Raw genomic sequence first — 216,991 nt, forward strand, 5'->3', positions numbered from 1 at the left:
TTCATTGAGAAGTCATACCACAGAAAGGAAAAACAACATTGGATCTCCAACACATAAAAATGCAGTTACTACATAATTACTGTACACGATGTTCAGTAATGTCCTCTATAAATTAAAAACCAATAAAATATAAGAAATGCATTTCTTATACCTACAAAAATGAATCTTTTAAAATGCATTATTTTTATAAAAACTACATATATACATGTATGTTTTATGTACTCCTTAGAAAAATTGGTAAATATAGAAAGATACATTAAAAAAAAAAAGCCTTATCATGCCACCAACAAAAATACACAATTACAGAGAACCCAAGAGGGACAACCAGCCTCAGGTCTGTAGAAGGTTGATTCACCCACCAATCACTTCAAGATCCACAGGACAAACTATAGCTGCATAAAACCAAACAAACAACCAAAAAAAAAAAAACAAAAACAAACAAAAAAAAAAAAAAAGAAAAGAAAGAAAGAAAAAGAAAGAAGGGGAGAGAGGGGAAGGGTCGGGCCGGCAGTGACTAGTAGAGAAGGGTGAAAGGCATGATGGAGATGGTCCACATTTTGCTTCCACCTACCGTGCCTGTCCTCGTTTACTATCAGGGAACAGGCACAGAAAGGTAGAAAAGGCAGGATTTGCCTGAGCTTACAGCTGAGTGGAATGGAATCTGCTGTCAGGCCAGGATTCTAGCCACGTAAACGCACAGCAAAGGAATCTCCCCCTAGTGACAGAGCTAGACACACAGTCTGTGAGCCTGGGGCAGGTCATGCTGGATCTGCACCAGGCAGAGCAGCCAGGCAGTATTTGGTTCCTAACAGGCAAGCACAGCAGCTCTCAGAAGACAAGTCACAGAGCCTTGTAGCCAAATGAAGTTAACAGATCACGAAAGCATGATTTGGGCCCCATAGTCTTTGGAGAGATGAGCATGGTTGAGGCAGGAGAGTCCTTCTGAGTGACTGTCCTGCTGTGGTAGCCCTGAAGACAAAGGTATGCTCCAAAGCCCCTGAGAGCATGAGGAGAAACAAACAAAAGCCTGTAGAATCAGCTAGACTTCTCTAGGAAATAGCCGTGCCTCCAGCTGGGACAGTCACCTCTACTGGGGCTCACTCAGGCCTCATCCATCCTCAGTGTTTCTAGAACCCCAAATCCTTTCAAGTCTCTCTCATATCAAATATTTTTGTCTCCAACTAAAGGAATTTACCCACTAGCAGAATAAACCTAGAAAAATGTAAAGTCAGGTCCAGGAAAGCTGCAGAAGGCCTTCCTCCACACTCCTGTGGGTGCACTCCTGTGGGGCAGATGCTCTTCAGTCCCACCACAACTGCTGAAAGCTCAGATCTCTGCCACTTCACTGTTTCCAAAGATGGGACAGGTCTGTCTTTCCAGTTCTCACGACATCTGTCTGCGGATGAGCTCTTTCAGCTGTGCCAGCGTGTCACTCTTTAGTGCCTCTCGGATGGAGCAGAAAAACCGGAAGTAGTGCTCAAAGTTGTGCATCATCAGCAGGACACCGGCCAGCAGCTCGTTGGTCACCAGCAGATGGTGGACGTATGCACGAGTGTGGTTCGTACAGCAGTAACAGGAACACCCTCTTACGAGAGGCTGAAAGTCTTCCTGGTACCTGAAAGAAGTCAAAGAGAACCAGGAAGTGAAAACTATCTGAAATCTAGAACCCAGGCTACCCACTCTACCAATGGCAATAACAGCCCAAGGCTCAAGGGGTGCTGGGACAGACACAACTCACAAGTCTGGGGCTAAGAAATTCACAGTGGTCACTCGTCTACCCAGAGCATGTCCAGAGAGTGGAAAGGCACATGATACTAGGAAACGCTCTTCTGGCAAATGATGCTTCTCTCCCACGCATAAGTACTAGTGTCAGCAGCCATGGCACAGCCTCCATAACATAGGGAGGCTTGCAAAGCTCGCACATCTGCACTGTCCTAGCCAATCTGCACATCTTCTCTTGGAGACAGATGACGACTATATACTCAGAGAAGGTCTTGGGGGAAGCCTTGCCTGGGGGCTAGAGTCTGGGCTTTATAATACAACTGGGCTTGCCTGTACACAGCTCCCATGCATGCGTTTCTCATTATTACTAGAGATGCTAACAGCCTACCTCACTGTATCATAAGGGATCCTTAACCCTGATGGCTGCACACTAAATCCTATTTTTGTGTTACCTTTATCACCTATTAAGGTATGTGACTTTTCTGAGGTCACAGAGTCAAATGCAGTACTAGGATTTGTCCCCAAAGCTTCAACCTAGTACTAAGAATAAGCATATTACAATTTCCAATTAGAGCTACAATTCAAAAGCTAGTTTAATAGTCAACATTTATATTACCCTGATATTTGTCAACTTTCAAAACAATATTAAATGGTGTAGATACGACCACTTCAGATGCATAATCTAGGGACAACAGGCTGTAAATAGGAAGTATGAGCTTCATACTCTTTCCTAAGTTCTCAGGTCTGCACCATTATTAGCCACGAACAAGTCAGAAGCCCTGGAATATCTCCTTATATAAACCAAACACAGCAGTGTTGTACGCACAGAGAAACCACGCTCTGAGACTGATGGATTCCACCTTTGGTCAAATGCAGAGTTACAGGACAACTCGGTTCAGCCTTCGTTTTGTTTGGTTTTGAGACAAGACTTCCTATATAGCTCCAACAGGCCTGAACTTGCTATACAGCTCAGGCTGGTCTCAAACTCACAGACCTCCCTGCCTCTGCCTAAGTACTGGGATTAAAGGTACCCACCATGCCCTCTCAGTTCATCCTGATTCATAACCTTAAGTCAAGGCAACTTAAGCTCTCCTCAATGTACAAGCTCCACTGTCTCTGACTTTGCAAACCTTACTTTGTTCTGCCCTTGTTAAAAGTAGTAAGACTAAAAGCATTCAGCAATGGAGTGGTCTCTTTCTGACAGCTTTTCTAAAGCAACAGTTATCTAGCTTAACGTCCTGACAAGACAAAGTACCCAGAGGCATCCGCAGAGGAAAAAAAGGTTTTCTGGAACCATATTTGAGGAGACCTAAGTAATGTCCAACTATAAATATTTTACGAAGTCATAAACTGAAAAGGGAACAGTTACATAAACTTAAGACAGATTGAAATTAAAAAGTCAGAAATCAAAGCCTAAACTTCAAAAAATGTCTTACTTTTTCTCCTTCAGATTGATTTCAAATGATGTCATCTCTTGGTTGCACCCAGTTGCTTCCATTTTCTTTATTTGATCCAAACATTTTATTTCTTCTTGGATTCCATTTTGTTGCAATACTGAAGAAAAACCAATAAAAAGTCTTCAATTAAAATCAGATAAGGAGTGAACACTAGAAAAATTTTATTCTAGTTATAATTTCACAACCTCTAACCCTGTAACTCCATTCTTAGAATTATCCTAAGGAAATCACCTAAGAAAAAATAAATAGCAGTACATTTTTGGCTGGCCAAGATACTTATCTACACCACCAAGATAACTGATGAAATCTAACAGAGTCCAAGCTAATCCAAGTACATGACATATAATCTTGTCATAAAAGAATGATTAAAACCGAGGGGGGTTATCACTATGACTTATCACAATGGACATGCAAATAAACTGGGCTTCATGACAGCCCATAGTCCAAGTAGATTAATGTAGAACATGGTTCTAACTTATGCCTTGTGCGGAAATTGGCCAAGGAACCCACACCATACCCTTGAGCTCCTAGAGTAGTGGAGGAACTCCCTTAACTGTGTAAGGAAGACCAGGGAACTAGGTCTCCAGAAAAGAAATAACAGCACTCAGTGTGGACCCAGCTAGGCAGACAGTTCTAGAAGGGTAACTTTAGTAAGTGCGTGGAACTGTCTCCACAAACCGTGTGCTGAGATGGAGCATAATGAAGCCTTGCATTTGGAAAATCCTCGTCACTTAGGGGAAGAGCTGACAATTTTCTTTAAAATCTTCACTAGGTAACATTCCACTGACTTTATAGTACACAGAGACGCGATTAAAGAGTTGTAAAGAAAGTGAGAGAAGCAAAAGGAAGCCCTCCTCTGCAAGCTGGAGGGAAGACTGTGCAGACCACGCATCCCTGAAGACAGAACTGGCCGCTAGTCTGTGTCTCAGGTCCCTTTCCTCCATTTGTGTGTCAGAATCTGACACTGCTTGTCTTGACTTTCAAATAACTAAACATTAAAAGAAAATGGCAATGCTTCAAAGCAATATTAGCAGAAGAAAGTAGCTTTTATATCTCAGTATGAAAAAAACAACCCAGAAAAGCAAAAGGCAACAACACAAGGACCCGACGACAGTGAGTCTCCCTGTGAGTTAATTGCATGGGGTTTGCAAAAGGGAGACAAGAACTCTTTTGTGGATAAAAACAAACTGACTTTTACTAAGCTGTTCAAAGGTTTCCTTTCCTTAGATTTTCATCACAATTCACTCTGAATTTTCTTTTTGTCAGGCTGTGAACAGAGGAGGTCTTGTTTTTGTTCACCATAAAAATCACATCCTAATACTGATGACCTGTGCATACAGTATTGAGTGCCTTGCTCTAGGTGGCAACATCCCAGGATCACAAAGAAGAAAGCAAGATTGACCTTTATGAAAGGCTGGTGCTATGTGTATACATTTCAGTCTTGTGACTTGGAGAAGATTCATAGGAAAAAGGAGAAATCAAAGATCAGGGTTAGGTAAACTTCAGAAGACCCACATGTCTCCTCAGGATTCAGCTGGCAATCAAAGGTGAAAGTCAGGGCACAGCCCCGCTCGGTCACTTGATATGGGAAAAAACTCTCAAACAAGTCCACTCCCCTTTCAATACACTCGAGCACTTCATCTGGCCGGCTGACACCACAGATGAGCCTGTAAAAACAACAACGGGACATCGACATAAGGCAGTGGCCAGGATGAAGGCAGAGGATGCTTCCCAGGCAACAGAATATTAAAAACAACCACAGAAACAACAGTGAGCGCCCAAGCTCAGGGTGGCAGGCGTGGGCCGAGGCGTGAGGCAGGGCTCGGGGCTTGACACCTGGGCTGGCTGGTTACTGAGCCGCTGTGTTGCTTTGGGAAGCTCCTTTACATCCGGATTCTCATCCTCTCACTTCAAAACAGAATGACCGAGATTTCCACAGACTCATCAGGACAGGCAGGTGAAAGGGTACTGTGTGTTACTTAAATTCTTTCCATTCCCATCTCTGATCCACCTCCACGGTCACAGACTTCACTTTACAACCCATCTAAACACCACACAGACGTTTTTTAAAAGAAAACAACTTGCTTCATTTCACTATCAATTCCCCTGCCCTTTACTGCATTTTGCAGACTCATTGAATAGTTCTTCTTGCTCTCAGAACCCAGGATCTAAGAATCTAGCTGGCTTTCTTCGTATTTTCTTTGTTAACGAGAAGTCAGCACTAGGAAATGAAATGGTGTCTGCCGAGGCAAGGGCTAAGGCATCTGGGAGCATTAATAACTTTCCAGCAGGTTTTGCCATGAAAACAAGACATGGAGAGGGACATGATCAGGACTGCCTGGCTACACGGCTTTATTTTCAACATTTGTTTTTCTACCCATAGCCCTTTCCATGAATTAGAGGAGAAAGCCTTCATACTTTCTGATTCTTTAGAGGAGTTTTTTAAAGGACTTATGTAATATTAAACAAGCGGAACCCTTAAGTGTATGCCAGCTTTCCTGACTACAGCTTCCTTCAATTCCTGTGAGGTTTTAGAACTCCACTCCAACCGAGGCTGGCAACTCTACACACTTAGAGAAAAACAATCCCAGCTTTCAAATTCAGAAAGAGACATCTGTGAACACTTAGCACAAGAAAGTCCAGAAAATGACTCGAGAAGCTCATGCTGAGTCGTTCATCTGTAGCCCAGTGAATGGGCACAGGAAAGGGATGACACAATGCTGTGTGTGTGTGTGTGTGTGTGTGTGTGTGTGTGTGTGTGTGTGTGTGTGTGTGAGAGAGAGAGAGAGAGAGAGAGAGAGAGACAGACAGACAGACAGACAGACAGAGAGGATGCGAGACCCTGTTCTAGGAATCTTCACACCCAGTGTGCACCAAGTGTGACTCTCTATGCTCTCTCTAAGATACATGTACTTCACTGCATGTAACTATGTCTGACTTTTGTAGTAAGATTTCACATGTCCTGTCTAATAATAGCCCTTGAGAACAAAGTAGCATCTCAGAGCCGAGTTTCTCAATATATCACAGGTAAAAAGGCAAGAATATTCACATTAAGGATAAAAGACTGAAAATCTTTTTTTTGACATATAATATTATATGTATTTTCCTAAACAATGTCTTTTGGATTTTGTGTACACTATGAAAGGAGTAAATGTAGCCAAGTAACAAATGTGTTATCTCACACAATTACCCTTTTTCTGGTAACAACACTTAATTCCCATTCTGTTCAGTTTTCAATACAACATCATCATCAGGAACCGCAGTCATCAGACTACACAAGAAACCCACTGAGTGTGGTCCTCCCTTTGACTATAATGAGGCCTCTTTGACCAACAGCTGGCGCACCGCTTGCACTCTTCCCAGCCTTCAAGGAGATGGATTTCAGGTTCCATAAGGGTGAGCTCACACAGGGGCTCTTTCTGTGCCGGGCTGGCCCTGCTTACACAAAGCTGTGACCGCATCCCCAGCACTGTATAAACCAGGAGCTATGGCACATGCCTGCAATCCCAGCTCTCCAGAGGCAGAGGCTGGAGGTCCATAGCAAGTTTGAGGCCAGCCTGGAATACACGAGGCTCCACAGAAGTATAAACAGATTAAGAAAAGAATGCTTAGGGTTGGGGATTTAGCTCAATGGTAGAGCGCTTGCCTACCAAGTGAAAGGCCCTGGGTTCGGTCCCCAGCTCCAAAAAAAAAAAAAAAAAAAGGACCAGTGTGACAGCCGCTGCTCTGAAATCCAGGGATCATCTCTTGTTGCCATTGCAGTACTCTAAGATAAATGTAAACAAAAGAACCAACCCCACTAGTCCCACCAATTAAACGAGTAAACAAAGCAATACCACTCACTCACTACCTGCCACCAAAGCAGACTCTTGAAGGTTCTTATTAACAGAGCATACCCTCATCCCACTCGGCACCTTGGATACCCACATGCCTGGGTACACTAGCATGCAGCATGACTCTACTCTCGTCTCCAGCCACCATGTTATCACGAGTAAAAAGCAGTATTTTATTTGGCTCAAGAATGAGAGCACAGAAGGTAACATTTGCCCTCAGTTATGAGGATCAAATAAACGAATCCGTGCCAATTATCCCCCTCTACATTCTGAAACCAGGAGAGCAGCCTCGATGGAAATTTCCCAACTGGCCAAGAATAAGACAGGACGGACATAGTCAAGACATGGAAAAGACACCCCGAGGAGCCCCTGCACCACACTGTCACCAGCACCTCTGCCCACCTCCCATGAGGCTGGCCTGCATCCCAATCCAGCACTGGCCTTGGTTTGTCCTCCGGCAGCTCGGCAGTGACTGATGACAGCAAGTGCAGCCTGGTTTCTGTGACTGCTGGACCCCCTTGGAAGCCGTCCAGAAGGAAGCCCCCCACGGGCCGCTTGGCTGTCTCTCGAGCCGACCTCAATCTCTCTTCCTTCACATCTCCACCTTCAATCACTCCAATAATCACGCTTTTCTGAAGGACCTGAGAGAAGGAAGAATTGAATGCTCTTAACCCCTGCAAGAACCTGAGACTTGCTGTTGGCATGAACTTTGCACAGAAGTCCAGTGGACAGAAAGGGCTCATGGAAGGTGCTACAGATAAAATGTCTACGAGAATGGTGTACCCAAAGAACTGTTAAGGCTCTGAAGAACACACTGTAAAAACAACATGTTCGGGCTGGAGAGATGGTTCAGTGGTTATGAGCCCCAACTGCTCTTCCAGAGGTCCTGAGTTCAAATCCCAGCAACCACATGGTGACTCACAACCATCTGTAAGGGGACCTGATGCCCTCTTCTGGCATGTGGGTGTATATGCAGCAGAGTACTCATATATTAAATACATTTTAAAAATATAGGCAAAAGACGAAAAAAAAAACCCATATGTTCTATGTCTGCCGTAAACTAAATGTTCTCTGAGAAGGTACAAAAGAAAAAAGCTTTAGTTTGAAAAACTCACCAGGTCTGCTTGAGGTAACCTCCACATCTCTCAGCTACAGGTAATGTTAGGAACTTAGAGACAGTCGAGCTACGGCAACTGGACTATACATTTTGTAAAAAATAAAAATTTCTGGGGTTGGGGAATTAGCTCAGTGGTAGAGCGCTTGCCTAGCAAGCGCAAGGCCCTGGGTTTGGTCCCCAGCTCCTAAAAAAAGAAAAGAAAAAAAAATTTCTGCCCCCATCTTCAAAGAACCAAATTTGATAAAACTAGTACCTAAACATAAAAAATAGATACAAACATTAGAGACTGTTGGATTTTTAACTTTTTATTGTCTGTGTATAAGGAGGGCCTCCCTAGGCAAGCCAGAGGCTCAGGAGAACGGTTGACCTGAATAAACAGAAGACCTCAGACCTTCTCAGGGTATGGCATGCAACACACCATGACAGAGGCCAAGAACTTATTCTTTGAAGGAATAAATTGCTATACAACAGAAAAAGCTCCAGAAAGTTCTTTTTGAAAACATGACACCCCTCACCCTAAGAAAGAAAAAACCTAAAAGAATGAAACTCAGAAAAATAAACGTGGGAGCTCTGCACACACAGAGCCACCGAGTCGCTTGAGATGAAACCCAGGCAGGAAGCACTGAGGTCCTCACCTCAGCAGCAAACCACTTAACAGAGATGCCGCGGAGTCAAGAGCGTGGGGAATAACATCTCTATATCCAGACAACCAGGGCAAAGATGACTCCAGCTCTGAGGAGGTGGTGGTGGTTTGAATGGGATGTCCTCCATAACTCTCAGGCATCTGAGTGCCTGGTTCACACTTAGTGGCTGTTTGGGAAGGGTGGGAAGTGTGGCCCTGTTGGAGGAAGTGTGTCACTGGCAGTGGGTTTAAAGCTTCAAAGGCCCATGCCAACCCCCGTGCGTTCTCACTGCCCCGTTTGCACATCGATTCCTGTTCTCAGTCGGCTCTGCCCCCATCATGGAGCTCTGAAAGAGTAAGGCCAGTTAAATGCTTCTTGTGTGAGGTGCCTTAGAGATGTTTGTTACAGCAGCAGAGAAACTGTAAGGGCAGTGTTTATCAAAATGCCGACACTTTTATCTTTGAGCCATAAAATTTCTCTAACAAGCTCTCTTATAAATCTATAGATTCATATGTATCAAGGCATGCTTACAAAGATGTACAGAATAATGAAAATCCTAATTGAGAGATTAAAGTACAAACTGCACAGCTTCCTAAGCAGCTGCATGGATGTGGAACACATAATTACATTCATGTAGGCAGACATGCATGGCTTTGAACTAAATATACAGAGGTGACTGTAAAAATGACCCTTGCAGGAGACACACAGATCACAAGAGGCTCTATGGGGAAGGAGTCTGGGGGCTGTGAGGGGCTCCTTAACGTAAACACAGGACCAGCAGACCATTTGCCTTGTTTAGTGTCGGGTAATTTAGGGATAATTATGGCTAAGGATAGGGTACAGGCAGCTGCCCTAATCTTGGTAAGGGTAACAGGGCCTGGGCTAAGGCAGTGGTGGTGTGATGAAGAGGAAAGGCGACATTTGACAGCAGGACAGGGGAAGGCTCAACACTACTGGTTTAGAAATCCAAGGAGATGGTGCCCAAAGCAAAGACAGGAAGTAATTCCAAAACAGTGAAAGATGTGATGACTGTTCTGTTCAGAGAACTCTAAATCTGAGTACCACTGGGACACACAAATGCTGACTTTTAGCCACTATACAAACAGCAAGTTTGATACAAGCCAGAGTGCCCACACTTCAGTAGATGCCAAGCAGGAGGCCATCACGTCCCTCTCTCGATTCCACAGCCTACATGGCCAACACATCACTCTCCTCTGTAGCCCAGGCATGGTTCTAACCACGGAGAAACCACTAACTATCCTCAACCTAGGGATTACCTGTGGGGAAAAATGACCAAGACAGAATGCTGGAGCTCTTTAATACTGAAAGGTATTAAGAACAAGATCCACAGCTGCGCAGTGGTCAATCAAGGCTTTAATCCCAGCACTCAGGAAGCTGGCAGACCCGAGTTTGAAGCCAGCCCAGACTTCCGAGCAAGTCAAGGACAGCCAGGGCTACAGAGAAACCTTGTCTCAAAACACAAAAGAAACAAAACAAAACAAAGAAGAACAACAATAAGAGACCAAGAGTCAGAACTAAAACAAGGAAGAAGTGTCCCAGATGCACGAAGTAGACAACTGCATAGGCCCACCCGTCACAGCACCACCTGTCACGGCTGAAGTAGGCCTGCCCTGCCCAAGGAGAAAACTAACATAAGAAAAGAGGTGCTATTAACATTATGAAGGCACTGGATAGAGAGGCCCGACATCTGACATGCGCACAGTAACAACTGATAAGGCTGACCGCAAGAACTTAGATGAGGACCTCTGAGCTTGTGTTCACTCACTTGGACTTTATAGTCATCTTTGTCACATCCTTTCTCCCGTTTTCTCTTTAACAAACATTGCAAATATGATACAACCTAGTTAATACGCCAATACCAACCACCCAGACCCATCGCAAAAGCACCATACTGGACTCCTCTGCAAAATAAGTTCTGTTCAGAAGAGTAGCAGTTTCCCCTAGTTGAGCTCACCAGCCAAACTATATTTCATTGCTAACATTCTATGTGGCTCCACTGATCACCATGATTTTTTTCCCAGACAGGTCTCTCTAGGTAGCCTAAGCTGGCCTTGTATTCATGATCCTCTGCCTCAGTATTCCAAGTGCCTGAGGCTAGCAAACAGGAATGCGCCACCGACTGACCTTTGCGTCCTTGCCTCTCTGCTCTCTAAGGAACGAATCCTTCACCAGTGCATGACCTCACAGCTTCATCTTCACCACCTCATAACCCTTCATCCTGGCTTCCTATATGCCAGACATTCTGCTATCTAACAAACCCCGAGGTTATGGACACCACAGCTTAGTAAAAGCAAATGCATAAAGAAATCAGCGCAGAACAGTATGGCTGGGGCCACAGGACGGCACATATAGATCAGAAGAGGAGACAAAGGTGACGGGGACTTCCTTGAAGTGTCGGGGACAGTTTCATCAACTGAGGGGTAAGCGAAATGACCCTAACAGAAGCAAGAGTGAGAACATGCCTGGAAATTAAAACAAAAGTCCAGGAAAAAAAGTATCTGGGTATGGGTGGCCCAAATGAAACAAATGAATGCTTTAAGGACTGTAAAACAATTGAGAAAGGCCAGACTTCGTCCATGATGGGCGGGCCATGCTAGGGATAGCAGACCGTGAGAGCTAAAGCGAAGAACCATTAGAAAGCATGCAGCAGGCTCACGGCCGTGCCTGAGGGTGAGAGCTGGAGACAGGAACGAGAGTGGGTGAAGAAGGCTAAAGCAGCTCAGGGTAACCACCTCCACGAGGGACCGGGCTCAGCAAGAGGGCAAGAGCAGACTCAAGTTTAAAGAGGTAGTCGGGAGGAATAGACAGCAGGAAAGGTGCAGGTCAGTCAGTCTGAGAGAGTAAATTCCTGGGCGATGGAGTCTGGGAGGAGTAGACTTGAGGCTAAGATCAGGAGCTCAGAGCCTGACGGCCACTCTACAGCCACAACTTAGCTGCAGCCCAGTATGTGCACATTCTAACTCTCGCGGTGAAGGAAGTCGGCACTACATACATGTTCAAAGTATTTACCAAGTATTAAAACTAAGGGAAGGCGGAGATGGAGAGAGGGCTCAGCGGTTAAGAGTACCCATTGCTCTTCCAGAGGTCCTGAGTTCAATTCCCAGCAACCTCATGGTGGCTCACAACCATCTGTAATGGGATCTGACGCCCAATTCTGGTGTGTCTGAGGGCAGTGATGGCGTACTCGCGTACATGGAATAAAAACAAGAATCTTAAAATAAGACAAACTGAGGGGACGTAGCTTGGGGATGAGAGCCTAAGATGGGTCCCAGAGGAGCCAACTTCCCGGGACTCAGCAAAGGAGACAGGAATACATAAAGCAGGGATGTGAGGAGCAGAGAAGCAGGCAGGGAACAGCCAAGGTGCATCCTGCCAAAGGGAGGTGAGCATTTCCACAGCTATTGGGCGGCCTCACCTCAGACTCCTCCTGCAGTCGCAAACAGCTGTCCAGGAACAGAAGCGAGCGGTCCACAGACTTCCTGGCCCTTTTGATGGAAGTTGCCTCTGCACAAGTTGCCTCCCCATCTGAGAGGCATTGGAACCAATCAGGCTGCAGGGCCTCCTGAATTGCCATGAACTTGGAAACCGTCATTTCCACTCGACCTCCAAAACCCCACACAGACACAGACTGTCATGGAGCAAGAGATGAGAAATTAACAAGGGTAACATGAAAATAAAAAGCACACAACACAACAGTGCACGCTAATTCCTAACAACTGGAGAGATGTGTCAATCCCACACCCTAGATGGGTGAGTTCACTATAGTCCAAGTGAACGGAATTTCCTGAGTTTAAATGTTACCTGCTCTAATGGGTCCCATCCACATTTCCTAGATAGAGTTCATTGTTCCCTCCTCTAAGTTCTTACAGTGATTGGTATTTATACAAACAGGAAAACACACTGTTTTTAAAAATTAGAATTAAAAAAATAAAAATCCTAAGTGAGAAGCACAATTTAAAAGAGTTACTCTGGGCAGTGGTGGCACACACCTTTAACCCCAGCACTAAGGAGGCAGAGGCAGGAGGATCTCTGTGAGTTTGTGCTCTACAGAGTGAGTTCCAGGATAGCCAGGGCAACTGAGAAACCCTGTCTCAGAAACAGACAATACAAACTGTATTCTTAGGTAAAATAGAAGGGAGTGACTGCTCCTGTAAGGCAATGGTGTCCACTGAGCCCTGCCCATGCCATCCTAAGGGGCGGTGCCAACAGAGCCAGCACTCAGGTGAAACCTATGGATAACATTCTGACTCCCTACAGCCTCTGGCTAGAGTAGCCTTTTTGAATTCTGATTTAGCGGCAGCAATACTGGCCGAGGTTCCATTACGTCTAGGCACATCTGTGGTAATGCCGTAGCCTTAGCCCCTTCCCTGCACTCCCCGGGGTTAACACTGCACACAACGGCTCCACTTACTCTTAGACTTTCTATCCGCCAGGTCCTTGACCTTCCTCCACTTTCTAAATTTCTCCAACAACATTAAAATGCTGAGGATCTGTTCCTGAACTTAGCCCATCCTCAAACAGCCCTCCTAAGTCTTATGAGTTACCACATTCTGTTAAAATCAACATAAAGAGAGGGTATCGAGGAACCAACCCAACCGAGGGGATGCATTTGAGGGCCACCATAACCGGACTTCCGGGACAAGACTCCTGAGAACACACCTTATTTGTTACGTAACCGGGTGGGCCGGGGCTGACTGGATCGTGCAGGGAACAGTAGAAGAGCGAGTCTGGCATGCCTGTACGGACACAGAGAGAACTGTTCAAAGTGCTGGAGGGAAAGCTTCCCAGCACGAGCTGACAGACAAGCAGCTCTGACCTCAGCTAACAGCTGGTACCTGATCCCAGATTCATAGAAGACCTGAGAAAAGGAACAATCGAAACCTTCCAACCTAAAAGAATTAAATGTAAAGATTCATCCTGTGAGGACATGACACAAACCTAGACATAGCTAAGAAGAGGAAATTCACCTGAGAAACCACTTCCATGAAGCTGGCCTGGAGAAGAATCTGGGGGGCATTTCCTGATTAATGACTGATGTTGGAGGGCCCTGCACACCATGGCAGTGCCATTCCTGGGAGGTGGTTCTGGGTTCTATACAAAAGGGTGAACAGGTCTCGAGGAGCAAGCCAATAAGCAGTACTCCTGGGGGCCTCTGCTTCCATTTGTCAGGGTACATAAGCTTTTAAATAAATCTGATTTGCTTTATAGCAACAGAACCCCTAAGGCAGAAACTGGTCCCAGGTTCAGGGGATTCTGCTGTGACTGACCTGACCATGTTGTTTTGGGGAGCATTGAGGAAACCTGGGAACTCTGAGCTAGAAAGCTTGGACTTTAATGAGCTGACGTGAGCCTTTAGAAGATAATGCCAAGACACATGCTGACAGTGGAGGCCACTTTGTGAAGTTTCAGAGTCCCTAAAGACACTATCAGGGCCATTGGTATAATATTTTGAATTGACAATCTGTGGTTCTGGTCAGCTGGAACTGAAGAGAGAGAGCTGTGATTAATAATACACCAGAAACACTAAAGTAGAAGTCCTCAACCCTTGGGTGGTGACCCCTTTGATGGTCAAATGACCCTTTCACAGGGGTTACTTATCAGATATACTATATATCAGATACTTACATTATAATTCATAACACTAGAAAAATTAGGTACAAAATAAAAATGAAGTTACTTTACGGCAAGGGTCACCACAGCATGAGGAACTGTATTAAAGGACTGCAGCATTAGGAAGCTTGAGAACCACTTCTCTATAGGACAATCTATGCTGGTTAGCAGGAACTGAAAACTTAGCAGTGATTACGAAGCATCAAGGAGGCGATTATCATTTGGCCTTGTTTCCTCGGGGTCAGGACTCAGGAGCAGTAGAATCTCAGCTGGCAGCTGAGCTTTTAAGACTTTCCCATGTGGCACTGGTTTTTGAAGTCAGTTGTGGAAAGCAGATGAGGCCTGGCACTGTGAGAAGCCACTGGTAAAGGGGCTGCCTCAACTGAGGTGGAAACCCCAGGACTGAAAGGGTCATGGACAGAAGCCGAGGACTGCTACCATAGGACAGGGTGGAGTGCCACAGAGAGGCCAGGCCACTGGTGACAGTGCAGCTTGTGGAGACCCCAGTGTATAGATGCCAGGAGCATGAGACAGCCACCACAGACAGCAGCAACCGTAGAACAGGGCCGCCCTGGCCTAGTAGATAGGCTGTGTGTGCTGGGCTCCAGAGACGGAGAAGCACCGCTGCCAAGGCCCCTTGGAGCCAAGTCGACTGAGAATGGACCCCAGGTGTCAAGCACTGGGCTTTGCACCTCTGAATTCTGGTCTGGCTTTGATTTGATCATGGCTGTGCCCTGGTTCTTTCCCACTGGAGTAAGGAAGTAGGTAATTTACTTCTTATAAGTTAATACTGAACTAGACCGGCAGTTCAGAGACACTGAGTTTTTGGTTTTTTTTTACAGAGAATTTAGTTTTTTTTTTTTTTAATGTATACATTTTTTTAAAAAGTGTGGGACTTTAAAGTTATGTTTAATGATACACTTCAGTTACATGCTGAACACTTTGTATTTGATTTTAAAACTCTTAGTATCGGAGGGTTTTGTTTTGGTTGTTTTTTGAGTTTTCTGAGAGGGTTTACCCAGGCTAGTCTCACATCACTCTGTAGCCTGGGCTGCCCCTGCACTCTAATGCTCCTACCTTTCCTCACAATGCTAGGATGTCCGGCCTGTGCCTCCACATCTGACTCAGAACTTACTATCAGGTAAGCTCACCCTAGGAGCTACTCAGAAAGAACTGGATGGAGTCAAAGCTGATTTTGTTAACAATACTCATGGGTCCCTAGGCAGGATTACAGGAAAGCACTAGGATCCTGGGAATGGATCAGATGTGAATCCCTCATTTGGTTAATGGACCCAAGATGACAGTTTTGTAGATTTTGAAATCAAAAAGAAAATCATTAGAAAAAAATCGTTTAAAATGAGTGAGTCAGGGGCTGGAGAGATGGTTCAATGGTTAAGAGCCCTGCTGCTCTTGCAGAGGTCATGAGTTCAGTACCCAGTACTCACTTGGTGGCTCACAGCCTTCTGTGGCTCTGGTTCCTGGGGGTCTAAAACCCCCTTCTGACTTCTATGGGCACTGGGCATACACATGGTACACACATATACATAAAGACAAAACATTCACACATAAAGTAAATATTTAAAAATGATCAGTAATTCATATATGTCATACAGTACCCTCCATTTCCTATAGGATTCCATTTAAAAAAAAAAACACAAATGTAAAAAATGTTAAAACCTTTGCAGTGTCTACCTTATTTGCTAAGTTTCAGTTATTACAATTATCTCTGTAAAGTGTATGCTAGCCATGGGCACTTAATGAAAGGCTTGTAGGTTTTAAAGGTGGGATTAAAACTGGTCTCAACTTATGGTACTGAGAGTACATAGTCTCTTCTTCTGAGGCATCATGCAGTTTCTAACTAAGAACGGATGACTACGGATTCAGGAGTATTTACTTAATGAGGCCCACGTGTTGGGGTGGGGAGGAAATGGAGAGAAAGTGGTCCATGGAAGACCTGGTTCTGTAGCTGCTATTGCAGGTTTTCCTCTCACTAAATGGACACGTAACCTCTGCAGAGCCCTCCCTCTGGAACACATATAAACTCTTCACCCTGTTCTTTACGAATGAGGCTCCTGCACGAGGAGACAGCTGTGGAGTGTGCTTGGCCTATGGCCTCTGCTCTGGTCTTTGCACACAGTGTGCAGCGGTGGCCCACACCTGCTTCTACGGTCACTGCTTCCACCCTGACCTGACTACACATGCTCAGAGCAGGTTAGAGCCCTCTGTGGTTTGTCATGTTACATAAACTTGACCCTGCAAAGCAGGCAGGATCATGTTTCCCAATGAACCTTCAATCCCCAATGCTTCTTTCTTAGATGCTCAGAGGAAGAGTAGGAAGAGGAGGAGGAGGAGAAATAAATGCATCAGACAGCAGTACCTCCAAATTCCAAATTAACCTGTCACAAATCATACATGTAATGTAAACAGTCTTTACCTATAAAGCTTCCAATTCCTTTCTTATATTCTGCCAAGACTTCATGATGTTCTGCTCTGTAAGAAAAAGAGGAAAATGCATGGCACACAAGGCATCATTCTTTGGCTACTCTGTACAGCACCTGAAGCCCTCACACAAATAAGCCGCATGATGGTAAACGCCATCTCCAACAGCAAAGCACATCACTGTTGGAGATGTTCGGGTCATTAGTGAACGTGCAGGTACACAATTTGCCAGTGGTGCATGAGAAGAAAAACTGACAAAACACTGCTCTGAATATTTGACTTCCCTCCCTTCCCTTGCCCCTTTAAAACCACTATCAACACAGCAACTTTGTCATACCAGAAAACCGTCAATTACATATAGTTAGTTTGTACTTAAAACAATTTGATTCTATCTCATTTCATAAGGTTGTTCTAGTAACTACGGGTACAGGGGCTGAAGGACCTCTGAACCCCACGTTCTTACATGTGGGGAGCAGCAGAAAGGGCTTAAGAGTTAGAAGGAAATGTAGAGCACTGCTAACAGACAGGTCTTGCTTTTGGTTCCAGGTAAATACCAAAGGTTGTATAATATCTAATACTTTTCTTCTGATTTCATTTTTAATCTACAAATTATGAAAATGAAAAGAAAGGCTTCCTGTTGGCTGCAGCTAAGGGCTGGATACCTGAATGATTAGGTTCAGCACTCACAGGGATGACAGTGTGAGCTGGGCCATGGCTGGGACCCCATGGACATTATGCAGTGTCTGATGTGTCAGGTGTGGGGCAGAGCCAGTCCTCGTGTAGAGCAGACAGCCTGGAATATCCACTGTGCAGTCCCCTGCTTTGCCCAGGTTTTGTATTTTTCCTAGACGACAGCCATTAACAACTTTGGTGAGATTCAGCTTCATCATCAGGGATTCGTCTGGGTTCTGAGAAGAAAATAACATTAAATTTAGAAGGTAATTCATGACGCCTAAAGGGTAAGTACTTTGCAAAGAAAGCAATGTACACAAAAATGAATGGCTGTGAAAGACCTCCCTGAAGGGAGACACTCACTCAGTTACTCAGGATATCGGCAACTCCCAATCACCAGCTAGAGGCAATTCTTGATGCAATCAGCAAGAGGCTTTATTCAGGAATCAGCGCTGAGGCTCAACTCGTAACTCACACAGGAGCAGAGGAGAGGAGCCCCGAGCTGCATTGCACTCACATTTTTAAGCATAAAAACCGCAGATGGGGAGGGGAGTGAGAGAATACATCTAATTGGCTCATTTAAACTTAAGCAAATATCAGCTCACCACAACTGGGGTTCAAGGAACAGTCACTGCCCACCTGGCAGTTTCAGGCCCTATCTCTAAATTTCCGAGAATCTTTATCAAGTACCAGATAGATGTCCTTGGCCAACGGCCCTCTTCCTGGAAACTTTTAGAAGTTTATGTTCCCATAGCCTTAGGGTTTGTAAACCTTAGGGGCTTTTTCTTTTATTCTTTCATTCCCCCATTTTCTTTTTGTTAAGTTCTAATCATAGAACTTCTGTACCAGCTTTTAAGTCTATTTCCGGCTCTTCACGATTTTTGAGGGCTTGGTACTGTTGTCTGAGCATCAACACCTGGACTGCACTGACTCGTTCTCTCAGACAAAAGTCACTAACCTATTGAGTATGCAGGGCCCAAAAGTGAGGATTAACAGTAGTATAACAAGGGGTCCCATGAGAGAGCTAATTAGAGTGATAAACCAAGGAGATTGGCCATACTAGCTTTCAAATCAGCCCTGTCTGGCCTCTTGGTCTCTTTGTCTGTCTTCTAGTCTCTTTCTTAGTTTGGCCATCGAATCTCTAACTACTCCAGAATGGTCTACAGAGAAGCAACATTCTTCCTTTAAGGCTGCACAGGTACCCTCATCCTTGAGGAACAGTAAATCTAACCCCCTGCAGTTCTGCAGCATGACTTCTGACAAGGAGGTTAATGATTCCTCTAACTTTGTGATGGACTGCTCTATTGCTCTGAGATCTTCGTCCATAGTGGCCTGCAGCCCCTCAAAGTATTGAGGGGTTTGGACTAGGGTAGCTCTTCTGGTCCCTATCCCTGCTGCTACCCCTAGGCCCAGAAGGACAGCCAATGTAATTGAGACAGGCTCCCTCTTATATCTCTTAAGCCCTGGGTCAAACTCGTCCTCAAAGGAAGGTGCATCATGGTAGATAACATGGGGTAGCAACAGGACTAAGATGCAGTAGTTTTTGGAGGTAATAAAGACTGAAGTAGAAATACAAAGGGATTAGGCCAGTACTAAATACCCACCACCCATCAGTAGGGGGGATCAGATAATAGTTGACACCAGCTCGTGGGCTAGGCAAAGTTTGATTACACAGATGTTGGTGACTCTTAGGGACAGCGCCAAGACAGGTCCCTTTCCCTGAGACCTCCATCAAGGTTAGCTTTCCTTTTGCTCTCCATTTGGCAGGAAGAATGGGAGGTTGTGTTATTGAAGTCCCCTGAGAAAGTAGTAAGGGGGCCCTGATGTCAGGCATAGCGAACAGGATTTGGTTAGGTTGGGGTTGGAGGCGTTTAAGACACTAAAGGTTCCCTGTACCAACTTGAGGAGCTGTTGCCCTGTCCCTGGGAACTTAAGAGGAGTGGTTGGGGTGAAATTAGAGGCTGGGGTGACGGTTAGGCTTAGGGAAGGTCGGGGCCCTAGATTAGAACCTGCTCAGGGGGGCAAGGGAAAAGCAGGCTGCTGGTCCATCAGGACCACGTTCGGGGCCACAGGGGTACCTGGAAGAGACTCTACCTTGAGTTTTATGGTGAAGGTTAAACCCTGGTCATAGCCTGTTTGATAAGTACGCCCTTTATGCCATGATTTAAACTGTCTTCCCATGGTGTAAAGAGAAAGGCTACTGGATTGCACTGCCCTGTATTACAAGTAGCTAGCAATGAGGGTACATATCTTCCCCTTTGGGGGCAGGTGGTGGGTCCAGAGTGATTTTTGGAAACTGTTATTAAATCCCAGGAGGAGGAAGGCTTCCAATAGGTGATTCCGGTCATTTCACATCCCCAAGCTTTGCAATATAAACTCTCAAGTCCTCCACATCATCTAGCCTCTGGCCTTGCCTGCCCATCCTGGGGGCAGACATAAAAGGGGGTCAATCTCATCTGACACCTAGACCTTGGTCTAGCACATCCTAGGGCTATTGTACGTTGGGTATGGGTGGATTCTTCCAGAATGGGCAGGGACTCAAAACTGTGTTCAGGGATATCCCAGGTATCAAGCCCTGCTATAAGGGAGCAGAGATCTAGCACCAAATCAGGTCACCAGGTACCAGGAGGAACATCTGTGGAGGTGGACAAAACTGTGTCCCCTGTCTGCGACAGTACCTGTCAAGTCAACCTTTGAGGGGCATGGGGGTTTGAGCTACTTATCAGTCTTATGTCTATCAGCAGAAGCAGAAGCGGAAGGGTGATACACGCAAAGCTTGAGGGGGTTTTCTGTCTTTTCCACTCTCCATTCTGGTTCAGGAGGAGGCACTGGTTTGATGTGAGAAGCATGGATCCAAGTGGGGATGCCATCTACTTTTACTGCCACTGGGGTTGTGAGCAGTTACCAGGTAGGTCCTTTCCACCGCGGCTCTTGGTGGTGCCTCACGTAAACAGCATCTCCGACCTGGAACTGGTGTGGCACCTGGAGGTCACCAGGCTTATAGGCTTCAGCCAGCTGTTTCCACACCTTCCGCTGAACAATCTCGAGAGCCTTTAATCTAACATATAGAGTTTGTGAGGAATGAGTCTTGGGAGGGGATAGGTGGTGCATGGCAACAAGTGGAGGGTGGGCCCCAAACAATATTTCAAAGGGTGTCAGCTTGAAGGGGCCCGGGGTGTTGCATGCCCGAAACAAAGCATAAGGAAGGAGGGCTGTCCAGTTATTACCGCCAGTCTCTAAGGACAATTTAGCCATGACCTCTTTTAAGGTTCTATTCATCCTTTCTACCTGTCCTGAGCTTTGGGTTCTACAGGCACAATGTAATTTCCAATCGAACCCCAGGATCTTGGCCAATCTCTGATTTATCTGGGCAACGAAGGCTGGGCTGTTATCTGACCCAGTTGCCTTAGACACTCCAAACCTTGGGAAGATGTCTTCTAGTATCTTCTTGGTCACTATGTGAGCCGTTTCTATCTTGGTGGGGAATGCTTCAACCCATCCAGTAGGTACCTGTGGCCGTACTTTGTAGGTTTAATTTCCGTAAAGTCCACTTCCCAGTAGCTCCCTGGGTGATCTCCTTTTTATTTCATCAAATGCCAGTTATTGTTCTCCCCAACAAAAGAGAGACCCTTCCTTAATCAGAGGGTAGAGGAGGTTGGCCAGGGAGGCAAATCCAGGGATCCAAAGATGGCAGAATCCCGCCATCCCCAGAAACTCCCTCACTTGCTGAGGGGTCCTGGGGGATGGTATTTGAGTCACAGCCATCTTTCTGGCTTCCGTGAGCCACCGCTGACCTCCCTTGAGCAGATACCCCAAGTACATCACCTCCTGTCAACAGATCTGGGCCTTCTTGGCTGATGCCCGATATCCCAGCTGCGCCAGTTCCTTTAGCAGGAGTTCCGAGCCTTTTCTGCACTCCTCAGCAGAGTTCCCTGCAAGCAATAGGTCATCCACGTATTGGAGCAGTGTTACTTGGGGGTGGCTGGCAGTGAAGTGGGCCAAGTCCTGGTGAAGCGCCTCATCAAAGATGGTGGGAGAGTTCTTAAAGCCCTGAGGCAGCCTGGTCCAAGTCAACTGTCCCGTAAACCCAGAATCGGGGTCGTGCCACTCAAAGGCAAAGAGGTGCTGGCTAGAGGGTGCAGTTTCAGGCAGAAGAAAGCGTCTTTCAAATCTAAGACTGTATACCATACCCGGTCTGGAGGCAAAGAGCTCAGGAGGTTGTAGGGATTTGGCACTGTGGGGTGAATGTCCTGTACCCTCCTATTTACCTCCCTTAAGTCTTGAACTGGTCTACAATCATTTGTGCCAGGCTTCTTGACTGGTAGCAAGGGGGTATTCCAGGGAGACTGGCATTTTATCAAGACACTTTGTTCAAGGAGGCGCTGGATATGTGGTCAGATCCCTTCCCGTGCCTCCTTACTCATGGGGTATTGGCGGATTGCTACTGGGGAAGACGTGGCCTTGAGCTCGATGACCACAGGAGGGCGCTGGGTTGCTAGCCCTATCCCAGCCGTCTCTGCCCACCCCCCTGAGATTTGCTGCACCCAGTCCTGTATTTAGTTGATATTTTCTTTGGGTTATTTAAACAACCTATGTTCATCTTCTAGACGCATGGTTAGGGTTGTAATAATCTTGTCCTGGATCACTTTAGGACCATGGGGCATGAAGGTGATAATGGCCCCCATCTTTGTTAATAGATCTCTCCCCAGAAGGGGGGCCAGACACTCGGGGATGACTAAGAATGAGTGGGTTACCCGTCCCACTCCTAAGTCAACAGTTCTTCAGGTAGTCCATGAATATTGCTGATGTACAGTAGCCCCTACGACCCAAGACTTTCTTTAAAATTGGTCCAGAGGAATTGAGTAATGCCGAGTGCTGGGCTCCTGTGTCTACCAGGAACTTAACTGGCTTCCCCTCCACCTTAAGCGTTACCCTAGGCTTGGGGAGAGGCACCAAGCCCCATCCCTGCTAGTCATCATCTTCTGGAGTGAGGACCTTCTTCGAAGTACTTTTTTCTTGGGGCATTCTCTGGCCCAGGGCCCAGTTTCTTTACAATAAGCACACTGGTCTTTACGCAGAGGAATGTGGTTGCCCAGGCTCCCTGACTTTCTGGCCCTATATCTAGGAAACTCTTTCTCCCTCTCTCTGTCCCCTACCACTGCAGCCAAGATCCGTGTCAGATTTCTCTCTTGTCTTTTTTCTCTCTTATTCTCTCTTTCTTCTTTTCTCTCTAACTAAATCTCGGAGGTCTAGGTATCAGATGTCTTGGGCCAACAGCCCTCCTGGAAAGTTTTAGAGGTTTATGTTCCCATGGCTTTGTAAAACCTTAGGGGCTTTTCTTTTATTCTTTCAGCTGCATGTCTATTAACTCTGGTTCACAGCTTTCTTGGGTATCAGGATTGGGACAAAGGAAAAAAAAAAAAAACAAAATAAAAAACAAAACTAAACAAAACAAAAACCCAGAAAGCAAGATTCGATTCTTTCCCCAAAGTCCCAAAGCAAAATGATAATACTAGTCACTTTGAAATATAGTCTCTGTGTGTATCTGTGAGTTTGTGTGTGCACACACACATAGAAGCTGAGAAAACAAAGCAAATGAAAGGACTAAAACAAGTTAAGTGTGAAAAACTGGCACGCAAGGTCACTGAGCCTTGAAAACATGCACAGGGAAGTCCTAACACTTAGTGCACGTGTCACTTCTCCAACCTGAGTGAATATTAAGCAATATAGGTCTTTCCCCTCCAAATAAAAATTCAATAAGAGATTCCAAGACATCATAATGGATACTCATCAAATCCTTCACAGCATAAAATAACGTATTATCTGCAAAATGGGATTATATATATTCTAGTTTACTCCCATATAGATGAGAAACTACAGGAGCAGATAAATGATCTATGAGTGATTTCTTAATGGGAAAGACAAAATTTTTAAGAAAAAAAATATAGATATTCTTTCTTATTTCTACAGATACACCAACAGGGTTTGAAAAACAACAGAAAACATTATTTGTAGGATGTTAAATAATTAGTACTTCATGTGAAAAGTTATGAGCTTTTAAAATGCACTACAGAGTTTGATAAGCCAGCATGGCTGACCAATAATATAATTTCATTGGAGGGTTAGCGAGATGGCTCAGTGGGTAAAGTGGCTTGCTGTCAAATTGTCAACCTAAGTTTGACCCCCCTCATAAAAGGGAAGAACTGACTCTGCAAAGTTGTACTTTGACCTCCACATATATGTAGCACAGGGCCTAGACACATACACATCATACAAACATGCACTTTTTAAAATTTAAATGTCAGTGGACAAATCAGCATCTTATAAATACTGCAATATGTCACTCCATCAAGCATCCTTAGGAATTCTTGCCAAGTGGACCAGGTTGAGGTTTGGTGTGCATGTCTCCTATGAGTTCTCACTCCCATGGATGCGTATGGCAGAGGCACACGTGTCCCCTGGCTCCTGAGGACCTACCCGTGTCAGCACCCTAGTGGTGACTTAGAGGTGCTTAAGAGCCATGCTGGGTATCACTTTACGCAATGAATCATTCCCTCAGCTACTCCTTGAGTTTTATTAGTAGATGATTTATTACAGTTATGTGACAAACTATCGGTAGCACCTATATTCTAAAGCATTGCTATGGAGGCTTGGTAACACCAGAGAACAGCTACCTACAGTTTTGATTTATAACCCTCTTTGCCAGAGAAACTGTCATAAAACCTATGTACATATAAGTACAATAATTCATTATGAGCAAATCATAAAGAAAATTTAAGACATGAGTATGGTACACATCTAATTTTACCATTTATTAAAGATGAAGGGACTGAGGAGACTGCTCAATGGTTAAAGCCCTTGTATCGCTTTGGATCCAAAACCCATGTGGGCATGACAGCCTGCCTACAATTCCAGCCTCATTAGTCAGAGAAAGGTACCCCCAGTCAGTTGGCTGGAGAGACCAGCTACACTGCTCAGCTCTAGGTTTGATTGAGAGACCCCGCCTCAAGGAATATGGTAGAAAAATGGAGACAGATTTCTGACATCAGCCTCAGGCCTCCACATCTATGTGCACACATAAACGGAAAAAGGTTAAAGCAGATTTGCATACTAACGAATATGCGTGTTTATTTCATGTAAAGAATATTGGCTTAATATTTGATATCAGGAAGATATAAATACCTTGACTATTTTTAGAGTTGATTAATATTTTGATTTTTATAATCATCAAAACGTTTCCTATGAGGGTAGAAAACTGTGTGTAGAATAAGATTACAATTCACAAGATACAGCAGTCTTGAACCTAAGCTGCAGTGTTTGGGACAGCATTTGTTAGAGTCACGGGGCATGAAGGAAACAATGTTCCACCATGCAGTACAGTGAGTGCTGCCAGACGCACCGTGGATTATTCATTTTACATTTATACTTGTTATAAACTTAGAACTCTTTTACTGTTGCAAAATTTTGAGATGACCCTTCACCTTCATTTGGGCAAACCCATATGGGGATGAGATTCAGTTAATAACACTAGGCCCTTGAAGACACAGCCACGGGTTCCGAGTGCAGAGGTTATTTTTGGTGTGATACAGTTCTTTAGTTAGGATGGTTAATTCCCCAGAACTTTAAAGGTCAAATGTAAAACTCTCAGCTTAGGATATCGAATTCTCTCTGTGAGCTGGAGGGAGATGCTCATACTGTCAGGCTTGGGGCTGTGTACCCATTCTGCTGTTTGGGGTTTTGAAAGTTTCACCCAGATTATGGCTAATTCAAATTGTTGAACACAATCTTACAAAAAATGGAAAATGATTTCAAAAGGGGAACTGCAATTGATTCTATTTTGTGATGATGGCAAAAACATTTAGAAATGCAAACAAACCAGTTGTGATGGTAAATACCATAGACCCAGATGCAGGAGGGAGGACACTGATGACATGGCTAACCTAGGTTCCAAAGTGAAAGCCTGTCTCAAGACATAAAAAAGAAAAAATGGACAGCACTAGAAAATACACCTAAAATGTATTTTCTTACTGTGTGTGTGTGTGTGTGTGTGTGTGTGTGTGTGTGTACATGTACATGCAAGTGTATGCTATGGTTAGAGACTAGAGGACAGCTTGGAGGACTCAGTTCCTCCTACTGTGTAGGGCCTCAGAAAGCAAACACTGGTCACAAGGCTTTGTGGTAAGCACCTTTACCCACTGAATCATCTTACTGGCTCTGCAAAATGTGCCTTAGCTAGAAATCAACATTAAAAGACATGAAACCTTTTTTTCAGAGCTTGAAGAACCAATATTTCCTATCCTCAATTATTGCTCAATGTGAGATGTTTTCTAATTGTAACCTATGCACATAGAAGTTTTTATTATGAATACATGTATACAATATAGACACGAATGTAGACTCATGTGAGTAGTTTTTTTTTTTAAATAATGTGCCAATGACCGGGCTATGGCAGCTGCTGAGAAGAAACAGCTCCCATGCATAAATCAAAGGGTTTCTCTTGCCCATTGTTATCCACTAGAGAGCTGTACCCACACAACAGCCTCCAGCAACCACAGGGCGTCCTTAAAACATAATTTGGAAGTGATGTAATTACTGACCCAAGCAAGGTTTAAGACACAGACAGACATCTCCACAGCATCAAATGGTTTCATCTGCTTTTATCACCATGTCTGCCCCCTACACTTAGTCTCTTATATTGCTAGTCTTGTCCTTTTCAATTCACTTATACAGGTTAAGTATTTAGGGGTCCTAAGGACAACTCCCTGCCCTAACACTGCTAATGCCAATCTGCCCTCATCTGTCAGCAGACAAAGAATTTTTAAATGTTGCTTGAATGGATTATCTTTATGGATAGATGTCCCAAATTTGGTAACTGAATGCAGCAAGCTTGAGATGATCACATTTGGGGCGGGGGGAGGGGAGGACCTATAGATATATGTAAACATTAGACATCCACGTCTCCCCCCCACCCTCCCCATACAGAGTTAACAATTATATACATAAAGAAAGAAACTATGAGGAACTTCCAAACAATACCATGCACCAAGCTGACTCAGAAATGATGGATGTCACAATGTTTTAAATATCTTAAATTTCTTACCCTAATTGGTAGGGAAGAAAGGGATACACTAACAAAACTAAACTTTATCAGGCACATGGGTTAAGAGTTTGGAAATAGCCATCAAGGGGGTGGATGACAGAATGTACAGTATCCAAACTTGTTAGAAGGAAATACAGAAGAAATTTGAAGAAAATTCCAATTATCCAATGAAGGTTTAAAAAAATAAGTAAGAAGAGAGAAAAGAAACCAATGAAGCACATCAAAAATAAAAATCGCAGGTCTGGGGAATTGGCTCAGTGGTTAAAACAACCTGCTATCTGTGCAGAGGAAGCAGGTCTGGTCCCTAGTAACCACATGCCAGTTTACAATCATCTGTAGTTGCAGTTCTAGAAGATCGGGTTTCCTATTCTCATTTGAGGGCATCACGCATACCTGTGGTACACATATACACATGAAGGCAAAAATACTCATACACAGAAAAGCAAATCTTTCAGAAACAAAGAAAAGATGGAAGCAAGAGTCCAGCAGAGAATGCTGGTACCCGTCTTTCATCCCACAACCTGGGAGGCAGAGGCAGGCAAATCTTTGTAAGTCTGAGGCCAGACTGACTGGAGAGTGTGCTTCGGGACAGACAGGGACCGAATTTTGCAGAGCCAGTAAGATGATTCAGTGGGTAAAGGTGCTTACCACAAAGCCTTGTGACCAGTGTTTGCTACAGAATGAGACACCATCACTAGCACCACCCCTCACCCCCGCCCCTGCAAAAAAAGGCTAATCTTATCCACTGAAAGGACTAAAAATCATAGTAGCTGCATTTATTGGGTACTTACTGTTATTGGTACATCGTAGACATTACCCCTCACAACAAATACAACATAGACCCTATTCACTTGTATTTTATAAATTAGTAAAGCGAAGCTAATAAAGTCACAGTGGTGGTATGAATAAGAATGGCCCCCATAGGCTCATGTATTTGAGCTTAGTCACCAGGGAGTAGTACTATTTGAAAGGATTAGAAGGATAAGAGACACAGGACTTGAGGAAATGTGTCACTGGGAGTAGGCTTCCAGGTTCCAAAAGTACATGGCAAACCTCTTTGTGCCTATGGATAAAGATGGAGTTCTGAGCTACAGGTCCAGTGTCTGCCTGCATGCCAACATGCTTCTTGCTCTGATGATAATGAACTAAACCTCTAAAACTGTAAGCCAGCCCTCAATTAAATGTTTTCTTTTATGACAGTTGCTTTGGCCATGGTGTGTCTTCACAGCAACAGAACAGTGACTAAGACAGTCACCAGTAGTATCTGGTAGGGCTGGTACTGAAACTATAGAAGTCTAGTTTTAGAGACTAGTGGCTTAGAAGAGACTGAAATTTGCCAAATGCAATGTTTCAATATTAACTGTGAGAGTTCCCATTTTGCAACAGTGTAATTGTTTTTCTCCCATCTCACTCCTCAACTTCTAATCCATCTTCTCCAAATCGATAGCCTTTCTCCATACTCATCTAAACATTTATACACACTTGTTCTCCAAAAATGGATGCACACTGTATTATATGCACTTCTCTACACTCTACTTTTCATTCAGAAAAAAATTGGCACCCCTGCCAAAGAATAGCCATGAAACTAACTCTTCCAAAAGAGCTACCATCCATCGAGACAGTGGAAGGTCTGAATGTAACACAGTTCATTCAGCCATGTAGTTACTGGTCTACACTCAAGTTAGACGGTGGGTGCTAGGTCTACGGGGCACAGCTTTCCTTATATTTCCACCAGTTTAAAGTTTGTTTTAGATCCCCTGGCAGAATGTTTTACTCACATTGATTTTCAATCATTACAATACTCCCAAGGTTTAGTTATAATCCCATTTTGTCAGTAAGTAAACTGAATTGCCAACAAGTGGCCAGGTCCAAAACTCCAGTTCTGAATTTTTGCCCTGCCTTGAAAGTACACACACCTTCAGTGACAACATCCAGGCTTGGCTATTTAGGTTCAATTTTCCCTTAGTTCCACTGGCCATCCCAGGATTCCTAGACTTTACTGTCTTAAAGTTTCCCCAAGTACCTGCTAAATTCAGAAAAACTTGCAGCTGAGAAGCTCACGCTCCACCAGAGGCCAGGAAAAGGAGGTCCTTTTCTTTCTGAGAAGTGATCGGCAATCTCGCTGGGAGACTCTGAGCTGCCAGAAACCTAGACCAACAAGAAACCAAGTAATGACGAGGTGGGAACAAGACTGCAACGCAAACAAAAGAGTGGGCACCACTCACCCTCCCTCGGCATGGAAAATGAACACTCACCGGGAGATTACAAAACTCGGTACCTTCAGGTCCCTTAAACTCTTCGCAAGCGATAACACGTGTTCCGGCTCCCAGAACTCTTGGCCCACTAAACCACCGCCTCCGCCGCAGAGCCAATCAGGAAGTTCTGCATCATCATCAAGCGCCAGATATAGGCAAAGGCCCTGCTAAAGAAGCTCAGTGAACCCCCACCAATGCCATGGTAACAGCGCTAACGCAAGCTGCCTGCGCTGTGCCTCCTGGGAGGAGTAGTTCCAGGATGTCTGAACCCTGTTTAGCTATTAAGTGGCGGAACTACAACTCCCAGCACCACCTGAAAGCAGTCTGGGAGGAGGCGCAGTTGTCACTGTTGTGGCCCAAGTCTAGGCCTGCGCCTGCAAAAATGCTGCTGGCGCCCCAGGGAGGGTTCGCCTCAAAGAAGAAGATGGAGCTGAGTCGCTGGAAACGGTTATCAAGGAAGCTGAATCTCAAGGTGATCCCGATCGGGAGCTTTGAGGAACACGGGTCGGCCCTAGGCGCCACACAGTCCCGAAGCCATCCGTTTCCCGCCCTGCGCTTCCTCACTCTTCCCCCGGGGGCATCCTTACCTGGCCTTGAGTACCCCGGAGCCAACACAACCCTAGGGAGCTTGGTTTGAGAAACCATGGGGTCTGTGTACTCACTACTGTTTCCATCTATGGAGAGGTCTACTAGTGTCCATCAGGGTGAGGAGAATTGGCCCCTTTCATCCTTACCTCTGCCACCAATTTTAGGAAACTTTCTGTACATTACTCCCTCTCCCCGTTCAAATCTCAGTTAAGGGGGTCTGCGAAAGGAAAAGAAATCATCACATGAAAATTTCTGCCGTTATCCCTTATATCTCTCTATTCTAATTTTACACTAGGAGGCTAAAATGGACTCAGAAGTCTAGGTGGTTGTATCTCAATATTTTATCCATATGGTTATTAGTAAATTCTACCAACATTCAAAGATAGAGCCTCCCTGTATCACTCACCTCTTCCGTGTATTAGCTCCTAAAGGCACGGGGGGGGAGGAGGGTGATAACAAAAAAAGCAAAGCAAAAAAAAAAAAAGACGCCATTATAAATTTGGAACATAACAAAAGTTACAGTCATGCAAAGTCACAGTCACACCAAGTGTGCCTTCCAGAATACCTCTTTAGCTGTCACAAAAATAAATGCTTTAAATGGAAATTTAAATTGAAAAGGAGGGGGCTAGACTTTCAGCTGCAGAGCAGTTTCACCAGCTGCTCTCACCCCTCGGTTGCACTTTCCTGTAAGAAGGAAAAAAAAAAATCCTCCAGACATGTGGCTTTTGTGGGGGCCCCAGGTAATCATAAATATCTAAATATAGCAACCGTGTGCACAGGGCACATTCCACTCAGTGAAAAACCATGCTCCAGATACTAGAGGGCACAGGCCAGAGCATTAAGAGAGTGGAAACTGAGGTTGCTCCGACTGCAAGGTATCGGTTGCATAATAGATGGGGCCCAAAATAGCATATGAATATAGATTTGATGATGAAGGCAAAAAAAAAAAATTGGGACAGCTTAGAACTACAAAAAGAGGGATTTTTGTCTCCTGATAGTGCTCATTATTACTGTCTAGAGGGTAAAGAAAGTAAAACACAAGACCACTTGAAGAGTATCAGCTCGCTCTTTGTTGCAGTGACAAAGTTATTCAGACAGAACAGCTGCATTAATTGTGTGTAAGGTGAGCTGAAGGTGAAGTGTTAGGTAAGTGAAGGAGAACACAATACCCTTTTCAGCAACTTTCTTGTGCCAGTTAATTGGTCTGTTGGTTTTTTTTTTTTTTTTAAAGAAAATACCTGAATATTTTTGCAAAGCATACACCCCTGTTTGCTCAGTGATTGCTAGAGTTCTGTTAGCTTCTGGACATGACAGGACAGAGAGGAGGCTCCTTGTGGTCTTCATTTCTCATTTCAGATTAATAGCTGACTGACCTGGCTACCATGGTTCCACACCATGACTCTTGTTTTCCTGGGTAGCATCTCAGGTGTAGGAAGGACAGGAAGGCACCCGGCTACTTCTACAAACAGGAAAGAAAGGAGCCTAATAGTCGTTAAGCAGAAAAATGACAGGGAGAGGTGAATTAACCAGTGTTAGTTTGAGTTTCATGAGGAGTAATAGTTCTATACACGTATATAGAAATACGTACTCCTATACTTTGACTCTTAGCCCTGCAGAACTAAAAAATAAAGTGCTGATGCCTGGAATACAGAGCTGTTGTGCTACAGTCTCAAGGTAGGTGTAGACAGGAGTAATAAGAATGTCACAGACAAGACTTCCTGTTTCTTCTACTGTGGTTTAATGTGCTTTTATTGCTAGTCAGTGCTGAACTTGCCAAGAAAAATTTTGGAGGAAAGGATGAAGGCTATATTTCCATATGCTGTACTGAGAAGATGGCTTAAAAATGGTAATTTGATGAGGCCATTGCTGTGCATTAATATTTTGTATCTATTTTTACAGTCTTCATTTGAGCCTGATAATGTGGGGCACTGGATTAAGGTAAGGCATTTCCAAATTAGAAAGAGTGAGGGTCAGGCAGAGTTACAGACTTGTAATGTGCATACGGGTGAGTGCTGTTATTCCCATGTGAGATTGTATGTCACCTCAGTTTTAGATTTTCTAACGTCTTTCATTATTCTATTGCTTTTTGTGAGGTGGCTTAAGTATAAATGATGAGAAAACAAGTTAGTAGACATGTCTTTTCTCTGGCATGGGCATCCCATGAAGAAGCCAATGGAGTAAGAAATAGAGGCCTTGGGAGATAATGTTGCAGCCTTCTTCAGACACAAGGAAGACTGTTTTGTTGTTACTTTAACAAAGGGACCCATTGGCAAAAGCTACATGGGTATCACAGAATTCTTTAATGTTAAGAACAATTAAAAAATCGAGTAAAAGTTTTCATAAAGAGACATGGTTTCCATTACTGGGAGTATTGGGGTGAATGATAAATTTTATTTAATGTTCCACTAGTAAAGAGGAAGCTTGAACAATCACTGAGACGGAGTCGGGTTAGATAACCGGTACAGAGACTGCTGTTATAATGGCTTCCTGACCTGTGATATCTTCCAGTCCTGAGATGTTTATTTTTAATTCAGATACCATTAGATTGCAAGTCCCTTAAAAACACCTCATGGGCATACCTCTGAGTGTCAACTTTGCAATTCATTGTAATCAGTTTATTTGTGTAGCACATAGTTCAAATTCATGTAGTATTTTCCTGAGAGAATATTTTAATGGTAGTATTTTAGACACATGTTATCTAAGTTGACGGGTCTTGTGGGCACCCAGCCAGACAGACAGAAGTGAGCCCAGCTATAAAGCTTTTGGCTGTTTACTCACTTGCTCATTTGCTAAGTGCCTACTAAGCACAAGCTCAGGATGTTGTGTACCAGAGCTGAAATGAGACACAGGCCAGAGTTTATAGTCCAGTGGCGCATACATAACTGACTTAAAGCTGCTACAAGAATTGAAGTTAGAAGAGAAGTATATGGTAGGAGACACTAATCTATTTGGGGCTAGGGAAGACACCCTGACCATTGCAGAACCCTGTCTACAAGACAGCTAAGAGAGATCATATCATTAATACCAACCCCTGGAAGACCACTTAGCCTCCAGCAACCATGGCTTGCATGCCACTGTCCAGAGTCTCAGTACTGAGGTCCTGCAGGCCTTAGTCACATCAGCTTACTACCTCTTTGCGATTTGATGAAAACTCAAGGATAAAATCCCATTTTCGTCTCACTTCTCTGCTTTTCCTCCTTCATGTAGCTGTCGGGCAACTGGACTTAGACTTTATCATTCCTCTAAATCTCCCGTCCTACCCACAGATCTCCCACCTTGAAAAGATCAATACATTCTTACTTGACCCTGAAGTCCATCCTGATTGTAGAATGATTTCATTTTCTTATCTAATATCTGCATGTGTGTGTGTGTGTGTGTGTGTGTGTACACACGCATACACAGTGGACTCTTGACTTTTACACTTTCATTGTTCCCTCTTGTCCACAATTATTTTTGTTTAGTTTCTGTGTCTTATTCAATCAGCAGTACCATACACATAAAAAAAAATCTATTTCAGTTTCCATTCCACAGAGACAGTTACTAGAAATGACCATTTTGATCAAACTTATCATCTCTTGATAGCCATCAAACGTCTCCACTTTAATTTGATAGCCTCAGCATCTGTTCTATAGACACCCTCTCCTCCATTACCTTTGTCCATTGGACTGTTATCTCTTGCTACTTCTCTTACCTCTGTGTTCTCTGCTCCCCACCCCTCACCAGCCCAGATTTTACTCCATATTATATCTCAGCTCTGGGTATACCCTCAGTAGTTAGTGTTTCCTCCTCATACTTCCAGATCCACCTGAGTGGCCCATCCTTTAAAAAATGGCTGTGGATTCCTCGGTGGAAGGATGGTGGCGATAAAGAAAGACCTCTCTTTAGATCACAAAAGGAAGATTGCCAGTTGCATTGTGGATTTAGCTGAAGTAAATAACCATAAGTTTTAAGGTACAAAAAAAGGTAGATTAAACTGATCCCAGCTTGGGCGTTATCACTACAAACATGAAGGGATGGGGATTTGGAAGTAAGACAGTAGCAGACCATCCACATGAGTAGGAAGGAAGGGAGGGCACTCTTTCAAGATCTTACAGGTGTGGAAGAGAATGGCTTGCAACAACTAAAAGACTTGATTGGGTCCAGCTCCAGTGTTGTGGGAATAAGAGGAATGAAACATGGAGATGGGGGCTCACATGGAGAGCTGGTTAACAGGGTTTGGGTTGAGGAGTGAAACAGTCTGTACAGCGTGGTTTAGGTTAAGTGGGTGGCTAAAGTAGGATTGTGGGAATGCTGTGATAAAAGGAGTCAGTAAACCTGGAGACTGAGATGTCGGTGAGCATCCACAGCGGCGGAGAAATCACTTAGAATCAGACAGCCGCTCGATAGCACTGACGCAGAATTCCATGATTTACAGTCCATCTTACCCTGTCTGACTCCTCTCACTCCACTACAGCCGCCTGCTTGATTGGGCTTTCTTATTCTAACACTCTGCATGCCTCTTCTCCTCTCAGGTCTTTCTCCTTCCCCTCTGTCACGCAGGTGCTCCCTCTGCTTTCTTACTTGCTGATGCCTCAGCCTGGAGTATCTGTCCTTTCTGAGACATGATCTAGATCCTTCCCATCCAATTCAGCTTTAGATGCCCCAAACCTCCTTCCATAGTCCAACCCCATCCTTGAATAATTTCCTTTAGAATTATGTTATACACACTTTATTAATAAAACATCAAATACATGTTCCTATAAAGAGTGATTTTTAAAAGAATTGGAACGTTCAAAAACATATATGAAACGTTCACATATGAGGATATGTTAAGCTCCTGTTTGTATTGTCTGATCTTAATGAAATGAAGGGTCATGTTGTAGACACTATTTCTGCTATCTGTAATGATTTGTGGAATATGCATAAGGTATAGGAATAACTGAGATAGTGTTTTGTAAAGGAACTTTCATCGAACATAGTTACTAACTAGTAAGCTTCTTCTTAGGGCTGGAAAAATAGATGACTCAGTCATTGTTAGAGCATTTGTTTCTGAAACATGACAACCTGAGCTAGAATCCATATTAAAGGCAAAAGATGGTGGTGGGTGTAATTCCAACCAGGTAAGCAGGTGGAACCCACGGACCCTCTGGCCAGCCAGCATGGCCTAATTGGTGGCTCCAAGCCAATGAGAGAAAAGGAGTAGCTAAGATTGTCCTCTGTCCTGCGTGTGCGCATGTACGCACACGCGCGCAAACACACACACACACACACACACACACACACACACACAAATAAACTTATTTTTAAATCAGTCTGTCTTACTTTAGAACTGCTCTTGAATGGATTACTATGCAGATGGCATATGGAACCAAAAACAAAAACTTGAACTTTCTAAGAATGAAATGTTTACTTTTGTTTCCCCATAGTACTCACTAGATTGCTGGAACAGAGCTAGAAGAGAATTACTGAAAGAACAGATGATAAATGGACACAAGCTACTGAGATACAGACTAGACCCCTCTTAGCTCTCATGTATTTATTCTGGGGGACAGAGAACGTAAGACAAAGCACTGCAGACATTACCTCTAATCCTTAGTGTCATCAAGTACATATTTTAAACGCTTGCTTTGTTAGAACTGAGCAAACGTTCTGTTCCATTCTGTTGTCATTTCCAAACCCTTTGCTTGTATCAAGATCACTTTACTCATAGTTCTCAAACTCCGCACCACCTTCTATTATGAACCTATACAGGGCTGGAGAGATGGCCCGTGGGTAAAGGCACTTGCTGCCAAGCCTGACCACCTGGGTTTGATTCCTGAGACCCCACTATGGAAAAGAGAACTGATCCCTACAATTTATCCTTTAACATCCACCCATACATATAAATAAAAAATAGACAAATACATGTATGTAATAAAGTTTTTAAAGAAAACCTATACAAATTTCCAATGAAATGACATGTCATATAGTTCTCTCTTGTATTCATAGTCTAAAAAATTTAATCAAGTCTATAAATCTGTTATTTCTTTTTCTTTTATGGGTATTAGTTTAAAATTAAAGTTGATAGTTTTATTTGTGCTTGTTTACATGCACATGCATTCAAAGTCGTCTTTCTTAGAACTTAAGGGTAGGCCTCAGCCCACATAATCAGAATCAGTGCATCTGCCAGTATATGCCATAGCATAAAGGCAGACAACCCCTGGACTGTGAGAAGTGATGTGGGAACAGGTCCAAAGGGACTGCGTCTCCTTTAACTCTGATGGTTTGTCTGTTCCATATCACTCCTGTTCCACCTCCAACCCCTCCTGCACCCAGGTTTTATCCTTGGATTCTAAACTTTATTCCTGTGCTGACATCAGAAACCTAACACAGGCAACACGAGAGTTAGATAACTTATCCTATGGCAAATTTTTACAAAGTTATGACCAAGCTCTCTACCAAGGGAAAGAGGCAAAGTCATTTCCAAAGTAGGTCAGGAACACACACACACACACACACACACACACACACACACACACACACACACACACACACACACAGAGTAAGTAGTGCAGGTTCTTGGAATAAGTCTCCAGTTATCTTCCTTTACTAAATATTTCTTGGTTAGTGAGTGCTAGCATGAATCTGATTGCTCTTGTGACAAAGAGATCAATTTCTGCTAATGTTCTATTTGGAGGCTATACTAGAGAAAGTATATTGTAAACTGATAAAAGACACAAACTTGGAGCAGATGAGGGAGGAGAACCAAGAGGAGGAGGTTACAGTGTCTGTAGAGAAGCCCTGCTGTGAAGGTGACTTTTAGCATTAGCTAGGGGGAGGGAAAGAGTGGGGTGAGTGTTGGCAGGAGAGACTTGCAGACAGAGGGATGGTAATTAGTGAGGCCTCAGTGTGGCGACACCCTAGGAATGTTTCAGGATAAATGTACAAAGGGGTCAGTGTGGTTGACACAAAGTGGGCTGGCGAGACGAGGGCCCAGGACCTTGAAACACACTGTAAGGATTTGTCTTAATTCCAACTAAAATATTTAAGGGTTTTATGATGCAGCTCTCACTTGGAAAGGGATCACTTGCTGTGGTAAAGGTTGTTCCAGAGAAGCTGTTGGGAAACTCTCATTCCTTGGACTGAGGTGGTGGCTGTGGAAATGATACCAAGGAACTAGGCTATGAGTATACTTTGAAAATAGAGTCAAAACAGTTTCTAACAGGTTTGAGGAGAGAAGAAAGGAAGGGGTTAGAGAGACAAACAGAGACTGAGAAACAGAGGTTGAGAGACTGATTTTAGGTTATAGAAGACGCCACAGTTTTCACTGAAGAACTAAATCATGAGTTATCAGTGCCAGTCTGAGAGTAAATGCTCGGTAAGAACAAGGGAATGCCCGGGGACACACATGCTGGGGGTTACCGATGAAGTAAAATAAAATGTTCCCCACTCCGTCCAAAGGCTAAGGTGTTTTGCTCAACTCCAGTTCTCTTCCCCAATCCTGTGAAGTTGGTTGTGCTTTTATTGTTGAATTTAAACAGTCTAGATGACTACAGTGATGTCCATCTACCTCAATTTTATCAAACTTGTGGCTGGCTTAATACACAGTGAAATTTAAGGAGTCAGCCCATGATTCCTGTTCACTTACAAGTCTCAGTGGCACATAAATTGGTATGAGATGTTTGTTCAGAATAAAATATTCAGGTTTCAGGATCCTGTTGCCAATGCTCCAAACAAAACTTACCCTAACGTGGACAAAGGAGGTAGTGGGGTAATATTGAAGTATATCACATGTACATGAATGTGTCACAACAAAACACATTTTTGGATAATTGATACATACTAATAAAAATAAATATTCATTTTATTTATTGTGGTATGTGTGTGCACGTATGTGTGTGTACAGGCAGATATACATCTATGCGTATGCAGGCACATGTGTGGAGGTCAGGAGTCAGTTCTCTCCTGCTGCCTTCGGGGGGCCCAGGGATCAAGCTCAGGTCATTAGGCCTTTGCACCAGTGTCTCTCATCAATCTTGTTTCCAACTTACCTAAGCCTAAACAGCGTTCTTAGAAACACTGGGAATGCCAGTTAGAACTTGGCCAACTGCAATTTAACATTACACACAAAACTAAAATATTGCCCAGAGTTTCAACAAAAATGGGAAAATTAAAGAATCCTACTAGTTATCAGAAAAGCAGCTGTTTTCTAACCCTGAACAAGGTTACTATCATCTAATGAATTTTTTTTCCTGTTATTCTGAAGAGAGTAGAGAAGGCTTCAGAATTTGCCATTTCAAATACATATTCTACCAGAAATGCAGATTTACCTGGAAGGTTTTGGCGACAAGCAGTAGATCTGGCAACATGTGAGCAAACAGAGTATCATGATGACGTCTATGAAGAAGGTGAGAGGGCGCATTTGCAGGTGTGGTGTTAGCAGTTCTTAAAACTTGGCTCAGAACTCACTGCAAAGCCCTGAGTGAAAGCTGCTCTCATCCTCGCTCTTAACCTTTGCTTCTCTGTGACCCTGCTTATTCCGGAGCGAACTCCATTACTATGTGTAAGGCCATCTGTAAAGATTTGTGTTTGACTCTCTCTGTGTGTGTGTGTGTGTGTGTGTGTGTGTGTGTGTGTGTATCTATGTGTATGTGTGTGTGTGTGTGTGTCTATGTGTATGTGTCTGTGTGTGTGTGTGTGTGTGTGTGTGTGTCTGTATGTGTGTGTATCTATGTGTGTGTGTCTGTATGTGTGTGTATCTATGTGTGTGTGTCTGTATGTGTGTATCTATGTGTATGTGTCTGTGTGTATGTGTGTATCTATGTGTATGTGTCTGTGTGTGTGTGTCGCACATCTATGCATGTGTCTTCATATTGGTGTCTGCATGTTTATAAAGATGCTGACGGAGGCCAGAGGTATCAGGTTCCCTTGAGCTGGAGTCACAGATGGTTGTGAGCTGCCTGGTGTTTGTGCTAGGAACCGAACCTGGGTCTCCTGCAAGAACAATCTTCACTTTTAACTCTAAGTCATGCCCCAGTCCCACAAGGTGGTATTTAAAGCCCACTGTGTTTCTGGAATTTGAAGCAGCCACTGGCAGGAGCAATTCGATATAATAGTTAACTGTGAAGGGTGTAAGGTATTGATTGGCCCTATGGCACAGATGGTGGCATGTTAACTTGATCTGCTATTATACTAGAAAATTGACCTCTAGTTTATAAACCAGTTCAGTTCCTTGTGAAGAGGCTCTAGAACCAGTTCAATTTCCTGGCCTCCTCAAATCTCCCTTCCTCTGGAATTCAATATTTTGATTACTGAGTACTGAACTGCACTTAGGCATTCAAGGGCTTGAGTGGAACCAGCAAAGGAGACTGAAAAAGAGTTTCCAAGGGAGGAGGGAAGTCAGAGGACTATGTTCTTCTGTTTGGATTATTCGTGTTGTTTTCAGCTACTTCATTTATTTCTTCATCTATTCAATGCATACATATTTAAGTCTTATTCTACCACATTAGACACTAAAGCACTGATTATGAACCGGAAAGCAAAGCTGTGCTTTCATGGATTGAGCACTCTAGTGTGGAGACGAAGAAGGAAAAACAAATTATCAGGTAGTGATCTATTCAGAGCATCCAAGGTAGAGGGCACGTGGAGTCGGAAGCTCAAAGTCAGACAAGCTACTCTACATGAGAAGCTGAAGGGAAGCAATGGAGCTGGTGCATAAGGCGTGAGCAGGAGACCACTGTACGGGCACTGCTGGCCTGGGAAAGAAACTAGAGTTTATTCTGAGCATAGTAGGGTAGGACAGAATTATAAGAGGCCCATAATTTAGATATAGGAAAAGTGTAGTATTTGGGGGTAGGAGCTGAGGGGAAGTAAACTGTGGGAAGCTGCTGAAGTGGGGTAGGTGAAGTAAAGCGATACCGATTAGTCTCAGGTGGTCAGCAGTCAGAAATAAAGGAGAGCTGTGCTGTAAAAAGTCTTGCCCTCACCTTCCACTCCGCCAGTGGCCATACCTTACATACTTTAAGAGCTCCCAGAAACCCTAAAGCTGGAGGAAATTGTTATCTTCTCCATTTCCCAAGCTTTCTCGACCACAAACTTTTTTTTTCCTAGCAGACAGGTATTTTATCTCTGTAATCCTACTGTCTGGAGAAACTACTAGGTCCATATCTGCCTGTGCTGGTGTGGAAAGAGCATGCTTTACAGAGGTCCGTTCTTTATTCTCTTCTCATCAGCTGCATTAATATCCTGCCAGAATGTCCCCACAGCTGCGGGGGACATTCTGTGACATCTCTGCTCTTAGGTGCCTGCCTCTCTCCGTCCAGTGTGGGGAACTGTATAGTATGACTTCCAAAGGAAGGAAGGATTCTCCCTTGGTTCTTTTAGTACTTCCTAGTAAGCCCTTCCTGTGAGTGGCAGTCAGTAGACCCAGATTGTATAACATACAAATCATATAAAGCTATAACTTGTACACAGGTTAATAATTATCAGCTCCCTTTCCCAGCCTTCTTGTAGCATGCCTGCTATATTACGTTTCTACTGTAGTCCCCAGAGTTACCTTCCAAAACCTCTGGTGGATGTCATCTTTCCTAAAATATCTTCTCCTGTATTCACCTTTGTTTTTGTGATGATGTGTGATGATACAACACTGAGTGTTGTGATGAACTGAGGTGAATGACCAATCGTGGAGGCAGCATTAGGCTGTTATCTGGGGGTTGCTTGAACTTGCTACAGTGACAAGCAATCAACCCAGTAAATGAGGTGGCAGCTAATCTATTAACAGAGCAGTAGTGTGACTGGTATGAATGTGAGGGACAGAGAGATCACTCATATCCCAGGAGGAATGGCATAAGATATCACATAGTCTTATTAGCTACTTAAACAGAGTATAATTCAGAGCTTAGGAATTATTTCTGGAATTTTCCATGTGACGTTTTTGGACCTCTGTTGACTTAAGTAACTAAAACTGTCCAAAATGGAACTACAAATAAAGGGCCACTATTACCATTTGTTTTCTCCTATTTTAACTTTAAAAACATTTCTTGACGTCAGTTAATATATAGAAATACCTAATTGTGTGAGAACTATGAGATAATAGTAACAGTGGTAAAAATAATGCGAAAAGTCAGGTTTTTATCTTTGAAATCTCCGTGCCCTAGACTGACAAGCCCTTTGGTAATGATAAAAATGACGAAGTTGGTGCTAATGGAGACGTATAACTTTTCACTTATTATTTATTTATATTTGCTTGCCTGTTTGTTTATTCTTGCATGCATTTACTCACACACATAGCATGTGGTTGCCATTAGAGGCCAGAAACCGATGTCAGTCTCCTGAGCTGGAGTTACAGGTGGTTGTGAGCTGGCATATAGGTCCTGAGAACTGACCCAGGTCCCCTGCAATAGCAGAGAATGCCCTTAACCACCGGGCCATCTCTCCTGCCCCGGTAAGGTTTTCTAAAGCCACTGAAATGGCAGTTGGCTTTTAACATCTGACTTCCTTTACACCCAGGGTCTCTCCTTCCTATGTAGCTTTCCTGTTCTACCTTATCTCTTCAACTCCTAAAAGGTAGATTTCCTCGGGGTTTTAGTTGTTGCTTTGTTCACCTGATAATGTCATCCTCTTCTAAGGCTTAATATACCGTCTGTATGCCCACAACTCTCACATTTGTTCCTTCAGTTTGGACCCATCCCATGAAATCTCGAGTGTTGTCACCAATACCAAATTCCAATTTGGTATCTCTCACAACCCTCCTGTAGCTTCTCAAGCTTAGAGTAGTAGACAAAGTACCTAGAATGGCATCAGGACTCTAAACAAAAGAGTTTCAGCTTCAGGACATTTGAGGCCAAAGTATTGTTGTAATGGGGAGGCTGTCTTGTGAACAGGGTGTTTAGCAGTATCCTAGCCTTGACACATTAGATGCTGTTATCACGTCCCCTAATTGTGACAATCCAACATTGCTGTGCATCAAATGAAGGGCAAGACCATCCCTTGTTGATAAGCACTGCTTTTAGCCTGGTTTATCATCTCTTTATCTTACCATTTACTCCCCCCACCCTGTCCCTCTCTCTCCCATTCCTCCAGCCACATTGCCCTCCTAGTTAACTTCTCTGGTCCTCTAGACACTCATGCAGTAGGGCCTTTGAACTGTCTTTCCCCTACATGGTACAGTATTGCCTTGTATAGCCATATGGTTCATTCAAAACCATCCTGTGGCCCAGTATCTTCTACTTGACCCCTAATCTACTACTACAACACTCAGTCTCCATTTCTTGTTTCCCTGCTTTGTTTTGTCGTATTCATTTGTCTTTTTCCCTTGGTTAGACTGTTAGGTTCATGGTGGTAACATTTTTCTGTCCTATCTGCTCCCTGTTATATTCCTAATACCTAAAACAGTATTCCCAGAATGGGTGTTCAAGCACCACTCTGTGAATGAATGAATGAAAACAGCAAATACAAGAAGCCTGTAAGTCACTGAGATCCTAAAAGACGGTTCTGTTCTACTGACAGCTCAGGAGCTAGTCAATGAGTGGCTGGACAACAAACTTAAACAAGAATTAGCAAGTGATGGGGAAGGGGAAAGCACGGTGCGGAGCAGCCCCCCTGTGCCAGATGCCCATGGCCATTTGAAGTATGACAGATTTGATGGTAAGAACTTGCCTGGTTCTTCTAAGCTTTAACATCTAATGGATGTTTCTAAGAAGTATTTTTTATCGTTGTAAATAATAAATGATACATTTGGCTTATATATGTTGGGTTTATCTTGTAAGTTTAATTTTTCTTGATTGGGCATAAATCCCCTTTGCTATATCCTCAGTTAGTAAGTTCCTATTGCTTTTTAAAATTAAAATATTACATTATTTATAACTTTGCCTATAATTTATATAGCAATTAAAAGTATCTCTTGCCCTTATATCATCAGATAACTATTTCCTTTGACAGAGAACACACATATCATTTTGTAATTATAAAATGCTTCTTAGGCTTGGATTCATTTTCATTTACAAGAGGGGCTATTTCTCTTCTCAGGATGTTTCCTTTCTTTTCCTCTTTTGTACAAAGCTAGTGTCAGACAGATTAAATAACAGACTTGTGAAGGATCTTCTGCTGTACCTCAAGGGCTGGATAGGGTAACATGGTAGAGCAGCTTCCCACGCCTGACTCAAGCCAGCCCTGCTGGAGCCAGCTGATGCAGTCCTCCTGCGAGGACTACGGAGCCCCACTGGGGAATCAGTCATGAGCTCTGAGAGCTGGAAGACTGCTTTTATGTCACCGAGTCTAACTGGTCAGTATCCTCGGTCGCTAGGCAAACCTACTGCACTGTACTAAGTCTACACTGCGTTCAAATAGCTTAAAGTCAAAAGACGAACCATGCCCAGCCTGGGTGAGGATGTGGAGAGTCCCAGCTCAGGGCTCAGGGGAGGTAAAGACGCATCCCACTTTGGATGGCAGTTTGATAGTTTCTTTAAAAGTTTAGTGTGGACACATAAATGTACCCATAGTATAACCATTCTCTAGCATCTAGTAGAAGGAAGTGGCTAAAGCCAGGGCTAATGCATACTAGAGAACGAGCTATACCTCTGAGCTATAGCGTAGGATCAATTGAGGGTTGTTTTTACCCAAGAAAGTTTGTGAGGTTGTTTAGGTTAAAGTCATACCTTTTGGATCTGGTTGTGCAGAAGCGCTTAGTCACTGGGGCAAGGGCAGATCTTGATGGATGGAGCTCTGTACTTTTATCTGAAGGTGGTTGCTGGGGGCCACACTCACCCACTGCCATTACCAGATCCTGCTTGTGAGACGATCATAGTCTTGTAGTTTTTTGGAATTTTTATGTAAACATGAATATTATTTTTTAATTCCCCTTTTTGTTGTTTTTTCACTCCCAGATTTATGTGGCTATTTGGAGGAAGAAGAGGAAAGTGCCACTGTGCAAAAATTTATAGAGCATCTGCTCCATAAAGAAGTGGTGCCTTCTGAGATGGTGGAAGAGCTTGGAATGAAGGAAAACCAAGGCAAGAGGCAGCAGAAGGATCCTCGTCTTACCATGGAGATGAGACATAAGCAGGTGGGAGGGAAAAACAAAATTAAAATGGATAACAGGAAGCAGTCTTTGTGTAACACATTTAATAAGCTTAAATAAAGACTTAGGCTTTATTATGAAAAAGGGTGCCATCTGTGGTTTGGTAAGGAAGAATAAAAATAAAATATAAGAACTTCAGAAGAAAAATAATTCTCATAAACTGAGAGTAGGAAACAATTTATTTAAGAAATAACCAAAATTAGAATAATAGATTTTGACCAGTTGAGAACAGAACTAAACTTTATTAGTGTGAATGTGGTGTTTCCGATTATAAATATGTAGATTGCATTTGCTCCAATTTGGTCTTTGAATGGTGACATTAATATATTATCATGAATATTCTGCTAGATATTATAAGGATAATTCTTTCTAGACAACTAAAATTCACTCATTTTGTGATTATAATTTGAAAAGGAGGACAGATCTGAATTAAATCTAGTTCAGCTGTTTTGAATTGGAAAGGCATATGGGAACTTTCCCTCTTCCAAAAGGAATAGGAGGTAATAGAGGAAAAGGCCATCTCTGCCTTGCAGAGGAGTTAGTTCAGGGAACTCAGAATGACCGTGTCTGTGCCATGTGACAAGAACGAAGACTGAAGTAGCACTCGTAGCTACATATGTATGCTGTCCTTTTATAACACTAGATTTCTAATCACAAATTCTGAATAGTCACTGTTTTGAATCGTAAAGGTGTACCCAGCCAGCCATGGGAATGTTGAAGAGATGGGAAGGTGTTGGATCCTGGGTTGACAGAAGGAAGGAGGGAAGGCTCAATAAGACATATGCCCGTTGTCTATGACTCTTACCACAACTAGAGGGTAAAGAAGGGAAAGTTAAGAGAGGAGCCAGCCTTTGAAGAATTAGCATTGAAAGAAATGAATGTGCTTATTCAGAATTATCCACAAAGGTCTTGCTTTTGGTTTCTAATGTGGGCACAGTTGCTGACATTCTTAAATAAGGACAAAATGAATAGAGCCTGGTAGTGTTCCCTAAGGCAAGAAATTTCTGTTCTGTCCTGATCGGAGACACCCTGATGTATCCCTATTCTTTCTTAAGTGATTGTTAAAGTACAGGGGGGAAGTAGTCACATATACTTGGGATAAGCTTCAGAATGGGAACTCATTTCCAAGTAAGAATCCAACACGTGGGCTCTGAGCCCTTCCTCGAACTCAGCTTACCCATCATGCAGTTCATCGCCAGGTGGTGAGAATCCTCGCCTCTAACTGCTTGTAGAGCTTCCTACTTGTTTTCACTCAGGAAACAAATGAACGGTTTTGTTTTTCCAATAAGCTTTGGGGTTCTGGGTGAGAATGTTTCAAATCGGTTGTGCTCTGAACTTCAAAATGTGTCCTAAGTGTCTGCCTGTGCACTCCACTTGTGATTTCTGAAAGGTCAAAGAAAACCGCTTGAGACGTGAGAAACAACTGGAGTCCCAGAGAATGGAAAGTGCCCTGAAAAAAGCAGCCTTCTTGGAGGCCCAGTGTCTGGTGCAAGAAGAGAAGAAAAGGAAGGCTCTGCTGGCCAAGAAAGAGAAGGAGGAGATTCAGAGAGAGATGGTGAAGCTTCGGAGGGAGATACTGGAAAGAAGGCACACGGTGGAAGAAGCATGGAAAATGTAAGCCCGTGTGATTGCAGTGTGGAGGGCATCTGCTTAAGCAAATGCATAGGAAGTGCTCTCGAGTGTTGGAAATGGACTGCCATTGCAAACACTCGACGAGAGGCAGACCTACTTGCCTACTTAACTGTATCCATCCAGTCCATTTCCTCTCCTACTCTGCCACACCAAGCTTGCCTGGAGGCCTGAGATGGATGTGTGACCCCACTGAGTAGCTGTGGCCTTGTCTTGTATTGCTGAGCATTTTGGCTTTTTAAAATGTTTACCAACAGGGTTGAGGAGACAGGTTAGTGATTCAAAAGCACTGAATCTTTTGAATCTTTGTTTTTTTTTTTTTAAGATATACTTATTTATTATATATAAATATGCTATCGCTGTCTTCATGCACACCACAAGAGGGCATCAGATCTCAGTGCAGATGGTTGTGAGCCACCATGTGTTTGCTGGATTTGAACTCAGGATGTCTGGAAGAGCAGTCAGTGCTCTTAACCACTGAGCCACCTCTCCAGCCCAGAATGTTTTTCTAAGTTCATCTTCCAAAACCTATGTTAGGTGGTTCATAACCACCCCTTAATGCCAGCACCAGGCAATCTGGTGCCCTCTTCTGGCCTCTACAAGCACTTCACTCACATGTACAAACCCACACAAGGCTCACACATACACACATTATTACAAATAAATCTTTTTAATATTACCAATACAATAGTACAGTTGAAGGTCTTTACTCCTAGAAGCTTGACATGCCTTTGAATTATATTTTTAGGATATATTCTTAATTAGTAATTTTGTAATTAGTGGGTTAAGTGGTATAGATTGCTTGTGACTTTTAAAACATTGCCAAATTACTTTGCAAGTGAATTGTACTTGTTGACAGTGTCACCAGTTGTGGGCCAGTGCACCACACTCTTCTCTCTACTGGGAGGTGTTATTTTCAGTATTTTTTCATGTTTAATAGGCATCATAGTAAGTGGTTTGCATTCCTTTGGTTGAGTAAGATTTTTAAAGGCGGAGCATATGCCCTATTCCTTCTGTGTGGTTCGTAATTGTCCCCCATCCTACTGTGAATTGTGCTAGGGTCTTATTTTCTGATAATCATACAGCAAGTCACTGCCTGACTACTGCTAAAGAAGAAGAATGCCTGACATAAGAGAAAAGTAACAATAGCCCTCACAGGATGTAGTACCTTACCCATCTTCATGTGGGAAATGAGCTTCTCAAGTGAGGTAACTAAGGTATTTATTCTGAGGAATAGCACTGATGCGTGAACTGCAAAAACCTTCCAGCAACGTGACTGAAGTCTCTCCAGCTCCAAGCCAGAGAGACCTATTAGGTAATCCTTCCACCCTATCAGGCTGTGCAGCTTGCCCCCTGCGCTCCTGATTGCTCTCATTCTGCCCAATTTCAAACAGCTCAGCAGTGGACGTGTGCTTCACTCCCTCAAGTGCCGGGCTCAGGCCTCCTCCAAATGCTGTTCTTTTCAGAAAGCAATCACCAGTGTTTAGTGAGTTCTCACTGAGGTCAACCCTGCTTTTCAGATTGCTCCCAGGCCTTGAAAAAATAGGCTGACCTAAAATAAATTGTGAAAACAAGTACCATTTGATGGTAGCAGGATGCTCTGTTCAGTCACAGTGGGCACTCAACACATGCTCTCTGGCCAGTCATTTCTTGTCACAGTTAAGTCGTACCTGTGGTTATAGTGACACAGATAATGAACTCTGCTTCTACGTGGATGAACTGATTTGAACTTTCAGACAGCAATTTGGTAATAAATAACAAGAGTCATCAAGTGGTATTTTTCTTTGACCTAGGAATTCTAGTTCTAGAAAAATTGCCCTAAGAACTGATCAAAAATGCAAAGATTTTTTCATTTTTATACATCGATAATTAAAATAGCAGTATTAATAGTAATAAATAATAGATTTACAAAATTAATAGACAACGATTATGCAATGAAGCAGGATTGATGTGTCATAAATGTTTATTTCTATGTAGAAATATGAATGGCTCTTCTACCTCTCCAATATTCACAATTAATCAGATATTATTTTCATGATAGATATATATTCTGAAGTTATTTTAAAATGCAGATTCCTGTTCTGGAACTGTATTATGTGCTTATTTATTGACTTGTGGCACTTGCAGTATCACCAAGAGCCTTGTGTCTGCAGTCTGCCACTGAGCTCCATCCTACGTCCTATAGCTGTACTTATTTAATGCCCCATGACATGTTGTTCCTTTGTCTCATTTTAAGTTACCCTGCATCTGCTTTGTATCACAAAGTATTTCCTTAAAGAGATTTATTAATTACAGAAAAAGACCAACAGCTGTGGGGATAGAGAGACGGCTCAGTATTTAAGTATATTTCTTGGTCTTCCAGAAGACTGGAGTTCAGCTCCCAATACCCACACTGAGATGCTCCTCAACCACCATAACCCCAGCTCCAGAGGCGCTGGAACGTCACTGTCCTTTGAGGGCTCCTGTTGACAAGTGGTATACATTCAGACAAGGACTTAAATAGAAGTAATTTTGAAAATCATAAGTAATAGATTAACACCAGATAATCAGCTTTAACCCAGTGAAACAGTCTAGTATCACCAGTAGTAAGACATAACATTATATGCCTCCTGTATAATAAGTAAAGATGAACGACATCATGTCTGTATTCTAGATTCTTCTTTACTTGAATTTCTACATCTGTAAAGCTCCTGAAACCCTTGTGCCTACCTGAGCTTTCAGAGCTGACTCCACACCTCTGCTCCGCACCACTGATAGCATATGCTTGTGTGCACATGTCTGAGATTAGTGCCAATAAAAGACAATGTTAGGAGCTGGGGTGTAGTTGACTTGGTAGAGTACTTGCCTAACATGCACAAAACCCTGGGCTTGGTCCCCGGAACCACATGAAAACAGTGGCACATGACTGTCATTCCCCATTTGGGAAGTGGAGGATAAGGAGTTCAAGGACAACCTCGGCTACAGGAGACCATCTCAAACAAACAAAGGCAAGTCTATAAGGTCACGTGAGTCAGCAAGTGAGGGAGGATGGCCTGCAGAAGCACAGGGGATGGAGGGTCGGAAGATTCTCTAGTTCCATTTTCTCCTTAGTAATTTTTGATTCTATTAAATTTTCTTCCTAGAAAGCACGTAAAAGCCCATGATAGGAATTTCAGTCCTTCTTTACTTATGGGTTCATTTGGCCCTCTAATAAGAAGAGATACAGGGTGGGGAGATGGCTCATGGGGCAAGTGCTTGTTTCACAAGCCTGACAACCTGAGTTCAATCCCAGAACCAACTAGGAAGAAGAGACTCCCATGCCAATTGAAGTGCCTAGGCAAGACAGACCTTACTCGTTCAGGAAAGAGGGTTGCCTCACCGAATAGGAAGTACATTTGAATTTTATCTAGCTGAGGTGGTGGGTCTTTTCCCCATTGGCTGTGGTCCAGCCTCACAGTCTCTTTCAGCTGGTTCGTCTGAAGAGAATTGGTATGAAGAGGATGGGAAAGGAGTTGCTTGCTGCTCAGGGAACAGGATCACTGGTCCAGACCATCAAGTCCTCGGGTAGAGCAGTGGATTTTAGTGTAAACTAAGGTTTTACTAGGTGGGAAGGATTAAAAAGTTTCAATATTGTATTATAATTGTCTTATAAGATGGCGAGATACAAAGATTTATTTCTTGTCCCAAACACAAGGTTTATAGTATTTGATAGTAAAAATGAATCCTAGTCTTTTCTAATCCTAGCACTCCTTCAGCAGGATGGGTAGCAAAGATAGGATAGATACAATAACTAAGAAATGCAGTGGCATAAACAAGAGAGACTCTGCCTCAAAACAAGGTAGAAGAGAACCAGTTCTCAAACACAGAAGAGAGAACTTTATCATTATTAATAGACAAACTTTGATCAAGGTATAGCTTAATAGTAATTTCAGTAAAAATGCTTCATTGAAACATCTGCTGGTCTATTTATCAAAATACATAATTTATTTTGTTTATATATTATAATAAGTTTTTTAAAAGTCACCCTCCTCTGGAATACTCAGTGTTCATTCATTCCACTGTAGTAGGCTATAATTACTTCTTCTTAAATCTAATAGCTATTTTTAAATTGTTACTAATAGAGAAAAGAAAAGGCAAGAAGAAAGTTCTCAGAGGAATCCACAGAGAAAAATGATGAAAAGTGCTCACATACATCTGGGTGAGGAAAAAGTTGCAAAAGAAAGAAAAAGAGAACTAAGGGAGATACTAATCCGGACTTTCAAAGAAAATCAACAGGTGAGAATTACAGTGCCTCTCCATTCAGCATCCCGTAGTATGAAAGACAAGACGCTCCATCAGAGACGGTGGGTCACACCTGTCAGCCTGTCTCATGTGAGGCTGAGGCAGAAGGATCACCACAAGTTTGAGGCCAGCTTTGGCTACATAGTGAATTCAAGCATAGTTGGCACTCCCTGGTGAGACCATATCTCAAGAAAATAAGGAAGAAGGAGAGACGGAGGGATGGAGGAAGGGAGAGAAAGAGAGGATATGAATCCTAAGTCAGTGAGAACTCATCTTAAATATGTAAATGAGCCCCACTGTTCATTCCCTGCTGCCTGCTGACCTGGAGTACAGGTCAGTGCATCAAGTCTATGATCAAGATGTCCTTCCATACTGTGGTGGTGTGGGTGAGTCTCCAGGGAACTGAGACCAAGCTGAGGATTCCTTCTGAATAACTTCTTTAGAATAGCTTTTAACTCTGCTTTGTGGTGGTGTTTGAGCACTGGGCTTCTGCTTTGATGGTGTCAGGGATAGTCCTGCCTGGGTTGTGCAGACAGTATAAGAACAAGTCACTTGCCTTCTAGTATCTGAAATCCAAACAACGATAACTTATGTTTCTTCTTCTCTTGCTAATGACCTATCTACTTTTTATTTTTCTTTTCTTTTACTTTATTTAGAAGAACTTTTATAGAAACAATATCCAATGATTTTCTAAAGCTTTTAAAATTTTATTTTTAGTCCCAAAGAGCGAGCATAGTAGATGGTTGAATTATCCATTCAAGGAAGGTTACTTAGTCCTTTGCAGCCATAACTGGCTAACTTTATATTGAGAAGTGCATATGCTCCGCATCAGTTCCTTGGGAATTGCTGTGATCAAAGTACCTGACAGAAGAAGAAAATGTGAAAGGAAACTGCATTTTGGACGATGGCTTCAGAGGGCTCAGGTCATGACCCAGGCACTAGTAGAGCATCATGGCGGCAGGAGCATTCGGTAGAAGATAGGTGTTCACAGTCAGCACACAGGAAACAGAGCCAACGAGAAAGTGGTCAGAGATACACCCTCAACATTCTACCCTACTGACATTTCTCCATCTATTTCCCAACTCCAAAACTGTCTAGGACTTCCCAAAATCACACCACCTGCTATGAACCAGACATGCAAAACATGATGCCTCCAGGGGACATTTCATATTCAAACCATAACAACTTCTTATTTAAGCAGCTTTTTCAATGAAGGGCAATTGATCAAAATATGAATTAGGGATTATAACATTTCATATAAAATGAATTACTTGGCAGATTTGTAAATGAGATTGTTAGATGAGAAAAGATAAATATGTATATTTTCTATCCCCCACAACACCTACACTTCGGCCTTAGGCATTGCTAAAATTCATGAAAGTTAATAGAATGAATACATAAGTGACTGGATCTAACAAGAGAAAAGAGAGTGTAGGGAGATACTAAGGGAGCTTGACAAATGTAGGAATGGATTTATAAAGGCCCTGGAAATCAATAACAGGAATTTGAGTGTGATGTGGCTAACTAAAATAAAAGGAAAAAATAGTCAACATGAGTTATTAAAATATGTACATATTTCATGGTGACATCCTTGACTAATGGGTAGGAAGGTATCATTATTGCAATATTAAAATTGTAATCAGTTTTAATTTCAGAAATAGAAGGAAATATAAAGGGTTTGGATTAATATTTTGAGAAAGACTTAATAAGAACTCTTAGATTCTGTATCCTTCAAGAGATATATGCAATTAGTGTGTGTTTCTATAACAGTAAAGATTTCTAATAAAAAAAATAGAAAATGGGCCAGGCATGGTGCCTCACACCTTTAATCCCAACACTTGAGAAGCAGCAGAGGAAGGTAGATCCCAGAGTGAGGCCAAGCTTATTTACATTTTGAATTCTAGGACAGCCAGAGCTACACACACACACACACACACACACACACACACACACACACACACACACACACAGAGGGTTGGAGAGATGGCTCAGTGTTTAACAGCATAGACTGCTCTACCAGAAGACCAGCTTTAATTCTCAGCACTCATGTGGCAGTGTACATTCTGTAACTCTAGTTCCAGGGACCCCTCACCCTCGTCTTGCTTCACAGGTTCCAGGCGTGTAAGCGGTATATAGACTGTGGTGGTTTGAATATGCTTGGCCCATGGGAATGGCACTATCAGGGCTTGTGGCCATCTTTGAGTGGGTATGACCTTTTTGGAGAAAGTGTGTCACTGTATAGGCAGGTTTTAAGGCCTCCTCTGGTCAGGCTTCTCCCAGTGTGGAAGAGAGTTGCTGCCAAACATAGTCTCTCCTAGCTGCCTCTGGGAAGACAGTCTTTTCCTGGCTGCCTTTGGATCAAGATGTAGAATTCTTGGCTCCTTCAGCACTGTGTCTGCCTGGATGCTGCCATGCTTCCTGCCATGATGATAAGGAACTAAATCCCTGGACCTGTAAGCCAGCCCCGGGTTGGTCATTGTGCACAGCAATTGAAATGTTAAGACAGACATATACTCAAAATAATAAAGAAAAGAGGGAAAGAATTTATATTCATGGGCATTTCGAAAAGGCACAAAGAAAGCATGCCATGACAGCTTAGCAACCAGGCAGAAGTAAGACATGTATTTCCAAAAATTTAAAAATCGCAGTGGATTCTGGTTTACGGTAAAAATCCTATGTATTGTAGATATGCTGAGTGTTGTAGATGGGGTTGCAGAGTTAACAGTAACTACAGTAGTAGCCCCTCTAACTCTGGTTGCTCTGTTTGAAAAGGACGTGCCAGTACATTTAGAAAAGTGACAACATTTGAAGGAAGGATCCTTGTTTTACCACAGACTACACTTGATTTTTTTTTTCATTATTATGTTTAAGGTTCTATTTTGAAGGTTGCTTTTGGCGTTCAGAATACATACAAAAATTATCTAGACAGTTTTTGAATTCCTGTCACCGGTCTTTCCAGTGTTGAGCAAGTCTTGTGATTAATCTAAGAAATAGTTACCACTGAGAGAGACCCTGTCAGAACGTCAGTCACGTTCTCACTGACACCCATCCCGTGACTTGCTTATTCCGTCTCCTCATTATGTGACAGATCTTTGGTCTTTTCTTGTACTTATAAACTTGTTTTGTTTGTTTGTTTGCTTGCTTTGGTGTTTTGTTTAAGAGAACTGGTTAGACATTTTGTAATATCTTTCTCAACTGAGTGTGTCTCATGGTGTCTGTTGCTTGGAATGAAATTTTCAGTAAGAATACTATGAGGAGTGATATGGTTGCCTTCCCTACACGTCAAGCCGTAGGTAATCGTTGAGTACTTAATCCAACATGTGTCTCCTGAGTTTCCCATTAGTCACCATTATCCTTTCATGACTGACAGGAACGCTTGTGAATGTGTGTGAGCGTCTGTTGTTCCACTGTCACTCAGCAGTTGGAACATTTATGGTGGATCCTGCCTGCACTCCTGTTAGTGTGCTATTTGCCTAGTGCTGGTTTTATGTTTCCTGTTTCTCCTGTATGTATCGTCTTAAATTCTAGGAGAAAGAACTGGCCCTTTTGTCGATTATTTGCTTGTTGGTTTGTGAATTATTGGTTTTATTCAGTGTGGACTCATTGATTTTGTATTTTCTCTGGGTTATACTGTTGTTTATTTTGTAGCTTAAAGTGTCCCGTCTTTGGCCTTTGAAGTAGCTTTCAGGTTCTCTGCCTTTGGAGCACACATCCATTCTGTTTTCAGGCATTACTTCTGTGTGCTAAGAAGATGTAAAAAGGACGGCCCCCCAGAGCAGTGTGTGCAGTAGTCTTAATTTGTTTCTTAAGATCATTCTCCCTTAAAGGAACCAGGATTCTATGTACAAGTGTGATTACAGCACCATAGCATAGAAAATATGTCATGTTTATGTCTGTTTGTCTGTCTCTTCTCCTTTCTCTCTTGTTCTATAAATATAAAATTTTCCCATAATCCAATCCCTCTAATTCTAGACTAACAGTACAGGGATGGGAGTCATATTATCTCTTCCCTTCCCTTATTTGTAATTTACATTTGAACTGTCTGAATTTGTATTGTCATTGTGAATTCATAATGATATTTTTGATGTAATCCAGGTGTTCCCCCCTACATTTGTAGCCCTTTCCCCTGACTAAAGAAAGCCGGCTCATTTGTTCACATTCTGTTGACTTGTACTTTGGTCTTACTTTGCTGTCAATGTGCGTTGAGAATTACTAATCCCAAGGTGGAGTAGGAGAACCAGGAAGTAGTTTCACTTTTAGCCTTACAGTTTTCAGTCAAAATATTATTTTCCCAACATTACTTAAGGTCTTCTCTTCCCCTTTTGTATGATTGTATTGTTTACTATGAGATGGATCTTAAACCTCTTTCAATTTCTGTAGTAGATGTCTAAAATACAGTAAGATTTACCTACCTGAATCCTCATAACAGCTGGAAATAGGATAGTCTTTTGGTTAAATTCCAGCACAGGTCTGGTTCTACATTTCTGCCCATTTCTAAGGGAGCCCAAAGCTGCCTTCACAGGCCACAGGTGAACCAAAGGAAAATGCCCAGTGACTCACGTCAGGGACAGTGAGTGACTCACAGGGTCTGAGCCTGTGTGCTCAGAATATTTCACGGCAAGTCCTGATACAGATATTCATATAGAATATTATCAGGGAAATCTCTTTCTAGGAGTTGCTCCAGTTTAAGTCTATCATTTCTTGTGCTTTGATTTTAGATTTTCATTGTACTTCTAAATTCTTGGCATCTCATTTAAGCCATTAATTTAGTTAGCCTTTTTTTCCCCAGACAAATTTCCTAGGGTAGCCCAGACTAGCCCAAGGCTTGCAGTGTAACTCAGGCTGGGCTCAGACCGAAAGCAGGCTGGCCTCTTGCCTCAGTGGTCCCAGCGCTGGTGACTACATAATTAACAGATTGCTGAGAGGGGCTGGGCTCTGCTGTTAGCACATGCATTCAGGTGGCACTCAGCATACATCCTCTTCCCCATCTCCTCAGCATCCCCTTCACTGTGTCACGAACTTGTTTTCAGATAGCAACTTTCCAGTAGGGCCTCTCCTATCTTCTCTTTGATCTGGCAGTGAAATCTCTCTGGGAGATTCAGCAATTCATGTGTCATAGCTAATTAGCAGAAACAACATGGGATTGACCATGAAATTCTTAACACTGTTTGGAAAGTGCCTTCTTAATTCTCTATTCTGAAATACATTTTTGTTTAATAAGATTAGAAACTCTGTGATCCTTTCTGCTTGGGAAAGTCTCAGAGAACAATAGAAAATGGGGTGATATTAGCCTAAATCTGCATTCTCTGGGGAGAAGATTTTGATTTGCTTATTTGGTTAGGTTTTTCTGCTAGAGGGTAAGATCGTAATGACCCACAGGAATCATTGTTAATATTATGCCTGTGGCTTGGAGCCTTCCAAATATTCATCCTAAACTAGACCAAGAAAGCATGGTGATGTGTGTGGGGAAACCTGCATTTTCTTCCTGCCAGGATGCGGGAACCTGTAGTTAAATGCCTCATTTGTACAGCGTGGTTCCCTTCCAAAGATCTTACTGTTGTGGGAATGCCCACCGAGTGAGCACAGAAGCAAAGCCATTTCTGGATTGACAGCCACTGTCCTCCCTGTCTCGTCAGGGAGGGGGCCTCAAAGTGCAGAGAAAGAGAGCTGGAAACGTGCATGCAGAGTGTGAGCCTGGCGAGCCTCTGCCTCTAGGTTATTGCCAAAGGCATTATGTTCGAGATAGTTCCTCAGGTGTCTGAGACGTGTGTGGCTTACTTCTGTGTAGTCAGCTTTGAGCCAGTGTTTGTCCTTCCAAAGTGCCGTAAGCCCAGAGGTTCCTGTTCTTCAACAATGTTTGTTTCCAGGGTTGGGTCTTAAGCCAAGGCCCCACATAGTCTCTACCAACGCCTAATCTTCAGTATGTTTGTTTTGTTGTTTTTTTGTTTTGCTTTGTTTTAAGAAGATACTGATTGAAATCTGCTTTTTGAAAGGAGAAAGATGAGCAGTGGTGGCGCATGCCTTTAATCCCAACACTCAGGAGGCAGAGACAGGTGGATTTTGAGGCTGTCCTGGTCAATAGAGCAAGTTCCAGGACAGTCAGAGCTACACAGAGAGTCTCTATCTCTAAAGAACCAAAACCAAAATAAAATAAGGCGAAGCCCATGGCGTATGCAGGCCATTCTCTAAAAATTTACAGAGTAGATTGTTTTTTACACTAGACATTTCTAGTGGATTTTTTTCTTAAACACTAGACATTTCTGGTGAATATTTATAAAAATCCCCTGTTGGACCACCCTGGAGCTGAAACAAGCGTTTGTCTGATGTTCTCTGAGGTAAGATGTGTTCCTAGCATAGTCTTTGTGTGTGAGTGCCCAGGTCTGGAGAAGGGGAAGCAGAGAGTAGGGACTAATGTAGGGATGAGAGTATTTCAAAGGAAAAGGAAGGCGGTGGGGAACGATGGTCAGCCTTCATAAAGACACGGTAGCATCCTAAATCTACCTCAGGCTGGGCTGGGAAAGGAACCCTGCCCTACAGCGGTCAGGCTTTAAGCTACATTGCAGTAAGACTAACCATTTGCTTCCTGAAGTCTACTCCTTCTAGAACAACACAGAATACCTATTAGATAAACACAGTATTGTTGATTGAAACTTCCTAACAGCATTCAGAGTTTGCCAAACATCTAATATGTTATGTATACATAGTAACACGTTTATGAGTGGAATGCTACAGTGTCTGATGTCTGGGGTTTTAGAGTCTGCAGGCGAGGAGACGGTGAGGAAGACAGAGGAAGCTCCTGATCTGCAGGAGTTTAGATAAGTTGTAAAGCTGGGTGAAGGCTTATTCTGTGCTTTTGGATGTGCTTGTTAAATCTCAAACCAGGGGTTGTAAAAAAAATAAATATAAAAGAAGAATGAAATGGAATATAGAAGTGTCTCCTTGTAGAGGCATTCAGGTGTCTGACGTAAAGTCCCAGGCCTAGCACTCTGTCCTAGAAACTTGATGCCTGTCTTCTGGTCTTCTAGTGAAGTCAGTTAAGGAATCTAGATAATTGGTGGGGTGCGAGGAGTCCTGATTTCTTTTCTTTGGGATGTGGGGAGGCAAAACAATGAGAAGGATAGGTTATAGGGCACTTTGCTACTGCAGACTTCTGTTGCTGTGGTAAAAGATCCTCTTCAAGTCCCAGGTTCTTTGTAGCTTCTGTGGTGCTTTTTTTTTTTTTTTGAACAGTGATTCACAAAGGAAAACAAGCAATGGAGATTTTTTTCCAGTTGCAGTGTGGGATGTCTGTTCCTTTCAGAGTGGGAGCAGAAAGGAGTCTCTAGGGTGTTTGTGGGAGGGCAACCTTCTCCCTGACATTCGCACCTCAGCCAAGTCCCCTAGGCCACAGGTTGCACCACAGCTAGTTCCATTCAGCAAAAATAAATTGTAAACTTGTTGACATTTTTGTCCTCTTTACAATTCATTGTTTATTTTTCCATGACAGAGAATTTTGATGCAATTATCACTGAGCTTTCTGACAAAAGGGAAATAGCTAAGGAATTTTGATGAGTTACCCACTTCATTAATCAGAACAAGCATCTCTAGTGACAGGGTTAGAATTACAATGAAGATTAGATAGCAAATTGCTGTTCCACGTAGTGTCAATCATCTGCGGTGACAGCGGTGTGATTACACTTCAGGGAAGAGCTTTTCTTGCCAACAAAACGAGGGCAACTCCAGTGCAGGTAATAAATTTAGCAGGGTAGGTTGTCATTTCTTCCCTCTAGTGGAAATCTTAAAACCAAATGCTGTCTTGTGGAAGATTTTAAGAGGAAGACAGCATTTCACTTTAAAACTTTCTCTCACATTGTAGTATTGTATTTGAAGAATTATTATAGCTACAAACTTAGGTACAGTTCATCCCCGCCATGATTTTCTCTGGATCATTTACCATATCAAGCCTGTAATAAATAGATGGTCAAGCTACAGGGAGAAGATAATGATTATATCTGGACACCATCAGCAACCAAAACCTCTTAGTTACCTGGCTAGTAAAACCTCCCAGTTCTCCTAGCTTAAACAGAATGCACTCCTCTTCCACCTCCGGTGTGCTCTGAAGAGCAAGGGTCTAGAGCATTGTCTTAGTTAGCAGTTACTGCTGTAGACAGACACCAGGACTCTTTGTTCTATTACATTATCACCGGCTTTCTCCTTTCCAACTCCTTCAGTGCCTAAGCTTGGCTGTCCTGGATCTTGCTCTGTAGATTGATCTTGAACTCAGAGATCTGCATGCCTGTCTCCTGGGATTAAGGGTGTGTACCACCATGCCTGGATGTAAAATAAAAGCTTTTCTTCACAGAACTTGCTCTATCCCCAGGCTGGCCTTGACCTCAGAGATCTGCTTGGCTTATCTCCTGGAATTAAAGGTGTATACCACCATAACTGAATCTAAATTTAGTTGGGTGGGATCTTGCCCCAAAGTCACTACTCCCTTAATTCAATTTAATATCCTTGAACATAGGTTCAGCTCCATTTCACTTCCTGGTACCCCTTTTGAACTACATATTTTATATTTTTCCTTTCTCAGCTGGCTCCTTTTCATTAAAACACTCTTCATAAAAGTGAACTTTAGTAACCACACAACAGAATTTATACCAGACTGTTTTGAGACTTCCTTTGTCAAAGCAATTAATCTAAATCTCTTGACCTTAGCCTCAAGCAGACTCTTCCAACAATGGCAAAAAGCAGACACATTCTTCACCAAAATACCACAACAGTCTCTATGCTACATACTGAAATTCTTCTCCATTGAAACTTCTTGGGCCAGGTCTGCATAGTTCAAGTCACTCTCAGCCACAAAGTCTTTCATATTCCTACTAGCATAGTCCATTAAGCCTCACTTAAAGGATTCCACTGCTTTCCAAGTTCAAAGTCACAAAATCCACATTCTTCCAAACAAAAACATGGTCAGGCCTATCACAGCAATACCCGAGTCCCTGGTACCAACTTCTGTCTTAGCCTTTTACTGCTGTGAACAGACACCATGACCAAAGCAACTCTTATAAGGACAACATTTAATTGGGGCTGGCTTACAGGTTCAGAGGTTCAGTCCATTATCATCAAGGTGTGAGCATGACAGCATCCAGGTAGGCATGATGCAGGAGGAGCTGAGAGTTCTACATCTTCATCTGAAGGCTGCTAGCAGGATACTGGCTTCTAGGCAGCTAGGATAAGGGTCTTATAGCCCACACCCACAGTGACACCCCTACTCTAACAAGGCCACGCCTCCTAATAGTGCCACTTCCTGGGCACATACAAACCGTCACAAGCACTATTGCAGCTCTAGACTGTGAACTGAAGGGGAGACAGGAGCAAGAGGCAATTTACTGGGGGTGTGGGTATGACCTTTAATCCTTGTCACTTTGCTTGGATTTAGGATCACCTAGGAGACACACCTGTGAGGGACTTTGCAGAAAGGTTTACTGGAGGAGGGATGACTCATTGGGAATGTAAACAGCACCAAACCACATAAAAAAGGAGAAAGCCAGTTTGGATCAGTAATCATACCTCTCCCCTCACTACTGTGGGTACCAGGTGGCTCACTGCCTCAAACTGCAACTACTGCTAGGCCATTGTGACCAGCCTCCTTTCCCTGTCATGACAGACTGTGCCCTTGAACCTGGAGCCCAAGCAAACCCTTCCTTAGATTGCTTCTGCCAAGAATTGCCACAGCAATAAGAAAAGTGACTGATAGCAGACTGAAGAGAACAAATAGATGTTATCTGTGGAAGCATGACACTTCTTGTCCCTTCTAAGTTAAATGAGAGGACTGGGAGTGTATTCCTTTACCAGTGTCTTCCTCAAGCACATTTATCAGACTCATGTTTACCTAAATAATATTAACTATAGATCAAGAATAACTAAGCATCTATCTTTGATTCACTCTTTATTTTTTAATCTAAATTTTAATAGATGGCTTTTGAGCAAGCAGGGTGAAAGCCCAATAGCAAGTTTATTTCAGTAAAGCAGGGCTGCAGGCCCCTGTCACAGAGCTGCTGTTAGCCTCTGCAGTCAGGCCCCTCCACATCCTGGAAAGCTGCCCTCTGCTCCTGGGGTCCTAACCCTGGGGTGGTAAAGAAACATGGTGACTACAGAGTTTATAGGCTCTAATTTTGCTCTCCTAAATTTAGCTAAGTTTCTAGAGATGCTGTCTTACCATGGTAGGCTATATGTAGTTTTCATTCAGTTTCAAAGCAGAGACTGTATCCTTCACTGTTAGGATAGACTAATTAATTACCTATAAATTAGAGACATTACCAAGATGCCAGCATTTTTAGTTTTGGCCTTGGGATTAACACTAATGCTTTACTTTGTGAATTCAGTTATCCAGAAATCTCTGTCTAAAGTTTTAATTCAGTGGACTGAATCACAAGAATAGTTACAATTTCTCTTTTATCATAATGATCTAAGAATGAATAAAATAGTACATGTAGAACAATAGAGGGCAAGGGGTGTACCCTGGCTGTATATGATTTGTTTATGTGGATAGCCCTGGGTTTAATCTCTAGCATCAATAAACAAACAAATAATTAAACAATTCAAAATGTAATAGTATGGGGCTGGAGAGATGGCTCAGTGGTTCAGAGCACTGACTGCTCTTCCAGAGGTCCTGAGTTCAATTCCCAGCAACCTCATGGTGGCTCACAACCATCTGTAATGAGATCTGATTGCCCTCTTCTGGTGTGTCTGAAGACAGCTTCAGTGTACTTATATATAATTAATAAGTAAATCTTTAAAAAAAATGTAATAGTACATAGAAGTTACTTTGACCTTTGTAGCGGAGGGTCATAAAAATCCAAGGAAATGAGCTGGAGAGCTGGTCAGCAATTACGGGAGGCATAAGCTGCTTTTCCACCGGGCTGGGTTAGGCTCCCAGCATTCATGTAGTGTCTCACAAATAATCTATCTCCAGTTCAAGAGAGCCAACACCGTCTTCTGGCCTCCACAGATACCAGGAATTCAACCAGTACAAAGACATACATGCAAGCAAAGCAGCTGTGCACATAAAAGTTCCAAAAAGAAGAACAAGGATACAAGAAGTAATATATCAAGTCGGGTTATGTCTGTACTATTTCACCGTAAAATGTGATCCAGGAGTTGAGAGACTGAATACTGCTATGTGTAGAGTGTCTCACTGAGTCAGTCAGTAGGGATTGATCCAGGACTTGACCCCAGGGTCTTGCACATGCTAATGCAAGATCTCTACCACCGAGCTCCATCCCCAGCTCAAGAGGACAACCTTAGTGAGTCTGGGAATAGGTACAGGGTATTTCCTTTTGGTAGTGGCACATATTAACAAAAATGCTGTGTTCTGGGGCTGGAGAGCAAGCTTAGTGGTTAAGAGTTCTTGTGCTTTCAGGGTACCTGAGCTTGGTTCCCAGGACCCACATGGTAGTTCTCCACGATCCTTAACTCCTGTTCCAGGGGAACCCATTTTCTACTTCTGAGCTCCTTGGCCACCAGGCATCCTCATGGCGCATATATATATAGAGAGAGAGGCAAAATACTCATACACATAAACATAAAATATATAAATTAAAATATTTTAAGGTGCTATATTCCAAAAGATAAAGAAGCAAATAATGGGAAAAGGCAAAGCAGCCCCTGAGCCTGGCAGCTGTGTGTCCCCTGTGGAGGGGTGAAGGCAAACCCTTTGTACACCAAGTCTCTCCTTTTTTCTCTTCTGCCTCCCACCCTCCCTCCTCTTTTTGTAGATTCGAGTTGAAAATGTGTCCTCATTTGAAGTGATATAAAGGGAAGAAGGGCTTGGCTTATGTTGTTCATGGTTTTTCCTGATGAGGTTTTATAACCTTGTATGTTTATCTAAACTGGAATGTAACTGATATCCTGAATAGAAAAGTAATTCTGACGGAGAAGTCTAACACGTTTCTTTATATTTTATTGGTCTTTTAATGTTTTTATTTTATTATTATTGTTGTTGTGTATATGTGTAGTATATGGAGGTGGACATGCGTATGAAAGTCAGAGAATGGCTAGGTGGTTTTGTTGTCAACCTTACAAACCTTGAAGAACTGACTCCAGCAGATGGCCTGTGGGCACGTCTGTGAGGCATTTTCCTGATTGTTGATTGATGTAGGAGTGACTGTCCTCCTAAGGGTGGTGCCATCCCTAGGTATGTGTGCCTGGGCTGTATAAGAAAGGCAACTGAAAGTGAACCTGGAAGGAATCAACTGGTAGCATACCTCCATATTGTCTCCGTCAGCTCCTACCTCCAGGTTCCTGCTTGGCTTCCCTCAGTGTTAGACTATAACTTGTAAACTAAATAAACCCTATTTCCCCTCTGCTCAAACCCTATTTCCCCTCTGCTCGGTTGTGGCATTTATCACAGCAACAGAAAGCAAACTAGCACTGAGGACAGTTTTGTGAAGTCAGCTCTCTCCCTGGGGGTTCTGAGAGTAGAATTCAGGTTTTCAGGCTTGCCGGAAGTGCCTTTTACATAGCAGAGGCATCCTACTGGCCCATCTTTTATTTCTGTTTTCCCTTTCCCTGTAACCTTCCAAAAGTAGAGATTGTTTCTTCTCATACTTTGTTTAAAACTCTCAAACTGAAGCGCAATGGCTAGTGTGTAGTAAGTGCTGATTAGTATCCCTTAAGTGTTTTTAAAGGAAGAAGGCTGTGAGTTAGCCTGTGCTCTTTGAAACCCAACCTTCCCAAAGGGCCACTTCCTGTGCTGCTGCTTTCTGTTTGGTCTTCTACTTAGAGCCCCTGCCAGGTTTGTCGTTCCTAGCTAGGGTCCTATGCCCTCTGGGGAGTCTCACAGTTTCATGGAAATCAGTAAACTAAGGGAGAGATCCTGCTGAAGTGTGGGGAGAGCTTGACTGAAGAATGCAAAGCTCACTGGAATACAGTGGAGAAGTCCTGAGGAGGAGTTGGCCATGGACTCCTGTGGGAAGTAATCCTGACATGGGCAGAGAAGGGGCAGCAAGTAAAGACAGGGAAAGTGACATGGTGTGGTTGGTGTTGACACCAAGAGGAGACAGCAGAGGGATCTAGAAAGAATGACTTTGCTTGTTGTTTTTTTTTTTTTTTTTTAATAAGGGTAGAGTATATAGACAAGGACTGGGTAGCAGTGATTTTTCTCCTTAGACCTGGATTAAAAGCATGCTCTGGGGACTTGGTAGACCTTGTCTAATTTGCTATTGGCTACATAGGCACATGAGGGCTGGAAATCTCTAGGCCTACTCATCAAAGCCCTACTAACATGATTAGTGGTAGCCCAGATAAACTAGTCATTTTTAACTGCCTTGTCAAGGCACAGGCCCCAACTGTTACTCGTGTTCACTTGTGAAGCTCACGAGGGGTGCTTGAGGGGATTGAGCTAAAGGCTTACTGTTTGAAGTTCCCAAGACATCCTAGTGGGGTCGGTCTTAGTGGAAGCAGCTCTCACCAATTCTTAAGGCCTCTAGTTCCTGTCTAAGACATGAGCTGCTATCCCAGTTTAATACAGGACCAGTGCCTTGTAATAAGAATTCAGTATTTTGGTTTAAGGCCTGAAGCTTTGGGTACCCCTGATGCCTGACTTAAATTCCTCATTCCTAGAAACATGAAAGAATTGAGCTTTGTTCCCTTCCATTAGAATCACAGGTAATTTTGTGTGCGATTCGTGTGATGGGGAAATCTGAGGACAGGGCTGTCAATGTTGCATATTTGAAACACAAGAGCTGATTGGTGGTGATTTTCCAAATCTTTCCACTTCAGTGTCAAAAACGGTATTTCTCTGCCTGGCACAAGCTGACTCTGGATCATAGGATTAAGCTGGGGAAAGCAGGGACCCTGTCTGACTGGAAGCTTCAACTGAAGGTCCTGAGAGCCTGGAGAGACCATACGAGATCCCAGAAGTTGGAACGAGAGACCAAAGCCTTGGAAAATGACCTTAGGGAAGAAAACAGGTACCATTCTTTAGATTCTGAAAATCCTTCTGGTATACTTATCAAGGGCATCTTCCCTCAAATCAACTTCAGAAATGCTGTCCACTAGACTCATCTTATGATACGGTGACCTGTTCTTCCATGTTACCCAGGTAGAAGGACATAGCTGACCATTAGAAGTGAAGCAGATTATCTGAGGTACCGATGGAGCTCGTTCCCTTTCGGTGAAGGAAGGATGGGGCTTTGCATGCTAACAGCAGCACTGTGCCATGTACCATCTCACAGCTCTGAAGAGGGAGCTTGCTTTATATGCCAATAAATCTCATTGATAGAATCGCTCTCTGTACATAGAATGTTAATTAAGGACACGGCAAGCATCCATCTGGGAGGGCCAACCTGCCAAGAGCGATTCCTCCCACACTGCTGTCTTTTGTTCCACACCTTATTTAGAGGTTTCTGATGCTTTTAGATCAAGTCCCTCTTTACTGGTGCTGCGTCAAACGGAATTTATTGTCAAATAAAGCTTTTTTATTTTATTATCTTAAAATTAAATACATTTTCTGTTTTCATCTCCAAGTTTAACTTTACATGCAGTCAGTTTTATTTTGTGGCTGTTGCTTGGTGGTGATGGCTGTTGAACTCAGGGCTTTGCATTTGCTAAATGCATATTTTACTACTGGGACACACCTAGGTTGAAGAAAGCATTATGTTCTTATGTGCAATCATTAATGACAACTCTGGCATCCATTCAGGATGAAAAATTAAGTGTGTGGCGTCTGTAAGAGGGGTGACAGTGAAAGGCACAGCTGTACAAGCCTATGATGGTATCAGCCCTGGGAGGTCATATAGGCGTTGGGTACATGGTCCTTTGCCCTGGGTGAGGGAAACAGTATCAGGGACAGTGCAGGTGTTCAACAGTACTGCACAGTGAGGAGTATGTTCTCTTCTGCTGCTAAGAAAGCACAGCAAAATGTCACTGGCCAGGTAGGTGCCTCAGGTTGTGTAGAACTGACTTCATTGTGTGTGTGTAGGTATATGGTGTAGCCGGAGATAATCAACCAAGTGGCCTTCAAGTCCATCAGCTTCCGAGAAGCTGGCTTGCTTGCTTGCTTGCATTCTTTATGTATTTTTAATCTGTGTGTTTTTATGTGAGCCCACATGAGTACCTGTTTATCACATGTATGCAGAAGCCTGTAGAAACCCCAAGAGGCCATCAGATTCCCTGGGGCTGGAGTTAATGGGTGGTGTGGGCCTTTCCGTGAGTTCTGAGAACTGAACCCAGTCCTCCAAGCTATGCTATCAGTTGCACTCCCCACCTTTAAAAGTTTAGTTACGTTTATTTTACATGTAGGTGTTTTGTCTGTGTGTATTTATGTGCCTCGAGTGCATTCTTTGTGCCTATGGAAGTCTTAGACCCTCTGAACTGAACTCAAGTTCTCTGAAAGAGCACCGAATGCTCTACCCTCTGAGCCTCCCCAGCCCCCATGGGAAACTTCATATGCCAGGACAAGTTTAGGTGTTACTTGGTTGTAAAGTAATTACATTGGTTCTAAAGCTTTTCAAGCACCATGTGCTGGGGTACATTATCTCTGTGAAAAGGGCCAGTGAGGAAAACACTCCTTTAATCTGTTTCCAGAATCCCTGGGCCTTGTGATTGGCGTGGGAACTGGGGTGACAGCATACTGAAATCTAACTGATGTGAGGTTTGCTGAGTAAAGAATGTAGACTGGAGACCATGTGAGGGCACAGAGTGGAAAGTGAAGTGATAAACTTAAAAGCTGCCTTCAAGCATCGTATGCCAGAAGAAACTTGTAGATGAAAAATCTGGAGAACTCAGGATTCCATTCCAATTAAACAGTTTAAATATAAAAGCACTAAATGGAGATTTCGTAATAGCATAATGTGCCAATTTTTTTTAAGATCTCAGAACTTTTAGTCTGGTATCTGAATTATTTTCAGGTGTCTATTTTTAAATGTTCAGAATGGGTACTAAAAAATTTTAACTGCTGAAGTTAGAAAATATTTAACTTATAATACTGTTTTCACCATAAAACCTTAGAACAAAAAATATCCAAGAGCAGAATGACACCTCAGGATTGTCTGACCCAGCCCCTTGTCTCACAGATAAGGAAAAGAAAGCCCAGAGCGTAGAAGTGTCTCGCAGAAAAGCCACGTGGAGCAAGTGTGTTGAGAGGCTTGTCCTCAGCACTCTTGACTCACAGCCTTCTCCAGAAAGTCTGCTTCTCAGTTAAGCCAGACAGCATCTTAGCTGTGCTCTCCTGGGCCAGGGTGATTTTCTGCTATGTGGGAATTTGCTGTAGATTGTGATGTAAAAACTAAGAGCTGTCAGATGAGGGTGGGGGCCGAGAGGGTGACACCCAGGGAAGGCAGAAACGGGGGGAGGACTTGCATGAGGGGGTACGTGGAGGAGGGGAAGGGCTGATACTGGATTGTAAAATGAATAAATACATTTTAAAAAAAAGAGAAAGAAGGAAAGAAAGAAGAGCAAACAAACAAATGAACAAGTGTACGACCATTGGAGAAAGAGTGATAGGGAAGGAGCTGTTCTTGCAGACCCGTCTGAGTCCCCAGCTCTCTGTAAGTATTGTCCTAAACGTCATTGTAGGAAATTCAGAGCCCAGCCATCTTCACTGGGCCCACTGGGGTTTCTCCCCATCCTTGGGTGGACACTGACTACAGGGATAAGTGAGCCAGGCCGTGGAAGAAGGCTCCGTTGCTTCCCAAGTTTAACTGAATGAAGTCTTCATGCTCTGGGGAGGACAAGTAATAGAGTGGTTGCTCACGTGGGAGCTCACGGTTCACCGGTGCCCTGACAGGACACAGCTGATGCTGTGGGTCATGGCAGAATGCTGTTGAAGTCACTTGTCTGTTCAGATGTGAGCTGAGTCCACATCCCTGATTTCTACACCCACAATTGTTTTGTTCCCCGTTTGTCTCCTCATGGTCTGTTCCCCTGCAGGCCCAGCCTTGTGGGCTTTCTCTGCTCTGTTCTTCCCACTTGCTCACTAAAGCAACAACCGATCCCTCTCTTCCTATCCATAATTTAGTAACCGCCGTTGCTTTCTGGGCCTATGCACAGTCTCACCTCCACTTCAAGGGTTCATGCACTTACTCTGCAAATGCATCTGGCTTTCCCTAATAGGAATTGTGGTCATTCACTTTCCAGCCATCTCTCTCAGAAGTAGTGTTGAGTTGGGGTTGATGGTTCATGGCTGTAATTTTATCTTTTAGGAAGAGAGGGAAAGATACTCAGCCGCTGGAGGCGATCTTTAGCACATAGCCAGCTTGAAGCCGAACTGGGTTACCCTGAGACCTAGTCCCCCAAAAGTAAAATGAAATGAAAATGTGGTTACTATAATAAACAGCTTTATTAAACTTCAGTATAGTATCATACTAGAATCTCAGCACAAGAAACATTTCCACATTCACTTGCTGAGGTAATACAACGAAACTCCGTTCCTCATGTCTTTGACGTTGTGGCGTTGAAATTGTGACGGTCTCGAGGAGCACATTCACTTTCCCAGGTTGGTGCCATAGCTCTTACTCCCTTCTCCCTCCCCCTTGAATCGTTAGACAGTTCCACAGGAAATTGGGAATAAGCGGTGTTCGTTTCAGTATCTTCTGCCAGCTCTTCTTGAGTCCTGCTCCCTCCCCTGCTTTCTCTGGTCTTTCCTAGGGGGTACCTGCCCTAGGCTGTACCAACCACCTCCCTCATCTCCTGTGCTGCAGTCCTCACATCAAGCCCCTGGCCATGCCTGAACTTGCCTTAATCTCTTCCTTTCATTTCTTAAGACTCCCACTTCTTCCTTCCTAAAACCCTTGATTGTCCATAGTTCTTCATTTCCGACACTTCTCAGTCCAGCCTTCTTTGGGGAGCCATATGCAGAGAGCTTCTGTTAATCATGTTCAGCCACCTTCCCATCTCCACTCACCCAGATCCCCAGGTGGATGGCCATAGGTCACATGGCATATGCATCTAGTGAAGTCCTAATAGATCTGTCAGAGGACCAGACTCGCACTGCCTGGCTCACCGTCAAAACTCCTTTAGACAAAATTGTCTTATATCCCCTGATTCCCTGGGGGCTACCTAGTGCATTATTGAATGCATTAGCGTGCTCTTTCCCATTCCTGCTGAACCTGCTCGTCCCAAATGCAGCTGCTCCCGTCACTGCTGTTTTTACATTCTGCATCAGATTTCCGTACTTAGTCAGGTCCCTGGCATGTGGATATGTATCCCCTCCCATTCCCTCTTGAAAAATTCAAGACCCAGGACCCACATGGTGGAAAGAGAAAACAGATTCCTGCAAGTTTTCCTCTGACCTCCATATGCCCATTGTGTAAGCCCTACCCGAAACAATGGAAACATTAGAACACGGCTTAGATGTTCAGAAGACTCGCCATAAGACAGCATTATTATGGATTTCATTCTGGATTTTTACAGTTTGTTTTATATAGGTAACCAAAAGAATTAAAAAAAACATTTGAAGATCAGGCAGTGCAGAGTTCTCAGACCCATTTCTAAGGGTTAGTCTGAAGCTTAGAGACTGTCAGCCACTTACCGACTAGCCCAGATCTGCTGGGTGCTCTCCTGACTTTGAGGCCCCAGATTGCACAGCTCTCACTAAAAGCACCGGCAGAGGTGTTGATCCTGGGTAGCGTGATTCACACTGGAATTCCTATTTAAGTCTTTGCTGTTCTGTGCTCTTAGATCCAGAGAGACAGCCTTTCTTTGCAGACAGTTATGTAATTATGATGATCAATTTATACGCTCTCGCTAGAAATGTTCTGATTTAGCTCACAAGCATATTGGGGCAGGCTGTTTTCCATGAGGCACTCTGTCCTTCTTTGTGGTTGTCTGGGAAGTTTGTCTCAAGCCTTTTCTTCAGGTAAACTTACCTAAGCGATTGCCTCTCACTGAGATTTTATGAAATGGAGGTGATTTCACCCCTCTTCCAGAACTAGCGAGTTTTAGTGCGATCTTTTAAAAGGCATAGAAGTCGATTCATCAGGGATGCTGTCACTATGCCAACATGAAATGCAGAGCAGCGGGCACCGAAGCAGCCTGTGTCTCGTTTCCTAGCATCTGCCTTCGACCCTTCCACCTTAGTCGGCAAATACAGAAAGCATGACTGCACTCAAGGCGCCTGTGTGGCCATCACAGTGGGCTTTCAGCACTCTGTGCCTTTCTACTTATTTTCCTACCCTCCTAGTCTTGATATAGTCATAAAGATGGTGTTCCCTTTGTCCTCTGTACTATCTACAGAATTTTACAAGGTCCAAACCTCAGTGCTGCTCTGGGCTGTCTATGCTGTAAAAATTATGTCAGCACACCAGGAACATCTCACACGCATCCCTGAGAAGATCGATATAAATTGGATGTCGTGTTAATCAGACTCAGCAACGGGCATCTTCTATCCTAAAATGTCTGAATTTTCCTCACTGGAGAAGACTTCAGGCTGTTTGCCTGTCTCCCTTCTTAGCTGTTGCAGCTTAGTTCCTCCTCCTCAGCTACTTACTTACGGCCTCTTCTAAAATTGTATCAGACACAGTCTCCTTACTTATTTCCACTCTAGATGCATGCGCACTCATTATCACTCACAGTGCACTTTTACTATAGAAACTACCTGCCAGTCACGGAGTATATGTCAGCCATCATCAAAGAATTATAGAGATCAATTAAATATAATGATATATGCTGTTAGAAGATGTCCTGGTCGCTTTCTCTGCCTCTGTGGCAGAGTGTCACAGGCTGCATAATTTATGGACAGTAGACGTTTATTTGGTCCACAGTTCTTGGGACTTAGAAATCCAGAGCATGGTTTTGTCATGACAAGGGCAAGGAAGCACACACTGGACAGACAGGAACTGGGGCCCTCGCCGTTCCCATTGGTAACCCACCTCCAAGCTAAGAGCATTAGTCTTGCTGGGGTCAGAGCCTTCATGACTTGATGAGCCTGTTCTCAGGGAGTGGAGGGCTGGTGGCACTGAGCCTCCGTGCCCAACTCCCAGGTGACCTTTTCAAGGCCCCAGCTCTTCATACTGTTAGAATAGGAGTTGAGACGACATTTTTGGAAGGTGTGTTGAAACCATGGCAGCTGAGTTGCTTGTGTCTCAAGGTTGTATTAGAACAGAAATCGCAGTGCATTGCTGGTAGCAAGGATACATACAGTTTGGTGAAACTCTGTCTCACTTATATATATTTTTGCTTCATTTAAGTTTACTCATAAAGTGCTATATTAAGTTACATTGTAACAGTTTTCACCATAGTTAACCAGCAGAGGTCAGAAGTCTTGTAAACATTAAAACAAACAAACAAAAACAAAACAAAAATAAAACTATAGAAATAGTGCTAGAGAGATAGCTCATCAATTACAAGCACTTGATTGATGGTCTTGCATCTCCAGATGCCCCTTGATTCAGTTTTGGGTACCTACAAGTGGGGGGTCACAGTCTTCTGTAATTCCAGTTCCAGGGGCATCTGACGCCCTCTTCTGGTCTCTGTGGATACTATATACACGTGCATGGTCCACATACATATTTTTATGCAGGCAAAACAGTCATATACAAAACTAAATGAATCTCCTTTTTTAAAGTCTATAGAAAAAATGTTCTCCATACTCACTGACTTAAATGGTTATGATTTTTTTGATAGGATCCTAGAGTGCATATATAATTTTAACAGAAAAGAACTTGGTTGTATTTACAAGCTAAAATTAAGAAGGCAAATAAGGGGCTGGAGAGATGGCTCAGTGGTTAAGAGCACTGACTGCTCTTCCTAAGGACCTGACTTCAATTCCCAGTAACCACATGGTGGCTCACAACCATCTGTAATGGGTTCCAATACCCTCTTCTGGTGTGTCTGAATGGCAGAGACAATGTACTTATACATAAAGTAAATAAATAAATCTTTAAAAAAAAAGGCAAGTCAATAATACTTGATTTTAAGTTTCCAAATGGACACATGATTCCACATAATTAATCACATAGTACGTTCTAAGGTTATGGTGATAACCACCCCTTCCAATAGGAGGTAGATGTAAGAAACCTCTAGTCTTGTATTCTGTGTGTGTGTGTGTGTGTGTGTGTGTGTGTGTGTGTGTGTGCGTGCGCCCGTGCGTGCACGCATGCACGCGTGTGTTTGTATGTGTATACGTGTGTGGGTGCCAGCATATGTGATGTTCACATGTGTGCAGACAGAGGCCAGCGATTGCTGTCAAGTATCTTAGGTTGCTTCTGTCTTACATATTGAGTCAAGGGATTTTGCTGAAGCCAGAGCCTTGCTGGTCTGGCTGGCCAGCTTGTTCTAAGGATTCCTCCTTTGCATTTCCTGTGTTTTGAGCTGACAGACAAGCTACGACGCCTACTGGTGATTACATTGGTTCTGAACTCAGACCCTACAGGTGTGTGGCAAATGCTCTATCCACTGAGCCTCCTCCTCAGTCCCCAGGCTTGAATTCTTGACCAGCTTCTACCCTGATGTCTCCTGGGGAAGATTCCCATGGGGTAGACAATACTGTCCACTCCTAACTCCACCAGCCAGGTCCCCTCATTTATGAAGGTTCCAGGAGCCTGAAGGAGCGCTTTCTTAGGATGAATGAGCTCTAGCAGACTGTAGCCTGGGCTGGGACCTTCACATGTGTCTGGTGCTTAGCTGATGTCTTCAACCCGACTCATTCATTCAGGTCAGGGCTTTGGTAAGTGAGCCCTCTTCAGTACTTCTCTCCCTCAGCAGGTCTTAACAACATCATCCTCAGAGTTTCACTTGGATTTTGATAAGTCTTAATTATTGGCATCATTGAGTAATGATATGGTTCGGTTACTGAGTTTTCTCTTAACTATCTGCCTTAGATTTCCACCCCTAATGCATTCTTCTTTTCAAAATAGTCACATGTCTACACAATAAAATGAAATATGTTTTATTGGAAAGGTAGAACAGTGCAATCGTGTTTTCACCTTGAAGGTAATTCTTGGGTATCAATGCCTTTGATGAGAGTCCGCTCTGAGGAATGAGAAGTATTCAATTTAGTTTAATGTAACATGGAGCATTTCAGAGACCTCTTTGACCTTATGTTTCATTAGTATTATCAACTAACAGTATGCATGGCTTCTTTGTTTGAATGGAAGTGCTTTGTCTCCTAGAAAACAACAGCTGGCTACTGAGTTTAACCGGAAACAAGTTCTTCGATACTGCTTTGGTGGATGGCAGCGTTGGCATGGTTCAGAAGTTATAAAGAGGGAGCTGGCTCTGGCCAAGGAGCAAACTAGGAAGAAAATGGATGAACTGCTGAAGGCAGCCTCCCTCGGGAAACTCAATTCTAAGGGGTCATCAGCTCATCTTCTCGATGAGGCCCCGGCCGTGGTGGACCCAGCAGTGGGCAGTGGAGAGGTACACTGTTCCCTTGGTTTGGGTTTCATGTTCCCATGGACTTGCATCTGAACTTCACACTTTGAGAACATCTGAAGTTGGCGTGCCTTCTCAGCTCTCCAGAGGTTAGGGCTGCACAGTGCACAGAGGTCACCACCCACACTGTGGTCATTGTCTCGACCTGATCTTTTCTTTCAATAGTTAGAGGTCAGCGTTGGTAAGGGCATGGTACAGAAAGGGATACATGACAGCTAAGCGAAAGGCCTTTGGAAAGAGATGGGTGGCGCACTGCTGACAGACAACTCTTGAGCCCATGTGACCCTCACACATGTCCTTTTGGATAAACTTGAGGCATAATGGATTTTTAAATGTTTTTTTTTTTCTAAAAAAAAAATTTGTCCATACTAATTGTGACAATTTCATAGAAGAAAATCACCAAGAACTGTTTTTAAAGCCAGCAGTGATGATATATACCTGTAATTGCAATTGTCAGCCTGGGCTTTTTAGTAAATTCAAGGCCAGTCTGGGCTATGTAATGAGACTGTGTCCTAGTAAACAACCAGCTCTATGTAACTCCATCATCAGGAGTTAACCACTAGTAACGTGGAAGTGTAGTTATCCTTTTCCCTTGAAGCATATATAAATTTGTTATTGTTAATGTTTATTTTTGCTTTAAATTTCCCCCGACCAAGTCACTGAAGACAGCTAGTCTGCCATTCTCAGGTAAAGGAAGGCTTTGCTTTGTTTCCCTTTGTTAGAGACAGGGTCTTGCCTAGTGCAGAGTGTATTTTACACCAGCTTGCCTTGAACTCCTCATCCCCTTGCCTTACTTCCCACATGTGCTATTATGCAAGGCTGTTCTGTGGTGGCTTATTCGTTTGTTTTTAATAGGAATGTAACTATTTTGCTTTTCTATAAACACTTTTTGAATTTTCTAAATAGACCATGGACTTTTATGTTATTAAATATACATTAGTCATATTTCATTAAAAGTATTTCTCAGGACTAGACCTCCTAATCAGAATTTCTGGGAATGGGGCATTAGTAATTTAGTTCTTAGGGTAGGTGGACCTGATACCTACCCTGGTGACTATGGGCTCTAGTTCTCTGCTAGCATTTTGTCATGCTTACATGACATCCTATAGTAGACCTAAGCTAGACGTTGGTTAGCGTATGGATGGCTGAGGTTTACATTGTCTTCAGTCTGCACTATTTCAGTGTTTTACCAAACATCCCAGTGATAGTTACGTCTTTGCATCATATATGCATAATGCTTACTTAGGGTAAATATTTTAAGACAGAATATATGTTCTATTTTTATCTTATAGTTTCTTTATCATCTGCATTTTTATTGCTTGTGAGGTTAAACATTCCTGTATTGGCTATATACACATACAGATATGGATATAGCAAAGCAGGCATAGGTCACTTGCCCCTTCATATTTTTAGGACTATTGATGCTTACATTATCATGTGTGCTACAGACTTTTATCCCCTTGTCATTTGCCTTCTTGATTGGGTTCTGGAGTATGGTGCTGTCCCCGCTGTTCACTTTTTACGAGGTCACTCCTAATAGTTTCTCTTGCTTGTTGCACTTGTCTTGTTAGAAAGCCTTAGGAAAATCCTCTGCCTCCACCCTACTCACAGTGCTGTTAAGTACTTAACTCAGACACATAAAATTAAATTGGGCACCTGAGGGTCTCAGCCTTGCTTTATACCCTGATTACTGCAAGCAAGCAGACTGGCTTTCACTGAAGTGTGGTCTCTCAGCGAAGGAGGATCCCAAGAATGCTTATTGGGGCTTATGTAACATTTGGGGCCCTTCCCCAGGCATTTTACCTACCTTTATATCAGCTAGATAATTTTGTCTCAGTGAGACCCAGAAAAGATTTATATCTTAAGAAATAGCTGAATAGAACCTTTTTTTTTCTTTCCAAGTTCTACTGCTGTTACCTTTAAATGAAAAAAGTCAGCAAAAATATCTTTCCTTTGCATAACAAAAAATTACTGTATAATATACATACATACTTATATATGTTTAGATTTCAGAAACATAGATTTCTAAGTATCTGAAAAAAAGTTTTATCAAGCAAATAATTTTATGGGAAAAAACCCACCAAAGGATTAAAATAGACCTTGTGGCTCACAAAATAAAGTCCATCTTTTCTGGGATGTACAGTGAAACACGAGCAAATGAAAATACAGATTCCTCAGTTAGATGCTCAGTAATTACACAGTCATAGGAACTCAAGTGCCAGGGATGAACATACTATACCTTGAAACGTTTTGGAATTATCAGTTACCTAATAGGTGATTTCCTCTGATTAGAGCGGGCTGTGCTGACCTTTTCCAGCAAGTACAAACCATGCCATTAAGCTTCTGTTTCATTTTCCTGTTTTTACCTTCAGAAGTTACCATGATCCAGAAGAAATCTCTCTGCTGTACTCAAGGCTTTTACGTAGTCTTGCTGGGTTAATAGTGTGTCATTACCACAAGGTTTAAAAGAGCCTAAAACATCTACCCTGCTTGATGCTAAATTACATAAGCAGGTGTTCTCATGAATAAATGTCCACCAACATTCTTTAAAAAAGGTTATTTTTAAAAGTCTTTAACATGTCAGCGTTTCCATCTATTCATCTCTCCAGCCAGGTCTTAGAGAGCCTTTCCATCACCATGAAATGTATTTTTGAATACCTAAAGCTGGCACGCTGTTAGTGCTGAAAGCTTCTAATGTTGGGGGTTTTCCTGTTTGTACCATTGCACATGGTACAATTGGTAGCTGCTCAGATCTGAGCTCATGACTCAAACATTCTAGAGGAGACATATTAACTTGACATGAATTTTGGCCTAAATAATTTTGCTGGCTAGGAATGATTTTTTTCCTTCTCCTCCAGATAATTTGTGATTAAGTATGAATCCTGTCTATAAATGAAGTTTACATCTTTGAAAGGTATTCTGTTGTATGCTAATACAAGCTGTTTCATAAAATTGTTCCTAGGTAGTACAGATATTTGCCTAGTCTTGTCTTTCTAAATGCTTCCCCAGAACAGATAGTTGGGGAAGAGCTAGAGCCTAGTCTCTAAATCAGACTTGGACGCTGAAGTAAACTCACATCTGTATTTTACTTCAGGATGAATTTAGTAGAGGCAGAACAGGCCTTCAAGTAACAGAGTTGCTGCATCTTAAGAAATGGCTGAAAGAAACCTTTTTTCCTTATTAAGTTCTTACTGTTGTTACATTTAAGTGGCAAAAGTCAGCAAAACATATTTTCCTCTCCAAAACAAAAAAAATTACTGTATAATATACATACATATATACACACATGTTTAGACTTTTAAAGCTTCCAAGTATATAAACTGAAGAAGGAAGTTTTCAAACATCTTTGAGGAAAATTTTTCAGATTTTCACAAAATTTAGTCAATTTTTACATTAAAAAATTATATAAGAAATGAAATTGCTTGATTACAAAATAAACTATAGAAGTCCATAAGAAAAGGCCAGGCATGGCGGCACATGCCTATATAATCCCAGCACTTTGGGTAAGGGGAAGCAGGAAGATCATTAGTTCCAGGCCAGTCTGAGCTATATGAAATGCTGTCTCAAACACCAAAGGAAGGATGCCTTGGCCATGACACCAGCTGTCAGAGTTCTGACCTCTCTTTCCCACTTACTCTTGATGGTAAGCCCAACTGTACGTTCTAAGTGGCTCACCGTGCCAAGGCTGATAGCGTCCTGGAGAGCAGGGCAGCTCTAAGGTATAGTATACCTGTGCCATTGAACAAAACAATACCAATGAGACCAAGGCAGGATCTCATCTCATCAGTATTTGAGTTGGAATATCATCTTTTCCCCTAGGTCACTATCATGTCCCCTTTGTGGGAAAAGCCACCTGTGGAGAACAGTGGTTGTACACTCAGCCATTCCCCGGAAAGAACAACCAAGGGGAATTTTCAGGGTACTCTCCCAGATGTCTCTGAGAACACACCTGGCACAAAGCAGGCCAAGACTGCAGCAGCTGAGACCTCGGAACAGCCTGGTAGCCATGAAGATCCTGGGACCACTACGCAGGAAGCAGACACGGTTTGTGTGGGGCATTTCCGCCGTCACCATGTCTACCAGCAACAGCTGATTGAGAAACAGAAGAAGAAACTTGAGGAACAGAAGAAAACCATTCAGAAGCTGAAGGAATACCAGTGGTTGGCTGAGGCCCGGCGGGCATCTGAGCGTACCACAGCAGCTACAGGAGGACACAACTGCAGTCAATCAAATCGCAGAGGAGCAGGGGACCTGCAGGGAACCTGCCAGAGACTTCTGAAGTATGTCAGCAGAGTCAGAATACTCTGAATGTGTTTGGAGGGTTTTCCTTTAAGAAAGAGGGCTACTGAATAGCTTTGCTTGGCTTCCTGTATGCTCACAAAGCCAAGAACCTCATGTATGCTGACTGTCCCATGCTAGGTGTATATAGACATTTAAAGCAAATGGCTGTCTAGATGGATCCCATTGTACAGTGAGCCTTGAGTAGTTCTAGTGAGAGAAACTCTAGAATTATCTAGGAAAAGAGAAAAATACATGTTCTAAGTTTTTGAGTTTCTGATTATGTTTAATGCTGAGAAACCAGGGCAGACAACATGGTCCCCAGGGACCAGCCCTAGGGCTGGCTAATTGACTCACTTGAACTTTTAGTTGTTCACAGTAAAACTATCTCTTCAGACTTGGAATAGAGTCTAAATTTCCCAAAAGTCACTTAAGATGGTTCCAAATGTGCTTGAGACGTCCTTGGTGTGTGATGACAGGTTGTTTAGGAGAAGAATTGATGAGAGTAGGGCCGTCCTTATACAGACTTTAGTCTGGCTATAATAACTTCTTAACTGGGAGTTACAGTGAACTTTGTGTCGTGTTTTGAGTTTCTCAGCTATAAAGGAAGCAAATTCTTAAGGAAGCAAATTGTTGATCACAATTGTCTTTCCTGTCTTTTTCTCCTTATTTCAGTTCCTCTGTTCCATCTCCTAGGTGTGAAGATAGTAGAGCCGATTCTAGAAAGCCTCTTTCTCCATCCAAAAGGACCCTGAAGCAGCCAACAGCACCCCATCCCTTACTGAAAGGCAAGACTGCCCCGATGGTTTTCATGATGTTGCCTTTTCTAGTGAAGTAGTATATGTCTGGGACTGGGTGCTCACAGCTCTTAGGCTTTGACACTTGGTAGAGCCTGGTGAGAATCCAAGCTTTGTAGACATGGGAGGAATGGGATGCACCAGGGAGCCGCCACTACTCTCTTTCCTTCCCCTTCTGTAACACACACACACACACACGCGCGCGCGCGCACGCACACGCACACGCACATGCACACACACGAGAGAGAGAGACAGAGACAGAGAGAGAAAAGAGAAGAGAAGAGAAGAGAAGAGAAGAGAAGGGAGAGAGAATGAATTATGAAAGGCCCATTATTTTTCCTCTAATTTGAGATTTGCATTATGGGAGGAAAGGAGGAATTACACAAATGAGAACCCTGAGTAGCAGCTAAGGCTGAATAAACATTGATAAAGTTCATCTACCATTATACTTCATCAATGCCAAAATACTGATGACTTCATAGAAAGTCCAGTCACGTTATTCTGTCACTTGTGACACATGATGTTTTAACAATAGCATTTCGGTAATGAGATATATAAACCAGATAGTCTAATTTGATAGCATTTTAGATGCATACGGAACTCTTTATATGTGAAAACTAATGCTTTAAGACCAGAGGCGTTCCTCAGGACCCGCCTGGTAATTGTGCTAATTGAGTTTATCACACAGATGTTCTTGTGTGTATGTGTATGTGTGTGTATATATATACACATGGTGGTGAGTGCTTCACAATTACAAGATTTCTGTAAATCTGAGGTTTTTGCTGCCCGAGCAAGAAGTAATGACATCTGAAGGACACTGTGCTTCTTCTAGTCAGTTCCTGTCAATGAAGCGATTGCTTGGCTCTATACCAGCCATCTGGCAGGGCAGTCGTTGATGCTGTCCTTGCCCACCACTAAGGCTCATCAGGAAGTGTCCAGTTCATTGTGATACGTTTTGAAATTATTGTTTGATCAATGACTTAACTATCTTAGAATCCAGTCTATTTCTTAAGTAGACTTTAATGATTCAATCTAGAAACGATGGGGAGAGATGGATTGCCGAGACTCTGCCTCTCCAGCTCTTCACTTTAATCCTCTAGTCTATTTCTACCTCCTTAAGGACAGTCTCACTCTGCCATCTGTGCGACCACCACTAATCCTCCGAGGCAAAGCAGACAGCTAATATCTGTAAGAAATAGCTTGGTGAGGTTTTTGTTTATTAATTCTTAAAACTTGGACTTAAATCCTCTTCTCTGTAACACGGCCCAAGGAACTGAAAGTAACAGTGGGCTGGCTTTGTGAGCAGAACTCGATGCTTCCGATGCCCATGCCCCTTCCTGGGCCAGCCCTGACTGAGTAGTCATATTATCAGACCATCTTGCACATTTGTTTCTTTTGGATCGATATTTAATAAACTGTCAAGAACAGGAGTCTGACACTCAAAATCATTCTGATGCCAGTTCTCCAAATGCCTGGTTCACTTCCATTTCCTGCCCATCTGGGTGTCTGGGTCTTAAAACTACATTGAAATGTATTCACCATGACCCGAACTTTAGCTTTCTTGTTTTGTCAGGAATATAGACACGTGGACAATGACTTCAGAAAAGGGGGTAGCCTCACATAAGTGAAGTTTAAGGGATTTTTCTACTCTTCAAGTGCTTGTTAGCCGTAGTTACATTGTGTGTGTGTGTGTGTGCGTGTGTGTGTGCGTATCTGTGTGTGTGTGTCTGTGTCTGTGTCTGTATATGTGTGTGTGTCTGTGTCTCTGTGTATCTGTGTGTCTGTGTATCTGTGTGTGTATCTGCATGTGTGTGTATGTGTCTGTATGTGTGTGTGTCTGTGTGTGTCTGTGTGTCTATGTATCTGTGTATGTGTGCATCTGTGTGTGTGTGTCTATATGTGTGTATCTATGTGTATGTGTCTGTATGTGTGTATCTATGTGTGTGTGTGTGTGTGTGTGTGTGTGTGTGTGTGTGTGTATCTGTGTGTTCATCAGCAATGTATTAAAATTCTGGCTTCTGGGTTTCATATACTGAAAGTCCACCATCCAGGAGCATTGTCTTATTTAAACCAATAAAAATATGTTCTAAAGAAATATAAACAGAAATGAAATAAGCATATATATTGTTCATCATTGCTGATGTCAGATCTTTAAACTGTTTGTTGAGTTAAATAAACTCCAGATGCCAGAAGGTTCAACTTACAAGAAGACTCTAATGGTAACTCTAAATGTGACTATTATATGTAGACATTTATTTTACAGAGTGCTTCATTTTTTTTTTTTTATATTGGGACTATGTTACTATTTTTTAGCCATGGAAGAGAGAGCAATTCAACGAGCTGAACGTAGGCAGATCTTGGCAGAAAGGAAGAAAAAACAAGAAGAAGACAAATTGGTAATAAATTCAGAATGCAAACTGAGGCAAGAAAAGCACTTTGTTCAGATTTCAAAACCTGGAACCTTGTGTGTCCATGCCTCCTGAGATGATAGAGTTACAGAGACTTCAGAAAGGCCGTGGCCTACCCCTCTGAATTAAAATAAGAAATTCTTACTCAGTATCATTAGCAGAGCAAAAGGGAAATGTTTCAAACATGAATGCCAGCTAGTAGATTGGAAAGTTCACAGGTGACCACAATTAGTATGCAGTATATCAATACATTGTATATTGATTGTATGTTGATCCAATGACTTTGCAAAGGACAGTAGTTCTTATCTTCCAACATTTGACCTAGACTGTCAGAAGGAAATTTTGCATCTATAAGAGAAAAATAATAATTCTGTTTGGGATGGGCTGAGTTTCCTCACACCAGACTTCCTATTTCATAAGTGAAAGTAAGAACTGAAAATAGTCATTTTTATCATGAAAGTAGAGTGGCTGTATTCATGGACAGGAGAAGGTCCTGGGCAGGAGAAGGTTCTTTCAGAGAGGCCCCTAAGTTACAGGGCATGCTGGTTGAGTCTTTCCCTCCTGTCACAAAATGCATACATAATCCAGGAGGAGGACAGGCATTTGGTAGATACTTTACTGACTCAGGACCAAAGATCTCCTTTCCTACTCAGAGGGAGGTTGAGTTTTCTGTCTTCTGATTTCATTCAGGCACAGTTAAAGGCCCAAGAGGAAGAACGCCAAAAGAAGGATGCAGAAGAAAAGGAAGCCCAGCTGGAGAGAAAACGAGAGGAAAAGAGGCTGAAGAAGATGGTTAGTAGAGTCCTTGCCACTCGCCCCTTTGTTGAGGCCCATGGCTAATGATCTCTCTCCTCATGATTGTGTACCTAGGGCATAGGAAGCGCTCAGTAAAGGTGGTGAATGGGTGGATAGAATGATGGACAGTTAGAAGAAAACACATTTCAGAGAAGCTGGGGAAGAAGTTATTAAATGCTAGTCAAGAAGATAGGTCGTTACATTTGGAGAAAATACAGCAGTATTCTCTATTGGGTGCTTCACAGAACTAAAGGAATCAAGAAGTCATGTGAGGCAAAGTACACTTAGGTTTTGGAGACAGTAGAAGCATTTCATCCTTTGCTAAATCAACATACAAAATCTCTAAAAGCAGCTGTTTCTTTCCTTAAAAACTGGTGAGAGATTCTAAAACACATTTCTCCAACATGTGTTAGATTCCATGTCGTCCTAGTAGTTCCTGAAATAGTAAGTTGTTTTGAGAAAGTGTAAATTCAGTAGTCAAATGGTTTTAGAAAATGCTGTTTAAGATAAACAAAGTTCCTTAATTAGTTGACTTCCCAAAACTTTTGACATCTTCCCAGACATTATGAGTCTCCAGAAAAGAGACACAACATACTTTGGGGTGTGTGTGTGTGTGTGTGTGTGTGTGTGTGTGTGTGTCTACAAGACCATTTTTTTAAATAAAGCGTGGTATAACATATGGAACAATTTGAGGTCATACTACTGTAAATCAACAAAATAATTTCAAAAAAATGTACACTATAACAAACTGTCTCTCATATCTGTTCACTGTAAAATAAATGAGAAATACCAAGAAGATAGCACATATCTCTGAGCTCAACACTAAGAATTACCTAACTCCTAGAGTAGCATCTTAGTGTCTACTTTGGGCCTTTTCCTCTGTCAGCTCCCCTCTCTATTAAGAGATAGATCATTGTCTCTGCCTGTAGGTATAGATAGCTTTAAACTATTTTCTTTTTCATTTTAGACTCTACCACGAGTAGAGTATCTTCAGAATTCTCCAGAGCTGCCTAGTTTATATATGCAATGGTGTTCTTTATAAATCTTTGTTGTGGGTTTATACAGATTTACAGAAAACTTGTAAGGATCGTATTGTATTGCATATCTTCCTCAGTAAATGCTCTCCAGTATCATCGTGAAACACTCATTAGAAGTCAGCATGAACACATTGCTGCACTCATTGTTTTCCCATGAATATTCAAGATCTACTTGGAGACACCACATCCTGAAGCTGTCCTGAACCTTTAGTGCCCTCTGGGCTGTGACAGCTTCTGTCTTTCTCTTTTGTTATGAATTGTCTGAATATTTCAAAGTTTCCCTCCATTTATGGTTGTTGTTTCTCCAACAATTTGCCTGCATTAGTGGGAGTTTGTGGTGATGCTTGCTCCGTCATCCTAAGCCTACGGCAGCAGTGTGCATGAGACCCAGATGAGGCACATCTCCTGATGTGTGCTTGATGAGATCTGTCACTGTAGTCCCGTTTTCCCTTTTCACACTTTATCCCCTGATAGTGAGTTATTAAGTCCAACGTTCTCTCTCTCTCAAGGCCAGAGGAAGATGCAGTGCAGCCCCATGCCCTCTGTAAAGGTAGCTCTACAGTGACTACTAAAATTCTTTACATAAAGTTGGTCACTTCCTCCATTTATTCAGTCATCCTTTCTATAACTATGGACTCGTGCATATTCATTTATTTATACTTTGGATGATAAAAAAACACTTATTAACTTCATTGTTTAAATGGAGGTTTTGACTGGCTTAGAGGCTCTTTGAGACTGGCTCCTGGTTCCCTTGGCTGTGCCCCTGTATTTACTGAACACCTTGCTTTCTGGAGTTTTTCATCTCATAGTCTCACTGCCAAGCCCTATAATCAGACACTTTTTTAAAGATTCCTTCATTCTACATGGTATCTGGAAAAGGAAGTCTAGGCAATGAGTGTTAAGTCACTACTGGGATAGTCCTGATTCTAGAACATTGGTAGACAGAGATAGATAATACACATATATCATGCCATGTACACACATCTGATTATTACCACGCCCTCATATACAATTAAAGTGAACTCACACTGATGTCTCCAGCTCTGTTCTTGGACCAGAGAGTTTATTTCGTATCCACATCCCATCCTGTTTGCTTGTGGATGTTCCTGCAGTTTGAACTTTAGCTCCATCAATTCAGTGTATATGACTTGTTAATAATGAGTTCAAGGCTAGTTTGGGCTTTGTCTCAAAATCTGTTTCAGAACTTTTAGTTCACCTGGGCACTCTTAAGCTGTTAGCTGTGATATTCCTGTGGTTCATCATATGTAGTCACTGTTGAGCATTCCTTAATTATGCAATTCACTGAGAATTTTTATTATGAAAGGATATTGAATTTGTTTCATGTTTTAATCTATTGAGATAATCATAGAATTACTATTATTATCCTAAAGTGGTGTATTGCATTTACTGATGTGTATAGATTGAACTTAGCCTTGTGTAGAGACTGTCCTTACATTCCTGGAGCAGTTTCACCTGGCTGTGGTATATGATATTTTTAATGTAATCTTGAACTTGTCTTGCTACTGTTTTGTTGAGGATTTAGAAAGTGATATTCCTCAGGAATGTGGGCCTATGTTTTCTGTTCTTGTGTCATCTTTGTGTCGCGTTGGTGTCAGACGAAGGCTGCCTTTTGGAAGAAAGTTGGTCGTGGCATTTACCAGCACAGAGAGCACACCAGAGGTATCCAATCTGGAGCCTGTCGCTTACCAAAGTTCCTGGTATTTTTCTGCTCCTAACATTAAAATGACACTGACATAATTGAATTAAGGTATGCTGTCTCCTATTGGTTGTCCTTGTCCTCCATGTCTCTCTCTTCCTGTCTTCTCTGATTTTAGTAAGCATCTGATCTCATTTGCTTTCCTTTTAAGAACACTTTTAGTGATTTCTGGTGCCTAATAATCTCCATCCATCTTCAAATCGTAGGATCTCCATGTCACTGAGAGCTTTGCATCCTCACATCCCACTTCCTCCTCCCATTTTCTCTTGTCATGTGTGCCCTACTTTGCTTGTATTATGCTATAAATACTAGGTGTCCTGCTGAAGTTACTGACTTTCACAGCTGCTGCTGTAGTAGTAATAATAGGGGTGTTGGATTTTGCCTTCATTTCTAGTGTTCCTTGTACAGATCTAATTCTTAATCTATGTCATATATTATTCTTCCAGAAGAACTTGAACCATGCTGCTCCTGCTGGCAGATTCCCTCAGCTTATAACCTGCTTTATTCCTCTCAGACAGCCTCAGTCCCACATGCCCTTACAGGACCTTTTCTTTGGTACAGGTCCATGAGGAGGGAGAGAGTAGAAAGCTCTGGAATATTTTACAAGGACACTTATCCTCTCAGGTTAGGCACTTGTCGCTTCTTCCATAGATCTATTTACTAACAGAGTCAGGGTTTCAGCATAAGGACCTTAGTCCGTAACAGTTGGAGAGTTTCTTCCCTTTCCCTTCTTAAAGAAGACTATGTCTCATGTTAACTCTCTTAAATATACAGTTTATCTAGATATGGTTGGTCTGTTCCATTGTTTGCCTTTCTTAATAGTTTTAAGCTTCTTGAATATACAGCTTTGTGTCTTATCACAACATTTAAACATGTTTTCCTCACTGTTCAGGTATTTTAGCTGACGCTTCTTTTCACTCTCCTTCACAGTTCCTGGTCATGCCAGTGTTGACTGTCAGATGTGCCAGCTTTGGCTCTCTTGCTCCTCTGCAGTCTCTAGGACTTCAAGTCGCCTGCTTCTTTCTTCAGCTCTTTCACCTACTAATACGTGCGCTGAAGACCTTCCTGTCTGTTCCCATGGTTTTAATGTCTAGCACTTTCCTTTTGAGCTTTGTTTTTCGTGTGTACTGCAGTCACCTGATACTCAATGATGTCCATCTTTTCTCCACTTTTCCTTCAACTCTCTAATATAGTCATACATTATCTAAAATTCTAATAGCTTCGGCATTTTTGTCATGTTTGTCTTATTCTGATGATTATTTTATCTTTTTAGCCTTTATTCTTATCTTTTGACTTATCAATTGTGTGTTATTGTTGAAAGCCAGTCATTTGCTTAGAGCAATAGAAATTTAACCATGTAGGGTTTTAGTGTGGAGATTTGTGTTAATCTAGGCAGGAATCAGGCTTTGTTTGATGTTTATTGTTGCTATGGTTACAATCATTGGCTTTTATTGTTGCTATGGACACTAGAGACTTCACTTTTTCAGTGCTCTGGGCTTTGGGTCTTCACCTTGTGCTGCTCCCCAGAGTCCATGTCCTTTACATTCCCTCCTGTTCCATAACGCAGTGTTTATAAGCAGGTGCTACGGTTGGTGTGAGGGGAAACGTCCTCTACTCTGATTAAATTTCAGTCTTGGGTGTGCCCAGCTCTGCCTCTGGAGTTTCTGTTCCTGCTATGCAGTTGAAGTATTGCTGCACCTCACTTCCCCCCTTTCTCTGTGACTACAGCAGTTGGTTGGTGGGGAGAGATCACATCTGGCAGACTTCTCAAAGTTCCCTTGCTATGCAGTGTGGGCCCCCTCTATTCCCAGGTGGTACAGCAGAGAAACTTCATTCTTGGGAGGAAGAATGCTGGGGCAGTTAGGGCCGTTGTTCCTCTCCCCTTGACAGACAATTCAGGAAACTTGCTCTTAGTCTCCCTGTCATCTTTGTGAAAGCATAGTGGGGTTCCTAGAAGAGAAACCTACAGAAGAGTGGAACCACCTTCATGAGCCTGACCTCCTCACATGATGCACTGGTACCCGCAAGCACACACACCAAGCACTTCACCACATCCTCCCTTAGCAGCTCAGTGTCTGTGCTCTGCTGTCTCAGGTCAGCTGATCTCCTGTGCCTCCCTGACAGTGCCTGTCTTTCCAGTTTGGAAGATGATTACATGTCTCAGACATTCACAAAAAGGCATTCGTTCTGATCTCTGGTCTGGCTCGTTTCTTGTTAGAAGCAAAATGCTTGAACAAACCAAAAATGATTTTAAAACACTTACTGGCCAGGAGAACGGTTTCTCTTACTATACCAATCACAAACCTTTCCTTTTTAAAAATGCCAGCCCACAGGAAAAGACAAAAAGCCTTTGCACGCAGACCAGTTTCCATTTGGCCTGTAACCTTCTAACTTCGAGAGCAGTGCATTTGCTGCCTGGCAATGATTGAGCCTTCCTTGAGAGTGATTGCAGCTCTAAATGTACCTGTCAGTTGTCTCCTTCTCCTCCTGTGCAAACATGCTGTGCACAGCGTGCTTGCCCACTCTGCTTGTCACGTGGTCTTCATGCTGTTGAGGCACGCATCACATTCTGCACGAGCAGTTCCTGCCTTCCCTGTAGACTTCATATTGCGAACCCAGACACAACCTCCAAGGCCATGGTGACATTATTCCTATGGACAACAAAAACTCAATGGCAATCCACAATCGGTGCCTGCTAGGACTTTCTCTGTCAGTTTCACGTGGCTGGATGTCTTTGAGGGAAATCTGGTTTAACTTCTAGTTGGCAGGTTTTCGCTCACTGAGTTTATCAGCAGACTATTTAGTAGAGGTACCATATTTTCTAGGAAGATGAATAAAACCACTATTGTTAAAACAGATTATCTCAGGGACAATGGCATGTATTTATCTGAATACAAAATATAAACCCAGTCATGCTTGAGAAGGACATGTGTCTTGCTTTGGTTTCCTATTGCATGGGAAGGACATGTGTCTTGCTTTGGTTTCCTATTGCATGGGAAGGACATGTGTCTTGCTTTGATTTTCTATTGCTGCGATGAACAGTATGACCAAAAGCAGCTGGAGAGGAGGTTATTTGGCTGTGTGTCACAGACTTTTATTAGGGAAGTCAAGGCAAGAACTAAAGCAGAGACAAGGGAGGCCTGCTGTCTACAGGCTTGCTCCTCATGGCTCACTCCCCCTGCTTTTTTATAGAACCCAGGACTACCTGCCCTGGGGTGGCACTGCCCACAAGGAGCTGGGCCCTCCCTCCCACATCTAATCAAGACAATGCCCCACTGACTTGCCTACAGACAATCTGATGAAGGCTTCTTCCCAGATAACTATAGCTAGTGTCAAGTTGACAAAAGGCTGATCAAAACAACGTGAAATATAACGTTATAGGACAAAGGAAGTCCTCAGGGAAAGACCACGATAAAGCAGCCCTCCATATTCAGGAGAAAGTGTACAGGGTAAGGGGCTGGCTACAGATTCATGTAAGAGGACCATTGACAGGTCTCATTGACCTAAAAATAAAACCCTTCCCATGAAGTCCCATTTTTCCTCTGGATGTGTTTCCTACACCACTGCCCACGCTGCTGCTCTGTAGCATATACATATGCTTGGGGGAAGGTTGGGGGTTTTAGATGACCTGGACCCACTTTGTAGATCAGGCTGGCCTTGAACTTCCAGAGATCCGTCCGCCTCTACTTCCCATGTGCTAGGATTTAAGGTAGGCACCACTATACCCAGCTTATAAATATACTTTTAGCTACTGGGAAATTGAAATCTGTTATTGAAAAGGGTAATTTTTATCACAGAAAATGACATCTCTCTGTTTAGTAAACATATTAGCTTAGAGGGTAAACACCTGTGAAATATCTACTTATGTGCCTGTCTCTGCTCTGGGTGTTGGAACAGTGATGTAGACAGACAGCATCCCTATCTTGAGAATCCATCTATGTTAGTTTGGCAAAAAGAGTCATTCAACATCTAAAGTAGTCAGGGAGAATACTGTGGGAAGCAAGGTGTGAAAACCTTTCTGAACACTCAGTTCAAAGGTCGTTACAGGACACATATATACATGTCACATAGCCTGTTAAACACACACAGCTGTATAGAGAAAATTGTATATCAAGGCTGGAATATGGAATCTAGAAGTTCCAAATATGCCAATGTTTTTGGGGATCTGGAAATGACTAGAATCAACCCTGTGACCTGCAGGGTCACAGCCTAGGACGTGTGAATATTTTCTCAGAGGAGAGGATCTGGGAGAACCAGGAGAACTTATAGTGTGATGTGCCTGCACTCAGTTCTGAAGCAGACAGTGACTCTTTCATTTGGAAATGGGCGCCGCTCACGATCTCAACAAGGTGCCCTCTGTGGCGGCTCAGGAAAGGAGCCACTTTCCAGTGGGTTGAGACTGGGTGAGGAATAGAGGGACACAGGGTCCAAAGGATTAAAGACATTTTTTGCTTTTGGTTTTATTTGCTTTTATTTAATTGGCATTTATCATCATGTTCCTATTTTGACTTCCATGATCCAGCAGTAACAGAGAAATTAGTGTTAAAATAGAGTTGAGTGCCATATACTTCCCTTAACATACTTTTAAACCTTAATCTTTCTTTCGAGACATAGTGGCTGGTACAGATAAACATTAGATGAAATACTGGTTTTATATATCATTTGTAATAATGCAAAATATAATTAAATCAGAAGGGAAAGCCATATTTAATATCAGTTTTTAACCTGAAGGAACTATGTGCTCTTTGAAACCTCTGTGTAAATCCCCAGTGTAAATGCTTTTTCAAAACAGAGTCACACCATGTCAACACGTCAGCTGAGTGGCTACAGCTGCCACTCACTTCCTGTACAAGGAAGTGGGAAATAAGTCAATTGTGAATATGGGCAGGCAGGCTCTTTAGGGTGAGTGGATCCAGGGCTTCTCCTGCAGGCTGCTGCATGTGGAAAGAACCCGGTTCTGTCTCCACACTTTTTCTTTACCCTCCTTTTACTACTCAGGAAGAAATGCCTATCTACGGTTTTCCTGTCTGCCATCCCATTCAAGAACGCTCTCAAGTGTCTGAAGTAAAGATTATAAAGGTTATTTTGATATAAGTCCCTAAAGAATGTAGACATTTCATTTTCAGAAACTGTACAAAGATAGGTAATTGCATTGGAAGATGAGAACACTCTCCCTTTCCTGTTAGAAATAGTCTCACACCCACCCACCCCGTGTGTGTGTGTGTGTGTGTGTGTGTGTGTGTGTGTGTGCAGCTCTCAGAAGGCTGAGACACACAAAGTAACTTGCAGAATCAACCATTTCACCACTGCCCTTTTCATGACATGAAATTAGAGAATGCAAAAGGAACTTGAATATTGTTATATTTCTGCCCCATGGGTGACCACCACTGCGAAGGCAGTCTTCAGTCTGCTTTTAAAGCTGGGTCGTGCTGCACTCACTACATTTCAGTAGACTTTTCTCTCCCACTTTTATTACAGACTGCTTTTATTAAAAGACAGAACTAGATAATGGTGTCTGTAAGGTAGATTGTTAAGTTCCTATCATCTTTTCTTGGCCACACCACTCAGGAGTGCATGTCTTTCTTCTCTGAGAAGCACAAGGTGCCTTCTTTCTCAGGGAACCACCAGGGGCAGTTAATCTTGCTGCTCAGGACAGAAGACTGCTCTGTGGTGATAAATACCTTCAGCTTACCTGGACTTACTGTTCACTTAGGAAAGAAAAATAACTCAGTGGTAAGAATATTCTAGACTGTCAGTGGAGTTTCTTGTCATTTGACCATCAGTATTTATATCCAAGGCGCTGCATCATAACTCTAGTGCAGGCTCGCATTGCTGTTCTCTGCAATGGAAAGGCTTCCTGACCTCGCCCTTGACTGGGTTTCGACCTTTAGCAATGAGGGAAGCAGTAGTTCATCTCTGTAAGCAACACTGGATAAACCTAAGAATACACAGATCAGACTGATGTAAGGCTGGTGACCAACATCCCCTGGCCTCTTAGCACAGTTCCTTAAAAATATTCCAGAGTTGTATTATAATGATCAGCACACTATTTAGCTGTTAGATGCTAATTTTGTTCTTTTCTTTGGGTGTTTTAATTATGGAATTTTTGCTTCTTTTTCCCCCCAGAAAGAACTAGAGAAACAGAAGAGAATTCAAAGGAGTCAAGAGTTGGAAGCAGTAGCCAAAGGTCACTATGAAAAGACCTTGCTAAGGAAAAGAGGCCTGGAGCCCTGGAAGAGACTGAGAGTGCAAAGCAAGCAAAACACTGAGGTGATGTCACCATCATGGCGTCTGCCCCAGTTAGGAAGTAGACTTTCTCAGACAGCACAGATGCCCAGGCAGGCTTTAAGGGAACTTAGTGATTTGAAAGCCAGAACGATAACTGCCTTGAGTGTGTATATTTCCCTGGTTCAAGTAAGAGTCTAGATTGAATTATGTAAATACTTGTAATTTAACAGGTTTTGGAAACTAGAATAATTTTATTAGAGATCACCACTGTAGGAGGAATAGAGGTAACTCAATTTTATCCTGGTTTCTAACAGAGAGACAGTAATAAGCATGGCTTATCTCTGCTATGACAAGAGTCCATAGACAAACTCAGAATCTCAGTGCATTATAATGCAGTACTCATCTCTCAGGAGTCTGCAGGCCACTTGTGCTCCCCAGCCCAAGTTGCTGGTTCCAGAGCTGCTCGAGTTGTTCCTTCCACCAAACAATTAGCCAGCAGGTATAGCCAGCCAAACTACATAAGCCCTGTGTCAACCACTGCTGTCCGTCACCGTGCTCTGGAGTCCTGTCTCTCGGGTCCTGTGATCTCCATCAACCATACAGTGTCGAGTAGAACATAGTAAAGTTGATTGCAGAATAAAGTGAAGGACACCCCCAAGGGGTGTCAGTGCAATGAGACACACTATCCCACTTCACATTTTAAGACACGCATTCTATGCCTAAAGTGTCTAGACAAAGCAGCTTCTGCTGAGGGACATGGTCTGTCCAGTTGTGACACACGCAGTTGGATGACTCAGCTAAGAGAAGGCAGTGTGTGTCTGTCTTAGAAAGCCTTCGAGTAGACAGTGATCTTTGAGGCTTACAAGATAGCCATCAGGTCTGAGAGGAGGCTCATTGGTTCAGTACTCGATGTCCTTGCTGAGAAACAGAGTTCATTTCCTAGTACCTTTGAGTGGCTGTCAACTGGCTGTTTCTTCAGGCTCCAAGGAATCTAATACTTCTTCTGGCCTCTACAGGCACAAACATGCACTCACACATGGCAAGGTCACGTCTCTTCCCAGGGCTGAAGCCATATTCAGATGCGTTCTTTTGAGTGGTGATCAGCCCAAAGGCCAAGGCCTCGGTTTCACAGTGCTGCTCATTATGAGGTGAGGGTTCATGCCTAGTGTCCTCCAGGCTGATGATCTAACACCGCCCAGCACAGTATCTCACTGAGCAGAGCAGTCGGAAGGCCAGACTCAGGGTCACAGAGGGGAGGAGGCTCCATCTACTCCATTGGGTGGTACTGTGAAATCACACTGCAGAGTACATAATGGTATGACAGAGCGCAGCAGTCTGCTCTAGCACAGCGAACCTCGGAATCTAACACCAATGAGATGTCTCAAGTTCCCCTCACAAACGTATCCAGCACATGGAACATTCAAGTGAATGATCGAGAGGTTCAAACAGATGGAATGGTACTCTGCCTTTGCCTGCAGGTCTTCTGTGTCACAGAACCCCATGTGATTGCTGCTCTAGCCAGTAAATGTGACTAGCAGGAGATCTGGGGTGCAGCGTGTTCACAGTGAGGGGTGGTTAGAGACCTAGAGCAATGTGTTACTGTTCTAGAAAAGACTGCAATGAGAAGGTCTTTTCTCCTGTCTGGTGAAGGGACACAGCCTTCTCTTTCATACACAAAACCTGTATTTATTTTGGATGATACTCTCAGCCACTAAAATTGGTAAGACATTAAAATATTCATCATGTTATTTTTGTATCAATGGTTTTGTGGTTTATTGATGATGTCTAGATTTCAATCCTGGTGACAGTTCATTCTACAAACTAATTGAAAGTATTGGCATTTCCTCAGTTAGACAGTGGTTAAGAACATAATAAAGAGTGGTCTGTTATGGAACTGCTGTCCAAGTTCCAGCAGAGCGAACTGAGTGCTGCCAGTCACACAGTGGACCGGAAGGGAATGCTTGGAAGCTGCTTACCAGCCAGTCTGTGACCTCCAGGGAGTCAGCCCTGAGAGACCATGCATGCTGTGAGTCTAGGACCTTCACAGAACGAGGCTGGTAGCCTCGGTCTTTTAGATCATAGATGATAGGCAACTCAGGATTATTCGTGTCTAATGACTGTCTAGACCTGCTATGTTGTATCATTTCCCTAGCTATGTCTGTTTCCTTAAGTGACTTAAAATCTAAGGAACAAGTTCTACTTCTCATTAAAACTCTTCCAGGTAGCAGAAGAGCATCACTCTTTGACTTTACAGAGAAAGTGCCTGCTCAGCTGGCTCCAGTACAGCCAGGAAAGGCTGGCTACGACGACAGCCAAGGCTGACCAGTTTTACTCCCAGCTACTGTGTAGGAGAGTCATCCGGGGCTGGCTCCAGGTAAGGCCACGGGAAAGTCCTTTCCACACATCTCCTTGAGCCACGTGTAATGAGACATACCTATGGTCTCAGCACTGGGGAAGCTGAGGCCTTCTCTCGGGACATCAAAACTAAATAAATACACCTCCCTGCTCAACTCTCCGTTTAAAAAGACAGGCTGGATAGCCTGGATAATGTCACACCTACTTTGGTTTTTCAAGAACTTGGAGCCATGAATCCAGTTCATTCCTTTGAACTGTTGTCAACCTTGGGTAGTATAAAGTCTCTAGCACATGTCAGTGTGTGTGTGTGTGTGTGTGTGTGTGTGTGTGTGTGTGTGTGTGTGTGTGTGTGTTGGAATTAGTCCTTCAGTGTTTGTTTCTTAATACTCCTTGGTTTTCTGTGTCACAGTCCTTAGGTGACTTTAGCTCTGCTCCTGAATACCGTTACAGTGAGTCACAGAGGATATCATTGGCTCAGCTGCCTTGTTGGCCTCTCTCTCTCACTCAGCCCTTTGCATCCTTGACTATTTGGCTGTTTATGTCTCTGTTTCGGCATTTTCTCATTTGTTTTTAATTTACTCTACGTGTCTCCTGATATCACTTGCTCACTTCTCCTCGTGTCTTCACCCACTAGTACGTCAGTGATGTAGAGGAGGAAGTCAGGAAGCTCTGTGTCTACTTACTGCAGAGGAAGACTTTCAAGGCCTGGCTTAGCACTGTCAAAGAGCTGGAGATGGAGTCCCAGAAGAAGCTTAAGGTTGCTGCAGAACACGGTGACAGGTAAGGCATGGCGCTCTCACAGAACTGACTCCCCACTGCCTGCAACATCTTCTTCTGCTTGCACAGTAAAAAGATGGGGTGGAGGCCAGGAGAGCTGGACCCTCAGAGACAGGTGGGGACCCCAGCTCCCCGGATCTTCACGAGTGGCAGCAACACAGGAACTCACCTGTAAGACGAGGAAGCCTGGCTTGTCCCCCTCGTGTGAAATCCATGGACATACCTAAGCAAATGTGTTCTTAGTAGTCATGTGGTTTTCATTTCTTAAGTGTTTATCACATGCATGCCTGGTGCCCATGAGGGTCAAAAGGTGGCCTAGGATCCCATGGAACTGGAGTGAGGTGGTTCTGAACCACCATGTGAGTGCTAGAAACCAAACTCAGATTCTCTGCAACAGCAGCAAGTGCCCCTAACCCAGAGGCCCCTTCCCAGATGCAAGTCCCTCCTACAGGTAAACAGATCTTCTGGCTTGTACCCTGAACATCCTCCCTGCCCTCCTAAGCCTTCAGAACTACCACGTGGTTTTCCTTGTTTAATTCTGTGTATAGATGACCTATTATTAATGTTTAAAGTACAGTTAGGTCTTATTTGTTAAGAAATAATATAATCCACACAAGTATAAGCAAGTGTATACTTGTTCTGACTTTAGAACTTCCCTTAGCATCTGCACAGAAATGTTAAGAGAGTAGACAGGAACAACCCTCTTTGATGGCCAAGCATTGCTCCTGGGAAGCCATTATGTACTGGGCACATAAGTGACAGCTCTGGGCTGTGGGTCGCCCTCTCCTCCCTGCCTATTACTCACTTTTGGATTCTTTGTTTTCACTGTGTATGAGCATCTCTCGCACACCTTGTTATACCAGTATGGCCACTCCTAGCAAGAACTTATTCTTAATTTATAGGCACTGGGAGTCAGTGGTCTGGGGACAGACTAACAAGTTACTATAATAGAGACTAACTGTGCTGTGGTGATGATCTCCAGGGACTTGCCTCTGAATGCAATGCAGCTGCTTTAGAGGACGGCGAGGGCTCAGTACCTAATGACTCTGCATCCATAGCCTTTTGGACCCCTCAGCATAGGGCTGGTGACATCCTAGTGGGTAACGGTGCCTGACACCAAGCCTGATAACCCTAGTTCAGTGTGTGTCCTCTAGCCTCCACACTCACCCTGTGGCATGTGTATGCTCCTGTACATACACACAACATACACACACACTAATAAAATGTAATAAAAGACAGAATTAAAAATACCTTTAAAGTGAGTAAGAACAGATTTTGCCTTCTGGGCTGTGGTGAACAGTGAACAAGGAGACAGTAGTGTGAATGCACCACTCAGCCCACAGCACGACTGCTAGTTCTGAGTTTCATGCCACTGTGACTGTGCCTCAGCCTCCGTCTATGTGCCTCCGGTGTCTGTCCTTCTCAGCCCAAGGATTCATTTGGGGCTTTCAGAACCAAAGCATGACTTATGGTCACTGTAACAACCCTGGGTAATAGCATGGATTCATGTTCTGACAAAGGAGCAGCACACACCCCATGTACAAACACACCCAGGCAGCTCACTGGAGCTGTAAGTCACTGTGCTCCTGCATCCATCTCCCCACTCATTCTAAATCACTGTTGTCTATAAGCTAAAGGAAGCAATAGCAAGACAGTGCTCCTTTTAGGGTTTCAAGTGGGAAGTCGGTATAGGGACTGAGATCATCAAGGAAGTACATCTGTTCGGGGTACAACCTCTGCTGTGACAGTCTCTTCCCCACTTTGTTCCTGCTTCCTCTGTCCATGCCCCACTGGCCTCCTGTTCTGCCCCTCAGAGGCAGAGAGCTCACATCAGCTTAAGGGCAAACGCGGTCTCATCCTTCACATTGTAAGGTCTGCTGCATGTCACCCACTGACCAGCCTGTCTCAGTCTATCCGTTTCCTTGCTCTACTTAATTCCCTAGAGCTGGCAGACATTTCAGGAGGGTAGAATGGGAGGAGCTGTAAATAGCAGGTGGGGAGAGAGCCGTCCTCAAGCCTGGGAGTGGGCCCGAGAGATGACTACAGGAAAATTGCAGTGGTGGGCTGAGTGGAGAGAAGTCGGATGCAGTGAAGCAGTTCTGCTTAGCAGAAGTCAGCATTATCCAAAACGTCAACCAACGAACAGCCATAAAATTAATAATGACTGAGGTGAATTCTTGGGCCTTGTTAGCTAATTAAGAGGCCAGAACAAGTATCATTACTGCCTCTAGTTTTACAACAAGCCTCAGCAACCTGCTTGTGTTCCAACCTGTCACCATGTGACTGTGTGCTTGACTCTTGACCTTTATTCAAGATCTGACTTTCCAGGAACAGCCACTTCAGTAATGCATTTTAACACCTCGGATGCTCCTCCCCGAGATAGGGCAGCACTGTGTTTCCACCACTGTCCCTCCCCACACACTGACTCTGAAAGGCTAGCCGTCTAACCTGGCAGAGACTGTTAGGCCTTCCCTCAGCATCCCCAGGGACCAGTTGGTGTAGGTGCTGGTCAGTCCTCAAAGGGCAGGTGTGCGTCCCACAGATCGCACTCCATTCAACACACAACCCCCCACACCATCTTTCCAATCTTGGAATTAGCATATTTTTTTCTCAACTAAAATTCTAGATCCTTTCTGTTGTAATTGGCGATGAGCTTACCAGTCAGGTTTTAAACTATGGGAAAACCAGGGCCTGGATGCCCTAAGTGAGTTCTCTCAGATACACTCGGCCATTATCTTTACCTTGACAGCTGTCTGCCCAAGCCCATCCTAATTCCTGGCCTAGTTGGCTGATACACAGGCTATGACCAGATCAGCTGAGGAGTCCCAAAGCCAGCACTGTCAGCCCTGGGCTCTCTGTGTCACTTAGCACAGTCATACCCATCCATTTTTTTCAATAGCACTGTATTGCTGTCGGAATTCCCATTGATTTCCCCCTCTCCCTTTTCCCCTTAAAGGAAGATTCTCAGGGTCACACTGGAGATGTGGAAGGCATTTGTAAAACTTACCAAAGAAGACAGAGTCAGAGAAGAGCGGCGAGACCAGCTCCGCCGGAAGGTGGCCGAAATCCTTCCAGACTTCCAGATGCTGGTGCCATTGTGATGGCTGCACACCAGCAGCTACATGCTTGTCAGCCACGGGCAGTCTTTGTGCCCGGATGTGCAGACACACGGTCTCCACCCACACCCCTACCTGAGCCCGGCTTACTTCTGGACGTGTCGTAGGCCGGGGGTTATCTTGGGATTGTTCTTCCGTCTTGATCTCTCCTGGGTTGCTGGGCATCTGTGGTGATGGCTGTCACAGGGGGTCATGGGAACAGTCCAGGGCACCACCGCTGAGTGCATTTTATACATTCTTAGTATAATAAACCCTGAAGGGATGAGTGCCTGCCTGGACTTCTGGAGACGGTGTCCTTATCACTTGCTGTGAGCTGCTGTATGTGTAACACTGGACAGAAACAGAAAGCAGTGAGGACTTAAAAAAGAGGGCATGGGTGGCCAGTGTTCTGTGACCACAGCCCGAGTGACAGGTGCCCAACAGGGCCCACTCCACCCAATGGCACATCGTGAAGGTACTGTACATGGCTGCAGCAGACTGCAGAGCTTATCCTGACATCCAAGCACTTGATCCACACCTAGGAAACCAACAGCTCCAGCAAGCCTCGCCCTCATCAAAATGCCTAGCCGTGTTCCCAACTCGGCTTCTCAGTAATCCATCTGCTCTGTCCGCTTGGCCTGGTAACTTACACTGAATTCAAAGAATGTTCTAGTATTTAGGTTCTTACTAAAGATGGATCAAATGTTCTCCTCTGTGAGCTTTTACACAGAATCATCTGCTAGGAATGTTTTCATTATAAAACATGTCTTTATTGTGACCAATTCAAATACTCTACAAATGAACACAGTGGAACGAGAAAGCTCCTCATAGCCCAGAGCATCCAAATTGGTAAAATGAAACTGTTGCGTGAACCTGCTTGACCCAGCACAGTTCTTAAGCTACCCCAGCTGCACGCCATGCAGAGAGGCTCTGGTCATTTTTCTCATGAAAGATATGTAGTGACAGGCCGAGACCACAAAACCAGAGCTGAGCTAAGCTGCAGCCACACCCCTTCTTCTTTAATATCATGTGACTGCCGTCAAGAGACACAAGTGTTTCAAAGACAAATGGCCACAAGAAAAATGAAACTAAATCATATTTAATCCTATTCCATCTAAACCACTGTTTATACTTAATTATGGCACACTTACTAAATACTGGCCATTAACACTAAAAAATTCAAAACCACACACAAATATTAACTTAATGCCAAGCCTAGAGATACGGCTGAATTCTTTATCATGCCCTAAATAAGTCATATAACAATCATGCTTTCTGTCATAAACTATATCTTTGCTTCACCCAAACATCAACCAGAAACTGCTTCCTAGAGACACATATTGACTGGGCCCCTGGACAGTCCCAGCCTACAGACCTTTGAGACCACCAGACTCTTGATAGGCCATAGTGAAGACGTGGTCTGAAACACAGCCACTAACTAGCACTGAATAAACAGTACCTCACCTACAAAGCCAGGAAGAAAAGAGGGAGACCAGGTTTAGGGTCTGCAAAGACCACTGGATGGGGTCAACAATGAGGTAGTCAGGAGGCCCCACAGCTCAAGCACAGGGTTTGAAGACAAAACACTTCCAGGGCACACCAACAATCAGACTATTTTCATAAAAGAAAGCACTTTATTTTCCTTTTAAACAGTGTGATCACAGGATATTATTTTGCACAAACAGCAGCAGTTGGTAAAATTTCCATTTTAAAGGCCTTGCATCTGAGTCTGAGGTGCTAAGATGGCGATAGAGGGACACGAGGAGTGAGGAGTGCAGAGTCCAGCCCTCAGCCTCCAGCTTGGCTCCAGGTTGTTGGGCCATCCATATTAAATATTGAATTGAATATTAAAGCCATTCCTGGGATTCACTCCGTCTACCGTCAGACACAGAAATCAGATCAAATGAAAAGGCCCCAAAGACACAACAAATCAAGTCACCCCGACCCTGGCAGCATGTATGTGCCTGCTGCTCTGACGGGCATCTTGTCCACGGCTCTGCCTAAAAACCTTTTATTTGTATCAGTAGATCAGGCTAGCTCTGGGTTAAAAGCTTTGCCTTTTACATATGGATCTTTTAAGGTAAAAAGTGACACCAGGACATCTCTCCAGTACTTATGAATCTCAAGCCCAAGGTGGAGAGAGCCACCCCGCATGCTGTGCTAACCGTTCAGCCTTCCGTTCCCACAGTGAAATGCTCAGAGCCAGCTCAGGTCCACACGGCTGTCCGTACGGCTGTGACGTGAGTCTCAGTTTAGTTCATGTGGCTTTCACGCTCACCTCACAGGCCCTGCACGTTTACCATGAAACAGCTGGCTTGCCAGTCTTCTGCTGAGCAGACCAGGCTCCAGGCAGGGCCTCCAGCACAACTCGAACCCACTGCTTGCCGGAGAAGGCTCTTTTCGGAAGGCAGGGTGCCAAAGTGCGGCTAACAGGAAGTTACGTCACAGAAACCTACTCGGCTGGTTTAGAGAGATGAGCGAGCGCATGGCGCGTTGCTTGTGTTAAACTTCATGGCTAAAGCTGTGCTTCTACAGGTTTTTACTTCTGTCGGTTGAGCTGAATAATAAAAAGCTGATGTCCTACCCAAAAAAAGGAAGTGTTAGGCAGATATCAGTATTACATAGACTCTTACTGGCATTGTGTTTTCTGGCAGTGGAAAGTTCTAGAATACAAAGTTTTCTCTTGCTAAAAATTCTAGAGTCCCAAGGACTATTGTGTAAGAGAAATTTTACAGCAGTTTTCCTTCTAGGCAGGCTGTACAGTGGACAACAGTCAATGCATTCATCAGAGGGAAATGCCACTTGGAGAGCAGAGATTTACAAATACCCTAGCAACTATGTGGCTGAGGGATCAGACAGCACTGTCCCCAAAACACATTTAAGGCTTCGTTTTAGCGGCGTCAGAGTGGCCTGCCAAGGAGGCAGTGAGGGTGACCTACACAGTACTTTGCAAGCTCCTAAGACACACTTCTAACAGGAAGGATTCCTCATTCCAGTCTTGATCCTTAGTGTTTTCCCTTGAGTTTTTAAAAAGCAGCCTCGGTCCTCTTTCCTGGGAACACACAGTGGTGTGGGTAATGTAGGGGTCAGAACAGGGTGGGTTCCTCATGAAGCTCAGGTGGAGGACGAGAGGACCTGCTTACCTGGTGTCACATTTGTGGGGAGCACTCACTCCCATGGCCAAGAGACTGCTGGGCTCATCTTACCCATGGAGGTTTGGACAGCCCACTCACAAAGGCCTTGCCTTTTTAAAGACTCCAATTACATCTTCTATTGTCTAGAGAACACCAAAATCCCACAAACAACTCAAGATCATAAAGCACAAAGGTCTGATTGTAGACAGCCCCTGATTTACTGTCTCTTGGAAATGAATTGCAAAAGCCTGAGTGCATTATTTCCCAATTCCCCTCTAGGAAGCAACAAGGTCAAGGCAAATTTTATGTCTCACAAATTATCTTTGATTTTTGGAATCCCAGAAACAGTACATGTGTAAAAACAGACACTTCAAGATGGAGTTCTCCTCCGATGGAGCTCCCGTTTCTGTGGCAGAGAGAGGGCCCACTGTGTAGACGTCCCCAAGTTTCAGTTCTGAGACACAGCGGAACACGTTAGTAGGGGGAAGAGCTAGAAAGCAGTGTCTGCTCAGTGCTGGGAAGCGCGTGTACCCTGTTCTCCATTCCTAGTGAGTTACATTGCGGGGGAGGGGGTTAGGCGAACTGAAAGATCCACAAAGCAAGAATCTGCATCCAGGTTTGAGCTTCATTCTGTAAACCACCAAAATTCTCCAGAAACTTCACCTTTGGAGGCTGCAGAGATGGCTCAGCAGTTAGGAGCACGTGCTGCTCTTCCAGAGGACCCGAGTTCAGTTCTCAGAGCCCATGTCAGCTGGCTCATGGCTGCCTGTGACTCCAGCTCCAGGGGGAGCTCTTCTGGCCTCCTCTGTACATGCGCACGCACACATACATACACACATACATACATACACATACACACACATACACACACATACATACACATACACATACATACACACACACACACACACGCATGCACACACACACATACATACACATACACACACACACAAACGCACGCACGCATGCACACACACACATACACACACACACACACACACACACACACACATACACACACACACACACACACACACAATCTAAAAAGAAAAGAAATTTTGGCTTCTTAATTCCAGTGAGCCACAGAGCCAACAAGGAGTCCCCATGCGCGTGAGGGCCTCACTCATGTGAACCTGAGTGGCGAGCTCTGGGGAAGAGGGTGCTCACTGCTAATCCTCCCACTGGGTCTCGGGGTGGTGCTCACCATCACATCCCAAGCGCACTGCTGATGAAGATGCAGCAGGCACATGTATGACTAAACGACTTCTCCAAATTCTCACAGCAGCTAGATGCTCAGAAAGAGACATGAAAACTACCAATTTCTGCCCACATACGCTGTCTCTGACGTTACCACCATCTCTCTTACCTAAAACCCACAAAGACAGAAATTAGTTGTAGCCAAGCCAACTTTCATTCTGAATGTTTGACTCTGGGCCAGGGCCAGGCATCACCGTAGAAACTGCAGCCAGCGAGCATCCCCAGGCTCCCTCTCTGGCTTACCCGTGGGATACGGAGTCTATTATGTATTGAACAATAGATCTCTGTGGAGAGCAATGACAAACCTGGATGAAAATGTGGCACCTGTCTTCAGGAGAGCCCTGGTCAATGGCAAGTCTTAGGATGGCGCTCTGCCCGAGAAGCAGGAGCGTTTCCTCAGTGCATACAAGCAGGCAGAGAACATCAACAACAACAGCAACACCCACACAGCTCTGTTTCCCCTCTGAAGCAACAAGGCCAAGGCAAACTTAAGGTCTCACAAATTATCTTTGATCTTTGGGATCCCAGAAACAGTACATGTGTAAAAACAGACACTTCAAGATGGAGTTCTCCTCCGATGGAGCTCCCGTTTCTGTGGCAGAAAGAGGGCCCACTGTGTAGACGTCCCCAAGTTTCAGTTCTGAGACACAGAGGAACACGTTAGTAGGGGGAAGAGCTAGAAAGCAGTGTCTGCTCAGTGCTGGGAAGCGCGTGTACCCTGTTCTCTCCTGTGAGATGCATGTTCGTAGGGAGGACGAATGAGCAGCCATGTGGATATGGGAAGGTGTCAGTCACCCTGGAGAGAGTTCATCCAGGCTGATGTTCCCATTTAGTGCTCTAAACATTACAGCACTGAAAATACATGGATAATAATAAAAAATCAAGCCCTTGATATTAATCAGCCTCCACAGCCACAAAGGGAAATGTTCTCGGAGGACAGTTTCCTCTCCGTCCAACCACAACCACCCGTGTGCCAGTGCCAGGGAAAACGTGGAAGGGGGAAAATTAGTTAAGAAGTATAATAAATATAAAATGATACATTAACAAATATATTCGTCACCTAAATTCCTGCCCACTACACATTGCACAGATACTTTCATCAGCTGTCCTTCTCAAGACGAGATTACTAGTATCAACCCTCTTGTTTGTTACTAACCTGTAATCACAGGTCTAACATGGAGAATTTCCTTAACTGTACAAACTGATTGTCTTAACAGTATTGGCTTCAATATTCTGACCTATGAGCAGTCTGCTTCAGTCCAAGGCATTTTCTAACAATGCCTGACTCCCCCGAGTGCTGGAGTTGAACTCCACAGCCCGCCTCAGGTGGCCATCATGGCTGCTCCATGAGGTAGCCAGGCAGCAGAAGCCCCCACACAGATGAACCTGAGACTTGGGAAAGTGACTCGACCGAGGGGTCACATGGCTATTAGAAATGGAACGGAGGACTAGGAACATCCTCATTCTAACTAACTTCCTTCCTCATATGGACAGTTGTGTGACCACAGCCTCTTTGCAGCTTCTGGTGCCTGAGTCAGCAAGGGGACAGGAAAGGAATGGCTACTCTTGCTGCTTCAGTAAAACTCCCATGAGTTATAAAGGCAGAAGAAGTTACCCTTCCTTCGGTCCTCTCCAAACCTGAGCGTAGCTCGGCAGTACTTCCGAGAAGTGGGTGGTGGAGATGAGTCCTGCATGGATACTGACGTGAACAGGAAGGACGGCGAGGAATGTCCCGCAGGGCCGCATGGAAGGCACTTAGACAATGTCCTCGGCGGGGGTGTGGACTGTGCGTGTGCCTAGGGTGGAGAACTGGAACCAGTTGCGCAGGAAGCCCCTGTTGTACTGGCCCGTGTCCACAATGAGCCCGCAGAGGAGCCGGCGCCCGGTCTTCTGCCGAAGGGCCTGCTGCACTTCCCTCTCCGTCACGTTGTAGCTGATGTTTATCAGCTGGATGAGGAAGATGTAGGCCATGCCGGCTGTGATGATCACCGAGTACCACACGCAGGTGAAGGACAGAGCTGAGCTGTCGAGAAAGGGCCTTTCTCAACATTTTATGCACATTAGTAGGACTTGAGCACCCCCTCCAGTCCCATCCCCCTCCCCCGCCCGAGGATATCTTCATATCTTCAGAATGTGAAAACCCAGATGAACCGTTTCAATTCTCCTCTGGACTGTTAGTCCATGGTTTTCTAGCTGGCTACATTTAGCACAGGATGTCTTATTATACCGCACAGATATCAAGGTTTTCAGCGCCTGTTTGTTAAATGAATGAGCAATTCCTAATTTGTAGCTAACTCAGGCGCAAACAGGTCACAGGGAGTCATTATTGGTGTCCTCTAAGAAGCTGTAGGTGGAAACCAAGAACAGACTAATGTTATGTCTGCAATCTAGTGCAGACTGAGCACAAAGAGGATAACTCTCAACACACATGCAGGAGGAGGCTGGAGAAATGGCTCAGGTCCTGAGGTCAGTCCCCAGCACCACAGTGAGTCAGCACACAACCTGCAACTCCATTCCGAAGGGTCAGATGCCCCCTCAGATGCCCTCTCCTGGCTCTGTGAGAAGTCACACATACTCGACATACAATCATATAGACGTGAATTAAATAAAAAATTTCAAAAATAAAAAAATATCTGTAGGAACCTAACATTTCAAACAAAATCATGCAAGGCAGGAAAACATTTTCCGCGCTTATTCATGAACTGTGGGGAGGGGCGTACGCACTTGAAGAATTAGATGGAAAAAGACATACATAGGCTCTTCAATTATAAAGCTAAATGGGAACTCACAGATGAAAACCCACAACTCCCCCATAAAGTTGAGGTGACAGGAACCACTACAAGGATGAGGTGAGACGTAATAGTGACACTGGGCACCGATTCACTTGAGTCAACCCACCAAGGACACAGGCATCCTGCATTCCAACTTATTGCCCTCATGATGGCCTCGTGATGACAGTGACTTTCCATGTCGAGTGAAGGAAGTTACCACAAGAAGAGAAGGCTAACTGTCACTCCAAAATAGCTATAATGTCCAGATCTAGACTATTAAGGACTAACACCACAGGGGTGTCTGGCAGCAAAAGAGGAACTGGCTCTGAGAGTTAAGAGTGAAAGGGAAGAAGAGACCCCAACCAGAGACTATGGAACCCCCACACTGAGTAAAAGAACATAGAGAAAGGACATGAGGCACCCCGGGAGTGGTGGGCCCTTGGGATGTGGCATGGAGGTTAGCAAGGGCACTTCTGGTCTGACAGGGTGGGAGTGCCAAGGGTACCTACCCTTGGTATATATGGGGAGAGGGACATGAGCACCCCTGGTGTGTGGAGCTGGGAGTAGCAAACGCACTCCTGGTCTGTAGGGGTGGGAGTGGCGTGAACGTCCTCAGCAGGAGGGGGCGGGGTGGCGAGACCAACGCAGAAGAGTCCCACTTACACCAGCATGGGAATCTGAACAGTTTAAAAATGGGTTCCCACCTAATGACGCCTAAGAAATCTTGACCTAGATAACACAGTAATCATGAGTGGTGAATTAAAAAAATAAAAATTAGAACAAACCATGAGAGGTTAGAGAGAAAAGAAAGGCTACACAGATAGAAACACCTCTCAAAATGAGTGCACTGCGACCTCAGGCACAAAGAAGCCTCCAGCTGTGGGAGACCCTGGTACAGCCAAGCGTGCGTTTGCTTGTTTGTTTGTTTGTTTGTTTAAACAGGGTCCCTCTATGTAGTCCTCATTATTTTAGAACTTGTTTTGTAGAACTGGCCGCCATCAAAGAAGATCCGCCTGCCTGCCTCTGCACATCAGAGCTAGGATTAAAGGTGTGCGGCATCAGCCATGCTTCTGACTGACATTACCCTGGAAGGTCACCCAGAACCACGGCAGCATTTTGCTGGCAATTTTAGGGATGCCCACCATCCCCAAGCCTGTCCTCTGCTTTGACTGAGAACTGTAACTTAGCATAGGAGCAAATAACTCCATCTCTGGCAACACTTACTACTTTGTGGCTGGCCCTCTCACCAGAGGGGTGCACAACCTACCTGTAATTAGCGTAAACTCCAGGACAGTAGAAGAGGGCTGTGAAGAGGCTTCTGTCCCTACAGATGGTGTTCAAGGTCAGCGATATTCCGTAAACCGAAGTGAGCAAGAAGATGGAAAGAGCAAGTATAAACGCTTGATGGTTTGATTCTCCGACGCAGCTGTTTATCCTCAAAACAGCAGGGGGAGGGGACAAATACATTCGTTTGAGAATGTCTCCTGTAACTCACACGATACACAAGAAAGCCTTTAAAATACGGACAGTAAGAACTTCAGTTCTGAGACAGTAAACTGTTTTCATCTTAGTTTTAGGGAGGCAAAACCTGCCTACTGTGTGACAGTGTCACATTCTCTATGGAAGGACAGAACCATTGCCTACTGTGTGACAGTGTCACATTCTCTATGGAAGGACAGAACCATTGCCTACTGTGTGACAGTGTCACATTCTCTATGGAAGGACAGAACCATTGCCTACTGTGTGACAGTGTCACATTCTCTATGGAAGGACAGAACCATTGCCTACTGTGTGACAGTGTCACATTCTCTATGGAAGGACAGAACCATTGCCTACTGTGTGACAGTGTCACATTCTCTATGGAAGGACAGAACCATTGCCTACTGTGTGACAGTGTCACATTCTCTATGGAAGGACAGAACCATTGCCTACTGTGTGACAGTGTCACATTCTCTATGGAAGGACAGAACCATTGCCTACTGTGTGACAGTGTCACATTCTCTATGGAAGGACAGAACCATTGCCTACTGTGTGACAGTGTCACATTCTCTATGGAAGGACAGAACCACTGTCACTTAGCTGAAAGCCAGGACTAATAACAGAGTAGAAGACAGCTAGCAACATATAGATGCAGAGCTTGTACACGTATAAACGTAAACAATGTATATGTACACGTGGGGATTTTATGTAGTGCTAAGGGTTGAGCCCGGATCCTCCTGCATGTTAGGCAAACACTCTATCCTTGGGGCTACACCCCGGCCCCTGTCCCTAAATCTGCTAAGTGAGGTCTGTTATCCAGCCATGAGGAAAGCTTGTTTAGCAGTTATGAAGACTTGAAAAGTCCAGTCAGAAATACCCGCACACAAGAGGAAGACATGTTTAGTATGTACGAGAGCAACAAAAGGATCTGAAGCAGTTAAAACTATGGTGCGGCAGAACAAACAAGGTATTAGGAAGCAGGTCAGGTAAGAAATGGTCCTGTGTCGTGGCCTCTGTGAGGGGAGGGTGCGCAGGCCATAGCTTCTGCACATGCAGCTCAGAATGCTCAGAGGCCAGAGGTTTCCCGAGGGACTCGCTGTCTGACTCCAAAAGCAAGCATTTGGAAAGGGGCCAACATACTCACGTGCACATGCACAGAATAGTGGTAAATGACAAAGGCAAAAACATGCACATCTAAAACTAAACACCCCTTTACAGGGAAAGACAGGTCCCAGAAACTGCTGCCCCTGTCTTAGGGCCATGCCCATGAGGGCCATTTCAAGACCGTCCAGGCATTTCGTAGTCTTACTCTCCCCTGTTCCCTGCAGATCTAGTGTAGTTCAGTAGTCAGCACAGCCTCCAGCATCCACGGCTGAGTGCTAACACTCCCTTCAGCTCAGTCACTCAGTGGAGTTTTAGATGCTGTACTTTATGTAGTATTAGCCTGACGTGCCTTCCTGTCGCTAGCTGCCTCTCTCCAGGCAGGTAACAATACAGGGATATCTGATAGGATCTCAGGACCTCAGCTTCACAATGGTGAGTGGAAATCCCTGGCTGCATAAAGTGGTTCAGGATGTATAGCTAGACTATAGTCACCTGAAGACAGGACTGCTTCCCAGAATTCTCTGTTCAAGAGCAACAGGAGAAAAGACCGATATTGAATATGTGATGTTGTATGTGTGTGATGGTGTATGTGATGGTGTGTGTGTGTGTGTGTGTGTGTGTGTGTGTGTGTGTGTACACTTGCATGTGGAAATAGAGGTTGATGTTGGTGTCTTCCTCAATCATTCTCTACTGTGTGTTTTTTAGTCAGGGTCTCTCACGAACCAGCAACTTGCTAATTCAGCGAGACCCATGGCCAGTAAGCGCCAATGCCGGTCCTGTCTCTGCCTTCCCAGTGCTGGGATGACAAGTGTGTACCACTGAGCATGGCCTTTGCATCGGGGTGTAGCGAGGAGAACGCAGGTCCTCTTACTTGTGCTCTTGAGCAAGCATTTTACCAACTGAGCCATCTCCACAGTTCCTGATTAAAAACATTTTTTTTTAATATCAACTAAAGAGAAATTGGAAGGGGAAAAAAGAGGTAAGAAAGAAAAAGAAAGGAAGAAGGGGGAAAAAAAAACCTCCCAAAGTTTTTCTGTTAATCTCCTTCAGAAAATGACTGATGCACTAAATCTGTGAGACTTAAAAACCCATGACTAAGCGGGAACATCCTCACAGCCTACAAATATCTGCAAGGTGTAAAACGGGAGGAAGACATTTTAGGACACCACAAGAGAAGATAAAATGGGTAGGATATGGACTTGGTTTCTGGGAGTCCGGATTTTTCCAACATACCAGACACAATGATGATCCATTCTCCTCACACAGATACCGCATATCCGGCAATGCCACGCCCGGGCAGGCCGCACTAGCTGGCACTTGGCACACCAGTCTTCCTTCGATTTGGCGGGGCTGTCAAGCCCCACCCTGGAGGAGCCCTTAGCATCGTCCTTCAGTGTGCGGTTGTTGAGGCTCCCCGAGGTATCTGTGCCGGGGAACCCTTTGGTCTTCTCCTGCCCTTTTTTGATCGGGCATTCGATTTGGCTGTTGCTGGGGGATTTGTCATTGCATGCTGGGTTGCTGAGGTAGCCTGGATTCTTCTTGGCTCGGTACAAGGCTAAGAGTATCAGAAATAACCCGCAGGTGAGAAGGGCCAGCTGAGCGGGCCCTACGTGCCCTTGGGGGACCACTTCCTGCAAGAACACATAGTACATGTAGCCCAGGGAGAACAGACCGAGGCTCAGGAAGAACAGCGTCTGCTCTTTCCTTCTGTGAGTGAGGTAGTAGTACCACAGTGCCAGCATGGGCAGGGAGGTCAGAACCACCACCCCCAGCAGGAAGTGCCAGGAAGCCACGTGGAGCAGAACCGGCAAGAGCACGAGTGGGGGGAGGATGCTGATATTGACTTTTTTGGCTCCTCGGAGCCAAGGAATTCGGAGGCGATCAGAAATCGTATCCGTGATTCTCTCACACGTCTCCGGCCGAAGTGATTTACAGGTAAGCCATCTATTCAGAGAGAACAGAAGAACGTGCTTCACAGGGATTGGTGAATGAAAACCTACGTGGCCCCAGATGTCAAACAGCAGCATAAGTGATAACGCACCAAAAGCCAACAGTTTATTCCCTCCGTACTAAACGCAAGCTTTCCAGATTCACGTATCATGTTTCTCTAAATAGGAAGATAATGCTCATAAATGTCAACTATCAGCAATCTTTCTTAAATACACAGGTATATACATATATTCCATACAAATGTGGAATACAATAGACCTAAGTGGTATACAATCAGATGAATCTTTAAAATTAACAAAACTTGACAGTGAGAATTCAAAAGGCATTAGGTGGGCGGCAGTGGTCTTCCTAGGAAGCCTTATGCTCAGTGCTCAGTGGGAAGGCGTGGTCTGTACTTAACCTTGAGCTAGCAAAGGAAGGGAGTGTCTCAGGGGAGAGGTAGGTGCCCTCTGGGCCTGTCCTGGGCCCTGGGAGTGAACCTGGCTGTCCTAGACAGAAGTCTGCTTGAGCAAAGATGCAGAATGAACTAAAGTGAGTCGATGACTGCCCAGAATGGGGCCTGCTGACTTTGCAGGAGGCATGCAGCTATCTGAGTGTTCCAGTTTTAAAACTGAATCTTTAACACCTAAGCACAAAGGGAAGAAGCTGCTGGACCTGGAGGCAGGCACCTTCATTCACAGTTGCATGAAGGCCTGAGGCAGGAGGACCTCTGAGCCCAGCAATTCAAGGCCAGAGAGAGCAATAGCGTGAGACTCCAGCAGGGTGGTCTTGTAAGAGGGGATCTGGTCACCTATCACAGAAGAATCCTCGAAAATGGTATTAGGGCCTCTATAAAGGGACCTCAGGAGCCTTATGAACCTTACGAAGCAGGGAGTTGAGCTGTGCTCACGTCCTAGTGGTCTTTAAAGATGGGCTTGAAGAGCAATGGAACAGTATTAACAGGAGAAATCTCTAATCAATGTGTCAGGGGCTGTACAGCTTCTCTTGAACTCATGCTCCGGTGGGAGTAAGGAAAGGACAGGCTGGGGAAAATGTCTGCTGGGCAAAGTGCTTGCCGTACAAACATGAGACCATGAGTCTAGATTTCCAGCACCCATGTAAAAAGGCAGGCACAGTGTTAAGCATTTGCAACCCCAGCACTGGGGAGCGAGCAGTGGCTCTCCAGAGCTCACTGGCTGATCAGCCAGCCTACCCAGTCAGTGAGCTCCAGATTCAGTGAACACTGACTCAAAAATTAGGGTGGGTATCTATTGCGTAAGACATCTGACACATCTCTGGCCTATACACAAATACACATACAAACAATAAAATAACAGTAACAACAATAACAAAAACTACTTTGGGGCCTAGGATGATGGCTCGGTTGGCAAAGTACTTGCCCTACAGCAAGAGGAATGAATTTGGATCCTTAGTACCCATGTGAAAATTTGGATAAGGGGCTAGCAAGGTGACTCAGTGGATAAGGGTGCTTGTGACCTTGGCTGATGACCTGCGGTCAATCTTCATGGTCCACATGCCGGAAGGAGAGCACTAACCAACAGGCTGTCCTCTGACCTGCACATCAAAGCTATGGAACATGCGTGCATACACAGACACGTGCATTATTATAAAAATCGAAAGGTGTAGGGGTATGAGTTTTTAGTCTAGTGCTGTGGAGAGTGGGGTAGCAGACAGGGGGATTCCTGAAACTTGCTAGTCTAGCCAAAAGAGGAGGTCTAGGTTCAGTGAGAGGCACTATATCAAAAAATAAGACAGAGAAACTATTTAGAAAGACACTTGATATCAAACACTGTCCACCAGGAACACTGGTGCACATAGACCTACGTGTAATACATACACAGTGGCTTTAAAGAAAACAATAGCAAAGGGAAACATAACTTGGGGATCTGGAAAGTTATTGGCCTTCTTAACCTATCTTTACAGTAACGGAAAGCTGTGAGAGACAGCATCATGAGACCAGTATGGATGAGCCCTGTGGTATGCACCAAGACAATGGGAGGATGGCCCTTAAAGCTCTGAGAAGGGCTGTGCTCCAGTCAGAAGCCAAGAATGCTTGGGCCCTAATGGCAGCACCGTCTCACAGAAAATGGCTCAAAATGCCCATGAAACTCCGGGGTTCACTCCCTAGTACCACATCAAATCTGTTCCCCACATTCATCGTCCCGCAAAAACCCTAGGTAAGGCCAGGTGCAACGTAGGCTGCTGAGGCCACTGCTCCCAAGGGCATCAGTAGTAAACGTGGGTGGCATCATATGTTCCCAATTCCACAGCTCTGCACAATACAAGGGCTGTGGAGGCATTTCCACATCCACATGAATGTCAAAGAACGTTCCAGAGAACATTAAGGCTGAGGCCAAGAACTACCACAGAGTCCTCATGAGGACACTCTTGTGTATGCGACCACTGCAGAGAGCCTCACCAGGCAGTGCCTAGTGAAGCTGAAGGGAAAGAACTGACCTCAAACCCCAGGATGGACCCAGCCACCCATAAACTCTGTGCAGACACAAGACAGCAACCCATGAGCTACAGTATGAGCTAAGCCCTTAGGGTCCAACTTGTAGCTCAGCATGTCTGGAAGGTAGGATGTCTACATCACAAGTGATTTGTCCTGGAGGAGTGGGACCTGTCATTACTTTTCTTTCTCATTTCTCTTTCCTGACATGGGAATGTTTTTCACTGAATGCCCCACTGTTGTGTTTTCAAAGTACACAGTCTGTTATTTCTTTCTTTACTTTTTAATTACTTTATGTGTACAAGTGTTTTGCCTACATGCGTGCATGTGCATCATATCTGTGCCTCATACCCACTGAGGTCAGATCCCTTGGGACTGGAATTACAGGCAGTTTTAAGATGCTATGAGGGTGTTGGGAATTGAACCCCGATCCTCTGCAAGAGCAAGAGGTACTCTTAACCTCTCTTCTGCCCACAGCCTGTTGGCCACAGGCCCATAGCTATGGGTCCTTCATGAGTTTCACCCTTTTCTGACTTAGATGATGTCATCTAGACCGCTCTGGAGACTTAAGATGTCTGTGCTGACACTCGAACAATTAAACTTTGGAGGTTGGCAGCTACGGGGGGGGAGGGATTGTATTGTGCATGTGAAGACATTCTTTGGAGGGGGCAGAGGTAAATTGCTACAGAGCCAATATTTGTGGCTAAAATTCAAACCTAACTCTCAATGCAATCTTGTTCAAAGATGGGGCTCTTAGGAAGTGTGAGGTCAACAGGACATCTCGTGAATGAGATTAACATCTACACCAATTAAGACCATTCTTGGTTGGGCATTCATCCATTCTGCCGAGTGCGGATGAAGTGGGCAGGTGCCGTCCATGAGGAAGAGGGGTCACATTAGATACTAAGTCCGCCAGCACTTTGCTTTTGGGTTTCTCCACCTCCAGAACCAGACAGTCCACCTCTATCACTTGTAATGTACCCCACTCAGGAGTATTTCGTTGCAGCAGCCTGCGTGAACTAAGACAGGCAAGAAAGAAAAGGTAGTTTAGGCAACGATAACTTGAGACGCCTTAAAATGAGTCGGAGACATCACCTGGAGTCACAGAGCAGCAGGGCGGTGGACACACGGAAGCCTGCCTCCAGAAAAAGGCAATCGGCCAGAGGAGAGAACTCAGGGGCCAGCCCAGGCCCCAAGGGCTAGCAGAGAGGAAGAGTCAGCAGAGCTAAAGGCAAAGCTGCAGTCCTGAGTGACAGTCACTGTGGACACAGCACCCTTCCTCCCGTTCCTCAGCGCAAAGGGCTCTATTTCCCTCAGTGTGAATCTTAGACTAAGTCTAAAGAAGCCATATCTAAGGCTTCCTATTTACACAAGGAGCAACGTGGACATGAGCTTTAAGAGTCAAGTGTGACAGAAGATTGCTGTGGTCTCCATGCAAAGCTTTTCTTGGCCTAACAATCTATACTGACAGTGACTTTGTAAGCAGAAGGGACAGTCTCTGGGAAAAGCTCATCTCCAACATCCCTCTTCCTCTCACGTTACTGCCTTCCATAAGCAGGCATTTAAAATATATATTTAGAAAACTGGCTAAAACCAGTCTATTGCTGCTTGATACAAAATGTTTTTAACTGATGCTAAAAAACTCTTCTTTTTAGATAGCAATTTCCATCGATGAGAATGTGGTGAAAGAAAAGGTCAAAGATTAGGCAATGTTACAATCAGGACAGTGTTGCTGCCCACATATAAACAGTCACTCTCTACAGGGTGTACACGGCCTCTCTTCCCAGAAACAAGGGGTAAGCTGAGAGCAGAAAAGCCATCTTTCACCCTCCAGGCCCCATGTGACCAAGTGGGAATGACCCATGCCTGGGCTCTATCTACTAAGATCACAGAGAATATAAGAACTTTCTGGAATGTTCATTTAAACCTGCAGTTTGTGCTGGACTGTGTTCTTTAATACATTTAATCTGCCTACTATCCGCACCCCCTACCCCCGTCATCATCATTGAAAATGAAAACTGTTGAAGTCCTCATGAACTGAACCCTCACACCTGACAGCAAACACAATTCTCTATTTTAGATCCTTTGGAATAGCAAAAGCAAAACTCAGCATTCTGGATGGCATACCTGAAAGGATATATGGAGGTCTGAACAGAACCAGTGGGGTTACCATCTGGAAACTGTAAGCTTACCTGTCACAGCCTTCATCGAGGTCCTGACAATCACACAAACAGGCAGCCACGTGGTTCTTTTCCCCATTTCGATCTATGTACTCACAGCAACACAGGGGCTCCAATTCAGGCTCTTCGGTTTTCTTTTTTTTTACTGGCTTCATATTGCCTTTTAGCGTAAAGATTTGTACCTGTCACCATGAGGCATAAGAAGAAGCTCTCGGAAGGTAAAGGTGGAGAGAACTCAACTCACATCCTGTAAACACATCTTCGCTTCTCATTAACGCCAACGCCTGAGCAATAAAAAAAAAAAAAAAAGAAAAAGAAAAGGGGGGAGGGGTCCTGTTTTCATCAGGCTTTTCGGGCTCCGCGTGGCCTGAAAGGGGGCTCCTTGACTTCTGGGGTTCCGACCATCTTCTCCTCCCCTTCCCAGCTAGACTTGCCACATCTGGATACCAGCCGTTCCCATGGCGACAGCCGACCACGCGGCCCGGGACAGCAGAGCTAGAGCGGCCCAGTTCACCTGCGGGTGCGAGCTTGGAAGGGCCGGGCGGTCCCCACCCCAAAGCTGCGCGTCGTGGAAACTCACCCTCGCAGGTGCCGGCAGCGACGCCCCGGGCGCTGCAACCACCCACCGGCCCGGGGATACCAGGAGCCCCAGCAGCCCCGAGGTCGCCGTCCAGCCCACTCGGAACCCGCCGCTCCGAGGGCGTGGGCGGGCCTGGAGAATGACCTTGGCGGGGAAGTTACCTGCCCTCCGACAGAGGCGGGGACTGGGAGCAGGACCCGCTCCCCTGGGCGCGGTTGCGCCTCCGACCCTGCACGGCGGGCTCGGGCGCGCCGGGCGGAGTCGCCCACCTGTGAGCACCGGCGGTGCGCGCGCCTGCCGAGCGAGCCAGTCGCCCCCGGTCTCCGCTCCGCAGGTCGGCGCGCGCTTCCGGGTGCCCCGCCCCCGGCGCCGGGATCCCGCCGCCCGCACGTGCGCCGCCTGCCCACGAGGCCCCTCCCCCGTCGCTCTCTGGCCGGGCCACCGGCACCTGCGCCGGGCCCTCGGGGTGCTGCTGGGGCGCTGCCGGGGCTCCGGATCAGACCCGGGCGTTCGCGCGCCGCCTGAGTTCGCCGGCCTCCGGCGCCGGCAACAGGCGTTGGGTTCGATCCGCACCGTCGCCGCGTTAAGGGATGCCACCCCACGAGTCACCCACCTTCCCTAGAGGCCCGCTGTAGCTCCCAAGCCCGGCTTATCCAACTTGTGCATGCTCGCGAGTCCTGGTGGTTGGGGCTGCCTTCCAGCCAGGCCTCTGTGGTACTTTTGATTCAGTAGTCTGCGCATTTGCAATGAAATTGCCCAAGAGAGTCCTCTCTAGGGTTTCGTCGCTGCACAAATCTGTGAGAACTGTGGGCCTACGTACAGGTTTTCCCTACTCCAGGCTTTCTAGGTTTGGTTTGGTTTGGTTTTTAAGCAGAAACAGAAGAAAGAACAACAACTTAGACATTTTGGGTTTTATTGAAGTCAATCTATACATAACAGATTAAGATCTTAATTCTACATACATATTTAGTGTTTTATCTACAAAGCAACGTTGGTAACCTTTGAGGTATGTGATGAAGTAGTCTGAGAGAAACAACAAAAACATTCACTCTGACAGTTAACATTTTTCTAAATGTAACAATTTGAAGTTTCTAATCCACTCACTCTAATACACAGCCAGATACTTCCTATGTTCCTAAAACAAACAAAACAAAACAAAACAAACCGAACAGGAGGTATTACTCTGAAGCCCCCTTCCCCAGGGAGAGTAGATAGGATTCGTGAAGAGAAACCCTTCCCTTTAGCCAGTATTTTTATTCCCTACAGGCTTCGCAAAAGCGTTGTTAACAGTGACATTTGGCTTTGGTGACCTGAGGGAAAGGAAACATTGACTTAAAGACAATGGATATTCAATAAGAATAAATATATGTGCGTGTTCTAGAAAGACCTCTAGAGAACAAAACAATAAATAAATATATCCTGAACATTCCCTAAGTTCTGGGGGACGGAGCTAATTTCAAGTCTGGTCACAGAGTCCTTCTTTTCACAAATGCCTAAGCAGCTGTCCTGAGAGCCCAAGCTTGCGCCTCTCAACTTCAGTCAGCACGTATGTCCCCCAGTCTTTACTGGCGAGTGCAAGTATCTGTCTGTCTATCTTCTGATTGCCAGCAAGACAAGCTACACACAGAATGAAGAATAAAGAATGAAGCTGTATGTAGCTGCTACTGAAAAGCCATCAATTCTTTTCCATGGCATGGGTCACTTCCATTATGGGCCCTGCTAAGGTGAATCCAAGCATAATTCATGGTCTCATTTGATCCATCATGAAATGCCCAGACTTTATAATAATCTTATGGCTTCTAAAACTAAAAGTAGTTCATTCTGAGCATTAATAACTCGAATACTTCCTTCTCCTAAATTACTATTCAGTCTTTTGGATGTATGAAGGGTAATCTCACCTTTGGTAGATATAAATATGTACCTACATACATATATACATATACACACATATATGTATGTGTATATATATGTGTGTGTGTGTGTATACATACACATATATTCCTTCATTAAGATACAACATGGCCAATGACTCTTTCAGACATACAAAAGGTCTGACCACTGGCCTTGAAGCCAAGTCAATGAAGACACTGTAAAGTTTAAAGATACAAACCTGGAATGTCTGCACTTGGAAAATGATCCTTTAAGGTGACAAATGATTAAAGGGTTCCTTCTTACCTTTTTAGGCTCTTAGACTCAGCTATGAACACACCCCACTGGGCACAGGGACTCTGTGCTAATGTAAATTTAAAGGATCAAGTGACAAGCCTCACTGGAGAAGAGAAGTCACTGTAACCAGGGTGCCTTCCTTCCCCGCTTTGTGTCACAGAATTTCAATTCCAAAATATATTTCATGGTTCACTAGAGAAATTCACAGCTTGAAAATAGCTATAAGAAGTGAAAAGATAGAGTCTTAAGGCTATTGGTGAGAATCACTGAGTAAATGTTATTTAAATAAGGCTTTTCTAGTAGAAATCCCGGTAATAAAAATATCAGAAATGTCCTTTTGACCGTGACAGTCTTCATCCTCTGTTTCCTTCCAGATGTTGTCTTCTAGGTCCAGATGTCTCTTTGATTTCCACATTTCAGCACTAGCTCTCCACAACCACCCCAGACTTGTTCTTGTTTAGTAAATCAAAGGTTTTCTGAAGCATAATGAGTGAGCTCTTCAGCTGCAAACAGAATGATCAAAAATCAGACTTCGATTTTTGCCAGTTATTTTACTCCAAAAGATCTATGTGTATGTGTATATGTATGTCTGTGTATGTATATATATACATATATGTGTATGTATATATACATATATATGTGTGTATTTGATTTGAGCATCTACATCAATACATAGATAGATAGATAGATAGATAGATAGATAGATAGATAGATAAGATGCTCAAATAAAAAAGATCATCAAATATCTGATTCTCCAGTATCTGCTATATGAATTCTAGAGAGTTCTTACCAGGTACTAGAGGGCCATAGTTTTTCATTCAGTGTACATTCCAGGAAGTCCATCTGACTATCCAGAGGGAAAGGCTTGTTTTCTTAGACATTCCTCAAGGCTCAGTGGTCTTTTCCACTCTTCCCTGAACACCTCGTGCCCCATGGCTGAGTCACGTCTTCCTAATCCAAGATCCTCTTCACAGTTCTAAAACTTACCTGTACCTGCTGACCCCATACGATCTTCCCTAACCACCCTGCCTCGGAGCTCCTAGAGCACTACCCACTTCATACTTCTATACTACTTAACTCTGCACTTTTAAAAACAGACATGAAAGCCTGTAGGGTAACTGACTTCTCTCACAAAATCAAAGCAACTGGAGACCAAGAAATATTCCGTATTCCTTACTGTATTTGTTCATTCGCTCATCCAGCAAACCTGGATTGGGTTGGGTACTGTGCTAAGCGCAGACTTCACAAAGCTGTGTCAAATGTTCCTAGCACTAATCCAAAGAGCAAAGGGGGTCTAGGATAGGACAATTTGTAGATATGGTTATAGAAGGAAGAAAGGAGGTTTCTCCTCTCTATAAGACATGGACATGCATGGAGTGAGAGAAACACCTGAACCAAAAGAGAATGCTGAAGTGGGAGCAGAGTTAGTAAGCAGCTGTAGAAGTCTACAGACGTCCCAAGCTGACAACCCGCCCATTCACACCCCTGAGGAACAACCTGGCCTACCTGTTCCAACATCACTATGGAATCCTGGAGTACTCCTTTTAAACGGTGGGCCTGATCTTTGTTCTTTTGAATATTTTCCGTTCTTGAGAGCCTGTCAGAGACTAAACTAGAAGAAAAAAAATTAAATCATAAAACAGCTGCTGATCTTTTATTTACAGAAATTATTGTGCTCCATTTATTGCAAATGAAACACAAAATCATACCCACTGCTGCCGCCGTCGCCACCACCACCCCAGGCGGCGGGGAGGGGGAGAACTAAGCGTGCATGACAAGATACAGCAGACCAAAAAGTTAAATTTTCTACAACAGAGAAACAGGCCGTGAAAACAGGCAGGGCTGAGGCGGGGAACTTACTTTAAAGATTTCTCTCCTTGGAGGTGAAGCTGGTAGAAGGACTGGGTGGCGTGTTCTATCTTTGACAACTTCAGAAACAGTGTCACATTCAGCAGAACTAGCAGCAGCAAACTGTGCCAAGTAAAGGACAGTGGTTAACCCACACTGACCTGCACTGCAGAGGAAGCCCAGCACCCTCATGGTAGAGTCAAGAGAATCTATTGTGATTGGAGACCGCAGGGCAGCCTGGACTACAGAGGCAGACCCCACCCCAAGACCCCCTTCCACGACTAAAAAACAGAGTAAAATAACATACATATGCAAAAGCTTTCAACTGTATATGATCTACACCATTTCCTATATTTCAATAAATTATCCCCATTTCATTGTATGAAATAATTACTTTCAAGTATTATATAGATGCCAAAGAGAATGATGGGAAATGCCTAGTGTGTGATAAGAAAACTCCTCGAAAGGCCACAACTCACAGATGGCCTCTGACCCCTCTCTCCTTTCTTCTTTGCTCAATCCCAGCCAGTCCTGTGCAACCACTGGCTTAGAAATCTACCAGGTAGGCTTTCAGGGTCTATTTTTGGGTTACACTGGCTTAAGCAATTACATACCCATAATACTGCATTTTAAAAATGAAAGGAAGATCAATACGCAGCTGATTTTAGGAACATCGCAATGTTACCTTTTATTCCCAGTGGAAGCAAAAAAATGTGCATACATACATACATACATACAGATACTCTCTTTGAACAAAGAAAGTACCAGATAAATCCCAAGCATATATTATTAACGGTAAATATAAAATTTTTACATTCAAAGTTAATGTTTTATTTTTAATATCAGCCTTTCAAATGAATACAGACCTCATTACATGTACACAGACTGATGAGTAGTATCATGTGCCTTTATTTAGTTCTGTTAAAAGATTTACCTGCCTCAAGCTAAACTGATTGTGTTTGGGGGCATAGCTCGGCCGTAGAATGGTTACTTAGTATGCACCCGGGCCCGGGGTTTGGTTCCAGGCAGCACAGAAAGTGAAAAAAGTGTATAGAGGGTATGTAAGAAAACTAAAGGTAATGAGGAAATCAAATCTGTAAAATTATCATGGCACTGAAGGGATGAATGTGTACATGCATACGTATATATAAATTCCTACGATGTAATATAATAATATTTGTCATTCAAAATGTCAGAGCAACCTGATTTTATTAGAATCTGAAAACCTTTTCTGAAACCCAGAGAGAGATCTGAGGGCCAGGGTTTACACAGGTTGTCCCAGCATAAGGGGGGCTGAGGCAGGAGGATCATGAGATAGTTCAAGGCTAAGACTTCATAGCAAGCCCCATGTCAAGGAAACAACAACAACAAGAATGACAGCAAACACTAAAAAGGATAAAAGTACTTTCTGCTTGTTCTGAAATCTGTAGTAAAGAAAAACAGGTAAGAGCTTCATTCCAAAAATTATCGCCCAGTAGAATTAGAGCTCTTAGGTGTAACTCGCTAGGTAGGTTCCCATAAATACTACAAGCATCAGACTAATTGCCTAATATTTTTGACAGTCTGGTTGCTATATCAGAATAACCTACAGTGTGTGCTTTAAATTCCATCACTAGCTGCTCTTGTTCGAAGCCTTGCACCAACATGGCTGCTTACAACTCTTTGTAACTTCAGTCTTGGGGGATCCAATGCCCTCTTTTGGCCTTTGTACTCACCAGGCATGCTTGTGCTACACAGAGATACATGCAGACAAAACACCCATACACATAAAAATCAATTTAAATTTTTAAAAATGTTTTTAAAATTTCCTGATCACTATTCAAAGTCTTCTGAAACGACCTTTAAAATCAGAGCTGAGACATCTGCATTTTAGCAAAACACTAAATCTTACTCACATAAACGTGAACACCACTGATCTATTTAAGCAAGGTAGAATCATTTTATTAGAATTTTACCAACAAGTATTTTCTTTAAATTTATAGAACTTCCCATAAAAACCCATAGGTTTCATAGAAATAAGTCGGATTGCTTTTTATTTTAATGCTAAGCATATATTTTATATTCCCTTACTTTTGACAATTCCAAAAAACCATACACCAAAAGCTGTCAAACAAAATCTATCAGACTGGTTTTATAGTTCAAAGTGGTCAGCAGTGACCATTTCTACCCAATAAAACGCAAACGCAGAGGCTGATGAGATGGCTAGGCGGTTAAGGACACCTGCTGCTCTTCGGAGCCCTGGGATTGGTTCCCTGGGATTGGTTCCCTGGGATTGGTTCCCTGGGATTGGTTCCCAGCACCCACAGAGTCGCTCACAACCCTCTGTATGTAACTCCGCTTCCAAGAGGATCTGTGCTTCCTTCTGCCCTCCGTAGGTAGTACACACAGACAGGCAGGCCAAGCACTAACACGAACAGAGTAAAAAATAAGTCCTTTTGAAAAAAAAAAAAAAAACCCACGGATGCCTTACAATTCTTTGGGGACCTACTTAAAAACCGATGACGATATGAACAAAGGATATACAAGGGATACTTACAATACGCTCATCACCACGATAAGGGCCGTGTCACAACTGTCCACCGCCTTCCTCTTTCCTGGAGGTGAGAGGTGAGAGAGAGAGAGAGGGCTGTGAACACTGCTCAAAGTCAATAATCATCTAAAATTAACTTGAAACTGATGGTCAAGCTCCATCTCAGCAGTTTGCCCAGGCTAGCCCTCAGCAGTACACTCAGAGCTAAACATCAGATGTCTGTAGATGTTAAGCAGGAAATAAACAGAAGCTTGGGGCTAGTGGCTCATGTTGGGGACAGAGTCCAGATGGACAACACAGACTGTCTGAAGGGACTTGGTACAGAGCCACACAAACATAATATTTTATTTAAATACCCAATTATTTTTTGAGGTAGCATCTCACTAAGTAATCCTGGCTGGCCTGGAACTCACTAGATAGATCAGGTTGGCCTCAAACTCACCAAGATCTACCTGCCTCTACCTCTGAGCGCTCGGACTAAAGGCGGGCACCAGGCCAAGCAATCTAAAAAATTTTAATGCTGTGCAGGCCAACTGAAATATTCTACTCGTCATATACCTGCCACATCCCAGCTGTTTCTTTAGGCTTCTACAGTAGCTGCTCTTAAGAAATTCAGAGTATTAATAAATATTATCAAAAAGAAGAGAAAGGCAGGCTTTCTTAAATGGCATTCCTCAAAGACAAGAGGCACCCCATGCTTCCTAAGGGTAAGTCTTTTGTCTGTTTAATAGCGACAGCTACCTGTAATATCGTCTTTGGCCTCGAAGCCCAAATCTGTAGGAGAGCGCTGAGAGGGCAGCTTTGGAACCGGCTCTGCTGTCCGGTTCAAGGTCCGCCGTCTCCGGCGTAGGCTGCTAAGTTTTCCAGCATCTTCCATGGGTTGACTCAACACGGACTCTTCCATTAACAAATCTGATTCTGAGAAGAATTTTTAAAAACAAATGGATAAGAAGGAAGCTTCCTCAACTATAGGGCACAAGTTGTGTGGGGGAGAGAGGGTGTGCGCGCGCACGCGCATGCGTAGGTGGGCTTGTTTGAGCCTTGATAACCCTCTCTTATCAAACCTCCGGTTTTACAGACTAGATTCAAACTTTATTCTTAATTAAAAGCTTTAGAGACTATAATGACCCTACAGTAGACTTCCTTATTCTACGAAGAATGTGTATCAATAAATGATGAGGTCATCAGTGGAAACTTGCTACGTGCTATATTAAATATTAATGTAATGGCTTCAGTTGTGAAAACGAGGGTTCCACACACATCCACGGGGTCGTTAGAAAGGTTTCCAAGGAAGGATCTATCAGCGCTTCTTAACCCTAAAGGAGAGGGTAGCGTGTAGAAGTTCTAACGTTTGGAAAGAAAACGTCTGGTAAAAGGAATCTTGATGCCAAGCAACCAGAGCTTCCAGGGACTAAGCCACTACCTAAAGACTATACATGGACTGACCCTGGACTCTGACCTCATAGGTAGCAATGAATAGCCTAGTAAGAGCACCAGTGGAAGGGGAACCCTGGGTCCTGCTAAGACTGAACCCCAGTGAACTAGACTGTCGGGGGGGCGGCAATGGGGGAGGGTCGGGAGGGAACACCCATAAGGAAGGGGGGGGGGGGGATGTTTGCCCGGAAACCCGGAAAGGGAATAACCCTCGAAATGTATATAAAAAATATTCAAGTTAAAAAAAAAAAAAAAAAAAAAGGAATCTTGAAACAACCTAAATATCTCATTTCTGTCATTTATTTTTAGACCTTCCCTCTGCTTGGTCTTTTTTTTTTTTTTTTTTTTTTTCAGAATCTCCTTAGCAAGTGGCCAAACTTCTTTGGTGCTGATGAGAAGTTTAACAACTAAACAGCCAGAGGGAAAAAAGCCGGAGGACAAGTATCCAGCAGAGTAAAAGCAAGCCTGCAGCCTGAAGTCGCTAGAGATGGCTGGCTTTGGGCCTTTCCTTCACTAGAATTAATTATGTTCAGATATGCAGCATTCCTTCTGTGTATATTAAGAAGTATCCCAGCGTAACAGCTGCATTGTCTCTCTTGGTCAGCTACCAGCACACCTCCAGTAAATCCACACACAAACACAGCACCATTGCCAAGTGGGCCTACATAAGCCCAGGAAAGCCGCAGTTAAGAAGACAGGTGTAGAGGTTGGGGTTTAGCTCAGTGGCGCTGCCTGGGCGCAAGGCCCTGTTGGTCCCCAGCTCCCAAAAAAAAAAAAAAAAAAAAAAAAAGACAGGTGTAGACCTGGGGCCCTGCAGTTGTGACAGAGGACAAGAGGATCTATAACCTAGTTTTGGAAGTTCTCTCTGTGTTTAGCCTCCTGGCTCCCTGCACAGGCAGTGTGTGTGATCTTGGACAAGTCACTTAAATGTACTCGGGATTTCCTTGACGGTAAAGTGGGGAAAAACAATCATGCTTCTCTTTTACAGCGTTTGTGAGTATTGAAAGGTTGACCGTGATGTACGTGAATTTTTGACGTGTGATCCTAATGAAGAACAGCCTGTTTTAAATGAGACCTTGGAAAATACCAATGCATGAAAGCCTACATACCAAGCTGTTTGAAATAGTTCTCCAGCGAACTCCAGGAATTCTTCTCGATTAAAGACTTGATAAGGCCCCACGGTTGTTTCCTGTATTTCAAGTCTGTGGAGACTCTAATAGGAAGAGAAGAAAATAATATTTCTTTAGAGACAGACTTTAGCCAGCAGAGGAGACCAGAAGAGTTCAGGGGACTGTGCCCACTACTTTAGCTATTTCACTGCAGTGAAACGTGAGGTTGCATTCTGTGGGAAGCCAAAAGAATTAAATGCCATTACTATTGTGAAATAAAATTTGTTCTTCTTTTAAAAACATTGGGAGTTGCTAATAACCTCATCAAAGTGGAATACTCTACCCTCGCCTAAAAAGCAATGAAGGCTTCAGGAAATGCTAAGGAATTAAGTAAATTTCTAAATGCCCCGGGGATCTCTAGTGATCGCACACTAGTCGAAAGTAATTCTATTAATTAGGGCCAGCACAGCCTGCGATGGCCATTGCTCTTCAAGGTGACAACCCTCTTCATTCGCACCACAGCAGAGCGCCGTGTGGCTCACCATGCGTTCTCCTAAAACTCCTGACGCTTGAGACGCTTACACTGGAGCATGGGACTAGCTCTGGCCAATTCTACAGCCTTTATTCCTGTGGCAACTGAAGGGCATTTATTCTAGACTGTGAGGCCCCAGGATGCCCACACGTTTATCAGTTCCAGTCTTGAGTGCGGAGCCCCACCTCCCGAACACTGCTGGACATGTGATTTAGGTAAGAAGCGAAGCTCTGTGGTGCCTGACTAAGACTTCAGTCTGGTGTTACACAGCACACCCTGGTCTACTCACTCATGTACGCTTGCAGCGACCCACCTCAGCCTGCACCTCTGTTTTGCAGAGCGCACGATGCAGTATCTATTCAAAGTGTAGAAGTAGTCGTGGTAGGGGACGTCGTGTGTCAGCACTTCTGAATCTACTAAATAAAACTGGGCTTCCCGGCTCTCTTTATACAGTGTCTGCCGAAGTAAGATAAAAAATGTTTACGTGGGTTTTTCAATATGTTCCCCAGCAATTTAGAGCATATATACTGAAGTTCCTCCTCACAAATACAAAACACATCGAAAATCTTATGACAAGTTAGGACAGCGTGAGAAATAAATCGCATAATCGTTCTGTGTTTCTTGGCTATAATGAGTTTTAAGTTAAAAAATTAAGTTGACAATTCAAAAATTAATTGAATAGTAGAAGGGCCATAACTCCCACATTCGTCAAACTTTAACAAAGCCAAATGTTTAAAAAAAAAAAAAGCCAAAAAAAATAAAGCAACCAGACAAAACATCACTTTCCCTAACTTAAGGGGTCTGTCAACTAAAGCTTTCACTTAACCACACTTCTACCCATCATTGAAGGAGGAAGGACTGGCTCCTAAGTTTATAGAAGATTCTCCTATTCCAAAACACCCATCTCTTCTTGTATCTGTGACAACCTTTTAAAATGTTAAAGACGATAAGTGAATCACGTTTTCTGTAACGCTGATGGAAAAACCGAAACAACACCTCCTTCAGTGTTCACGGCTGTTTGCAGTGTTCTTCAGGTGCACTAGACTCCAGCCCAGACTGGCCAAACACACTCTGCTCTAAGCCAGTGCCATTCTAGTCGCTGAAAGGAGTACTGGCTTGTGTTTAAGATTAAAAACAATGTTTCCCATATGTCACAGCAGCCATCTGGTTCTTTGGGCTTCTCCCCTGACATGATCTTATTGTAAGTTAGATTTTAGAGATACTCATTTTAAATTCTTCTATTAAGCAAAACTGTAGATGGGTACAAGAGGGATGCAGTGAACCCTCATGAGCTCATCGCCTACCATCCGCCATGTTTGCTATTCCGTCTCCCTTCATGTGAGCCCCACCTCCCCTCTGCCAGCATCCCTCCACAACTCCATATTGGTTTCCAAAGACATCTGAGGCATTGATATAGTTTTGGACAATACTTCTGTTCACATTTTTATAGATTTGTTTGTATGTAGCTTTTAATGCCAACACTCAGGAGGCAGAGGTAGGATGTGAGTTCAAGGCCAGTCTGGTCTACGGAGAGCCCAGACCGAGTCGCATACCTGCTTTTCCGTGGCGGCAGTACATTTGCCCGTAAGTGGGTTGCTGAGGACTATAGTGTAGGTCATGGTTCTCAGCTGATCGCCTCCAGATTCAACTGTCCAGGGGGTAGACACCACATCTAACCAGAGCAAACAGAAAGGCTTTACGTTCAGTCAGAGGTGCAGATTGAGAATTAGATGTTTACAAGCAGTCCTCCGCTTCATGGGTGAAAAGGAAGATTAAATGCGAGTCATTCTTCTTGTAGGAGATACATATCAGGGGCTTCTGAACTGTCTTCACTTTTAAACCCCTTTCACCAGAGAAGTTCTTACTGACTCTGGGCAACGGGTATATAAAATGGTTTACAAATCAGACGCGTATGGATAATCAACCACAAAGACATTATTGCAATGTAATTCTTAGTTTACCTATAGTTTTGCCAAGTAAAATAGAGACAAGGAAATGTGCATGCTATTGGCTACATCCACTTACTTCTACACAAGGGATTACTCTGTAGCTAAGGACTTGATACACGGGAAGCCAGAGCACCATCGGGGTTTTTCTGAGTCCCGTAGGTTGATTTTATAGCAGTTGGTGCTAAGAATGCCATTTGCCATCCATGTGTGGGACAAAACGAAGGAAATGTGTTGACAGGCACCTCGGAAATTGCTAAGGGTTTTTCCTAATTCTATACCCAGATTCATCACATGATTTTTAAGATGAAAATCATGTCAGTGACTCAAACAGCATTTTTTTTTTGTTTTTTTTGTTTTTTTCCTAGAGCTAGGGACCGAACCCAGGACCTTACCACTGAGCTAAATCCCCAACCCCAGCATTTTTTTTTTTAATATGGAAGATTTAATGCAGTACAACCCAAACATATACTAACCTGGTACTGAAATGCTAAGGATGATGGTAGGACAATAATGGAAGTATTATCCAGAGTTAAATTGTTAGGTTTCTATGGGGCAGAACGCTGTTTGTATAAGCCAAGGTCCCGCAGGCAGTGTATGCTGGCAGCATGCATCACGACACTATGCACGGTTACACACATTATGTGCTCAGAACCCTGGCCTCGGCAAAGTCATTCTTAACAACAGAGGTGCCAGAAGCACTCAGACCCATTACACCATGGATTTTGAACTAAATTTTGTTGTTTGTGTTCAGAAGCCTTTACTATTTGGGGGGCCCTCCCTCCACATTCATTTAAAAGGCTTCACATATATGTATGGTCAGCAACACCCAGTTTAAGAAGCTATAATAGGAACTGGAAAGATGGCTCTGTGGTTAAGAGCATTTGTCCTTGAATAGGTCCTGGGTTTGATTTCCAACACCCACATGGTGTCTCACAAATATCTATAACTCCAGTTCCAGAAAATCTGATGCCCACTTTTGACCTGCATGAGCACAGGCATACAAGTGCACAAAACACTCAAAGCACATAAAATAAATCTAAAAAAATAAAAATAATTTCTCTTTTTAAAAAGCGGTAACATACACACATACATCTCTTGCTTCTGATCTCCATCTGTGCCCAGAGCTAGGGTGGTCCCATAGCCCTCAGACACAAAACCTGCGTGCAGAGAGCTGGGCTGCTAGGAGCACTCTCCCTCCTAAGCCACAGGTGGGACCCCATTTTCTATCCATTGACTGTCCAAGGAGAAACACACAGGGAGCTCAAAGGGCACAGAAGCCGCAGGGAGGCCTAGGAAAGGACCCTTCTAGTCTACATCTGTCCCCAGAGCAGGGCTGTCCCACAGCTCTCAGACCCAAAACCTGCCTTCAGAGAGCTGATCTGCCAGTAGCACTCTCACTCCAAACATCACAGGCTCACAAGCTCACAGGCTCACAGACTCTCAGACTCACAGGCCCATATGAGGGACAAACTCCAGTCAGACACAACAAGACCACTAATATCAGAGATAACTAGATGGCAAGAGGCAAGCACAAGAACCTAAGCAACAGAAGCCAAGACTACTTGGCATCATCAGAACACAGTTCTCCTACCACAGCAAATACTGGATATCGCAACACACCAGAAAAGCAAGATTTGGATTCAAAATCATATCTCATGTTGGTGATAGAGGACCTTAAGGAGGACATAAATAACTCCCTTAAAGAAATATAGGACAACACATGTAAACAAGTAGATGCTTCTAAAGAAGAAACATGAAAACCCCTTAAAGAATTACAGGAAAACACCACCAAACAGATGAAGGTATTGAACAAAGCCACCAGGATCTAAAAATGGAAATAGAAACAATAAAGAAATCACAAAGGGAGACAATGCTGGAGATAGAAAGCCTAAGAAGGAGATCTGGAGTCATAGATGTAAGTATCACCTATCACCAACAGAATACAAGAGATAGAAGAGAGAATCTCAGGAGCAGAAGATATCATAGAAAACATCAACACAACCATCAAAGATAATGTAAAACGCAAAAAGCTCCTAGCCCAAAACATCCAGGAAATCCAGGACACAATGAGAAGACAAAACCTAAGGATAATAGGTATAGAAGAGAACAAAGATTCCCAACTTAAAGGGAAAGTAAATATCTTCAACAAAATTATAGCAGAAAACTTCCCAAACCTAAAGAAAGAGATGTCCATAAACATACAAGAAACCTACAGAACTCCAAACAGATTGGACCAGAAAAGAAATGCCTGACATCACATAATAGTCAAAATATCAAATACACAAAAAAAAGAAAGAATATTAAAAGCAGTAAGGGAAAAAGGTCAAGTAACATATAAAGGCAGACCTATCAGAATTACACCAGACTTTTCAACAGAGACTATGAAAGCTAGAAGATCCTGAAGAGAACACAAATGCCAGCCTAGGCTACTATATCGAGAAAAACTCTCAATTACCATAGATGGAGAAACCAAGATATTCCATGACAAAAATCAAGTTTACACAATATCTTTCCACAAATCCAGCCCTACAAAGGATAATAAATGGAAAACTACAATTCAAGGAGGGAAAACTGCACTCTAGAAAAAGCAAGAAAGTAAATCTTCTTTCAACAAACCCAAAAGAAGATAGACAAAAAAACATAATTCCACCTCTATCAACAAAAATAAGAGACAACAATCACTATTCCTTAATATCTCTTAACATCAATGGACTCAATGTCCCAGTAAAAAGACATAGACTAACAGACTGGATACGTAAACAAGACCCAGCATTTTGCTGCATACAGGAAACACACAGGAAACACACCTCAGTGACAAAGACAGACACTACCTAAAAGTAAAAGTCTGGGAAAAAATTTTCCAAGAAAATGGTCCCAAGAGATAAGCTGGAGTAGTCACTCTAATATCAAATAAAATCAACTTTCAACCAAAAGTTGTCAAAAAAAGATAAGGAAAGAATACTCATAAATGGAAAAATGTACCAAGTTGAACTCTCAAATCTGAACATCTGTGCTCGAAATGCAAGGGTACTTGCACTCGTAAAAGAAACTTTACTAAAGCTCAAAACATACATTACACCACACACAATAATATTAGGAGACTTCAACATACCACTCTCATCAATGGACAGATCATGGAAACAGAAACTAAACAGAGACATAGTGAAACAGAATTTATGAGCCAAGTGGATTTAACAGACATCTATAGAACATTTCATCTTAAAACAAAAGAATATACCTTCTTCTTAGCACCTTATAATACCTTATCAAAAATTGACCATATAATTGGTCACAAAACAGGCCTCAGTAAATACAAAGAGATTGAAATAATCCTGTGCATCCTATCAGATCGCCATGAACTAAGGCTTCAATAACAACAAAAATAACAGAAGGCCCACATACACATAGAAGCTAAACAATGCTCTACTCAATGACAACTTGGTCAAGGAAGAAATAAAGAAATTAAAGACTTTTTAGAATTTAATGAAAATGAAGGCACAACATACCCAAACTTATGGGATACAATGAAAGCAGTGCTAAGAGAAAAACTCATACCTCTGAGTGCCTCCAAAAAGAAAATGGAGAGAGTAAACACTAACAGCTTGACAGCACACCTAAAAGCTTTAGAACAAAAAGAAGCAAATTCACCCAAGAGGATTAGACCTTAGGAAATAATCAAACCCAGAGCTGAAATCAACCAAGTAGAAACAAAAAGAACTATACAAAGAATCAACAAAACCAGGAGCTTGTTCTTGGAGAAAGTTAGCAAGATAGATAAACCCTTAGCCAGACTAACCAGAGGGCACACAGACATTATCCAAATTAACAAAATCAGAAACAAAAAGGGAGACATAACAACGGAAACTGAAGAAATTCCAAAAAATTGTCAGATCCTACTACAAAAGCCTATACTCAACAAAACTGGAAAATCTGGATGAAATGGACAATTTTCTAGACAGATACTACGTACCAAAGTTAAATCAGGATCAGATAAACCATTTAAACAGTGCCATAGCCCCTAAAGAAATAGAAGCAGTCATTAAAAGTCTCCCACACAAAAGAAGCCCAGGACCAGATGGGTTTAGTGCAGAATTCTATCAGATCTTCAAAGAAAATTTAATACCAATATTCTTCAAACTATTTCACAAAATAGAAACAGAAGGAATACTACCCAATTCCTTCTATGAAGCCACAATTACCCTTATACCGAGACCACCCAAAGGCCCTACAAAGAAAAAGAACTTCAGACCAATTTCGCTCATGAATATTGATGCAAAAATACTCAATAAAATTCTCACAAACCGAATCCAAGAACACATCAAAACAATAATTCACCTTGATCAAGTAGGCTTCATCCCTGGGATCCAATCAGGATACAGAAATCCATCAACGCAATCCACTATATAAACAAACTCAAGGAAAAAAAACCCCACAGGATCATTTCATTAGATGCTGAGAAAGCATTTGACAAAATCAATACCCCTTCATGATAAAAGTCTTGGAAAGATCAGGAATTTAAGACCCATACCTAAACACAGTAAAAGCAATATACAGCAAACCAGTAGCCAACATCCAACTAAATGGAGAGAAATGTGAAGTAGTCCCACTAAAATCAGGGACTAGACAAGGCTGCCCACTCTCTCCCTACCTATTCAAGTACTTTAAAGTTCGAGCCAAAGCAATTAGACAACAAAGTGAAGTCAAAGGGATACAAATTAGAAAAGAAGAAGTAAAAATATCACTCTCTGCAGATGATATGATAGCACAATTAAGTGACTCCAAAAATTAGACCAGAGAACTCCAACAGCTGATAAACAACTTCAGCAAAGTGACTGGATATAAAATTAAACAAATCAGTAGCCTTCCTCTATTCAAAGGATAAACAGGCTGAGAAAGAAATTAGGGAAATGACACCCTTCACAATAGCCACAAATAATATAAAATGCCCTGGTGTGACTTTAACCAAGCAAGTGAAAGATCTGTATGACAAGACCTTCGAGTCTCTGAAGGAAGAAATTGAAGATCTCAGAAGATGGAAAGATCTCCCATACTCATGGATTGGCAGGATTAATATAGTAAAAATGGCCATCTTGTCAAAAGCAATCTACAGATTCAATCCAATACCCATCAAAATTCCAACTCATTTCTTCATTGAATTAGAAAAAGAAATTTGCAAATTGATTTGGAAAACCAAAAAAAAACCCAGGATAGCAAAGTCTATTCTCAACAGTAAAAGAACTTCTAGGGGAATCACCATCCCTAACCTCAAGCTGTATTACAGAGCAATAGTGATAAAAACTGCATGGTATTGGTACAGAGGCAGGTAGACCAATGGAATAGAATTGAAGACCCAGAAAGGAACCCACACACCTATGGTTGCTTAATCTTTGACAAATAAACTAAAATTATCCAGTGGAAAAAAGACAGCATTTTCAACAAATGGTGCTGGTTCAACTGGGGGTCAGTATGTAGAAGAATGCAAATTGACCCATTCTTACCTTCTTGTACAAAGCTCAGGTCCAAGTGGATCAAAGACCTCCATATAAAACCAGATACACTCAAACTAATAGAAAAAAAAAGTAGAGAAGAGCCTCGAATACATAGGCACAGGGGAAAATTTCCTCAACAAAACACCAATGGCTTATGCTCTAAGATCAAGAATCAACAAATGGGACCTCATAAAATTGCAAAGTTTTTGTAAGGCAAAGGACACTGTCAGTAGGACAAAATGGCAACCAACAGATTGGGAAAAGATCTTTACCAATCCTACATCCAATAGAGGGCTAATATCTAATATATACTAAGAACTCAAGAAATTAGACTCCAGAGAATCAAACAATCCTATTAAAAATGGGGTACAGAGTTAAAGAATTCTCAACTGAGGAATACCGAATGGCTGAGAAGCACCTAAAGAAGTACTCAACATCCTTAGGCATTTAGGAAATGCGAATCAAAACAACCCTGAGATAACATCTCACACTAGTCAGAATGCCTAACATAAAAAACTCAGGCAAATAGATGCTAGCAAGGGTGTGGAGAAAGAGAAACACTCCTCCATTGTTGGTGGGATTGCAAGCTGGTACAACCACTCTGGAAATCAGTCTGGCAGTTCCTCAGAAAATTGGACATAGTACTCCCTGAGGACACAGCTATATCATTCCTGTGCATATACCCAAAAGATGCTCCAACATATAACAAGGGCACATGCTCCACTAGGTTCATAGCATCCTTATTTATAATAGCCAGAAGCTGGAAAGAACCCAGATGTCCTTTAACAGAGGAATGGAAACAAAAATGTGGTACATTTACACAATGGAATACTACTCAGCTATTAAAAGCAATGACTTCATGAAATTCTTAGGCAAATGGATGGAACTAGAAAATATCATCCTGAGTGGAGTAACCCAGTCACAAAAGAACACACATGGCATGCACTCACTGATAAGTGGATATTAGCCCAAAAGCTTGGAATACCTAAGAAAAAATTCACAGAACATATCAAACCCAAGAAGAAGGAAGATCAGAATATGGATGCTTCATTTCTCCTTAGAAGGGAAAACAAAATACTTATGGAAGGAAATACAGGGACAAAGAGTGGAGCAGAGACTGAAGAAAAGGCCATCCAGAGATTGCCCTACCTGGGGATCCATCTCATACGCAGCCACCAAACCCAGTCACTATTGCTGATGCCAAGAAGTGCTTGCTGACAGGAGCCAGATACGGATGTCTCCTGAGAGGCTCTGCCAGAGCCCTACTGATACAGATGAGGATGGTTGCAGCTAACCATTAGACTAAACAAGGAGAGTCCAGTGGAGGAGTTGGAGAAAAGACTGAAGGAGCTGAAGGGGTTTGCAACACCATAGGAACAACAACAATATCAACCAACCAGACCCCACCAGAGCTCCCAGGGACTAAACCACCAACCAGTGAGAACACATGGAGGGACCCATGACTCCAGCCACATATGTAGCAGAGGATAGCATTGTCTTGCATCAATAGGAGGAGAAGTCCTTGGTACTGTGAAGGCTCATTTCCCCAGTGTAGGGGAGTGCCAAGGCATTGAGGTTAGAGTGGGTGGGTGGGAGTGGGAGCATCCTCACAGAAGCAGGGGGAGGCAGCAGGGGGTATGGGAGAGAGGAGGAAGGGGATAACATTTGAAATGTAAATACATAAAATATCCAAGAAAAATAAAAATTAAAAAAATACACACATCTCTTATCTACTTATTTCTAAATTATTAATATGTTTTTAGAAGACAAAATTAAAGGTCAATTCATCTGTAGACTCCATTTTAAATCGAAAACCTGTGAAATGATGGAAATGGGACCATGCATGTAATACCAGCAACATAGAGGCTATGGCAGGAAGATGGGGAGTATAAGGCTAGCCTGAACCATAGAAAAAGACCGTGTCTTGGAAAAAAGATACAAACACAACATTGGATATGCCATCATTAAAGAGAAAACGTTGAAAGACATTTGTCATTATTCAACAATGAGACTTTCACACCTGTGCGTATGGAGAAACCACGTCACAGATGTTATTGGTTGTCAGGTGACATAAGTTTAGATCTCAGTTGCAATTCTCTTGTATCATGAGTAAGACACACTTCACATAGAAACATAGCTTTAACGTCAGCAACATTTGTGAGAATCATTAGGCATGAAAGCCTCATGAACTCTATCTGAAGATCCGACTACACCATGAATACCGACTACACCGTGAATACCGCCAACGTGAATGGACACACACAAATGATCATTCCCTGGGTTGAACTGCTACATCAGTCTTCTCATTGCTGGAGCCTGACTTTAATCCATCTCCTGTTGCTGAAGGGTTAGACTGAAGACAGAGCCATGTCTGTCCAGCTTTGTTTTTACAAGTAGGTGTACAGGTTTTTACGGCAGGGTCAGAAAGCCTTTGACTATTTGTCAGAGCTTCGTAACTACATTTAAAAGGGCAACATCACACACAATAGAGTCTACCATTCAGAATGTGCTATAAATATTACATGTTTAGGCATTCATTAAAAAAAAGCTATATCCACTTAATTTCGAAGTACTTTTCAGGTTATTTGGTCCTATGTCACCATACTCCAGGGAAACACAAGTGACCCACTGTTAACTGGAAACAGGTTCAAATGTTATCATTGAATACTGTTGCTAAAGTCCATACTATTAAATCAAGTTCTGTCTCCCCATGCATGTTACGCTGGGATTTTTACCACTTTACCAGCTAGGCCTACTGAATTATCATTTGTGAGAACATCCTCTGATTAACATAATATTGGAAGAGGCAGTCCTCAATACTGAAGAAAAGTTCTTTATCAGATAAAACTTCAAGAATGAAATCATAAGACAATAACAACAGAGAAAAGGATATATTGTTTTGTTTTTTGTTTTTTTATGGTGCTAATGTTAAAAGAATAAAAAGACAGGAATTGCAGATACTTTAAGAATTCTTTGTTTTAGTAAACAATTTAAATGGGTGAAACTTCACACCAATTAGCTGACTGTTACATAAAATCAAAAGGAACAGTGTTGATCATTCTGTGAAAATCCAGAGTCTCTATGCATCACTGATAAGATTACAAATGGTGCAATCATAGAATACAGAACTGGGTAAGCCTCAAAAGAAAATAAACAAAGTTACCCTTTGATGAAACAATCTGCTTTTAGACAACTAATAAGTACTGAAAGGAAATCAAAGTGAATCAAGTAGATAGCCACATATTAGTGGCCTGGGTAGCATTTTTTCACAGTAGTTAAAAGCTATGTGTCATTAATGGACAAATGAACACACAGAATATGATATTATATATACATATACAAAATATAATACAGTCTTTAAAAGATGCAGAATTCTGCTATGGGTCTTCTCATGGATGGATGGGTTTGAAGACATTATGTTAAGTGGGAAACTTCTCAGTAAAAACAAATGTTGTACACATTCATTTACAGAGTAGCCCGATTTGTTAAATTCACAGTATAAAAGATGGAATGGTGGTTCCCCAGGAACTGGGGAGGGTCAGATGGAGAGTTATTTATAGGCTCAGAGTTTCTGTTTGTGTTGATGGAAAAGATCTGGAGAGGCACGTGGAGATGGCTCTACAATGATGTGTGTACATAACGTCTCTGAACTGTTTGCTTCCTTTACAGCATGTACATTTCATTACAGTTTTAAATTCTGAGGAGAAGCCTAAGGAACGTAAATATGGATGTTATCATACGACTCGTGAAGCTTCTCTGAAGGTTTACATTTATCTAAATGAAAAAATATTCTAAATTGAGTTTTTAATTACGAGTAATGGCATGCAACTGTAAATAGAAATTAAAGAGACTGCCAAATTAAAAGTTCCTTATGAAAATAAATTAGATCCATGGGGCTGGCGAGATGGCTCAGGAGATGTCTTAGTTATTTTTGTTGCTGTGACAAAATACCATGACCCAAAGCCCCCGGCCACATGCCTCCTCCAGCAAGACTACGCCTCCTGAAAGTTTTCACAAGCTCTGCGAAGAGCGACACCAACTGGAGTTTTCAAGTGCTGATGGGGGACATTTTTCACTAGACCAGGACAGCAGTTACCAAGCAGTTACACCAACCCTGCCAATCCAAGTTTGACTCTCCGACCCCACACAGAGGAAGTTGTCCTTCTTACAAGTTGTCCTCTGACCTCCACACATGTGTGTCACACACACACACACACACACACACACACACACACACACACAGTAGAAATAAAAGAAGAAAGATGACATTGATCACTGGGTAGCGGGTTCTAAGAATAACAGTATGGTTTAAGGTCAGGAACAATGATCTTTTAGAGAAAGACCTCTTGACTCATTCTAGGTCTACCCTGTAATGTGCCCATAACTGTTCGGGCTTTGAATAAGCCAGAAGCCTTTGCTTCCTAAAGCTATTTATGACACCAGCGAGTGGATCTAACCAACCATGCTGAGGCCAGATAGATACTAGATAGCAGGACTAGTTGTGCTGCAAAAAGCACACTTTACTTCCTACCAATTTGTAATAACCTGTGGTGCCTTATAGTAACTATAAAAGAGGCATTGCCTCATCGACAACCACTGGGTAGCAGATACTCCAGGAACCACACCTAACTCCTCACAGGGACGCAATTCCCCAGACAGAAACCAATCACAAAGTACAATCCGATTCAGAAGAGATACAGTCAAATGTGAACCACTGAGCAGGGGGCAACTTACATCTCCTAGATATTTTATTTTTAACGGAAAATAGAAAAATTCTTAAAGCCGTGAAACTCATGAAATAACCACAAAATCTATTATCAACGGAATCCCTTTGCTACCCTGCTGGGAATAAGAACATTCAGCTTTGGACCTGGAGTCCATGTTGATATCTTATCAGTGGATATGTGCTTATGCTGTTGTGAAAGTCTCAGATAACCTAATGGTTAACAAAATCCTCGGGTTACAGAACTGATTTGCTGACCATGTGAAATGGCTTACCTTGTACAAACGTCTACGGCTACTGCATTCTAACGTGATGCGGTTGACTCCCAAAGTTAACAAAGTATCTGGATATATATTTGCTTTAAAACTTACTAAAAACTTATTTGAGATATTTAACAATATAGAACTTTTATCACATGAGCAGTGAAGTTGTTCTGGGAGTGTGATCAGCTCCCTATATAAAACTACGTTTTCGTTATATTATAGGTACTTGGCACAGCTCTGTTGATTTCACCAGAGATGCACACATGGGCACTACTATTCAGGCTAATACGTAAAACTTAATTGACATTCAAAAGCAGTCCAGGCTTCACCCATCTACCCCTCTACAATGGCAGTGAACACATGGACTTCCATGTGTCTGCCAAGATATCACCGTGTGCACACTTGTGTCTAGCTTCTTTCACTTAACATTGTGTCTGTGAGGTTAACTCATAAGCAGCAGGAGCTCGCCGTTGCTTGCACTGTTGTACGGGGCTCTTTAGTGGAAACCAGCAATTTGCTAGTCTACTACTGATGGGTGCTTGAGATCATAAATGATGCTGCCGTAGGCCCAGTGAGCGGCTTTCAGGGTGCACACACACCCATCTCTGTTGACTATGAACCTCACAGTGTAAGGACCATGTCTAGGAATTCTCAGCTGCGATAAATACTATCAGGCCACTTGGCCAGGGGGTTACTTCAGTTGACACTCCACCTGCATCCACGTGTCACATAATGCAGTCCTTTCCACACAATAGGGTTCAACTAGACTAAATGGGTACATTAATGAATTACCGCAGGTTTTTTAGGGTATAAATCTTATACGTTTTAAGTAGCACTTACCTAATTAAACAATTATTTTGGTCACATGTGAATTTAACCAAACATTTAAATCCCAGTTTTAAAGTCAACACCTTAAAATCAAATTGTGTCTAACCCTCACTCCCACCCCTCCGGCCCCAAGACACTATCAGTTTCAACCCTCCAAGGAAAATCCTCCCCAATTTGTTATTAGTAAGAACAGAGGACCAACCTATTATGTTTCTAGAATTAGTAAATCTCTGCATAAAGTGTGAGCTGGTGAAGAGCAATTCAAACATTCTCTCGGCACTGATGTGAAAAACTCGGTTGATATAGAGTCTTCCTTGAAGATCTTTCTCGGGAATATTTTCTAGAAAAAAAAAAAAAAAAACCAGAAAAGAAGAAATTAAGGAAAGATAATTTCAACACTTCAGGGGAAAGACTTGTTTTGTTTGGGTCTTGATACAAAATAATTTTTAAATATGATTATCCTACTTCCAGAAATCTAAAACTACAAATTGGAAACATTTATGTTCAACATAAACATAAGTACTTGGCTAAACCAGATCATAATTTTCAATTGTTAAAACGCACACACGCACATAAACACTTAGCTGGAATAATATTGAACTCCTATAAGATACCACAGAAATCAATGTTTTGTGTGTGATAAAAAGAAATATCCACCAGAGCCATTTCAAGCCACACCACTGAATACATTCAGGAAATAAGTCTGCGGTGGTTCTATTTGCTGTGTGCACTAACACATTGATCTGAATGAGCTCACCTGGTTTACTGTGGCTGTCCCAGGTAGGGATCACTGTACTCACAGTGTATTCTCAATACCCTACCTTAAGGTGGGAATAGCAACTTGGAGGATGTCATACAGGTGAGGGTGTGTACAGGATAGAAGGAGGCCTGTCATTGGATGAGAAGGAAGGATGGGCGGGAGAAAAATTTGAGGGAAGGGGAGGAGACTGGAATGGAGATGGCAGAGTAGCCTCGGGGAGAACATGGAGGGTGACATTAAGATCCCACTCTGTGTATTTACAGCTTTTTATGAATGTTCTTAAGGGATGGATTGTACAGGGCTTTGTATGTGTAGGTGGGCAATTATATCTTATCAATTGGATCAGAGGTTATTGTGTTGTGTGTTCTTAATATGCAGATTGAAGAGTAAGAGAGGGTGCAGCGGCTGGTCTAGGCCACCACGGAGTTGGGATGTGTGCTTCTGGCAAGATATCTACCAGACATCTTGGGGCACTGTGGTGCCGGATCTAGAGGGGGTAGAAGACTGCCATGTTTATAATTTTACAACAACAACAACTCTTCCTGGAAAGTGTTCTTCAAAGCTGAGTAATGTCCGGTGGAACAGAACTTGCTCCCCCTGGGAACCTGATGGCTAAGCACCTGCTGAACACTACCACAGCAGATGAACTAAAGTCACCTCTGATGTCCCTGGGAAACAGCGCAGCAGCCCGTGTTCCCATATATGTCAGACACCGCTAACTGTCTTCCAGTACTGACACCTCTCGGCCTTCCACAGTCCTTTGGAAGAAGCGACATTATCTATCATCTTCCTCTACAGAGGAGGAACGTGTGACACGGAGAGAGGTCAGGAGTGACTGCTCTGGAATTTGAATCCACTCAAGCACACGAAAAAGTACCCTTCATTTTACATTGCCTAAAAGAGTTTAACTGAAAAGACTACCAAAAAAAGAAAGAAAGAAAAAAGAAAGAAAAGAGAGAGAGAGAGAGAGAGAGAGAGAGAGAGGAGAGAGGAGGAAGGGAGGGAGGAGGAGGAAAAAGAAAAAAAAAGAAAGAGAAAGAGAGAAAGAAAGAAAGAGAGAAAAGAAAAAGAGGAAGAACAGAGCATGGTGTGTAACAGAAATAGTGGAAACAACCCAACACAAACTTTTAAATGATTTAATGACAAAGGACAGTGACTAGTCATTATTTCAAGGTTTACTTTCTACTGATACACCATAAAAAAACATGACACAAGCTCCGAACCTCAGAAACCAAGCTCCAAGGGTGACATGGGAACAAGTGTGCTTTAACCAAAGAGAATGGTTTGCAAACCAGAAGAGCAGGACTCTGCCCCGACCGTGATGGCTTTCCCTCTCATTACTGATTTGTGTGTAAAGAACCGTGCAGATACTGATTCACCCTCTTCTTGTAAAAAACACTATTTATAGGCAAAACGATTCACTGAGATTTCAAAGGGCTCCTCCAGCGTAGAAATCGCCGCTGAAATTAGACAATTAGCTACGGTTCTATAAGATAGCCTCCCTGCCATGCTTGGGGAAAAGCTTTCTCTGACACAGAAGTATTGTATGTTCATGATAAAAACAATAACTCAGGGACTGGAAAGATGGCTCTGAGGCGGTTAAGAGCACTGGCTGCTCTTCCAGAGGTCCTGAGTTCAATTCCCAGCAACCCCATGGTGGCTCACAACCATCTGTAATGGGATCTGATGCCCTCTTCTGGTGTGTCTGAAGACAGCTACAGTGTACTCATATACATAAAATAAATAATTAAAATATAACTCAAATATTCATATGGAAGCAAACAACTATAGGTTTTGGTAGAATTTCTGCAGGAAATTCTTCCTACACAAGGATCCAACCCAATCTCTCTAGTCTGCTCTAATCCCTGGCACCTTCTCACCTTTACGTTTCTTTGTTTCTTTGTTATGCTTCTGAACCCTGGATTCCAGAGAGCAGTTCAGGTCATTTTACACAATGGCCTTCAGTATGGGCTGCCCTGCGTTCTTCACGGATAAACTAGAATAGTGGTTGTGGGTAAGGGTGAGGTGCTCTTGGCTCTTATGAATGGTTCAGTCACAACAACACTGAGCACACAGGGCTCCCTAAGGAGGCTGACTTTTACCTTAGGGGGTTTGGGGGGGCATATGTCCCAGAAAAGACTAACTCACACTGTAAACAGCAGGCCTGAGAGTTTCTTTCTCTCCCACACCCCCATACCTGTTGAGATTCTGTTTGTTTGTTTTCTTGGTGTCGCCGTGCTAACAGGGATAGCATGGAATCTCAATGTAATTATTTTTGGTTGGTTGGGTAGGGGGTGGGGGTTGTTTGTTTTTTGAGACAGAGTTTCATATAGCCGGCCTCGAACATGCCTGTGGGGACGAGGATCTAGTTTCCCCAAAGAGCTAAAAATGCTGAAGACTTTTATTTGTATTTATTGGCCATTGGTCGTTTTTATTTGAAAAGTGGTTTTAAGCTCATTTGCCTAATTATAAACTGAATCACTTGCTCTTTGTTTAATTTTTAAATATTCTCTGGATATTAATCCCTGTTTGATATGGTACAGACATTACTCCATTTTTGTAGATGTCTTGTCACTCTATTGATTTTCTTTTGCTGTGCAAATTTTTAGAAATTGAATGCAATAAGTACCAAGCTCAGCTGATATTGTCTTGATACCTAGAAGGAGCCACCTCTTTCAAGAAACCTTTCAAAAGTGAGCTTCTTATTCATATTGGAAATGGAAAGATTACATGTATGTACATTCTTCAATATAATATTTTCATGTTTCTCCTAAGCCCCATTAGGTGATAGATACTGAATTATGACTGATAAAAGTGCAATTTGCTATATCAGTATCAGAAATTAATAATATATTCTGCATGGGAATTTGTCGAAGGAAATAAATAAATGAAATAAATTATTCCTGCTTTGGATTTCTCATTTATGAAATTCTTGACATTTTAATTCTCTCCAAACAACACCCCCAATAATACAGCTGCAGCATGGTACGTTGGCAGGTGGTATTTTTAAATGCAGAAAAGACACTGCTCAACTCAGGAGCACAGTACTATCGTCAAGAGAGAAAAAAAAAATACTGCTTAAAAAATATCGTCTTGGGACTGGAGAGGAGGCTGCTCTCCCAGAGGACCCAGGTTTGGATCCCAGCACCCACACTGGACAGCTCACAACCCCTATAACTCCAGCTCCAGGAGATCCAAGGACTTCCTACCTCTGTGGGCACCAGCAGTACACACACACACACACACACACACACACACACACACACACACACACGCACACACGCACAAACACACAAACACACAAATGCACATAATGTCAAACAATTTTTTGAAGTATAAATTTGAAGGTGGCTGGTAGAAATACTTTGGAATGAGGCAGATGAATATAGGAATGTAGGGGAAATACAATAACATGAAACTTAAATATATACACTGCCTGTTGTTTTGAGGATGCATAAAAATGTCCTACGTAGGTAAGGATTGAGTTGGGGGAAGGGAGTCACATTGACTCCCTCCATGAGACAGTATCATGATACTTTAACTGGTTGTGTGGGGTATATATACGTGTGTGTGTGTGTGTGTGTGTGTGTGTGTGTGTGTGTGTGTGTGTGCGCGTGTGTGTGTGTGTGTGTGTGGCAGGTTTTTCTCATTTTTCTATCTGTTCAAAAAGCAGATCAAAGTGCTTCACTTTGTCTACGGCCATACCACCCTGAACGCGCCCAATCTCGTCTGATCTCGGAAGCTAAGCAGGGTCGGGCCTGGTTAGTACTTGGATGGGAGACCGCCTAGGAATACCGGGTGCTGTAGGCTTTAAAAAAAAAAAAAAAAACCCTCTTACAAAGTGCTTCACTTTAGCCAGTGTGGTGATGCATATAAGATCCTAGCACTCAGGGTGGGGCAGGAGGGTGAAAGGAAGCTCAGGGTCTGCCTGAGTATAGGACTGGCTTTTCAGGACAGCCTGTCTCAACAATGATGATGACGACAGAGCTGACCAATGCTTAGCGTGAAGAGCTCCCCACCTGGCTGCTCCCTCTAGCCACCCACATGGATGTCCAAACCTCCACTTTGTCTAACTTTCCCCATTTTCTCCCTAGTTCGTTTCCTGCCAATGTCCTCATCATTTTACAACCTTGGGAAAATTGAAAAAAATGTAAAATTCATCACCATACTCCTTTCAAAAACCTGATGGGTCTGAGATTCACTTAGGGAAAACCGTGGAAGTACCCAAGTTATCATCTAATGATAATCTAATAAGAAACCCCAATGCCTTAAGAACACTGGGGGAAAAAAGCATGAGATGCCCACTGTTAAACCAGGCAGGTTTTAAGGAGGTACCAATAAGAAACACAGTGTGACCGGGGGTCATGTACAGAAACTACACACAAGTTTCCGTTATTCCTAGATGGGTGTGTGTGTGTGGCTTTTGAGTTTTAATGTTACTTTACTAGGAACTCAATAATGAAATGACTTTTTAAGGATGGATGATTCTTTTAAGAGTAGGTTTGAACCAAGAGAAAAATCACTCCTTGTTTTGGTGTCACTCGCATATTTGGCCACTGGGTGCCATAATAGATCCTCCTAGAGTGCTGGGTTCGGTCCTGCAGCACATGACTAATCCACCCCCACTCACCCCTAACACATACCAGCAGGAGGCCTAGTAAGGCCTTGCTACTCACCATCCCCACAGGCCTACTGCACTGACTTCAAGGTCGGCGTGCATAGCTTCAAGAAAGACTTCTTATAAAACCTACTGTGTAATACCCATGGGTTATGAGCACTTGGAGTAAGTTGGGAGCAAGGCTCACCAGTAAGTTTTCCATAAATGTCTGGGTTTTTTTGGGGGGGGATGGTATTATATTCTCAACTATTCCCTGCTTCCTCTCACCCTAACCTCCTAGGCACGCACTAAGGAAAGAACAAGAAGGTATCTATCCACAGCCAGCAAGAGTATCCTGACCAGAGGGTGATTAAGCTAGGCCTGATCTGTGACTTCTGCCCTACAGAACTGTACGGAAGTACAGTGCTCTTTTCTGAGCCACGTGCTATCTGTCATAGCAGCTCATGCTGCCCGATATAATGTGTAAGCATGGAAGGGGCGTACCGGGCAGGCTTGGCCTATGTCGGCCCTGTCCTGTGAAGCCCAGGCAACCCCAGCAGCAGCTGCTGCTCCATGGCTGATCTTTGCTCTACAGAGGGTGGCTGGCCTGACAGATGTGGTCATCGTCATCCTCTGCTCAGTCAGCAGCCCTGTAACCTCTGGCACACATAGGCGGATTATCCTCTAACTTGGCCACCATTCGTGGTAATGGTGCTATTCTGGTCGCTCTGACTTGCTCTTTGCTTCGTTTTTGTCCTTCCCTACTTTATGGCGGTAGGGATATCGGGAAGGAGACTCTCTGTGGAGCCTGTGCAACAATATTGAGCGTGCAGTGAAGACAGCAGCCGGAGTGCAGCACGTTTGATACCCTTGACACCGAAAGAAGGTAAAGACTGATTATTCATCATCGCTGGAGTCTAGCTACATCTGTTGGTCTTCTGAATCCAAATAATTTATCTTACTTTTTATATTTCCTTATTTAGTGTGGGGGAGGGTATATGAGCTATCACACACACACAGGGTTCAAAGGGCAATTCGCAGGAGTCGGTTTTCTCCTCCCGCTGTGTGGACTCCAGGGACTGAACTCAAGCTCTTTGGCTGCATAGCAAGCACCTTACCCACTGAGCCACCTCGCTGGCCCCATAAGTTATTTTAAATACCGTGTAGAATAGGTAAATGTCATGTAGAATTGTATTAGCAGTTTTATTTGTCAGAAATCTTTTTTCAACTGTAGAATGTTCCTTTAAGAGTGACTTGATTATGGTTGTGTGGCTTGGTGCTTTTGTGGGCCTCTGAACAGAGGGAGGGAGGGCTGTTTCTGCTGCAGCTGCCTGCCCTTGGGAACCTTGTCCTCCTACTGGGTTGCCTCATCCAGCCTTGATCTGAGGTCTGTGCCTAGTCTGACTGCAACTCCATATGCCATGTTCAACTGATATCCCTGGAAGGCCTGCCCTTTTCTGAAGAGACACGGAGACGTGGATGGTGAAGGGGCATGTGGAGGGGAGGGGTGGGGAGGAGGGGAAGGGAAATGTGATCTGGATGTAATAATGAGAGAATAAATGGATAAAAAAATTTAAGTGATTTGAAAATAAGTTTAAATTTAAAAATTTTCAATATACACTGGCTCTAATAAAAGAGTTCAGAAGCGATTGTGAAGGTATGATCATGCTTCTGCCTTCAAAGTTATCTCTAAATAGTTCTCAAAAATATTCTAGATAACCAAAATCCAAAGCATTTAATGTCACCCATATTGAGTGGAATAGTAATTTTTTTTCTTTTTTTTTTTTTTTCTTTTTTTTTTTTGGTGCTGGGGACTGAACCCAGGGCCTTGCGCTTGCTAGGCAAGCGCTCTACCACTGAGCCAAATCCCCAACCCCCGGAATAGTAATCTTTAAGTAACATCAACAAGCTAATCTTCTAAACAGGGTTGCTTTCTAGACATTTTTACTTCCTTCGGAAGTCACACGGTAATTCAAATTAATATTTATCTCAGACTGTGACTAATTATTTTCATAGTTGTATACATATTGTGTATATATGGCAAGCCTTTGTTAAGATGGTTGTTTGTTTGGTTGTTTGGTTAATTGGTTGAGGCAGGATGTCACTATCTACCTTGGCTAGTCTAGAACACATTATGTAGAGCAAGTTAGCCTTAAACTTACACCTGCTTCTGCTTCCCAAAGACTGGGATTAAAGGTGTGCACCACCACACCTAGAAGATATCTCTTTGGAAAAAGAAGAGAAAAAAGAAGTTGGGAGTTCCTGGACATGGTACTCGTGCCTTTAATCCCAGCAGTGGCAGACACAGGAGGAGCTCTGAGTTCAAAAGAACTAAAAAGTGAGTTACAGGCCTGCACCCAAGACTACACAGTGAGAACCTACCTTTAGTAGTAGTAGTAGTAGTAGTAGTAGTAGTAGTAGTAGTAGTAGTAGTAGTAGTAGTAGTAATAAACAACTTGGGAAGTTCTTTAAGTGAAAAGAAGATTGGAGTCAAAGATCTTGTCCTCAATCCAGCCTCTGCACAGCTAACTCATACATGTGTTCAAACAAAACCTTCAATTTCTTATTTTTCTATAGGTGGAGGAGAGCTAGACTAAATACAGTAACAATGGGAATATCTTACCTCAGTCTGTAGGAGAGGTATAGAGGCTTTCTAGTAAGAGATTTGCTATTCCACTACCACTGCTCCATGTCCATTGCATGAAAGCCCTGTGTGTGTGTGTGTGTGTGTGTGTGTGTGTGTGTGTGTGTGTGTGTGTTATGTAAGAATGAGTGTTCAGACACATTTGTTTCTGTGTGTATACATGTGTTCATGTGTCTGTGAAGTCCAGACAACCTTCAGTGTGGTTTCCTCAGGAGACAGACACCTTCATTGTCTGAGACCTGGTCTTGCCTCTCAGTGGGACCTGGAACATATTGATTATGAGAGACTGCCAAGCCAGTGAGACCAAAGATCTGCCTGTCCCTGTCTTCCTGATGGTGGGAGGGCAGACCCGTGCCACCATGGCTAACAAATGCTGGGTTTGTCATGTGGGTGCCAGGGGTTGAAGTCAGGTCCCTTTGCTTGCACTGAGATATTTCACCATGCCTCTCCTCCCTAGTTCTCAAAGCTTGGAATTCTAAGTCACTCTAATGGAGACTTCAAACTCCAGGCTTTGAGAGAAATAAAGATGGGAAGACTGACTAAGCTGGTCTCCTGTTTTCTACACACATTCATTCCTTTTCTGGTTCTCTGGATGTGAGGCTGCCACAATCAAATTCTCACTCTGCATGCACACACACACACACACACACACACACACACACACACACACCCCTAACACAAAGGTAAACATTAGAAGACATGCCTGGAATTTTGTTAAGATTTAAAATTCTTTACCTTCATCGACAGAATCTGAAGTACTGCTCTTGTCCAGAGAAAGGTACTCATTCTTATTCAAGTCCAGTGTCTTGGAGGGAGCTCTGCTTAACTTCTTTTCTGAAGCTAGGGAAGGACTTTTTCTCACGTGTCTCTCACTCTGAGACCCCTCTTTCCCTAATCCCTAAGAGACAAACAATTTGGTTTAAAGGTTAAGAAAAAAAACTGTTTTGAAACACAGGATTTACAGCAAGCACTTTAATATTAAATATGAAGAGTACAGGATCGAAATGCTGCTTTTAGGATTGAATGCTACCCGGGATATGAAGGCCTTTCTGCAGTGTTCTCACACAGTGGTGAATGGCAGGCCTATGAAGAATATCACATAAAAGGGATTCAAAGGAAGTTACCAGCATGTGAGTGGTCAGAGCACAAAGGAAAGGACACAGCGGAAGAAGACAATTCGGAACAATCAGGTCTTTTGGGACAGACAAGGGGAGAAACCAAACCCAGTTTAGTTTCCTTAGCCAGTGCCCACTCTCTTAAAACCAGGGACTGAAGTAGAAATGGAAAGACCATAAAAAGATAGAAGTCATTTAGGGGTGCAATGGGGAGAAGAGGTTAACCTCACAACAAGCCTGATGGTCCTACCATTAAGAGACTAAGAGACAGAGAATTAAAGTATACCAAAATGTGATAAGTATACTTCCTGGGCATGATTAATGAGAAGTCATTTTATAGTAACCGACATACTATAGTATAGGACAGAGATAGTAACTGATGGGTATTAAATGTAAATGCCATTGTTACGTTACGATTCAAATAGAACTAACTATAACCAGGAAGGTAAGTATAAAGTGTGTATTAACTATACAAAAAAAAAATCCTCTTTGCCCTGTCTGTGTGTCCAGAGGTGGAAGGGTATACAAAGCATATATCAGCCCTTCTCTTTTCTGCTCTAGACGATCCTTACCTAGCACTGAAGGGATACTCAGCCCTAGGGAGAACACAGTCAGTCGGGAAGCTGAGTGGTAACTAGGACCCAGGAAACAACTTAGTGAAGAGTTAGACTACCAGTTAGTATCCTGAGAACTGACACTTCAAGCAGCCAAAACCAGGGGTTGATATATTTGGGGATTACATGGTAGAGAGCAATGTGCTTGCTTAGCGGACTCAGAACCCCTCTAAGAGCCAGGCAGAGGCTCATGCTGTATCTTCTTGCTAACTAAATTTCATTTCCTATAATAGGAATATCAGTAAATACCTATATAAAAAGAATGGGGCTGGAGAGATGGCTCAGTGGTTAAGTGCACAGATTGCTCTTCCAGAGGTCCTGGGTTCGATGCCCAACACCCATATAATGACTTAAAACTGTCTGTAACTCCGGTTCCAGGGGATTCAACACCTTCACAAAGACATACATGCAGGCAAAACACATAAAATAAACTAAATGTTTTAAAATAAAAAAAGTTAACAAATTGTTGACATTTGTACTGCTTTTATCTCCAGATAGTTTCCTGTATTTCACAAGGAATATTAATTTTATAACAATTTTCATTTAGAAAATAGTTGAGTTGTTTCTGATTTTTGTTATTTTCAATTTGATGAAAATTTAAAAAAAAAAACCAAACAAAGTGAAAAACAGACAACATTTGCTAATCTCTAAGACCTGAGACTCTCACCCAAATACTCCTTGGGAAAAAAGACCCAAGAGTTTGAAAAACTATGTGTACATCAACAAGAACATTGTCAGTCTACTGCATTCTTTTCTATCCCATTCACCATTAAAGATAGACAGACAACTTATTTCAGGGACAGAACCAGAGGTAAGACCAACAGGCTAAGTATTCCAAGAGGGGACACATTAGACAGGGGAGATAGGAGGACTAAGTGACAGATTGGAGTCCTGAGAAACCAGCCCTCAAGGTGGACTTTGGCAAATGGATAATGATTCTACAAAAAGTCCTCCATCTTGTTCCCTCCCCTGGGTGTCCTGCATACAAAGCTTAACTTCCAGAATGGCATCTCGTGTGCAGTAGATGATCCCTAAGCGTCTCTTAGAGTGTCGCTGTGTAAAGAGTAGGCTGATGCAGAAGCATGAGGAAGGGTACTTGCTAAAGCAAGTGTAGAACTCGGGTCCTTCACATGGATAAAGCCTTGGTCAGTGTTCTCTAAACATTTACCCAGAGGAGATGCTAGGAGACCCTGAGGGGTCTAAGAAACAGAACCGCTGCTAACTACACGCAGTCTTTCAATAACAACAGCCTATGGCTTTGGGACATGTAAGGGATGCTAGCCATTGCTCTCAGTGCCCTCACAGACACCCATTCACTTATTTCTTGTTTTAGAAAGCCTATGAGTTTTTACTTTCACCTTATAGCTGAGAATGAAAGGCAAAGCTTAAGCAGTTAACATTGAAATATGGGGTCCGGCAGAGGCAGGCTCAGAAGCTCAAATGCTGCTCCAAAATCAGACCGATCCAGCTGCAGGCCCCAAACAGGGAAAGCTGTGTTAAGGCACTCAGCTCTTAGAAGGTGGTCTCTGAAGACCTCCTTCTTCTCCAAGAGAATGGTTCATCAGAAAAAAGCGGCATGGTGTCTGTTGTGGAAAACACTCTCAATGTGCGTGGGACATGTTGCTATGCCAGAAAACAAAAGGAAACACAAGAGATTAGTGGTCAGTTTAACAAGACAGGAGGCCCTCTGAAGGGCCTGCCATGGGCAGGGGAGACACACAGAGTATCAAGTAACAGGAAGAGTGAGCCAAGTGTGGTGGTAAATGCCTGCAGCCCTGGACTAGGGAGAGTGAAGAAGACAGGTTTGAGGTCTGCCCAACAGACATGACAAGACCCTATCTTAAAAAAAAAAAAAAAAAAAAAAAAAAAAGACTCCAAGTGATTCCAACTCAGTCATTTTTAAAGCTAATACACATATGGTACTTGAAAAAAAAATGAAACTCATCAGCTAACGAAGAAGCCCAGTTGGACTGTCACATTTAATGTGTTATTTAAGAAGTTTCTACTAGAAAGAAAAAAGAACTGTCCTCTGTGACCAAGCCTGTGCTCACAGCTCATCTCTCCCCATTCGAAATCCATTTTCTCCGTCACACACATTCCTTCCTCTTGGGGTGATTCCGCTGACTACAAGCTCCTACGTCTTGTTATATTTTAAATGGTACTGAGTGTTTTAATAGACGCTGCTCAAGGACCTGCTGGTCGCTCTGTGTCTTTGAAGAACAGCACATACTTTCCCCCACGTAACCTCTGCTACTTAGAGACTTAAACTCTCTTCCTAAAATGAAGTAGCAGCCAGACATCCCAAGCTTTTGAACACTTTGGATACGTTGCATACTTGACTTGATTTGGTCTTATGGTTAACAGGACTCGGTGGGGGGTGTAGGCTTTGGGGAACAGCAGATACTAACTCTTTCCGGTGAGTTTCCATCCAATGACTCTGTTTCTGAAGCTCTGCTAACTGACTCGTGTGTCAAACTGATGGCCTTGGAGAACTTCTCGTCTCTTTCCCCAGAGTCATCCACACTGCTTCTTCCTGGACTTCTGTAGGAAACACGGCATTACAGAAGTGTAAGGTCATCTCCACGAAGACAGCCAGCCCTTCATGCGCCTCTCTGAGGTGTTTGCTAGTCTAACGCATCTCAACAAAGAACAGATTGTTAAGCTACCCTCTTAAAGACACCAGCTGACTTTATTCTTGAAAACATAAAACGTATGTTCATATGCAAATCCATACATCTGAGAAACTACTAAAAATGTAATGGAATACAAGTAGCCCCAGCTGATCCAATGCATACATATGGCTTAAGGTTGCATTGTAAAACTACAGAGCTCCCAAGGTTTGGGAAGATGTTTGGGTTAGATGCCACTTGGCACCAGAAGGCAGTTTTACATCGTCTTGCTTCTGACTTAGTCTCGACGGAGGTAACCAGGCTCTCTAGGAGGTGGAAGCTCCTCATGTCTAAATATGATAACGGCCATCAGTCAGGCTGAGGCAGGACAGAAAGACAGGAAAACAAGGCCCCTTCGCTCTGAGATCTGGTTTGCATTTCCTTCTGGTTGAGAGTCAAGAAACTTCAACACAAATGACAATCTCAAGACTACTGGCCATGAGGGGAGGTGTGGTGGGGAGCACCTTCAACCCCAGCACCTGGAGGCAGAGGCAGGGGGATCTCTGTGAGTCTAGGGACAGTCTGGTCTATAAAGGGAGTTCCAGGAGAGCCAGAGCTACACAACCCTGTTCAAAACAAAACAAAACAAAACAGAACAAAACATCTGCCCAAAAAGCTAAAAACATCACAAATAAGGATGTTCGACCAACCATCCAACCATCTGTGCTTACTCAGGATAAGAATGTTTATGGCCTGAGGCTTAACTGTGCCAGCAGTCCTCTTATCCCTAAATCTGAGCACTACACCACACGAAGTCACGTCATAGTTCCTTTCACAAAAGAAAAGTTTTTAGTAAAATAAATGAGCTCACTTACACATTCTTATTTGAGTTCTAAAACTTCACTGACTTTATCATTAAGCTTTGTGGTGAATTATACCCTTTAAACAATATAACTTATGTACGTACATTTACTGTAAAGGAAAAGACTCATGGCTCTCTTGAGAAGCCCCGCACCCATGTCTTAAATGTGTTCTTTTCCCTTAAAGGTAGCTCTGTTCCCTGACTCTATTTTCGCTCCCACCATCCCCACCTTGCACTTAAATCAAGCATGGACTAACACCTGTCTCTCTTATTGCCTAACAAACCTGGTTTGTTTCACTTGTCCTGAAATTCTTTTCTGTACTGAGGACCCAACTTTATCTATGTTCAGGCCTCTAAGAATAGTGTGGGCTCTTCAGACCCCAGTGCAGCTAACAAGCTACTTACTCCCAAGAATAACTTGTAAAAATATAGCTTTCAAATGGTCATAGTGCCAAAGACTTCCAAGGAGGACGTCAGCATAGGAACTCAATTGTGGCTGGAACCTAGAGGCAAGAGCTGATGCAGAGGCTGTAGAGGGGAGCTGCTTATTGGCTTGCTCCCATGGCTTACTCAGCCTGCTTTCTTGTAGAACTACCAACCTAGGGATGGCACCACCCACTCTGGCATGGGCCCTCCCCCATCAATCACTAATCAGGCAAATGCCTTACAGCTGGCTCTTATGGAGGTATCTTCTCAGCTGAGGTTTCCTCCTCTCTGATGACTCTAGCTTGGGTCAAGTGGGCATAAAATTAACCAGCACAAGCCCTATTTAACTCTGCCCAAACAATGATTAGTAGGCCTGCGACCAGCTCCCTCCTGGATAGGCAGATTGATGGGGCTTCGTAGCTCACCAGTTGAGTATGGAGATCCCAAGAGCTCAAGGAGGATGGAGGTTAGAAAGGAGAGGGGAAAGGAAAGGAGAGAATGCAAGAATGAGAACAGAGACAAAGAGTACAGAGAGCTGAGGCAACAAAGGTTTGAAGCAGACTTGCGGTTTCCAGAGGGAGGGGCAGCGAGGGAGAACTGGGCACCAGGATCCTGCTCGACATTTTCTTACAAAACAGTCACCAGGAGAAGACAAGACAGCTTTACTGGTGACCTCAAACGTGTATGAGATACTCGGTCAAAATACGTATTCTTTTCTGCTTCAGAGGCTACAAAGTTCAAAAGTTGGCAGAGACCTTGAAGGCCTCCGAATCTAATTGCCTCGTGTTCATAGATGGGGAAACGTCCAAAGGTTTGCCTGAGATATCCCAGCTACAAAGCACAATCCAGATCTTACTGACTACACCCCAAGGCTCTCTGCGTTAGTAAACTGACTTTCTACACCGTTTCCGTGCCTAAGGACTACTAGTAAACTTTATAATGATAGCAGTCAAAGGAAAAATGTGAACTTCACAGGAAAGTTATAAAATATGCATGTGCAGCCGTGTGAAAAAAAAAGACTATAAAATATTGATGTAAACTGAGACAACATAGGTTGGAGCAGCAGAATAGAAGACTGCCCAGAGGAGGAAAGCATCTGTGTATGCATGAAGACTTTCGACATATTCGCATTGTAAGATTTGGAGAGAAGGCTCAGCCATTAACTGCTAGGCTCCCAACCAAAGCGGCAAGATTTGGTCCTTGGATCTTGGCTTCTCTCATTTAGCATAATGTTTGCTCCAGAGTTTTGATGTATTACCTTTGTTTACTGAGGCTACGGCCTCGATTAACATTGATAAGGCACATTTTTTACTTGGACAGTTAGTAAAATGTTCACACTTCTTAATGATTGGCTGTCAAAATAATCTCTCTCCTAATTTCTTTATGACACTGTAGCAGCGCATGACCTTACCATTGCTTGCATTCCCAAAGCACTGTCAGCTCCTCTGACTAATGTGCTCAGTATTTACTGAGTGCTAGGTGCACGTCACTGTGTTAGAGAGCCTTTGAGGAAAAGTCCTGAAACCGCCCTACCCCTCAAATTGCTCTAGTGTCTCCTGTGAGCTCAGAGATCTCACCAGCCCCTGCTCCAGATCCTCCATTAAAAGGCTTTCTAGAAGCAAATGCTAACATTTCTTCAAATCCCACAAGTGCTTACCAACTAAACAAATGAGTCTCTTCTCTCCTAGCTTGCACCCTACCAACAAGAGGGCAAGCCAAATCAAATGATGAGTTCACAGAAACTCAGAATTGAAACGATCATAATTCACGCTGACGTCCTAAGTTTCCTCACTGTACCTTGGCTGCACGTTTTCTTCAATTGATAGCGACAAGTGTTCCATTTCTTCAGCGTTTAATCCTAGTTCGGTGCCATAGTTCTGCTGGAGCAATTGCCAGAACTCCTGTCTGGTCAGGCTCTAAGATGACAGAAATACTGCGTGACCATTGGAAAATATCACAGATAACATAACTAATTCAAAGCACAAAGGCCAAAGTCAAAGGAGCCGTGGCATGGACAGTCAAGGTGTGGCTCTGATAGGTCCTGGTCTATTTGTCTCCCTAGTTTCTAAAAAAAAAAAAAAAAAAAATGGATTAATGGGGGCTGGGCGCATTAGCTTAATGGTTGAGAACTGCATACCCTCCACAAGGCTCTGAGCTCAATCCCCAGCGCTGAGAAAGAAAGGTTAAGTATGCTCATGTGATGAGATAACACAAGAGAGCTGGAGGGGAAGTTCTTGGATAAGAGCACTCCCTGCTCTTCTGGAGGACCTGGGTTTGATTCCCAGCACCTGCACGGTGCCTCACAAACATCTATAACTCCAGTTCCAGGGGATCTTCTGCCCAGCTCAGGCACACGAGTGGTACACAGACCTACGTGTAAAGATAAATCAGCAAATAAAGAGTTAAATAGATAAACAGATAAATCATTTCTCCCCCAAGATAGGGTTTAATCATTCTCCAGGCTGATCCCGGACTCAGCTATTCTCCGAAGTCGTTGAAACTAAAAGGCACATCCCACTTAGAAAACGGTGGGTTTTCCAAGTGGCTATTGTACTTAAGTACACTTAGGTAAAGATGTTTAAAGTGGCTTTTTTTTTCTGTAAAAGTAACTTACTTATCATTTCTGGTAATTACTGATCTGAGATCCACACAACCTACAATCACAATTCGGAGTCGTCCTAAATGTCAACTCAGAACCAAAACTTTTAATATTGTATCTGAATATTTTAAGCATTTTTAGGACTTAGTACACACCAATGAGTTCTAAATTACATTTTCCTAAAATATAAAATGCAAGAAAATAATCTCAGAATACTAATTTACTTTTAATAAAGTCCAGCTCGCTTTCTTTATAGACAGCATATCAGTGGTAAAATCCCCAAATACGGCAGAGAACTAGATCTGTGGGTAAGAGTGCCTGCTGCTCCATCAAAGGGCCAGTGTCCACACAGCTCCCACATTGGGCAAGTCACAAACACCTATAACTCCAAAGATTCTGACACACCCACCTACTGGATTCCATGGGCATTGGGCGCGCGCGCGCACACACACACACACTTTAAAAAAACCTTAATAACCACATAAAGCAAGCTGTAAACTATTTGAGAAAATAACATCATATTATAGTAACAGACTGGTTTCTAGGAGCCTTACAATTAATTATATGATTAAGCAAGACAAGAGAGAGACCGTGTGGTACTGAAGCAACTGTCAACAAGATCTTTCATCCATTCCACAGCTCTTTATTAGGAACGAAATGTGTGGCACTGCACTAGGTCCTAGGGATATAAAAAGAATCTCTGCATTAAGTACTGGGATGGCTTGTAGATGCGTGGCCCAGGGAGTGGCCTTGTTGGAGCAGGGGTGTCACTGTGGGAGTGGGCTGAAGACCCTCACCCTAGCTGCCTGAAGTCAGCCTTCCACTATCAGCCTTCAGATGAAGATGTAGAACTCTTGCCTGCACCATGCCTGCCTGGATGCTGCCTTGCTTTGATGATAATGGACTGAACCTGTAAGGCAGCACCAATTAAATGCTGTCCTTATGGTGTCTGTTCACGGCAGTAAAACCCTAACTAAGACAAGTACTTATATTTGAAGTGATATAGGGCACTCTTAAGTAAGATACACATGACTGTGTTCTAAAGGGCTGGTAGACTCTGTGGGATAGGGAAGTGCAAGAGGAGGAGATATTATTGATGACCACGGTTGCCAGATAAGGTTCCACAGTGGAGATGGGCTTCTGGGTAAGCTGGAGGAAAGACGGATGTGGAGAAGGAAAATTAGAAGAGATAGGAAAGGCAACCAACACATACAGAGGGAATAGATGGATGGAAATATGTTAGTTATGAAGCCAGCAAGTTATCTGTTAGCCCAATTAGAGAAATGTTCAAAGTTAGGAAGTAGAATGTAAAAATACACAATGGAGGTCAAATGTAGAAATTCCCTGAATTCAGCTACAGCAAACATCACCTCCTCTCCCCTCCCCCCAGGAGCAGCCGTGTGTCCTTGTTTGACTAGATGACTCCCATTACAGTTCATGGGACCAGGGAGTGTAAAAGGAGAGCATCTGTTCTTGCAACCGCTATATCCCAGTTTGCCAAGCCCAGAGGACCAGGCGACCACAGTGAGAGTTGATGACAATTCAGGTGTCATTGTCCACATTTCAAAAGGTCAAAAATATTCAAATACCTTAACTACAGGAGTTGAGCTAAGAAAACCAGGCCTCTTTGCTTCGAGCTAATCATATTAACATGGAGTGGAAATCTTGGGTTGGAGAACCCTAACTGAAAATCACACGTGTAGAAAACAAATTCTGTAATGTTCTCTATTTCCTAGAGCTGTCCTCTTAGTGGATGAAGTCTTATCCAGAGAAAAGGCCCATTAGTGACAGTTAAGGAAACCCCTGTCCTTGGTCCTAAAGGAACTCGCCTTCTGCCCCTAGAGATACCCGAGTGGATTCTGTTTTCATAACAATAATTCATACTACCTACGAATTAACTAAGCCTTCCAGAGACACCATCCTTGGAACCGTTTTCATTTCACAAAAGGATGGTTAGTTAGCTTTACCAAAAGAAGACAGTTTTTCAGTGCAATCGTGTTAGATTGTTAACGTTTCGCAAAAACTTTGTTTGAAATAATAGATGTTTCTGAAGATTAAAAACTAAGGCAGGGGTTGGGGATTTAGCTCAGTGGTAGAGCGCTTGCCTAGCAAACGCAAGGCCCTGGGTTCAGTCCCCAGCTCGAAAAAAAAAAAAAAAAAAAAAAAAAAAAAAAAAAAACTAAGGCAAACAAACGACTTGGTGGTGAGCACTCAGCCTCCTAACGGTAAAAGACGTGCAACTGGCGAGCAAATCGCCGCCAAACACTGAGAACAAAATGCCATTTAAGTTAATTAGCAAGATAATTTCAACATACATTTTCATCCATTAGTTAAATGTAAACACATAATTGGTTAATGGAAAACAAAACAAAACTCATTTAATTCACGGTGTCGTAGATTTGCTAATTTGATAAAAATGACGATTTCTGCAAGGTCGTCCAGCTGTCACAGAAAAAAAAAATATTTACAATCACGCTGTTCAAACACGCCAGCCTGGTAGTAGCGACTTTTTCAGTATTTAGCAGCTGATCCTTAAAAAAAAAAAAGAAAAGAAAGGAAAAGAAAAGAAAAGAAAAGAAAAGAAAAGAAAAGAAAAGAAAAGGACCCACATGTTATATGAAAGCCGACCACCTACCTGCAAAGGTGCGGAGAGCGGCTCTGGGTTCAGTCTGCAGATACTTGAGCAAAATAAAGACGGACCAAGCAGTAATCAGATAGGAGTCAAAAGTCAGCAGATCAATTTCTGGCCCAGAAGCTTTGTATCCTAAGTACTCTATAAAGTCTTTATCCACGGGAGAGCTTCAAAGCTTTGATAACAGCCAGGCAAACTCGCTACTTCAATGTCCCACTCGGTTCTGAGGCACTTGGCCGCGTAAAAGCCAGGTTCCAGCTCAGTTTGAAGCTTCAGCCGCCGCTTCCTGGTTCTGAGCACCAGCCCTCTTTCCTAGGGGCCGGTCAGACTGCGGAGCCAGTCACACCTCACTCTACAGGTTCCTAAGCCACGCCCACTGGACAGGTTCCTAAGCCACGCCCACTGGAAGAGGCTAGGTAAACAATGTTTTATTAAAGGGACGGTTCCTAATTTCTTCTACTATACACACAGATGCAAATGAAAAGATCTTAGGTGTGCTCAATTGATGTAAAATGCCTGCTGTAATCTTATTTTAACCCCACGTGAAAATTAACTATGTTAAAATTTAAACGACTTCCCCGCGACAACAGTTTTTAATTCGACTCTAGCAAGTCGTTAATATCTGTTCTTATTCCACTTCAGCACTGACAGGTATTCTCATCGGACTCCTGTCTTTACAGCTAGCATAGATCCTCCTGAGTACCCTAAATGGAATGTTGGGGAGTAGCCAGAAGAGTCAGCTCTTCCGGTAAGGCAATCAGCATGTCTTTCGTCACGCCGAAGTTTAAGGTGACGTCTTCATTACTCGATGATTCTTTCCCTTGAAAATATCTCTGGCTTTAGTTCATTCAGAACGATTTCCTGGCAGAGTTATAACAGATAGGACACAGAGTCTCATCTACCAATTCTAACTTTTCCCAAAGAGAAATGTTTTAAATGAGAAATCAAACTTGCCCTAATTTCTAACAGTTCTCACTGTTAATTTAGTGAAGTGTACAGACAGGTCTAATGTTGCTTGAAGGACTACGAGACCAGCTTTTGAGAATACTAACGTCTGATGGCTTCACCAGAGTGACCCTGAAGAATCCCACACCATCCTGTCAACCCAGTGTGGGTAGCACACATCTTTAATCCCAGCATTCAGGAGGCAGAGGCAGACGGATCTCGAAGTCTACACAGGGACATGTGGTGAGTTCTAGGACAGTTAGAGCTACTTAATAAAAAGATCAGAGAGAGAGAGAGAGAGAGAGAGAGAGAGAGAGAGAGAGAGAGAGAGAGAGAGAGGAGGGAGAAGGAAGACAGAATCACTCCTTCCTGGGAAGGAGGCTTACTAAAGGCCAGCTTCCACTGTGAAATGTTATTATACTACTAGATTCTCATTAGTTGAAACTGTAGGTATAAGTATTTCCTCTGCTGACCAATTAACTGAGGGAACGTTTATCTGTAATTGGGGTTCATGTACCTCTTTGACTAACTACGAAAGGCATTTGGGGAAAAAGTTGGACCCTGAAGAAAGCCCAGGTGTCCATGCAGAAGTGGGAGAGGGATGGACGGCAAAAAGGTTAAGGGAAAGAACAACGTTAAGGGGAAAATCCAGTTTCCTCATGGAGGAAGACGACAAAGGTACCAAACACTGTCAAAAGGTAAAGCGAGATGAGCATGTGGCCAGCAATGTATGGCGAATGCCAGCATCTAGAGAATGAGGCCACCTGGCACTCAGGTCACGGAGATGAAGTATGTGTGCTGTGAGGCTGGAGGAAGGGCAGCGTCACGGGGAGCACTGTATGTCAGGCTGAATCACACGGCCTTTGCACTGTGGAACATAACCTCGAGGGTTCAGGCAGAAAAGGAATGATGCAACAGCCCTGCTCCCAAAAGTCGCAGTTGAAACTCCATCCAACAACCTCAGGACAGATTAGTGTTGGAAAGAGCCATCTGGGTGAATGATAAGGACCTTGACGACAGTAGACACCATTGGCATAGAAGAAACAGGGGTTTGACCTTGGTTCTGGCTTAGATAGCTGGGCTGAAGATAGGTTGAGTGGTTGTCAACCAAAAGGATGATGATGATGGTGATGATGATGATGACGACAATGATAGGAACAATTTAGAAATACATATTTTTGCCCTGCAAGCTATTGTGTAGCAAATATCATTAAAATTGTAATGTTGGTGTCTTTTTCATAAGGCAGATTTAAATTCTGCATTTATTAGATTTAGACTACCGACAGAGTCCAGTAACTGCAGAGCAGCCTCAGCTCTGCCAAGCTCCTGGGCTTGGGTTGAGGCAGGCTGAGCTCAGTGAGACATGCTCACACACTGCGGATGCCCATTTAGCTGGAAATGCCTCGAGCATCACAGGGATGCATTTCCTAGAGATTAGAAAGCTTCCTGCCTGCCGCTCCAGTAGAGTCAAGCGGTCACCAGAAAGTCGATGACGAGTGTGACTGAGCAAAGGAAGGTGGCTTTCAGGAACAACTTGCTGATAGTTCTTCTCTGCCTCACCGTCTTATGTCTGTGCTGATCAAAGTCGGCCTGTGTGCCCTTCTTTTCAACCCTGTGGTCTTGGCCTTTGTCTAAGGAAGCCTCTGGCAGGCTAACACGTCGTTCTTTCTTTATACGCACACAGTGATGTATTCTGTCTGTTGTCTTTAAACTCTCTCCTTTCCCAACACACTGGCAGATAAGACTCTCCCCTACAACTATTCTAGTAGATGAGTCTCAAAACAGAATCCACAGTGACAAAGAAGAGCTCAAGGACATTTAAACAGCTCCCCTCGACACCTGATGCCCACGTGTAAGAACATGAACTACCTTTGGCCGTTGGGAATAAGGCTGAAAGTCATACTGTCTATGCCTTAAACTTTTTTTTTTTTTTCCGGAGCTGGGGACTGAACCCAGGGCCTAGCAAGCGCTCTACCACTGAGCCAAATCCCCAACCCCTATGCCTTAAACTTTTACTTGATTGCAGATTTCTGCTCTGTGAGGTACTGGACCTTAAACCTGGTTTTTAGAATGCACCTTTTAGCTTTTTACATTTTGGATGTACTATCTGTGTGAACAAGTGTGTGTGTGTGTGTGTGTGTGTGTGTGTGTGTGTGTGTGTGTGTATGCAACCGCTTTCCTGGAAAGATAGTACAAAAGAAAGCCTGATTATCTGTGACTTCTACCTATACAACGGTGATCCTAAATCCAATGATGAAATAATGTAAGAATAAATTTCAACTGAGCTTTAACAGCAGAACCTCTGATTGTTAGTCCTTGTGATTACTGACAGCCATGTGTGATTTATACTTATATATAGATGCATCTGTCTTATTAATTCAACTATTTAGAAACTACACTCTCTTTATACTTCGTGATTTTTGACATAATTTCCCTGTATAATTAGAAGCCAAAAACGAGTTAAGCTCCCTCCCTGCTGTCTGTAGATCAGGATGGAAAGTTCTAGGCTCCAGGGCTATGCCTGTCTGTCTGTCTGCATGCCACCATGCTCCCCACAGTGACGAGAATGGGCTAAGCCTCTGAAACTCTAAGTATCGTCTTCACTATTCATCAAGAAAACTTTGCCACAGGTGGGGACTGCTACAGAAAACCACAACCAATGGAAATGCGGAGTCGTGGAGCTCAGGCCCAGTGGCTACATCTACAAAACACCCCACACCTAAGGCTTAGGGAACATTGCAGAAGAAGAAGAAGCAGAAAGATTGTTAAAGCCAGAGGATCAGAGAACTTACTGTGAGATTGTGTCTCCTTGTAATATCGTAAGCTACACCAGTGAAGTTTCACTAACATGCCTGCCCGAATGTGAGCTAAACCCACACGACACCGACAAACAAGCCAAACCACCAGGGGAGAGCCCATGAACCCTCGGCCCTACAGAGAACTCAAGCAACTGAGTGAAGCTGGGAGGGGAGGAGCTTGTCCTTAGCAGGGAAGAACACACTGGCTGTGCAGTGACAGCCAACTCTGAAAGCATATATGCAAGTGATACTATAGGGACTCAACAGGTTTTACATGGGACTATGGATGTATATACAAATAAGTGTATGCATGCAGTAACAGTTGATGGGTAATGAAGCCATCAAGGGAGGAGGGTGGAGAGGGTTATATGGGAGGGCGTGGAGAAAGCAAAGGGAAGGGAGAAATGTTGGCATTAAAATGCAACCTCAAAGCTAAACAAGAAAATAGAAACAAATGAATTAAATATATATATATATATATATATATATATATATATATATATATATATAAATTAGGGTGACCCCTTAATGGTTCTGAAGCAAAATTTGTCTTTTTCTTTCTTCCTATTTGGCCTTCTCCTTGAACAAAAATAATTACAGTAAATTATTAATTAGGGATGCCTTATATTCAGATGCCAAATCCTTATAATTGTAATAAATTAAGATACTTAGAATGTATTTACTGAGTATCTGATACATGTCACATATAACTTACTACTCAATCTGGCATACTGTAGAGAGAGCAAGGAGACACAGCTGATATCCTGGCTCTCACGGATATGTAGGGCCTGACAGGGGAGACTGTCTGCAGTTACTGGAGATGCACGTCACCGGCTATGTGGTAACGCTGAGCTTTGTCACTGACTACATGGCAGTGATCGAGACAGACATGGCCTTTGTCCTCCAGGTGTTTATAGCCCAAGCAAGGAGAACGAAAACAAAACAACAAATTGTAGTTGCAGCCAGTGTTGTAAAGGGGAAAAGCAAAATGGAAGCAAAGGTGACGGTTACTTCAGGTTCATTAAGAAGACTGGGAACAAGGTGTGGGAAATCAGAGACCGAAAGTTGCAGACCATGTTCGAAGACTACTGGACACACAAAAGTAGAACATTTAAGAGAAGACATTTTTGAGCCATAGGACCCAGATTGTGAGTCCCTATGTAAACGTTTGAGGCAATAGTTGTTAAGCAAGAGGCAAAAATAGTGGCAAAGTCCCCTTTACCATACACACACACACACACACACACACACACACACACACACACACACACACACACACACAGAGAGAGTAAGAATAAAGTCACAAAAACAAGTCAGTCGCAGGCACATATTTTAAAAGCCCAACTTTGGTGGTGGTATTGTTGAGGCTTGGACAAACTGTCTCTGGAAAGGGCCATATAGTAAATATATGCTTGGTGAGCCATATGGTCTCTGTTGCAAATGCTCAACTCCGCTGGTGTCATGTGAAAACATAAACAAATGACAATGGCTGCTTTCCAATAAAACTTTATTTATGGGCACTGAACTTAGAATTTCATATGATTGACAAGTATCAAGAAGTGTTATTCTTTTGTGTGGTGTATATGTGTGGGTACACGCACGCACGCAAGCACATATGCCCTCGTGTGCTCTTGTGTATGTGCTCAAAAGCACACACACACACACGCACACACACACACACACACACACACACACACACACACACTAAAATAATCAGGCATGGTGGCACGTGGGAGGCAAAGGCAGGAGGATTATGAGTTCAAGGCTAACCTGATCTGCAAAGTGAACCACGGTCTCAAAAACCAAACCAGAAATCTGAGGGGACAGGATTGGCCGGCTGGCTCCAGTATGTGATGTGGGCCGGTTTGAAGGAGCTGAAGTTGGGATGGAGAAGAGCCTGGTCTTTTTTTTTTTTGATTCTTTTTTTCGGAGCTGGGGATCGAACCCAGGGCCTTGCGCTTCCTAGGCAAGCGCTCTACCACTGAGCTAAATCCCCAACCCCGAGCCTGGTCTTTTTAAACTATGGTTGCATGGTTCACTACAAAAGCTGGGGAAAGCATTGTCTGCATCACAAGACTGCTGCTACTTCATCTGACCCTAAGTCCCAGGAGCTTGGCGCGCTGGTTAGACATGCCAAGCAAGGCCAGTGAGTGTAAAGGCTGTAGAAACTGAAGTGCTGTAAATCACTTCACACACGAGCAGGCTGATGGACAAAGACCAGACATTGAAGACTCCTGTCAGGAGTTAATATTGGAGGTACAGCATCCTTTCATATGTAGTGTAACAGAGGAGTCTTATGGGTTGGAAAACAATAGTTCTATTAAAGACATTTTTTCTTCTTTCTTTCAATGAGAGATCTCGTGTGCCCCAGGTTGGTCTAGAATTTGCTACGTAGCTGAGGATGACCATAAACTTCTGATGCTATTTATCGGGATCACAGATTCTCCGTATTCTGTATATACTAGACTTGCCCTCTACTACTGAGCTACACTTCCAGCTCTACAAACGCTCTTTCAAAGGCAGTAGTATGAGTAGTATGAGAAAATGCCTTTTTCTGCGGACTTTGCTGGAAAAATAAATAAAACGAATGCAAAAGCATGCTGTTTAAAACATAATTTGGTCAAATAAAAATGTTTCTATAAACCAGGTGTGTTGGCACAGACCTTTAGTCCTAGCACTCAGAAGGCATAGACAGCCTGGTCTACGTATCGCTGTGTTCTAGAACAGCCAGGCTATGTAGAGAGCCTTGGCCTCACAAAAACAAAACAAACAAAAACCAAATCTTTCTTTCAAATCAATTTGTTTTTAAAATTTTCTCATTCAAGAAGTAAACAAAATTTGCATATTTATGTTTAGGAATGTTTCTTTGTGTTTTAGAGTATCACACAAGATCAACAAGTCGAGAGCCAGATGTGCTGGCACATACCTTTATAAGCACTTGGGAGGCAGAGGTAGGAGGATCTCTGAGTTCAGGCCAATGCCACGGTACAGTACTGCAATAAGTCCTTGCCTCAATAAAATGAAAGCAAATGTAACTAATGTACCTTTTATCAATCTAAAAACAAGAACAACCAAAGACCGAAAGCAAGCCCAAGGTTTTAGTTTGGGTGTCTATTGCTGTGATAATGACCGTGACAAAGTCAACTTGGGGAGAGAAGAGTTGATTTCATTTTACAGCACTCAGGTCAAACTCCATCCCTGAGGTCAGTGAGGGTAGAAACTCAACAGAGCATATATATATATGAGACAGAATCTCTCACTGAACCCTGGAGCTCAAAGCAAAGACTGGCTCTGACTAGCAAATGCCAGGGTGCCCCCGTCTCGGCCTCCTTAGCAATGGGATTCTCGGTGGACATTGTACTCCTGTTTTTATCTGGGTGCTAAGAGTCCAAACCTCGGTCCTCACTTGCTCGGCCCGCCCTCGGCCCACTGAGCCATCTCTCCAGCCCTATCTCTAGTTTCTATTCTAAGGAACCCCTACAGTCTTTAAGGTTCCAGAGCTGGGAAGATGGCACGGTGGTTAAGGACATTTAACTGCTCTTGCAGAGGACCTGGATTCAGTTTCCATCACCCACATGGTAGTGCACAGCTACCTGTAACTCCATTTCCAGGGGATCTGGTATCCAATTCTGGCCCCTACAAGTGTCTGCACGTTTGTGGTACACACGCATTCGTACAGATTCACATATGTATTTGCATACGTTTTAAGAAGTAAACTTGGAGTGGCTAGAGAGATGGCTCAGCAGGTAAGAGCACTGGCTGTTCTTGCAGAGGGTCTTGATATCCAACCCCCGAAGGGTAGCTTACAGCCATCAGTTCCAGAGGATCCGTCGCCCTCTTCTAGCCTCCAAGGGCACCAGACATGCATCTGGTACACAGATGTACACGCAGGCACAACACCCATACATTTAAAATAAAATACTTTAAAAGATTCTAATTAAGACAGTTTTATGTAGTATTTAATATACACATCTAAGCATTGTTTCTTGAATCATTACAGAGCAGAAATGGCTATTGTTACTAAATGAGAGTTTACGTGTCTAGTGCTAAGAACAACGTGATCAAGAGGTTTGACAAGTTCAAGTAACATGAAGATGGTGGCTCTCCAAACACGTGAACCAAGAATACAGAAGGCATCATATGTGCACACACACACACACACACACACACACACACACACACACACACACACATACACACACACGTACACAATAAATCTTAAGCTTTAAAACTGTGTCTCTCTTTAGTCTTAGTTCCATCTTGGTTTGGGTTTCTTTTTCCTTGCTTTGTTGAGATGTTGTCTTCCTAAATGTACCCCAAGCTGGCCCTGAACTCTCAGATCTCCTGCCTTGGCCTCCCAAGTGTCATAGTCGTAGGCATGCTACTACCTCAGCTCTCCTTTCTCTACATAGATATGGTTAAAGTTTGTTATCTTTAATATTTCCCAAGAAAACTTTTCATTTTGTTGATGTCATTTTGCTGTTCTTAATGACTTTCTCTGTCCCAATGATCCTTCTTTCTTTGCTTCTGTTTATACAGAGTTTATTTGCTCTCCTTTTTCTAATTTCATAAAGCCAAAAGGGAGGTCTGTCGTGGATTCAAGATCCGCCTTTTAAAAAAATATATAACAAGTGTTTACAGCTATGACTTCTCCTCTAAATGCTGCTTTGGCCTTCTCCGGTGAGAGTTGGTGTTACTTTGTTTTCACTTGGCTCATGAAAGGATTTGTTTTATAATTTCCTGTGGGGAAACCCTGCTATTTAAGGTTGCAGTCTACCGTGTCCAGATAGCTCCTCAGAACTTGGCACAAAATGTAGGACTCCCTTTTCCAACAGGGCCTCCTCCTCCTCTTGACTTTATCTGGGGAGCATGACCCCTACACCCTCTACCTGAGGAAAGTTATGTAGTCCTTGGCAAACTTACAGAGTTCAGTTTCCTCTTTCTCAATAAAAACCTTCCCAGCAAGCATCTGAACTTCGTGGGATGCTTACCAATGCAAATGATGCATTCCCTGTACATTACGCTCCAGCCAATGATTTACCCTGAAATCCTTCCCATTCTCCAAGGTTCATTTATAGCACTTGTCCAATCCAGATAAAAGTGTATGCGCACCAGCTGTTTCTCTGAAGATCGTCTGAGAGGGCTGTTCCATTGAATATTGTCCAAGAGAGCTGTGCCACTAAAATCCTGAGAGAAGGCCTTCTCCCCACAGCACACACAGCTGCACCAGGATCCTGCAGACCCCACAATTCCCCTTGTGAATTCTTCTTTTACCCAGTGGCTCTTTAGAAACCTTCTATTTAACTTCCACTTTCTAGTGAGCCTCTGATTCCAAATTTCATTCCGCTGTGACCAGAGAATACATTCTTCATCACCTTAAGCCTTTTGAATGTACTGAGGCTTGTTTTATAATCTAGGACTGTGGTCTGTTTGGAGAACCACCACATGCCCTTGAGAAAAATGTGTATCTGTTGTTGTTGTTGGACAAAACATTCCATAGGTGTCCTCTGGTCCCGGTTAGTTTGTCATGCTCTTCTCTTTCCTGTTGATCTCTGGGTGGTTGTTCCCGTCACTGGAAGTGGGGTGCTGAATTCAGCTGTTATTGCTAAATTGTTTCTTTTTCCCTTCGATTCTGTTCCATTTTGTTTTGTGTGCTTTAGGGCTCTGTTACTAGCTGCGTACATGCTTACAGCTTCCCCATATGAGCTGACTCTTCTATCAAGGCAAGCCTACACGCCTTGTCTATCCGCTTTAGTGTTAAAGTCCATCTGGTGAGATGGCTCTCATCGACGCTGCTCTCCATTTGCACGTCTTGCCGGCTTCTTTCACTTTCAAGACGGCTGTGCTTTGAAGTTATCCTGTCGCCTCAGGCATAACAGATAGCTGGGTTGTGTGTTTTTTATTCCATCAATCTTCGGGTCTTGGGTGCACGGTTCAACTCATTTATATTTATATGGGGATTTACGTAATATCTGGTAAAAGGTCATTTGGTTAAGTGTCCTGGCTAGTTTTATGTCAACTTGACACAAGCTAGTGTCATTAGAGGAGGGAGGTGCAACTGAGAAAATGCCTCCTCCATAAAGTCTAGCAGTGGAAGCTTGTAGGGAATTTTCTTAATTAGTGATCCATGGGGTGGGCTCAGCCCACTGTGGGTGGTACCATCCCTAGGCTGGTGGCCCTGGGTTCCATAAAGAAACAGGCTGAGCAGCAACCCCCTCTATGGCCTTTGTATTAGCTTCTGTCTCTAGGTTCCTGCTCTCCTTGAATTCCTGCCCTGACTTCCTTTGGTGATGAGTCTTGATGGGGAAGCCTAAGCTGAATAAACCCTTTCCTCCCCAACTTGCTTTCGTCATGGTGTTTCATCACAGCAATGGAAACCCTGATTAAGACACTAAGTGTGGGGTTGGGGATTTAGCTCAGTGGTAGAGCGCTTGCCTAGCAAGCGCAAGGCCCTGGGTTCGGTCCCCAGCTCCAAAAAAAAAAAAAAAAAAAAAAAAAAAAAAAAGAAAAAAAAAAAAAACGAAAAGAAAGAAAAAAAAAAAAAAAAAGACACTATGTGTTTTGTTTATAAATGTGTGTCCCTTTACATTTCCATTATTAGCTTCTTATATGTGAAATACATATTTTCTAGTTAATCACTTTACTTCTAATAATGTTTCTTTTACTATTTTTCATCTTAGTTTTTAATCTTAGGGATCTTAATTAGCATAGTAACTTAACAATAAGGTTGAAGATATAGTTGAGTGGTACATAGAGGAGGCTCTGGGTTCAATCACCATAACAACAACAATAAGGGGCTGGGGTGATAGATCAGTAGATAAGAGTGCTTGCTGGTCAAGTATGAGAACCAAAGTCAAAATCCCACATAAAATGCCAGAAATGGCTGCACATACCTCCGGTTCCTGTGCTCGCCAGCCGGCCTAACCAGCCAACTCCTGTATCTGTGAGACCTTATCTCAAAACAGTGAGATAGAGAATGGCCAAGGACACCGTCAGACATTCTCCTCAGCCTCCGTCTGCAGGGGCGTCTGCGCATGCGTATATGCACGCACCTGCCACAAACCCCTTTAGAACGCTTTAATTCACACTTGTATTACATTTATTTACCCATCTAGTTGTGTTGTACGAGTGTGTGCGCCTGCGAACCGCGATGTGCAAGTGGAAGTAAGAGGTTAGCTTGTGGGTGTCAGTTCCCCCTTTTAACGATTCTCCCACAAATCAAACGGGGATCATCAGGCTTGGTGGCACGTGCCTTTACCCACTGAGACACTTCCCCAGTTCCTGAGTTGCTTTCAATTTTCTTCCTCTCCTTCTTTTCTTTTCTTTTTACAGGTATGTGTGGAGGTGGCGGGTGTTGATGGGGTCTCACAACGTAGCCCTGACTGTTCTGTAGACCAAGCAAGCCTCGAACTCGGAGTTCCACCTGCCTCTGCCTCCTGCGTGCCGGGATTAAAGGCGTGTACCACCACACCCTGCTCTTCAATTTTTCTTGTTTAGTTTGAAAAAGAATACAAAAATTAACTACAGATCGTTTGCTTTAAATTATTGAACTGTCATCAGAATTGGATCCATGAACATAAGAAAGGGCTCTTTGCAAATCCTAGTGTGCCTTCTTACAGAATGCTTCCGGAGCGAGCACTTACCTTATCTAGCAATACATTCTGCCACAACCTAAATATGCTCAGGTAACTTCTGTCTCTGGCGCCAAAAGACGTGAAGAAAAACTACAAAGGAAAATAAGGAGACGAGTTGAGTATTGTAAAAACTGAGAGGAAGCGTCTGTGGGGTCCTGCTATGACCAAAGCCGGCCACTCCCACCTTTCAACAGCTTTCACTTCCCCCTGGTGCTAAAAGGAAAACAAATAATTCTCGCATAATGAAATAGCTTTATAAACTCTGCCCTGTAACAAATAGTATCTTATGTAAACAGTTTTCAAACACAATGCTGTTCATTTTACTAGGAAAATGGGCTAAAACTAGGCAGCTGTTCATGCTTAGCATAATATTCTCAAATTAATCTAAATAAATTTATAGGCAAAAATAGGGTTTTTTTTATTCTGAACTTTGAGATATGATGACCATCAATTGAGCCCCGTATAAACTAAAATTACAAGTGGGTTTCAGAAATGTCTATATTAATGATACAAATTTTAAGTTATGCAATTTTTTCAAGTTTAAAAAAAAATCCAGGGGTTGGGGATTTAGCTCAGTGGTAGAGCGCTTGCCTAGGAAGCGCAAGGCCCTGGGTTCAGTCCCCAGCTCTGAAAAAAAGAACCAAAAAAAAAATATTCCAAAAATATTGGATCTCTATTAACAGTGCACATAAAACACCCAAGTTAAACTTGGAGGCCTATGATGTTATAGAAATGAGAAAATGATAAAATGCTCAATCTATAATTCTGTGTCTCTTTTCAGCCCAGTATTACTCTACATTTAGCTACTTATATTAAGTCATATTTAAAGTTGACTTCAATGAGAAAGAGCAGCAAGATGCTTCCTGGAGTGGAACCTCACAGCGGGTTCTCTCATCCACTGGCCTGGTCAGTGGCTTCCAATCACAAAGTGCTTGTCTACAGGAAGGCAAGGCCCATGCTGCAGTGATTAGGAAACTTTCACACACTGATTTCGGCATTAATGCTTTCACAGACAGACTTTTCAATTCATTAACTGAGACTTCCTGGCAGTGGTGGCATACTTCAATCAGAGGAGGCAGAGGCAGGTGGATCTCTGAGTTAGAAGCTAGCCTGGTGTACAGAACCAAGATCCAGGGCTATATAGAGAAACCCTAAGAAAAAAACAAAGCAAAACAAAACAAAACAAAACAAAACCAGAAAACAAACAAAAGCTGAGACCTAGATATATATCCTTTTTTGTTGTTTTGTTTTTGTGGTTGCTTGTTTTACAAGACAGGGTTTCTCTGTGTATCCCTGTCTGTCCCTGTCCCAACCTACAGACCAGGCTGACCACGAACTCATAGAGATCTGGTCGTCTCTGCCTCCTGAGCACCGAGACTAAAGGCATGTGCCACCATGCCTAACTACATATGGATACATATTCTTTATAGAATATACATCCTAACCCTCTCTAGACAGTGTTGTGTACACAGCATATAACCTAATGATTACTAATGTCCTTGTATCCTTTGAATTTCTTTATTTTTATTAGCATACAAAGAAATAGATTCAATTGTGACATCATTAAACAAACTATTGTATTTTATGTTATTCACCTCCCACTGTCTTTCCCGCCTCTGGCTGTTCTGCTTTCTCCTCTGCGAATAGTAACTATTTAAACATACAAGAACCTGTTATAGAATATCCCGTGTCTCTGCGAGGCACTGCGACTTCAAGAACTACCTGCATTTCCGATGCTATGTAAAACACATCTTCCTGTTACGAATGCGGCAAAGCTGGAGAAGAGGCTCACCTTTTCCCCCTCTGTGATGATCTGGATAGCATTTGGGATGAGTCGAGCAGTTTTCTCCTTGGTCATAAAGGTTATATTCTTTAAAGCAATAGAAATCTAAACATGCACACACACAAAAATATTTTTCAAAAACTGAAAGGCATGTTTTCAGAGACATATACAACCCCAAATACCAAGTGTCAATCTAATCCAGAGTATTGGGCTAAAAGCCCTGCTCTTGGAGTTTACAGGCACATGCTGTGTTCTCTGTGAACATGAAACTCAGCAGTGGGTCAGACATGCTCCCTTTAGTGTGACGCCCATCACTGTGGGGATCTAACATTAGGACTGGGTGTGAAAGACGTGGGAGTTGAGGATCCACATTCGAACCCTCAAGCACAAGATAGACAGTCTGTCAGGTAACCACAGTTTTGGCAGCCAAGCCCCTTTCAGCCTAACTGCAGTAAGCACAAATGGGGCTTGATGTATTAAAATTAGAAAAATGCATCACACATTTATGTATACATAAACACATTATACTTACATAAACATAGAGGTACAAATATGTATGGTTTTACTTTTGAATCATCTTAAATACATTCCTTTTAAGAATGCTTTGTATTCTAACTACCCAGCTATTTCTATCAAGAAATCAAATGCAAACATAGCTTACTGTGGTTTCCCATCTGAAGATGTTGCTATAGAAACACAGCCAGTTTTCTGAAAGGTACAGCCTCCCCTGAAGCAAGATATCCCTCTGAAGAGCGCAAGCGTAATCTGTAGAGACGAAGATAAGGGAAGGTCATTCACAAAAGTCTGACAACTGAATAAACCTTATGCTACTTCAGCTCGTGGGATGCCATCCCTGTCTACTCATTCATTCACTTTTTGTTCATTCATTTGTTCATTCATCCATACACTCTGGGCCGGTTATTTTGTTGGCATTAGGTTCACCAGAAATATTTCTTACCCTCCTGGAACACTGTAAAGGAAAGACAGGTATGATGGTTGACATTGTCAACCAGCTAGAATCTGGAATTGTCCAGGAGACAAGCCTCTGGGCGTTGCTGGGAGGGATTGTTTCAGTCAGAATAATAGAGCAAGTGAGACCCACCCTGGATATGGGTGGTACCATTCTATGGGCTGGAATCCCAAACTGTTTAAAGATGGAGAAAACTCGCTGTGTCCTGACTATGAGTGCAATGTAACAAGCCACCTCGAGGGCACAACACCATGATTTCCTCGCCATCGTGGACTGTGAGTCAATGAGCCAAAATGAAGTCATTCTCCTTCAAGTTGCTTTTGTTGGGGGATTTTAGAGCAGCAACAAGAAATGCAACTGCTCCGGTTTGAGAACACAGCTCCCCGTGGTAGGGAGGGCACATGGTGGGGGCAGGTTGAGCAGTGATGGAGACGCAGAGAAAGGGGAATCACTGTGCTTAGTTGCCTCCTCCCACTTTCCCTTCTAATTCACTTACAGGACCCAGCTCGTGGATGGAATGGTGTGACCCACGTTCTGATACACCCAGAGGTGTGTCTCCTAAGAGACGCCAAATCCAATCAAGTCCACAATGAAGATTAACCACCAACAGATACAAGAACAAGTTAGATGATAACCGAAGTGTAAAAATAGATAACGAGAGCAGTCATACAGCTAAGGGGGACGGTATGGAGACCCATTATCAGGAATGATTTCCCTGAATAAGTAATCTTTAAAAAATAATCCAAAGATCAATAAAGAGTTGACATAATTATGATAGACAAATAGTACATGCACAGGGCCCATGGTAGAAAAACATACAACACATTTGAGAGCTAAAAGGCTGGGCAGGGTGGTGCACACCTTTGATTCCAGTGCTCAGGAGGCAGAGGCAGACAGATCTCTGTAAGTTTGAGCCTAATCCACGCACTGAGCTCCAGGCCAGCCAGGGATATATAAAGAGGCCTTGCCTTTATTGTTAACTTGACACAATCTGAGGTTACCTAGGAGAAGTGTCTCAGAGAGACTGTCAAGATTGATTGGCTGTGGGCATGTCTTAGGAGGCTGTCTTGACACTGATTACGGTGGGAAACAGACCACTGCGGGTAACGCTGTTCCCTGGGTTTCAATTCTAGCCTGTGTAAGAGAAGAGGGAGAATACTGAGCACACGTCAGCATGTATTCATTCCTCTTGTTCCTGACTACGGATGTGATTCCTTAACCAGCTCTCTCTGTGACAGAATGTAGCCTGGCACTGTGAGCTGAAATGACCCTTTCTTCTCTAAGCTGACTTGTCGGGGTATTTTAACTGAAAAGGAAACAAAGACAACCGGTCTAGCTTGCTTTCTGTCATTGCAATAAACACTATGACCCAAAGACACTTGGAAGGAGAGGAAAGGGTTTATTGAGTTTACACATCACAGTCTGTCATCTTGAGGGAAGTTGTGGCAGGAACTGGAGCAGAAACTACTGAAGAACACTGTTTCCTGGCTTGTTTGCCATGGCTTACTCAGCTTGCTTTCTTATACAACCCAGGACCAATTGCCTAGGGTTAGAGTCGCACATGGTGGGCCAAGCCCTTACTCATCCATCATGAATCAGGAAAAGGTCCCTGAGGACGTGCTCTCAGGACAGCTGATGGGGACATTTCCTCAGTTAAGGGTCTCTTTTCCCAGATGACTCTAGTTTGTGTTAAGTTGCTAAAAACTGACCAGAGCAACTATCGTGCCTCTAAGATTAAGCTCTTGCTTCCTGCCTAATGCAAACCATAGTTCCCAGCTACTGACAGCACAAGGTATAAGGAACTTCTGTGAGGTGACTCTGTCAACCGCTAAATTTTAAAACTGTATAAAGTTACTTTTTTTTTCATTTTAAAATAAGAGTTGTGGGGCATGGTGGTGCATATCTTTAATCCCAGCTTGGGAGGTGGGGGGATCTCTGAGAGTTGGAGGCCAGCCTGACATAGTAAGTTCCAGGACAGTCAGAGCTAGACAAAGAGACCCTGTCTCAAAACAGCACAAAACAAAACAGTTGACTAAGCCTCAAAACATTCAGCCTTAGTAGTGTTAAATTCTAAGCACTGAGCAAGGCAGTTAACCTTTCACAATGCTTCCTTTTGGGGGGATGAGGTACCACTAAATAAAGCTATTAATAAGTAAGCAGATTAGGTGTCCCGTTCACTAATATGTATGTCCCAAGCAGACTGGGTTAAAGGTCGCCTTCAGGGGTCATGAAATTCTTATCTCATGGAAACATTTTATCATCCAAGGCGTTCCAGACTTCAGAGATACCTGATTGGCTGATAACAGCGCTAGCCCCTCCCCAAAGTTCTGACTAAATAGGGCAGGGGCACCATTAAGGGGACTGTGTCACGGGCTGTCAGAGGGGGCGTGCCTTGCCAGATCATAGATTGCCCTGCATTATTTTATAATAATTATATTGAAAAAGACAGCACACACCTACAATATTTTAGCAGAAGAGTATTTGATATATGTTGATGGACTTTTCGGTGATTTTACATTTTGGCTTCCTTAAAATGTGGGCTATCATAATAAATGTAGACCACAGCAAAATTGCTTAAAATTGTAGCAAAGAAAAGTAAATACATATAAAAGATAGCAAAGGCATTATATCACATACAATAGATAGAGCATTTTCTTTTAAAAGAGCAAAATATATGCATTTTTGTGCTCTTAACTTTGCTACTTATAAATGAGTATCTACTATAAAAATAATTGCCATTTTTAGGAGATAATGTTCCACACCTGTTATAATAACAACCTGATTCACTTAGAATGAAATAAGAAAATAATGTTTACCAAAAAAATCATTGTTACAGACTTTGTAACTTCATAATGGTTTACAAGAATGCTGTACTAAAACTCAAGAAATTAACCAAGAAGGTTAATTCTTCTGTAGGTCAGTTTGACACATCTTGCTTTATTCCATTCTGTAGCAATAATATGATCAATTTTGGTACAATTAAATGGCCCCAATATCTATAAAGATTTATTTTCATAACCACACCAAAAAAATGTAATAGTACAGGGCTGGAGAGATGGCTTAGTCCTTAAGAGCACTGACTGCTCTTCCAGAGGTCCTGAGTTCAATTCCCAGCAACCACATGGTGCCTCACAACCATCTGTAATGAGATCTGATGCCTCTTCTGGTGTGTCTGAAGACAGCTACAGTGTACTTATATATAATAAATAAATCTTTAGAAAATTATAGTAAATAAAGCACATTTTAAAAATCCAACAGTATTAGGAAATACATGTCTCCAAATATCCACTCTGCAGTAGTGATCATGGAAAGCATTGTGTCGAGGACCTCACTAAGCAGAAAATTACCCCTTAAAAGAACATTTTAAAGATTGCTTTTTTTAGATTTAATATTTAAATTTCAAGATAAAAAACTCTCCTTTTTGTCTTTTGTTAGCTCTTTACTTGCAATGGCTAAAAGAGTAAATATAAATTGAAAAAGAAAAACAAGAGGAAGAAAAAACCCCTCATGTCTGTGGGCAGAAGGAGAGACCCACATCCCTTGGTTTCTCTCAGAGCATTTTCTTCTAATGACTTAGCAATTCTTTTCCTGCTCCCTTGAAGGTAGTTTGGATCTTTTTTAAAGCTAAAGAGGCTTCTCCCTTTCGTCATAGCTCAGGGCCCAGGAACCTTCTGGGAAGGTAAGAGCCTAGCTTTGCTGGCTAACTGGCTTCCCAATACAAAACTACCTCTGTCACATAGACGTGAGTTTAGATTTGAACCGGCTGGCTGTCGCAGCTATTTTCCCTAATTAATAGGTAAAGTTGAGGTGGATTAAACGTGACCCGTGGTGATGTCAACTTGGCTCGTTTCAGGTCTGGTCTTCCCTTCTCTCCCTACCTCCTGCCCACCTCTCTTTATTCCTTCATTTCGACAGGTTTTCATAGAGCCAAGCCAGTTTGGCCTCGAACTCACTTCGTAGCTAAGGATGACTTCAAACCTCTCATCCTCTGGCCTCCACCCCAAGTACTTTCCTCACCGAAGGCATCCTTAGCACCCAGCTATGTCCTTTCTAAGGAGGCGGTTTCCAGCCTGTTGTAGCTGCAGGGCTGCCAGTTCTTATGCTCTCACCCACACCACATTCTAAGCTTTGTTTTGTTTGTATGCTTTGCTTCGTTAGACAGGGTCTCCCTGCCTACCTCCGATTGGTGATGAACTCATTGTGTATCATAGGCTGCCCTGAAACTTGGCATCCTCTGCCTCCAGATGCTAGATTTGCAGATCTGTATCAACATGGCTGGCTTGCATTCTAGTTTATGTTTAATCAATAACAAATTGCCTTTTTATTATTATTATTAATTCTCCTGCCGTGGTGGAGAGGTCTGCAAGAGGTTTCTGTACTGGATTGCATGTCCTCAATACAACACTGCCCTGTCTGTACCTCTACCTTGTTCCCTTAGATAAGCAGAGCGCTTAGAATGTAAGTTTGGAGCAATAACGTCACAAAACAGAACAGTCTTCCAAATGATCCTTTCAAAGGGGAAAATAAAGTTAAAGGTATGAACACCACTACTTAAGAAACAAAACAAAACAGTAGTGCGGAGAACTGGTGCAAGTTGGGAGGGATGGCAGTTAGAAATGCGTTATTTCCCTTATACAAGCTCCTTTAGAGATGGCAAAGACAACGTTCAATCAATTAAATTCAAAACAGTGCCGAGGGTGGGGCCGGAAGGCACATTCGCAGACTGAAAGATTTTAGACAGTTTTAGAAGACAGGAGGCAGATGCCAATGAATAAACCCTCATATTAAATGAGTGAATAAAGAGTAAAACCAATGACTAGAGCCCCAGCTCCAAAATTTATATGCTATTCGCATTTTAATCATCTCCCCCAAGGCTCCCTTTCCCATGCCCTAGCCCCACCCACTCCGCATTGAGGGTATTTTTGTGTAATCTGTCTACAAGTAGAATTACTGGCTCAAGGTTCACTATAGATTTTAATGAAGATTTCTTTGATCAAGATTAGTAAGTAAAAGAGAGAAGGCTCAAATGAGTACTGGGAATAAAGAAAAGGCCATGCTAATGCAGACACTCGGACATTTTCTAAGATGCCTATGGCCATCCCACTGCAAATGCGCCTGATTTCACAACTAAACAGGGCTGGGGCTAGTTAGCACTTGGACTGGGAAACTGTTTCTAGGGGATAGTTAGAAACAGCTGTAATTTTGCACTTATACTTGAGAAAAATTAACTAACAATCTAAGTACAAGAACTACATCTACTGGAGGGGGCTAAGGGCTTTAAAATGTGGTCGTCCAGAGCTTCCAGGGACTAAGCCACTATCCAAAGACTATACATGGACTGACCCTGGGCTCCAGCCTCATAGGTAGCAATGAATATCCTAGTAAGGTCACCAGTGGAAGGGGAAGCCCTTGGTCCTGCTAAGATTGAACCCCAGTGAATGTGATTGCTGGGGGGAGGGCAGTAATGCGGGGAGGATGGGGAGGGGAACACTCATAGAGAAGGGGAGAGAGAGGGGTTAGAGGGATATTGGCCCGGAAACCGGGAAAGGGAATAACAATCGAAACGTACATAAGAAATACTCAAGTTAATAAAGATGAAAAAAAATGTGGTTGTCAGTGTTGAACACCAAACAGTGCTTAATTAGCATGTACAAATTTGAGAAAGGTTTTCATTGGGGCAGGACTGCTTTATCCATCTGTATATCAGATGTGAGTTGAAACTCTCCTCAGTCATATAGGTATGGAGAGTAAGAACTGAAGAGACCTTAGCTTTAGGTATGATCCCTGCTGCCTTATCCTCATCCTCTTCCTCTGCGTCGTCAATAATGACCTCTAATTTGCCAAATCCAAATTTCCAGTTCCTGTATTTCTTTATTTTTTCGTTTTATATACATTGGTGTTTTACCTGCATGTATGTCTGTCTGTATGAGGGTGTCCAGTCTCCTGGAACTGGAAATACAGTTGTGAGCTGCTATGTCAGTGCAGGGAATTGAACTGAGTCCTCTCGAAGATCGGCCAGCCAGTCTCTTAACCACCAATCAATCCACCTCATTGTTTTTGAGACAAGGTCTCTCATTGAACCTGAAGTTCACTGATTTATCTAGGATAGTTAGCCGTGAGCTTCATTGATTGGCCTGTCTCCTCACCTGCCCCACCCCCTGCTGCAGGGATCCCAGGAGAGCATCCCCACACATGGTTTTTATCTGGATTCTAGGTTGATTCAGACCCTTGTGCTTGTTCATCAGACGCTTCCCCAATGAAGCTATCTCTCCAGCCCCTAAACTTCTGAAAGTTTGGGGAAGACAGTTATGTCACTCCTCCATAACTGTTTAATTATTCAAGCATTTATTCATAGCAATATGGACTCATAGATATTTATTTGATTCTTTGGTTCCTTATCCCAAATCGTTGTTATTTTGTTGCTTAAGCTATTCTAACGTTGAATATCAGGCCCTGTTCCAAGTTGTTGTCTGTTTCCGCTTTCTTAACCCACCGTTGCTACTGTAACCATAACGTGCTCTGTCCTCACTTCTGGAGTTGTTACTGCTCCAGAAGTTTCCTCTGGGAGTGAGGGGGTGTTTTCAGAAGCCAAGACCTGAGCTCTACACAGGCTCCCTAATGCCAGAGTCTCAGCAGACAGAGATAGGGGACAGACAGACAGACTCAGCCCTCCTTAGCCATGGCTTCTACCCGCTCAGGCTAAAGACTAAATCACAAAGGCATGTTTAAATGTTTCCTTTGGAAAGAAATGCAGCTGTATTGAATGTGTGCAAGCTGTCTTTCAGGTCACCAGTCTGTAAACATTACATATACATATAACTACCATTTACATCTCATTTACATTCTGTGATCCACTAAGAGTAACCCATGTTCTTGGGTTCCACGTGAATGCTATACTATTTTACATAAGGGCTTGAGTATCCACAGACCTTGGCATCTGAGGGGACTTCCTGGATCCAATCTCCTGAAATAGCAAAGGCCAACCATATATACTGAGCCACTCATGGTTGGAATGGGTTCACTTGTTTATAACACAAATAGTGTCATTGTTACAACCGGGATATCCCTGAGACCTTGGTTATTTCTAAATATTTTAAGCAATGAAATTCCTTCATAAAGATGTGGCCAACGAACAGTCATGTAACCACCACCAAAATACCATACAGAACCATTCCAACACCCCGAAAATGTTCCCTGTACAGCCATTTTCCATTTATATCAGGTTCTAAAATGTCTACGTTAAACATGTTTACTGTGCCAGTCAGGAAAACAGATACAAATATGTAAGTTTTTAAAAACAAACATGCACACTGAAAAAAGTATAAAAGACAAAATATTTGCCAAATTATGCAGATAGAAGAGTCAACTCTTTTCTCCCCATTCTCCTGGGTGGCTCTCCAGTGTATTTCACTATACAATGAAATTAGTATCTTTTGAAAGGATAAAAATTGGGGCTGGAGAGATGGCTCAGCGGTTAAGAGCACTGACTGCTCTTCCAGAGGCCATGAGTTCAATTCCCAGCAACCACATGATCTGATGCCCTCTTCTGGTGTGAAGACAGCAACAGTGTATATATATATATATATATATATATATATATATATATATATATATATATATATATATATATATATATGTGTGTGTGTGTGTGTGTGTGTGTGTGTGTGTGTGTGTGTGTGTGTGTGTGTATATATATATATGTATGTATATATATATATATATATAAAATCTTTAAAAAAAAAGAAAGGATAAAAATCACCAGGGGGTAGTGATAACACACCTATAATCCTAGAGCTTAGAAGGCAGAGGTTAGGAGGAAAGCTCCAAGTTTGAGGCCAGCTGATCTACATAGAAAGTGGCAGGACAGCAGGGGCCACATAGAAAGACCCTGTCTCAACAAAACAAAACAAAAACATAAGAACCAACAGGATACATTTTAGGACAGTTTCTGTGGAAAGCCTTCTGTTTTAAGTGGGAGGCTAGCAAGAACATTTGAAACACCTGCAATTACAATTACAAGAGGCTGTAATTGTTTTTAACAATTAACACTTAGCCTTCCACCACAACAAAGAGACAACTGGCTTTCCTTTCCCTCCAAATCCTCCTGTACCCACCACCACTTTCCCCACAATTTCGTACTTGAAATTTTTATTATAAAAATATATTGCTTCTGCTGGGTATGGTGACATACGTCTGTGATCACAGCACTTGGGAGGTTGAGACAGGAGGATCACGAGCCCAGGGTAATCTCCAGATAGAATGAGTTCAAGGCCAACCTGGATACATAAGACCCGATTTCATTTCCCAGAAGCCATATCAAAATTTGGATGTGGGGGCTGGAGCAATAGCTCAGTGGTTAAGAGCACTGGCTGCTCTTCCAGAGGACTCAGGTTCGATCCCCAGCATCCACATGGTGGCTCACAACCACCTGCAACTTCAGTCTTAAAGGATCTGACGCCCTCTTCTGGCCTTAGAAGGCACTGCACACACATATGTCACAATAAACTTGCAGGCAAAACAACTATATACAGAAAAATAATTAAATAAAATTAAATTTAAAAAAATGTAAAGCTGAGAATGGTAGTGTACTTGGAATCTCAGCCCTGTGGAAGAAGACAGAAGGGATGTAGCAATGGGTGAGCTTCAGGTTCAATGAGAGACTCAGTCTCAAAACATAAGGTGAGCTGATTTGGAAGGTATTCAGCAGTGACCCCTGGCCTCCACACACATGCACTCCTATATGCTTACATGTACATGCCTGTACATGTGTGTACAAAAACAGGTACGCAATAAAGCATTTTTGTTACAAAAGTGACTAAGTTTGTTACCAGAAAGCCTAGCACATATAAAAATTCTGCATGAACCAGAACACGAACAATGACTTTAGACCTAAATTTATTCCTAGAACCTTCTTATTAAATTGATCTATTAGTGCACTTGTTGAAGAGTGTATTTTTTTTTTTAAGATGTATTTACTTTATTTATAAGAGTACACTGTAGCTATCTTTAGATGCACCAGGAGAGGGCATCAGATCCCATTACAGATGGTTGTGAGCCACCATGTGGTTGCTGGGAATTGAGCTCAGGACCTCTGGAAGAGCAGTCAGTGCTCTTAACTGCTGAGCCATCTCTCCAGCCCCGAAGGATGTATTTTTCTCAGGAAAGCTACCTACGATGACTATCGAATCTAAATGTTCCTTTCAGCGCCTTATATAGAGACGCAGGAAGAAACCAGGAGCACACGCTTCTTCTTAGGACGGAACATCTCATAGGTCAGAAATCGCTGTTCCCCTGGTTCCATGTGGCTTAAGCTCGTCTAACTGTAAAATGGGGCCCTGTTTTCCCTACGAAGCAGTCCCTGTCTAGCATGAAGACCTAAGCTCTCTCTCCGCGCTGTCTTCTGTCCCGTCGTGTCTGTTTGTCGGCTGAGTTACCTGCTATCAGCTTCTCGGAGTCGGGCAGGTGTGTGAACTGCTGCCTGTATTCCTCGTTCCTGTCTTTGTAGGTGGAGCTCGAGATCTGAAACAACAGAAAGACGAGGTTTCTGTTTGCTTACACTTGTAACCGCTTAGAAAGCACCTATGAAATGAAACTTGAAAGTCACATCCTTTCTGTCAATATTATGTCCTTATAGGAAAGAGCCATGAACCTTTCAGAAGCCATTTGTGTGCTGCTTCTGTGAGCACGGGGTGGGCTGTGGAAGCTAGGAGCTGTGTTGACAAAGGAGGCTGGGCTGGTGGAGAGAAAGCAGAAAAGCTGTGTTTAGTAGTAAAGGGGGGACGTCCTAAAGGCATCTGGGCAGCCTGAAAGCATGGGCCCGCCTGGAGCAAGCCAAGCGGCAGACTAGCAAGGACTTTGGCAGATGGATCTCCAAGGAAGGGACGCCATGCGGGCTTGACATCATCCATATGCTCCTACCAAACAAAGCTGAAGACACGGGAGCGGCCAGGAGACAGCCTAAGCGACTTCCAGGTTCCTGCCTGGACCCTCAAGAGAGGGGAGAGTGTGAGGGGCGTGGTCAAAGGAGAAGAGCACATTACCTAATGTACATAAATCTGTCGGAGAGCCCTTCTGGGTCTTTGTGTTTGATATTTAGCAATCACTTGTCAATAATATAGAGGGTGACTCCTCAAAAGTCAGCCTTAAGGAGAAAAGAAAAGCAATGGTAAATCCAGCAGAGATATCCGTTCCCATGTGTTACAGGACGGACCCAGATTTACTCTAAGCAAGTTCTTAAGCAAACAAACAAAATCAAGCAGGTGGGGAGAGCAGAGATCAAGGCCTGGAAAGTATGGTGGCACAGCGGCAAGCCTTACAAAAGCGGCATACGGAGAAAGCGCTCTGCAAAGAGGAAGGCTGGAATTCCCGGCTGAGGCAAACCCAGACGAGCCCACGCCACGGACACAGGTGCAGAGCATGGGAAAACCATGGCTCAAAGTAGTAACAAGTCTCACCCTGGGTGTCAGGTTAAGACAGTAATGCACATTAAGACATGCACCCTGGGGAGGGGGAGGGATTAGGGGGATGTTTGCCCGGAAACCGGGAAAGGGAATAACACTCGAAATGTATATAAGAAATACTCAAGTTAATAATAATAAAAATAAATAAATAAATAAATAAGGCTTCTATGAACATAGTAAAAAAAAAGATAGCAACATGAAAATATAACACAAAATATTCATGAATATTATGTTTAAGAACCATTCTTTCTGCATTCCATATATAAATGCATTTCTTAGAAATAAAATCTAATAATATAGTCAAAAAAAAAAAAAAAAAGACATGCACCCTGTCAAGTTCTATGGAGAACGACACGTGACGGACAAATCGTGTACAGAGAAGACCAGATTCGTTGGGAAACGGCAAAGCCGGCCCTAGCTTGCCTCCGTTGCAAGTTAGCTCATCTTTCTGAATAAGTTCTCTCGTTTTGCTTGCTACTGTCTAATTGTCTCTGGTGAATTCTTTGTAGTGGGATGCAGTACCCTGGAACCCTGCCGGAGATAACCTCTAATCCACAGGATCACTAGCTCATGAACCATTCAAATCATCCAAAAAAAAAAAAAAAATAGGTAATAAAAACAATCCTTGGTGGACCTCGGGCAATGGATTTAAGAGCCTGAGACATCAAAGAATTTATCCCCCAAATGTTCAAAGAACAAAAGAAAACCATGCTTGGTGAACTTAAGGGCCTATGAGATGATGGGTCCGGGCTGTCCTAGCTTCAACCGTCAACTTGACAGCTCAGAGCCATCTGAGACAAAAGCCTCGATGGAGGAATTGCCTCGGTCAGATTGGCCTGTGGGCCTGTCTGTGAGGGACTGGCTTGATTATTAATTTATGCAGGAGGGCCCAGCCCACCGTGGGCGGCACCATTCTCAGGCAGTTGGTCCTGTGGCGTGGAAGAAAGTGAGCAAGACAGCAAACTGTCCTCTTTCATGGTTGCTGCTTTGACTTCCTACAGGAGTTCCTGGGCTGACTGCCCTTGATGAACTGTTACCCGGAAGAAGAAGCCAAGTAAAGCCTTTCCGCCCTAAGCTGACTTTGTTCTCGACATTTGTCAAAGCAACAGAACACTTGAACAGGGGGCAAAGGTATTTGCTTCCCAGCTTGATGATCTGACTCAATATCCGAACCGAAAATTGGTGGAAGGAGAGAACAGACCCTGCCTGGGCCTACACACACACACACACACACACACACACACACACACACACACACACACACACACACACACACACCACATAACACATACACATACCACATACATACACACACACACACACACCACATACACCACACACACCACACCACACACACACCCACCCCACACACATCCACCACACACACCACACACACACCACACACACACACCACACACACACACCACACACACCACACACACACCACACACACACTCACACACACACACACACACACACACACACCCACACCACACACACACACACACACACCACACATACACACCCCCACACACACACTCACACACATACACACACACTCACACACATACACACACACACACACACACATCACACACACACACACATCACCCACACACCACACACACACCACACACACACATACATACACACACACATTCACACACACACACACACGCACTGACACACACACACCACACACATGTACACACACGAAAAGTAACCTTGGCCTACACACATGAACACACACAGACACAAACCACAAAGACACACACAAACAGGTAACCCTGGCCTATACACACCCACACACACAAACACACACATTCTTGCACACATACTTGTCTATACCTTAAAATATTTTGAATCAAAATTAAACTAATTGCCTAAAATATTTAACACAGAGATAGAGTAAGGAAACAAAAATAACAAGAAACAGGAGCAATAGACAATAATGTCTGTTTGTCAGTCTGTGTATTCATGCAATCAGACTACACAACAGAGGTTAGGATGAAACTGGGAGCAAGCAAACATCTGGAATACTCTAAATGCCATGCTCAAGAACTCAGAACAGGAAAAACCCATTTTTTAAGTTAAAAAAATGTAATAAAGAAGAGTAAATTATTTTTTAAATTGGAACGCAAAACAATCAAACATATAAATGAGAGAGAGAGATCATTATTTTATAACAACTAAGTGGGCAAGCATTCAGCAAGACTGATGAAGAAGAGCAAAAGGGAGACAGGATATGAATTATTGTCACTAATAATTAAACAGAAGACAACAGTGTAGATACCACAGATCTCAAAGGAAATAAGGGAGATCCACATGCCTCTACACAGACAAATGTGCTACCTTGGAGAACACCCTGGCTCCTCAAAATGTACAGCCACTATAGCTCACTCGGTACGAAACAGTTCATTTAAGTTGGCCCACGATCTCCGAGGAAACGGAATTTATGGGTTCAGATTTCCCAGGACAGAAATCTCCAAGACTAGACGGCTTCACTGGAGGAGGCTTGAATGTTTAAAAACTCAATTCCAGTTCTGCGCGGTTTCTTTCGGAATATTAAGTTAGGAGAGAACAAATCTCAATTCCTTGTGTAAAACAAATATTACTCTAATATCAAAACTAGATAAAAACATTACAAAGACAGAAAGTGGTAGAAAAAATGTCCTCTGGAATACAGATGCCAAAACTCTTAAAGTGTGAACAAATACCTTTCAGCAATGTAGAAAACAAATAACACAACGTGACCCAGGGAGCCATGGCTGGTTTAGTAGGCAAAAGTTAATCAATGAGATCAGCTAAAAAAAAAAAAAGGAATAAAAAATCATATCACTTCACTTGATATAGAACTAACATTTTAGATAATTCAATGTCTACTTGTAATTAAAACAAACAAACTATTCCCAAATCAGGAATACAAAGGAAGTCCCTCGACTTCAAAAAGGGAATCTACAAAGTACCTATGGTTTATAAAATACTGTCATGGTAAAAGACTTGAGTAATACAATAAACTGAGATTCACTCTTTTTAAATCTCAGTATTGGAAAAGATTATGCAGAACTAGAATTGAGTGTTTGGACTGAGATCTTCAGGACTTCTCAATGAAACCATCAAGGTTTGGAGATTTCTTCCACTGTGTTGGTAAAATGGCTTGAATCAGTACCTCAAATTACAGATTTTAGAAACTTAATCTGCAGCCCGGAGTAGTGCCTCACACCCACAATCCCAGTACTTGAAAGGCCGAGGCAGGAGGATCATCACAAGTCTGATTCTTGAGATATCTAGTGATCCCAGGCCTGCTTAAGTTATAGATAAGATTTTACGCACGTGTGCATGCATGCACATAGACACACAGAGACAGACAGACAGACACGTGCGCGCGTGCGCACACACACACACATACGGGGAGAGAGAGAGAGAGAGAGAGAGAGAGAGAGAGAGAGAGAGAGAGAGAGAGAGGGAGGCGGGGGACAAATTAATTTCCAAGGCTGGGGATACAATTTCATGGCTCAATATTTGCTTAGTATACCTGACAACCTGGGTTCAATGCCCAGTACTTACTAAACAAGCAAACAAAAATGCCCTCCTTCTCCAGGACAATAGTGTCTGAGAGGACACTGGCACTGTTGTCATGGAAGTAGGTTAATTACAAGACAGTTGACTTCTTATGAAACAAGTTTGGCCTCCTTTGCTCTCCTGTTCTGCCTGGACACCGGGTGACAGAAGAAAGAAGTCAAACACAAGATAATCAGGGCTCTCCACTGTAGCTTCATAGACTCCAGACCCTCCAAAGCTCTGGAACTGAGAGATACTTTTTCTCTTTTTATAAATTAGCCTGTCCATGGTCTCATTACAGCTATACAAAGTAAGCTAACACATGATTTATTAGCCATGTTTTCAACCAAAAGAAATTTAATTTTCAGTCAATTTTTTCGTACAGTGTATTTTGGTCTTATTCATTTTCTCTCCCCATTTCCTCCTTCCAGATCCTCTCCACTTCCCTACTCACCCAACTTCTTCTTTTTCTTTCAAAATAACACATAAACAAACAAACAAACAAAAAAAAACAAAAGAAAGAAAAGGTACTAAGACAAAATAAAACAAGCGCACCCAAAAACCTTGGAGACTGGTTTTGTTTGTTTGTTTGTTTTTTAAACAGGCCCCCAGACCTTAGCACAACTGACTCTGTAGTGGAAATACCATTCGGGTTATAAAACTCAGGGCGTAGACAGCACCACCTGGCAAAACAGAAACGAAGGTCTAATCCATCAAAGTCCACAGTTCCGAGAATGTCTCTCAATGGCTTCCGTAGTTCTTCTGGCTAGCTGTTCCTGTTAAATGAAGTATGTCAGCCCATTTTGTGTGCTTAAAAGCTCAACTTGAGCAAGGCTGGGGAGACACTGGGATCCCACACACCCGTGCAGTCAATAATGACTGTCTAATAAAGACTCTATTGGCTTAAAGCCATGTCTGAGTAGTCTTCTCTGGTCCATAACCCACGACAGTTTTGAGCGGGTCAACCCCACCTGAGCGTGGGGCCTACTCCCTCCCCTGCCTCTCTTTCTCTCACTCTCGCACTCTCTCTTCCCCTCCTTCCTCCTCCCTCTCCCTCCTCCCTTCTCCACTTCTCCACCACTACGGGCCTTCACAGTGCAGCTTTGCTCAGGCCTCCTAGCTAATGTCACTTCTCTTTCACTGTAAATTCTAGGGTGATTGGGATACTGTCTGGTTCACTTAGAACAGCAGTTCTCAACCTGTGGATTGCGACCATTGGAGAACCTGTACTCCCGACGACGGTCTTAGGAACTGAGGTACCTCTCGGCAGCAAAGTGACAGTTATAAAGTAGCAATGAAAATGATTTTATGGCTGGGGGTCGCCACAACATGAGGAACTGTATTAAAGGGTCATAGCATCAGGAGGGCTGGGGCCCACCGGCTTAGAACGTGATGGTGTACCAAAGACACTCAACCACTGAGCAAGACAATGTACGTCTTCACTCATTTGCTCTCAACGTTTACCACTGCGAACGTAATGGCGGCTTTGCTTGCATAGTCTTCAAGTTATCCCATGAGAGGTTCACTGAACACCCCCAACCCCGATTCTCGCCTCCCATCAGGAACAGATTTGATGCATGTTCTCTACCCTGCTCATCCTCCATGTCCAGCTTCTGAAATCCCCTCCCATGCCTAGCAGATGGATCTTTTGTCCCCTTGTGTCTGAAGCTGCTATTCCCCTTACATCTGCTACCGTTTTCTTTCACACTCTCAGTGGTACAATCTGATGTATATAATATTAAATATATATTATATGTATTACTCAGATATTTTATTTATGTATTTAGTATTTCTACTTCTCTTTCTTCAGTTTCAATTTTCAATAGTCCTTGTATTTGCTGTTTTTCAAATCCATGTGGCATCTGAAACTTTACTACTCATTTATATTATTTTTATCTATTCCTCTTAAGTCCTTACTTAGAGGTTCTTTTTTTTTTTTCAAGTCTATATAGCAAATCTGAGGCCTTGCACAGGGAGCAAGGCAGTGCTCTCCACTGAGCTACTCCCTTGATACTCCATTAGCTGTATTCTGTAAGTTTTAGAACCCAGGTATGTCATTTGTTGAGTTTCCTTCTGCTCGCTATTAGAGTATAATAATACTCAATCCCCAAATTCTCGGGAGAAACTCACTCCCATGCCACGTGAGCCCAGTTTAGCTAGACGAGTTTCCTTGTCTTTAGTTTGAAGATGTAGGTAGATTTCTCTCCTTGCCAACATTTCACAGATAGTACAAGTCTTTAAGAGTCATGGCTTTATGAAGCATTCTCGGTCCTAATCCATATAAGTTCAAGGGATCATCTCCCATCCTGTGCCAGGGCTGCGTTGGCATTAGCTCGAATGCCTGTGTAATCACTTCATTCTTCCTCTTTGTTATTGTATAATCCCAGATAAGCATTATGAACATGTCTGTCACAGGGATGGGGAAATGGCTCAGAGGGAACATGTACTGTACAAGTGCACACACAGTTCATATATAGGAAGTCAGGCACAACGGCACACATGTGTAACCTCAACTTTGGAGGACAAGGGAAAAGAATGGCAGATCCTGGGGTGGTCTAGCAAAAACAGTGAGCTCCAGGTTCAACCAGAGACGCCGTCTCTAAAGATAAAAATAAAGAAGGGAGGACCAGCAGGATGGTTTAGGGGGTAAAGGCACTTGCCACCAAGTTTGATGATCTGAGTTTGACCCCCAGGACCCACATAGTAGACTCGCACAAGTTAATCCTTTGACCACACACTCCATGGCTTACATGCCCAAACATGTACATGTCCACATATACAAAATACATGGAATAAAAAAAAAAGTTAAATCTGGGCTAGAAAGACGAGTCAGCAGTTAAGACTCTGGGGCTAGTGTTCTGGAACCAGGGTTCGATTCCCAGTACCCTTGTGGTGGTTTACAACCCTCTATAACTCAGTTCCATGGGATCTGATGCCCTCTTCTGTCCTCCTCTGTCACTGTATACACAGACATGAAAGCAGGCAGAACATCCATACACATAAAATAAACACAAATAAACCTCAAAAATGTGACTTAAATCTAAAAACATATACTAACATGGAAAACCATCCAGCATCAACCACTGGCCCTCACACCTGTGTGTACCAACACATATATGCATACAACACACACACACACACACACACACACACACACACACACACACGTGTGCATGCGTACGTACACACAGAGTTTACAGCACTGTTTTGCACATCTCTTGATGGTTTTACTAAAATGTTCATTTAATTTGAACATTCCCCTCCTCCTACTGCCTTTCTTTATAGTTAAATCTAAAAATGTTAGATGATACTTCCTCAATTTATAAAACAGTGCTTAATATATATATTATATATACATAAACATTTCAAATATAATTGAATGATGGTTCTGAAGGCAAACTTCCTTTTTTAAAGCCATCATAGTAAGATGCAGCACAGACCTTATAGGTTTGAATAAACATGGGCTGCACTTGCCCTGGAAGACGATGGCACTACAGGGCAGCTTTTCTCCAGACGTCTGCCGGAGCACATCACAAACACGCTAATTAATCCTCAGTGGCCTCTTTGGCCTCTCCTGACTAAATGCATAGTATAGCTTTAATTAACCCTACGTGTGCCTACACATCGGGCCTGCAGTGAGCTTTCTCCCCACTTTTAAGTAGAACAGCTTAGCTGTGAGTAATGTAAGACATAACACGGTGAGAGAGCATAGAGCGTCTGACGTCTGGTTCCCTGGACAATGAAAGCTACAACTGGACTGTGACCCAGAAGTTGGTTTAAAACTTTCTCTATGCTAATCGTTGTTTGAGTATAGTGTTTCAAAGTGTGTATGTTTTATTCTTAGTGTTTTAGAGCAAAGGGATAGAAGGGCATGATTAATTTGAATTCTAAGCACTTTAAAAATTCTCCTACTTCATCTTCTTTTTCTGTTTACTTTCTAAATCAAGTATTTAAGATTTACATCAACCCTATTCTATGTTAGGATTTTTAAAAATCACAGTGACTGGAGGAGAATATATAGTCTTTAATTTTAGTTACAAAGTTCAGAAAACTATAATTTGTTCACTTTTAAAATCAAATCATTGGGGTCGGGGATTTAGCTCAGTGGTAGAGCGCTTGCCTAGCAAGCGCAAGGCCCTGGGTTCAGTCCCCAGCTCCGGAAAAAAAGAAAAGAAAAAATAAAATAAAATAAAATAAAATAAAATCATCAATTAAGCCAGCTACGAAGGAAATGAGTTTACAGTTGACAAACATTTTCTAAGAGGAACTTAACAGAATATCAATGAAAGACAGGACAGCCATGTTCTGTCAACAATGATCAACACCCCGTTCAAAGAACTGTTGCATCTAACAATCCAGTTAAGTCATCTTCTAAACACACACAACACGAAATCCCAGAGGCTCCTTCCTACTCCCACTAGTGGCTAACTGCACATCACTAGGAGAGCTAACTGAACAAACAGACCTGTCGCAGAGCTGCCTGCTTGGCCTCTGGGGTTTTAATCCACCTAGAGTGTATCAGTATTCCAGTTGGTAAGAAAAAAAAACTATCTTTTTTTCTTTCGCCATGTACTTTTTACTAACAGGTAAAAAACCAAAAAGCATAAATAATTATTTGCCATTAACGTTATTTTCAATTTCACTTGTTATAATTTTTGGCTTCATGAGGTATAAAAGTTGACAATGAAAGTCATTTCTCATAGTCTAGGATTAAAGATTGCAATTTATACAAATAAATAAGTTCTCTCATATATATATATATATATATATATATATATATATCCTAGCTTTGATAGCAAGAGGTAAGTAGGTAACCTGAAGAGATAGTTCTCACTATTAGCAACTATGGAGACTTAATCATACCAATACCCTGCATTTAAGCAGTCTTCAAGAAAGACAAATATTAGCACATCTACCTAACTGCATACCATTCAGACTGACCTATATTGTTGGTCTGGGACTCAATCTCTATTTTACAAGTGATTCCACTGAAGTCAGGTGGGCTGTAGGGCACCCTAGATCACTGTACAGCAAAGCCAGGGGCAGGGCAGGCGCTATTTTATTCCCAGGGTTTTATTTTCAAGCTAATTCATTCAGTTGCGTCACACTACTCTCCAAGTCCACTACTGCAGCATAGCTGGCCGGATGAATTACTCTTCGTTGCTTTAAGAAGTTTGTGAGCTGTTTATCAGACACCTTCCAGGAGCTGCGCTTTGGTGATGACAGCAGCTCCTCCCATGGGCACGTAGGGTGTCAGGAAGCCTGGTCCCTCCACACCCCCGAGACCTGCACTAGTTATGCATCCCTAGTCACCCTGTGGGACTGAAGGGTGAGATTAAAAAAACGCAGATCAAGCGAGGAGAAGCAGCAGGTCAGGACTCTAGTTGGGAGCTGGCGACACACTAAGACGACACAGAGTGCACTGCAGCCTGGGGGTCTAGGCCAGTGGTGGAGCATTTACTCAGCATTCAAAAGTCCATGGGTTAGATCCCTGGAACTAAAAGGAGGGCGCGAGGGAGGGACCAGACAGCCCATGACAAGGAGCTTGACAAGAAGTTCAACCCTACCTGGCACTGCATCCTGCAAAGAAATTTTGGTAGCTTCGACGCCACACGAAACCAGACACTTCATCTACTTTTGCCTGAGCCAACCGGCACATGAACTGGGAGTTCGGTGAACAGGAGCCAAGACATAAAGCTCAGCCCTAATGTGCACTAGGGCCTGGGTGTTACTTCCATTACAAAAAGAAATTCAAATAAGAGACACTTGTTCGCGTTGTATTTTTATAGAGACAGACAGACGGAATCTTTGTAAAGTGAAAAAGGACACAGCTCTCGGTTCCTTGGCTGTGAAATGGCCCTGGCATCCTTGATTTTGGTTAAATGCCACACTTCGTGCCTCGTGAGGGCGTCCCCGTTAGGCTGCCGGGTCTTCCTGGTGTGGAGTTTGAATTCTGGGAACTCTGCCTTTTTATTGTATTGTACTGATTTTCTGACATCATCAGCAGGATAATGGAGAAAAGAAAAAACCAGCATCATGGAAGAGTCCATGGTGAATGCAGGTGGAATTAAAGTGGAAATAAATTATCGTCCAGCCTTCCTAAACGTCATTTCTCTTAGTCACGGTACAACTGTAGGTTGCATAATGAGTTTCTTCAACAGTGGACTATTGAATGTTTTTTAAAGTAGACTATATACTGAGATAGTTAACCCCACTCTCCCTCCTCTCTCCAACCCTCCCCACTCAGAAAGCCTCTAAACATACGCACTGGGGTGGCTCCTTGCGATCACAGGAAGCTAAAACGACACCTAGCAATGCTGCACCAGTCACCGTCATGGGGCAACACATTGCTCACCCGTCTGTGGCAATGCTGCTGCAGATACATCTGCCAGTCATACGAAGGTACAGCATGCACATCTATGGACGGTGGATAAAGGATGCGACATCGTGTGTATCTGTGTTAGTACACTTCATGGTGGCTGCACAATGATGAAATCAGACAACGATGCCCAAGGGGTCATTTAACTACCCGGACGTTGGGTCCTTGAATTAGGCAGCCCGGGTGGCGATGCTACCTGGCATTCCTTGATGCTTCTCGGGTATCTTTATCGAGCAGTTATTGTATCTTCGATGATCTCATCAACGTACGTAAGCTTATTAAAATATGGCAAAAGCGTATGAAGAAACTGCAGGTGAAGAGGCGGAGAGTCATCACGTTCACAGCTGCGTCCGCCCGAACTCTGGTTAATCTGAGCAGGGCCTTTAATGTTTGTTTCTCTGGTCTAGAATGTTCTGGCGTTTGGGTTAGTCCCAGAGGTTCCTTCACTTCTGGGAACGCCTCTCAAATTCTCGAGATGTCATTCTGATCTTTAAGGTCATTCTGTGTGAATTTATACAGAAATTCCTAAAACCGTGAAATTAACAGAGGCAATGAAGACCTTTGACGCTTTCAACGTGTGCTTTTCAAATTTTAAAACATGAAAATCGTCTGGACATCTCTTAAAAATTAAACGCCTCAATCCAGCCATGGGGCCCAAGATGCTGTATTTTATCCAGATCATAGATGGCGACAGTTCTGCTGTCCCTCCTACACCTTCAGAAGCAAGCATCTGGTGCACACACCCTTTGTTTCTAAAGTCTTATTCTGTTGCTCTTTCCTTTGGTCTGCCTTGCTTTGAGTCATCCAAGAGTAGCCATAGCCACTTAACCCTTGGGGCTATAACGGTTCCTTAATTTATAATATTGGCTGCAAAAATAAGCCAAGATGGACACGGAGACACAGAGAATGAGAGACTCTGGAACGCTTAGCGCTAAATGGGATTCTCCCCATCAAATTCCCCCCACCCCTGGGAGCTCAGGGAAGAAGAGGCAGAGAGGATAGAGGACACCAAGCAAGCGAGGCCCTCTAAGGCAACATGACCAAACTCATATGAGCCCACAGAGACTGAGGCAGAAGCACAGAGCCTGCAGGGTCTGCAGCCGTGTAATATGTAGGACCCCTGTGTGTGTATTATGGCTTCCTGTTTAGTGTTTTTATGGGACTCCCAAGTGTGTGAGCAAGTGGGTCTCTGATGCTTGTGCCTTCTCTCGGGCTCCTTTTCTTCCGTTGGTTTTTCTTGTCCAACTTCAACATGATAGTTCTTTATTTCTCTTACTATATTTTATTCTGTTATATTTTATTATTATCCCTTAGAAGCCTGTTCTTTTCTAATGAGAGACAAAAGGAAGTGGACTCAGACAGGAGAGGGGTGGAGAGGGACTGACAGGAGTAGAGGGAGGGGGATCCACAATCGGGATATATTACGTAAGGGAAAAAAAATCTGTTTTCAATAAAAGGGGGGGGAACTAAGGCTCAGGAGCCCAAGGCTAACCTTAGGTGTATGCAAATGGGAGGCCAGCCTGGACCACACAGAATGCTATCTCCCCACCCCCACCCGCAAAAGTTTCTGAAGGATATATAGATTTTTTTCTAAATGACCAAGAATGATATGGTTGATACAAATACCATGATTTTTGTATTTTAGTATCTTTTTTAATTTTAGTATCTTTATTATTATAGTATTTTAGTATTTTTATTTTAGTATCTTTCTTACCAATAATGTATTTTTCTTAGGTTATGGCTAACCAAAAATAAAAAAAAAATAACCTTATGAGGTTAATTCTTTTACTACTAGGAAGTAAGAGTTTGCTGGCCGTGTGAAGAGTCAGTAACAGCCATGCACTGGCTTCTTAATTATCAAGAGGATGACAGCCTGTGCACTAATTTATAACCTGTTGGTACCATGTCCTTTAACATCTATTCTCAAGGATACAGAATACCCAAGATTAGTTTCTCATAAAGCAACACTGGAATTATGGGTGCTGTGTGATGCTCTTTAAACCTCGCTTCTGGTTATAAGGCATGGTATTTCTATCAAATACCAGAATCCTCATAGGAATTGCTGGCTTTGGAATGAGCCCATTAAAATAACAAATGTTAGCATTCACACAGTGACAGACACGTTCTTCTGGAACACTCTATAGTCTCGATGTGCCTACCAGGAAGTCGTAGTCTCTTTATGTGGGGAAACTGGAAGGATAACTGAGTTACATTTAAAACGGACCTGAAGATCTAACTTAAAAACCCATCTTGTAGCCATTACCGCAGTGCGTGCATTGTTAAGCTGTGCTTGCCACAGGGACTGATTCCTTGAACGAAAATTACATAAAATAGCTTGTTTCTGAGGAAGGCTTAGAAACATGGTTTATGCGATGTTAGCCTCTTTCCAATACGGCTGGTAACACTAAGCACACAACCCAGTTTGTATTTTCACGAGGAGACAATCAAGCCATTGCACGCCATCGACCAGGCAACAGCGCCTTCTAGTGGCCAAAGGAAAAATAATGAGACATGTCATTGGGGCTCTGAAGTCACAACATCTAAAATCTAGAAGCTAATCACAAAGGATTAAATAATCCGTTGTAGAATTAAACAGAATTTGTATTCAAGATTAAGAGATACCCAAAAGGTCCAGTCGCCGCTCCAATTGTGTGTGCTCGGTCCCTGTTTCTTGGCTGATACTATATTATTCTCATCCACAGCCGGGCTAGAATTTTCCTCCGACTCTCCCTGTAGCTCCGTGGCAAGACTTGAATCCCCATCGTTTACTATCTGCAAATAAACGCCAACAACTTCAGTTACTTATTGACAAATAACATTTTGAAAGAAAAAGCGTGCTCTGAATATATAAATTACTCTTTTTTTTTTGCCCTCACCCCCATAAATTACTCTTAAAATCCATTTTTAACCTTTCTTTGTATAAACATCCTACACTGTTTGTGTGTGTCCATCGTGTGCGTCCCGAGGCTCGAACACACGTGGTCAGGTGAACTAAACCATCCTGCCAGTCCAGTAAATGAACTTTTAAATAAAGAATTTAAACACTTAGAAGATGGAAATCAGTGTCTGTGGAGAGGACTCAGTTGGCAAAGTGCTTCCCGGACAGGGATGAGGACCCAGGTTTAAATCCGCAGCACACACATAAGTTGTGCCTGTGCCTGCTGCAGACAGGGGTGTAACAGGAGGACTCCTAGGGCTCAGTGGCCAATAAATCTTGTTGAATTGGTGAGTTCAATGTTCAACAGAGACCTTTATCAACATATAGGGTGAGGGTGACTGATAAGACACCCCGCATCAACCCTTACGCATATACATACACTATAAATACATATATGCTCCCAAGAGTCAGGAATTCGCTTCCACGTTTTGCTTCCTACCGTTTGTCATTTATACATGCAGCAAGCCTCTTCCAACCACTACCATTTTCTAGGTAGTGGCTGGTACTGGAAATACAAAAAATAAATACCACAAAGTTCTTAGCCTCTGGAGGTCCGTGGTCTGCTAAACAATAATTTAAACGATAATTTAAAATAACAATAATTAAACACTTTAAAAATGCAATGTAATGGGAGTGTGACCACTTTGGAGAAGTCTTTGGAGGGAGGATGGGAAGGATGATGGGTAGCAGGTAAGAGATCAGGACGCACCAGGCCCCGTGAACATCACTATGGTTGTCCCTCTGCCTTCGTTAGTGCAAGACGGATCCTTGGGAATTAAGGGGAAAGCACTCAGGGCAGCAGGCGGTAGATCAAATGTGTAAGTCAACCCAACTTAAGCCCAGGTTTCTTAATTCTGTGACGTAACCATGGAAGGCGCCAACCCTGGCGACACTGATTTGTGGCTCTCTGGAGGGAAAGATTCACAAACTAGGATAGGGCAAGGAAGAAATGCTTTGCATGAAATTCACCTACCACAAAGATCGACAGACCCAGATACAGGGCGAAGGAACAAACAAAAGTCTATAATTTGACTCAGTTAGAAACAAAGTATTTATTAAAGTAATTTTTATATGATTCCCTCTTCTCCCAAATCTTCAGACTTGTTTCTCTAATTTCTTATGTGGTTGCTTGTTTAATGTCTAGATGTGTGTCTGTGTACTATGTGGTGCCTGATGCCCTCTTTGCCCTGGAACTGGGTTATGGATAGTTTTGAGTCACCATGTGGGTGCTGGGAATTGAACACCAGTCCTCCACAAAAGCAACAAGTACTCTTACCCACAGAGTCATCTCTCCAGCTCTGTCATTAAAATCACTTAACGAAAAGGTTGACTTCTGTGTCTCTGTAACATAGCCTCTGACTCAGCTTCAACACTTGCTGGAAATACATCCACTAGCAAATCTTCATGGCTTCAGCCAGTATAAACTAGTTACCACTCATGATCTGTGTTTATTAACACAAAACAAGCAACAAAGGTTATTGGGCACGATTCACTTCAACTTTGACCATCAACACCACTGCCCTAGGCTGGTGAATAGTTCAGTGGGTAAGGACATTTAACTGCCAAGACTGAAGACTTCAATACCCAGAAACCATGAGATGGCCGGAGAAAACCAACCTCACAGGTTGCCTTCTCACTTCAACACATGCAACATGGCTAGAGCACGCACACACACACACACACACACACACACACACACACACGAATGAATGAATGAATGAATGAATGAATGGTACCTCATTTAAATTCTTCATGGTCACCGAGGCCTGTGAAATGTTACTGCCCACGTTTTAGGTATGTCTCCTCTGTCTGCCTTTCACAGTCAGGACCAGTGGCTTGTCTCTTCCCTAGTTTGGATCCTGTCTCACTGACACAGCACTATCAAATGCAAACTTTACAGGCAAGAGCTCAACTGAGGCAAATCTAGGTTCATGATGCAACTACTGCGTGAGGACGTGACCTTTCCCTGCTCTCTCTGCTCACACAGAGGCCACAGGCCCGGAAAAGGGTCATTCCTCTCTCGGACTTTCTACCTTCCCGAAATGCAACTTGGGTTTAACTGAGTGCACAGTGACCGGCATTTGGATACTCTCTGAACAGCGTCAAGCCACACGGCTACATGTGTTGGAGTTCTGTGGAGGACTACTGCTTTTCCCTGTAACCAGACGTCCCTGGTACAGGGCAGGCCCGAAGGGTTTGCACATCTGTCGGAAACTTGAGGAAGTGCTCTTGACACTAGCAGGGAAATGCCCTGACACACGACCGGCGGCATCTGGGCATGTTATAGATTCTAGGATCACAGCCGGAGAAGTTGCCCCTGTTTCACTGATACCTGAAGTATAAAGCAGGGTCACACACTAAATCCGTAAGACAAGCCCTGCCAGACACTCCTGGTCCTCTTCAGAGCTCTAGGTAGACCTACACTGCGCAAAGCTTTGTTTGTCAAAATATAACTCAGCTCTTGAGCAAGGTTTTCAATGGGACTCTCACTTTTCCTCACCGATTTCAGGGTTCAGGTCTCATAGGGGGCAGAAAGGCCTTAAGAGAAAATCCAATTAAATAGTACTGGGGAGCTAGCACAGTAGGTAAAGTATGAAGCATGAGGACCTGAATTCACCCCCAGACGCCCCCCCACACACACATACAAACACACACAAAGGCCCAGCACCTTGGCATGTTTGTCATCCCAGTTTTAGAATGGTGAAGACAAGCAGACCCCTGGGCTCCTTGGTTCCTTGACCAGCCAGGCTCACACGATCTATATATAAGCCCCAGGAGGCTCTTCACCTTGCTCTGGAAGGCCTTCCCTGCCCTCCCCCAGGACCTCAATTATGTCAGTAATAGACACATCATTTCACACCCTTAAGGTTTGAGGGTGGCACCATCAGTTCTGCCTTAGCTGTGTCACTCACACTAACTGGTCTCCTTAATTCCACAGAAGGGATAATGTTCCCCCTCCCCTTTCTTGGCTAATAGGTTCACTGTCTTATTCTGGACAACCTGGCCTGACAATTGTTGTATAGAGTTCACCTGTATCCTATTTCATAGTAATGATTTGTCAGCCAATTGAAACAAAGCATTCATTCATTTGTTCATCCAACAGTTATTTGAGCCGTATCCTTCAGTACACTAAAATACTTCTCTGAAAGAAAAATGTCTACACACGACCACCGGAACACAGTGAGTATCGTGTTGAGAAATTCAAGTAACATGGCAACAAAAGCCTTTCACTCTACACATTAATAACCAACTTTTCCATTGTCAGATAAGGTACTAATAAACAAACGACAGTGCTAGCTGAAACCAAAAACTTGGTTGAGAGCCTGGGGACTTGAACTTTGTGAGCCCTGTTAACCAACGGCCGATGGCGAAGGGAGGCTGGCAAGGGGAATACCAAGTCAAAATCACTACAATGGAACCAGACTCACTGGGGTCTGGGGCTGAGACATCTGGACTCGGGCATCTTGGGGACCAAATTAACACTCCGTCGCCTAGCCAGGAACGGGCTCGCGGGAGACACAGGAAACAGTTTCCTTGGTAACAACTTTTCGAATTACGCCAAAGAGTACTGAGGGGAGGGAAGGGAGGAATTAATTATCATAATCGGAGCTGGTTCAAACAACCATGCAGAGGAAACTGCCGGCGAAGCCACCTCTCGGGAGCCAGTCCCTCGAGGCTGCTTACCTGGCGGGCCGTCAGAGCGCCCTCCATCGCGGCACCCTCCCGCGGCACCCCGCACGCGCGTCCCTGAGAGCTCCGGGGCGGGAGAGGGCCAGCCAGGCGCGTGCCCGACGCGCGCTCCCGGCCCCGGCCCTCGGAATCCCCACCTCCACAGCAGCCCGAGCGCTTTGCGTCCTCTGGTGGCAATTAATGACTATTGCCTGTGGCGAAGTCCTTAAAAGGCTAATTTGTTAGCCAGGGCGTTAACCACCCTTTAGTAGGGAGTCGGCGATGAGCCTTAATTTCTGTGTCTGCCCCGAAAAGCAGAGGGTTTGTTATTCTTTGATGGGACTAGAATTTCAGTTTGGACAGAGGATAGTATTCTGCAGATAGGATGGTTGTTCTCCAACATGAGTGCACTAGACCTCACTAAACTGTACGATAAAATCTAATAAAACAGGCAGGACGATAATACATGCCCGTAAACCAAGATAGGGAGGCAGGAAGACTGTGACTTGGGGACCAGCCTGGCCACACTGAAGTTGAAGACCAGACCAGGGAGACCTTGTCTCACAAACGAAAAGGGAGGGGGGGGAGTAAAACGAACAAACAAAGCATTTGGTAAAATTTTGTTTCTCTTGTATACCTATAAAACTCACTAAGCCATGCCATCAAGTAATAGAACAACCAGAACTAGATACAGCCCCGTGGGGAGGCCCAGCCTGATTTCTAGCATTGCCTCCTTATATTTAAAATACCAGGGGTTTGGAGAGGTCTTGGCTTCCACCAATATTGCACTTAAATGCACAACCCTGCACACACACACACACACACACACAGAGAGAGAGAGAGAGAGAGAGAGAGAGAGAGAGAGAGAGAGAGAGACCCCTCTTAAAAATTAGCATTAATTTAAGAGACCCCTCTTAAAAATTAGAAAACAGTGGAAAGGAGGTTGGAAAGTGTTCCAGTGAACAGTGTTAACACCTCCTTAGGCTCAAAGGATGGATGGTAATAGAAGCAACAAATTGGAAGAAGAAAAGGTGCTTAGAACTGGGATTTTAACAGGTTTCGGCTACAGTGTTAAGTATATGGCAGGTGGCTGGCTAGAGGGGCAATTTAAGACGCAGAGTAAGAAAAGCAGTGGCCTGGAATTGAAACAAGAAGTATTGAAAGAGTAACACAGCAAAGAGAGAGGAGATGATAAACAAGGACCCGGGTTCTACCATAGGAAAAGCAACCTCGGCCAGGCAGGAAGGCTTGTGCCAGTAATCACAGCAAGGAGGTGAGGGGAGCAAGATTGGGAGTTCAAGGCCAGCCTCAGCTGGACCTTGCTACATAATAAATTTGATGCCTCAAAATCAGCAAAAAGGAAAAAGAAAAAGAGGAAAGTGACCCATGAGCTGGTGGATGGATCTAGTAGGAGAAGTATAGTTCTTAGTCATGAATTTCAAAGCTGGGCTTTAAAGAAGGAAGGAAGGAAAGAAAGAGACCCGCCCCTTCCTGGCTTTGGTGGCACTTGGGTGACTATCATCGCATGACACTTCACCCAAAGCCTTAGTATCAGAGAGTGAGAACAGTCATTCACTATCTCTTGTGATTTCCATGGGTCGGAGATATGGAAAGAGAACAGGTGGAAAGTTCTGGCTCACGGTCTCTCACAACACTGCCCTAGGTGACCACAGGCAGCTCCAAGTCATCAAACCACCTGACTAATCCTGAACCCAGAAGATCCACTTCCAAAGAGTCTCACTTACAGGGCTGTCAGCCTGGCACTGGCTGTTGGTCTGGGGCGTCGAAGGTTCCTCTCTGCTAGGGCTTCTCCACAGGACGGCTTGAGTCCTCATGCTGTGGCCGTGGCCTTCCTCAGAATGTACGACCCGAGAGACCTGGACGGAAGCTCCAGTGCTTTCTATGACCTAACCTTGGAAGCTGCACATGCTAACACTCCATCCTACCGGGGATCAGTCTGCACTGTGTCGCTAACAGGGACAGGAACACAGTGACACTGGAGAAAACAACTTGAGTGGCCTGCAGAGAGGACAAGATCCTCGAAGGAAAGCCAGCAGGCCATGGGAGTTTAGAGAATTTTCACAGAAAATTCAGAGAACTTGGAGTTCAGGGGATTTTGTTCATGGCTCACCTGGAATCCCACAGACCACTTAGGAAAGAGGTTGGGAATTGGAGGCAGGAGAATGGTAGTAAAAATAAGAGGTAAAAAAAACATGTATGCACTGCAGGACCAAATACAATCTTGGGGGGATCACCCCCATGTATCCTGTCCCACAGAGTCCCACAGAGTCCCACAGAGTCCCACAGAGTCCCACAGAGTCCCACAGAGTCCCACAGGCCAAGCTGCCATTCTACATGTTGTAATTTTACTCTTTACTGAGTGAAAATTTCCTGAAGTACGGCTAACTTACATTTCAGCCTGTGAAGAGTTTTAAGGAGTTTAGCAGCTTCACACTGTCGTGGTTTGTCTTGTTTTTAATCTTATGAGAGGGTGTCATTAAGTAGTCCAGGGTAGCCCGGAACTCCTAGAAATTTTGTTGCCTCAGCTCCCAGGTGTTTGACTTAATGGTCAGTGTGATTAGCTTCCATCCAAACTTCTCAGGAAATGCCACTAATAATTTTGAAACACATATTCCAGGAGGGATAGCTCAGGACTTAAGTGCACCGATCCCGTAGTTTACAGAGGTCTCTAATCCTAATTCTAGGGTATCTAACACCCTCTTTTGGCCTCCATGGGCACTAGGCACACACGTGGTGCATAAACACACATGTAGGCAAAACATTCACATACATAGAAATAAATCTTTTTTTAGAGTGTATCTGTACATCCTTTAATTTTATTCCTAATCAAAATTAAAGAAGAATTGCACACAGAGAGGACAAGAAAGAAGGCAAATGCAAGGAAATTTGGTAGGTTTTGAAGCAATGAAACAAGAAAAAGAGGATTCATAAAACTGAGAAAGCCAAGCTGTAGAGAGCGGCGCGGCAAAACAAAGATGGCGCCGACATCCAGCCTTGTCTGGATGTCGACAACTTACTGCGCATGTGCAGGCTTGTCCCCTTGCTAGGGTGGCCATACGATAATGAGATGTAGGGCGCCCTCCAGTGGTGAACAACGGTACTGCACATGTACGGTTTTTGCACCAGGTGTCAGTTGACCGTTAATGTGCTAATGGAGTGATTCATTCTCCGCCAATCCCTGGAGGACAAGTAGTGGGGTGATCCATGCCCCACCAATCCCTGAGAGATAATTAGCATACTGTTGTGTATATAAGTCGAGCAACTTTGCTGCTCGGGGTCCCTGTTCAAGAGAGCTGTAACACTAAGAGAGCTGTAACACTAAGAAGAGCTGTAACACAGTAAAGGCTTGTTCGCAGAAGAATCCTGTTGCCGCGCGTCGTTCTTGCTGGCGGGACGTTGGGCGAGCGACACCAAGCCTCAGTGCGGGAAAACCAAGGACCCACCGGACGGAATCCTCAGAAACCTGAGAAACAGCTACACTGACAGGCCTCTGACACTGGAGGCCAATGAGAAGTGTACATTCTTGATCACCAGCTCCTCTCCAGTAGCAAACTATACTTTTGAGAAACCATTTATTGATAAACAAATAAAACAAAATGTGGAATGCTGGGAGCATCCTCATAGAAGCAGGGAGAGGGGAAGGAGGTATGGGAGATTGGGGAAAGGGGATAACATTGGAAACGTAAATATAAAATATCCGAGAAAAATAAAATTAAAAAATCATCATTATTGATAAGGCTGTGCCAAAGCTGCATTTAAATACAGCTAATGAACTAACCTCCTACCTCAGATTAGCTGTATTAAACATGCTCAGAGAACTTGTATTGAGTTATAACTGGGTAAAATCATGCAAGAGACGGTCTACTTTGTATTAAAGTACGGGATGTTTTATATATTTACTTAAATACTAAAATTACAGATTCTATATCATAATGGCCAAATTCTTAATTTGAACCACTGTAAGTTTGTGACTTTTTGTATAGTGCTCAATTTTACCTGCTGATTTAGGAATTCCGGAGGTCTGAGAATTTTCAAACAATTGGGAGAGACCAGTTGGAGATCAGAGTTTTTGACATTGTTGAGTTTACTTAAATGGTGGGACACACTTTGGCCATTTAACCATAAAGATTAAGTTAAGGCCAGGGCAAGTCTCACCATTGTGACCACCTAAATATGAACCGAGCAAGGCTGACACTGCCATACTGGGCAGGGAAAACCCCACGAGGCCTTAGCCCTACACAAGGAACTGCAGAAAGTTGGGAGTGAAAGAGTTGGTTTTCCCCAGAGAACAGTGCACCAATTGTTCACTAACGTGCCAAAGGGTCAGCTATGAACACATACACACAAGTGACATAATATGTACTCAAAAAAATACAGATTCTATATCATAATGGCCAAATTCTTAATTTGGACAGGGACAGACTAATGAAGACAACTGCCAAGACGATGCCGAAGGCCGTTTCTAGAATGGCCAGTGTGGACTGGCTCTGCACGTTGACCAGTTCAGACTGGAGCAGGCCCTTCCAAGAAAGAATCTAGATGAGCGCATTTTCTCCCAGGTCCCACTGCTTCCTCCCTTTCTTTTCACGGAGAAGAGAATTCTCCCAGGAGCTAGGACCGGATCTATGGCTTCTGTTTCCTTCCTTCGTGTTCTGCTGCTTCACTCCGCAGTGTTTCCTCGATCGCCCCTGAAAGCCTGAGGCAGCTGTAGAAGGTTTAGGAATCGAAAGCGTCAGACAAGCATCGTTTTACCAAAATAGTTATACTTTGGTCAGTTGCTCCAAATACCGCAGCCTTGTGCCTCTCTGGACAACCCCAGACCCTGCACACCGACTTCCCTGGAAAGATAACTCATGCAATCCGAAGTCAAATCGTGGCCCACGGGCACTGATAGGTGCAATTTCTCGGAGAACCTCTAGGTCCGTGGTTCCCAACCCTCTGTAGGTCGAAGAAACGCTTTCACAGGGGGTGCCTAAAAACATCGGAAAACACAGCGATTACACTACCATACATAAGCTTCGAAATCACAGGTATGAAGTAGCAACAAATTGTGTGGTTGATGGTTGGTGGGTGACCCGCGGCCTGAGGAACTGTATTAAAGGGCTCCAATGTTAGGAAGGTTGAGAACCACTGGTCCTTGTGATAGTACAAAGAAAAGTGGCCTTTTTATGAGGTAAGATTGGGTCTTGCTATACAGCTCTTCTTCTTTACATTAATATAGGTAGGGATACGTGTGTGGATGACCCAGCCTTAAATTAGAACAGCTACTGATTAATGCAAAAGTCAAAGAAATGTCTACCTTTGAGGGAAAGAAAACGGAAGCCATTGGGTAGGAACATAGAGAGGTTTTCTATATTTCTCAAACTGAGCGATATGTGCATACACTGTTTTAAAAATCACTTGTATAACTATATTTCCACTGTGCATGATACATATCATATATATTAAATAAAATAATCAGTTAACAAAAGTGATGGTCAGCAGCAGTTTTTATTTTTTGCTCCGAGGCAGAGTTAAACCGTGTAGCCCCGACTGGCCTAGAACCATCCAGACCGGGCTGTCTTCTAATTCAGAGATTCACAGGCCTCTGCCTTCCAACTGCTCGGATTAAAGGAGAGTAGCATTGTGCTCCACCTACATACTGCCTATTGGATGTTGACTAACAAAGTTTGATTACGATTTGAATCGGTTTTGTAAAATGAAAGTAACCGGAACATGTGTTGAAAAAAATTTTATTTTTATTTATTCTTTGAAAATTTCATATATGGGCAGTAGTGCTGGCGTCACATACCTTTAATGCCAGTACTCCACAGAGACAGAGGCAGAGGATCAGAGGGGCAGAGAAACAGAGAGAAGTGGAGAGAGAAGCAGAGAGAGGCAAAGAGTCAGAGGCAGAGAGGCAGAGAGGCAGAGAGGCAGAGAGGCAGAGAGGCAGAGGGCAGAGAGGCAGAGAGACAGAGAGGCAGAGAGGGCAGAGAGGCAGAGAGGCAGAGAGAGACAGAGACAGAGGCAGAGAGACACAGAGGCAGAGAGAGGCAGAGAGAGAGAGAGAGGGAGAGAGAGAGAGAGAGGGAGAGAGAGAGAGAGGGAGAGAGAGAGAGAGAGAGAGAGAGAGAGAGAGAGAGAGGCAGAGAGAGAGAGAGAGGGAGAGAGAGAGAGAGAGAGAGAGAGAGAGAGAGAGAGAGAGAGAGAGAGACAGAGACAGAGGGAGAGAGAGAGGCAGAGGCAGAGACAGAGGCAGAGACAGAGACAGAGGCAGAGGCAGAGGGGCAGAGGCAGAGGCAGAGGCAGAGGCAGAGGCAGAGGCAGAGGCAGAGGCAGGGGCAGAGGCAGAGGCAGAGGCAGAGGAAGGGGCAGAGGCAGAGGCAGAGGCAGAGGCAGAGGGAAAGGCAGAGGCAGAGGCAGAGGCAGAGGCAGAGGCAGAGGCAGAGGCAGAGGCAGAGGCAGAGGCAGAGGCAGAGGCAGGCAAATCACTGAGTTGAGGCAGCCTGGTCTACAGAGTGAAGTGAGTTTTAGGATAGCCAGGACTGCACAGAGAAACATTGTCTCAAAAAACAAATTCGCACACACAGTGTATCTTGGTCATATCCACCCCTCATCCCAGCCTCCTCCAGGATGCCCCTCCCTCCGGCCTGCCCAGCACATCTTCCTTCTAACTTCATGTCCTATTTCTTTTAGCTCACTGAGTTCAATTGATGTTGTCTATGTTCACATGGGCGTGGAGTCACCCACTGAGGTATGGGGAACCTACCAGTGGCCACTTCATAAAGAAAAGTGATTCCCTCCTCCAGCAACCACCAACTGCAAATAGCTCCCGCACTCAAGACTCTTCCTAGAAAGTATACATTTTCAGAAACAACATGCTCTATGTCACTGGCTCTCACATGTCACTGGAGTACTATTGACTGAAAACCTGTAAAGACCATTGGCAATTTAGCAGTAATAATCCACAGGTAAATGCTAATTCCGCCAAGGGAAGATAAGAACAGAAACTGTGTTCCCAGGAGTAGGGAGACGACTTTGTTAGCACAACAAACTTTGTTGTTCAAGCTTGAAGTCCCGAACCTACCTTAAGAAGACAGATGCACCAATGACTATGGGCCTTGGGGGACCTATGCAGATCTGTCTGCAAGACCTGGGATTTGAGACGTAAAGAACAGGGTGGACTACAGTCTAATGCTGTAGACAATTTTACTTTAGTTTCAGTGTACTTTTATACACTGAGAAAGCATCCATCCGAGGAAGGTTGTTTGAATTTAGAAAAACAGGGTTAGAGAAACATGTAAATAAACACCAGCAAGCACATACTAAATATTCACAGGACAGCCCTTTCCCAGGATTCTCTCAGGACAGACCAATTTAAACCCAAGGCCAGGCATGTACTGTAGATCGTATCTGGGAAGGCAGGAAGGCAGGACAGAGGTCATATCCAGAGTCACACTGAGGACGGCACCCAGCACATCCTTTCATCAGATCGGGTTCCACAGCTACGTCCCAGCATCCAACAAGAAGAAACACGCCTTATAAATTGAATGCAAATATTTGTCGCGGGAGGCACAAAATCACATCTAAGAGCGATCCAGGGAACAAAATGCACCTGAGGTAAAAGGCCCTCTGCCTTCAATCCTGGAGCCTCTCTCAGTTCCCCAAGGCCTTGTTTATCATATGTCATCCTTTGGACCACATTCTGACATTTCCCCCTTTTTTTATTTCTTTCAGCAAGAATAGCCAGGGCGATAGACAAAGCTGGGTGTTCGTGGGTGTTCATCCTTGTTTGGAGCCATGGACATGCCATCGGAAGTATGAAATGACATAAGGCAAGTGCAGCACCAGGTGCAAGAGTGCATGGTAGCTCGCCACCAGGAATGAGGTTCCACGACTTGGAAAGCACCGGCAATCCCTTCTGCTATGGCTTGTCCTGAAACTCCAGCCAATGGTTTAGAGACTGTCTGGAAGATTTTATCCCGAGGGGCAAATTCCCGAGCACATCTTGTAAATGATATTTGATCATGGTGCAGTTGTAAAGGCCTTGTTTAAATCAAGCAGAGGTCATGCAATAACTAGTGATGTAAAAGCTAACTGCTTTTGTAAATCTAAGACCTGTTGCCCCAACCATGAGACTCCTCATTGCAAACATCCTGTAATTTGGGTTCCGGTTGTCCATCAATATGTGTTTGATGTGTAAATGGTCATGTGATCCTCTTTGCGTTCTCTTCCCAGTTAACAAACTGGAGCACAGGAGGATCAGGTACATCAGCCCAGTGTGTCTCAGTAGTAACAGTTGCATTGAACAATGACAGCATAGCAAAACCAGCAACTCTGCAGTCAGACCCTTTCCCTGAGAGCTCATCAGTCCTTTACCCTCAGACACTAATTTCTTCATCTGAGTCATTATTGGGAGGGAGGGAAGGGAGAGAAAGGGAGAGGGGACGGGGGGAGAGAGAGAGAGAGAGAGAGAGAGAGAGAGAGAGAGAGATTGATTGTGTTCATTATGATTGTAAACCTGTGCTAAAAATTCACAATATGAAATGAATGATATTTTAAGGTTGCTATGTTTGTTGAAAGGGCAGAAGAAAATCCAAATATCAATGATAATCTTTGCATCAGTTCTCAAAATGGTACATTTAGAAATAAACAAAGCCTAGAAAACAGAATCTACCTGTGATTTAGATTTTAGGACAGAAGACATTGGAACTCTATATATTAACATATATCTATATCTATATCTATATCTATATCTATATCTATATAATTTCTTGAATCTTCACTTCAGTCAACCCCAAACACTACACACTGAAGAAGTGTTATGTGAAATGAGACAAAAATGGACGGCCAACAAGGGGACTGAAAAGGTGACTTAGTAAGTTAAGAGACTGGCCACTCTTCTGGAAGACCTGGGTACAATTCCCAGCACTCACCTAGTGGCTCACAACCATCTGTATCTTCAGTTGCAGGGAATCCAATGCCCTCTTCTGGTCTCTGCAGACCCTGCACTCAGGTGCTGCATAGACAAACATGCAGGGAAATGCCCATGCCCATAAAATTAAACTGAAGGGAAACAGTTTAAATGAACAACAGCATTAGATGGCCTGAGGGGAAGCGCTGCACTCCTCTTTTGGGAGGAAATGCCAGGGATTAAGAGCAGAGTCTTGCGCATGGTTAGGGAGCACTCTGCCATTGACCCACTTCCCTGGCCCTAAAACCTGCACTCCTCTCAGATTCTTTGAAGGCCTTCTTTTCATGGGGACATCTCGGAAAAGTTCTATTCTGACCATAGGCAGCATGACTGGGCAATCCTACAGCTATTTCCAATCCCTAAAAGCACCTCTGGAAGAACAGGCACAGTTCTGTCAGCTGCAGCAGGGTCTCCAACAGAGATGCTTGAAGGAAACGACATCACGAAGAAGTCTGCTCAGATGACTGAGAAAAGCAGGCGAGAAGACACTCAAGTGGGTGTAGCCAACATTTAGCCTCAGCCTGATCCCAAAGGAACTCTGGGCATGAAGGCCACAACAGACAGAGATCCTGAGGTGTGAGGGTTGGGTAGTATCCTGGAGGGACAAGGGACCTCCCTCCACTGCTCAGTGTGGCAGCTCCTATGGCCCAAGACCCATTTCAGCTCTGTGAGCCTCAAGCAGTCAGCTTCCAACTGGCCCAGAAACAGGGCGAGGCTAGTTCTCCAATGGAGACTGCTACAGATCAGTGTGTATGTTTCCTTTTGCCCTAACTCTTTAACATTCACTTGTTCATTTTTTGACTCAAGATCATTTTAATGGCCTTTCATATATTCTTTATTATGTCTTTGTGTCTGTGAGGGATTGAACACATGTTTTCTCACACAGCAAACAGGAACCCTGAAAATGAGCTAAATCCCCAGCCCTCCCACACCTGACTTGTTAAATATCTCTGTAGTTTGATTGTTGATATTTTCAGATGGGCTTTCTACTTAGCACAGGCTGACCTTGAACTTGTGATTCTCCTTTTCTTCAGCCTGGGGGGGGGAGTGGGGAGGATGGATTACCAACATGTGCCATCACTCTTAGCTTGATTGTTTTCCTCCATATTATCCAGAAATAAAATCAATAATTTAGGTATGATTTATACATAAAAGATAACACTTATCTCAAATGTAAGAAAAGTGTCATGAAATATATAGTTCAAAATGTAAATGTGTAGGCATTTCTACAAAGAAAACATAATTAAGGGGAGTGGAGATCTGACTCAGTGGTTAAGAGTATATACATGTGGTACCCATAAATTTATGCAGCTATTAACTGCATAAAGCCAGTGCATAGAGCACTGACATCTTGAAAAGCAGTTGGAAAATAGACCAAAAAAAAAAAAAGAAAAAAGAAAAAAAGAAAAAAAAAACCGTGTAGGACATCGCTTCCCCAAATGCTGAACAAGACTTGAATAATTTCCCCCAAGAAATGAAATATACTTTCCCCTTATTGTGCATATTACTTACATTCCTGCAACTTAAAGCCTCTATTAAGAACTGTGCCCCGAATACTGTGTGTTTCTATGGAATGGTGGGCTTAGTTGCAGACACAGAATTATAAACAAGTGCTCAGCTTATGAAGTTGTCTCAGAGGGCATGGAATTTATGAAGAGTACAGAGTGACTCTTCATTCCCTCATGTGCCAAGATGCCTGGCGTCTCTGATCCTCACCACTAAATATTGTCACTGGCAAAGAGATCCCCATAGCGCGCGCGTGCGCGCGCACAACACACACACAGATTTCACTGTTAGTTTCTGAAACTTTCATTTCCAAAATGACCCCACTGAGAAATCCTGATCTTTAATCTTGATATGTGTCTACTTGGAATTAAGGCTACATTTTTTTTTTATCTTCATTTCAGGTTTCTATTGCTGTGAGGAGACCCTATGACCACAGAAACTCTTATAAAGGAAAATACTCAATTGGAACAGTGTATGAGTCAGGGTTTCTATTGCTTCAACAAAACACCACGACCAAGTAGCAAGTTGGGGAGGAAAGCATTAATTCAGCTTATACTTCCATATTGCTGTTCATCACCAAAGGAAGTCAGGACAGGAACTCACACAGGGCAGGAACCTGGAGGCAGGAGCTGATGCAGAGGCCATGAAGGGATGTTACTTACTGGGTTCCTTCCTATGACTTGCTCAGCCTGCTTTCTTACAGAACTCAGGACCAGCAGCCCAGGGATGGCACCTCTCACAGTGGGCTGGGCCCTCCCCCTTCAATAACTAATTGAGAAACTACTGCATGGCTGGATCTCATGGAGACATTTTCTCAACGGAGGCTCCTTCCTCTCCGATGACTCTAGTTTCTGCTAAATTGACACGCAAAACCAGCCAGGACAGGTAGGCTTGCAGTTCTTAAGTTCAGTCCATCATCATCATCGAGGAAAGTGGGGCAGCACACAGGCAGACTTGGTGCTGGAAACGGAGCTGAGAGAATCATCTGAATCAGCAGGCAGCAGGAAGAATCACTGAGCCCAGCTTGAGCATTGCAACCTCGAAGCTCACCCCTAGTGATGTGTTTCCTCTAACAAGGCCATACTCCCTGGTGACCAAGCATTCAAATACATGAGTCTATGAGGACCATTACATTCTGTAGGGAGCGGCGCAGTGAAGTAAAGATGGCACCGACAGCCAGCCCCGTCTGAATGTGAATAACTTACCACGCATGCGCAGGCTTGTCCCCTGTCAGGGCAGCTGTATGCTAATGAGGTGAATCTGGCGCCCTCCTGTGGTGAACAACAGTACTGCGCATGCGTGGGGTTTTGCACCTGACGGCAGTCTGGGTGGGGCGGTACTATGCTAATGGAAGTTCATGCCGTGCCAATCCCTGGAGGACAAGTAGTGGGGTGACTCGTGCCCCACCAATCCCTGAAAGAATATTAGCATACTGTTGTGTATATAAGGTGAGCGGCTTTGCGGCTCGGCGCAGTAACATTTGAAGCTGTAACACTTAGGGCTGGCTGCTGCCGCTGCCACTGCCTCCCTGTATCAAGAATGAAGGTGTCCTGCAGTAAAGGCTGTTGAGAAGAATCCAACCGTGTTGCGTCTTCCTTGCCGGCCGAGGTGGGCGCGACAACATTCAAACCACAATAGTCTATTTTTCTTTGGAGAATGATATGATATTATCACTAAGTAGTGGTCCATGGACATTAGTAGAAATATAGTTAAAGGAGGTGTCTTTGTTAGGGTTTCTAATGCTGTGAAGAGACACCAAGACCATGGCAATTCTTATAAAGGAAAAAACATTTAATTGGGTCTGGCTTACAGTTCAGAGGTTTAGTCTGTTCATCATCATCATCATGGGAAGCACGGTGGCAGAAATGGTGCTGGAGAAGAGCTGAAAGTCCTACGTCTCGATCCACAGGCATCAGGAGTCTGTGTGCACACTGGGCATAGCTTGAGTATATGAGACTTCAAAGCCTGCCCCCCCAACTCCCCAGTGACACACCTACTCCAACAGGGCCACACCTCCTAATAGTGCCATGCCCTATGGACCAAGCATTCAAACACGCGAGTGTCTGAGGGCCATTCCTATTCACATCACCTTTTGGTCTTCCCGATGGTAGGAATGTGATATGTGGACCTGATGGCAGGAGCCATCTTAGATCTGCTGGGCTTTAGAAGGGTTACTGATGGCTGCCAGCTAGTGGGATCTTTTTCTCCATCAGTTAAAAAACAAAACAAAACAAAACACAGGAAAACATGTCAGCAAAAAGCAAAAGTCCAGTGACAAGCATTACCGACTCTAGAGGGAAGCGATCCCAGAGCTGGGCAGCACCAACTCTGAGGGGGTGGTTACTGGAGTTCAGGTATCCCCTGGTGACTCCCCCTACTCTCCTATTGGACCTAAGGTGTTCATGGGCTCCTGGAGTAGGGATTAGGTCTTTTGTTTGAGATGGACCCCTGGTCTTTTTTTTTTTTTTTTTTTTTTTTTTTTGGTGTTAACCAAGAAACTTAAGGCAAAGAAGATGTGGAAACTGATGTCCCTCCCAACTTTCTTTCCCCAGGGCCCTTGGACTCGTTACCTCCTACCCCCAACCTCCCCACTACATTTTAAAAGAGAAATGTGCAGGCATTTGGGGAAATTACAGAAAGAGGAAGGTATCTGGCCTTCCCTTGCCTATCTCTGAAAACTGCAATGAAAATGGTTCTAGTTTTTTAACCTTGGTCGGAAGCAGGTTATCTGAGAGGCAGCCTCCTTGCACCAGGAGGAAAAGCACACATTTATCTATTGAAGGCAAATAGAAGAGTGTCTGAATAGATCTGTTCAGAAGAAATGAAGCATACGCCATTTTCCCACTCTTCATAGACCAACATATGGGTACTTAAGCCCACATGTTTCCTAAGGACCTCGTACTTTGAAGCCTCTTGCTTTAGATAAGCCTTACATTAAATATCCTTGTTTGCTTCTTCCCACCCCAGCCCCATAAATCCATCCTTTGTTTCTCTTCTGCTTAACATGCATATTACATATACGATTTCTAAGGAATTCATTTTTAATCAATGTAAAATTTTAGAATGTTTTATATTTTAGTTGTGTTTGCACACATGTGCATGCATGCATGTAGTATGTGTGTGTATGTGTGTAGGCATGCACTACCCGTAGAGGTTAGAAGAGAACATCAGATTCCCTGGAGTCACAAGTAATTGTAACCAATAGACATAGGTGCAGAGAAAGAAACCATGCAAGAACAGAACGTGTTCCTAACCACTGAGCCCTCTCTCCAGTGTCTCATAAAACTGAATGTTGGGGATATGGTACAGATGACTTTTGCTCACAACACAGGCAATTTTCATTCTTTTATCTATCCTTTCCTTCTTACTTTCTGAGTTACTTTTCTATTTCTGTGATAAGACATCATGGACCAATGCAACTTATACATGAAAATGTGTTTTGGGGCTCATGGTTCCAAAGGATTAGTTCATGGCCATCATAGTGGGGAGCATGAGGCCAAGCAGGCACGCATGGCACAGGAGCAGTAGCAGAGAGCTTACATCCTGATCTAAAGGCATGAACTTGAAACCTCAAACCTGTTCCTGGTAATACATCTCCTCCAAAGAGGCCACGCACCCCCCCATCCTTCCCAAGCAGTTCCACCAGCTAGGGACACAAGTATTCCCTTTTGTGTGTGACAAGGTCTCAGGTAGTCCAGGTTGACTTGAACTGCCCATGAAGCTGAGTCCCACCTTGACTTGAGCCTTCTGCCTCCATCTCCCAAATGCTGGCATTACAAGACACAATTACATGACACGGTGTCCTGCTACAGGCCATTTTCTACATGCAATAGATTGTAACTGATTTGTAAATTATTTTGAGGAGCTCAAGTAGACTGTCACTGGGTCAGGAGTGAGGATGACTTAATGTGTGGTTTATGCAAAATTAAGGTACCTCAAAGGGCAAAGCAGCAGCTGCAGGGGTAGGTTTGCAGTTGTGTGAGTTCCTCCTTTAGGACCTCTACATAATGTCTGTTTTTGTTTTTTTTTTACTTTATTTTTTTCACTTTATCACTTTGAATGGCAATCACATGATTCAAATATCCCTCATTATGAAGTACTCTTTTAGTTAGGGTTACTATTGCCTCATAGAAACACCACAACTGAATAGCAAGTTGAGGAGGAAAGGGTTTATTGGGCTTAAACTTCCACATTGTAGTCCATCAATGAAGGAAGCCAGGACAGGAACTCAAACAGGACAGGAACCTAGAAACAGGAGCTGATGCAGAAGCTGTGGAGGGGTGCTGCTTACGGGCTTGCTCCTCGTGGCTTGCTCTTGCTCAGTCTGCTTTCTTATAGAATCCAGGACCACTACACCAACCCAGGGATGACCCCACCCACGATGGGCTGAACCCATTCTCATTGATCACTAATTAGATTTATTTATTTATTTCATGTATGTGAGTACACTGTCACTGTCTTCAGACACAGTAGAAGAGGGCATTGGATTCCATTACAGATGGTTACGAGCCACCATATGGTTGCTGGGAGTTGAACTCAGGACCTCTGGAAGGGAGGTCAGTGCTCTTAACTGCTGGGCCATCTCTCCAGCCCACTTACAGCCAGATCTTATGGAGGTGTCTTCTCAACTGAAGTTCTTCCCTTTCAGATAACTCTAGCTTGTATCAAGTTGACATAAAATTAGCCAGGACATAACTGCATCTGAAGTTTTTCACACACACACACACACACACACACACACACACACACACACACACACACACACACACACACATACACACACAGAGTTCCTACAGAAGCCAGAAGAGGGTGCTGGATCCCTAGAGCTGGGGTCACAGGCAGCTGTGAGCTGCTGGACCTCCAGGTTTGGAACCAAACTCTAGTCCTCTGCAAGAGCAGCAAGCACTCTTAACTGTTGAGATGTTTCTCCAGCCTGACATCTGAAATTCATTTGGTAATGAATCTCTACAGATCAGGTCACTATTAACCTGAAAGCCTTTTAAATATATATCTAGGGAGCGCTTACATTTTATCTGATGCTAAAATAGTCAATCTGGCTTTTAGCTCACAGGAACCATTGGTAAATACTTGTTGGCAGCCTTCATGACGCTGGGTCTTTCATGATGCTGATGATTTCTGTAATCTGAGAACTAAGAGATAAGAAAAAACAGACCTGCATTTCAGGATGAGTAGCAACTCTGGCAATATTTCCCCCAGAGTGTTCACCGAGAGTGGCCACATATAAGCCATGCTGCTGTGTACATTGATGTCTCTTCGCATCCTGCTTTCGCTCCCCTTTCTTTCTGTTGATTCTTATTGAGCGACTTGTACCCCCATTTCCATTTTAGCAGTTGCTCCCAAAGAAACCAGCCTCAGTGTAATGCGTGGGAAATGCAGCGCTAAATCACTTTTTAAGGGACTTCGACAAAGGGGGTCCATAACGACTTTAAAATAAAGTGCACGATTTGAAAATAAAGGCTGTGAGTATGGTTTTATGTGATTGAAGGCAATTTAGAGCTTTTACGCAAGGTGTCCCAAAACTCTTAGTGCAATTTGAAGTCATCAAGTAAATGCTAAATGCACTAGCTGTCTGGGAGTCATGAACATAGACGTGCTGTTCAGAAGACGGTTAGAATCGGAACTAAAAACCCTCGCAACAGAGTCAAGAAAAGGAATTTTAAATCCCGGACGAATCTTTTGAAATGGGATTGAATTATACTCCTTGTAATTATATTCATGAACTAAGGCTTCAGAATTGTTTCCTTTTGCTTCCTTTTAAGATCTGCTTCTAGAGACACGTAGAGAAGAGGAACTGCTATCCCACTAAGTGTATTCCCGGAGCAATCATGGAAATCATTTGAAATCCATAGGTATAAAAATACTGCTCCACTTTCGTGATTTAGGAAAACTCTGTCCCAGCAGCAGACAACACGTATGACTAAGCGCAGTGCTTGTACGGACGAATGTCAGGATACACGGGAAAACTGTACAATACTGAGAATGTGATAAAGCTGTCGAATGTGTGAGAGCATCCTTACCTCAACTGAAGTCTCTCACACTGCCCTTTACAGCTAAGTATGGAAGCTAAGCACTGTCCCCAGATTTGCCCCACTGTTAAGAATTAACTGGGAGGTCTCAGCATTGACTCTCCTACCCCTTCTGGACTTGGAAGACTCCTGGTTGGTCTAGGGTAGGGCTTAGGCATCAGTGTTATTAACGCAACACTGTATGATCTTATCTTTGGACAACTGGGTTGTAGATGCTTTAGATTTAAAACACATGTATGATCATTTAATACCTTACATGTATGATCATTTAATACCTTAACCCTGCTTTAAACCATTCATTGCTACTCCGAGGGCTGAGGGACGTACTCAAATGCATCTGAACACACACTCGTGTGAATCTGCCTGCACTACAACGGATGAGACTACTAGCAATCTATGACTGTGTGGTTGGGCTAGCTTCTCTCTCTGTTCCAAGAACAGGCAAGTTCTCAAAGCCTCAACAGTTAACCTGACAAAACAAGCTACTGGCTGCAAAGGAGACAGAAAGCTCCCCAGTTGAGAAGTTTGGGGTCTCGTGGGCTCCAGGTGATAAGAGCACCTGCCCAATATGCCAAGGCACTGAGTTTGGTCCTCAACACCAAAATAAGTATGTATGTAAATAATTTAAGTTTAATAAAATTAAATTCTACTTCCAGTGGAAAACAGCAAGCTAAAAAGCCAAACAGGAATAAAAGTCATCTTATTAGGTAAACATTAATCATAGTTCTAACTTATTGCTGTCATTTTGATTAGTGTGGGTGTGGGCGTGCCGCATCGATTGTGTGAGGTCAGAGCACAGCCTTATAGAGTCATTCTCTTTCTACCTTTAGGTGGGTTCAGTGGCTCACACACAGATTGTCAGGCCTGCCTGACAAGCACCTTCTAGCCTGCTGAGCTATTTCACTGGCCCCTGAGAGTATGTTTTATTTTGTTTTGTTTAGACCTATTTCTGTATGTGATTTTACCTGCATGCATGAATATGTAACATGTGTGTGAACATGTATGAATATGTAACACATGTGTGAATGGTGCTCGAGAAATCAGAAGAATGCATTGGATCCCCTAGAACTGGAGTTTCGGATGGTTTTAAATCCCACAAGTGGATGCTGGGAATCAAACCCAGGCCAGCCTCCAGAGCAAAAGTGCTCTTATTGGCAAAGCTGCCTAATAGTATTGTTAAACCATGATGCTTCGTAGGGTGAAATGAATTCAAATACTTGAAATTCCTTAGTCATAATTACGACTTTCTGCAGTATATACATACATGAAGTGTAACTTCCATAAAGACTTGAGTCATGCCATTTTTTTTAAATCGGTTTTTAAAATTCTTTCTTTTATGAGATTATAGTATTTCCTCCTTCCCTTTCATCCCTCCAAACACCCTTCTTGTTCTTTCAAATCCATGGCTCCTTTTTTCATTAATTATTCCATACATATAAGTATACAACGTTTTATGTAACATTACTTGTATGTTTGTTGATTGATAATCACAAACCTATATATAATTGTGTATTTTATAAAGTTTTAGCACACGCAGCTCCCATGAATCGTTACTAAGGTAACACACAGAAGCCTGCAGGACCCAGAGCATCACTAACACCTGAATCCCTCTTCCAGATGTTTCTGCTGTTTCCCTCTTTTCCAAGTGCATGCAGCTGCTATCCTGACTTCAAATTTTGGTTTTGAATTTTATGTAAGTTGGGTGTCTTTTGCTTGGATTTTTTAAAAAAGACTTAGTTATGTATGAGTACACTGTTGCTGTCTTCAGACACACCAGAGGAGGGCATATGATCTCATTACAGATGGTTGTGAGCCACCAGGTAGTTACTGGGAATTGAACTCAGGACCTCTGGAAGAGCAGTGAGCCTTCTTAACCACTGAGCCATCTCTCCAGCCCCTGCTTGGCTTCTTTTAATGTTATGGTTGTGAGTCATGCTGGGCATGTTCAGTCTCATTTCTGTAATCCTGTGTGACTATACACAACCACGCGGTCTAGGCAGTGATTCCTCATGTCTTTGTGAGAAAGAGTTTCAGTGGAAGGTTGGCAGAGGCTGGCTGTCACTGAATGACTCATGTGCTGCCTCCTGGTGGACACCTGAGATGTGTATCTTCTCTAGTTCCCAGAATTCCCCAGCAGCACTGTGTCCCACATGCTGTTAACTTAATTTACAATGACTTTTTTTTTTTTTTTTGAGTGGGGAGCGGGGTCAAGATAGGCTTCTCCTTGTAGCTCTGGCTATCCTTGAACTTAAGAGTCTTTAGACAAAGCCAGCCTGGAACTCTCAAAGCTCCATCCGCTTCTGTCTCCTGAGTGCTGGGATTAAAGGCATGTTCCACCATGCCTGGTGACAATGACTTATTGGTTCCTTTCCATTCTGTTCCCTCCCTCTGTCCATTTTGTGCTCCTCCCTCCCCCCCAACTGATGTTTCCTGGAGAAGCTAAAGTCAAATCCTTGTTTCAGAACCAACTTTGACTCTTGGGCTGACTTCTGTGCCATTTTAACACTCACTTGAGTGTTCCCTTGTGTCCTCAAGAGTTAAAATAATGCCGTACACACTGAGATGTCACCTAGCCCACCAAAAACCCACGCTGTAATGTATAAGCGTCCCCGTGAATTTCTCGTGGACTGAATATTTCTTGGACTTCTCATGGGAGACGGTCATTGTTAAAGTACTCTGTAAGCCAGTCAGTCAGTCACACATACATGTCCTATCAGTTATTGTGGTGGTTGAAATAAAAATGGCCCCATAGGGGCGGGCGCAGACCTTGAGGCCATAGAAACTCAAACCAGGTCTGATGGCGTTCTTTTCTTGCGACCCGCGAATCCAGAGGTAGAACTCTCAGCTTCTCCAGTACCATGTCTGCCATCATGATAACAGACTAAACCTCTTAATGAAATTAATGAATTTATAAGAGTTGCCTTGGTCACAATGTCTCTTCACAATGATAAACCCCTAAGACGGTTCTGTTTCTCTCGAGGAACTCCAACCAATAACCTTGGTTGCCGATTTGACTGGATCTAGAACCAACTAAGAGTCAAGTATCTGAACACACCCATGAGGGATTTTCTTGATTCATTAACTGATCCCGGCAGAACCTTCCAGTGGAGAGCCGGGTATAAGGAGGCCCAAGAGAAAAGACTTTTGTTTTCCTGCTTGCTCTCACGCTGTGCAGGCAAATTAAATCCAATGACTCTGTGCTGCAGGTTGTCACTAATGCTGCCATTCTTCAGGGACATTACGACTCAGTCTCATTGGTTCCCCACGCGACTGAAGCCTAGTGGCTCTTTAGTCTGGACCTTCAGCACCAGACTGTGATGTTAAAGTCATCAGATTCTAGACATATCCAGTGTAAGACAGCCATTTTTGAACTACTCAGTGCATATTGTATACGCCGATCCAATAATCTCCCTCTAGTTGTGTTCTGTTTCCCAAGACAGCCCCGACTAACAGGTTGAGAGATGCCTATATTAGTAAAGCATATTTCTTGATGTGTCTGTGCAGCCATTTCTAGACATAGTATGTCAACTAAGAAAGGCCAACCCTAAACGTGGTTGACATCATCCAACAGGCTGGGGTCCTGGTGGAACAAAGGCAGGAGGAAGAGACAATTAATGCAAAAGCCTGTCTTCCTGAATGCCTGTTGCTGTTACTCATAGATCCAGACTCCAGCTGCTCCGGCCTTTCCACATGAACTCTGGAGTTCTCCTCAGTCTCTCTTGGACTGGGCACTGACTGTTGAGCATGTAGACGGCCACTGTTGGGCTGTGCAGTTCCAGCCATGCCAGCCAATCTGATAACCCCCATATATATGTGCATCTAGATACCACATCAGAAAGCTACAATGGATGTGAGTAAATTGCTACATTAGATCTAAAATTGTTTGCATTACAACACTTAGTTAAATTGACAAAAACTGGAATGGGCATTACAGATTGTCTCTAGCTCCCTGATAATGGGAAATCATTCTGCAAACTGTATCTCCCAACCGCCCTGTGCTGTGACTGTAGGATGCGGTACAGGCTGTTGTGTATGTGCACAACCCAACTGCAAGATGCAAGTACAGGTACACAGGGAAACACTTTCAGGATATACTGTGACAGTAAATCACAACACAAGGTGCAGTGTTTTCTCAGAGCTCTTGCCCTACTCCCCCGCAAAAAGAATAAAAAGGGAAAGAAAAGTTAATTTAAATCCACTTTTTATTTTTCATAGATTTTAATAATTATACATTACTCTTAACATAAAGATAGTGAAATCTTAAGGATAAGGAGGCAATTTATATAGCCTCTTCTATTCATTGTTCAGGATGGAACTTTCCAAAGGGCATAGGTATGAGATTTAACACTGGAAAAATACATATGAAACTTGTTTAACCGGCTGCACTTAGGACCAGGCACAGCACAATAAATAGAGAACTGCATAATCTTTTAAAAAGACTGCTATATTTTAACACATCCTTACGAAAGAAGCACTATCAGTGAACAATCTGAAACTCTACAGTGTGGGCAGAGGGAAAGTTACCGTGAAAATCTGAGCGTTGTTTCTGTAACTTCTTCACACTCATACATCAACAGTCTCAGAGGGAGGAAGAACGCACATCTCAAATCCAGGACAACAAAACACACTTGGTCAAGTAGTTTCTTGGGATCATTCATTCTGATCACAAGCCTAGGTTGCTGGTAGGTGTAGGCAGACAGGTTTTAAAATCTTTCTCATCTCCACTAGTCAGGGCTTCTGGATACGAAGCCATATTGGAAGCAAACTGATTAAGCAGCACCGTTAATCCACCTCTCAACAAGTCATTGCATAATCCATATCTGATTTAATAGTTTTTAAATTGTTATGTGGAAGAATATCCTTCTTGAATAGCAGTCTACCGTGTAGACATGCACTAGCAAGGATTTACACATTACATCTGAAGTGTATACTATGTCTACCCAAAAGACCATAAGAAATGCACCACCTAATAATTTAAACAACATACCAAGGCTTAAAATAAATACTTTGTTGTTACGCTTGTGTACTTGAGAGTGTTAGCCATGTTCAATCCCCTTCCCCTCCTGAAGAGGTAGCATGGTGCCAGCATTATCACCCCAGAGAGTGAAGAGGGAGCGCGATCTCCAAGCTCTCAGAAGCGAGCCTCATTATGCAAATATGGAATTATTATTTAAACACACCAAAACAGCAAGACAAAAATCGATCTTTTCTTTCTTTTTGTTTTGTCACCAGTTAAATTTAAGAACCTCTTTTGTCTCTATTAACAGATAGGAAGCTGCAGGGACCAGGTACTTTGAGGAGCTTTCTGAGCCAGTGAAAAGAAAACATAAAATATTTCCTGCAACTGGTAAGCTTGCTGTTTTCAGAATGTCAACAAGCAAACACACACGCGACACATGTACCTCGTGAAAACAATGCCGCTCTGGCCCCAAATTCCTCCAGTGCAGGGCTTCCCCCGGCCACACTGCCTGCAGGCACTGCTGCGTG

At 43.3% G+C, this 216,991-nt stretch overlaps 4 protein-coding genes and 2 non-coding genes across 10 annotated transcripts; 2 read left to right on the forward strand and 4 right to left on the reverse strand.

Moving 5' to 3' along the window:
* Positions 1–1,102: 1,102 nt before the first annotated feature.
* Positions 1,103–17,727, reverse strand: Qtrt2 (queuine tRNA-ribosyltransferase accessory subunit 2). The gene is made up of 8 exons (XM_032900217.1): positions 17,510–17,727; positions 16,818–16,873; positions 13,433–13,509; positions 12,189–12,401; positions 7,454–7,653; positions 4,695–4,846; positions 3,159–3,276; positions 1,103–1,615 (listed from the first exon to the last, which is right to left on the reverse strand). Exons 1-8 carry the CDS (start codon positions 17,710–17,712, stop codon positions 1,384–1,386), a joined length of 1,251 nt encoding a protein of 416 aa, XP_032756108.1. The 5' UTR covers positions 17,713–17,727; the 3' UTR covers positions 1,103–1,383.
* Positions 17,728–25,918: 8,191 nt separating this feature from the next.
* LOC116899914 lies at positions 25,919–26,052 on the reverse strand. Its single transcript, XR_004387886.1, has one exon. It is a non-coding gene; the product is annotated as a small nucleolar RNA SNORA84 (small nucleolar RNA).
* A 3,134-nt stretch (positions 26,053–29,186) lies between these two features.
* Ccdc191 (coiled-coil domain containing 191) lies at positions 29,187–95,500 on the forward strand. Its single transcript, XM_032900218.1, has 17 exons — positions 29,187–29,321; positions 31,337–31,375; positions 37,662–37,803; positions 41,903–42,040; positions 43,279–43,457; positions 44,863–45,086; positions 49,202–49,355; positions 63,123–63,313; positions 71,453–71,699; positions 75,534–75,994; positions 76,668–76,780; positions 79,103–79,185; positions 79,888–79,989; positions 88,873–89,016; positions 91,196–91,348; positions 91,964–92,109; positions 95,063–95,500. The coding sequence occupies exons 1-17, from the start codon at positions 29,232–29,234 to the stop codon at positions 95,205–95,207; spliced, it is 2,751 nt and encodes a 916-aa protein (XP_032756109.1). The 5' UTR covers positions 29,187–29,231; the 3' UTR covers positions 95,208–95,500.
* Positions 95,501–100,080: 4,580 nt separating this feature from the next.
* On the reverse strand, positions 100,081–112,743 carry Zdhhc23 (zinc finger DHHC-type palmitoyltransferase 23). Of its 5 annotated transcripts, none has more exons than XM_032900221.1 (5): positions 112,722–112,743; positions 111,541–111,812; positions 106,180–106,890; positions 103,631–103,798; positions 100,081–101,615 (listed from the first exon to the last, which is right to left on the reverse strand). In XM_032900221.1, the coding sequence occupies exons 2-5, from the start codon at positions 111,681–111,683 to the stop codon at positions 101,348–101,350; spliced, it is 1,290 nt and encodes a 429-aa protein (XP_032756112.1). In that variant the 5' UTR covers positions 111,684–111,812; positions 112,722–112,743; the 3' UTR covers positions 100,081–101,347. The 5 variants fall into 5 exon arrangements, with proteins under 5 accessions (XP_032756112.1, XP_032756111.1, XP_032756114.1 ...); XM_032900220.1 differs by lacking the exon at positions 112,722–112,743 and adding an exon at positions 112,270–112,460; XM_032900223.1 differs by lacking the exon at positions 112,722–112,743 and adding an exon at positions 112,109–112,258 and having other exon boundaries at positions 103,631–103,687.
* Positions 112,744–113,004: 261 nt separating this feature from the next.
* Gramd1c (GRAM domain containing 1C) lies at positions 113,005–214,743 on the reverse strand. The gene is made up of 20 exons (XM_032899647.1): positions 214,671–214,743; positions 199,830–199,967; positions 194,990–195,162; positions 190,990–191,139; positions 177,402–177,486; positions 167,659–167,762; positions 167,007–167,102; positions 165,224–165,304; positions 150,404–150,522; positions 147,118–147,250; positions 143,716–143,878; positions 135,182–135,319; positions 123,281–123,399; positions 122,041–122,183; positions 121,196–121,299; positions 119,394–119,570; positions 118,659–118,716; positions 116,135–116,245; positions 115,781–115,886; positions 113,005–114,777 (listed from the first exon to the last, which is right to left on the reverse strand). Exons 1-20 carry the CDS (start codon positions 214,741–214,743, stop codon positions 114,697–114,699), a joined length of 2,352 nt encoding a protein of 783 aa, XP_032755538.1. The 3' UTR covers positions 113,005–114,696.
* On the forward strand, positions 139,431–139,549 carry LOC116899734. Its single transcript, XR_004387753.1, has one exon. It is a non-coding gene; the product is annotated as a 5S ribosomal RNA (ribosomal RNA).
* Positions 214,744–216,991: the final 2,248 nt, after the last annotated feature.

The sequence above is a fragment of the Rattus rattus genome, chromosome 4, assembly GCF_011064425.1.
Source record: "Rattus rattus isolate New Zealand chromosome 4, Rrattus_CSIRO_v1, whole genome shotgun sequence".
Lineage (NCBI taxonomy): Eukaryota > Metazoa > Chordata > Mammalia > Rodentia > Muridae > Rattus > Rattus rattus.

Coding starts and splice junctions, on each gene's coding strand:
- Qtrt2 (XM_032900217.1), bottom strand. CDS start 17,712: ATGATGAAGCTGAATCTCACCAAAGTTGTTAATGGCTGTCGTCTAGGA. Junction 13,510..16,817: donor AGGAATTGGAAGCTTTATAG/GTAAAGACTGTT, acceptor GTGTCCGTACAG/GCATGCCAGACTCGCTCTTC. Junction 12,402..13,432: donor CCGGTTACGTAACAAATAAG/GTGTGTTCTCAG, acceptor GCTCCATGACAG/TCTGTGTCTGTGTGGGGTTT.
- Gramd1c (XM_032899647.1), bottom strand. CDS start 214,743: ATGTCCCTGAAGAATGGCAGCATTAGTGACAACCTGCAGCACAGAGTC. Junction 122,184..123,280: donor CTGCCGCCACGGAAAAGCAG/GTATGCGACTCG, acceptor TTACTTCGGCAG/ACACTGTATAAAGAGAGCCG. Junction 121,300..122,040: donor AAACAGAGGTGCAGGCTGAG/GTGGGTCGCTGC, acceptor TCTTCCTATTAG/AGTCTCCACAGACTTGAAAT.
- Ccdc191 (XM_032900218.1), top strand. CDS start 29,232: ATGCTGCTGGCGCCCCAGGGAGGGTTCGCCTCAAAGAAGAAGATGGAG. Junction 29,322..31,336: donor CAAGGAAGCTGAATCTCAAG/GTGATCCCGATC, acceptor CTATTTTTACAG/TCTTCATTTGAGCCTGATAA. Junction 79,990..88,872: donor AAAAGAGGCTGAAGAAGATG/GTTAGTAGAGTC, acceptor TTTTCCCCCCAG/AAAGAACTAGAGAAACAGAA.
- Zdhhc23 (XM_032900221.1), bottom strand. CDS start 111,683: ATGAAGCCAGTAAAAAAAAAGAAAACCGAAGAGCCTGAATTGGAGCCC. Junction 103,799..106,179: donor ATGGATCATCATTGTGTCTG/GTATGTTGGAAA, acceptor TGCTGTTTTGAG/GATAAACAGCTGCGTCGGAG. Junction 101,616..103,630: donor GGAGTTTACGCTAATTACAG/GTAGGTTGTGCA, acceptor CTTTCTCGACAG/CTCAGCTCTGTCCTTCACCT.